General features: G+C 43.8%; 1 protein-coding gene across 1 annotated transcript; it reads right to left on the reverse strand.

The window, feature by feature from the left end:
* Positions 1-38183: 38183 nt before the first annotated feature.
* LOC130111979 (protein unc-13 homolog C) lies at positions 38184-198934 on the reverse strand. Its single transcript, XM_056279289.1, has 32 exons — positions 194839-198934; positions 186728-186750; positions 185942-185988; positions 183683-183761; positions 181114-181119; positions 180201-180272; positions 170361-170580; positions 165342-165569; positions 154095-154236; positions 150773-150942; positions 148723-148838; positions 147190-147353; positions 140451-140607; positions 138195-138263; positions 127157-127246; positions 123703-123831; positions 110217-110350; positions 101286-101371; positions 72830-72956; positions 69980-70076; positions 69150-69293; positions 68823-68900; positions 66618-66695; positions 59241-59329; positions 58789-58926; positions 57405-57532; positions 56074-56126; positions 51492-51572; positions 46097-46244; positions 41379-41471; positions 40632-40791; positions 38184-38469 (listed from the first exon to the last, which is right to left on the reverse strand). Exons 1-32 carry the CDS (start codon positions 198929-198931, stop codon positions 38184-38186), a joined length of 7725 nt encoding a protein of 2574 aa, XP_056135264.1. The 5' UTR covers positions 198932-198934.
* Between the last annotated feature and the right edge of the window lie 89424 nt (positions 198935-288358).

The raw sequence follows: 288358 nt of genomic DNA on the forward strand, positions 1-288358 counted from the left end.
TTTTTCTTTTTTCATTTTCTCCCCACAGGGAAAAGAAGGAAAAAAGATTTCACTTAACCAACAAGTGGAAGGATACTGAAAGAGGCTATTCCCACTGTGTCACACATAGCCACTCCACTCATGAATGAAAGAGGCTTGACTCATTCCTTGAGTGAGTGACCACTTGCAAAGGCTATCACAGTGATAATAAGGCAGGCTGTGTTGGTCTCCCTGGGTTTTGATGTATGAATGCTACTTTGCTGCGGCTCTGAGGAATAAGCCTTACAGAGTATCTACATGCATTGCAAAACACTTGCGTCTCTTCAGCCTCCTGCTGTCTCAGGGTCCACACACACACACACACACACACACACACACACACACACACACACACACACACACACACACACACACACACACACACGCATACGTCCACACATTCACAAACGTACACATATGCACAGTAATATAATCCACTTATATGCACATTTATTCAATTGTATCTCTGTAAAACACACACATGTGCACTCACTTACACACAAACAGACACATACACACACACACACACACACACACAAACACACAAACATACAGACACAGGTAAACAATTCCTGACTGGAGTGTGAGGGTCTCAGGTGCCAAATCATTCAAGGTGCATTATATAACCTCTGTTTATTTAAGTAGACGGATTCAGAATATTCAATAAACCAGGAAATACTGGTGTAGTACAATGGAAAATGATGTCACCATGAATGAAAAAACAAAAAACAAACAAACGTCAAAGAAGGTTGAATCAGTTCATCTGGATACAACGTTTATAATAATAAACACTGTATCCAGATGAACTGATTCAACCTTCTTTGATTTTCTTACCTGGATTATTGAGTACGGCATTGATACAAACAAAGTTAAAACCCATTCATGATGTAAAAAGATAGAGATATAGTAAAAAGCATGGAGAGTTAAATTGCAAAACAACATATTTCCATTTGGGGATGTTGTACTGGTTTGAATATTGAAGTTGTTGAAATGGGGAAGGCACTACAACAACCCATCTGTGAAACACTGTCCTGGTTGAGCTCCCTGTTAAGGATGCACTGGCACCCGTCATACTGTCACTGGAAACTGGGCCATAGTAGTCTGGCTTAGCTGTCAGAGTTTGGTGTTGAGAAGTGGAACAAGTTTTTATCAGTGCATCCCTGTTTCTGATCAACAGCACTACCTCATTTCTTTACATGAAGGTTACTGGGGTTGTCTCATTAGTGTCATGCAACAAAGCACCTTAATTAAAACCTCTTCCCCAACTTGTCTTATATCAGCATTCAGCATTTTGGCATGTATAGTAATAACTTTCAGACAGTGACTGTATGTTCTTGAGTTGTGTCAAACAGGAAGTGACATTGCTCTGATGCATAGCGACTCGTTCTCAGATCTTAGCCCAGACCGCCATCGCATTTATTTTGTCACTTGATCATATGTCTTCAGTCGACACCCAAAGTCCCAACCCCTGAAAACAACTGACATGGACAAGGACAAACTCGGAAAGCCAGACGTGATGGTTAAGTCACCAAATACCTGCGCTCGTTGCTAACTTTTAGTAGCACAAACGTTGCTGTGGAGCGGTCGGACTTTGGGCTGTATTGGGTCGTATGGACTGTAGCCGTGTCCTCCACTGACTGTGCATCTGTGCTTCGAAGACAGAGATTGCCTTTCCCTTGCCGTATTTCCAGGTTGGGATCAGTTGCCCAAAATTTACATGAAAATAATAACTGCAATTTGCATGACACTGATTATTTATTCTAAATACTGAATCAGATTAGATGTAAGAATGTAAGAATGAATCTCTTTTTGTCAAAAGCTTTTTGAATGTTGAAGAAAATCTTCTTCCTGGGTTGATTTAAGTGGAGTAGAGCCCAGCCCCGCTGTACTGGATGTCTCGTCTCCTCTCAGGTGGCTCTGCGGTCCTACCCAGCTCGCCGGAGACCACGTTTATATATATATATATATATATATATATATATATATATATATATATATGATCCATGTCAGCCTGTCTGTGTAAATGTCCACATCTCACCAGCCTCATTTTAATCACATCCCAAATGTAAATAGCTCTCTCTGACCTGTACCAATCACCACTGACCTTTTTCCTACCAAAATAATTTGTTTTGTTATAAATCCAATTTTTGTTCTTGAATTTTTATTTTTTTGAAAGATGGGTGGTTGTAATTTCACAGAGAATTGTTATTTTTGTAGTTTTTGCATATATAGACTGGAGAGATTTGCAGCACGTGATAGACACCTTGCAGACTACAGTAGCAGTCGTGTGTCCTTCAACGCTATGGGCTTGTTTTAACCTGCTGACGGTACCAGACGGGTGGGGTTTGCTTCATCTGGACACCTAACATGGTGTGAATTAGGGGTACTGCAAATTATCAATCATACAAACGTATGCGAACCATCATCATACTGTGTGTGTGTTTTTTGGGTTTTTTTTATATACTTTATAGTACTCATTGCTCTTTTTGGCAAACGGCTCCCATCTGGTACTAATATCGGCTAAAGGAACCCATGAAAGATATTTGCAAATACTATTTAACTGTGGTTCTCGAGATACTTTATTGTTGTTCTATATCGGGCCACTTTCACCAAAGGGCTCAAACAGCTGGTGAGTCCAGAAAGATGCCTATTCTCAAACGCATTCCAGTTCAATTCCTGAAACATTCCAGGTCAATCTCAATTAACTTTATGCATATATATATATATATATATATATATATATATATATATATATATATATATATACACATACACACACACACACACATAACGGCAAATAATGATGAGTGTTGTCATATCATCCCTACTGAGCTTATATAGTCCAGACTACATTTAAAACCCAGGCTATGATGCTGTTGGTCGATAGTCCTGGGGTAATGTTGTATTTGCAAAATAGTAGTTTGTTTTCTACTGCTAGATGGCTAGGACTCAGTGTGTTGGTGCAATGGTTGCATTGTTAAACACGTTAGTTATAGAAAACCACTAGGTGTCCTGTGGTCATCTAAACCTTATGGTACTCGTTGTATTGAATTGTCTTATTCTGTAAACCACATATTACATTTATTACATATTACACGATAGTCTGGCACCAGTGTAGACTAATGCCAAAAAAAAAAAGAAAAACAAAAAAAACACAATTATTTGCTTATGGTTTATTAGTGAAGTTGTTTTTCTTCTCTTGCGGTCAGGGCGTACCTGAAGTTGTGTGCTGGACTTGTGCCGGGTGGGAAACAGCACGCCATCTCTATACTAATTCATCATGAACATAAAGCGTTTGAAAATGTGTTGCGCCGCTGCCGCTAAGTCTTAACTTTTGAATGTTGTTCAGAAAATAACACTGGAGGGCATCCACCACATCGTGATGCCCGGGTTACACTGTGTGCGTGTGTGTATGTGTGTACTGGAACACACAGCACTTGTTAACAGGGACGGTATATAGATAGCGGCGTATAATTTCACAACCACTTCGAGGCTTTACGGTTTTATATTCTGGAAACATTATGACAGAGGTGTCCATCGGATCACATGTCAAACTTGGATATATTTTGAGTCTTAACGCAGCAGAGGAAATTGGGTGGTGGTGGGGGGGGGGGTCTTAACGCTGAAGATTTCCAACAAGGATTTGCATAATACCTGCCTCCAGTATAAGGGACGTATGCTCTCCTCATAGGAGATTGATTAATCCCTTCAACTATGCTTATTTTTTTATGGCTGCAGGAAGTTGGGCATCATTGAAGAAAATGTGTGCGTTGCTCATATGTCACAGAGATGAATGTAAACGACAAACACATTGCATCCTGTTTTTTATAGAGGTTATAGGAAATTGTATATACCTCACGCCGGTAGCCTGTTTGTTATATTGAGTCAGATCGGTTTCTCTTAATACTGCTCATTTTGGGAACGGAGGGGAGAGAAGATAAAGGCGTTCTGCTATTTTTGTAAGCCAAGTTCGTTGGAGAGGACACGTTTATCAGATTGTCTTGTTTTACCTCAACATGAATCATAACTCGCCACGGTGAGTTTCCCATAGCCTTTATGCACGCACTCGAGGGGCAAAGGGGGTCTGCAGATAAGGAGAGGACGGTGTAAGAGGAGCTCTAAGAAAACTTAATTTGAGGTCGTTATCCTGCAAAAGTGTGCTTTTCTAAACTTTTGCCAGGTTTTATTTTTTTAAGTATGAGTTCTCAAGAGTAATTCAACTGCAATGTCCTTAAATTGTACTAGTGAGTTCATCAGATGTTGAAGGCCGTGAGTTCAAAAACGTGGATGTTGGTCTTGTGTGCTTTTTTAATGTCATTAACAGTTTGAGGAGGCGTCAACCTCAACTGCTCGGCACTGTTCATCATTCATATGACTTGCTATATAGCTATTATAGTATCACATAGTGTCACACATGATTTCTCACATAACTCAAATCCTACGCATTAACATGTTTCCATCTTGTTTGCCTGCTTTCCTTTCTTTCCTCATTACTTTCGTCCACATGATCCAGCACCGTAGTGATTCTTCCAGCTGTTTTCCGAATGTCGTTGATCTGAATTTTCCAGAATATGTAATTTTTGTCAGGTTTGAGAACTCATGCTTACAACTCATAAAGCAGCGATGAGGAAAGAGAGGGCGATGTCGGCATCTGTAAATAACCTAGTTTGTTTTTTGTTGGAATACCCCTTTAAGTATCACAAGCGATAGAGGTACCAAGCCGGGGGGGGGGCGGGGGGCCGCAGGATCTTTCCTCTCCAAGTGATAGAGGTACCAAGCGGAGGGGGGGGCTGCAGGGTCTTTTCTCCCCAATGTTATAGTGGTACCAAGCGGGGGGGGGGGGGGCTGCAGGGTCTTTCCTCCCCAATGTTATAGTGGTACCAAGCAGAGGGGGGGGGGCTGCAGGGTCTTTTCTCCCCAATGTTATAGTGGTACCAAGCAGGGGGGGGGGGCTGCAGGGTCTTTCCTCCCCAGAAGGGTCATACCTCTCAGTGCAGGCAGCCATGTCAAAATAATAATTGTCTCTTCTCTTCTCAGGTGGCCCATTTTTGCATAAAACTGTAGAGGATCATGTCAACATACCCGACTCAGACACGTCATTTACTGTCAAACGAAAACCTCATTGTGTTCCTCTAGGAGGAAAAAAAAAATCATGAAAAGTAAAAAAAAAACAACAATGTATGCACAGATGATTTCTGTTTAGTTTTGTAAAAACATATCCGTGTACTCTGCTTCTTCTGGTCTTTCTCTCTGTCCATTCAAGTGCTTTGTGGTGAGCGGCCTTGTCCAGTGATGTCACGTCGTTGTGCATTTTTCTACGCCGACACTTTGATATGGTTTCTTTCCTTGGTAACCAGCTCGGCTGTGCTTCTCAGACTGTCCGGCCATGGACTCGGTGGTCACGTTACCAGCAAAACCCTGCAGTTTGTCGTGACATCCTGGAAACTCATTGTGTGTGCCGACCAAGGACTCGTTCATGTCAAAGGACACATTACTCACATTGAGCCAATAATGGGAGCACTTCTCGATCAGCACTTGTAGTGGGGCCATGGGCAACTCTGGATTGTCTGCTTTACAAATCTTTAAAGTGCAATTTACTCATTCTGTAAAACAACAAAGGGATAAAGTCAATGTCAGCCCTGGTGACCTTTGCCGTAATTGGTGAGTGAAACGCAGCTTGTGCTGAGAAATTGGGCACAGGCCAGGTAATGGTTGTGGTTTATAGAAATATTTCCACTGTGTTACCGTGTGTGAAAATGTAAAAAAAAACTCACAGCAAATCCCACGATGTCTGTGGAAATTACTCTTGTGTAAATAAACATCAGTGAAAGATGAAAATGAGGGGGATCGGTGGGACTCGTTGCATCTCCATCACATTCTGCGCCCTTCCTCGGGACTTCATTCTCACGTGGATTTCCTGTATCTATCCAGATTTATCAGTGAATTAAATTCTGTGTATGAACTCGTCCCTGGCATTTAGCTTCACAAAGATGGCATTTACCACTCGGGGAAGCTCGCAGAGTGCTCGCCTGTTGGGATTATTGCAGGTCATATTCCAATCAATCTGACCTTTCTGTTATATCCCAGTGAACGGTAGAATGTGGCTGGGTTTGGATTCAGAAATGAGTTTACTTCCCCCGTCTAACGGGGGAAGGGAAAGGCAGAATGTGAAGCTGAGGCGTTGCACAGTCAGTTAACTTGAGCTACCACAGACGGAGCACGTGCTTCAGGTGTAGCCACGTGGGTTTTTACACCTGATTAAACAAATTCAGCTGATGTATAAATTAAGAAGGCCGCCCTGACCGCTGCTACTTCAATTTCACCAAAGAGTAAGGGGGTCATCCTCTTCATCTAACACCACCGTCTTCTAAGGCCTATGAGAAACATAAATAACAAGTGAGCATCCTCTTAATTATCTTGTCCATTTCACTTCTCTATACCGGCAGACTTTTTTTTAAAATATATAAACCCAGACTGACGAGCCGTTGTAATCTTTAGTTCCGCCACATGGGGGCAGTGTGCACATTTCAAAGGCTGCGTGAATGGCGCGCTCGAGATCGGTGGCAGCTCCAGCTCCAGTGCCACTCCCATTAAGGACAGGCTCAAGTGTTGCCTCCCAGACTTGCTCGGCCAGACGGGGTAGTTTGCCGTAAAGTGAAGTGTGGAAATCTATTACGGCCTCCAGACTGTATACCTTCTCACAGCCTTTGATGTGTAAAATAAAAAAAAAAAAATAATAATCGTCATTACTGAGCACGATGTCCTTGAAGCAACCAAATCTCAATTGCATTGCCACAAGAAAGGGGAACATTAGTGGCGTGAGAGGAGGGAGAGGGAGAGAAAGAAGAGGTGAAACGAGGGTAGAGTGGTAAGACACGAGCACTGGGGCGTAGTTGCCCTATCCCCAGAATAGAGAAAGATGAAAGGTTTCCGTCAGCCGCACAATGTTCACATTTGTATGGGAGGCTGATTAGGGCGCAAACATTGAAATACGTGCACGTGCTGAAATACGTGCACGTACACGTTGTACGTGCACGTATTTCAATGTTTGCGCCCTAATCGGCCTCCCATAGATTGGCTGTCTTGGAATATTCATTACTGCTAATCAGAGCATTAACTGTCTCTGCAGACCTCTGAGAGAGTCGCAGAAACTCATGCAAGAGAGTCACACACACACACACACACACACACACACACACACACACACACACACACACACACACACACACACACTGGTACACTTGCAAAAAGACAGAAAAACACGCTCACAAAAACCCATGTAAAGCCATGCACCATGCGGAGATGTTGTCGAGTGCACACACGATGTCTCTCTCTGTGCATGTATGTGAGCGTCACAGGCCATTAACATGTTTGCCGTGTGTTTATTGTGTTTCCTACCCTCCGCAATGGAGAGGTCTCTGAGCTGGTTCAGCCTGCCTCATATTTCATCTGAGAGGCAGGCCACGGTAGCTACGAGTCAGGTGAGGCGTTGCACTAATGAGGTAGAGCTTCTGCCCATGGGGGAATTAACCGCTCCTGAATCAGCCTATCCATTCTGCGTCTTCCCGCCGTGCCCCATCACACACACACACACACACACACACACACACACACACACACACACACACACACACACACACACACACACACACACACACACACACACACACACACACACACACACACACACAATGTACAGTCCTGCAGAGGTAGGCACTCGGCACATCGTGCTGTAGAGCAAACCGTGCTCATCTTTACCTCCCCGCTGTAAGTGTCACCTGTAGCCATCTATAGCTGAAATTAAACGCCGCGAAGACAGCCTTGACACACTACAGTAGAAGACAAGCAAGTTAGTCCCTCATAATGTCCCCCAATTTTAAGAGGATTCACATTTTACGATGTTCGTGTTTTCTACTTTTGGAAGATGTTTTCTCCTTCTCAGAAGTCAGAGGTGCCGTGCCGAAAAAGAAATATTCGGAGATGAAACGTGCGCAGAATATCGCGCGGGGCCGCACAGATACACAGACATGTACACCGGAAGCCTCCCGCCCTGATACACGGATGGCGTGCTTGTGTGCCCGCGTCCCCGTGTCTATGTGGGATCTTCAGCTACTGCCAGGAAATGGGAAATAACAGCACTTCCTGATAAGACGTTCTCTCAATGTCAGCCCCACCGTGGGTTATAACCTGCCAATCAAGTGAACCCAGCGCGCGCACGGCGCCCGAGGAGAGGAAGAAGAGGGGAGCTTGAGGGGGAAGATAGATGAATGAAGCCAGGACGTAAGGGATGGAGAGAGGAGGACGAACGAGGACGTGTCCACAATCCCCTCCTCTGAATCGTCCGCTTTATTTGGACTTCCTATCTGTCGCATTATACAAAATCCGGCGTGCCCGTCGCTTTACAGCGAGCTCTGATACGCCCGGTGAAATGGCGGTAAGAGGTGAGCGGGGCGAGGCCGGGTTGTCGGCCATGACGGGGGCCTGGCTTGGCTCCAGCAGCCTCCATTCCCAAGGCGTAGTCTTGCCTTCCTCCATTCCCCCGTGGGGGTCCCACGCGCTGTAGTCTTATTTCCCCACACTACAGCGGAGGGCATTGTGTGACTGCCCATTAATTAGCGACGGGGATGAAGGTAATGGTGCATCGCTGATGACCTCGTCCACACAAGTGTAATACTTTCAAGCAACACATTGGGGAGGCAGGTGGTCGGGGGGGGGGGGCAATGCCTGCATGATATAGTGTCTATGTGGTCAGCTTGGGACTGATGACCTGACTCCTTTGTTTTGCCTTCCTTATAGCTTCTCATTTAACGGCTTCTTTTTGTTTCTCCCTCATTGTGCTTCATCCTCTCTTCTCTTCCTTTCTCTGATCTGCTCAGTGCAGCTCTACCCTCAACTGTGCACAATGTTGGAATGAATAATATAGTAAAATGTAAATATATAATATTTATGATAAATTAAGTAAGTGATCAATTTGCATTAGTTGTAATTAACTGAGTTTATAATTACCAAATTTTCTGGCATTTTGCTCTTCTGGCTTCACATTGGGCCAACAATGAGTCAGCCCAACTACAGACGTGAGCCAGCCACAGTTATGAAATTGTTTACCCATTGACGTTGTGTGTTAGAGACAACATGTTGACTGCCAATAAGGACTTGCTTAGAGTGGTTTGCTGGCTGCTTGCCATCAGCCATCCAACAAGGGGTTGAACTCACCCTTACATTACATCTGACCTGATGCCGTAGACGTGGGAGTTCACCTCTCTACATACATTACACCAGGGATGGCACGGGCAAAGGTAAAAACAGGCCATCCACACATGTGGCCCACGGCTAATGTACCCGTGTCAAACATTTGGAGTTGCACCTGAGATTTAAAACTATTTGGTTTGTATGAAAATCCATAAGCGGGCCACAAATGAGCACCTCAATATCATGTTTTGTTTTGTTTTTTCCTGTTTGTTTGGACCCACTACTTCAAAATGGATATAACCATATAAATATAGTATTTATAGTGGCCAGTGATGTTGTGTCAGACAGAAAATTAAACTCTTCGCCACATTAACAACCTTTAATTTTCAACTTATTCTAAGACCATTACTATTCTAATTCAATTTATGTATCTTCCCACCATCAGGCGTGAGAAGTTGGCGGCGCGAACTTACGTTTGTAGCGGCCTCACCCAGTACCGTCCATGCAGTGTCTTTGTCCCAGTCTGTCCACATCGTCGTTTGAGGGCTGGGAGAGCTTGGTCTGCTGCGTCCTGTGGGCCCAGAGACCACGGCCCTGCCTGGAGCTGCGCCCGAAGAGGAAACACCAAGGGTGGTCTGGCAGGATGCAGAAGCGGGGCAGGCTAAGCTAACTGCTAGTCCATGCAGACCAGCAGTTCTGATAACACCAAGGACGGTCTGGCTGGTGGCGGCTTTGCCTAGCTTGACTGTGTTTTTGGTCTGGAGTGCGTTGAGGTGTGTCGAAAGTGTCTGGCCGAGAGAGCTGGTGTTGGATCGGCTGGGGGAGCCTGGTCTCCTGCATCCGGTGGGCCCAGGGACCACGGCCCTGCCCGAAGCTGCGCCCGAGGAGGAAACACCGAGGGCGGTCTGACAGGATGCGGAAGCGGGGCAGGCTAAGCTAACTGCTAGCCCGTGTAGACAGGCAGTTTCGACTGTCATCCTAGCATTCGTTTTCTCAGACAGTGGTTTTTTTTGTTTTTTGTTTTTGGTAGTGTGATATATGTGTTCTTGTAGTTTTTAGATATGTGTTTTTGTCTTTTTATTGCACTGTTGTGGGCTGGGGGAAACAATATTTTATTTCATTTCATGCACACAAGTCCATGAAATGAAATGAAATGAAATGAAATGAAATGAAATGAAATGACAAAAGTGTTCCTGATTCCTGATTCCTGACAAAGCATTACATGAGCCAAGCGCAGTCAAAACGTTGTGATCCACATTTCCATGTTTGAGGAAGCTATGACAGAGATCGCAGCTCTAAAGGAAGAGACAAATTTACCTTACCATCACAACATAAAGCAACATAAACCAATAGTATACATCAACCAGCCAACTCACCAGAAAAAGCCCCTTTGCATGGGAATACATGTTTGTGCATATGGTGGTAGGCTGCAAGATTTGGTCTGCACTTTGCACTTTGTCACATTTTATACTATGAACATCAGACAAAGCATCGCCGTCATTTGAAGATTTTGATCTTCTTTCAATGTCACAAAAAATGTCCACAAGATAAGGCACAATAAGGCATGCTTCTTCTTATCATAATTTGGCCAAAAGCACCAAGACACTTCTGGCACTGCAATCAAATCCTAAATCCAGGAGCACTCACATAGGCAGAGGATGGGAGGACCAGTTTTGAGACACAATAACAATTTGCAAGACTATTCTGACACGACACCGGAACATTTTCAGGTTCCAAAGCAATGAAGTCAAAACTAAAGTATTCAGTCAAATTCTCCACAAATTCTGTTCTTTTCTTAATTCTAAGGGGTCGTTTGATGAAAACTTCTCACTGAACTCACATAGTACAATCTTCACTTCTGGTTTTTGTGAGGCACTTTTTCTCATGCGATGAAATCAAATGACTGCATCACATTCAGCTGGGGCCACCCATGCTATGATGCAATGTAGTCGTCTTATTGTGGAGTGCTTTTTGTCCCCAAACCCAGAAACGCGCAACAGAAATGCAGTCGTTTCATTTCATTCAATTACATTTCACGCCAATCTCTCATCCACATCCAGTTTGGAACAACACTTGCATCACTACTGAAGATGACAGTTGTCGATAAAAAGCACACGCTGCATTGAAAAGCGACAAAAATCCGTGTTGTCCTAAACCTGATGGATGAAATTGAACGCTTTCTGAGAACAGCGCTGGCTGCTGACTGTGGCTGTGCATGGTAGTGCAGCCTTGTTAGCGGGGCCTGATGCAGGAGACTTATTTCCACATCAGTGAATGGCACAGGCTGAATCTCTGTAGGCTACATGACCCAATTTCCAGCTCACCAAGTCTATGTGAGCATTGAGCGCTGTGCATCACACAGCCTTGCACTGTTATCTACATTCACTCACAACTCACTCCCAGCCTCTGACGGCAAGCAAGCGCCGGGGCTGAGACTCAGGCAAGGCAGCCGATGATGTGCGGACATTTAGAAATCCCATAGAGCATTTGGAACTTCATTAAAAAATGCTCTGTGGTAATAGGGCTTCTGTTAAGGCACTGCAGGAAAAGGAGAATTAAGTAGTAAGTATAATGTGAGTATCAAGTATTTTCACTTTTTCTTCTACAGGCACTTTTTTTGCGGCATTAAATATTGTGGCATTTTCCCCCTCGGATTGGGGTGCTCTTTAGATTAGATCTTTCAAGAAAATGCATTACTGAACCAAGATTTGAGTAATGCATTTTCTTGAAAGATGTGTGTGTGTGTGTACCCTGTGGTCAGCAATGGGCCTCTATAACAGACAGCTGTATTTAAAAGTGATGCTTTACATGTCAAAATAGGCCTCCAGCCTTATGTGTGGGTCTACACACACTAACATACACAGTTGCACACACATGCACATCCACACAGACTGGAAATAAAATGTGGTTCAAATCTTCCATAGTTAACATAAATACAGTTGGCAAAGTTACGGTGACATTTCTTCTCATGAGGTACTGTGTAGCTGAGTGTACTGTGTCACATGTAAAACGTGACCAAGTTCTTGGCAACCTTGGAAGAAAAAATTATTTTAACTTTTGTCTCACTAAAAGAGAAAGTTTTCACTAAACCAGATATCAAGTCAAGTGGATTTTGTTTGTATACCCCGATATCACAAATTACAAATTTGCCTCAAGGGGCTTTACTGCAACACAACACCCTGCCATTAGACCCTCGCATCGGATAAGGAACAACTCCCTAAAAAAATAAATAAAATAAACTTTAACAGGGAGGAAAAAATAGGAAAAAAAACCTCAGAGAGAGCAACAGAGGAGGGATCTCTCTCCCAAGACAGACAGATGTGCAATGGATGTTGTGTGAACACAATTTACAGAATACAACATTGAAAGAGGATAACAGAATTATAATGCAATTATAAAATTTATGAAGAATATGATGAGGAGGATGCCAAGCAGTGTCCAGATGCCACTGGAACAGCCCAGCACCCGAGCCACGTGACCACCATCACTATGTAAAAGAAAAGAAAAGAAAAAGTCTCACATATTAGTAACAGAAGGATATACGCCCATTTCACGCCGCGGCCATCTTGGATTTAAAAAAAAACCAAGCGGTGGGAATTTAGCCACGCCCCCTTCTTACTTAATTGAAAACGCTGCACGAGACGTTTCTTGGGCTGACAAAACTGAAACCCGGAACTCTACCGACCATTTTCCCATGGTCAAATCAAGCCACGCCGAGGAGGTAGCTAAGTTTACTAGCAGACAGACATCACGGTAGGTCATGCAGAGCTATAATAACGTTAGCTGGATGTTGTCATGAAAATGATTTTAGGATGCTGATGAAATGAAACATAATACCTGCCATTAATAGCTTGTATTTTTAGGGTTCCTGTTCGTGGGGGTCAACCTGCTGGGGAGGTGACACCCGAGTCAGCAGATGAGTGAGTAACGTTTACAGTTGTGCACTCATGTTTACAACTAAATTCCACATTAAGATGCCGTATGGCTAAATGTTTACTCCTCCTGCTATTATTGCAACAGACATTATGTACATATAGGCCTACTGTATGCATTGAGCTGCAGAGGTTGCACCATGTACAGCCAGTTAAAAAATATTGGGGTGACCAGTTTCACTGTGACTAAAACATTAGAAGGGAGACAGAAGGTTGACGTTGAAAAATGTTTGCTCCTGTTTGTAGTCGCATTGGTGACTTAATAGCGGAAGAAGATGAAGAGGAACATGAAGAGGAACATGAGGGAGATAGGTGAGTTGTTACTGTCAGCACAATACAATTTTTCAAACATGTAGATTACTGCATTGCATAATATGCATATATATATATGTATATATTCACTAATCTTTCAATAGTGGATAGCTCTGTTCTAACACATCATCTTGATAACAGGAAAATGTGTGGATTTATATTGCTTCCCACATGTATGACATATCCTCGTGTCCAGTGAGGTTTGGGCGACTCTACCTGATCATGACTACGACGTGAAGCCCCTTTCTGTGGAAGATCAGCTTGACGCAGTAAAGAAACGCATCGCTTTCCTGGAGGACAAAAATAAAAAGCTGAAAAGTGAGCGTTTTGGTCTAGAACGCTTCCAGCGTGCCCCCAATCTGATCAGGTTTTACACTGGTTTTAATAATTACCACACCCTCAAAGCACTCTTCCTAGCTTTACAGCCTACTGCAGAGTCCATGGTGCGATGGACTCAAATGCAAAGGAACAGCCATAACCTAGAACACATTTCTGTGTCTGGCTTCCATGCAGAGCATTTATCGCTGATTGATCAGTTTTTCCTGTTCTTGTGCCGTGTGAGGCAGGACTTTTTTGCTCTGGATTTATCTGTACGATTCAATGTGTCGCCGGCCACAGTCAGCAGGAACTGTACGACGTGGGCCAACTATTTGCTCTTTATGTTAGGGACCCTCCCAATATGGCCTAGTAGAGCAGCAGTAGACGAGCTAATGCCACCAGTATTCGGGGAATTCTACCCAAACACAAGAGTGATACTAGACTGCACAGAGATCCGCATCGAGACAGCTAGTTCGAAGGTTTTGAACACCATGACATACTCCCATTATAAAAGTAAAAATACACTGAAATCCCTAATTGGGATCACTCCCTCAGGGTCAGTTAGCCTGGTAAGTAATCTATATACAGGATGTATTTCTGATAAGGAGATAACTAAGAGGTCAAGTGTTCTGGACCTCTTAGAGTCAGGTGATGAGGTCATGGCCGATAAGGGCTTCCTTATCAAAGACCTGCTCGATGAAATAGATGTAAAACTTGTCATCCCTGCATTTTTAGGCCCAAGTGGACAGTTTAGCTGTGATGAGCTCACAGACACACAGAGTATTGCTGGCTTGAGAATACACGTCGAATGGTCAATAAGACGCATAAAGGAGTACCACATTTTTGATGGAGTCATACCCCTTTCACTAAGTGGAACAGTCAACCAACTGTGGACTGTGTGTGCTCTCCTAACAAATTTTCAGGGATCGCTGTTTTAAACCTTTGTTAAATTCAGCTGACAAGAAAATACTGCACACAAACCTTAGATAGATTGAAACATATTTAACTTCATTTCAGTACAGTCCCATTTTTTAGCCCACACCTTGAGATGAGCAATCACTATCTTAGTTTAGTAAACAATTGATGATTTGAGTTGGTAGTGAGTTCTAGTTTATTGCTACAACAGAATGACAGTTGACCGAACATATTTTAGTTTAAAATGAACCAACAGTTTTGTTAAAGTTAAAGGACAAAGAATGAAAATATTGTAGATGGGACAATCTAATGTATAAATATTGAATGTACAGTATAAAAATGAAATGTATCTTTTTATTTTATTGTGATTAAACAGCTTCTTTGAATACAGCCCTGTGTGTGTGTCTCTCCTCACTGGCACAGGAGAGGCAGAAAGTGCTCGAAAAAGAAAAGATCCAGCTTAGTTTTCATATTGTGGTAAATGACGGTAGGTGCTCGAGGTTGGTAGTCCGAACCATGTTTGCTGCTGGCCCCGGCTGCATTGATTTCCGATTGAGTAAGAAGGGGGCGTGGCTAAGTTCCCACCACTTGGTTTTTTAAAAATCTAAGATGGCCGCGGCGAGAAATGGGCGTATACCAGGGGCCTCGTGTACCAACACCCATGGGATTTTTTAGCCCTGAAGTTTGTCTCAGAGACCAATATAGAACTTGGGTAACCCCTGAATTTGGATATCGATTGGCTAACACTGATGTCTTCGCAGGCCTGGGTGATTGCTCATTGCAAGAGGAAGGAATTACAAATAACCATCATGCTTTGCAACTTCATGTCAGACAATCTTGAGGGCCAAACAATTCCACGGGTGTGTAAGAACAAATTTGCCCATAGTAACGATTGATACATGAGGCCCCAGGTACGGGTGGTATTAATGGGCAAACAGGGCCAAGCCCTCCCTATCTTTTACACTAAAGATGAGAAAGTATCCTTAAAAAACCTTAGGACAGATTATTTTAAGTTTTGGTGGAACCTAAGAGCAGCAACAGCACTAAATAGTCACAAGAAAAACACACAATACATATAAATGGGCAACTTTTTACAGCCCAAACAAAATGCATCAGCGTCCATTCATCTTCGTGTTACGTGAGTCATCTCGGGTTACTCTGGTCATCTCCTGGCAACTCCCTCCTTGCCGGAGCTTGTTCAGAAAGCTGCAGCTCATCTGGTGTTCAACCGCCTTAAGTTCTCCCACACAACTCCCCTTCTCATGTCCCTACACTGGCTCCCAGTAGCTGCTCGCATCCAGTTTAAGACTCTGGTGCTAGCCTACAGGGCAGTGAAAGGAACAGCTCCTTCCTATCTCCAGGCCATGGTCAAGCCCTACACCCCCGCCCGACCACTTCGCTCTGTTGCCTCGGGACGCCTGGTTGCCCCGTCGCTCAGAGGCCCCTGCTGCCGATCGACCCGGTCACGGCTCTGTTCTGTCCTGGCCCCACAGTGGTGGAATGAACTCCCCACTGATGTCAGGACTGCGGAGTCGCTGCCCATCTTTCGGCGCAGGTTGAGAACTCACCTCTTCAAGAACTACTACCCTGTTACTTGTTCTTAGCACTTATTGTATTCACTCATAAAAACATCTCTTTCTTGTGCTTTTAATTTAGCACTGGTTTTGCTCTTAGATGCTTGTTTGGATGCACTTATGACCTCTGATGACTAGTAGTTCTCCTGATTTCCTACGTTAAATGCACTTGTAAGTCGCTTTTGATAAAAGCGTCGGCTAAATGACTGTAATGTAATGTGAGCGACAGGTTTCTTGGCACGCCCCCTTAATTTGCTGATCATTTGGGCTAAATTCAATCAGCCCACAGACTGATTGAATTTAGACTTTTGACCAATGACAGCACAGACAGGACATACAGTGACGTGCTGCTTGTGTGAGAGTGGGAGGGGAGAAAAGTGAGCGTCTGGGTCCATGGCGGCCGCGGGCGTTAGCATGAACGAGGTGGATTGTTTACTTCCTCGTCCATTTTCTTCAATGTCTTGAAGAAAAAAAAATCGGAAGTGAAGAGGCTGGGGACACATCGTCCAAATTATGTTCAAATAACCCAAAACGACAAACGACAAAATCGCAAGTTTTGTGTGACTTGGGTTTCAACGAAAGGACCGGCTAACGGCAAGTGTAGCTAAGAATTCACTGTTCTGTTCCCCACGCTGGTTTTTGGGGGAGACGCGGCTCGGACCCAGCAGGAATGATGGATTTGAAACATTTATCCGACAAGAATGCGGCACAAGTCACCCTGGAGCTAGCGTAAAGCTATCGATGCTGGGTAAAGCTAACACCGCCGATCAACTGGATGAGGGCCACCGCATTTCTATACAGAGACACAACGAGCTGGTAAAGAAAACAGCCAATCATTATCGCGTGAGCTAGCTCTGCGGGGGTCCGACGAATCCCCGACTTGTGTTTCTGGGCCTCGTTGACCAGCTCTCTTTTTCGGATAGCCAGCTAGCCGATCACCTGTCAAACACACACAGGTTGCCAAGTACACGGCACAGAAGAGCCAAAATGAGTTGCCTGATTGTAAGTTAGCTGTGTATGGACAAACATGGCTGATGAAATATCGCAGGCACCGTTTGCGGCTGTGCAAGCTGAGGCAACCGATGCGGCGTGTATAAGCCAGTGCGGTATTGTTCTCAGGGAACAATCTGAGAACAACCTTCACAGCACTTTTTCTGCAACACTGAGATTAACAGTCATCACAACCCCCATGACATCTGCAGAGTCAGAGAGGTCACTTAAGAGGATCAAGTCATACCTCCGAAGTACTGTGGGACAGGATAGGCTGAACGCCCTGGCTGTGCTGTCTATTGAGCGGGACTTCATCCAAAAATCACCGGACTTCAGTGACCTGGTGATGAACCTGTTTGCGTCCCAGAAAGGTCGTCGATGTGAGCTTCTCTTCAAATAAGGTAGGCCCAAGTCTGTAGACCTCTTAAAAGACCGCCAGACACGTTTGGCTTTCCTGTCTACATATTGCTTGTCTCTCTTCTATAATGACCGTTATTTTTGCTGTTCTTACCAAATTGTTTTATTCGGGACATGTTTGACACAATGTGTTGCAAAACAGTTGTGATAAAAACAGTTGCAGTATTTATTGGCAGTCGTTTCAGTTGGAACACATTTTGTTGCGCATCCTTAGGTGAGCCCTTTTCTGACATTGTAGGCTACATGAGTCTGCATTCTGTTCTATCATGTAGCATATCACCCCATCACTCTTGCATATGTTGTTCTCGTTAAAAATGGCGTGTGCTAATGTGTACAGAGAAAAATAGTTAAATGGTGTGCGCGAGAGAGTTTTTTTTTGCATCAGGCCATTCTTATAGTGTTGTTGTAGAGCACTTGCTATAACAAGGTATATAGTGTCGTTGCTCTACTTGGTATCTCAGATGTTATGTTGTTATTGCTGCAGTGTGAACTATAGATGGGTATACTATATTTGTTAGCCCACCCACCCAATATTACCACCAGCCGTCACTGGATATAACATTAAAACAGGATAACAAAATTATATGGATTTATAAGATATTGTAGCGAATTCAGGGGGGCAGCCTGGGAGACCGTCGCCACAGCTGGGACGCGAACTCGTGTCTCCCACTCCACAAGCAACAACGTTAACCAGTCGACTAAAGGGTCTGACCCGTTAGTCAAGGACTAACATGTCTACTTATCCATGCACGTTACAATATATAAAAAGAAAATTGTGATGAGGGGGATGCCACGCAGTGTCCAGGTGGTGACCACCATCACCATGGAGACCTGGACGACTGACTGCACGTGCACACAAGGGAGACTCACATCACAGCATTCACACAGAAAAAGAGAAAGGAGAAGACATCATTCAGAGAGAGAGAAAAGACGCGAGAGAAGAGAACAGTTTGCAAGAGTCAATAATTATACACTATAATCTCGTCGGCAGAACAGTGCTACATCAATGGTTGCATATTTTGGCGTGGTCCATGCATTTAATTTGATACAAAATTAGCTTACTTTCTTTCCATCATTCTCTCTCTCTCTCTCTCTCTCTCTCTCTCTCTCTCTCTCACACACACACACACAATGTGAAAACCGTCTACACATCAGAGTATTTCCCTCTCTAAAGACAGTATTAATAGTAAGTAAACATTTACTTTACATTTTGTGTCTGATTTCCTTGAACAGCAGCAAAACACCAGTGACCCAGGGGACCGAGACAAACCAGCTAACAGAATCCCTTCAAGGGCCAGAAAGGAAATTCTTTTTTTTATGTTCTACTTGAGTAAGTAGGGTGAAAAAAGAGTGCTATCATCCAATTGGCAGCAGGTTAATGTGACATACTTTGAGAAAAGATGATGTTTTCAGTTGATGGCAGAGGATAGGGTGGTATTTTTCTGTTAGGAAGAGAGTAGGAAAGAAATCCACCATTGGGTAGAGATCCAGAGAGAACGGGAGAGCCATTCATGCACAGCCTGTTTAATGCAGTGCAAATTTACACTACATGCCTATAAAAAATGTGTTTCCTCATTACTATTACCTGATACAGAGGGTGTGAGGGTAAAAGGGAATGGGGGAGGGGTAACAGATGAGAATCTGGGACAACACAGCTTTGCTCGCCTTACTTAATGTGTCGGATGCACTATATGGCCAGATATGAAAATGATTCTGCAGTTTGTTTTGGTGTGTTAAATAAATCCTCTTGACCTTTTCAAATTCCATTTTAAACTTCAGTCTCTCAGGACAACACAAAGACAAGATTAGCAATCATCTCATTTAAATTCACTGCTAAAGTTCATTGCCAAACACCGATATTGAAAATCCTGTAGGCTACCATATAGAAGAAAACAAAAATAACAAAATTCACAACAACTGACATGAGATTAACCAGGGGTAGTTTGGTTGACAGGTAATATATCATTCAAAATATTGCTTTTGTTGTGCCTTTGTCATTAATATTTATGGACCATAACAGCTAATAAAAACAAGAATTTCAGTGGTAACACTCAATGTCACACAAACGAATGTCCCCCATAATATAAAGCTAGCACACATGCTTATGTAGAAACTTGGCTTTAATCATGGAGGATTTGGGTGAGAAAAATCACTGCTAGGGCGTCCCGGGTAGCATAGCGGTCTATTCTGTTGCCTACCAACACAGGGATCACCAGTTTGAATCCCTGTGTTACCTCCGGCTTGGTCGGGCATCCCTACAGACACAATTGACAGTGTTTGCGGGTGGGAAGCTGGATGTGGGTATGTGTCCTGGTCGCTGCACTAGCACCTCCTCTGGTCAGTCGGGGTGCCTGTTCAGGGGTGAGGGGGGGAATAGCGTGATCCTCCCACATGCTACGTCCCCCTGGGGAAACTTCTCACTGTCAGGTGAAAGGAAGTGGGTTGTGGCTCCACATGTATCGGAGGAAGCATGTGGTAGTCTGCAGCACTCCCCGGATTGGCAGAGGGGGTGGAGCAGCAACTGGGATGGCTCGGAAGAGTGGGGTAATTGGCCGGATACAATGGGGGTCAAAAAGGGGGGAAAAATCCACAAAAAAGAAATGACGCTGCAAGGAAAAGCAGTGTTGCTTACAGATTTTTACAGCAGTCTTCTATGATCGACCACTGTAGCAATCTACCCACATGGAACAATGATCTAACGATGCATCATCTTCTTTTCTGTGATTGTCAACCCAGCGGGGTTCTGCTCTGCTATCTGATTGATTATTCATATACTATGATATTATGCAGATACAGTGACAGCTGGAAAGAAGGAGATGGTGCATGACTTTAATTAAGCGCGCTTACTCGAATGACCTTTAAAATCCAATGCTATGCCACTGGTGAGCAAGCGCTGCATGTACACGTTATTTTTCTACATCTATGCATACGCATGTGTCATTTTTATGCACATCAGGATGACCTGCTGAAGCCAGGTCAGGTGGATGAGATTGGATGCCAATGCAAGGTCTGAGGCATGTGTGAGTGTGGTGATGCTAATTTGCACATGGCACAGCGCTACTCCCTAACCCATGGCTTTTAGTTAAATTTGCAGTCATCCGGGGGAAATATTTCAACCCGCTGCATTCTCATTTGTGCGCTAACACATATTCACACCTGGCTGCTTCCAAGACCAGAATTACTGTTGGTCACTGAGCAACGCCACTCAAGAATATGGGGATTAAGGGTCTTACTCAAGGGCACCTTGACAAGTATATACATTCATACCTGGGTGTTACAAGGTGCAAGAATATTTTACTGTTACTCACGCCACTCAATAAGTTTGGGGGTCAAGAGCCCTCATGCAAGGGGACTTTGACATTGACTGCTTAGGGAGGGGATTGAGTGCATTGTCCACCTTCCCTGTTCATATTTTCCATGGCAAAGGATTCAGTGCTGGCTATCTTCCTATCATAAGCCTGCTTTTTCAGATTCCATACTTTTTCCACCGTATCACTCGGCAGCCGCATCAAATAGGGGACGGCTCTATTTGAGCATGATTGATCCAAAGCCAGAGACACATATGCAGGAATGTGTTGAAAATCATGTTGCCGCATGCTGTTTCTGAATGTGGCATGGTGGTACATGGAAAAACCATCTCAAGCAGAGATGTGAGATTAAGGGCGCACAGAGCAATCTTCTCCCTTTTGTTTGCTTGTTGTGAACAGCTGGCATTTTGTGAGGAGGAGACAGAAAACAAGATTGAGACAGAGGTTAACTGCATCTTTTGAGAAGTTGTCCCCTGTTTCTCAGCCTCCGTTGTCCCCTGTAGTGTACTCAAGTGAACCCTCCCATTCGGATTTAAGATAGAAGAGATCCGGGGCGATCTTTGATAGGGTATGAATATGAACATCTCGAGGACATTCATTTCCCTGGTCTTTTCATCTCCGAGTCAACGGGAGCCAGTGCTTACTTTGGGGAGCTATTCATAGAGTCACACTTCAGCCATCTGCAAACCAAAACAACCAATTCCAGGGAGAAAATAGACCTCTTGCAGATAATGTGAGTGGTTTTGCTATCAATGGTTTTGTATTAATCGGCTGCCATCTGCTAGCAATGGGTTTGCCCCTCATTTCTATTAATATTGTGACACAATCATGGTGTACCTAGCTAGCACCCTAGAGACATACCCTGCTTTCAGCCATCAGTGGATGGTCTTGGGGAGGCTGTTTGAAGAAATGTCCATTTCAGTTAACAAAATACAATGAAACGGGAACAGCTCAGTGGAATTATCACCGCAAACAATTTCTTAAATACGTGATGTCCACCACATTAGGAATATTTTGATCAGGTGTCACTATCAGGTAAGTCATCAAACATCAAAAAGGATAATGAAAATGTTTTCTTGTCATTTTCAAACTTCTCTAGCTGTCTTTAGTTGTCCTACTATGTGATGAACACACTGATCTGACTCCGAAACAGACCGTGAAAAGTCTTTGCAACTGCCACTTTACCCAGACGTGCACTGTAAACACAATTTGACATGTTGGAAAAATCTAAACAAATCACCAGCATCCAATCTCGGGCAGATTTCTCAGTTGGGGATGTTAACAGAGCATCATTGTCCTAGAGAGAAGGCGCCAAGGCACTCCCTGTCAAACAGATGACTTGTACCATGGGGCTGGCGAGGACATTGGCCCGGCCTTTGCTCATTCAGCTGATTTATGACTTCACCGTACTGTTCGAGCTGAGATGATTACGCAGGCAGCTCCCTGGTCCCCAAGCAGCACCATAAAGGCTATTAGAGATGCTCCACCATTCCACAGCAAGCCATATAGAGACACTGTGGACCGATGCGTTTTTAACTCCCTTGCACGGGACCCAATCCCTCAAAGGGTGTTGGGATCACTTCTACACTGACAGTGAGCAGAATTCAATATGGCACAAACACTTTCTCTTGCTCTCATCTCAGTTTCTAATCCAAAGATGATGAGCGTGGCTTTGCATTGCACAGAAACTATCAGCCTATCTATGTGTCGCTCACCAGGGCCCTGCTAGCTGTTACCAAGTACCTTGCGCACAGACTGGGGAAAGAAGGGAATCAATATAGACCCCCCCCCCCAACTCCACATTGCTTCTCTGGGGCCCTGTCATGTAAAGTCATTTTCTTTGCCATGGGTGTGTTTATTGGGTCTGGGTGCTATTGTTATCCAGGCTGTGCCAATATCAGCTGGCTCTGAACAGATCTTTGAAGCTGCTCTCAATTTGCCCTTAAAGGATCTTAATTTGGAAGACAAATGACCAGAATTTACCATAAAGGGCAATGAATGTTTATGTTAACAACCCTTCTGCCATGTCCTAAACCGTTTGGTAAACCATATGTGCATCACATGAATGTAGGTGGAAACTGACACTGAAAGGTATCCAACGAGGATGTGCACATCCTTGATAGGGAGGAACGCTGGTTTGAACGGGGAGTCAAAGAGGCCATCTATTTGAAGAGGGAATGACCATCCCTGAACCGGGGGGGCTAAAAGTACATCTGTCACCATCTTACAATGCTGTGATTGCAACTACTCCCCAATCCTCTGTCAATAGTACACATGGCCATTGTAATGGTCACAGCAATTGGCATATTAAACCGATCGTTGTTTTTGGTCGTTATGCCCCTGTATTGTTTATAAGGGTGGGGATACCTGCAGTTAGTTTAGACTGAAGAGGTCACTTAGATGAGTGATGAAACGTATCAGTCAATAAATGTTGTGTCCAGATGAACTGATTCAAATTTCAGTGATTTTTCTCTTCAATGTTTTCTAGATCCATATATATACGTATATATATATATATCCATACTGATTTAGCATTGGGGTGAAATATTTGTGTAATTACACAGACACCTGACACTATGGACATGTTTTAGTTCGATTATTATATTTCTATAATATCTCATCAAGCCATTGCCAGTGACCTCGGTTGGAAAACAACGGCCTGACAATCACCAGTTAGATTTACTTTGACAGTGTGCCTCTTTTGAAGCCTCAATATTAAAACGGCAACAGGAACGATATTACTGTTGCCCTCCTTCAGGCTGCCCTTTTACAACTCATCATGGCTTCATTCTGTAGAATTTCATTATCGCACAGCAATAGCGGCCCTGGCTGAATGAAACCAATATCTTTAATGATGTTTTTAATGTGCCATCAGTTCGCCATCCGAAACAAACAAACAGTCGGGCTACGCCGTCGTTAACAATGCACTGTAACACCCCAACTGTCGGCCACAGGACCAGCTTGCCGAGCCGCATGTGGCCCGGGTCTGTGAGGAGCCCTGCACGCTGCCCATGCCCTGATTATCACTTTTAACCACTGAACACCGCCTTACATGATTCGAAAAGAGACATTTCAGTGACACTACAGAGCAGTTTCTACTTTATTTGCATCTCTATAAGATGTTCCACTGCTCGGTTTTGGAGTTGGTCTGCTGTCTTTATGGGTTCGGCTGTATAGGTACCGACTGACTCGGTGGGCTTATTTTTCACAATATTATCTGCCAGCTATCGTAAATAAATGAGCAAGGGCTGCTTGTAGGCCTAAGGTAGAGCTCTCCGGGTGCCTGCTTTTACACAGTATTTAACTGACTTGGACACAGTGCACATTCTGTCATCAACAAGGACCCCGGTTAGCAGTAATAACACCAGTTTGCCCTAGAGCCAATCTGTGATGGTGTTGGATGTATGAATGGTAATCACTGCACAGGTTTATCAAGGGGCTACTTACACTTGTTCAAGTGGACAAGGTTTTTCTGAGGTCCACTCTTGCAGTATAATTCTTTGCACCTTTGTCTTGGCTTAGGTATTACCTCATGTCTATTAAAGCCAATGTAGAGCCCCGGTTCTCATGTTTTATTCAAGCACGTATTCCCTGATCAAATAAAAGCACGCCCTCATGCTGCTAGTTTGGATTTAAAGCAATGGCTGACTTTGTGTTCAAATCAAAGGAATGCAAACCACACACTATTGTTCTGCGGTGTCTAAAAACAAAAAAAAAAGGTATCTGTAAAAATGATGACGGTGGCTCGGACGCAGCATGGGATCTGGCAGCTATCGTTTCAGCACCAGACAGCAGACCAAAGTTGGGTTCAGTCTCTTCCTGCCCTGTTGCTAAAACATACCATGTAAACTACATTTACAAATCCCAGATACGTTGAAAAGAGTTTAAAAAGGGCTTCTTTCAATACAATACACTTCCACTGTAAGAGTATCACAACAGCCGGCGTACTGATCATGCAAAAGTGTCCAAATGTGTCCTCTAAATGCCTAAAATTTTAATCTTTGTTATGTTTTCCACGGTGGTATTAAATAAATATGGCAATGGTCTGAGTTAAACACTGATATGTGGAAAATTAACTATAACTATAATGAATAACTGTAACCATAACTATTGATAACCATAATTGCATAGGCCAAACACACACTTAAGTGCCCTAAATGTGCAGGCGTCGGAGTGAATGGACAGGGATGTTATTAAAGTGACATGTCCTTTCAGAGAACCACGGCCAGTTAGCCAGTTTGAGTTCAGCAATAAAATCCGTCTCCTGAACTATCTGCCATGAGACATTTTACCCCGCAGTTTGGGCAGAAATGGGGGCAGACTGCAGTGACCTAATGTTAAAACTGAGATATGGGGCATCCGGGTAGCATAGTGGTCTATTCCATTACCTACCAACACAGGGATCGCCAATTCGAATCCCTGTGTTGCCACCAGCTTGGTCAGGTGTCCCTACAGACACAATTGGCCGTGTCTGCTGGTGAGAAGCTGGATGGGCATGTGTCCTGGTCGCTGCACTAGCGCCTCCTCTAGTCGGTCGGGGCACCTGTTCAGGGGGGGGCTGGGGGGGATGGCGTGATCCTCCCACATGCTACGTCCTCCTGGCGAAACTCCTCACTGTCAGGTGAAAAGAAGCGGCTGGTGACTCCACATGTATCGGAGGAGGCACGTGGTAGTCTGCAGCCCTCTCCAGGTCGGCAGAGGGGGTGGAGCAGCAACCGGGACGGCTCAGAGAGTGGAGCGATTGGCCAGGTACAATTGGGGAGAAAAAAAAAGGGGGGGGACTGAGACATAGCTGCTTTCTAACTGTGTCAGTACCTGGTGACTGATGGTCAGAGTGGGAGAATTTAATTTATTTTAATTTAATTTAATTTAACCACAGCGATGTCATACATCTTTAATTGTCACTCGCTGATATTTGCAATACTGACAATCTGCTGGACTTTGAAATGTTGTCACGCCGTCCCCATAATCACACATACACTCGTGCAGACGCATACAGAGCTGCTCAATAATGAGTTCAGGCAGAGATTTACCCCCCCCCCTCCCGCCACACACACACACACACATTCGCAACAACATACTTTGCTAAGAAAACGGTTGGCCCTCAGACAATGTGTGTTGCAGTGTGTGTGATATGTGAGAGGTGCTGGTGCTCCAGTGGTTGTGATTAATGGCATAACAGTTATTGTGCAGCAGCCATAGCTGAGTGCCTTCATGGGTCATGTTTAACTCCATGAACATAAGTCACAATGGTGGGTTTGAAAGGCAGCGCATGAACGCGAGCTTGTCCACGTTTCTTTTATATTCAATGTGCTGGATAGTCCCCCGAGATAAGGCCACTTACACTAAATGGATTTTGATACGGCATCACAATTACGAGCCTGTTGCCCATGAGCCGCCATCTCCATAGGCTTGATAGAAATGGCCGAAAACCTCTTACTGGGTGGTGATTCCAGCAAGTTTAACGGTAAATAGGCTATCTTTCAAAAAGTGTAGCCCGCATTGCAATGAAAAAAAAAACAAGGTTATAAAAAAAATTGGAAAGGCATTATTGCTAGCCTCGAGTCTTTTCGTAATAAGCCCATCGTTTCTGATTTCCCTCTTGCTTTTACCTAGTCTGTAAAGATAATATGTAATGGTTCTCTGCGGACTCAGAAACATGGTAAACTGTGGAGTTGGAAAGACAGCCTGTGTTTACTTGGCAGGCAGACAGGCTGTAAAGTTTGTCAGGAGGGTAGCAGGCTCAGGCAGGCGGAGCAGAGAGGTCCAGCCGAGGCCCATAGCTGTAATTACCATGCAGACAGATGGCAGGACTGTAGGACTCCCCGCGCTCCTTCCCCTGCTCTTATGCTGTCTCTCATTCATTTAGCAAAGTTGAACATTTACAGTCAGAAGCTCGGATCTCTGAATTCAATGCTCTCCATCCGACCAGCTTGGATAAACAAAGAAGGAACATGGATGCTGCCTAGAAAGTGATGTTTCTGCTGCAGATCTCTGAGCTTACAAAATTACATGCAGGGAGGTGATGTCATCATCGATCACCACACCTTTGTGGAATAGAAACAGTGCCTATATGTGTATTGAATTATAAGATAGCGGTCCATTTGTAATTGTAAAGTAGCTGTTGGGCTATGTTGTTTAGCGGTTTAAAAACTGATGTGGTTCACAGTTCGTTCTGTACTACTGTACGCTGCCGTGTTTGTATGACACAGAACATATCTCTGAAAACCCAGGGTTGAGAAAAATTGCTCGAGTTTACAAATAAGAGCAGAGTTGACCTTTTCTCTTGCATTCTTTTGAACTGGATGTTGGGGATCCTAATTTCTTACTCTGAATGAAATCCAGCTTTAAACCGAACTGCATTTCATGAAACGCTTGTTACATTTAGAGCCTTGCTACACACGTACAATAGACATCTAAAGGGTGATGTAATTTCCATGCCCACATAGGTGATTCCAGATCCAACCCTGTTTCAGTCCGATGTAAAAATGCATAGAGATTTAAAATAATTTACTTAAACTATATCCAGTGCCACTCTTTTTGCTTTTGAGGACTGCTCTCTTATGTATTTCTACGTTGGATGAGGTGGATTTTGATCAGTGTGGAAGCTGAAGAGCATGTTTTCCAATCCAGAATTTTTCAACATATGTGTTAATGCAATTATCCAAAATGTTAGCACTATGGTTGCTGTGAAAATATGACTACACCCCCTTGAAAACTATTCTCCTAAGGGTCAGTATAATTAAACTGTTTCAGAAAACCAATATGCTTCTAGTAATAAATGACATCATTGAGTACCCTGATTTAATTGGGCAATCAATTGAATTCTCATATTCAGTTGGTCTGTCAGTTGGTCCGTTATCAAAAAGTTGCCTAGTAACATCATGCAAGTTAGCAAGCTAGCTAGCTACCAATAAAAAATAAATTGTGACTCAGGGCCACACCCCCTCAACCAGCTGAGAATTGGCTGTGCTCAGAGAGGATACATGATAACGGTTATAACAAAACAAATAATCCTTCAGAAGCTGAAAAAAATGACACTCCTAATTGATATTCTAAAATGAAATGTGTCTGATTGATTAAAATCGTTGGATCGACTCTTTAAGAAATTGCTGGCAATTGTTAGCTTCACATGACAATAGCACTGAAAAATGGTATTAGGCAAAGCGCTCTCTCATAGTGCAGTGATCCGACATCTGCAGCATTGTTGCTGGCAAAATATCTTATTAAAACTTCAGTGATATGTTGAAATATGTAATAACCTGTCATCTCTTCTTATATTGCCCAACATATTTTAAAAGCAGAATGATTTGGCATGCAGGGTCCAAAACCTTTAATCATTTTCAACAAAGATGAAAAATAGATGGATTTGGATGTAGTCTGAGAGCCCCGAAATGATGACAATACTTTAGAGGTCTGTAGCCATAACGTACCGTAAGACGGTGTGGGAGGGTGGTGAGAGACTATTACCATAAGTTTAACTGTTGGCACAAACTAGGTGTTCATTTCATTCATTCATTTCTATAATGCACATCGTTGCTGTAATGCGTGATGAGCAGAGAATATTTGAACCTACCCTGCTTGTTGGGTACTGCCCTGTGCTCCGATCCCTCTGTTGAAATATGTTAATTTGTGCATGCCTATGCGAAACAAGTTCATCACCAACATTTGCAAGGGTTTAAAAAGAAAAGACATTCATTAACTTCTTTGCTGAGCAAGTTTTTGGTTTTTTGGTTTTGGTTACATTTTGTTAGACATGGCCCATGGGAGAGCACCTGTTGTGCATGAATGGAAACATTTACTGTGCTACAGATTATGCTGAACTCTCTGTCCCCCAACGGAAAAAAAAATACAGTATATCGCTTAGTTGAGCATTCTCCGAGACCCTCTTTGTGGATTCCCACAAGACAGAGACTGAAGTGAATAGATGCTTGGTGTGCTAGCCATGTCCTTTGTTCCCTCTTTGAAATCACTCAGCTGATTTATGGGCGAGGAATACAAATTGTGTCTCTGTTGTGTTTTGCTGTATATCAGCAGCCCATTGCAGAAAGAGGCAGAAAGAGCTCTGAGTGCAGCAGGAGGAAGTCTCTGGAGATCCATGTTGGGCAAACAGAGTGCAGAGAGACGGAGGAAAAACTCTCAGACGTTTTATTCCCCAGGAAAAAAAAAGGAAGAAGTGCTTTTCACAAATGAAAGATCACAGCTCAATTGATTCATCCAGTCAAAGTGATACGTTTGCCTCTCACCGTTTTGGTGACCAAATAATGGATGGGTACTCTCCCTTTTAATCAAAAGTTGAAAATGACATTGTGTTCAGCCTTTCATAAACTGTACCCAGATGACTGTATTGCTGCAGAAAATAAATAACTCCTCCCGCCCCTACCCCGTGTGTGTTTGCTAGAAAACTGTCAAACAGAAGAAGCAATTATTGCATTGTTTGGTACTACAGCAGACCAGCGGTTGCCTGTGCAGTGCCATAGTTCAGTTCAGGGATTCAGGGCCAGAGAACACATAGTTTAGTTCAAGGGCTCAGGGCCAAAGAACACCGGTCCTGTTGTCCTGTCCAATGCATCAGAGGTCACAGCTATCCCTCGCCATGTCTAATGAGCCTCGGATCCTAGGTGCCACTATTGCAGCCATAGCCACACTGCTCAACTACTATAGTGTCCTCCTCTGTGTTTAATGGCTCACTCATGTTTCCTCATTATGGCCAGATATAATGGCAGGAGCAGGAGCGGACTCCCTTACCGACGCAGACCCAGATTGCTGTAATTACACTCAGGCAGACTGGTGAGGGAGAGGGGGGAGGGCAGAGCACACATGAATGCACATGCCTGAGCACAAGTGTAAGCACGTGCACGCACGCACAGACACACACACAATGCAGGTCACACACTGTCACCAGGGGTAGAACACATATAGCTGAGCAATGGAGTGCATAGACACCACTGCATGGGAATGGCACACACAGACACACACAGATCCCTAAGCACATGGGCCTGAAGAAGATTTATTAGCAGCAAGAAGAGGAACCACTACAGCAGAGTGGAACGGGAAAGGGAGGATGCTGTGGGGAGATGGGGACTTGGGGGAAGGGCAGCGCCCCAAGAGTATGGAGCTTATCCCAGTGATACTCATATGACCAGATCTGTGGGTGGATCCGGGTGGTGGACAATACCTGTTAGAGATAAAATGGGGGGGGGGGGTATGAATGAATGAATGAATGGTTTATTTCGGTCATACATTATAAGGAACAAAACTTAAGTTGAGTGAAATGTGACACACAAAACATCATCGTACATATTTAAACCAGTCCATTTCACACATTAAAATTCAATCAATGACTGAAGAATAATAGGTTGAATCCCAAGACTTATTGTTGCCCATCCTATACAATTCTTACAGTAACCCAGAATGTTGGCAGTACAGAAGGAAGAAAAAAAAGGACATTTACTCTAAATTAAAATCCTTCATTATGTTACATTTTAAAGATTTTGTGAAACTCAACAGAGCGCTACACAATTTCAACTTGTCACTGAGACCCCTCCATAGATTGACTCCCAAAACTTAAACACATCTGTATTTCACACTGGTTCTCACTTTACATGTTTCAAAGATACACAACCCTCTGGAGTTATTATTTCCTTCTCTTAATTTAACAAAAATCATTGGATTCAAACAGGAAGGCTTTCACTTCAAGCTCGAAAAGGTATATCGTTTCCCCCAGCCCACAGCAGTGCAACACAAAGACAAAAACACATATCCAGAAACTACAAGAACTTCAAGAACACACATACTAACACATATATCCAAACTAAACAAAATCACTGTCCAAGGGAACAAACGCCAGCCAGGATGACTGTCGGAACTGCCGGTCTGCATGGGCTATCAGTTAGCTTAGCCTGCCCCGCTTCCATGTCCTCTCAGACTGCCCTTGTTGCTTCCTCCTTGGGCACAGCTCCAGGCAGGGCCGTGGTCATAGGACCCACCGGACGCAGTAGACCAGGCTCCCCCAGCCGATCCAACACCAGCTCTCCCAGCCAGACACCCTCAACACACCTCCCCACACTCCACACGGTGACACCAAAAACACCACAGTCAACGCCAGGTGAGGCTGCTGCCAGACCGCACTCGGTGTTAGCAGAACTGCCGGTCTGCATGGGCCAACAGCCAGCCTAGCCTGCCCCACTTCCGCGTCCTGCCAGACCGCCCTCGGTGTTACCTTCTCGGTCGTAGCTCCAGGCAGGGCCGTGGTCCCTGGACCCACAAGATGCAGCAGACCAAGCTCTCCCAGCCGATCCAGCGCCAGCTCTCCCAGCCCTCAAACAAAGACACAAACTTAAACACAGATGTGGACAAAGACACTGCATGGACGGTGCTGAGTGAGGCTGCCGCAAACATGAATTCGCGCCGCCATCTTCCCACACCGGAAGTGGTGTTTATTTGTGTTATTTCCATGTTTTTATCTACACAATATCTAGGAATTATAAAGTGTAAGTATTACATTGGTTATCACTTTAGCAGAGGTGTGCGGCAGCAATATTAGAGCACAATAGCTCGGTGGTTCTCATTCCAGTCTTCAGGACCCTCGAGTTGTAAATTACTTTAACCTACTGTGCCAAGTCTAAAAACATCCTTATGCATGGCAGAATAGAAACCGAGCAGTTCCAGGGATCATGAGAACTGGACTATAGTAGAACCACTACAACAGGTTGTATAATGTATGGTCACAAAGAAGGTCTTAAAACAGGATGACAACATACTATGTTTCTCTGTGATGCACATTAAAAGGTCAAGGTTAGTCCAGGTAGTGAAGTGGTCTATTTCGTTGCCTGCCAACATCGGCTGTTCGAATCCCTGTGTTACCTCCGGCTTGGTTGGCGTCCCTACAGACACAATTGGCCGGGTGAGAAGCCAAATGTGGGTATGTGTTCTGGTCACTGCACTAGTGCCTTCTATGGTCAGTCGGGGTGCCTGTTCGGGGGGGGGGGGTATTGTGATCCTCCCAAGCACTACGTCCCCCTGGCGAAACTCCTCACTGTCAGGTGAAAAGAAGCAGCTGGCGACTCCACATGTATTGGAGGAGATATATGGTAGTCTGCAGCCCTCCCCGGATTGGCAGAGGGGGTGGAGCAGCAACCGGGACAGCCTGGAAGAGTGGGGTAATTGTCCGGATACAATTGGAGAGAAAAAGAGAGGAAAAAAAAAGGTCATGGTTACAATCCATCTTTTTTTTTTTTTTTTTTTTTTTTCTGATGACGGGAACATAGGGTGGCGGCACAGTGGTTAGCGTGGTCACCTCACAGCAAGAAGGTTCTGGGCCCGAGCCCCGGGGTAGTCCAAACTTGGGGGTCGTCCCGGGTCATCCTCTGTCTGCCGTTTACATGTTGTCCCCGTGTCTGCGTGGGTTTCCTCTGGGGGCTCCGGTTTCCTCCCACAGTCCAAAGACATGTAGGTCAGGTGAATCGGCCATACTAAATTGTCCCTAGGTGTCAATGTGTGTGTGTGTGTGTGTGTGTGGGGGGGGGGGGCCCTGTGTGATGGCCTGTCGGCCTGTCCAGGGTGTCTCCCTGCCTGCTGCCCAATGACTGCTGGGATAGGCTCCAGCATCCCCGCGACCCTGAGAGCAGGATAAGCGGTTCGGATAACGGATGGATGGATGGCTGGGAACATAGGGCTTCAGTTCCGGCTGATGAGCACACCTGTATTCTGCATTTGTGACCCGTTACTGGTCATCTGTTGCACAATTTTTCTGCAATTACCTTGATGGGATAAACAAAGTGTATTGTATCATATTGTGAACACTTCACAGACAGTTAATGAGAAAGCAATAGTGGAAGTACTGACATGCCCCCCCCCCAACACTATGGGGAGCCTTTTATACAGACATCTTTATAGTGTACTTGATTAGATGCATCACGGCTGGAGGTCCAGCATCACATCTTGTCATGGGGTCTGGACCCCATGGGTCCAGAAAGGGTGAGGTCAGACCACTCCGCCATTGAACAATGTCTTCATCATCTCCAGCCTCGGCCCTTTTTCCCATTTTTAAAATCCATCCCATTAAGTTTAAGAGCCTCTTTTCCTAGCGACACCTGGCCAAGATGGCTGCAGTACATTTAGTTACAGAACAAATAAAAATACAGTGGCTTGCTATTAAAAGTTTTAGTTACCGGTGACTGAACCCACACATGGACGGGGGGCAGATTTATTCATGGACCTGCAGCAGGTTTGGGACTCAAAGTTCCCTAGTTTTGGAAAAATCAAGCATAGGGGAAAAAATAAAGGCCCTGGAGAGGGAATTGCCCATTCCCTTTCCAGGGGTTTAGTCCATCAATCTTCTCTGAATAAATACAAGTTTAAAAAAAAACTGCTGTGAAAGGCAGAAAGTTCAGGTTGGATGCGCTGTTATATTTTGGTAGTGCCTCGAGAACAGTTGGCCACATTACTACGTACTAAAACCCAGATGGCCCCGTCTGTCACTCCCCTAAAGCGTCTGTTAATGACCCATCATCCCCTCGCTGAGTCTTCGCTCTGCTTCATCCCCTGGTCTCATGCTCAGTCTTCAGCCCACGTAATCCATTAATATCTTCAATGAAATTCTCGTGTGCAGTCACTTCTGCAGCCTCCTGAAAACAAACACGCTGTGTGACTGCGCCTCCGCCAACAACACACCCAGACTCTGCGGCTGTCCACTCCACTGCCTGTTTCCTACCTGCATGTGGCCCGTCTCGGAAATGAGCTGATTTTAAGCTCGATTTTCCTACTTAACCACTAAACGCTAGCATGCATGGCTTAGAATAGAAGTGTCAGAGACACGCAGAGACTGCCCCCAGTGGGGGAAATAAACTTTTGAAACAAACTTATTTCAGAGTTGATGTCATTAGTAATGTGGCATATCAGATAGCTGTCTGTTTGTCAGGAAGTACATGCTTCTGTGTGTATACTGCTGAGCCCAGAATGGAGAGAGGGATGCTGTGTTTTTGGTTGAGGTAAAGCTAGCAGGACAGTTTGGAATAGCTGCAAAGACATCTGATAGAGGATGGAGGGATGATTACTATAACATTGCTTTCCTGCTAACACATTTCTTAGTGCTTTATCAGCTAGCTTCAGAGAGTTAGTGCTGACATATAAATAAGTATTATAATTAGTATTTCCTTTTCTAGATAATGGTAGATTTTTTTTCTACAATCACCTTGGATATATATAGATAGATAGATTGCACATAGCATGAAACAGGCTTGTACTGTCTAATTAAAAAATACTTGAATCACTGGATTAGCTCCTTGTTTGTTGAGCACTTTCCCTACCATTGAAGGTTTCATTTAATGAAGTTATTTATATATATGATGCAAGTCCATATAAACCATCACTGAGCACAACTAGGGTTACATCATGGTCATCATCCTACCATGAATTATGTGAACCAGTCTGTTCTGTCCTCCAAGGTCATACTGTACCCATCATTATTTTGCCATCTGAAATGCGCTGATGATGATGAGTAACATTTCCTGGAGGAGTTTACCATATGCGAATGACGGGTCAAAGTCCAAGAGATCAAGGTTGATGTAATTTTGCATCTTAGCGGCTTTGTAGCATGACTCACGCTCGCCCTTGCCTCTTTTTGTTCTCTCAGCCGAGTCTTCTCGGGGGTAGAAGGGCTGGGAAACACCCCCAGCTACTCCAAGCTAGCTTAAATATTTTAGAGAAATTTGTGTGGGACTTTAAGTCTTCCGACTAAGTCAGTAAATTATTCATGTAGTGTAGTAATAGGATCCCACGCTAAGAAATCTCCATATTTGGGGGTGGGGATAGAGAAATAAAAAATGAATGCAACGTGTAGGGGTGAGTCTCCAGTGCACGGTGAAGTGTGCATGCAACAGTATGTTTCCCTGCTTACTGTCTCACAACATACCTCGCGTTGCCGTTTCTGGTGCTGACGGAAGCGAAGCCGATGGAAATATGTCCAATAAACCACATTGATGCGCTGATCAGTGACTAAAGCCGCGAGGGGAAATGGGTTAGCTTCAATCGTGTGTAAGCACTGGCTTTCCTCCTGTGTATACAGGAGACACATTCTCCATAGACACCGGGGAGTGGGACTAAAAATCTGTGTGTGTGTGTGTGTCTCACTCGCCTGCTCTTATTGTCTACATGTTTATGCTTGGAATTTCTTTATAGTCCTGCTCTCTAGCAAGGCCATGTGTATGGGGAAAACACATTAAGATGACGGTGACAAATGGACTTAGTTTGTCTGGCCTGGATCTAGTAATGAGACACGCTGGCTCTTGACCATGGCTAGAGTCTGTGGCTCTTGCATATGCCAGCTTTATCAGCATCCTCCAGTTTCAAACATAGTCATATGTGATTATCAACTGTTTTTCAACATTTTCCCACCCAGCATCCAATTGAGGCAGGCTCCCATCCTTTAATGCAGGTCTGTTTTTTTTTTTCCTCCATTAATAGTTTGTCTTTCCATCTGTACCATGTAGTCGGCTTACATAACGCGCTCCGTGGCCGGAGACCCTCTCAGTACACCGCTGTAGAAAGGTTTGACCGGGTAGGACCAACACTGCTGCAGAGACAAATACGTTCCTAGTCGAAGGTTGAAGGATTGATGCATGGTGACTGTGCTTCTGTTGGACAGCTGGTCCACCAAGTCAGTGATCAATGTTCCCATATACAGTTTGATGTAGTTTGTAATACATTAGATTGTCAGCTTTGGCCATTTCTACAAGGTTGAGAACCATTTACTGCTGAGCCGATGGCACACAAACGATAATGGCTGCTTGTTTGTGGTTCTCACTACCAGAAGGCAGCAAAATTGGAGAAATCGTGGATTTCAGCTTTAACCCCGGGCCATTGAATATACAGTATGTTTTAATATTGCATGTTAACCCACCTTAAAAAGACCCCCTGCCCATTAATAGTCAACCCTATGAGAGAGAGTAAGGTTGTTTCAGTAGATTTACCTTTTGGATGTTAGTCAACATTGGTATAATAATCACTAATTAGCCACTTTAACTGAGCCCTCGGTTATTAGATCGACAAATTATGGCTTATGTTGCAATAAATCCTTGATCAAAATGTTCAAGCTGTCAACTCGATTTGATAGCGGATGGTCTACTACACAAATTGTGGACACGAGTTTGAAAAATTGCAAACAAAATATGCAATTTTTTTTTTTTAGAGCAGAGCATATTAGTGCCCCTGCCCTGCCCCCTTTCAATGTGTTTGTGAAATAAAAATAAAACGACTGCATTGCTATAGGGCTTTTGTAGACTGAGCACATCCAGAGAGTTGCTGTGAAGTGAGTGCAACAACACACGCACTCCCATAGAAATGTGAGACTCCCTCAACATTATGACCACTAAATCTGTCCGTTGTGGGATTTTGGTTTTTTATTGATCTATCTATTCCAGTTTTTCTCATTTTTGTCGATCTTGTTGTTTTTTAAACTATTGTTTAACAGTGCAAGATGGTGTCTGATAATATTTTGAGTGGACTAACATCACCAGAAAGACTTAGCCAGATGAGTAGGTTTGTCATGACTCGCTACAGGGAGGTGAATACACCGGTCAGCACTAGCCGCTGATCCACGGATGATGGACTGGAGACAGTGGAGCTGCTGGTTTAAACTGATCCTGCTCGTTCCTCTGGTCGGGTACCAATAAGGGAGGAGAGAAGAGAGCCCTGTGAAACCCCACTCGGCTTATTTCTCCATTTACATGGTAGGCAGAAAACCCTAAAACAGCGTGTCTTGGTACTCTTTAGAAGAAAACATACGGTAAAATCGTTTAACATGACCCACATGTCTTACATTAGATATAATTTATCCACATTGAAGAAAAGGAGACTTTTTTTTTTACAATATCTCACTAAATATATTTACATGACATACAATTCGCCATCAGTGCAATACATAGGAATGTTGCATATTTACCAAATGTTAGACTCTTTCCTTTATGAAGAAAAATAAATCAGATGACAGAAGCTGGTATAACTGTGTAAAGTAAGATGTGCAACTTTCATATTGGTTAACAGCTTCACGACAAATCAAAAAAATAAAATCTTGGAACCACCCTATCGACAATCAGATATTTAGCACTGAAAAAGTAATAGATCACATGTACATATATCATCTTCATATAGGTAATGGATTGCTTTTGTACAAACATTTTATATAACTTTGGCAGTTTCTCAGGAACAAAAGTATTGTCAAAAATGAAACACAATATCAAACCATCAGCAATGTAATGGAAGCTTGCCTTCCAGAGCTCATGTTCACAGTGGTCATTCAGAAAGGCTGGAAGCTGACGGCCCAAAAGAAGGAAAATGAAAAGGAAAAAAAGAAAGAAAAGAATTAAAAATAAATAAAGGAACTATTTCCATCTTTTCTGCTAAGACTGTTAGCACTGGAGGCTGTTATCGTTGTCATGGTTATAAAATTACAAACACCTATGAAGGTTTACATAGCAGTCATCGCCGTGTAAAAAAATGGTCTCTTTCAGATTGACTTAAATTACAAAGAGCTCGGCGGCGAGGGAAGAGGACCCTGCCCGGCGGTCACGGTGGTGTTATGGGAGAGACGTCGTCAAGAACAGGACATGCACAACAGTGCTGTTTGGAGGGACGTGAAGCAAAACGAGGGTGCAAAATGAAGACTTTTTTACTTTTTTTTTTTACGGTCAAAATGCCACACGGTCAGAGAATGTTTTACACCGGACAAAATAATCGAGCAAATTTCAAACATACTAAGTTCACCATAATTCATATATTTTTGTTTTGTTCTTTTTTTTCTGGTTTGGCACTTTATTGGAACAAATCTCTGTTCAAAAAGACTAAATGTTGTACAAAAAGGTATTTCATGTCTTGTTAACATAACTCATAGAATATAGTACTTAATAGTAAGCATACGGTAAGTAAACACTTGTACATACTGTAGTTTAAAATGAACATTCCAACAGATGTTTTACGCACATGCACAAAAACAAACACAACTCTCTCTCATTCTGTCTCCCTCCCTCTCTCTCACCTCCCACTCACTATAGACAGTCCTATTCGCCCAATGCATCTGGATATGTGGATAGCCCAACTCTACTGGTACCGTTCTGTCTTTCTTCCTGGGTCTCTCTCGCTTGCTTGCTCGCTCACTCTCTCACACACAGTTAAGACAACACAACTTTTTCAATACTGCATTTTGCTTGCCATTATGACACATCCTCCGATGAGCGTGTGTCTGTCTTGAGACGCACAAACTCTTTGGCCACCTCGTCATTGGTCCTTTGAGAGAGTATCCTCATGATGGTAAGGCCTGTTTCGTCCATTGCGATACTCCTCACCAGAGGGTAGCAAGCGGAGCAGCTGCCCTTGTCCGCAAGCTCTCGGAGCTGGATGACCGTCATGCCGATGATACGGTCCTCGCGGGCGAAGCAGTAGTCCTTCACTGAGACGTGCAACTCGTAAGCCTCCGGGCCATGTTCGTTACTCAGGATGCTGAGGAGACACAAGCACACGGGGAGATCAGGGAGGTGTTTATACATGTGCTCAAGCAATGGCCCATGCCACTTTCAGCCACAGATAAATGCAAAAAAATCAAAAGAGAGGACCTTCCACACAGGCCTTTGTCCACACTGGCACTTGTAATTAATTAAGTTTCCTTTATCAATCCCCTTGGGGAAATTCAGTTACTGTAAATTAACCCATCCTAGCCATGATGTGTGTAGCTAGGAGCAGTGGGCTGCTGCCTCCATGCTGCGCCCAGGGGCCAACTCCGGTTCTTTACCCATTGCCTTGCTCAGGTGCACAGATGGGAGTATTAACCCTAACATGCATGTCTTTTTGATGGTGGGAGGAAACCCACCACAGACATGGGGAGAACATGCAAACTCCACACAGAGGACGAGCTGGGATGACCCCCAAGGTTGGACATCCCCAGGGTTCGAACCCAGGACCTTCTAGCTGTGAGGCGACAATGCTAATCACTGGGCCAACATGCCGCCCCACTGGTGGGGAAAGAGTTAAAACCGTAGGAGTACATTTTATTCTTTCTTTCTCTTTTAAACTCTCAGTATTTGATTTAACCTAGAAGAAGTAACACAGCAGTTCACAATGTTGGGTCATGTAAAACAGAGTCAAGTAGATTATTAGTAAAAGAAAAACAACAGCATGTGACTCTCATATACTTTGTCCTCATTCTCTAAACCTTGTACTGTCCAGCGTGACAAATCCCCAACATCTGGAACACAAGTGAAAAAAAGAAAAACCCAAAAAACAACTAAATTGGATAAACTGATGGATCCTGTACGGACACCGACAAACATGTACAAGATTAACAGAGACCAGAAACAAAAATGGCAATAGATGTGACAGGAAATAGCCTGGGAAGTCTAGTTTTGGTAATGACATAGCTTTTTGGACCAGTCACAACTGGCTTTCCTCACGGATCTCGGCAGAGAACAGGTGTCTTATTCTACATATGACTTTGATGAGACAATTCGGTCAAGTTCAACAAACAGTGGACATCTTTATCAACACGTGCCCTTAATTCCCCACCGGCCTAACTTCAGCCCATCCCCAGCAACTTAATTGCTTCTTAAAATTCGAATGAAAACACCGGCAGCGAATACATATGCAACCCACGTTGGGTCTGCATTGATCTCAGAAGTGTTTCTAAAGCTCACGGTCTCAGGTCGCTCTCCCTCCTATTACTCCTGCTGGCACGGCTCTTGGAATTACAGTGCCGGAGAGGGTATGAGTCTATAGATTGCTTAATTCGTTCCCCTGACTGCTTTCCAACAAAGCCATACTGCTGAGAGAGCATTGCTCATTGGCACAACAGCATCGACACAAACAAAAGCGTTTGAAACACTACATGATGGTTTCCACGCAAAAGCTCATAAGTGATTTAAAAGTAGGTATTAAAATATGGTAGTTGTTTTGAGCCTTCAGAAGTAGGCAATATTCACTTCTGGGGAATATATACCACTTGATAATCATAACGCTGTGTTACATACTAAGATTTATTTTTTTGGGGATTTTTCCCCCGTTTCTCCCCAATTGTACTTAGCCAATTATCCCACTCTTCCGAGTCATCCCAGTTGCTGCTCCATCCCCTCTGCCGATTGGGGAGGGCTGCAGACTACCACATGCCTCCTCCAATACATGTGGAGTCACCAGCTGCTTCTTTTCACCTGACAGTGAGGAGTTTCGCCAGGGGGATGTAGTGTGTGGGAAGATCACGCGATTCCCCCCCCCCCCGAACAGGACCAACTGTGTCTGTAGGGATGCCTGACCAAGCTGGAGGTAACACAGAGATTCGAGCTGGTGATCCCCGTGTTGGTAGGCAACGGAATAGACCGCTATGCTACCCGGATGCCCCATACAAAGATTTTTGATATTGTTGTGTTCCGATTGCACGGACATCTGTTTTGGAGCAGCTCTCAGTAAGATCTCCTCTATCTCTTGCCAAGCTCATGTTCTTCTTCAAACATTTCCGTCTTGCATGATTATTTCATGGTCTCGGGAACAATGTCAGGGCATAACGGCCCCGACTGCTGCACTTCTTATTTAGGAAGCTTACTGGACCTTAATTTGGTGGTCGGATCAGCGACCTTCTTGTTTTTCTGGCAGACAGAGATGATTGCATGGTTACTCACTAGTGGAATGTTTCATTGTACTTTGGTGACCAATTGTTGTTCTTGGTCTTAGTGCTGAACTTGCGCTTCTTGTCAGTCAGGTGCGGACCAATGGCGTTGACCTCTACGAAGGGCCGGAACATGGTGTTGGTCTGCCATTTTAAGTTGTTCACCGCCACCACTGGGTAGGGCAGAGAAGGCAATAAGCGACATGGAAACAATGCAAAAAACAATTACATCCTTTCATTAGGCCCATTACACTCCGTGTCAAACCCTGTTACAGCCTCAAGCGCTGAACAAGTATACTTGTATTATTTTCCCCTATAGTACAGTAATTACTCATCTGTAACTATTTTTGTATGTGTTGTAAAAAGTATTCATTCGTAAAGCACAGTCAAGTCAACCATATCAAAAACCTCATTCTTCAACACATATTTCAGAATTGCTCCAATAACACATTTTCCTCTACATATTTTCAAGTAAAACACAAATTCTGATGTCCCTGACCACAATTGCTGTCCTGGTTTTACTGTATAATTGTGCTTATAATGCCGTCAGAGATCTTTCAAATGGTAATTTACTCATTATCCCCTTACTATTCTCCACAAATCCCAAAAAATAAAACCTAAAAAAAGAACAACAACAACCCCCCACCCCCTTAGTATTGCCCAAACAAGGTCAACACAGACGTGCTCCTTATGGTCACCTTTTGAATATATGCCAGTATGAACACATTTGAATGAGTGTGATGAAGATAGTGGAGCTCACCCTTCACGCTGACTTTGTGCTCTCCAGTGCCAGGGTGAGAGATGAGATCTACTTGCATCGACACCTCCCCTACCGTTCCACTGGATGACTGACCTGGACACACACCAAAACAGCCATGGGAGAGTTCACAATCAAATAGACGGAGAGATAAGAGAGAGCGAGAGAGAGAAAGAACACAACTTTTTTGCAGATTAAGGTCGCAGACCCAGATCGAAAAAGGGATAAAACAAACTAAATAAATAAATAAAAATCCTCTTGTGTGTTGTAGCAGAATAGTATACACAAACGGAGCAGTGGGGAGGTATGCTTGATTTCACCACCTGTCAAACCAGCATCCAGTCCAGGCGGGGGTCCCTGTAGCTGTGGGCCAAACAAGAGCAGAACACCACGAAACCGAAACAATCGCCATGCTTTCCGGGCCAAAGAAAGCGTGAAGTGGTATTGCTCAACAAAGTGAAATCAATATGACTATAGACATGGCCGTGTACTTCCAACGCAAGTGGAAAATAAATCAAACGCAAATACAAGGAAAGCACAAAGCAAGAGCAGAGAGAACAAGAGAGACAAAGGGAAACAGTATGAGGCTGGAAACACTGGGTAACATGCTGCGCAGCAATGATGACAATGGCTGCCTCGGGGTCGTTGCTTTTATTACTTCGTAAAAACATCTGGTTTCCAGGGAAAAAAACCCCCAAAAACATCTGACTATCTTTTCCCTCCATCTTACTTTGACATCTAAATTTGTGAGTGACGCCTTTCTAAACTGCATCTCCCGACATGGCCGAAAGTGTATCTTCACCCCTCAGACACACAGATGTTGAGTACAGACAGGTGCTGCTGTCTGTGGTTGATGAAGGGGCTTGTTGATCCAATAGCCAATCAATACATGCCAAACAAGCAGTGTCCATTATAGCTGGTAATGAGGGAACAAGCATCCTGATTTATGATAATGATGCCTTGGGAGGGTAGGGAAGGACGGAGAAACATTGCCACGGCGTAATTAAGACCAGGGCTTGTGGGAAATTAACAGAGTAATACCCCTGCACCCCTACTGACTGATTAAAATAAAATTAAATGAATAAAAACACATGCATACATGTATGTGCACACAAAAAAAGTGAACGTAAAAATATGAAGGAAAAATGTATAAATACACGTTGAAGTGTGGAGTGGAATTATGGGTAATATTATGCGCTGCCAGTCAGAGACACAGTTAATGAGTGCCTGTCAAAAAAAAAAAAAGGCCCAGATCAAGCCACACATGTCTCTTAGAGTACAATGCAACCGAAGGTTGGAGACGAGAGATGGTATTTAAAGGAGATAAAGCTGAGAAGAGAAAGAAAACACTCTAGTGAGGAGGAGGACGGACAAATTACAGAAGAAAAGTGCCAGGGGGGTGAAAGGCAAAGATAAGGCAGGTGAGTTGTGGTTTGAAAGTTGTTCTTCAATTCATTAAAAAGTGCTTTTTGTTCCTTTCATTTGGTGGAAAGCAGTCAGAATGTTACACTTACCACACATCCAGAGACAAATGATACCGACAGCTTCTTTTTCTTAAGAGTTGAACGCACTTCTGTCAAGTGTTAGCATCACTGGAAATATACGGCCTATTTAGTGTTAGTCAGTGTTGCAGTGCAAGTCATGTTAGTCAGTGAGAGACTTTACCCAAATGACACCACACCACGAAGGAAAGTACATACACCTCTGAGTTCCTGGTAGCAAATGAATGTGCATGGTCCGCTGCAACACACCATCCATCCATCCATTATCCCAACCACTTATCCTGCTCTCAGGGTCACGGGGATGTTGAAGCCTATCCCAGCAGTCATTGGGCGGCAGGCGGGGAGACATCGTTGCCAGGCCATCACAGGGCCGACATTCACACCTAGGGACAATTTAGTATGGCCGATTCATCTGACCTACATGTCTTTGGACTGTGGGAGGAAACCGGAGCACCCGGAGGAAACCCGTGCACACGGGGAAAACATGCAAACTCCACGCAGAGGACAACCCGGGACGACTTCCAAGGTTGGACTACCCTGGGGCTTGAACCCAGGACCTTCTTGCTGTGAGGCGACCGCGCTAACCACTGCGCCGCCCTGCAACACACCAGTATTAGACAATATGTATAGATGAACACTGTTATGACTGGAAGACAAGCGACAACACAATCTGGCATTACAGTATACGTATAGCAGAGCAAACTATTGGGTGGACGCAGTGCTTCTACAGCCATAGTACCGGTGTGCGTAATATTTGTTAACAACTCCCACTCTACCCCATGCTAGCAAGCCAAGTAGCCTAAAATGACTGTTTTCTCTAGAAGCTTTTAAGAGGAAAAATTGGGGCATAGAGCAGAAATTATATTCAAATACACACCGGAATGTGCCGTGCTTCTGTTGAGGATCTGCACCCAATTAATGTTTTTCTCCTACTTCTTCAATTTGAGCAAACTATCCAATCAATCAGACCCCACCCCCCAAACAATCACAGCAAGACAACACTATGCTTTTGTGCATACACTACTATTAAAAACTGTGTGACCCGGTCGTAATGTGTCCCCTGTCAGGGCGCCAGGTTGGATGGTGTATGAATCAGTGTCAGCCAAGCCACATCAAGCTCTGTTCCCACAATGTTTACTGGCCTAACCCATGTCAACCACCTCACTACTCCCATTTAAGGACATTACATTATACTGGCTCAGACAAAGAGTGACGACAGGGCTACATGGTGTGAACATAGATAGGGAGGGGGAGGGGGAGGGTGCACGCTGACTTCCTGTGCATGCTTTCCCATCCCATCTGCTAGTCAGTGTGAGTGGCAAAACACTGGTTGGCCTCAATGGCCTGTTAGCTGCCTTGCTGGCTCTCAGCTCGCCAGCCTGTTTCCTGCAGCCTGCCTATGCAATGCTCTGCAAGGCTACACACACAGAGGCAAGATGGAGCTTAAAGCTTCACTGCTCCGCTGGGGTGAATCCCTCTGAGATCTCTCTAGACACCTTAAGGTATTTCTGCCTTGTTACGAAGACTGAGGAAAAGCCATTTATACACAGATGGAGAAAACAATATCACACAAAATAAGACACACATAGAAACTCACAAGAAATCTGTTATTTAAGAAGAGGAAGAAAGAGAGACATACAGACAGAGCAAGAAAAAGCAGAGGAGTGAGGTGTAAAATGGATTTGTGTATTGATTTATGCATTCTGCAATGCCAGTATTGTTTTGCCATGAAATGATTCTAGTGGTGGTGGTGGGGTGGGCAGGTAGAGAGTGACTGTACTGTATGTGAAGTCCTTTGTTCACAGAGTGGTAATCTTCACTTATTTAATTCTTTATTTATCTACAGTGATGGAGCTGAATGATGGAGGCAATGAAGGGACTAAAAACTATTACAACAATGTCTACCGCACATAACCGAGCCAAGAAAAACTAAACTGACACAGTGAAATTCTGCCCAGTCAGACTGGTGGAGACGGCAGACAGGGAGCTAGACGGAGGCCAGGGTTGGGGGTGCAGCGACAGTTTGGCGATGAACCTGGGCTTGGCTCCAGTTTTCATTACAATCAATCTATTCTGAGTATGCATAGAATCTGTAAATTAATTTGGGACTGATACACTTTTTGTCCGCTATTATTTCTTGAACAGTTGACACAATAATCGGAGTATATAGCCACAAATCCAAACGCTTAGAGGGGGGAAAAAAATCACAACTTTCAACATTATCTCTATGCGTTGTAGGGATAACACTCCATTAGCAGCCATAATCCTGAGAGGACTTGTGTGTGTCCCTGAAGCGCCACCAGAATTGTGACGGTAATGATGTCATCCCTACAACCTATATTATCCCTAGAATACACACACATATATATACATATATATACACATATACATATATATATATATGTGTATCGGATGATCCGCTGTGGCGACCCCTAACGGGAGCAGCCAAAAGTAGTAGTAGACATATATATATGTATGTGTGTGTATATATACACATGTGATCGCTAACCGTCCAGTAGGAGAGGGGTTACGTGTGTGTGTGTGTGTGTATGTATGTATATATATATATATATATATATATATATAGCATGTTGAAAAACTTGATTGTTTCTCTTTGAGTCATTTCATAACTGTGTTATCTTTAATCAGAATCATGTTTATTGGCCATGTAGCTTTGCACATACATGGAATTCGACTCCGGTTTTGTAGCTCTCTCAGTTTACTTAACAGAATAATAACACTACAACACAACAATATTCAGATATATATACAAGGATTGACTTATACAGGTGAAATAAGAGGTGATAAGGTGCAATGGTGCAGAGAATATATCAGAGATGCTGAAGTAGAAGTTAGCAGGTTACTTACATACATGCCTGAGATAGATGGACATGACAGAGCGTACCAGTATACATACAATGTACAGTACAGTATATACAACATGGTTGGATTTATATGACAATTTATTTAACAATGTTTGTTAACTGCAGTATTAGATTGCATAAAAGGTTAGGTCATCCTGACACGCTGCAGTAACAAGCAACTGAGGCGTTCGTGGCTGTAAACCGATCCTCCACACTCGACACTGTTGTCAATGGGTTTGATATGAAAGCTATCGAAAGCCATGGATTTTTTTTTACATTTTATATTCAGATGCTGGAAAAAAAACTAATCTCCATAAATTGAGCTAAATGCCATTTAATGACCACATTTCCTTACCTTGAGAGGTTTGGGTGCATATATATTTCTTGATCAAGGCATCTGTAGGTTGAGTGTAAAGGCTGAGAGCATATTTTAGGGACTTCAGATCAGGGCTCTTCTCAAGGAAAGTTTTCTTAAGCCCATTTCCTCCAGCATGGAAATATTGCTACAGAAGACAGAGAACAACAGGGACATGTTTATTCTCAGTAAACACGAGTTCCTAGCTCTGAGCGCTGCAATTTGAATTTGCCAAACTGAATGGTAGACTACAACAGCCGGTTAGGGATGCATAAGGGGGAGCATTTTAAGAGGAGGGACTGACAGACTGTGAGAGAGCGGCTAAGAGACAACACTAATAGCCGCCTCTGTAGGTAATTACCACGCACTTACAGATAGGGGTCAGGCTTGGTGGGGTAAGTCACATTTGCACAGATAAGTCTGATTAATTAGGACAGACAAGTCTTTACTCTCTTGTCAAGAGCTGTCACCACCCCTCGCTGTTGAAAGTGGGTGCTGAAAAAAAGACCGTGGCCAGATCAAATGAAAAGGGAAGTAGTTGGTAAAAGGAAGCAACCATGGATAGAAAGGCTTGCATGCAGACTTCAAGAGCCCTAGAAATGGCACATTTTTTTCATTGGCTTTTAATTTTTTTGGAAAGGAAATAAAAGCAAAAAAACAAAACAATTTAAGTGTGCAAGAACGTTACTGGCTTGTAATAGAGAAGTGCACCTGCGTGGTTTTCCATTACATAGAAAATTGTTCCTCGGATGAGTAAAAGGTTAAAAAAAAATTACTGTCATAACAAAGCTGGATTTGGCGGGAGTGATGGAGCAGCTGCCTTTCTTTTATCACTCGCAGGAAATCATTTGAATGGGATGAATGCTATCTCTGTCAGATATGGGCACTTTCACAGGCAGGCCCATTCACCCATAATCTTATCCATTAGAATTCACAGGTTCAAAGTTCATTCTCGGTTTCCCTGTGGGTAAAATGTACTTCCATAAGGATAATCATTCAGTGTGCTTACAGTCAAACAATTAGAGTTTTATATAAATTCAGTAATCCTTCGAGCAGAAAAAAAAATCATATATTACACTGCATTCTTCATGCATAAAGACATTTTTCATGCAGTTTTATCAACCTTGTTGTATCGTAGGTTCTAATCTTTAGCTTTGCACTGACATTTATTTCTGCTTTTCCCAAATCTGAAGGTCAACACATTAAATTAGATAAGCACTTAGTTGCTTGATATGGACTCATGGAGCAACATTAGGAATTCTAGCTTAATAATGTAATGTAATGTATTGAATATACACTACCGTTCAAAAGTTTGGGATCACCCAAACAATTTTGTGTTTTCCATGAAAAGTCACACTTATTCACCACCATATGTTGTGAAATGAATAGAAAATAGAGTCGAGACATTGACAAGGTTAGAAATAATGATTTGTATTTGAAATAAGATTTTTTTTACATCAAACTTTGCTTTCGTCAAAGAATCCTCCATTTGCAGCAATTACAGCATTGCAGACCTTTGGCATTCTAGCTGTTAATTTGTTGAGGTAATCTGGAGAAATTGCACCCCGCGCTTCCAGAAGCAGCTCCCACAAGTTGGATTGGTTGGATGGGCACTTCTTGCGTACCATACGGTCAAGCTGCTCCCACAACAGCTCAATGGGGTTCAGATCTGGTGACTGCGCTGGCCACTCCATTACCGATAGAATACCAGCTGCCTGCTTCTGCTCTAAATAGTTCTTGCACAATTTGGAGGTGTGTTTAGGGTCATTGTCCTGTTGTAGGATGAAATTGGCTCCAATCAAGCGCTGTCCACTGGGTATGGCATGGCGTTGCAAAATGGAGTGATAGCCTTCCTTATTCAGAATCCCTTTTACCCTGTACAAATCTCCCACCTTACCAGCACCAAAGCAACCCCAGACCATCACATTACCTCCACCATGCTTAACAGATGGCGTCAGGCATTCTTCCAGCATCTTTTCATTTGTTCTGCGTCTCACAAACGTTCTTCTTTGTGATCCAAACACCTCAAACTTGGATTCATCCGTCCACAACACTTTTTTCCACTCTTCCTCTGTCCAATGTCTGTGTTCTTTTGCCCATCTTAATCTTTTTCTTTTATTGGTCAGTCTCAGATATGGCTTTTTCTTTGCCACTCTGCCCTGAAGCCCAGAATCCCGCAGCCGCCTCTTCACTGTAGATGTTGACACTGGTGTTTTGCGGGTACTATTTAATGAAGATGCCAGTTGGGGACCTGTGAGGCGTCTGTTTCTCAAACTAGAGACTCTAATGTACTTATCTTCTTGCTCAGTTGTGCAACGCGGCCTCCCACTTCTTTTTCTACTCTGGTTAGAGCCTGTTTGTGCTGTCCTCTGAAGGGAGTAGTACACACCGGTGTAGGAAATCTTCAATTTCTTAGCAATTTCTCGCATGGAATAGCCTTCATTTCTAAGAACAAGAATAGACTGTCGAGTTTCAGATGAAAGTTCTCTTTTTCTGGCCATTTTGAGCGTTTAATTGACCCCACAAATGTGATGCTCCAGAAACTCAATCTGCTCAAAGGAAGGTCAGTTTTGTAGCTTCTGTAACGAGCTAAACTGTTTTCAGATGTGTGAACATGATTGCACAAGGGTTTTCTAATCATCAATTAGCCTTCTGAGCCAATGAGCAAACACATTGTACCATTAGAACACTGGAGTGATAGTTGCTTGAAATGGGCCTCTATACACCTATGTAGATATTGCACCAAAAACCAAACATTTGCAGCTAGAATAGTCATTTACCACATTAGCAATGTATAGAGTGTATTTCTTTAAAGTTATCTTCATTGAAAAGTACAGTGCTTTTCCTTCAAAAATATGGACATTTCAATGTGATCCCAAACTTTTGAACGGTAGTATATGTGTGCATATCACATACTTATGTTATTTAATTTTATTTAAGACGGTATTTTTTGTGCGTTCTTAACTGAAACAACACCAAGTAAAATCCCCTGTGCATGTAATGCATATGGCAATAAAAGTCTTCCTGATTCTGATTTGATATTGTAATCAGTTATTTTGGTTATATTTCTCTCTAACTGTTTCTTTCTCTCCTCACTCTTGCCGTTTATATACCATGGCCAACAAACGTTCAAGCAACAATGTGGGTGCCCTGTTTGCTTTGACTGGCCAAGGTTTCCTAAAGGCATGTCTCACTGTGTTAATTAGGTCTTCTTGCTGGAATACTGATGACGAGAATTTCAGCAGCGTGATTGATTATAACTTGAAGGGAGTCTCCTTGGAGACAAACAAATTGATCAGTTTTCTCAGAAATTTCATGGACGCACACGTTGACACCACTCAATATCTTGTTCCCGTAGAACTAGGACTTGGTCTTAGTATTGTCTCATACCTGTTCACCCACAGTGGTGTACCAGTCAGAGCCGACCTGTAAATAAACCTGGTGGCTGTCTTTTGTTTTGATAGTCAGCTATGCTGTCCTTCATCATCTTTCAACATAAACCGATATCGTGTACTCAATGGGCTCTATTTTCATGGTTGGCGGAGATGCAAAAACAAGCTGATTAGCATTGTCCTTGGGCGCAAAGTGCATTTTTCCCACCTGTGCCCCATTCGGCGTTCTAGTTGTGTGAAAGGAACTCGCCTGAACTGAGATGGGTATGGTGGTGCAGTTGGGGGTGTGTTAATGCGGGTCCGCTGGCGCAGTACAATTTTGGTGTCCACTTTGGCTTGTAATCGTGCTTAGGACTAGGCCGGCTCAGACCACATCTGGGTGCAATGAATTAGCAGTCTAGGTGCAGGCACATGGGAACATCTATCCAAATGTGTTTTATTGGATTTTAACCTGTGCTGTTCATCGCACTGAAATAAATCACTAAACCAATAGCAACAACTGACTGAATGCAACATTCTGAACAAGTTAATCGGGAAAAAACAATGCCGATATGTGGCTGTTGAATTGGATCTAAATCAGATCAGTTTGCATATATCATGACACATGGAAAATTCAATCTGACTTAGTAAGGTCAACATCTGTTGGGTCCAATAGGATGTATCCACGAGCGCTGACTGTCTATACTACAGCCGGACATCTGGTCGAAAATCCCGTAGGATGGGAATCAATTTCACTATCAATCCCGTGAGTGGTATGGGAGGTGAGTTTTTATTTTTTTACTGAGTCACAGGATTGGGACATGAAAATCCACTATCATGTCCTCTGTCAGTCTCTGTAGACTTGTGCATGACATGTCAATACTTAAGTCAAGTTGTAAGTTATGTCAGCCAAGCTGTTTAATAATGATCTTCTTGTGTGCTTTACCTAATTTTTTTTTTTTGTGTGTGGATTTTCCCCCTTTTTTCACCCCAATTGTACCCATCCAATTACCCCACTCTTCTGAGCTGTCCCAGTCGCTCGCTGCTCCACACCCTCTACTGATCCGGGGAGGGCTGCAGACTACCACATGCCTCCTCTGATACATGTGGAGTTGCCAGCCGCTTCTTTTCACCTGATGGTGAGGAGTTTCATCAGGGGGACGTAGCGTGTGGGAGGATCACACTATTCTCCCCAGTTCCCCCTCCTCCTTGAATAGGCGCCCTGACCAACCAGAGGAGGCGCTAGTGCAGCGACCAGGACACATACCCACATCCGGCTTCCCACCCCAGACACGGCCAATTGTGTCAATAGGGATGCCCAACCAAGCCGAAGACAACATGGGGATTCGAACCGCTGATCCCTGTGTTGGTAAGCAACGGAATAGACCAATACGCCACCCGGATGCTCTACCTAATTTCTTTAAGTAGAGTGAATTGCGTAAACCCTCTAAAAGCAACTCCAATGGAATAACATATATAAGAGCTACTAGTGGTGTTTCAGAGTATTTAGATGAACAAATTCCGCTCCTATTAAAAGACCAGGGCAGTATTGTGGTCTGAAATACACAGGAGTAGGTGTGAGGACACAATATCAAGCCTTAGTATTAGTCCAGTTAGGTAAAAGTGAACAAAATATCTGGATAATCTATTCAAGGTCCTAGCATTATTTCTGCAATGTCTTCACTAAAGCCAGTTCGATATTTTCAAGGGATTTAAATGTGTTGCATTTTCAGATGGCACATGACCTGCAGAAGTTCGGGAATGCACATGACTTGTCTCTTGAAAAAATGTGCCCCAGTACAGATATTGCCTACAATGATATTTCTGTTTCTAAGATGATTTAGGATGAATGATGATTAAAAAAAATGGGAAGCAAAGGGACAAGTGCTTAAACTATGACGCCTGAAGCAAATGATGTTTAGCCAAGCATCTATGTGGCTGATCTGCACTGCAGGGCACACATTTTAGCTCAACCCAAAATCCAGCTTTACTCCCACACTCTGTTGTCAGTGCGTGAAATTCACCTTGATGGTGGGAAGCACGAGGTCCATGGCTGCACATTGTCGTGGAGTCAGACTTCTGGCTTCCTCTCGAATTACATGCTCCTGGAAACAACACATCAAATAAAATGGTAATTAAACATAGTTGGGCTGCATCATTCAGTATTTTACCTAAGTATATATATATATATATATATATATATATATACACACACACACACACACATATATATATATATATATACAGTATTTTTCGTGTCACAATAATCTTATTTAAAACTTTTTATAACTTCATTGCTAATCATTCATTGCATTTTTAAATGATATACATTCATTGTGAAATCTGCCTGCAGCTGTATCGATTACTTTGCAGCGCTGGGTGCAATTAAGATATTGACTTGTCTCTGGTACTTAAGCCTGGCCATAGATAGGCTAGCTTTCAAAACAGTTTATTTCAATTGTTAGAGGTTATTTCACCATTTCTTCAATCCCAGTTTGTCATTGCAGCTTCAGTCCATAGCAGCTGAAACTCACCCCCATGCACTGAGAATTTTCCTTGTTAGAAGAAATGTAAATTCCATTATCTGTGTGGTTTGGCTTGTACATACCAAGCCTAGTAAAACTGGAAAATCTCATCATTTCTAATCTCTATATGAATGTTGGTTGGCACTTTCGGTTTAGCCTATTGAACTGGTCACATAACATGTCGGGCCGAAACAGTTTCTCTTGGAGTTCCAGTTGTGCAGAACTTTTGCCGAGATCTTTGTGAATGATAAATGGATTACATTGGATCACCGGGATTATGGATCTTATTGAGAAGAAAGGGATTTTTGCATTTGCCTTAATGTTACATAAAGATTATTTTACCATGTGATGCTTGTCGGTATTTAGCTTTGCAGTGAGTGATAAGAATGATTTAGAGCTTTTTAATTTGAGTTTACTGTGGCACTTCTGCTTAATCCTGAGGTGTTTGAAAAAATAATATTGGAGATCTCATGGAAATCAGTAACAGGTAAAACAAATTCTAACCAGCACATATTCTAACAAAAGATACATTATCGCCGAATTTTCAGTCTAATTAATGAAAAAGCAATTTACCAGCACCTTTCACTTTAGTACAACACAAACATGGATGCAAAACCCGCTTCTAATGGTAATTCACAACATGCAAGGAAAATAATCAATGAGGTAATCACTAGCTCATCACTTCTAACCAGAAATAACAAGGGGAAGATAGATTTCAGTAAGGCTGAAGAGAGCGAGGCAGCAGTACACCACCATGTGTGCTGATGCAGGGAGATATCCAGATGTTGCCTCAAAGGACACTGTAGAGCAACACCCGAACCAAACACATGCCCTACCCACAAACAAACACGCTCCCAAACACACACACACACACACACACACAGAAAAATTAAACAACCACATATGCAACCATTAAACACACACACACATGAACATGCAGCTCATCCACACAAGCGTGCACACAAAATCCTGCTGTGACTCAATATGACTCGCACCATCTCCAAGGTGCTCTCACACAAGCTTAGCTTGTAATGTTGATTGGTAACGGTTCATGTGAGCCATGTAATAGCCTCATGGTGAAACCTTTCCAGTGATCCATTCCAACACCTGCCAACCCACTGCTAGGGGAAATAAATATCCCCAGGCCAAAGGAGCAATTAGAAACTATCATGACTCCATATAGATGTAGCTGAGCCTTTGGCACTGAGCTATACAGTACATGGCCAGGGTTCAGCTTACTTCAACATATTTCCAGCTGACATAATTCATGTTCAGCAGAAACTGAAGATGAGGTTAAGCTCAGAGCAGTGGATCGTAGCCACAACATGCATTCTCCTACTTAGATCACAGCAAGCGGTCTAAGCTAAGGAAAATCCTTCTGAAATCACAGAAAATGTCCATAGGGGTCATGGGAGCCACTTGCTTAATGTGAAAGAAAGAAATGAAAACTAGCAGGGTATAGATTTTGGTCATTCTTCTCACAGATTCTAGACTTAATATATTTTTAGATTGCTGGTAGACTAAACTGCATCTTTTCTGGATTTTTTGTGGTATCTCATCTACTACTACTACTTTTGGCTGTTTCCGTTAGGGGTCGCCATAGCGAATCTTCCGTTTCCATTTCTTCCTGTCCTCTGCATCTTCCTCTGTCACACCAGCCACCTGTATGTCTTCTCTCACCACATCCATAAACCTCCTCTTTGGTCTTCCTCTTTTCCTCTTCCTTGGTAGCTCCATATTCAGCATCCTTCCCCCAATATATACCCAGCATCTCTCCTCCATACATGTCCAAGCCATCTCAGTCTTGCCTCTCTTGCTTTGTCTCCAAACCATCCAACCTGAGCTGTCCCTCAAATATACTCGTTCCTAATCCTGTCCTTTTTCGTTACTCCCGATGAAAATCTTAGCATCTTCAACTCTGCCACCTCCAGCTCCACCTGCTGTCTTTTCATCGGTGCTACTGTCTCCAAACCATATAACATAGCTGGTCTCACAACCATCTTGTAAACCTTCCCTTTAACTCTTGCTGGTACCCTTCTGTCACAAATCACTCGACACTCTTCTCCACCCACTCCACCCTGTCTGTACTCTCTTCTTCACCTCTCTTCTGCACTCCCTGTTACTTTAGACAGTTGACCCCAAGTATTTAAACTCATACACCTTCATCACCTCTACTCCTTGCATCCTCACCATTCCACTGTCTTCCCTCTCATCACGCATATATATTCCTTTTTTTTTTTTTTTGGTGGTATCTCATAATGTCTGCCAATGCTGTGCAGCATAAAGATAGACTGGCAGTATCTGTGGTAAGTTAGCAATTGGACATAAACTATATTTCTGAGTAATTGTATTCTTTATGTACACTGCTCAAAAAAATAAAGGGAACACATAAGCAATGCAATGTAGCTCCAAGTCAATCACACTTTTGAGATATCAACCTGTCCAGTTAGGAAGCAACACTGATTTGTGAATCAATTTCACCTGTTGGTAAATTGTCTAATTTCCACCTGGTGGAAATTAGACAATTTGCAAGACAACCCCTATAAAAGGAATGGATTTGCAGGTGGTGGCCACAGACCATTTGCCTGTCCTCATCTTTTCTGGCCGATCTTTGGTTAGTTTTTCATTTTGCTAGTGCCCTCACCACTAGAGGTGGCATGAGGTGGTATCTGCAACCTACAGAAGTTGCTCAGGTAGTGCAGCTCATCCAGTATGGCACATCAATGCGTGCTGTGGCAAGAAGATTTGATGTGTCTCCCAGCACAGTGTCCAGAGCATGGAGGAGGTACCAGGAGACAGGCCAGTACACCAGGAGACGTGGAGGGGGCCGCAGGAGGACAACAACCCCGCAGCAGGACCGCTATCTGGTCCTTTGTGCAAGGAGGAACAGGAGGAGCACTGCCGGAGCCCTACAAAACGACCTTCAACAGGCCACTAATGTGCAGGTTTCTGCTCAAACAGTGAGAAACAGAATGCATGAGGATGGTATGAGGGCCCGACGTCCACAATTGGGGCCTGTGCTCACAGCCCAACACCGTGCAGCCCGATTGACCTTTGCCAGAGAACATCTTGGTTGGCAGATTCGCCATTGGCGCCCTGTGCTCTTCACAGATGAGAGCAGGTTCACACTGAACACATGTGACAGACGTGAGAGAGTCTGGAGACGCTGTGGAGAACGTTCTGCTGCCTGCAACATCCTCCAGCATGACCGGTTTGGCGGTGGGTCAGTGATGGTCTGGGGAGGCATATCCTTGGAGGGCCGCACAGACCTCTACGTGCTAGCCAGAGGTAGCATGACTGCCATTAGGTACCGGGATGAGATCCTCAGACCCATTGTCAGACCATATGCTGGTGCAGTGGGCCCTGGGTTCCTGCTCATGCATGACAATGCTCGTCCTCATGTGGCCAGAGTGTGTCAGCAGTTCCTGTATGTCGAGGGCATTGATGCTATGGACTGGCCTGCACGTTCCCCAGACCTGAATCCAATCGAGCACCTCTGGGACATCATGTCTCGTACCATCCGCCAACGCGATGTCGCACCACAGACTGTCCAGGAGTTGACCGATGCCCTGATCCAGGTCTGGGAGGAGATCCCTCAGGAGACCATCCGTCGTCTCATCAGGAGCATGCCCAGACGTTGTAGGGAGTGCATACAGGCACGTGGAGGCCACACACACTACTGAGCCTCATTTTGAATCGTCTTGAAGAATTTCCACAGAAGTTGGATCAGCCTATGTTCTCATTTTCCACTTTGATTTTGAGTATGATTCTGAATCCAGACCTTAATGGGCTAATGATTTTGATTTCCATTGATCATTCTTAGGTTATTTTGCTCTAAACACATTCCTCTGTCTAATAAATAAAGATTTTCAGCTGAAATATTTCATTCATCGAGGTCTATATTGTGTTTTTAGGTGTTCCCTTTATTTTTTTGAGCAGTGTATATTTGACTGCTGAGATGACAGCAAGTCAGCTAATCTCTGTGCAATCCTAGTGAAGCACAGAGTTGTACCATAAGCTGTCTGCAGACTGATGAGAGCAGGAAGGTTCACACCAATACACAACAATCCAAAAACAACACCTTTAGTTTAGACAGCTGTCCTAAGTCCTTGGCGGCGCTGAAGATCATCTGAGCTCCTTGCTGCAGGAGAGCGAGAGAAAAGAAAGGCAGGGTCAACGGTCACAATGAATTGATTTTATTTATGTAGTGCCTCCCAGAGGGCAAGGGCAATATGAAGTGCAGTAGAACAATATTAGAACAATTGGGTGCAAAAGCAAAAACTATAAAATCATCAGAATGAATAAGCAGTTAAATGGCAGGTTAAAATAACATTGATAACAAAGTACTGGCAGTAAGAGATGTTAAAAAGGAAAGTTTCTACTTTTTAGTGTGCCATCTGTCCCACTCTAGGGGGGCCGACACAGAACATTCTTATCACCAAAAAGTGCATCTGTTGTTTGTTGGGATGGTGAGAATAGGACCAGCCTCAGAGGAGCGGAGAAAGTGAGTGGAGGTGCATATATACAAGAGATAAGCTGCATAAGGTGGGGCCTGGCCATTTAGTGCTTTGAAGGTCGATAGCAAGATCATGCAATTTAAACTAGCTTTGATGGGAAGCCAGAGGATTTAGCTTTGTAGAACTGGAGAGATGCCCTGCCGGGACCTGGTGTCTGTTAAGTCCTTGGCAGCTGAGCTTTGAACATATCGTAGCTTGCTGATGAGGGTAAATGGGAGATAATACAAGAGTGCATTACAGTATTCTAGTGTGGAGGTGACAAAGTACGGATGTGACAGGTAGCATCAGGGAGAGGAAGTGACGGTCTGATGTGGGCAATGATTTGTAGGTGAAAAAGATGCAGTTTTGATCATATGATTGATATGGCGTTCAAGTGACAAGTTTAATTAAAGTGCATCCAAAGCTTACAGACAGCTGCCACAGGACATGACAGTTAAGATACATGGATTCAGTGTCTACCCAAAGTGGTATTTAGTCCAGAAATAAATGTCCCAATGGGAGCCATTACCGTTTATCTCATATAGCTATCAACCGTTACAACGAAACACCTGCAGACAGGTGAAAGCTGCGTGTGTGTGTGTAAGAATATTTGTCTGTCATTCTGACTAGTTTTCTGAATATCTAGGATTACTAAACATTATTATAAGCTCCTGCATCGATGAGACATGCTCTGAGGAAAAAAAGCCATGTTGTTTAATCTATTAAGTGTGTGTAATGGAGGAGGCAGTGACAGATAGATGGAGAAGGAGAGGGAGACAAGACTCTCGGAGAAAAGACAGACAGAAAGAAAAAACCAAAAGGCGAAAGGGAAGACCCACAGATAAGGAGGTAATACACAGATGAATAGAGAATAGAAAAGAAGCAGGCAAACAGAGGAACAGATGAGACATCAAACTCACACTCTGGTCACTGAGTGGGGGCAGAACAATTGTTCTCTCGATGGTGTTCAGCACAATTTTCCACAGCTCTTTGAGGACCCGTTTCAGAACGGTCTTCTCACAAATCTTGGCAAATAACATCAAGCTGCAAAATAGCAAAAGGGGGCACACTGTCATGTCGGGACTCCCAGTACATGTCAGAAAACAGACAAAATACAACGGCGGCCGGAGGCGCTCAGCCATGATGTCTTCAAGAAAGAAAAACATGCCTCAGGTTTAATAAACCCCTCCCATGATACATGAAATAAATGCACCAGTTTTCCACTTTAATCTCACTGTATTGTAAAAAGCAGGGTCTAGGAGATATGAGGAAGGGCTTAGCATTTGCATACCATTAAGAGGATTCTCTGTAATACCCCATTGGCCTCAATGTTGCAATGGCAAGTGGCTGAGAACGATTCATACAGCTTAGTTTAACAGAGTCAACTTTATGGCTCTTTCGAGGATGCCAAAAAAGTAAACACAACCCCTTGGTTCGATTCTAATTTGACCGAGTTATTAATAGGAGGTGCTGGTACAGAGGAACAAATGATTTCTGATTGAACGACTGACTGACTGACTATTGTTCTGGAGCAAGGCACTGGTCACTGCAACGATGATCATCTGAGACTTATACACTTGATTTGTTTGACACATCTGGGTGGCTTCACGTAACTTGAACCAGGATCCCAGTCCATGATCCAAGCCGCTTCTCTCGAAGCTGGAGCCTGTCCCAGCAGTCATTGGGCAGCAGGTGGGGAGACACCCTGGACAGGCCGCCGAGCCATCACAGGGCCGACACATTCACACCGAGGGACAATTTAGTACGGCCGATTCACCTGGTCTACATGTATTTGGACTGTGGGAGAAAACTGGAGCACCCGGAGGAAATCCATGCAGACACGGGGAGAATGTGCAAACTCCACACAGAGGACGGCCTGAGATGACCCCCAAGGTTGGACAACTGTGGGGTTCAAACCTTGGACCTTCTTGCTGTGAGGCAACCGCGCTAGCCACTGCACCACCATGCCGCCAGAACCAGGATTAAAATGGAAATTAAATATACATTGAATTACCCTTCATAAATGGAAAAGTAGAGCTTCAAAACACAGCCATAACATTTCAAGTAAAGAAGTTTGTCTGATCTTATGGTCTTGTAATCATGGTCTCTTTTTTAGTAATCACCATTTGTTGCAGGTGGCAAACAAAATGACCCTGATTTTACTGTATGTTGTTTATCTGGGTCTGTCCCAATCCAAGTTCGGAATTTTCTATATTCCCGATCCAGCAATTAACCAGACAGTATTTACATACTACTTCTGTCTCCAGATCATTTACCAAGATATTCCCAAATATTCTCACTTTTTATCCAAGAGGTCCATGAGCGGCCGGAGGACAGTCTCTGCATCCATGGCAGCATTGCTCCCTTTGGCCGAGCCTTTCATCTGAACCAGCTCCTGGTTCATCTGCTTCACACAGTCCTCAATCACAGGTTTGAAACTGGGACAAAGAAAAGAGTCATCAAAATCTTCTCATGCTGGGTCCGCACTTTTTTAAAAAATGTTTTTTACTTTCATCACTCAGCAGATATTCTGGGGAATCACTGGGCTTGTGTTGTTGCTATTGGATTACTGAAAACATGTTTAAAACACTCTTCCTAAAGGATGGGCATGTTTGACTTGTGACACCTGGTGGCTCGCAAGAGATGAATTTCATTTTGAGAGCCAGTCTTTCAGTAAGACACTGAATGTGAATTGGATGTAGAAAACCACACACACACACAAACACCATAAGATCAGCTCACTCACGCTTACCTTGAGCCGAACACGCCGCTGAGCTCATCGAGAACTGTGTTGAGTTTGTTCTGCAGCTCTTTAAGTAGATCACTGGCCTCTGCATCCAGCTGTCAGAGGAGGACAGAGTGTCACTACGTTACCACACTGAAGAGACTACAGCAGACCACTCTGACTACAGCTCAGTTTCTCTGGAGGATGCCTCCAGTGGGGGAAGGATGGGGGAGAAGAAAGATAAGGAGAAGAGGTAACCTGTCTGGCTGGTGGCCTCCCACTCATCCTGCCTGTCGTCTGCGCTGAGCCATGTCGCGAATACAAATGGCGGTTCACTGCCGTGTACTGTGACGACAGTTGTTCATCGAGTCATGAGACACACCGTGTCAGCTTGAGAGCAGTCAGATTGCAGTCACAGGTTTTTATCTTTTGTACACTACAACTTAAATTACACTGGAAGCAGTTGAGTGGACTGACAACCAGCCTTCCCAAGTCTGTAACATCCATCCATCCATTATCCAAGCCGCTTATCCGAATTCGGGTCACGGAATGCTGGAGCCTATCCCAACAGTCATTAGGTGGCCGGCGGGGAGACACCCTGGACAGGCCGCCAGTCCATCACAGGGCTGACACATTCACACCTAGGGACAATTTAGTATGGCCGATTCACCTGACCTACATGTCTTTGGACTGCGGGAGGAAACCCACACAGACACGGGAAGAACATGCAAACTCCACACAGAGGATGACCTGGGATGATCCCCAAGGATGGACAACCCCAGGGCTCGAACCCAGGACCTTCTTGCTGTGAGGTGACTGCGCTAACCACTGCACCACCGTCGTCCAGCTGAACGCTCACGACAATGTTGTTAAAAAGTTGCGATATTGAACCCTCTGCAACCTTTCACACAGCTGTGAGTGAGTTTATTGCTGGAAGCAATAAAATGATACTGTAAAACAACAGTAACCAAAATATTGCCTTACATGTTGGAACTGTATTTGTTTCAGAGCAAAAATGGTTTGTTGTGTCATATCAGGAAATGCTGCAACTTTGGGGAATTTATTCATGTCAGTGACGCAAATGTTTGTTGACTGATGGCTGCAGGTTTACATCACTAGGGACCTTGTGGACACATCTGAAGTGTGCCCCCAGTGTCACAGGATATATGTTGAAATAAGGAGTAGCCGTAAATAGTGATTAATAAGCTTACAACACACTTTTCAACATTAGTAGTTGGCCTAAAAATTTTAATAACCATCTTATTAATACGGATCTGAATGTTGATTTAGTGCCTTCTTCCCTTTTTAAAAAAAAAATTAAACTTCAGCTCTTACCATACTAGGCTGTCTAGACCTAAATATTTGCCCCAATCTTAACCATTTAGGTCTTTCGGCTTAATTTTTTATTTTTTTTGGGGGGGGGGTTCCCCCCTTTTTCTCCCCAATTGTACCTGGCCAATTACCCCACTCCTCCGAGCCGCCCCGGTTGCTGCTCCACCTCCTCTGCTGATCCGGGAAGGGCTATACACTACCACATGCCTCCTCCGATACATGTGGAGTCGCCAGCCACTTCTTTTCACCTGACAGTGAGGAGTTTCACCAGGGGGATGTAGCGCATGGGAGGATCACATCATTGCCCCCAGTTCCCTCTCCCACCTGAACAGGTGCCCCGACTGGCCAGAGAAGGCACTAGTGCAGCGACCAGGATACATACCCACATCCGGCTTCCCACCCGTAGACACAGCCAATTGTGTCTGTAGGGACGCCCGACGAAGCCGGAAGTAATACTGGGAATCGAACCGGCGATCCTCGGGTTGGTAGGCAACGGAATAGACCGCTACACCACCCAGACGCCCCTTAAAATTAAGCTTCAGGTTCAGAAATGTCAGGTCTAACCTTTTCTCACAATGCTGTTATTAACGGTAGCCATTTGCAAATGTTAACAAATGTGTCAGGGCTTATAAATGACCTATTGCTAATTTACTAAGCACCACTTACAACTACTAATTATAAAGCATGACCAAAATACTTATCTCTTGTGGTCATTAAATTACATCTATTGAAACTACTACTCCTTTCATGTGCTTCACTATTTTTATGTCCTCACTGACTCATACATATGTATTTATGCACATGAATATGTTATAGATGCATGTATTCATGTGTGGAAAGTGTCCCGGTGGCATGCCTGTGTTTATCTAAATCACGGGTGGTTTTGGGTATACTGCGCTCAAACCAAAGTTAGTTTAAGTGCCAATGTGACTGCCCACATTGGCACACAAACAGTATGTTTGTGTGTGGGTCCATTTGTCCGTATTTGTGAGAAATGGTATGAGTGTTTGTGTCTATGTATGACAAGCATCTGTCAGTATGCTTGTAAGCTGTGTTTTCAATGTCTACGTCTAAATATTAATGCCTGAGATGGGTGGAGAAGGCTGGCCGCTGAAGCTCAGTACCTGAGATGGATGTGTGAGGCCAGGCACCGGCTCCACATGCATGGCAAGTCAGTACATGAGGCTTGCTAAGCCTCAGCCATGGAGACACTCGTCTCACTCATTCTAATGGCGGATGGGTCAGCTGGGCAGGGGATGTGCAAACCAAACCATTTATACATGATGTGCTGCAGTCATGCTGCTATCAGCAAAACAGAGAAGAGAGTTTCATACTGTGTGTGTGTGTGTGTGTGCAGGTATGTACATACTGCTAACAGGGCCTTTGATCATTAACACAACATTTTTGGGCCACTGACAAAATAGCCCGTAGCGGTTGTTATTTTAAGTAACGGATAAAATCTTTAAAGGCGATAACAGAAAAGTAGGTCTGAGGGCTCTAGTTTCCGGGTCATAGTGAAGTTGAAGGTGCCGACGCTAGTTCCGGTGCAAATCAATCTAAGGTGCGGCCAACATTTTTTGCTAATTTCAGGACACGCTGCACTGGTGGTAATCAGGCGCAATGGAGGTGCAGTTATAAGAGGGTTGTATTAGAAGGAATAAATATCAGTAGGGGCTGTCTTCAATTACGGGCAATCAAATCAGCCCCCCTCATTTCCTTTAAAAGCAGCGCGCTTTGTTATGGCGGCTCGCCAATTTCGTAATGGACGGCAGAAGTGCAGACCAGCTAAGGCAGAAAAGCTTCTCCCAGGAGGAAACTGGTGTCCTTGTTCGGGAGGCGCAGAGTCGCCAAGTGTGCATACAACAGACATTAATGTGATATGAGACAACACGCAAACATGATTATTTGACAGGCCACCGTTTAACGTGTCTTTGTTCTCACCAGCGTCTTTCTTTCCTATAAAAACAGCAAGAGACCTTAAATAGTTGTGATCATGGATCAATTAGCCCTGCCAATCAGTTCTTTCTTTCAGGTTGATTGACGTTAATTGAAATCCCCGTCACCACGTTGTTTTACATGCATAATGATGCAGATTGACTGTTTTATGTTGGAAGACAATGATACACGGGCAGATATAGATATACATATATTTTGGCTCCCCCCCCTTTTTCTCCCTATTTGTACTTGGCCAATTACCCCATTCTTTCAAGCCATCCTGGTCTCTGCTCCACCCCCTCTGCTGAGCCAAGGAGGGCTGCAGACTACCATACGTATCCTCTGATACATGTGGAGTCGCCAGCCGCTACTTTTCACCTGACAGTGAGGAGTTTTGCCAGGGGGGACATAGCACATGGGAGGATCACGCTATTCCCCCCAGTGCCCCCCCCCAACCAGAGGAGGCGCTAGTGCAGCGACCAGGACACATACCCACATCCGGCTTCCCACCCGCAGACATGGCCAATTGTGTCTGAAGGTACGCCCGACCAAGCTGGAGGTAACATGAGGATTCGAACCGGCGATCCCCATGTTGGTAGGCAACGGAATAACCGCTACGCTATCCAGACGCCCATGCAGATATTATTTTAGTGATTAAAAAGGTTTAGGGCAGTAGTCATTAGTTAAATATTCACAAAATAGGCCAACATAACATATACAGAAGTGGTGTGTGTGATTTTGGATAAGTCTGTGATTAGTGCGCCTTCGCCTAAGGCCCAGAAACTACCACACAACGGCTCTGTCTGCGCTAAGATGTGGTCTGACCAGGCAGATGCAGGCATAATATTTGGTTTTATTTCACACCAAACTAGCACTGTGCCACCTGATTTTGACTGACACACCCTCTACTGCACCCCCATGCCAATTTTGGCACAAGCGATGTCATGGCGATCCCGAAAATTAGCAAACGGACCCAGGTGAGAGAAAAACCACTTTGCGCCTAATGAAATTGTTACTATGTCTGCATTAGCACTACTGTTGGCCTTGAGCCGTCCGCAAACTAGAGCCCATAGTCTTTCCTCGGTCTCACTGGACACAGAAATCTTCAGCCTGTCAATTGCTTACACTAAAATTCCATATTCATTGAAAATTACTGTTCTCTGCCGAGAAATGCTGGCTAGGAAAATTCACTCTGCTGTCAACTCAAATAAGATGCCAGTCGCACCCTGTCAGAAGAAAATTCCATACCAGATCCATACAGCATCCAATTCTACAGTCAAATGGTATTTGAAGGCTGCTTGCCTGTCAAAAAATCCTTGATTACAACAGTTAGAGAGGTGAAAGCAGATATTTCTGTGATTTGCAGAGGAGATGTACCAAGTGATGCTGCATTGCACTATGAAAATATCAAAAAGGTATCTTCTGGAACATCACTTTACGGTTACCGTCTTGGTTTACCTTGAAAATGTGACACGAGATTATTGAACATCTAAAGCATATAGGAAATAATATATATATATTTAACTTTGTTTTGTGTCACTGCAGAACTACCAAACCCTAAGCTGTAAATGTGTCTTTGCACTGGGGTCACCAACAGCAAATCCTTGTAGGTTTTTTTTGTACTAATCAATTAAATTCATTATGATTCTGTTGAGCAAAATTAATAAAATGAGAATGTGAAGCTGGAATCTGTGGAGCCTCTGGATCTTGCGTTGTAGCTAGCATCCCCCGGACCCTGATTGAGTCTGACAGGGATCCACAGCCCACACTACATAAACCTCTCTCTGGCCAACAGCCTATCAATAGCAAGCCAGCTTCACTTCCCTCTCTGCCTGTTTCAGCAAAATAAATCTATTCAGTGGCATGTTCTCCATGGAAGACACAATCTGTAACCAAATTAAATAAGCGTGCCAAGTAAATAAAGGTTCAATAAACTGTTGTCTCTAAATGGGAGAAAAGCGTATTAGAAATGGCTCCATACCCAAAATACTGCTTTATGACGATTTGGATATATCTGTAAATGGCTATTTCATAAATGTGGGTGCAAAGGGAGATTATTGCTAATCTCTGTTATTGGTAGCGCACTGATAACAGCGCTCTGTAATTACGCTGGTTCGCTGGGAGCTAATTGCTGATAGGGAAGTAAGCAGATTCAAACCTTAACAAAAAACTTTTGCATTTCAAATACACCTACACTGATAATGAATAGCCTAATGTGCAATTAACTAAAGTGATATTCAGAACTATCCCATAAAAGTGCACATCCAAGTGGACTTTTTTTATTTATTCCGCACATCCAAGTTGACTTTTTTTTTAATTTATTCCGCTGTTTAGATTACTTGTTTATTATTGTTTGTTAGTAGTGTATCAAACTCAGGGAAGTTGTGAACGCAGTTTTGGTGAACTTGTACAACGACGATAAAGGAAATCTTGAATCACTTGAACCTTGACTTCAGACTGTCTTGCTCTTGAACAAAGTGACATATTTTTCTTTTAGAGCTGCAGTGAAAAGCTGAGAATGCAAGGGAGAAAAGGGCAATTAAGACCTCGGAGTGAACTTTTTCCGAGCCCGCTAGCGGGAGATGAGGCAGCAGAACCTCATCTGATGGCACAGCTGGGAAAATTTGTAAGCATTTGAGAAGCTCATCAAACACGGTCTGAAAAATCCTGTTTGAGGTTGTTGTTTTTTTTTTGGTTATGGTGCTACAGCCTGGGAATGGGTTGAGATTATCAAAACCACAGCCGGCGTCTTGGTGAGCTATTGAGTCTGGGCTCCACGCAAGGGGTTAAGAAGAAAAAAAAGACGACTGAAAAATAATAAATAAATCTCACTGCTAAATTAGCCATGGATAGAGACGTAGCAGAGAGGAGAGAGAAAAAAAAAAGGCAAGCTAAAAATAAAGATGGGATCGGGAGGGTTGAGCCATTCTCCCCAGAGCAATGGGAGCAGTGTCCTCTCACAGCCTGTTGAGAGGGGTGATGGGTAATTCTGACTCCATATGCTCTGTGGCACATGCTACTGAAAGGGGTGGGAGTGAGGAGAGTGGGGAGGGAGGGGTGGTGGTGGGGGGGTGAGGCGTGGGTTGGGGGGGGCAGCGTGCTTTTTTTTCAGTGTCATTCAGTAAATGGTGGGATGTGGAAAGAGTCCTATTGCACACACCTTACAGAAGGACACAACCCCCTCCTCCTGGAGACAGAGAGACAGAGCACAGAAGGGGAAACGAGGAAACAGAAGACAAAATGACAGGAGACAGAAAAAAAACGCAGGGCAAGACAAGCATTAGTTCACAGGAGAGAAACATGCGTGTCACATCGAAAGGCGCTCTCACGCTGGCGTTTGGGGGGTTAGATACAGAGAGTGACAGACAGACTCACAGAGAGGTTAAAGCTGACAAAATACTGCACAATGATTTGATTCAAAGGAAATAATATTGAAATTCACCAAGCATGTTATTGTGGCACACAGTACACAGCAGAGGGAGGAGAAGTGGGGAAACAGTGATGAGCTACAAAGGAACGGGAGGTTGTAGTTAAATTAGTGTTAGTGAGAGACGAATATACTGACTATATGTAAGATTAGTACATTAGTAAAGGCGGTGTACAGAGCTAGGGCAGGATTACTGCAGGTGTAGTATAACGACATCACAACAACAATTTCTGGATGTTAATTAAAAACCGACCTTCATATAATAATTTTCGAACCTTCATTTGAAATATTAGTTTTTTTTGTATAATTGTTAAAAATAATTAAATAAATAAATTCGTTAAGCTTTGCAGGGGGACTTAGTGGGTAGGGAGTGCGCCCTTTGACCAGGGGACCACAAGCTCGAGTTCCCGTGTCAATGAGCATTCGCCCTTGAACAAGACACCAACTCTCCACCAACACCAGGGGCACTGCTCTGTAAGTAACCCTGCCCTCTGACCTCCCCTGAAAGAAGGGGAGAAGGGAATGTTCTGCAGGGGCCAATTAAATATCACATCTGTAATGTGACATTTTATATCAGCATGGCACAAATCTTCCAAATTTGTAGGTTCCGGAAATGCTAAGAATGACATTTCTTAAAACTTGACTGTGAACTGAACCCAGCCTGGGCATACATATAGCTTTATACAGATAAATAAAGCAAGGCCACAGACCTGTTTACCTCCCATGGACTCAAACATCTTCTCCAGCTGTACACGGAGCTGCTGTATGTTATTGAGGATGATGCAGGGCTGCAGGGAAGTATGAGGACGCATGTGAGAATGAGTCTCTATAACACATAACAGTAAACGAGTGTAATTAGTTTCATATAGAAGAGTGTATCACTATAGCATGGGTATATCTTGTCAACATATCAAATGTATCTAACAATACTGCTGGCATCCTGAAATTCCTCATGTCTGATAAGTAAATCATACTTCCTTGTACTCGGTGAATAGTGCTTCAAGAGCTAAATCGTTGAAAAACAATGTAAAAAGAGAAAATGTATTAGCGTTAACAGATTCAAGTCTACCAGTTTTTATTGGATCCTGACATGTTGACTTGGTTGACTGGGATGCAAGGTGCACAGCTAGCACTGACTGTTTTCCTGCACTCAAACAATGTGCATAATAAAAGAGAATGAGAAAATGCATATATCTAACGTGTCAGGCAGGATCGATTCTGTGTTATGCAATACCCCATTGGGATGAAAGACATTGATCACAATGCTTTTTGTGGAGGGAATGAGTAATTTCTCTGAGTGTAAGTAAGTCACACATTATACACATTACCAACGCTGTGTGTATTGGCTAGCACTCGCTCAGATTTATGACCGTGTGCAACAATGGTATATAATTTTGAATGTCACTGAAAGAAACAAACATTTCCCCGAGTGATATGTTTGGCTTGAGAAAGGGTGAAAGATCTTGGGTAGTATTCCACAGACAGTGGCATTTGATATCGGCTATGAACCGTACTGAAGTGCTCATGTGATAACAAAGGAGGCCACTGATACAATAACAGAAACTGTATTTGCAGGGACTGAGATTATGTTTATTTATTCAGCACACTACAGAATCACATGGAGAACTGGCCAGTCTCTCCTGATTCCTGTTCATATTTCGCAATTGGTCACTCAAGCCAATTAGCCAGAGTTAAATTTGACAAATTAAAATATAATTTTGCAGATCAAATTATAATTACAGCAGGTCAGAATTATTACTTTAGATCTAGGAAACAGTTTCAGTGAGCCTGAATCACATTTTGACTGGTTAAAATCAAATCAAAACTACCTGTCTGACAGGCGTCCCAGCTTTAACTATGTAAACTATATTACCAAACAGACCAGCATACAGAGCCAATTGACAATAGATCAAACAATACTACTTACAGTCCACAGACTGTGTTTTTGTGCGACATGATGTTGGACAACTGAAGTTTTGCAATCTAAGATTTGAGGAATCTCACCTGAAAATGGTAATTTCATCCGTCCATTCCATCCATAATGGATGAATGGAAGTACTTCTATTTAAATTTAATAATTGAAATAGGCTCAAGGGAATAGATATTGAATCAAATTGCCATGGTTATCAGGCATTAAAAATCCCACAAATCATCTCAACAACACAGTCTGCTGAGAGCAAAGACAACCAAAAACAGCACAGCTAACAATTTTGACAGGCTTGCAAGAATACAAGACTGATGTAGAGATTTGGGTTCATCTAAAATCCTGTGGTTTGTGTGTAAGTCTGCACCTGGGTAATCCCACTTGCTTGTTGTTTTCTGCTTTTTTGTTGTTGGTCTAGACATACTATGAATGGCCTCATCTTTTCAGTTCTGTGACAAGCTAGGACACCTCATGTTTTCACTGAGGCAAGTGTCTACGACACCGGGAGCCTGTCAGCCCTGTAGAGAAGCATCTGTCTCCCCTGCTAGGACAGATATCCTGCATGTTACCTTTTACTTTGACTTCAGAGGGCAGTGTGGATAATCAGGACACTCCGAAGTCTCTGTGCTTTGTCATCTGTCACATTAAACAATGGACAGGCAGCCCAGAAAAACCTTTTCCCCAACTGTTATAGACCTCAAGATGAATAATTGCCTCTCGATTAATAGAGACACTTCGAGGAGCGCATTAAGGAGGATAGAAAAGGGCTTAGTTTGAATTGGACCAGCCTGTGTGTATGCGTAGAGCTAATTTCACACATTTTCAGTTCTTCATGAGGCCCCCCACGCCCCTCTACCTCACCCCACCCACTGCCAGATATGAATATTATCAAGAAATCCCCAAAATAATTTCCATATTTTCATGTTAGTACCCAAAATAATCAATGCAGTCTTGGCTGTTTGAGTCACGTGTGCTGTAACTGGGCACTTACCACGTTCTCCTTGCTCAAATGCTGGGGAAAATCCTTGGATATGATTGCAGCATATTGGAGAAGAACTTTGTTGATAGTCTGTGAGAAAGGAGAGAGACTAGCTCATAAGTGCATTTTCTTTGCAGTGGTATTTTTATAACACAAGAACTTTCTGGAAAACTGCACAGTCAGAACTTAATAACTCGACACCAGCAAATATGAACTGAAATACCTCTACAGGTAAGTAAGTCTAAGGTGTGCCAGAACAATGGAAAACTTTTACCGTAGATTATAACTTTCTGTACGTGTATTCTGGGTAGACGTGAGGGCCTTTCCAAAGACACCGACCTTTGCAAAGCGGCACATGAAGTGGGCAAGGGCCTGCGGGTTTGGACACTCCAGCTTTTTGATGATCTCAAAGCTTTGGTTGAGCTGAGTGAACACATCCACCACCGAACAGGAAAACAGTGCGTGCTCGGAAGTTTGCTGGAACTGTTGCAGGATTAAAAAAAAAAGAGAGAGAGAGAGAGAGAGAGATGGAGGACAGAAAAGGAAGGAAATGGAGGAAGGAAAAGGAGGGAAAAAGACAAAACGAGGTGGGTGAAGGAAGAACACATGTTTTGTGGCGAAAGACAGTGTGTGTGTTTGTGTGTGAGAGAGAGAGAGAGAGCGAGAGCGAGCGAGCATTCTATTAACAGATCAAATACTCTATATTATCTACAGACCACACACCCCGACCCCATCAGTTGCTGACAGCAGCTGATGGTTCTGTTGAAGCAACACCTTACAGATGAATGCTTATCCGATTAAATGACCTACATTAACTGCAGCTTACAGCGAACACTGAATTTTAGACAAACAAACCATGGATGGAACATTACTAGACTGCCGGCCTAAGGCTAGTAAGTGTAAGTATGAATGGATGCTGATGGAGATGCCATGGAGTTGTCAGCCAAATGGCACAAATGAGGTGGAAACCAAAATTGTTACACTCCCATCGCTTTAGTGTTCATCTGAATACAAAATTAATGGCCAAAATGCTTAGTGGCTTTTTTTTTTTATTAATGGATTTGAAGTGAATAAAGTCTGTACTACAATTAACATAACTGGTCTTGGTAAAAAGTGCGCTTTGTTAAAACTGTTGAAAAAAAAAATTAGGAACACATTTCTGTACTCACTCCATCCTTTTTGTCCCTTTCTAGAGCCCCATTGAGAAAGTCCATGGAGACGTCCTCATTCTCATCAAGCCACTGGATGACAAATGGCTCGAACCACCTGAAAAAGAGAAGCCCTTCATCACACCTTCAGGTCGGTCATACTGTTGGGAGGACCAGACAGGTGGCGCTCACCAAGTCAGGAACATGCAGCAAGCTGAACTGCATTTTATTTACTTGTTTGTTTATTTATTTAATTTTTTCTTCCCAATTGTATCCAGCCAATTACCCCACTCTTCCGAGCCGACCCGGTCGCTGCTCCACCCCCTCTGCCGATCTGGGGAGGGCTGCAGACTACCACATGCCTCCTCCGATACATGTGGAGTCACCAGCCGCTTCTTCTCACCTGACAGTGAGGAGTTTCGCCAGGGGGAAGTAGCACGTGGGAGGATCACGCTATTCCCCCCAGTTCCCCCTCCCCCCTGAACAGGTGCCCCGACCGACCAGAGGAGGCGCTAGTGCAGCGTTAACTTTAACACTCCTTTGCAATCTTTACATAAACAAAACCCTGTCAGTTACTTATATAAGCATATGGTTTCTCAATGTGCTCCTTCTCTTGGACAGTGATTGATTATCTGGGCAAGAAAAACAAAGGAAGGAAGGAGAGGAAAACACTTCAAATGAGTACTGGGCAAATGTTTACAATTAGAAACATGACAGTACGAGGTACTTCAGATAAATAACCACTGAATAGAGTTGGACAGATGGCACTGGAGCCAACGACATAAGATTAAATGTCCGGGCGAAAGAAAGAAGAAGTCTGATAACAACTGTTGATAATGGGTGTTTCTTTAACTAAAATATATGGGGGGGGGGGGGACCACAGCGCTTATTGCAGGTAAAATCAATGACAATCGATACTGTAGGTCTCAAAAAGGCAGTAAAAAAAACATGTTTGCGGTCAATGCACCAGCTGCATATTTATGACTTCACCGACATCAAGTTTCAGTCCGTCAACAGTTTTTGACAAGGAAGCTCAGAAAGAGGACGGCAGAGAAAAGGACAGAGCAGGACAGACGAGTTTGGGGAAGATGTATAGTCATTAGAAGAATAACGACGCTGTCCTGTCTGTTTAACTTTGCCGTTTCCTTGTTTAATGCAGCATCTGCATTTGTCCTCAAAGCAACAACTGCTTTGTACCTTGGTTGAGGGAATCGACCGTGGCGGAGAGAGGGAATAAATGAGGCGGATTAGAAACTAGACAGACAGGGAGAGAGGTAAAGGAGAGAGACAAAGTGACTGTCTTTGTTGTGCATGCCAGCATATATGTGCATGTATATGTCTGCATGTTGAATGTGTGCATGTGTGTTTGTGCACAATTGTGCACACAGTGCTTGCACAATGGTTGTGTGTTTGTATGTGCATGTTTCTGTGGAGGTGGTGTTGAGTGACAGTGTTGGGTAGGGGGGATAAGTCGTTATTCTGATAGAGCAGCGGAATGAAGTGGGTAAGGGCACCGTGTTCCCTTACTGCACTACATGTGTTGGTTTTACAACTGCGCCTGCTTTGTTGAACACGGTCTTGCGTGCACCATCTCTACAAACAGATGGGTAAAAGGAAGAAAAAATAATCTACAAGCGTCTTCACTAGGAAGTCTCATCTCAACCAAATTTTTCAGGGTTGTCTGAACAGCAGCGTATACGCTTCAGTCGCTTTTACAGTGTTGATTCAGATTGTCGGAAAGCAAGGAAATTAAAGCAGAGCAGACAGAGAGAAGGTTCTAGCAGGATTCAATGCTTTGCCAGAGAAGGGACAGACTCAGTTCCAGGGATTAGAGACCTAATCATGCCTCAATGTCTGTATTTTCAATTGACTACCACAACATTAGACACCCTGATGCCAGTATTTTGGCTGTCATGACTGTCAGTAGATGTTAAACTCAGGGATACCATGTCCTTTCTTAAGCTCGAGAAGATCACCTACGCTGTGAGAGGTAACTCTGGTAACGTCTATGGCAGGTAGCAACCCTTTCTGATGTTTTTTTTTAGCTCTCCTGATTAATGCCCCCCCTCTTTTTTTATTTCTCTTCTTCCTTTAATGGTTGTTGTGGTTGGGTTGATTTATTCATTGATTTGCTTGCTTCTTTTTTGTTGATACTATGAAAACCTTTAATAAAAATATATAAAAAAATGTACAAATTATTTGAGTAATTCTTTGAGTCGCCAGCCGCTTCTTTTCACCTGACAGTGAGGAGATTCACGAGGGGGATGTAGCGCGTGGGAGGATCACGCTACCCCCACCCGAACAAGCGCCCCGACCGACCAGAGGAGGCGCTAGTGCAGCGACCAGGACACACCCACATCCGGCTTCCCACCTGCAGACACTCCCAACCAAGCCAGAGGTAACACGGGGATTCGAACCAGTGATCCCCATGTTGGTAGGCAACGGAATAGGCCACCACGCCACCCGGACGGCCTGAAGAGGTTATTTATGAGTCATTGTAGATATAGCTCACTATCACTCAGAGCTTGTGTGAATCTATTGAAAATCTGTTTGCATTGTTAGACAAGGCAGGGCGTGCCCTATCTATAGTCATTACAGATGACTCCTCCTCTCGTATTACAGATGGACAAAACTGAGCTGTTACGAGAGATATGGTTAGATTGTGTCACACACCAGTAGCAATGTTACTTCATGCACAGAAATGTTTGTTCCGTGATTTCAATGTTACATAGAAAGTGATTCCATTTGCAGGTGATAGTATAGTATATATCTGTGTGCATTATCTGTATGCTCAGTAAGTTCACATATGGGTGTGTGTGTTAGTACGTACATGTGTTTACAATGTGATTGTCGATATAGGTTGACACTTACAAGGAATACTCCGGTGGAATGGTCTTGAAGGCCGGCAGATCTCGGACGTACTCGTTATGGAACCACTTGACTTTAAAGTGGAGATTCATGTACTCGGTACTCTTGCATAGACGGTGCTTGTCATGTTCTGCAATGCAAATGAAAGCATTAGGAGCAAGTTTTAGCAGCACATGGATCTTCATAGATTTCTTAAGTCTACAAATCCCAAGCCACGTAATACCCGCTAGCAGGTATGGTTTTACCTTTCTCACCCACATTCAGGACACACATGATCACCTTTCCATACATCTATGGCTTCACACCTGTGTATATACACAGATTTATGCACCCAACTACACCAATAACATTATCACAGTTAAATTTATGGTACATGAAATTGCGAGAGCTGGCCATCAAACACTGCTGAGCACAAATTGGTTGTTGGCTGTCACATGAATTGTGCTTATCCTGAATGTAGTAAATGAAAAAAGTCTCCCCTGTCCTTACCGCTGCTTCTCTGTCTGACTTATACTCATTTGTGCACACACATTCCTGTGTGACACACTGTACATAGTTGGACATCCCAGTAAAAAAGACCAGAAAGACTGGAGTAGCAGAAATTGATGATAATCTGATATCTGAGAGGGTTGATTTATGTAAAATCTCGAACCATCAAACAATGTGAAAATAAACCCTGGGCTGTGAATAAGTCCTTTTCCTTTCAAAAAGAAGAAAAGCCTTCAACGACTGCAAACAAAAACAGTTTAGGATTTCCTGTCGGCTGATATGCCTGGTGAGTCATTCGGTTCAGATCACTGTAGACGTTTTTACAACAATTAGGTAGCTCCCTGGGATCCCCCTGGAGTACAAAGGAAGGGAGAGGAGAGCCCAGAAGAAGAGTGGAGAGGTAATAAGAGAGGAGGGGATGAAGTGGGGGAGGGGTATGAGAAAACAGGCGCTGAAGAGCTCAAGAGGACGTGGGGAGGAGAAGAAAAGAAATGAGAGAAGCAAGGAGGAGGGAGGGGAATAGTGAGGAGGAGAGAAGAGACCATGGTGGTGAATCAGACTGGAGATGATTGAAGCCATGAAATTGTTAGTTTAAGTGGTATTAAAATGACTCGAGTTTTTCTCGCTATCATCAGGCAGAGCACTCATGAACTAGGCACTCAAACTTGCCAGCTCAGTGGACAACCAATCCAATACAGTGGTGGTGCTGGGCAGCCCCAATTGGGTGTGTGTGTGCGTGTGCTCAACCCTCCCTTCCTTTGGTGACTACTCCCCTGGTACTTTAAGTGGGAATGCCCAGGGATGAAAATAAAAGATGTGTGTATCACACAGCAATGGGTGTGGGAACGATGAAAACTTGCCATAACAAAGGAGAGGATGAAGGCGAGGAAAAACCGAGACGACGCTAAAGAATAAGAAGACTCATAAAGATTGCCCGTCAAGTGAATATTAACTGCAGAAATGTGGAAGATTTAGTGAACCCGTAAGATTTAAATTCCAGAGAGCATGGTTCCACAGGGAAAACAGCTTCTCTAATGAAAAAGCTCACACAGAAACACACACAGGAGAAGACACAGACTCACTACCTAGACAGTCACACAATCACACACATTCAGACAGATGCACACACACACACACACACACATATATATATATATATATATTTATATAAACATGCATATGCTCAACATCAAAGCGCCGGTTTAAATCCATGGGTTGCAGCCGTGCTCCCATGCATTAATCCTGATAAGAACCAGGAGCCTTCCTCTCTGATGAATAGCGTAACGCGTGCCACTCTCTTCTCTAAGCCCTGTGGAGAAATATTTACATGTACTCAATATATTTACCTGTGACTAATATATTCAGAGACACAATGCGTTCTTTTCTGCTTCTGAATGGAGATATTTCTGAGGTTTCCAGCCAAATAAATCTTAGTCACTGCATCCCATTTACACTACCAACCTGCAGATGAAAGTAGGCTGACCTTACTGAAGAATTTTAAACCTGATGTCTAGGCTTTGTTTTAGGATTTGTGTTTACCCGTGAAAACATTGGTTAAGAAAAACTGTTAACACTAAGCTAACAAGTGAAGAGTATTAACAGTCAGCTTTTGGAGAATGTGTATATCCCTTCTTTTGACTGGATCTGCTAATGATCCTGGTAGACATCCAACAACTGAGCCAAGCTAAACGTAGTGATCAACCCTCCTTCATACTACACACACAGACATCATAAAGGTTTCCACAAGTTTGTGACACAGTAAAAAGCTCCAGGAACTGAACTACCTCTTTAATCATGTAGCTCCTTTCCTTTTTGTTAGAGCCATAAACTCCGAGCTGAGCTTCCTTTGCATGACAATGAAGGCTTTATCTTGCTTACCCCCTCCATCACCAACTGATCTGAAGTGGAACTGATGAACTGATGGATGAATTTGATAAGGGATCAATAAAGTTTCTATCCATCTATCTATCTATTCTGCTTTTGCCCTCTGGTTACTGTGCAGGGTCAACCACCTTCTGGGGAAGGTAGGGGTTAAATATCTTGCTCAAGGATACTCCAATCGATATGGACTTGTGGGGGGAGGGGGGTGTCAAACCCAGCCCTGCACTTGGGGGATGGCCACAAGACCACATGGCCATCATCCAAGACCTCATTTACCACAAGACCACCTGGCCACCATCCACTGTTGATGGGATTGAGCCTGCCTGATGAAAAGAGACCAGCAGCCAGGCGGCACTGGAGATATGTAGTATCGAGACAGGGTGATTTGCAATGACTGAATCTGATGCAAGGCAAGTCTCTCTCTCTCTCTCTCTCTCTCTCTCTCTCTCTCTCTCTCTCTCTCTCTCTCTCTCTCTCTCTCTCTCTCTCTCTCTCTCTCTCTCTCATACTCACACACACACACAAGTGCATGTACAATATGTACACATAAACTGAGGGTACGCAACATTGGGGACGTCCTACTAACATTGAATTGGACCAAAGATTTTTCTTCAGACAAATTCAATTTATCAGGGAATGGATACGGCATTTGTGGCACTGATTGACCTCCGTAGTCAATGAGATGTTTCTGAACATTGTCCTATGTGTTTCCTGCAAATAGAGTTTACCTGGATGGGCTGAGTACCATTTTAGTTATTTTGGAAAAAAAATCGTCTGACTGAGAAAATTATGGCATCCACGATCGATAAACTAGAGGACACTCTCCTCTCATGGTACCTTTCCCATCCCTATTCACTGCAGCCACCATGCTCAGCTTGTGTGAAAAAGGGGTGTATACAGTCACACATGCTTTGTAGGGAAACAGAATGAGAGAGAGAGAGAGAGAGAGAGAGAGAGAGAGAGAGAGAGAGAGAGAGAGAGAGAGAGAGAGAGAGAGAGAGAGAGAGAGAGAGAGAGAGACCAGCTGTTTTTTATGCAATTATTCTGTAACTTTGGTAGACACTGAATTTTATGAATGAAAGTATGGCCCCATATGGCAACAGTAAACTGTACTGCACATTAGCATTGCTACCAGTTTTCTGTTCGGGGTGTCAAAGATGTACTTACAAACTAGGTTACCTAAGATTAAGCTACTAATTTTAATAATTTAAAATCTGTGAAAAACACTGGTCCTGAAAAAGGCTGGATGTCTATTTTCCAGCGGGCCATTCTAGAGACACATGAGAGGATCACACTGACTGTCAGCTTTACACCTCTTGACACACCTTCACAACCAGAGTGCAATTATAGCCCATTCAACAACAAGTCAATCACTTTTCTAACCCCTTCCCCCTAAATACATAGTCCATACCTCAGTTAAATTAAATATTTAAGGAATTTCTTTATTTTGTTTCTTCCGCTTATCCATCCATTATCCAAACCGCTTATCCTGCCCTCAGGGTTGTGGGGATGCTGGAGCCTATCCCAGCAGTCATTGGGCGGCAGGCCCCCAATCTTCCACTTATCAATGTTTATCTTATCTTCCACTTATCTTCCACTTGCCAATGCTGACAAATAATTTTCACAAATCAAATCACGGTATCATAGCTTTCACCTGGAATTACCTCTTCAGTCTGTTTTAAGGAAAAAGCTGGGTTCCCTGATGTTTTGTAGACTAACGTGGATGCATGCAGACAGCTAGATGTGTACACACACACACACACACACACACACAGCTGGCCAGTCTTTCTGCCATCGAGTCTCTTATGCCCACACAAGGGTGCGCACACACACACACACACACACACACACACACACACACACACACACACACACACACACACACACACACACACACCTACACACACACACACACACACACACACACACACACTGGGAGAAAGAAAGGTAAGGGTCAGCAGGGGTTTTGTTTAAAGTTCTGTCAGCTGGACCACATTACCTGGCTCTCTATGTGTATTATAATAATAATAATAAATCAATCTTATATAGCGCTTTTCTAACACTCAGTCGCTTTACAATAAACGGGGTGAAACAAGACAGCAGATAAACATAACACAGACATACAGGGGTGGATGGGAAGGGGGGCTACGAGAGGGAGAAGCGGTAGCCACACATGACGCTAGCAGTACTCTCCGACTTCAACAGATACAAAAGGGCAAGAAAAACAAAAAACAACAGCACTGTGTACGTTAATTTTCTGTAGGGGTTTACTCCCGTAGCCTATTCCTCTCCCGAGGTATCCACTAGGCAGGGGCACTATTTAACCCATAGCTGGGGGCTGGTTCGTGGGCATCAGGGAATATCCACACACCGGTGGGCCTGCATACTGCACGTCTAGGGGCCAGACCTCCTCCGAGTCCCTTGTAGTTCAGCCAGGGTCCAAGGTGTACCCAGTTACCGTGTGTCGCCACGAGGAGGCGCTACATAGGGCTTGCTGTTGGAGAGGCTATGTACTGGCAGGGAGAGACTTACGCGCTCGGCTCTCCTGTTCACATTTCTGCTATGTGTGTCTATGTGTAAATTCAAATATAGACACACATACACTTACGGATGGAGGCAGCAGTGGGGACAAGGGGCACAGTCCCCCTAAATACTGGGAAATGTTAAACTTGTCCCCATAATAATAGCACCTGAAAAAAAAAAAAACGGTTGCTGTGGACTTTTATTTTGAAAGATGGGCTGTGGGTGTCAACAAGTCATGTGACATTTGACTATCGGTGACCATTCTGTTGGTGCACAGCCTACTTTGATGGATTTTTTACATATGAATAAATGATCTGATCATTATATAATTACAAGTCTTAAAGGTAATTTTGTCATACATGGTAATTCTATGACAAAGAGTTAATTCGGTGGATTTTAACTTCGGTGCTAGCATGCACTGTAGGCTACTAACTTTGGCTACTAGGCAGCCAGCGAGCGAGCGTTAACTCTGGGTTAAACCAACCAGTTGTACTAAAAAAGTTAATGTAATTTCAAGATGATGCTACCAAGGGATTTTTTTTTTCAAAAAGAGTAATGAAAGTATGCATTTTTCACATACAGCGCAATAACTCAAAGTAAACAATAGCTTAGCTAGCCTACTTTGCTCTAAATATCGTGCATCATCAGGAGAATGCTGACGCTGCTAGCAACAGGGCACAGGAAGAGACAAGGAGCAGCAGGGTGTGAGGTGAGGTCAGAGAATGAAGCAGTAATTATAAAGCTGATGGCTTATGTCTTTGTTGTATAATGAGCTATAGTGACGTTCCTCACGCCTCGGTGCATTAGCGCTGGGTTAGATGAGGAGAAGGGGCAGATCACCCTTTAATGATAATGTCAGAGGGCCGTCAATATTTACGTTAGTCTGTATTAAAATATTATTGTTCTGCGCATGAGGAAGCCAACTGTATTAAGGTCAGAATCAAACCATTAAAATACAATGTCTCTAACATCAAATAAATAGGCCTAATTAACCAAGTGAAACTGTTACCTTCCTTGCACTGACATATGACTCAAGTTTGCTATGCAGCCTCACTGTTTGTTTATTGCGATGTTGTGGAATACTGCCAATATTGTGCTATAAAAGAAGACCTGTAAGCCTCAGGAGAGGATGAGAACGTAGACGTTTTTGTTGTGCAGATTATTGCGTGTGCTAAGGGGTGGGCGTAAATAAAAGCTTGTTGTTTTACATTGCAGGCATTTAATGTATCAACATTATGGCGTGATTATGCATGTGTCAAAACCTACGCAATGTTTCTAATTCACACATTCCAATATCAGAGGGTTTAAAAGGGTTTTATGAAGTTGATTAAACATTATACTTTAATTCTGGTGTCCTCTTGTGTTTTTTTCCTTTTAGTCTGTTACTCAATAGGAGACAGCTCACATTACGTACAGCAAAATAAAGGAGCGACTAAGCAAGCTGAGAATGGAGGAAAATGGGTGGAAATGGATGAGGACAGCATGTGGCTCTGTCTTTAATGACTAGAGCTGGCTCTGGTGCAACCAATTAACATTTCTACTAATAAATTTTGTGGAGCAAGGGGGTTGGGTTGGAAACCTGTTCCCTCCCAGTGCCAAACTCACTCCTAAGCCCTTACATATACTTACACCTATGCATGCCTATATACATGCTCTGTGAAGCTAGCGACACACACACACACAAACACACACACACACAAACATATACATATTATGCTTACACATGCTAACAGACAAATTTAAATCACTAGACCATTTGCTTTGCTGTTGCAACAGTTACAGTTCTAGCACACAGCTGGGTAGTTGGGTAGCAGTACTAAAGACAAAATGATAATTTCTTGCTTTTGCAAAAAACAATTATTTTCTGCTTGATTGATGTGTTTTAGTAATTAACATCAACCTTGCTCTACAAAGAAAAAATAATTTCAGGGGTGTGAAGTAGCTAGCTCACATAAACAATGTGAAACTGGTTAAGTTATCAGGGAGCATGGTAAGCCGGTTGATGGTTGCTTTCCTGTTTTCCTCAAAGCTATGATAAGCATGGCTGAAACGTAAATCAGAGCATGGAGATTTGTTTAAAATGAATTAAAGAAGGGTGTCCAGGTGGCATAGTGGTCTATTCCGTTGCCTACCAACACGGGGATCGTCGATTCCAATCCCCGTGTTACCTCCGGCTTGGTCGGGCGTCCCTACAGACACAACTGGCCGTGTCTGCGGGTGGGAAGCCGGATGTGGGTGTGTGTCCTGGTTGCTGCACTAGCGCCTCCTCTGGTCGGTTGGGGCGTCTGCATGGGGGGGGACTGGGGGGAATAGCATGATCCTCCTATGCACTACATTTTCCTGGTGAAACTCCTCATTGTCAGGTGAAAAGAAACAGCTGGTGACTCCACATGTATTGGAGGAGGCATGTGGTAGTTTGCAGCCCTCCCCAAATTGGCAAAGGGGGTGGAGCAGTGACCGAGATGGCTTGAAAGAGTGGGATAACTCCCCAAGCACAATTGGGGAGAAAAATGGGGGAAAATAATAAATAAATACATAAATACATTCATACATAAAGAGGGGGACATTTTCCCTCTTCGGCTCCCTTGAAACACCCCAAAGGAAAACTTGAGCTCTGTCCTTACCAAAGTGAACTTTAAGGAATAGTAGTTGCATTTTGCTAATCCAAATCCATCTAACGTACAAAGTGCTAAAACATTTCAGAGGAATTTTCATTGAACAGAACTTTTCCAATCTCGTTTTCTCGTATTAGGGTTCACAGTTCGTGCAACCCCAATGCTATGGATTTTACCCAGTACTACTTGTAAGGGCCTGGCAAACAATGTTTAAGCTCTGGGACATGGAGGACGGAGCTGTCACAGGCTGAAGGGTATGAGAGGGACATTGTGCACAATTCACAATTAGTGGGAGCAAAGGTGTTACTCTGATTAGTAAAGGCGTACTTTGCTGAAAAGCCCTTCTTGGAAATTTGTCATCCGCTCGTAAGTCAAATACCTCATTTGCACTGCCGAGAAAGTGAACACACTCATGGACTGAATGAAAACCTTCATAGAATTAAATCAGAAGGACGTTTTGCACGCCTTTTTATTTGACACAGTGTTATTGTATGAATAAAGGAGAGATTTCCGGGAAAAAAAATGATACTGCTGGGAGCATTGTTTTAGCAATGCTGTTTGTACTAGAGCCCTCTGGGGATTTAAAAAAAGAGGAAAAAGGAATTCACGTCGTGCGGTGGAAGAGCCATTTTGCCCATGGATTTTCTAAAGTATATGTGCTCAATTTTTTTTTTGTCTGTATGCGGATTACGGTTTGTGATGTGTCACAAAACACTGATCATTAAACCTTAAAAAAATGCAAGTATGCTGAAATAAATGGTAATATGTTCATTGTGAATTTGATTTCCGTGACACTGATTATTTGTCAGAGGAAATATCACTTTTTTCAAATGATTGATTTCTCATTTTAGAGGGAAAGTCAAATCATATTTATTGAAGCTGTTTTATGCAAATCCAGCCTCCTGGAGACCATCTGTCTTGGATTTACACACCACAGAGAGCTTTGCTTTGCATGTGTGTAGGTATTTATACATTTGTGTCTAACTGTAGTAAATGTGAGAAAGACAGACTGTGAGTGTGGGAAAGAGACAAAGAATCAGCTACAGTTTGTGTTAATTTGTGTGTATGGATGTGTATGTGTACTATGTCCATGCCCATGTGCTCTCTCATGCCAATGTGCATGTTCACATGCATGATGCCTTGCATGTATGCATGCATTTGTGCCTTGTGCGAATATGTGGGCCCTGCATGTGGTAAACAGTGCATGGCTGTCCTGAGGGACGAGTAGGCCCAAGGTCCCTGGTGAGGATGTCATCTTGTTTGACTCAGCCCACAGGGACAGACAGACTCATTGGGGACTCACTCACTCTCTGCCTCATTGATTTAAATGCCCTGGATATCATGATGAAGTGCAGCAATTCTCCGCTGCGCTTCCATTCTCTATTGTGTGACTATATATCTATATGAGTCCGGGAACAGACAGATGTGTGAGCTGGACAAGGGCTGGAGGCAGTGACAGACTGGGATAAAAAAACGGCCTTGGCATTCAGGACATATACTGGCCCGATGGCCCTATTTCCAAACCCAGTACCAACCTCAAATGCCTCCTCAACCTTTAGCCAAGTAACACTTGGCCTATAACTAACATTTGCACTACATTGCGTTGCAACCAGGAGATCCATGGGAAATGTGATTATTCATTATTTTGAAAAAATAAAAATAAAAATCAATCAACCAATCAAAGACTATATATATATATATATATATATATGTGTGTGTGTGTGTGTGTGTGTGTGCGCGTGTGTGTGTGTGTGTGTGTGTGTGTGTGTGTGTGTTTGTGTGTGTTTGTGTAATCCAGTGATTCAAGTGAATTCTTTATGAGACAGTACAAGCCTGTTTCATCCCACACACCATTATAGTGATATCTCTTAAAGGACAAAAAAAAAAAAAATGCATCGGACCTGAAATTGGACGACCGCATTGACGTCACCGCCCAGAAGCAAGCCTTTATTACCTTGAAAGACCACAAACCAAATTTTAAAAACAAACCAACATGTAGGCTTATCAACCCCACCAAACCCGAAATAGGTAAGCTAAACAAAACAATCTTTGAAAATATAAATAGGACAATTCTGAAGGGGGTTCCCTTAAATCAGTGGAAGAACACCGACCAAGTTTTAGAATGGTTTAGGGGCAAAGATAACAAGAGCAGCCATACGTTTGTATGCTTCGATATTTGTGAGTTTTACCCCTCCATAACTAAAGAGCTCCTAGACAAAGCAATTGATTTTGCCTCAGCATACACCACAATACCCGACCAAGACAGAGACATGATAGCCCATGCCAAAGAATACATTTCATACCACAAGGGAATCCCATGGCAAAAGCAAGGTAGCAGTAAATTCAACGTGACCATGGGCAGCTTCGACGGGGCAGAGACTTGTGAGCTAGTGGGTTTATACTTGTTGTCTCATCTACAGGTCCTAGAAACCAACGTCGGGCTATACAGGGACGACGGGCTGGCAGTCTGCAACAAACCAGCAAGAGGAGTCGAGCGAATAAAAAAGAAAATGTGTAGTATATTCGCAAGCAATGGACTACACATTTCAATTGAGGCTAACAAAAACCAAATTGACTTCCTCGACATCTCATTAGACCTTAGACATTGTACATACAGGGTCCACGGTGGTGTAGCGGGGCTCTGTCGGTTCGAGCCCCGGTCTCGTCAGATCCGACTATGGCCGGACTCTATGAAGCAACAATAATTGAATAATTGGCAATGCTGTCTTCGGGAGGGGGGTGGAGTCGGCTTGTGTTCGTCACATGAATGCGCCTCTGTGTGTGTCGGAAAAAGCAGTGGTTCGGCCCGGATTCGCCTTGTCACGAAAGTGGGGGAGGCGTCTCCTTCGAGACTGCCGGCTGGGGAGATGCAGTTGGCGAACACATGCAGTACGAGGGTGGGTGTTTGAACTAAAATATGGATCGATTGGCCACTAAATTGGGAGAAAAAGGGAAAAATCAGAAATAAAATTATATGTATATGTATATATATATTAAAAAAAAGAAATGGTACATACAGGCGATACTACAACTTTTGGCTGCCCCCGTTAGGGGTTGCCACAGCGGATCATCCGTTTCCATTTCTTCCTGTCTTCTGCATCTTCCTCTGTCACACCAGCCACCTGCATGTCCTCCCTCACCACATCCATAAACCTCCACTTTGGCCTTCCTCTTTTCCTCTTGCCTGGCAGCTCCGTATTCAGCACCCTTCTCCCAATATACCCACCATCTCTCCTCCACACATGTCCAAGCCATCTCAAACTTGCCTCTCTTACTTTGACTCCAAACCATCCAACTTGAGCGGTCCCTCTAATATAATCATCCCTAATCCTGTCCTTCTTCATCACTCTCACAGACCATACATGAAGCCCAATAATACACTGCAATCCATCCACAAAGAAAGCAATCATCCACCCTCTATCTAAAGCGCTATATAAGATTGATTTATTATCTTGAAAAATATCCCAGTGAGCAAAATGAGAGACTCTCATATTTATCATCTAGTGAAGCCATCTTTAATAAAGCAGCCCCCCATACCATGAAGCCTTACAAAAAAGTAGACATAATTTCAGGCTTAAATACAACCCACCATCAATTAGTGACAGCCAGCAAAAAAAAAAACACAACAGAAGGTGAAACATCACCTGCTATCATCCTCCCTACAGTGACATTGGGCCTCTAATATTAGAAAACTATTTTTCAAACTTTTGGATGAGTGCTTTACCCCAGACCATTAATTAAGAAAGATATTCAACAGGAATACAGTCAAAATGAGCTACAGCTGCATGCCAAGTGTTCAGCAGGTTATTTCATCCCACAATACAAGCATCAAGACCAAGGCACAGACCCCCTTCCTGCAACCAAACACCACCAACTGCAACTGCCATGCTAAGGCATCATGCCCTCTTGAAGGAAAATGTCAGACAGAGGGATTCATCTACCAGGCATCAGTGACAACAGAAGACAACTACAAAGTGGACACTTGCATTGGACTAACAGAGAGCCCTTTTAAAATTAGGTTTAACGCCCATATGAGTAGCTTCAGGAATGAGCAGTCAAGAAATGGAACGGCCTTAAGCCGCCACATTTGGTCATTGGTAGACAAGAATATAAGTTACTCTCTTTAATGGAAAATCCTCATGAAGAGCAATGCATATTCAATTAACAGCGAAAGACGTAACCTGTGGACTTCCGGTTATGCGATGTAGGTAGAGGATGCACGGCTGAGGGCTCCCAGTCTACTTTTTGACGAAACTTGTTTTACCTAGCTTTTCCTTTGAGACTTTGACAAATAAGGCCTCGTAAGACTTACTTTAGAGATATCTTGCGAAATGAGCCACTGTAAACGCGCCAAACCAGCAAGAAGCGTCGACAAAACTCCAGCTAATGCTAACCGTGCATATGCTAACGTTTCCAAGAACGCAGCCAAGAAGCTAGCAGCGTTTGCTAACTACCCTTCGACAACGACAGAAACCGGAGATACCACAGCTGATATGCCCATTTCCATGGATCAACTGTCTGCAGAATTCGAAAAGCAGAGGAGGTCACTTAGGGATGATGTTTCTTCCCTGATCCAAGAGTCCATTAAACCCCTGCAAGCCTCACTGGACTCCTTGCAGGCGACAGTGAACTCGTTCCAAAATCGCCTTACCTCTGTGGAGTCTGTAAACAGTGACAACTTTGAACGTTTAACTGCAGCTGAGTCCACCATCAAAACGCTCTGAACCCAAAATCTGTCTCTGCAGGACCGGATCGACGACCTCGAGAACCGATCTCGGAGGGCCAATCTCCCTGTACTGAACATTCCTGAAGGCAGTGAGGCCGGTAAAGATCCGGTGAAGTTCTTGTCGGAGATGCTGATACAAGTAATGGGTCCTGATGTCTTTTCTGCACCGCCTGAGCTGGAGAGAGCACACCGGACCCCGACCTTCAAATCCAACCGAGGAACATCCCCCCGCACGTTCCTGGTTTGCTTTTCCAGATTCCAGCAGAAGGAAGCTGCATTGCGCTGGGCCAGGAACAACGAGCTGAAGTACCAAGGAGCAGTTATAAGGGTTTATCAAGACCTCAGCACAGCACTCGCTAAAAAGCGAGCCGCATTTAACGGCATCAAACAAGCTCTGTACCAAAAGAACGTGCGGTTCCACCTACTGTACCCCGCCCGGCTGCGTGTGATGTACGGAGACGACTCGCACACCTTTGACTCCCCCGATGAAGCTCAGAAGTTTTATGATCAGAAGATAGCTTAAAAAGTAGGCTAGCAAAACAGCTGTTTTGAACCACACTGGTTTGAGACTGTTGATTACCTGGACTGCTTTGAAAATGGGTAGGGTTATGTTTACCGTTTGAACTCACCCTCTCAACAGCCCTGGGACTGACGGTATGGTCACTCTCGCTGTATTATTGCTGGGCTACGTTAACTCATTTCTGTTCAGCTTACTCATTATAGTGACGTCACCTACCCCCTTTTTTCTTCTTTTTTTCTCTCTCTTTTCTTTTCTTTTTTGTATTGCCATCATAGGTGGTGCTTTCATACGTATATTGATTGTTCACCTGCCCTACAGATGTTGTTCAGTTCAATCTTTAATTTGTTTTTTTCCTTGAGTATGACAAGCTCTTAATATTTCATTGCTGGGAGCCTTCTTTGCTGTATTACCAGGCTGTATTACCGGAAGGACTGGGGAATAGGGCTATGTAGCCTGCAGCTTGCCTCAGAGAGAGGAACAAGTACAGGCTTAGTGTTAGTTTCGTTCATGTTTGGGATGAGGGACAGGGTTATGGGAAGGGGCACCCCTAGTTTTTTTGTACAATGTGTATTTTCTTTTGTTTTCCTTTGAGAGCTTATTCATGAGGCTGTGCATTCTATTACAACCACTTAGTTATCTTGTCACTGTCATCACTGTTATTTTGGATCACTGTTACTCTACCATTCCTGGCTAAATATGGAAAATCGAACTAGTAAGGCTGGTGTACGGTTTATCAGCTGGAATGTAAAAGGTTTAAACGGGCCTGTAAAAAGAGCTAGAATATTCAATCACCTTAAATATTTAAATTGTGAATTTGCATTTCTTCAAGAAACTCACCTGTTGGTTAAAGATCAAGTCAGACTAAGAAAAGGTTAGGTGGGCCATGTGTTTCACTCGAATTTAAATTCCAGAACACGTGGAACAGCTATATTGATACATAAAAAAAAAATTCAGTTCAGTGCATCCACTGTTATTTCAGATCCACAGGGACACTATGTTATGGTGTCTGGGTTCCTTTTCCACAAACCTGTCATTTTGGTTAATGTTTACACCCCAAATTGGGATGATGATAAATTTATAGAAAGAGTCATATCATTAATACCAGATTTGAACTCACAACAATTGATCTTTGGTGGTGATCTGAACTGTGCAATTGATCCAGTACTAGACCGTTCTAATCCTAAATCCACAACCCCTTCAAAAATGGCCAAATTACTGTCACTCTTTATCGATCAGATAGGAGGTGTCGACCCTTGGCATTTCTTATTTCCACAAAATCAATCCTTCTCCTTCTTTTCTCCAGTTCATCAATCGTATAGTAGAATAGACTATTTCTTCATTGATAGAACGCTTCTCCCCTATGTCACTAAAACTGAATATATGACTATAATTGAATCAGATCATGCCCCTGTGTTACTAGATATCACATTTCCTCTTAACAATTTGGAACGTTCTCCTTGGAAACTAGACAAAACTTTATTGGCTGATAAAGGCTTTTGTGTATTGATATCTAAAAAAATTGTTGACTTTATCGAATTCAATATAAAAGATAATATTTCCCCATCATTGCTTTGAGAAACATTGAAAGCTGTAATCAGGGGCGATATTATGTCATATTCAGCTAGATTCAGCAAGATGCAAAGGATTAAACAGGACCCGCTCATTAAATCTATAGATACAGTGGATGCTCTGTACTCTACTGCCCCTTCCCCTGAGCTCTTTAAAAGGAAGCGCGACCTCCAAACCCAATATAACTTATCAACTAGAAAGACAGAACGACTCTTACTAAAATCACGTGGATTCGTCTAGGGTTAGGGTTATCTTTACCTGCTTAAGCCAGGTAAAGATAACACAGAATGTGATTCATATAGACCCATTTCTCTTCTAAACTGTGATGTGAAGATCCTAGCCAAAGCTCTTGCCCTACGCTTAGAAAGCACAGTGCATGAAGTGATATCTGTTGACCAAACCGGCTTTATTTCGGGACGACATTCATTCACAAATATCCGTCGGCTTTTGAATATTATTCACTCTCCTGCATCCAGTGGGGTACCAGAGGTGGTCATCTCTCTGGTCGTCTCTTAGCACACCAGCTTAAGTGCCAAGCAGTTGCTCGACAGATCCCACAAATTAGGAAACCAAACGGGGAGTTAACTATTAACCCAGAAGAAAGTAATGAAACATTCGCCTCATATTACTCAAACCTATATACGTCAGAAGCAACAAGTGACAGTATTTATATGGAAAATTTTTTTTGATAATCTCCAGGCTCCTTCTAATTCATAGGACTGAGACTGAACTCCCACTACAACAGACAGAAATCATTAACGCAATAATGGCGATGCAAAGTTGTAAAATGCCTGGCCCGGATGGGTACCCAATAGTTCTTTAAAACATTTTCAAATAAATTATCTATAATTTTACTCGATATGTTTAACGATTCTCTGACCTGTGGGTCGCTGCCACAAACACTGACCAAAGCATCAATTACTGTCCTGCTTAAGCCAGGTAAAGATAACACAGAATGTGATTCATATAGACCCATTTCTCTTCTAAACTGTTATGTGAAGATCCTAGCCAAAGCTCTTGCCCTACGCTTAGAAAGCACAGTGCATGAAGTGATATCTGTTGACCAAACCGGCTTCATTTCGGGACGACATTCATTCACAAATATCCGTCGGCTTTTGAATATTATTCACTCTCCTGCATCCAGTGGGGTACCAGAGGTGGTCATCTCTCTGGATGCAGAGAAAGCTTTTGACAGGGTCGAACGGGAATTTTTGTTCACTTGTTTAAAAAAATTGGGTATGGTCCTAATTTTATTTCATGGATTAAGCTTTTGTATACTTCACCCAAAGCCTCAGTTGTTACAAATGGTAAACAATCAAAATACTTCCAGCTGTCAAGAGCGACCCGTCAGGGTTGCCCACTCAGTCCACTATTATTAGCTTTAGCTATAGAGCCCTTATCCATTACACTTAAATCGTTACTATCTATAAGTGGAATCCATAGAGGAGGAATAGAGCATAGGTTGTCTTTATACGCTGATGATTTATTATTATATGTTTCAGATCCAGTTCTAAGCACACCTCACATTATCTGTGCTTTGGAGAGCTTCGGTACATTCTCTGGGTACAAAGTAAACTTTGGCAAAAGTGAATGTTACCCTGTTAATGACTTGGCTCTGCAAATACAAGATAATGCCTTACCGTTCCAAATGTCTAGAAATGGCTTTAAGTATTTGGGCATTAATATCACGAGAGACATGCAAAGTCTTTATCAGGAAAACTTTTCTCCTTTATTTGAGAAAGTCAGACTAGACCTGAAAAAGTGGAAGTCGCTTCACTTGTCCTTGGCAGGAAAAGTGAATTGTATTAAAATGAATGTACTCCCCAAATTCCTTTATTTGTTTCAATGTATTCCACTTTATCTTCCTAAATCCTTTTTTAAATCCACTGATAAGGCTTTCATTTCATTCATATGGAGCGATAAGATCCCTAGAATATGTATAGAATTACTACAAAGGCCTAAATTACAGGGTTGCTTAGCTCTTCCAAATCTTTGCTATTACTATTGGGCTGCAAATGTTCAAAAAATTATGTATTGGCTTCACTCACCAGATACAGACTGGTGTGACTGTGAGGCTACATCTTGTATCTCATCATCTCTCACAGCCCTGGTCACTTCCAGCTCTCCTCTTTCTATTACACACTTTACTAACAACCCAGTCATCATCAATACCCTCAAGATATGGTTTCAATTTAGACGGAACTTTGGGTTCAAACATTGTCTTAGCATGAGTCCTATATGCAATAATCACCTTTTCCCCCCAGCTAGATTAGACTCTGCATTCTCTTTTTGGCAAAGACAAGGTATTTCTAAATTTAAAGATATGTACATAAACGGTGTATTTGCAAGCTTTGATGACTTATCACACAAATTTGAGCTCCCTCGGTCTAGCTTGTTTCGATATTTTCAAGTGCGCCACTTCCTTCAGAGCCATGACCCCAACTTTCCAAACTTATCTTCAGTCTCAGGTTTAGATGGTATGCTAGAGATCCCTTTTAATTCTAAAGGACTAATTTCAAGGATACATGATTGTATAGCTTCTCTTAAAAACATAACTCTTGCTAAGATTAGGGCAGACTGGGCAGCTGAGCTTAGAGAGGACATGGATGAGGACAACTGGAACTGTGCTTTACAAAAAGTGAATGATAGTACTTCCTGTGCAAGACTAAGTATAATACAATTGAAAGTCCTACATCGTGCTCATTTTTCTAAAGCATTTGACGCATTTCATACAGTTAGAGAAGATTAAGTACACTCTTAGGGGGTCCAGTGACAAATTTTTCTCCATCTGGGGTCCAATTTTGACATATCTAAGCAAACTAAAACTTTGCCTGGTGACCTAAGATATTTAGTCACCACAGACCACAGTAGGCCCATATAAAATTTCACAAATAGAAGTGTTTAAACATATTCAGTTATTTTGCCTTCTCCATATCCTTTTTTCCCCCCTTATATACCAGTTACCAGGAATTGCATATTATAGGGATATACGTCCATATTGTGGCTATTGTATTTAAATTGTATCGAAATTGTTTCTGCCTTGGACTGATGCAGGCATGTATGACTGCAATCGTGAATATGTATGTACACAGTGACATTGAACATGGCTAAATGTGACCTCTTTCACATGTAAATGTATCTATTATTATTGTGTATGTGTTATTATCTTATTTTCCTTTTCTGCTTCTCTAGGCGGGTGCACCCCATGTTTTGGTGGGTGGGAAGGGTGGGTGGTTGGGGTGTTGGTATAAAAGAAAAAATGAGATAGTCTAATTTCATGCCTATTGTATTTTGCACTTGTTAACATCTCCAAATAAAAAGATTATTCAAAAAAAAAAAAAAAAAGAAAAGAAAAAAAGATGTAACCTGTGCTTGGCAGAGAAATATTTTATTATTTGTAAGCCTGATATGTCCACCTTGAACAGTAGAAATGAATTGGCCACCAGCTGTAGAAACAGAAAAAATATCTGCTTTGTAACTACAAGTAAACCAATGTCTTTATTACCCCCCACCCTCCATTAGATGATACACGTGACATTTATTAGATGTTATATTTTTACATTTTAACTGTCTGCCCTTCCAACTGTGCTCCAGCACCACTCCACTATGTGATATACATAAAGTACCCCATTGGATGTTATCTTGTTATATTTTAAATGTATGCTTTTTCAACAGTGCCCCGGCCCTTTAAATCCTTGCTTTTTCAAAACAAGCCCCAACCCATACCCCACTGGTTGTAATGTTATTTTTGAAATGTTTTCTACCCCCCCCCCCCCATTGATTGTTGTGCATCATAACTACCTACCCCATTGGTTGTAATTTTTTAAATGTTTTCTATCCTCTCATTGGTTGCTGTCCACCGTAACTAGGGGCGTGATGTGGGGCAACATAGTATTTATTGACTGTTTTTTCTTTGTTTAATCACATTGGCAGCTGATGAATGCGTAACGCACGAAACAAGCTTTTACTGAAATGTATTAACGTTTTTTTCCCTACATCTATCTTAATATTCCACTCCTCATTTGTTGAGCACTTTTATCAACACCATTGATGGTTTCCGGGAGAAAAAAAAATGCTCATAAGCAGCTGAGCATCCGGCACAGCCAGGAATCGAACCCGGATTGCCCAGACCATGGGTGATTGCGCTAACCAGTCAACTAAAGGGTCCGACCCATTAGCCAAGGGCTAGCGAGTCTAGGCAGCTGTGATCGTTACACGACCCCCTTCCTTCGGGAAGCGCGTCCCCATGCTTCAGCATATCAGCTCCCTCACGCCTCTGGGTGAACGCACTTTCAATGGCCTCAGAGTCTCACCATCCCACTTCTGACACCAATGTAGTGAATTCAGGAGACAGCCGGGAATCCGTCGCAGCCGGGAATCGAACCCGGGTATCCCAGACCATAGGCGACTGCACTAACCAGTCGACTAAAAGGTCTGACCCGTTAGCCAAGGGCTGGCGAGTCTAGTCATCTGTGGTCGTTTTACACACTCACACACACACACACCTATATATATATATCATTTTTTATAGCTTTACCCCCCCCATAACAACTCATTCTGAGCAGCCCGAATGGCCGGTGGTCAGCCATGGCCCTCTGGCATTTGCCCAAATTCCAGATGGCCAGTCTGTCACCGGCTAGAGGATGAGAAGGAAAGCCAAGGCCAGTATGGAGCTTTGTGACATAATTCCTTCATCTTTGCCTCTGGCCCAGTTCTGTCAACGGGTCTCCTAAGCTGCATCTCAGGGGCTTCTGGCTCTGCCATAATACTAAGGCCCATTGAACCACTAATGAATGTTGATACGACCCCAACATACAGAGCATTTAGACACAGCCCCATGCTATGGCTAATTGATGTTGGGCTGTTCACTAATGGTGGATAGCCAATGATGCATAGTTGCCCTTCTTGCATATATATTCTTGGAGTGTGAATTCTTGACTGTGGTTCAATGAAACAACTGTAGTGGATTGGTTGAGAGACATAACAAATTTTTACTGAGTTTAAAATTTCAGTGTTTCTGTTCAACATCTAAGAAAGTGTTACCTGCCCTTCTAATGTAAGAAAGATGCAGGATAAATGCACGAAGGGCACTGACTAGGCATTTAGCTGTGTTCCCTATCCAGAGTGACAGAACAGGCTTAAACACGTCGCTCTGGCACCAATGGGCATGGCGGTGTGACGCATAGTGACGGTCAAAGTCACAGCACTCAAAACATATAAGGAAAAAGAAGAGACTGTGCTAAAACCATATCCAAGCAGAGATGCAAACTGCAGCTCCTTAACAGGGTCCACTAACTGAGCTTCCTTACAGGATGCAATGCCATATAGTTGCCTAATAACATTCCAGTTCATACTGTAACGCCAACACACGGCTTCCTCATACAACTTTTATAAGAAACATACTGATTTCATATCTGCATCAATTTCAATCTGCACTTTAAACCTTCTTCGGTTTTTAAAATTTAAATGCATAAATATTTCATAACCAATGCCAATTAATACATCGAAACAATCCATGAAATTACTATTAAACAGATTCCACCACTGCAGAACGCTGATTGGAAAAAATCCAGAGAAATTGTGCACAAGATTAACCATTAAGATAGTTTTTTTTTTTTATGAGAAGGTACAGTTTTTATGACACTGCCGGGATACCGAGTTTTTAAACGGACTGAAAATGTGTATCCATCTGGAAACCACCTTTAACAAAATCACTGTGAGTGAAATGATAAAAGTAGTTCCCGAGTACGTGGAAGAGACGGGGCCGCTGTGCTTTACAAAATTTGTGTCTGTGTCGATGTAAAAAGCTATCGCCTGTTACCTGAGGTGCAGAGAGAAGATTAAGGTTTAGTGGGCAATGCCACGCTGACAAACTGCACAGAGACACATGAGACTAATGGTCAGAAGAACGACCATCTCATTAAAATCATACTGCAAGACAGCATGCGGCTTAGTCACGCTAGTGCCTTGTAAACAGTGTCCTACGATGGAGACGGATAGTGATGCCATGGCTGGGGTGCAGGGATGGGATGAACATTAAAACAGTCTACAGTGGTGAAAGGGCTGGAGGTGAGCTAATAAGCTACGTGAGCATTAGATTTCTAATGACTCAGATGGAAGAGCACGGCGATTGAATGACAACGCTGTTCATGTTCAACTACGAAACATCGCCAGAGCACGTTGCCATCCAGTTTATCGCCGACCCAAACTTAAAACTCATCTTTCTGCCTTAGCCTACAATTAGTTGCCTTTAAGTTGATTGCTTCACAACCTGTACTGCATGGCGGGTCAGTTTCTGTCTCTATGAATGTACCAAGCACTGTTCTGCCCACAACATTATATAGATTACTGCAAACTGTTCTCTTCTCTTACATGTCTTTTCTCTCTCTCTGAATGATGTCTTCTCCTTTCTCTATGGCTTGATGTGAGCCTCCCTTGTGTGCACGTGCAGTCTGTCCTCCCCCCAGGTCTCCATGGTGACGGTGGTCACCACCTGGACACTGCTTGGCATCCTTCTCATCATATTCTTAACATATTTTATAAGTCCATTATAATTCTGTTATCCTCTTTCAGTGTTGTATTCTGTAAATTGTGTATACACAACTTCCATTGCGCATTGTCCGTCTTGGGAGAGAGATCCCTCCTCTGTTGCTCTCCCTGAGGTTTCGTCCTGTTTTTTCTCCATGTTAAAGGTTTTTTTTTAGGGAGTTGTTCCTTATCCAATGTGAGGGTCTAAGGACAGGATGTTTGGTTGCTGTAAAGCCCCCCTGAGGCAAATTTGTGATATTGGGCTATACAAATAAAATTGACTTGACCTGACTTGACCCTGAAAGAGCATTACTCTTTCAGCCTCTTTACAGGCATGCCTGCCTTTGTCATTAACACTTAAGACTGGGAGGTGCTGCTGGAGTCATATTAACCTAAATATTAAGAGTTGTTTTACTGGAAACTATTGGGTGAATTGGGATGTCTGAAATACCATTACTGATCTCTCTTTTTTTTTGGCTTTGTAATAAGAAGCTTCTTTTCGTGCGGTTTCCATTGACCACAACTACACCGTGTTGTTGTTCAACGTTTAAAACGTGTTCGTGCAACTGCTGTGTTTCTTCATGACTGAACCTGAACTCTCAAGACAGCAAAAGCCATTCTGCCTCTGTTTGAGTATGAACTTGCCCCTTTTCCGTTTCTCTTTCTGACTTTGTCACACATGCACACACACGTACACACACAAACAGAGGAAGTCGTGCTGTGTTTTAGAGAGCTCGCTGGCCTCGGTCATTCCTCTGAATAAAGATCACAGAGGATACTCGGTTCAGTTCGAGCTAGAATATGACCGTCTAACCCGGACTATACTAGCCTGCCTCTTTCTGTCTTCTTCTCCCTCTCCCTGGGGCATGGCAGAGCTTGGCTTGACCCTCTCTGACAGACCCACTAACTGGCCTGCAATTTCATGTTCCTCTGCCTCAATTTATCCTCATCACATTTTGTCTGATCATCATTTTTATTCGCTCTCCTTGATCTCATTCTCATCTCCCTATCTCTCTATCGCTCCCTTTTTCTGTTTCCTGGCCTTTCTAGCGCTATCCAACTTCCTCATGCACATACACAAAGATTCAGACAGAGATGCTAAATTTAGATGCTTTCATTTCTGTGCCGGCCCTGGCACCAAAGGCCTCCAAGCGGGAAGCAGACTGGGGATGATTCAAAGACTTCATTAGTAATATGTGTGCACTTGTGGGCATGCACAAGTGTGCCAACACACACACACACACACACACACACACACACACACACACACACACACACACACACACACACACACACACACCTACAAAGCAAGACATTCTTGTCTCGTTCAGGACGTCCCTCCGTCAGTGTCGCTGTCATTGCTGAGTGCCTTCTTATGTAAACAGGTCACTCCAAGCTACTTCTGTCCATCCACATGACAAAGACTGGGATTGGCTCGGTCTTTCTATGCTCTTCCACCTGATTATTTTCATTCACCTCGTGACAAACACAGAAGTGTTCACATGCAGCACAAACGTACATGCATACTACGTGCACACACTCAAACATGCAGCCTACACAGCCATATTCAGTCACACACACTTAAGTAGAGTGCATTCTGCAGCTTTATGTGCACTTATCATATCACCATATGCATATACACAGATAAATATATACACACACATGCATGCATGCTAACAAACGCAATTACCACAGATAAAACTCAACGACTCATAGGAGTACTCTCTCCACACTTAAAAACACACACTGTCCTTAACAGTAATAATGCTAATGCAAGTAAGAAAGACACAAAAAAGAGCTGATGTCCCTTATTGGTTTGAATTCTAGACATAAAGAATAATCGCCTTAATTAAATTACACTAGGAGCAGATAACAACTGACATCGGAACAAAATGCCCAGCATACATTGCAACAAACATGACATGCATATCATCAAGAACCATCCCTGTGTTGCATGTTTTACAGATTACACACCGTTGGTTTTCACTGCTGCATGCCGTAAAAACCATGGCACAAACAAACATGACTCATCTCCAAACAGAACTTGCAGTGTAATTGTGACTGAATCATCAGGGATTCACCAGCGACGCTGCTACCCCTCAGGCAACAGCTGCTAGCCATGTGATCCAAGAGCGTGAAGTTTTTATTACTGTACTGTGACACATCTCTGTGTAAAAAAATTTTAAAAAGTGAGCAACTGACTCTAAACAATGAACGATGCAGAGATGCACCTATCAGAGCCATCCTCTAACATCCAACACCAGACTGACAGCAACTTTGATGCATCCTACAACAGATAATGGTAAACTCATTAAGATTAAATAAAGGGAACTGGTGTGTATGTGTTGTTGGGTAAACTGTAAAACAGGTTCACATTATTTCGAGACTGGAGATGGACTTTCTCATTCTTTTCTATGGATCAAAGTTTGAGGAAGACCAAACTTTCAGTTTACAGGAAACCATCAACAGAGACACCTGTATCTTCTCAGAAGTATTTCAGCCACAGTCGCCGCAGTACAAACACCATGTTGATGGGACATTGATATTATATGAATGCAGCTCATCTTGACTGTTTATTGGACAGAGCAAAAGTAACATTTTACATTTTGCAGTCAATTATGAGAGCAAATGGATCATAAGCCAATTCAGTGTTCTCCTTTAGACTATGAAATATGTTTGGTAGTGTGGTCTTCTTCCTCTCTGTAAATCCACCAGCTACCTCAAGTATCCAACCAGACCAAACTCCTCCATTAGACAGTTTCTGTCTGACTGGTGATCATCTGCTCCGCTTGGACGCTCCTACAATTACTGCTATGTACACACATACATACAGAGAGTAACAGACTGACACACACACACACACACACACACACACACACACACACACACACACACACACACACACATTCACACCTAGGGACAATTTAGTATGGCTGAGTCACCTGACCTACCTGTCTTTGGACTGTGGGAGGAAACCGGAGCACCCGGAGGAAACCCATGCAGACACGAGGAGAACATGCAAACTCCACACAGAGGACGACCCAGGATGACCCCCAAGGATGGACTACCCCGGGGCTCGAACCCAGGACCTTCTTGCTGTGAGACGACCGTGCTAACCACTATGCCACTGAATTTATTATTATTATTATTTTTTACTATCTTTCAATCTATCTTTCTTGGCACCCTATCCTTCCTGTCACTTTATACCCCCCACACTCTATTTCAAGGAACTGTACTGTAAGCAACGAACATTTTCAGCAGGACAAACAGATGCGACATCCACTATTGCACGTGCAGCTACCGTGCATATCGTTACAGCATTACAGTCATTGTAGTAGAGCCAGATGTGTGGTTTCCAATCTGCAAATACGGTATGTGCTGTTATAAAGTTAGTTTTCAAGCTCTCACACTCCCAAAACCACCTGTCTGTCACTCTGTTAAAATTTCATCAGCCAACAGGAATCACAACAAATGAGCAGTAATTTGTACAAAGTGCTTCTCTGGAGGACATGATAGTTGTGTTCCCCTTCTGGCACGTCTCCCCATGGGCAGCCAGTGATGAGAAGGGGATAAAAAAAAAAACAGGGGAAGGGGACTCAGGCAAAGAGAAAAAGGGGTGGGGGGTAAATGGTAAAAATGGTAAATGGACTGCATTTTATATAGTGCTTTTCTAGTCTACTGACCACTGACTCACATTCACCCATTCACCCACACATTGACGGTGGAGGCTGCCATCCAAGGCACCAACCTGCTCATCAGGAGCAGTTAGGGGTTCAGTGTCTCGCTCAAGGACACTTTGATACGCTCTCTGCAGGAGCCGGGGATCGAACCAGCGACCTTCCGATTACTAGATGACCCGCTCTACCTCATGAGCCATGCCGCCCTCGTGAGCCATGTCGCCCCTGTGTATCTGAATTTATTGTTGAGTCCTGTGCCTGTTTTGCAGAACAGAATCCCTAATGTAGACAGAACGCACACATACAACACAACAAACATAACGTACCTACCACAAACATTCACTCATTTATTCATCTTCAGTCGCTTCTCCGGGGTCGGGTCGCGGTGGCAACAAGCTAAGTAGGGCACTCCAGACGTCCCTCTCCCCAGCAACGCCCTCCAGCTCCTCCTGGGGGATCCCAAGGCATTCCAAGGCCAGACTGGACATGTAGTCTCCTTCCAGTTGGCCGTGCCCGGTAAACTTCCAAAGGAAGGCACCCAGGAGGCATCCTAATCAAATGCCTGAACCACCTCAACTGGCTCCTTTTGACGCCAAGGAGCAGCAGCTCTACTCCAAGCTCCCTCCGGATGTCCGAGCTCCTCACCCTATCTCTAAGGCTGAGCCCAGACACCCTACGGAGGAAACTCATTTCAGCCACTTGTATCCGCGATCTCAAAACCCAATGAGATTACACAAGCAGAGTTACAGCACCTCGCCCGGAAGGGGGAAACCGGGGCCCCCTCCTGGAGCAAAAACCACCAGCCAAACCACCACACGCGGGAATGAGCATTGGGGTAGGGTGCAATGCAGACTAGGCGGCAAGCAAAGGCAGGGACCGGGGATCAGGGTATGCCGACTTCCGGCATCGCAGATTGCTTTTTCTTTATTCGTCTAGCTATCTGGACAGGATGTCTATCATTCTATCTGACGATCACCTCTCTCTGGATCATTCTACTGTACTGATTTCTAGCATCTCCTTTTTGACTTGTTTTAGTGGATGTTGTTCCATCATTCAACCCTTCCATCTGTCCTTAGTTGTTCCTTTCTACATCCACATCCACATCCACTTGCTTGCACACTCACAACTCCCCAGATAGAAAGCGCGTTCTGAAACGAAATCTGTTTGGGAAGTACAAGAAAAATGGCCATTTTTTTTATTTGATTTGATTTTGAGAGAAAATTATTCAACTCTGAACTGGGAAGTGTAAAAGATCAGCCCAGTTCTGCTCATTACCTAAATAATGACATACATGCATGCTTTGCGCATGCACACACACACACACACACACACATACACACACACAAATGCAAAAGCTTACACGTCTCACAAAAATCTGTGTGTGTGTGTGTGTGTACACACACAAATACATCTATGTGTACATGTATATAAGCACAATGCGGAGGCATCATGTGTACATCTTTGCGTCGGTATCATGTGTTAAATCCTTCAGTGCACACCTCATTATGGGATGTCCCTTATGAATCAGACATCAAATCTAACCACGTCGTAAATTCAACTTTAAAACATTACAATGTCTACTTATTTTTGGGTAGCTGGTGTGTGTGTGTATTCATGTAAGGATGTCTGCGTGATGTGCATGATTTAGCGTGTCTCTGAATCTGGTTGCCATAGTAACTGAGATGGTTTAACGGTCGGGGTGGGGGCGGTCATGTGACGTGAAGATGAAAATGAAAACAAACCAGCTGGGAACAGTTTCTGGTTTCTGCCTGTCCCTTTTTCTCCTAAACGAAGGTAGACACAGACACACAAACATTTCCAGTCCTTGACCTTAATTACATCATCAGTTTCCTTCACCACAACAACTTTTCACCTTACACCCATTACTATGTCTCTGTGTGTGTGCGCACGTGTGTGTGTGTGTGTGTGTGTGTGTGTGTGTGCAACCCTCCCTTCCTTTGGTACCCACCCCCTGATACTTTAAGTAAGAATGTCCAGGGCTAAAAATAAAAGATGTGTGTATCACAGGAATGGGTGTAGAAAAGGGGAGTAAGTGACACTGAGTCCATGCTTCTGCCATGCCAGGACACACACACACACACACACACACACACACACACACACGGGAGAGGTTGAGAGGGGTGTGCTGATGTTTCAAGTCAGAATCCACCCTAAAAATAAAACATCTGTATTTCACTTGATGCTAGTGGTGCACCTCTGAGATCCACCTGTTGGTCATGAAGAGAGACACGGGGGCTTTATGAGAAGACCTGCTGATATCTATAAGATATAGACTCAACTTTTCCGGATTATAGGAATACCAAATGTGACTTTGGGGTTTTGGGGTGGATTTTCTATTTAAACCTGAAGGGGCCATCCATGGCTGTCATTGGATGATTAATAGAGCATGACACAATGAAAAAAGCTGGAAAAATATTACCCTGACATACAGACGGCCCTGCCATATCTGACAATATCAATGGGGAATGTTAATCTTGCTTGAAGAATCATTATGCTTACTAGAAATGAAGTCCTAGCTTTCATACCACTTCCTCAAACTTAATAGTGATAAAACTGAGGTCCTCCCAGTAGGTACTAAATCTACTTTGGCCAAACCTGATAGTTTTTCTCTGATTATTGACAATTCTATACTTCCTCCATCGCCTCAGGTTAAGAGTGTGGGTGTCATCCTGGACAGCACATTATCTTTTGACGCTCACATCAACAATGTTACCTGGTCTGCATACTTCCACCTGCTCAATATAAATCGTCTATGCCCACCACTTACACCTAACAGCACCGTCATTCTCATTAACACCCTGGTTACATCCCATATTGACTACTGTAATTCTATCCTCTTTGGTCTTCCCCTCAAGTGTCTTCATAAACTTCAACTGGTCCAGAAGTAAGCTGCCCGTATCATTACCAGAACTCCTTCCATAGATCATATCACTCCTGTTCTTCAACAACTCCATTGGCTCCCTGTTAAATACCGTATTGACTTCAAGATCCTGCTTCTCACTTTTAAGGCTCTTCATAACCTAGCTCCTTCGTATCTTTCTGAACTCCTTCACATCCACACACCCTCCCGCACTCTCAGATCCTTTTCTGCTCTCCAACTCACTACACCATCGACCCGCTTGACTACCATGGGGTCTAGAGCCTTCAGTCGTTCTAACCCCCCTCTTATGGAGCTCTCTCCCACAAGTCATTCACAACATTGACTCTCTTTCAACCTTCAAATCCCATCTGAAAACGTACCTTTTCAAACGGGCATAATCAGTCTGATCCACGCTTCATTGAGTTTTGTGCAGATGATGATTTTATAATTATCTGTTGTATTAACTTTTTATTGTCTACCCTGCTTTGTTTTGATTTTATGCTGTCTGACACAGTGCTGCTTTTTTTTTTTTACTGTGTTCTGTAAGGTGTCCTTCGGTGCTCTAAAAGGCACCCACAAATAAAATGTATTATTATTATTATTCATTATTTTTTAATGCTTTCTGAAACACATAACTCCAGCGCCTTGCAGCTAACTTTTTACAAGACTCACAGCTAAAAGGAAAATTAAATGCAATGTTTGTGTTGAGACTAAGTTCTATGCCTCTTCTCTGTAGCTGACTTTGGCGTTGATCAATGATCGCTCTCGATTAAAGCCAGTACTCCTTCCTTTGTAGTGATCAATACACAGCAAACAGTGTAATCTAGACAAGCAGTAAAGCTGACCACAGCCAGAAGTGGCCAATAAACAACCCAGCCAACGTCAGACAATGAAATGATGCTCTGATACACAGAGACACACTTCCTCAAACACACACACTCCCCGAGTTTATCTTGATCTTACGCATACAAGTGAACAAACACAAGCGCAAAGACACAAAAAGGTGTGTGTAGCCATCAGGGTATTCATTCCATCGACTTTATTACTCACCTTCCATGGCATACTTCATATCCAGGGCGAAGAGGCTCCACATGATCTCTGCACTGATCTTGCCCATATTCAGCTCCTGTGGAAACCTGGTGAAATGTGAAACGGATTCCAATCAGACTCATTTCCACATCATAACATGCCCGACTGGGCAACTTGATGGTCTCATCCAGCCTGATTCTCTACCGATTGAGGTAACAGATGTGTGAGATGATATAGCCAGTGAATCTGATAATCCTCTGTTCTTCCGGTACCGGATTTCTTCGGGGGTTTAGGCAGGGGGTTGACTACAACAAAAAAACAACAAAAAAAACACAAATACACACACACACACCCACACACACACAAAGGGAGATGACACAACAGGAAAGACAGAGAAAGGGGGCAACGACTCATTTGGCAAGAAAATTGCTATTTTGAATGTCTATGGATTTTCAGTCAAACCTTGAATGTGACACATCAATGGTTTAATTATCCATGTCTTCGGATGCTGATGGGAGGACATTTATAGATGATAAGGCCTTGCCTCAGAGAAGGTCAGTTTCCCTGTTTAACTATTGCTCTTGACCGCCCTGTTTTTGACAACAAACACTTCCGCCGGACGATTTCTATTGCACCACTAATCATCCACTTAGACGGGACCCTCCCTCAGGGCATATGCCTAAGCCCGCTCACACACATAGGTAGAAAGAGGCAGACACACATACACACACTTCCCTTTACCCTGCCCTACCTCAGGCACACCCTTTTACAAAGACCTAGATGCTGAGACTAATATAACTTGATCTCTCAGTGGGCACTGGAGGGAAAAAAGTTGCTCCCTTTGTCATCTTTCTCTTTAGCTTTCAGTCTTTCTTTCTTCCTCATCTCTCCCATTCTTCTGGCTTACCATTCTTGCACGTTTTATATCTAGGTTGAGGTAGACATTACAAACCTTCAGCATCACAAATGAATTAGCAATATCTCTAGCCAGTGTGGTGGCATTTTACAATCTACAAGCTAAACTCCATCATGTTATGTGGTTTACCCTCTGTAATGGGTGGAATACAGTTCGCATCTACCAATATTGCTATGTAGCTTTTTTCCTGTGTATAAGGAATCCTGATTGTTGGAATTTTCCTGAAATTTTTAATATTAAGATTTCTGCTTGTACTGACATTAGGGCTGGGTGATATTACAAAAAAATCAAATATAATAATATTTTTACTGAATACCTCTGGATAGATAATATATCAGTAACACATCATATCAGTATGCTGCCCAGTTCTACTTGAGATTGGAACCATCCTCTTTGTACATCTCTTGTTATTGTAAAGTAAATGAAATCAGTCCATCTATAAACATTTAAAAGCCTGAGGATTGAGAATTTCTGTGCAAAACAAACATCCAAACATTTTCTTCTTCTGGCTCGCATTATTCAGAGGACTCTTGGGCTTTCTGGTAGGGTCACATGACACAGCTGAGATGTCGTTACTCTTGATCTTGACCAAAAGAATGTGGAGGAAATGGGCATGAATATTGCAGATCTACCATTAGACAGTGGAGGAGAGAAGGCTCCAGGCATAAACAGAACCTTAATAAGCATCGTAAATCAGTTAGAGGAAGGCAAAAAAATGAGGAGGTAGAGAGCGTGAGGGAGTATGTGTGTGTGTGTGTGTGTGTGTGTGTGAGAGAGAGAGAGAGAGAGAGAGAGAAGAGAGAGAGAGAGGAGAGAGAGAGAGAGAGGAGAGAGAGAGAGGAGAGAGAGAGAGAGAGAGAGAGAGAGAGAGAGAGAGAGAGAGAGAGAGAGAGAGAGAGAGAGAGAGAGACGAGAGAGAGAGAGAGAGAGAGAGAGAGAGAGAGAGAGAGAGAGAGAGAGAGAGAGAGCGAGAGAGACTTCCTCTGACTTCTGTCGCGAGAGAGGAGGGTTCCCCAAATGGCTTTAGCATTACAGGATAAAACTGTCCCGCAACACCCACAACCCTGCTCACCTATCTTATGCAGACAAATTCCTTATCTGATATATAATTCATCATCGGTCTTTGTTTGCTTCTTATTCATTCATGCTCTGCTTTACCGCACAAACAAAGCCTTTTCAGTGCTTCTTTCTCAACCCACCTTATAGATTTGACTTGCACCACTGCGTTTCAAATGTATCTGCATTCAATGGCCATTTGTTTGCATTTGACAAATAAGACAGGGGGCTGGTTAATCGCTGATATCCCACACATTTTCCCATTCTTCTGCCTCGCATCGCTTACACAAAACTGGTGCTTTTAATACACCCTCCTTCACCTCTCAAGCTGCACTTTACTTATCACATCCCTCCCAATATTCAAATATGCTCAAAATGTACCACCCAAAATACTGATATAAAAAATATAAATGCAAAAAAATTGCAATGCTACGACAGGCAACCACACACAACCATCCAAAACAAATATTAGCAAATGTAATCATGATCATAACTAAACTCAACAAATTACCATTATTATTAACACCGGTTCTAGTATTAGGGTGTACTGCATTTCTGCATGTGGTTTATCCAATGGTTTACATGTGGTTTACTTGTCAAAGCTAGGCTACTAGAGTGGTGTTGCCGTAACCCAGCAGAAGCCATTGGTTGACTGCTGTGGGTAGGTACAATCAATGTCAAACAGTGTACTGCTCTCTCTATTTCATTACTTTCAAATATATTAAAAAGTGGAAAACCACAATATGAGTGTTAGGTAGGCTATATCATTGTCTATTGTGATACTTTTTGTGAAGTGTTATGAAAATGATAATTCTATAAATAGTTATTGTCCTGCAATGTTATGCTAAATTCCGGTCAGAGCGTTAGCTAGCTAGCATCAATTCCATGCATTAGCTGGCGAACAGCTAGCTAATGCTGAGCTGAGCATATTCCACTCGCTAGCTTTGCATAAAGCTAGGATCTGTTTATGTTCCCATCAGTGATGTGACACTTATTATTGTAACACCGTACCAACAATAATACTTCACTTTAGCCAGGGCATGCATGAAAAGGTAATATTAACGTCAATTCGTCATTTTGCGCTGGAACTGTAATTGTGGAAATATAATATTATAGCGTTTATCGCTATTAAAAAACACACTTCCAAACTTACCCCTGAGTGTTGCTTGTTCGCGGCTGTTGTCAGCCACAACCACGCCATACACATCGTCATTAAAACCAGACTCACAGGTTGTCTCTCTCTCGCCAAAGACTTAAAACATCTACCCCAACCATATACAACACTTGTATCCTCCTGATGAACCTGAACAGTGTACATTAACCCCCCCCCCCCTTATTAAAGTCCTCAAACCCCGAGGACAAAGTCTTGAAACCTCAGAGGAGTTCTCCATCGCCTCCTCAGTTGCCCCATAGGTGTTCTGTCCCCTGGTCAGTCCTCCCTTGGCTCTGGTCGGAGTTGCCCTGCCCCTCAAGGAGGTGAGCTGGGCACTGGGGCAGCAGATTGGGTCCCACTTATTGCATCATCAGGGCTTGCTGCTACAACCCCCTCTTCCCCAAATGTCCTGGCCGGCAACACAGGTGTCCCCCCCTTCCCTCCAGTCGCCTGAGGCACAGCAGAGCCCTTGTATGGTGCCAGCTGGTCAGCGTGGCGTCACTTTGCGGCCCCCTAGAGGCAACTGTACCCGACAGACAACCTTTCCTAGCTGCTCCAACATCAAGCAAGGCTCCATCCAGTGGCTGTACAGTTTAGGGCACCTGCCCTTCTTTCAGTTCGGGTTGTAGAACCAAACTAGCTCCTCGGCTGCAAAATGTTGCCTCCTGGCAGAGAGGTCATATTTCCTTTTCTGCCGCATCCCCGCACTCTGCAATTGTTTCCAGGCATATGCATGTGTGGTGTCCAAACGGTCTTCAAGCTGCCTGGTGTAGCTCGGACCTGCAGGTGTCGATGGTACATCTGGGGCCCGTCCATAGGCCAGCACCACAGAGGTCCTCATTTCCCTGCCCAACACGAGGAGGGCCGGTGTGCATGCAGTGGAGACCTGGACTGCAGAGCGGCATGCCATGAGAAGCAGGGGTAAGTGCATATCCCAGTCGAACTGATGGATGGATATTAAGATGGATAACTGTTCGGCCAGGGTGCAGTTAAACCAGTCCACTAACCCATCACTCTGGGGTTGGAGGAGTGTTGTGTGAGTCTTAGTGATTCCCAGCCACTCACACATGGTGGAGAAAACCCTGGATTCTAAATTTCTCCCCTGGTCACTGGATGGATCCGTGACCCCCAGCCTGCTGAACATTCCTTCAACCATTTAGTGAAGTAGTCCACAGCAGTGAGTATGAAGCAGTTCCCCCATAATGTGCGTGCAAATGGCCCCACAATGTCAACACCCATCCACTGCATGGGTTCTCCCACTGGAAACTGCTGTAGCTCAGCTCTTGACTGGCCCTGTGGCCCTTTGAGAGCTGTGCAAAGGTTGTAGTGCCTGCAAAAGTCCTCAAGGTCCCTCCTCAGGTGTCCCCAGTAGAAGGCTTGACACAGCTGGTGGAGTGTCTTTGTCGACCCAAAATGACCCGAGCCTGCAGAGCCATGCATGGCTTGGAGAACCGCCTCCTGCAACCCTCTGGGCACCACCACTTGCCACCTCTTCTTCCCGGTTGCAGGTTCCAGGCTCATTGGAGGACCCCATCTAGCAGCCACCGAGTCTTGAACTTGGCCCAAAACGCTTTTGTCCACAGGGAGAGAGCTGCCACCTCTTCCCATGGTGGTCGCTGCTGTGCACACACCCACAGCATCACAGGCTGCAGGTTCCGGTCCTGTCTCTGCTCTGTGGACCAGTCCGTAACATCCGCCACCTGCAGCTCTCTACTCACCAGTGCGGCCACCCCACGCTCTACTTTGTCCTGGACGTATGCCCTAAGGACCAGCTCATGTTCCCTGGCTTCTCTGCAGTCACAATATTGGCAGCCCTCTGAGCTGCATGGCCAACGAGACAGTGCGTCTGCGTTGCCATGCCGTTCTCCAGTACAGTGGGTTATGCCGAACTCATAGCACTGCAACTCCTCCAACCAACGAGCCAACGTCCCCTCTGGCTCCTTGAATATCATCAGCCACTGCAAAGAGGGATGATCAGTGTGTATGGTGAAAGACCAGTCACACAGATAATACTTAAAGTGCTAGATGGCAAAGACTACTACCAGCAGCTCCCTGTGGGTGACATAATACTGCCATTCAGCTTTGCTCAGTACTTTGCTGTAATAGGCCACAACTTTCTCTTTGTCTGGCCACACCTGTGACAAGACTGCGCCTACCCCCTCCCCGCTCACATCCATGTCCAGGGCAAAGGACAAATGGGGATCAAGGGGCACCAGGATTGGTACGCTTGTCAGAGCCTGTTGCAGTGTGTGAAAAACCGTTTCACAGTCCTCTGACCATAACAATTGTTGATCCTTCCGTATTAAATTGTACAAGGGGGCTGCGGGGCACGAAAACCCCCACACAAAACTTCTTGTAGTAGGAGGCAACCCTAAAAACCTTTTAACCCTCTCTGTTCTGTAGGGGTGGGCCACTCATGTATGACACGGACCTTCTCCTCTTCGGTGCCAGTACCCTCGCTGCCTATGTGGTGCCCCAGGAAGGCCAGCTCCCTGCTCAGTAGCCTGCACTTGTTGGCGTGTAGCTTCAGCCCCAACCCCCTGATCCTTTCCAGCACTCTGCGCAGTGCTGCTGCAGCTGAATCAAATGAGCTGCCATGAGCCAGGATGTCATCAATTAAAAATAAACAAAAAAAAAAAAAGGCATTCCATATGTGGAACCTCAGCTAACACCCTCCCATTAAGCATTCGAGCTGGGGGTGTCCCAGAAAAGACATGGGGGGGCTCAACGTCCATTGCTGCTCCCGTTACTGCAGTATGTACCACAAGCCCGGGGGCTGGCCGTGCAGAAGGGCTGTGAAGGCTCACCGGGCAGTGAGAGGAGGAGGAGGAGGATGACAGTTATGCTGGAGATGTGGCAAAGGAGTGCCAGTGACCTGGAGGTGCAATAGCAGGAGCAACTGTGGCAGCTGCTGATTGAATTTCAGGACTGCTTTGCATGTGATGAGGAGGAGCTGGGACAGACCGCTCTTATGCAGCACTCCATTGAGACGAGGGATGCCGTGCCCATACGGCAGTGCCCATGGCACCTCCCTTTGGGTCGGTAGGAAGCGACGAAGCAGGCTCTACAAAAAAATGCAGTGTGCAGGCAATATAATAGAGTCCTCTGAGAGCCTCTGGGCTTCACCGGTGATCATGGTGCTAAAGAAGGGGGGAGAGTGGCACTTCTGTGTGGACTACAGGAGACTTAAAGAGGTCACCAAGAGGGACTCCTATCCCACTTCTGACATCAGTTGTAGCATTCACTGCTATTAAAAAAACACATTTCCAAAATTACAACTGAGCATTGCTTTATTCACGGCTGTTGTCGGCCACAGTCACGCTGTACACATTGCCATTAAAACCCGACTCACAGTCGCCTCTCTCTCTCCAAAGACCCGACCCACTAACTCTTGACCTGGCAACAGTGTGCCACCCCCCCCCCCCCCCAGAACAGCAAAACATCTCCCCCAACTATGTACAGCTAACACTTATACCCCCCTGGTGAACCTGAACATGCTACAGTATTTTGCTAAAAATTGTCAGTAACTGCATGGAATGGACACAAATGTTTTTTGGTGAAAATGAGCCAATCAGCCATCACTAACTTTAGCTAATCATAGCCAAGTTACCTGGAAAGTTAATTAGCCACACATTCATCCAGAGACCAACAATGGTGCTCACGGGCGTATTCAACTAATGTTAATGTCTCTATTACATTGTATTTGTCAGAAAGCCCATGTGACATCTGAGTAGTGTCAATCATTTATGCTGAGCTGCATGTGTATTTATGTCGACAGTAGTAGCTTTCATTTATTGCATATTTGTATAGTATACTGTATAGCTGTACTTGCTTATGATAAATAGCATTATTAATGTTTGTTTGGTTAAAATGCAAGCAGTTTTATTACAGACAGCTTTCATTCACAGTGAGTGTCATCATGAGTAAGAGGATGGGTGGCAGTGTCATTCATCAGTTTTTTTGGCATGCCTCAGAAAAGAAGAAACTTAAGTTGAGAGCAGTGAGAAAATGAGTACCAGTCAGATCTCTCATGTGAGTGAGAAAAGGAGCAAATACAGATGGTTAAGACTGATTAATGACATTACAACAGTCTAATCCTAATGTACAGATGCCTGTTGGCCTCCATATGCGTATCGACAATCTTTCTAGTCACTAGTTTACTGATAATATTTCCTTCACGTTCACTCAGGTGCATTCAGAGTAAAGACAGAGGGAGAGAGAGCACGATGACGCCTACAGGGCAGAGAGAGCAGGTGACATGGAGGGGAGTGAGAAAAGCAGCAAATATGGATGGCTGAGATTGAATAATGGCATCACAACAGGCTAACAAGAAAAAACACAGCAACGTAATACAATACACTATTAGACATTGTAAAAAAAAAGTTCATCACAATGTGTTAGTGAAATTTTAAATATTTTAGAATGGCAGGAAATGAGTTTTCAAATTTTGAATTTTTTCTGGGTGTCATGGCGGAAGCAGGAAGAGAGGACCCAAATGCAGACAGCGGAGACAGGCTGGGCTAGAACAATGATTTATTAAAACAAACAGACTCACAAAAAACAGGAGCGTAGATATAGGCAGCATGGAAGGCTCGAGACAAGGCGTAAAGCATCCGGCTACCAAAAGTCAACATAACGAGACGACAAAGCCCCAAGGCAACCAGGGGGTATACACAACTGCTGGAGAGCCAACCAGGGAAATGGGGAACAGGTGAGCAGGGCAGGGCAGGGCAGGAACAGGCCCGGCAACAAGGGAACGGGGAACAGGTGAGCAAGGCAGGACAGGAACAGAAACGGCAAGCCAAACAAAGGAATGGGGAACACGAGAGCAACACTAACAGGGGCAGGAACAGACACGGCAAGCCAACACGCAATGGGGGGCGGGGGGGGGGCAGGTGGGCAAAGTAGGGACAGAGATGGCAAGCCAAATCAGGGAATGGCAAACAGGCGAGCCCCGCTGACCCAGACCACACAATCACGACACTAGGGAAGACCCCCAGACCACCCAGCAGATTTGGTCCCCCCCAATGTTGACTCCATGGCTACAGCCTTAACAAGTGACACATTTCCATAATATTACTAAACCAGTAACGACGGCTGACGAAGTTAGAATTTAGTCTAATGGAACCAGAGTTCATCAGCTTTCAAATGTCTGAGCCTAAATACCCAACTTAAATGCACATTACAAACTGAGCCTCCTTTGATATATTTAGATGATCACATTTAGATGATCATATTTAGTGATAGGCTATACCTTGTGGCTTCAACATGGCGACAACTGGGTATCAAAGATGCAAGTCATGTTTTCTCCATAGTTCTATGCAAATATGCAAGTAAAATCAGGGGAAAAGAGGAAAGATTTCTAAGTAAATACTGCTTATCACAACAGCACTTTATAAAGTCCCAGAATCATCAGCATGGCTATGAAAAGACAGTGACCAGCAAACAGACTGATTGACTGAAATCACTGTTGTGGAGGTACCAGAGTGTCAGAAGCAGGACTCCATGCTGAAACCAGTAGGGCTACTGGGGTTTTTTCACCATCAACTGTTCCTATAAAAGCCCTCTCTCAAAATGTTGATGGAGGTACACTCAAGAATGTGTGCAGTATTAAAAGTATTAGAGGGGAAACAATCATAATTTCTCACATTATCTCTCTATTTATTGAAGGGATAACACTCCATTTGCAGCCATAATACTGAGCAGCCTGCAGTGCATCTTTGAAATGCCACCGAAATTGTGTAAAAAAGTATCCACCAGTGCCAGTGATGTCACTGGTGGACAACACAACTTCCAGATGTTGTAATAGTACATAGATGGTACATACTGGTTGATGACAGGGGTGTAAGCTGTCCGGTCCTCATCAATCACAGAGACCATGAGAGTGATGACCTTTGGCCAGAATTCCAGGTTCTTAATCGATGGACCTTGCTCCTCACGGGGAATGTCCTGTTTCCGAGCCTGTTGAGAAAAAAAAAAAAACAGGTAGGGAAGTGTGGAAGAATTTTCCTACAGCAAAACAATTTCTCAAAGTCGGCACCTGTAGAGTGAAAACTTCAGTTTGCTTTAATCTTGCAATTGCAGGCAAGGGAGACCAGCGGTGTCTAGTAGTTGTGGTAGACTGGCTACCTAAATGTAAAAGAGTAATTTTCTTTTTTATATGGCAAATAGCAATATAAATTGGATGTGGTTTAAATTCACAGGGTTACTGGCTCCAACAGCAAAGTGAAAACAATGTAAATGAATTAACATTGAACACCTGGGACAGCCTGGCGTTCTTTGCATAAACCAGAGTAGTTAGCATATACACTGCTCAAAAAAATAAAGGGAACACATAAGCAATGCAATGTAGCTCCAAGTCAATCACACTTTTGAGATATCAACCTGTCCAGTTAGGAAGCAACACTGATTTGTGAATCAATTTCACCTGTTGGTAAATTGTCTAATTTCCACCAGGTGGAAATTAGACAATTTGCAAGACAACCCCTATAAAAGGAATGGATTTGCAGGTGGTGGCCACAGACCATTTGCCTGTCCTCATCTTTTCTGGCCGATCTTTGGTTAGTTTTTCATTTTGCTAGTGCCCTCACCACTAGAGGTGGCATGAGGCGGTATCTGCAACCTACAGAAGTTGCTCAGGTAGTGCAGCTCATCCAGGATGGCACATCAATGCGTGCTGTGGCAAGAAGATTTGATGTGTCTCCCAGCACAGTGTCCAGAGCATGGAGGAGGTACCAGGAGACAGGCCAGTACACCAGGAGACGTGGAGGGGGCCGCAGGAGGACAACAACCCCGCAGCAGGACCGCTATCTGGTCCTTTGTGCAAGGAGGAACAGGAGGAGCACTGCCGGAGCCCTACAAAACGACCTTCAACAGGCCACTAATGTGCAGGTTTCTGCTCAAACAGTGAGAAACAGAATGCATGAGGATGGTATGAGGGCCCGACGTCCACAATTGGGGCCTGTGCTCACAGCCCAACACCGTGCAGCCCGATTGACCTTTGCCAGAGAACATCTTGGTTGGCAGATTCGCCATTGGCGCCCTGTGCTCTTCACAGATGAGAGCAGGTTCACACTGAACACATGTGACAGACGTGAGAGAGTCTGGAGACGCTGTGGAGAACGTTCTGCTGCCTGCAACATCCTCCAGCATGACCGGTTTGGTGGTGGGTCAGTGATGTCTGGGGAGGCATATCCTTGGAGGGCCGCACAGACCTCTACGTGCTAGCCAGAGGTACCATGACTGCCATTAGGTACCGGGATGAGATCCTCAGACCCATTGTCAGACCATATGCTGGTGCAGTGGGCCCTGGGTTCCTGCTCATGCATGACAATGCTCGTCCTCATGTGGCCAGAGTGTGTCAGCAGTTCCTGTATGTCGAGGGCATTGATGCTATGGACTGGCCTGCACGTTCCCCAGACCTGAATCCAATCGAGCACCTCTGGGACATCATGTCTCGTACCATCCGCCAACGCGATGTCGCACCACAGACTGTCCAGGAGTTGACCAATGCCCTGATCCAGGTCTGGGAGGAGATCCCTCAGGAGACCATCCGTCGTCTCATCAGGAGCATGCCCAGACGTTGTAGGGAGTGCATACAGGCACGTGGAGGCCACACACACTACTGAGCCTCATTTTGAATCGTCTTGAAGAATTTCCACAGAAGTTGGATCAGCCTATGTTCTCATTTTCCACTTTGATTTTCAGTATGATTCTGAATCCAGACCTTAATGGGCTAATGATTTTGATTTCCATTGATCATTCTTAGGTTATTTTGCTCTAAACACATTCCTCTGTCTAATAAATAAAGATTTTCAGCTGAAATATTTCATTCATCGAGGTCTATATTGTGTTTTTAGGTGTTCCCTTTATTTTTTTGAGCAGTGTAGAAAAAGGTGATCGTCTCACAGGGTGAGAAAGGAAGAATCCTCCAGGGAGGAGTTATCAAGTGACCAGCAACTCAATAGGCTCAAATTAAATACGCACCTATGTAAATAGGCACTCAGAACTTGGTGCTTTCTTGTCTGAAGGAAAGCCCTTCATTATAATGATGGTGGAAAAAAAATACTTCAACAGAAGGGAGGGAGGGTTGTGCAGTGCCAGAAATTGGTTAGTGCGAGGCAGGAGACAAGGCGATGAGAAGAAAATACAATTTCACAAAGAGAAAGAAAAGTAGGATTAAGTGCACGTGATCGAGAAAGAGGTTCTCGGAAAAAGAGAGAAACATGGGAAATAGAAAAAAGAAAGAGGGCGTACACTACAAATGAGCTTATTTCTGCACTTATACATTCTGTTTCGTCATTTATATTGTCTCTTATGATTTTCTTAATGTCCTTTTAAAGCCTTCCTGCAGGAAATACCCATTGTGAATACAAAATGCTTGACTTGGGTTTTTGAAATTAATTTGTTAAATGTGATTAATTGTGGCTTAAAGGCAAGCAGTCCTTCAAGGAGTTAGATTAAAAAAAAGAAACCAAAAAAAAAAACTGAAAAAGACTGTCCAAGACTTAATGTGAGGTGAACTTTGTAAACCTTTGTATGGCATGGCTGAATGGACTCATAACTGAACATGATATCACAACTAGAAATAAACTTGAGCACAGAGGGTTCAGATGTGGCTTATATAGCTTTGAAAGACATACTTTTGCTCCTTCCAGCACATCATTCTCTGAGAGCATGTCTCTAGAATGGTGTGAAAGTGTGTGTATTTGGAGTTTGCAGCCACAGAGAATGTCCGTTAGAGCTTTATTTAAAAATCTGTGATATAAACAGCGGTACCACTTTTTTATGCCATTTCAGAAATTTCTGTTGCTCCCTGAAGTCAATAACGCTGTTTGTGTAACAACTCATTATTCTTTCCACACCATCTGTTTATCCATCCATCCATCCATCCATTATCCAAGCCGCTTATCCCAATTGGGGTCGTGGGATGCTGGAGCCTATCCCAGCAGTCACTGGGCAGCAGGCGGGGAGACACCCTGTACAAGCCGCCAGTCCATCACAAGACCGACACATTCACACCTAGGGACAATTTAGTAGGCCGATTCATCTACCTACATGTCTTTGGACTGTGGGAGGAAACCGGAGCACCTGGAGGAAACCCATACAGACACGGGGAGAACAGGCAAACTCCACAAAGAGGACAACCTGGGACAACCCCCAAGGTTGGACAACCCCGGGTTCGAACGCAGGATCTTCTTGCTGTGAGGCAACCGTGTTAAACACTGTGCCGCCATCACCATCTGTTTATCCTGTGCTGAATAAGGCCACACTGAGCCTCTCTGGTCAGTATTTAAGTATCATTGTCTCCTAACCTACTGGCAGGTACCACAGAGATAAAGTCATGAAAAAACAGAGATAGTAAATCTGCTCACCCCTACAGAAGCCCCCATCCACACAGGGGTCCACATGCAGGGACAGACACAGTCACACTGACACTGCCAAATACTGTACTAATGGGACAAGTGCATCCATGCATACACAGATGCTCATGGCTTTGAGAGCACACACCCACACACTTACAAAGACATACACACAAACACACTGATGCTAACAAAGTATACTCCATCACTGTGGCTGTCTATCTGAGTTTACTACACTAACGTTCTTTCACCTGTGTATGCAGCTCTGAAAACGTATTGTTATTCGAAAAGAAAATGTATTTTTGATTGACAGAACATTTTGTGAAAAAAACAAAACAATCCCGGTCTGGTACCGAATAACTTAGGTGGAATAATTCATTAACTCTTAGTGTAATGACCTCAGTACTGCAGAGCAGGGACACGGTAAGGAGATTTGGGGAAATGTAAACAAAACATCAGGCAATTCTTCATCAGTACAGCATTCAGAATCAAATCAATTCACTGGAGCTGGTCAAAACATACAGTATCTTCTAACAATTTACAAGATTGCATTCATTTACCAGGAATATCAATTATGCAGGGCATGCATCGCTCGCATGCAAATAATGTGGCCAGAGAAACAGGGAGAGGAAAATAGGGTCAAGATGTTATGACTATTAATGTTCATGACGGTTCTTCACATAAAATCAGAATTTTTTTTTTCTAAATGGCCCGGACTGTGGAAAGCAAGCATGGATTCAAATATTGCTGTCATTCCTTTGTATCTACTTCCATCTCAGGTGTCAAATGCTTGGGTTTTAACTTAACTTGTTGATGTGTTTCTTTTGTGTGTGTGTGTGTGTGTGTGAGTGAGTGAGTGAGTGAGTGAGTGAGTGAGTGAGTGAGTGAGTGAGTGAGCATGCATGTGTGTGTATGCATTATTGTGCTTTGGTGGTTTGGCATGTTTGGATTTGTCCACCTTCCAGTGGGGAGGGAAGCGCTTTGGGTGTCTAGATAAAGCACTATATAACTGTAATCCATTATTATTATCTAGAGTGTGTATTTTTGCCAAATGATATGTATTTGTATCAGTTGTTTGCACAACCTTTGTATGTGTTTTGGTTTAATTGGTGTAATGCAGAGGACACTGAGTCCATGCGGCTACACATTGTTAAACAAATAAAGACTGAACTGACCAATGAAAAACGACGAAAGAAATCACAACAAACATGCAAAAAGAGGAAAGCTGCACAAAAGCTGCACAAACATGCAATATCACTCTAGTTTAAAAATGTTCAAAAATTCAAATGTTATAAACATTTCACAGTAAACTGTTTTTCAGCTACTTTTTGCAGCTTAGAATATGGTCAGAATTTCCTCCAAGGCTTGCACTGGCATGGTTTAGCCTCAAGATACGAGCAACTGCAAATGATAAACCGCAACATCCCGAGACAACTCAGGCGAGACGCTGGGCTGTAAAAGCCGTCCCAGGCTAATGAAAACATATTACCAGTAATCACATGCAAATCATTAAATTCAAATGAACATGTGGTTAAAGACCGGTGAAAATAAAAAAAAGTTGTGATTTTCAGAGATATGCTCAACCATAAGTAGCCCTGTAACCCTTCTGGGTTTAGACACAAAGCTTACAAAACCAGCACAGTGGTTTTGAAGGGTTGGAAACACTTTTATTACATTTTTTTTGAGCTGAAAACATGTGTTTTCCCTGGAGTGGTAAAATTGATTGCCTTGGTAATAAATTCAATAAAAAAAATGACATCACACAGCCACTTTGAGGGAGAAAATCTATGCTTTCTCTTTTTTCTGGGATTACTACTGCAACATCAGGTCATGTGGGGGGCAAAACTAGCCTGTCTCACAACAGTCTTTCCCACAATCACACCCCACCATTTGCCTGTCATGTGGGGGCGTCATAAAGACCACTGATAACCCATAATTGCAGCCAACAAATGTGGGTTCCAGCATTCATTGACTAATTCCAGTGTTACCAACTAAACTCTGTAGGTAGACTCCTGAGAAGCTGGGGCATGGTGTTTTACCACACCACTCTCACGTTTCTACTGATTTCCATCACAGTTTTTTTTTTGTGGATTTTTTTTCTCCCTAATTGTATCCGGCCAATTATCCCACTCTTCCAAGCCTTCCTGGTTGCTGCTCCACCCCCTCTGCTGATCCTGGGAGGGCTGCAGACTACCACATGCCTCCTCTGATATACGTGGAGTTGCCAGCCACTTCTTTTCACCTGACGGCAAGGAGTTTCGCCAGGGACACATAGCATGTGGGAGGATCACGCTAATCCCCCCAGTTACCCCTCCCCCCCAAACAGGCACCCCGACTGATGAGAGGAGGCGCTAGTGCAGTGACCAGGACACATACCCACATCCGGCTTTCCCACCCGCAAACACAGCAAATTGTGTCAGTAGGGACACCCGACCAAACCGGAGGTAACACGGGGGACTCAAACCGGCGATCCCCGTGTTGGTAGACAACAGAACAGACCGCTATGTTACCCGGACGCCCTTCAACACTTTAAAAAAAAAAAGTTTTTTCTTTTACAAATTTATTTCTGGTTTTTCCCCTTATCCAACCCGATTAACCCAAGGGCATATGGCCGGAATTCTTGTCGAATAACTCCCCTGGCTCGCGTTTCCACAGGAAGGAGATAGTCGTAACACCAGCTTCCTTCACACTCGTGTCGGCTGCTCTCGCTATTTTACACGCTGAAGCCTTGCATGGATTGCATTCCCTTCAGGCCGTGAAGGAGATGTAGGCGAACGCTTTCGGTTGCTTGGCCGCAGGCGCCCGGATGGGCCAGAGGGGTTGCTGGAGAACGACGAGCCCCCGAACACCACACTGATCTACACCCACTATCCCTCGGGTAAGGGTGGCCTAATGAATGCCTTACCCCGTGGACACTATGGCCGTGACTGGTTACGGCGAGTCTGAGATACGAACCTCCCAGCCACATGACGAGCGGGTTGCAAGAACGGCGGTTTATTCCGCTCGGCCATCAGAGCGGCCTTACACCTTTTTTTTTTAAACTATATTAAAACATGATTGGGTGAAGACAGGATAAAAATCAATGTTTATGGGGAGGTTCGGGTAGCGTAGTGGTCTATTCCACGGCCTACCAACATGGGGATCCCAGTTCAAATCCCCTTGTTGCCTCTGGCTTGGTCGGGCGTCCCTACAGACATAATTGTCCGTGTCTGCAAATGGGAATCCGGGTATGGGTATGTATCTTGGTCGCTGCACTAGCGCCTCCTCTGGTCAGTCGGGGTGCCTGTTCAGGGGGGAGGGGGAACTGGGGGGAATAGCGTGATCCTCTCACGTGCTACGTCCTCCTGGCAAAACTCCTCACTGTCAGGTGAAAAGAAGCGGCTGGCGACTCCACATGTATCGGAGGAAGCGTGTGGTAGTCTGCAGCCCTCCCCGGATTGGCAGAGTGGGTGGAGCAGCAACCGAGAAGGCTCAGAAGAGTGGGGTAATTGGCTGGTTACAATTGGGGATAAAAAAAAAAGGGGGGGGTCAGCGTTTACTTCCTCTTTAACATCAAATGGAATGGCACACAAAACAGATATGTATATGGTGTGAGACAAAAGGTATCAAAATGAGATACGCTGCTAAATGCAAGAAATTGAGCTTCAATCTGCTAAACTGCTGATATGAATAATGAATTAAGTATCTCAACAAGGGGTGAGTCGGCCACACAAACTAAAAGACATTAAAGAGTTTGTGCACGCCTGTGTGTATGAGTTGGTGTGCATGACTGTGTGTATACGTGTGCATCGTGCATCTGTGCTTGAAGGACGTTAAAGGTTATGCCAGTCTAATAAAGAGGATGCAGGATACATCCACGTACAACAGGACTCCTCTTGCTCATCTGCATTCCCCACATATGGACGCAAGTCGATTAAGAAGCCCGGTGTCATTTTACAGCCAACAAAAACACGTGTGGGCCTCAACCTGAGTCACACCGGGGGGGTGAGTGTTGTAGCTGAGCACAGAGCGTAGTTTAATCCTACGGCATCCTGAGTGGGAAGTGTGTGTGTGTGTGTGTGTGTGTGTGTGTGTGTGTGGGTTGACATCTGAAAATAACCACTGAGCAGTGTGAATATATGCGTGTGCACTCATCAACATAAGGCTGTATGTCACCGCTGCAGAGAGCAGCTAGTGGTTTGCCTTATGTTTATTCTTCATCACTGATGGTGCCTACATGGGAGAAATGACCATTAGCATACAGCTAGCTACTCATCAGTTCTCGTAATGTGACATCATTTTTGCGCTTCTTATCACTGAACGTCCTGGCTGCAAGGTGATAAGAATTCCTGAGAGGGATGGTGCGGCATAGGGTTGGGGCCGCTTGCTCAGTGTAAACATTTTTCTGAAGTCAGGGTAAACGGATATGTATGTAACTATAGACACGGGTCACAACACATTGCCACCCATAATGACCCAAGAGCAAACGGCATCTTTCTCAAAAACAGTAAGAGGCCACTTGGGCATTATCATGGATGCTCATTAATTATGTTGGATGTAAGAAGAAGATCAAGTGAAAGTTCTCCTTGTATCGTTTCCCCACACAAGGAAGCGCTAACACAAAAGCACAGACAGTTATGCACAAATGTGATGATTCCTTACTGCCCCAGAGCGCACTATTCATAACTAGATTGCATCTACTCATCTATCTGCTTATGCGTTTATATCACCATAAAGTACTGACTACGTGTGTGTGTGTTTATGAAGTACATGAATACAAACATGTTTGCATGGGTGTGTACACATGGGGGATACACTGCTGTTCTTCATGCCTTAACACAGTTAATGAGCTAAAATGAAAAGATGGATTTCTTTCTTCTTTTTTTTGCCCTCTTTGGTCATTCTTTTTTACCCTCTTTCCATTTTCACCTCGTTGTTTCTTTTAAATACCCCACTTTTCTGCCTGGATGTAAGGCGAGGAGTAAATCAGCATCTCTTCCCACATGCCCCATTCTCATCCACCTCCATTCCGCCCGGCAATTCAGACTCTCTTCCCACATGCCCCTTCTCATCCACCTCCATACCTCCCGGCAATCTCAGACTGAGGCTGAGTGCTTTATCGCCCCCGTTATGCAAGCCGCCTCTTGTTGTGGCCGAGCTGTCTCACTGCCTGCCTGGTCACCCTGTCAGCTCCTGTGTCGTCATGCTCGCAGTCACCGTCGCCAACTGCAGAAATGGGTTTCTAAACCGTGATAAATCAACCATGTCAAGAGGTACCTAACTTATATGAGAATTATAATAATTATTTACAACGAGGTGTGTTTGGGGTGTGTGTGTGTGTGTGTTGTTCTTGCACAGTGGATGGACTGTTTGTTGGAGAGACTGTCTGCTGTGGAATTGCAGCAGACAGAGTTGTAATTAGCAGAAGTATCTATCTCTCCGGTTGGGTAATTGCTTACAACCCCTTAGGCTGTTTAAACAAAGGAAGCTTATTATTCAACTTTTGAGCCTATCGCACCCTATTACGATCCAAAAAGACATTATCTCTCGTGGTACCGAGACCATTCTGCTGGGGACGGAAGCTGTTAATAATCAGTTGCAGCAGCCTGTTGCCTGCTTATTTACTCAGATGAGCTCACTTAAGAGGTTAACTAGCCCACTGAAATCCTGCAATAGTCTGACAAACAAACTTGGCTCAGGATTTGGCAATATGGTACATTGGAAGAGTAACAACTGTAAAATGATGTGGGACTGTGAGAAATCTGTGTAGGGAAACGTGCTCCTCCAGACGCACATGGCATGGCACACCGGCGATATTCCATCACTTATGGCATGAATCGGCGCTGTTACTGCTTTTTTTCTGGTCCGTGGTCACAATGAATAGGTTTCTGACAAACAAATGGTGTTTGTCAGAAACTCTGAAACAATAAATGTTAAAGGAAAATTCCAGTTTTTTCCAACCTGAATCTTAAACGTACAGTATGTAATTTCTGCTGCTAGGGCTTTCTCAGTCAAAACAATAACAAAAGAGTTTGATGATGTCGTAAAGTAGTGTGGGATCATGGCTGTTGCCGATTAAAATCTATCCGACGGGGCGTCCAGGTGGCGTGGCAGTCTATTCCATTGCCTACCAACACGGGGATCGCCGGTTCGAATCCCCGTGTTACCTCCGGCTTGGTCGGGCGTCCCTACAGACACAATTGGCTGTGTCTGCGAGTGGGAAGCCCAATGTGGGTATGTGTCCTGGTTTCTGCACTAGTGCCTCCTCTGGTCAGTCGGGGTGCTTGCTCAGGGGGTAGGGGGAACTGGGGGGAATAGCGTGATCCTCCCATGCACTACGTTCCCCTGGCAAAACTCCTCACTGTCAGGTGAAAAGAAGCAGCTGGCGACTCCACATGTATCAGAGGAGGCACGTGGTAGTCTGCAGCCCTCCCCGGATCATCAGAAGGGGTGGAGCAGCAACCTGGAAGGCTCGGAAGAATGGGGTAATTGGCCCAGTACAATTGGGGAGGGGAAAAAAAAGAAAAAGGGGGGGGGTTTAAAAAAATGTCCAATGTAACTCAGATCATGTTCACAGATGAGGTAATGCATTAAAGTTTTATTCACGTTCCGTTTAGTCGCGTTTATTCACATTATGTCATTCCAGTCTAATGAAATAGCCGCAAGTAACATTAGCTAACGTAATGCTAACTTGCTAACTTACCATCAGATGGGTTGACTATCCTTACACATACTGTAGCTAACATTATGTGGCAAATTCAATCACGGGTAGCCCAGCACTGTTATCCATAGGGTTGCCAGCTACTCCATGAAATATGGAATCATCCCGTAACTGGAAACTAAAAGACGTATTCCATATCAGATTGATACGGGACGCACTTTGTTCCGTATTTTTGAGAATCAAAAATCTACGGGAGAGAAATATTACAGGTCAGACTATTAAAACAGGGTGATTTGTATGAGACAGAAGGAAACCCTCCCGCTCTGTTATCCCTCAGCCTGTCTGTCATGTTATGTTCCTTTACCCAAACAGAGAATGCGCTTCTCATTGGTCGTGACAGCACTGCTACGATACGCCTGACAGCGGCGCAAGATTTATAAAAATGACAACCTGTGAGCGTACTCTGTCGGCCATAAAAAAAGAAGAGATTACAAAAATACAGCAGGGAATGGGAAAATGATTACCAATGGCTGGGCTGCATGAGTGGCAATGTGTACAAGGCCAACTGCATCGTCTGCCACCAGGTTTTCTCCATTAGTCATGGAGCAGCCATTGCAATTTCCTTGTTGTGATTATGTATGGTATGGATAGGATTTCCCACGACCAAGTATGTGGGCATTTTTATGTTATATCTTCAGATAAGTCTACTACTGAAAGGTAATGCAGGTGTAAGAGCAAGACCCCTCGTTTTGGGCAAAATGAGCATCATGTAATAATCAAATATTTGCTATAGGTCTACAGTAGTCGGAGCTCCTCGATCTAAGGTCATATAGTCCACCCCCCTGCCGGCGTTCCTTATTTCCATTTTAAGAAGTTGGCAACCCTAGTTATCTGTGGTCAAAACAATCATACTAAAAATAACCTTATGAGCATGTTGATTGTTGTAATATTAAAAATTTACCATACACATTAGCTTGGTGGCTTTCATGAGCCACTGGTCATAGTGGCACATCATTGTAAACTCGATCGATATTGAAATATATCAGTAAATTAGGTCTGTACTGGATTACTTTGTTGCAAAATGGCATGGTAATTAATGAAAAAAAAATGTGCTGTGTGGCAGAAAAAAATGCTGTACTGAGTATAATTCTGTAACATTCTATGATTTACACCTACCCTACTAGGGCATGTGTATTTATTTAGTCGTACGAATTGCTTTGTAAATTATCTCCGTGGTGCAACTTCTTTTATATTAGTAATGCATAAATCACAACTAAGTAAGAATTTACGTTATAACTAGGCTAAGTTTGAACTTACACACAGCCGGTGCAACAGGCTGACTTGCCTATGTACCATGTCCTGCATTTGACAGAACATGCAGCAAACGGCAAAGAATAATTGTGCTCCATCACGAGAGAGTGATACAAACAATAGTAAACAATAGAGTGGCTGGCTAGCTGGTTCATCTGGTGTTTCCCGTGTTTCCCTGGAAGTTATAGCAACTAGAGGGGGTAAAGGGGATATGACGCCATTGACAGATAACCAAATGAAACGCAGAGATGCCTCGAATAAAATTACGGATTTTTCTGGGTTTGAATAATGTTGGAAACATTTCGGATAATGTAAGTACAGAACTCAACAAAATATATAACATAGGTCTAATCATTTTTTAGACATTTTAATGTGGAAATGTTACATATTATAGCTTTAATCCCATAGTTTTTGCCACCGTGCCTTTTGGTTATAATATAATTTTACTCACTGGCTTCATTTTGGAGGTTTTGGACAAGGGAGCACAGCAGGATAAAGCTTTGCAACAGCGTCTCATGGGGATCGAGCCTTAAGCCTGTCCTTTCAACAAAAACAACAAGAAAACCCTTGTACCTCCGTAAGATTGTGTACATGATTTCCCATTATTTATGACTTCTCAATTATCTATGACTATGTAGCCTAGTTAGTTGATGGCTACTGCTGACTATGTTAAGTACAGACTGGTCATTCCTGCAAGCTGAACCAGCAAGTAGACCAGCAATGCCATCGACCATTGATAATATTGGACATTTCAGGCAATAACTTTTTTTTTTTACAAATTTATTTCTGATTTCTCCCAATTTAGTGGCCAATCGATCCGATTTTTTAGCTCAAACACCCACCCTTGTACTGCATGCGTTCACCAACTGCATCTCTCCGCCTGGCAGTCTCGAAGGAGACGCCTTGCCACTTTTGTGACAAGGTGAATCCAGGCCGAACCACTGTTTTTTCCAACACAAACAGAGGCACATTCATGCGACGAACACAAGCCGACTCCGCCCCCCTCCCAGAGACAGCGTTGCCAATTACTGCTGCTTCATCGATTCTGGCCATAGTCGGATCTGACGAGTCCGCGGTGCGAACCCCGGTCCCCAGTGGGAAACTGCATTGACACAAAGCCGATGCTTAGACCGCTACACCACTGCGGACTTCAGGCAATAATTTTTAACTTGCACTTTTGTTTTCACTTCCAAATATGAAGGTTTAGATAATTGGGTTAAATTGGACTTACTGAAATATGCCTGACATATGTGTTTTTGATGCCCCGTAAGACACCGTGGTAAGATTGAGTCCAGTGGTGCTCCTGTAGCCAAACTCTCCAAAATGAAGTCGGCGAGTAAAATTATATCATAATCGTTATGCATGGTCGCAAAAACTGCAACAATAAGATCCAAGATGTAAAAAAAAAAACAGAATTTTTCTTGAAGGTAATGGAAGATATTTACTGGAGCTTTGGTGCTTTCAGCAGAGATTCAAAGACTTCTCAAAGCCATCTGGACTTTCCGCTCATGTGAGCTCATGCAGTTACAAGGTGCTTACAGACAGACTCTTTATCCATAATAAAGATCTTGTCAATAATGACTTGCATGGTCTGTCATTTATGAAATGGTTGAAAAATGATTTCATTATTTTGTGCAAGACAAAACATTAAGATATACAAAGATTGCCCTGTGGTGGCCTGGCGGCCTGTCCAGGGCGTCTCCCCGCCTGCCTCCCAATGACTGCTAGGATAGGCTCCAGCATCCCCATGACCTTGAGAGCAGGTTAAGCGGTTCGGATAAAGGATGGATTGATAGTTGTGCTTCGTGAGAAACCCTTGTAGTAAGTACTTCAGTTATTAAATATATCTTGTGAAGTAATAAATACTTCCTCCAATAATCAATTAAATTAAGAGGCAACAAATAAAAATCAATATGTGTAAAGGTTAAGTGTTCCCTGTGTGTGTCCATATTAATTGGTTAGAGTCACCAACCACAATCTTGAGGGAGTTGTTTGTTTACCTGGTCCAGGAGCTGGTTGTAGAGTTCATGACAGTTGTCAAAGATGTATTTGTATGTGGAGTCCAGACAAGCTCTTACACAGTCCTTCACCACCATGCTCGCCCTGGGTGGACTCTGGAGCTCTTGTACCTGTTCATACACGTGCAAAAATAACCACAAAAAAAACGAACATGCAATTACTAAAAAGTACACATGCATTTAAATAATTTATCTGATAAAGCTCAACGGGCAGGTATTGCCCATTTGCCATAAATGTACACAGTGTGTAATTTTTCATGAAATCATCCACATTTTGCATTGTAGAATAGTATCAACAAAACCCCAAACAGATTTAAAACAAAAATGTAAAGTTTGCATATAGCAACCAATGTCTGAATGATAAATTATCATGATAATTTTATTATTATTATTATGAACAATAATATATTATTATGATATTGGGTTTAAGACAGTCATACAAAGAAATCACATTTTTTCATGGAAATATAACCCAGTACATCTATTATGTATACTTGAGATATGTACACCTGCCTACACTGGCATTTTTGCATGCTTTATGACACAGCATAGCTCTTATATGTAAGCAGAAGCCCCCCTGGTTAATACTTGTCAGTATGTACGCACAGGAACAGTACATAGTGAACGCTTTAGTAACATAAAGTGACAGTTTATATTCCTGCACCCACAGCTGCCATCTTGGCTATGCCTCAGTACACCAGCCTATATAGTACATCCATATAGCCGCTCTTGCCAAAAGGCAACTGAAAGGAGCCATGTCGCTCACGAGGCGGCAAATGAAAGGGCTTAACTCCTTCAGTTTAGAAAAGGGAAAGGCAGCATGAAAGAGGTGAAATTATGATGAGAGACACCGACACACACTGCAGCACCACAACCCGTTTTCGCCGGCATACTCCACCTCTATTACACAAAGTGCATTTTACTTATCAAGAGAGTGTGTAACAACAAATGAACATTTTCATCAGTGTGGCTGTAAATGGAAATCAATGCCCGTATTTTTTCAGTGGTGTTGAAAGACACAGGGTTAATCGTTCTGTGGAAATTATGGTGTTAGATTGATTTCATGTAAATAAAAGGCTCTTAGAATCAATCTGGATTTATGTTTTGAATTGATGTGGGGAAATATATGTCCAGGACCAGTATTGACTATAATTGAAACAGTAATAGATTTTCAGGTCCGTCAGTCTCTAAAATGGTAGATTCGCTTTGCGATGAAGGGCTGTGGCTGAAAGAGATTCGAAAATTTGCACAGGTCGCCGTGCAGGAATTCCTAGTTGATAGGCAGGCTGCTGCGCTCAGACCTGTCAGTGCATGACCAGATACAGACAATGCATCTCTGAAAAAGGGGCCATAATCCTCAGTGTGTTGAGGTCGGCCTCGGGCTCTTACCCAGAGCAGCATACAGTAGTGACCAGGACCAGTGTCCTGTTTCATTAAGGACAGCTCAGGTGGGCATACGGGATTCATATCTATCAATTATCTATCAGCAATTACTGAGGAACATCACCCCTACACATCAGTTGTGCTCTGCCCCTTTCTCATCTTTAAAAAATAAATGAATGAATAAATAAACTACTCAGATATAGGGGGTGGGAGGGGGGTGGGGTCTGTGATGCTACTACAGACAGGTAAGGAGGAGTTGTTGGTTGGGCTCATCTCTCTGATCAGCGATGGCAGTAACACTGATTCTTTTGTGTGTGATTTGTCGATGGACAAAGGTGGTGGGGACGAAATCATGTTTGCACAGAAATGCTGAATTTCATTCCTGACTAATGTCCTTAGTTGAAATGAAGCTATATAGACTTCTGTTTTTCACTCGAAACACTTTTTTTTTAGTGTGCAGTTACTCATTTAACTATCTCTCTAGCCACTAAGCCACATTGGCGGCCTTAGCTATGTTTCACCCATTTCAATTGAAATGGGCCCCGTTCTCCCAAAGGGCCCCTGACTGACATGCTAGAATTACATAATTCACCCAAATTTTTTTTTAATGTATATATTGTGGCGAGGCCACTGCTGGCGCGTCCATATAGGCAAACTAGGCAATTGCCTAAGGTGGCACTTTGGCAAGGGCGGCCAAATATGGGCCTGCTATTCATCAGCAAAATCACAGAGTAACCACAAGCTCGCTAGACTACATGTTCTGTAAGCACAATGAATTGCTGAGGAATGTGTCAATCACGCTGCACCTGCAGCTGCCTCCTGCCCCCAGCTCTCATCAGCCAATGGTAGCCTGACCTACAGACACCAATTTTGATTTTGAATTTTGTCTTCAAGAAAAAAAATATGCCGTAGGCCCAACATGTACACCTCTGAAAGGTAAGCTTTATTTACTCTCTAGTAGTTCAAGTTGCTGATATGTGCTTGTGCATGCACATGAGAAAGTGGTGTATAGGAGAGATTTGCACTGGTTTCATTCAGTTTGAGGAGCTGAAATTGGATTATTTGGAAAATAGCTATACATGCTGTCATGACTGCTGCAAACAATTTAGACCGGGTTACTGGAGTTATTATGCAGACCTGTTTGGCACGTTATTTTGCATATGGATCTGCAAAATGCCCGCATATTGCATCATACATATTTTAATATTGTTGACACTTTGAGCACACTAGCATTGCACTAGACAATTTGCATTATGTGTATGTCATATTGGCCTTTGTGTGTTGTTGCTGGTATAGTATGTTGCAAATAGAGGGACTGCGTAATTGTTTTTAGCCTAGTGCGGCAGAAGTGCATGCTCCGGTCCTGGTCGAGGCAAGCTGTGGTTACCTCATTCAAAGATGACACACGAGAACCGACACTAGTGGGCACTCAGCTGACATCTGAGCTGCTACATAACGCACTACTGGTCAATGCCGACTAGTAGTTGCCAAGAAGGGCGAGGCTTCTCTTCATTGCAAAGCAAACATGTCATTGTTTCAGTTTTTAATTAAGGGATTTGTTTGGATTATTTCTATGTTGAGCTGTCCATGATGCTGAAAGATTAAGTCCGAAATTATACCGTTATTGATGAAAAGTAACTTTAACCCTCGCTTTTTTTTTTTTAAATGGGCCCCCAGCTGCTTACGGCTGCCTATGGCCAAGCCAACATGTCACGCCCCTGTAGTAAGGAGAGAAAGGATGTACACAAAACCAGTTCTGTAGGTTGTTTCAAGCACATAGTTACCCGTAGAATGCAAAATGGCACACGGACATGCAGGCCAAGTGGACAATATATCCACATTTAATGGAAGACGGGTGAACCAATGTTGTTTTCCTTTATCATTTCTGTCATTTATTTTATCTCAGAATTCCTCCAAAGCCTGTGTTTTAAGAATGAAGGGGATTTTATGTAATTTGCTCTGTATGTGTGTGGGGGCGTGTCCTTCAATTACCCTTGTTGCTCCCCCAACACACACACACACACACACACACACAAATGTAAAAGAGAACTACCTTCATCCTAAAGAAGGTGATGCTGGTTAACAGGTCCACAGTTGACTTCAGGTCCTGGAGACGCTCCGGGTTTCCTGCAGGAAAATTATCCTACAGAAAAAGAGAGAGAGGGAACAGAGGAAGAGGAGAGATCTCATTGAGCACCGCTTTTTAACATCACAGCCACTCATCCACCACATCACGTCACTCAAGCCAAAACATTGAAATTGATTACGAAACAACCCCCAGCAATCATAACTAAATGACTGTCTATCTAATCATTTAGCGGGCAAGGGAGGGGGGGTCTTCACTGATGAAAACCACTATTTCAGGGCCATGAAGTCATCAGGCTGCTCAGAGCAGCATGACGGGAAGCGCATAAACTCTGACAGCTACTGCCCTATACATTATTCTACTTCTCCTCTATCAGCGCCCTGAGAAAACCTTTCACACCTCTTCTATCCCTCCTCTCGAATGTAAAAAACGGGGGTCTGTAGATGTGAGCAAACATCTACAACAATATATTAAAAAATTCTTCAGAGAAGACTAGATATGACAGCACTAGCACAGTAGACATCTATCTGAGTTAATGGCCCATCAGCTGGAGCAAAAACTTGCCTGATATTTGCTTGAGCGTAAGGGGGAGCAAGGGAGACGTTTTATTGGGCCAAATGAGATGATTCAAGTCGACGAGTTTGGAAAAAAAAAAAAAAATGGCATGGGCAACAGTTATATAAATAGCACAACAGTTATATAAATCCAATGTCAACCTGAAATCGGTCTGAAAAAGACCAAGAGAGTGGAGAAAATAGAATTTTTGCCCACATCATCGGCTGTTTACTCAAGGCTCTGGTGAATGAGGAGAGGATGTGGATCGCCTCGAGGATGATAATTCAAAGGCAAAGAGCCAATTCAGCTGTCTAGCGGGAGCTTATATTTCTCCGGACTCCATGATATCAGGAAAAGGTGTAAAATAGAAGCAAATGTGTTGTCCAACACAAAGACAAACCAAATAGCCTCGAGGCAGACAGAGCCAACTCGCATCCAGCCCTGGAAATTGTAGGTTAGAGAGCGTTATTTGTTTGATAGTTTGAAGCAAAAAAATGTGTTCCTTGTGGGCATTTTGTGCCATAGAAAGAAAAAAACAACAATGATGCACCAGGGCATTTTATGTTAACAACAGTGTTCTATCTGTATAAATATTCAAAATGTGAGTGATTGGCTTTCCATGCAACCTTGCTTGTCACTCATTCATTTATTATCCATACCTTTTGGATTTAAGGGATACGTCTACTAGAGCTGCCAATAGATTATTGATGTGAAATGGAGCCCGGCCTATAACCCTCACCAGACAATTCTGAATTCAGACTCTTTCCCTTAACTTGAGTTTTCCCTTGACTGCTAATGATATTTTTCTCGTTATCAGCATACGAATACTCTTTAGATGCAATGAAAAGACTTGAAAATATTTTTATTTGTAACATGGATTCTTTAAATGACCTTGCACCGCAACCTTGAATCCAATGTTATCATCTGAATACTTACAATACAATCCTGGTCAGAATATCTTTATGCATACTTGCAGGTCTTCCCCGAATACACACAGACAAAATAAATAGCTGCGATGCTATTTAATGAAATTAATCAACACTTTTCACACATTAATTTTGAAAAAAAGAAATAATTCATCCCATGTCTGGCACACTTGGGGACATTATCAATAGGGATTATAGTTCTTAAATATGTCCTCCTGAAAGAGGTTTTTGCTGGGGGGAAATTTTTTTATTTTTGTCATTTTAAATGGGGAAATTGTAATAGATGTAAATTCAAACAATTTTGGTTGCTCTGTGGTCATGTCGCTAAGAAGCAAATCTGAAAATCTCAGCTGGCTAATCCATCCAGAGGTTTGCATTTCTTCCCTTTTCAAATGAAAAGCTAACAGCTACATCCATGAGAAAACAATCTTAACAGGAACTCTGATAGGTTGTCATTTTGACTATTGACTTTCTACTCTTGGAGTGTGAGCCAATCATTTAACCTGCTAAATGATTTTAATATTAAGTGATTCTATTAAAGTCATTCATTTATGTAGCGAATTCAGGGGGCAGCCGGGAATCAAACCCGGATAGCCCGCACCACGGGCGACTGCACTAACCAGTCAACTAAAGGGTACAACCCGTTACCCAAGGGCTAGCGAGTCTAGTCATCCGTGGTCGTTACACTACTCTGTGCTTCAGCATATCAGCTCCCTCATGCCTCTGGGCGCACGCATTTCTGATGGCCTCACCATCCCACTTCTGACACCAATGTAGTGAATTCAGGGAGCAGCCGGGAACTGCCGCCGCAGTCGGGAATCGAACCTGAACAATCCGCACCACAGGTGACTGCGCTAACCAGTCAACTAAAGGGTCTGACCCGTAAGCCAAGAGCTAGCGAGTCTAGTCATTCATATTGATAAGAAGCTGATTTTGAGATACATGGATGGATGGATGGAGAGATAGATAGATAGATAGATAGATAGATAGATAGATAGATAGATAGATAGATAGATAGATAGATAGATAGATAGATAGATAGATAGATAGATAGATAGATAGATAGATAAACTCATTTCAAATGCTTAATGTAAATGCACTTTTGCCAAAGACATTGATATAAACAAATCTGGTAATGAGACAATTTGCTAGAGCCTGATGTTTTTTAAATCGACAACATTTTCATAAAAACAGCTTTTTCATTATAAAGCAATTGGATTTTTTCCCCCCTATCAGATGTCTGAAATATTGCCCCACTAAGGTCTGCAGTATGTTTGCTCTCGTGTGATGCATGCAGCCTCTCTTCTTTGCCAGCTGTCTGTCCTGTTGTTCTCTAAAACACTCTGTGAGAAGCCCGTTTGGCTACAAACACTATAAATGAATTTGACCTGATCTAAAATGAACTTTATCAAAAACCTAATTACATTTTTTCTGCCATTACTCAGCAGAAAATTACTGTGATAAGCCAAGAGTAAGTCCACACTGTTAATGTACATTGCAATGCAACTTTTGGTCATAAACGTTTACACTTGGCATCTCAGCTCTGTAATACTCTATAATACATTACACACATTTGTTTTTTTAAGTTCAAATAATGGCAAAAAGTGTTTTTGTTCGTGTGATGTAACATTACTTTGGTTGCTAGAGGTGGAGTTGACTGAGGTCACTGACAGTTGTTTTCTAAGTCCCTTAGATGCAAATTAGCCTAAATGTGGATACGCTGCCACAGGTCGTTGTTTGAGCCTCTGGCAACAAAGGCAGAGTGTATTCCAGCTGTAAGATAGTGACAGGAGCATTAGTGGTATTATGTCTGTGGTGCCAACTAACACTACTGTCTGCAAGTGATGAAAGCATACACACTCACATCTCAAAGAACTCAAATTTGTGGAGGGAAGCAAATGAAAACATTTCAGCATCGAATTCAGCATCCATTCAATGAAATTAGAAAAATTTAAGTTCCTTTAAGAAACATAGACTACTCTTAATTTTTGAGGACCTTATTTAACAGTGTAATCCATAATTTTTTTTTCGATTAAAAATGCCATATTTGATACTTTTTTTCCCCACTGGCATTTTTGTAACAACAGCCATTCAATGTATTAGCATTCAGTAATTGCTCCTCTATATGGTACTGGTGGCTGGACCAGCTGGCGGGCCAGCCCAACTAACACGAATCTCCCTGACAGACTGACTGACTGACAGAGCCACCATGTTAGCATGACTTGCTGAATGACCATGGTTAGAGTGACTGACTGAGTGATCGGTTTGACACAACTGGGCTGCTGGACCAGGTGACCAGTAACATCACTGAAGTTACACGACTGGTCGGCCGAGAGCCGAGACGCATGAGGGAGAGCACACAATTAAAGCACCCCAAATAACAATCACTCTAACAAAACACTCACTGGCAAATTCACAAACGGTTTGTGTGGCTTTTGCGGCCACTAAACCTGCACAAATAAGACAAAAATAAACCGTGTAATTCTCAAAGCACCCGCAAAGAGTGAAATGTGCCCCTAACTGTGCTGCCACATAAATAGTGTCACACTGCGCCGGTGCTATTTGCACATATTTAAATTTGGTAATATGCATACATTTGGTGCAAAATTGAACCCTTTCTATGCAAATAAGCTTCATTACAAAACACCAGCACTATTAGCCACACTCAATTAAAGTGAAAATTATTAGCGTCTACAGAGAGTTGGTGGTAATGGACGCCCAGACTTTCGAGTGATCATGACAGCAGTGATTGTGGCCAGGAGAAGGCACTGTCATCACAGGTGTGCCCCAGAGTGGATATTTCAAAGCATAAAATCCCTTTTTGATTTAACTGAGACTGAAATCATTCACAGATACAGGTCGCCAGGTCTAACAATTCTTGCTATATGTGTTGATTCATGCTCAATAACCCAGGTAAAGAAATCCCAGAAAGTTATTCTCGGTTGCTTTCAAATCCTAAAACACACTCTTCCAGTCATTGGTCCACCCCAAGTATCGGGTCTCTCAGCACATACAGAGCAATACAGTGTATGCTTAACTCCACATGAAGGAATTATTTTCTTAACTGAATCAAACTATTAAAAGATTCGAGAGCTGCTTACTTTTCTGACTTGACTGAGAGTAATAAATATAACCCTAGGTTTCTGTTTAATACTATCAATCAGCTTGTGAATCCCTCTCTTCCTACCATTTCTGCCTGTTCTGCTAATGACTGTGACAATGTCTTGTCTTTCTTTGTTGACAAGATCGATGGTCTAAGGTCCAATTTCACCCCCACTGCCCCCCCCACCCCTTTCAGCCGTCCGAGTTTAATGTTGGAATTTGCCCCCGGATCTCTTCAGTTCCTTGTTAATACTGTAGACCACATGCGTCCCTCCTCCAGTCCCTGTGATATAATAGTTCCAACAAAGTGTTTAAAATCCATCCTCCCGACTTTGGTCCCAGCCTGCTCTCTATCATCAACTGCTCACTCACATCCAGGTCTGTACCTGACTACTTTAAAATTTAAGCCCCTCCTCAAAAAAACCCTCTCTTGATCCAGCAAGGGTAGAGAATTATAGACCAATTTCCAAACTTTCTTTCTTATCCAAAATCCTTGAAAAAAATGTTGTAGACCAAATCCTGTAGCTGACTGAGGGTCATAACATTTTTGATGAGTTCAATCTGGCTTTCGTCACAAGCATAGTACTGAGGCCGCATTACTAAGTGTGTCCAATGACATTCTTATGCATGCTGATAAAGGTGAATACTTATTCTTATTCTGCTAGATTTAACTGCTGCCTTTGATACCAGCAATCATGCCATCTTACTTGATAGGTTGGAGAACTGGATTGGCATTTCTGGTGGGGCGTTAAAATTGGTTTCGCTCTTATCTGACAAATAGATATTTTAATGTTTGTATTAACAATCTTGTATCCTCGCCAGCTTCCCTACTTTGTGGAGTCCCTCAGGGGTCTGTCCTTGGGCCAATCCTCATCTCTTTATACATGCTTCCTCTGAGTCATTTTTTTAGTCACTTTCAAGACATGTCATACTACTGTTATGCCAATGATACTCAGATCTATTTCTCTGCCAAATCCAATAACCTGACTCAACTGTCCGCCCTCCATGATTGCTTAGCTGCCACCAAAGACTGAATGTCCCTTAATTTCCTCCATCTAAACCTCGACAAAACTGAAGTTCTCTTAATTGGTCCTGAGAACTTTGCCACTGTAGTTGATCAGTTTATTTGTCAACTTCATTCAAACATCAAACCTACCGCTAAAAATCTTGGTATCATCTTTGACTAGAATATGTCTTTTAATCACCATGTTACTAAGCTTGTCCAATCCTGTTTTCTTCAGCTACGAAATATTGCAAAAATCAGAAATATCGTGTCTTTTAAGGATATTGAAAAATTAATTCACACTTTCATATTCTCCCATCTAGATTACTGTAGCTCCCTCTACTCTGGCCTCAACAAAGCTACTTTAAATCGTCTAGTTTGTTCAGAATGCAGCTGCTAGACTACTAACTAGAACTAGCCGTACGTCCCATATTACCCCTATCCTTGCATCCCTCCATTGGTTTCCTGTAAAATTCAAAATAATCTATAAAATCATATTGCCTTATTGACTACATTTAAAGCACTGCATGATCTTGCCCCCGGTTATATTTCTGATCTTCTCATTCCTCATTCTACTTCCCGACCACTCCGATCCTCAAACCTCTGTCTTTTATCCAATCCTCACTCCAACTGAAAAACAGAAAGTGATCGCGCCTTTGCAGTTTTAGCCCCAAGCCTCTGGAATAATCTTCCCCAATCCATTAGATTCGCTGAATCTTTGGACTGTTTTAAGTGGCTTCTAAAAACCCATCTTTTCAGGCAAGCCTTTTTATAGATTCCCACCCCTGACTTCTGTTTTGTTTCGTTTTTAGCTTGGTCTGTTACTCCCTATGCCATGTTTTTATATTCATTCAATTTATTTTATGCATTTATTTGTATTTTGTGTATTGAGTATAAAGCACTTTGTAACTATGTTTGTAAAAGTGCTAGAAAATAAAATGTTGCTTGCTGTTAAGTGCTGGGAGGATTGCCGTGACTTGTACATCGAGGAACCCAAACAGACACTGGTGAAGAGGATGGCACAACACAGAAGAGCTACCTGTGGTCTACACCCATCTACAGGCCAGTCTGCCATAAAAGGAAAATAAGAAGGGACTTGAATGTCAAAGAGCAAGTAGTAGTCGCTAATAATAATTGGATAATTATGTTTAATTAAACATTTGATACAGTTTGATATGTTGCTCAATAATACCATGTTGGATGACATTGTTGATCAGTCTTACTCCAAAATAAGCACGCTACCACAAGATTATCTTCTCATTGCACTCCTTCTGCTCTAGTGCAAATCCAAATAACCATGCCAGTGTTACACCAAAATCTGGATCGATCAAAAATTTTGAAAAAATGCTTTCAATACCCTACTCTTATTCCCAAATATAAAAAAGTACATAAGAAGTCAAAACATGATAACACTCCCAATAAACCATGGTTACCTTTCCTCACAAAGCTTTTCATCATCAAATGAAGTATATTTTTGCTTCATTAGATGTTTCTCTGTTGTCAGCCAGCTGTTCATTTCAATAACCTCTCTGCAAAGGCATTTTGCTTTGCACATCCCATTTGCACATTACTAAACAAATATCACTTTAAATAAAAAATGTCCAAAATAAGCCAGCAGCCCAAATCCCTCATAGCCTACTCTGAATAATGCCGAATTTCTATGTCCAATACAGAGAAACACAAAAATCCCAGATGGGACAAACTGACTATTCCAAGGTGTCACCATGTATTGTGATTTGTAGAGTAAAGATTAGCAGAGAGAAATGCCGGTGTGGCAGAATTAAAAGTGGCAGCAGCAGTCCAGCTCGTTCACTGCTGATTCAAGTCTTCTGTTTTACAAAGGCAAACTCAATCTGCCTCAGAATGCCATTATAGGTAAATCCATACGGCAAGCAGGGAGAAAGCCAGATCTGAATCTTATTACTGTCCACTTGTGGCAGGTTGGCTCTGTGGGATGGCTGGGGCGAGGGAGAGAGAGCAAGAGAAAGCTAGAGTGAGCGAGAGAGAGAGAGAGAGATATTCGTGTATGTGTGTATGTGTGTGTGTGTGTGTGTAAGTGAAACAGTAGTCTGTGGCAGGCTTGACGAGAGAGCAGCGAGGCAGTGCTGGCAGGTGAAGCCAATGTGATATTCAGTGACTGCTCTGAACATGTCATCGCCAGACAGTCAGGCCATCTAAAAAGAAAAAAAAGATAATCTGCCTTTCACTTAACTCTCTCGCTCTCTCGTTCTTGCTCAAATGCCAGGAAGACAGTGAGAGTTGTTCCCTCTCGCTCTCTCTGCTCTCATACAATGTCCTCCCTCTCCCTTCTCACACTGCCCTGCCTCCTGTCTCACTTTCCGCAATACTGTCCCCCTCTCCCTGCATACAAGCGCCCTCTCTCTCTCTCTCTCTCTAGCTCTATCCCTTCCTTTTGTTGTCCCAGCCAAACAGCAGGGGCTGCTAGTAGCAGCAGGGGTTTTCACTGTAATCACACGTGCCGGGACAGTGAGGGTGAACTGAAGCAATCACCCTCTCAAAGACACATTGCCTTTTGTGTCATAATATAAATAGGAGGGTCCTCCGTCAGCTGCAGTTCATCATGTGATGAAAGCTGCAAGATAGCAGTCAGTGTTTATAGGTGTGCGTAAGACAGTTATGGTGGCCTCATGTGTGTGTGTGTGTGTGTGTGTGTGTGTGTGTGTGTGTGTGCGTGCGTGTGTGTGCGCACGCGCGCATGTGTGTTTACATCTGAAAATAACTATTAAGCAGTATGAATATGTGTGTGTGCACTCATGTGCACATACATGTGTGTTTGTGCATGTGCATGTGGATGCATTTGAGATGAATGTGGTGAAATGTTGTGTAAATGGGTATGCCTGCAGCAACAGCAGAGCATCCGTGCGAGTGTGTGTATTTCTGAAGCTATAAGTGGCAGAGAGAGTGTGAGAGAGGCCTTTTTACTTGCATTTTTGATCTGTGCAAGCCTGCATCTGAGCGTATGGCTGGGCCTGTGTCAGTTTGTGAGAGAGGGAGAGAGAGAGCGAGAGAGAGAGAGAGAGAGAGAGAGAGAGAGAGAGAGAGAGAGAGAGAGAGAGAGAGAGAGAGAGAGAGAGAGAGAGCAAGAGTGCCAAGCAGTCCCATAGTGTCTGTAACAGGATTAGCTCTCCTGGGTTTGTTCTGAACGATTATGCATGTAATGATTTCAATCTCCCTGAGTAGAGCATAGCAGCACCTTCAGTGGCCTGAAAGTGGCAGATGGTAATCAGACATGATTTTCTTGAGGAGGGGTTGTCCCTCCCTCTCTCTCTACCTCTATTCTGCCCCCCCCAGGCACGCATGCACGCATGCACACACACACAACTGCACACCAATATTCCCAACATGTGCACAGATACTTTGTGAACATTTTATTTAGTCCATATTGGTGAAATTTGAATTTCTCCCTGTGTTTTGTCATTGTCATGATAAGATTTCCACTTTTCTCTCAATTATTAAGTCAATCAAGTGAATCAAACACCACATGTATAAGGCATAATAAAGGGCCACATGGTTCAGCATCTTTTTCAGATCCAAACATATAGACTTTATCCTTCTGGCACTATCCGACACACACAACCACTAGCACATCCCTGTAACAATGGTGCACACATTCACTTGCACACTGAAGAGCACATACGGGTGTTCTGTATACCTTTGAGCCATCATCACATTTAATAAATAGCTAATGCAGGCACCAGTGTACATCACTTTGCCAATCCTTTCTCCCCTGAAATGGAGGTCAACACTACCTCCATAACAACCTTACAGCCCTTAGTTCCACTTGCTTAAGCAAAAAATAGTAGCAGTGTTCATAGCTTCTTTTTTTTTTTGTGGGAGACATTGGGCTCTAATTTCTGGATGGTGCAAGGCCACCAGTAGCGCTTAATGCAGACAAAGTGACAGTTTCATTGGGCGTAAAGTGGTTTTTCTCTCACCTGGGCGTGTTTGCTAATTTTCAGGCTCACCATGACATCGCTTGCGCTAAAATGGGCGTAGGTGCGAGTTTGTGTCAGTCAAAACCAGGTGGCACAGTGCTAGTTTGGTGTCAAATAAAACCAAATATTATGGGTGGCACAGTGGTCAGCACTGTCGCCTCAAAGCAAGAAGGTCCTGGGTTTGAACCCCGAGGTTGTCCAACCTTGGGGGGGGGGGGTCATTCCAGGTCATCCTCTGAGTGGAGATTGCATGTTCTCCCCGTGTCTGCGGTGGGTTTTCTCTGGGTGCTCTGGTTTCCCCCACCATCAAAAGAAACATGCATGTTCAGGTTTAAACTCCTGTCTGTGCCCCTGACCAGGGCAATGGGAAAAGAACTGGAGTTGGTCCCGGGGTGCAGTATGAAAGTGGCAGCCAACTGCTCCTAGCCACACAGATCACAGCTAGGATGGGTTAATTTGCAGTAACTGAATTTCCCCAAGGGGATTACTAAAGGAAACTTAATTAATGAATTAATTATGTCTGCATCTCCGCCTGGTCAGACCATGTCTTAGCGCTGACACAGCTGTTGTGTGGTAGTTTCTGGGCTTTGGGCGAAGGTGCACTAAGCATAGACTTATCCAAAATCACACACACCACTTTTGTGTATGTTATGTTGGCCTATTTCATGAATAATTTAACTAATGACTACTGCCCTAAACCTTTTCAATCACTAAAATAATATCTGCACGTGTATCGTTGTCTTCCAACCAAAAACAGTCAATGTGTGTCATATGGAAAACAACATGGTGACAGGGATTTCAATATTTCAATTAACCTCATTCAACCTGAACGAAGGAACTGATTACCTAGGCTAATTGATCCGTTATCCCAACTATTTAAGGTCTCCTGCTGTGTTCATAGAATGTGCAGCAACGAGAGAAAGACGCTGGTGAGAATGACGACACATTAAACGGTAGCCTGTCAAATAATCATGTTTGCATGTTGTCTCATATCACATTGGAATTGGTGTTAATGTCTGTTGTATGCACACTTGGTGACTCTGCACCTCTCGAACAACGACCCCAGTCTCCTCCTGGGAGAAGCTTTTCTGCCTTAGCTGGTCTGGACCTTCACCGTCCATTGCCAAACAGGCATTTCACCGTGACAGAGCACGTAATAGGCCTTAATAGAAGACAGCCCCCACCACTCCTACTGATAATTTATTCCTTCTAATCCAACCCTTTTACAGCTCCGCCTCCGTTGCGCCCGATTACCGCCAGCGCAGTATGTCCCAAAATTAGCAAAAAAGCCTTAGCCACACCTTAGATCGACTTGTGCTGTGAACTGGCTCCGGGGCCCTCGACTGCACTATGAGCCAGAAACTACAGTCCCAAATGTTTCACTCGTTATCTCTTTCACCAACTTGTGGTCATACGTCCGACAGAGACAAAAAACTGATAACATAAAAAGCACTCATACATACCCGGTACTTAGAGAGGTCAATCCTCAGTGAGTTGTGCAGCTGGTCCAGTAGCTTGACAAACTTCTCCCGCTGTTAGGGCGACAATCACACAATTCAGCTCAGAGACTCCCATCAGATCCCATCCAAAGCGACACATAAAACTTACATCAAAGAGCAGTCAATATCATTGCACCTATCTCAAAAGATATCATAAATCAGTTTTGCTGCCTACAGTATTAAAAAAAGAAGGCTGTAACTTTACAGATATTGATTTTTAGGTTTTTTTTTCCTTTTACTTTCTGAAACCAAGATGCTTGAAGCAATATTGCCAACTCTGTTCACTGGATGGTGTTATATTTTTGATATCTGGAGGTATAAACTTGAGAACAAATGCTAATACAAAAAATATGAGATTAATAACTCAATAAGTCATGATAAATAACATTTACAGTTGATTTTTATTCCCATAAAAATCAGACTAAAGTAAAACCATAAAGAATGATTAATGTATTCCCCATGTTTTTTTTTTTTTTGGTCACACTACAGGTACTACAGTATTTCTATAGTGTAGCAGATATTTCAATAGTATTACTATCAGAACGCTGTTTGTACAGTAGTACCATGAAAAAAAGGCAATACTGTCTATTTTTCTACGGTTTTATGATAGCCCATTTTGTATGGGTTTCCCCAAATTGCACCAACAGATATCAAACTAACAGAGTTATGGATATAGTCCTCCCCTGGGGTTATGTAATTAATACTTCATTGAAATATGGGGGAGTTTCAGTTCAAAAGGAACCATCCACAACTTCAAAATTTTCTATCTAATCTGTCAAAGAACACAGAAAAGAAAGTGAAGGCTTCTGCATTAACAAAAGACCTAAATATACCCCATAAGAGAGGAAAACATAAGATCTTGTATTTTCACAACAGGTCTGTGTCTCAAAATCCTATGGAAACGGTCCTGGGTATGGCATGGCTGTCCTCCAAGAGGTTGGCATAGCGTTGTTTTTTTTTTTACCCCCCTTTTTCTCCCCAATTATATCTGGCCAATTAACCCACTCTTCGGGCCGTCCCGGTCGCTTCTCCACCCTCTCTGCCGATCCAGGGAGGGCTGCAGACTACCACATGCCTCCTCCGATACATGTGGAGTCGCCAGCCGCTTCTCTTCACCTGACAGTGAGGAGTTTCGCCAGGGGGACGTAGCACATGGAAGGATCACGCTATTCCCCCCCAGCCCCCCCCAACAGGTGCCCCGACCGACCAGAGGAGGCGCTAGTGCAGCAACCAGGACACATACCCACAACCGGCTTCCCACCCACAGACACGGCCAACTGTGTCTATAGGGACGCCCGACCAAGCCAGAGGTAACAAGGGGATTCAAACCGGCGATCCCCGTGTTGGTAGGCAACGGAATAGACAACTACGCCACCTGGCAGAGCATATTAAGTGAGTCTAACAGAGTCTAACAGTCTAGGTGAGTCAAACAGAATCCCGGCATTCACACTTTTGACATGCTGCGTGTGACACCGTCATATTTGACATGAAACCAATGAAAATGTATCACTGCATTCTGGATACTCAAATGAAGATGCACAGGGTACACATTCTAGTAGCCAAATATTCACTCCTATTCCTTTGCACTGTAGGTGCAATGTGGAGCAGCTGATATAATAAGAGTGTCAACATGCAATTTATTGTGCAAAGACTGACAATATACGGAGAATAAAAACATCAGAATAAGTAAATGGCAAATGGTTTGCATTTATATAGCGCTTTTGTAGCCGACCAACCACACAAAGGGCTTTACACTGTATGCTTCACATTCACCCATTCACACACACATTCATCCACTGATGGATGAGGCTGCCATGCAAGGTGCCAACCTGCTCATCAGGAGCAGTTAGGGGTTCAGTGTCTTGCTCAAGGACACTTCAACACGCTCTCTGGAGGAGCTGGGGATCAAACCAGTGACCTTCTGACCTGCTCTACCTCCTGAGCCATGCCGCCCCAATAAGCTAGTGTACAATACCATTATTTCAAGCTCAATACAAACTGGGAGTTAATACTACAGAGGTGATCGCAGATGAGTTGTGATGTAACTAAAATTCAGGGATTTACTGGCTTTATCTGAAAGGGGGCTTCCCAGGAAAAAGCTGGAACCGACTTGGCAGTGAAACAGAGAGGGCTTATCAACTGTCTCGTGATTTGACACCTGGGAAAATACTAGATTTTTGGTGTGAAAGAAACTACATTATATTGTGGTCAAAGTCTTACCCCAAAGTTGGAGGCAGCGAAGCGGTCTGAGGCAGAGGCGGTGGTTGTGGTGGTTGTAGTAGTGTGGGCAAAGTAGGCATTGATATTAGCCAGCAGGTTACTCATCACTGCCGGTACGCCGGGACACATGTACTTCGAGGACAGACAGGAGAAATGCCTGCAAAAGAAACACAGCGTGGTGTTATTTGGGGGCCTGTGATAACTCTACAGGTCGGAGAAGTGGACTTTGCAAGAGGGTTTGTTGATCCAATCACATGTCGGGGAAAATGTGGCTGAGCAAAGTCAATAAGAAGCGCTCTCCCTTTCATCAGCAACCGCAGCTGAAGTGTGTTTTAGCAAGAAACATATCCCCCAACAGTTCCAGTGGCGCTCAAGTGAGTAAAATACACCTATCCAGCAGACAGATTATTTCTTCCACTCTCTGATCGATGAAACGAATAGACAATTTCATTTCCCCCGTACAATTATTTTTGGGTCAGAAAAACTACAGGTTATCTATATGTCCCTGCAGCAGCATCATGGAGATAAATTAATGCGCATTAATTCCCCTCTCCAAGTTAAGTATTCATTTGATGAGCCCAATGCCGACCTTGGACTAACAACCAATTTCTGAATGACATGAAGTGAACAGGGACATACAGAAACAATGAGTGCATTCACTGGTAGTCACCGCCAAACTCTCCTGGTAAGAGAAAAAGCAAACCAAAAAAAAAAAAACTGCCCATCACATCTATGTTATATAGATAATGACAAGGGTGTGTAGATTCCTTTTTATTTGCTAAACCCACACACACACACACACACACACACACACACACACACACATACACCCTTGCTATCTGCAACAGAACTAACCAGTGATAATTAATTCTAGGTGGCTGAGAGGGGTTACGGAGTAAGGCTGTCTGTCTGTCAGTCTGTCTGTCTGCCTGGTTGAGCAACATACTTGCTGTATTGAGACTCCATTCACAAATATATCCCCTGCTGTTAGTCATCCTTATCTCTAGTGCAAATTGAGAAATGGTGCCCACCATCTCAATGCCTATTCATGCTGCACGCTGAATGAAATGCCTCGATCAAACAGAGAGAATGGGTTTAGAAATATTCTCTGGCACAGTAACCCATAGCAACCACACAAATGAATACATGAAATGTTTACGATAAAGATGCTCACAGTTTAATGCAACAGATTTTGTTTGAGACCTATAAATATAATATCTGCCTGGTTCCCGCTTAAAAATAGAGGGATTAGTAGGCCTCCCTACATCTTGAGATGTAATGCATGGACACATACTGGGCCAGAACTATCCTAACCCAATCATCTAAATGTGATCATACAGTTATTTCAACAAACAATAAATAAAATTATGAACATAAATGCTATCCATCTCCACAACATTCATGCCTGAAAGTGATTTTAGCCTTTGTACACTTAACAAATGAAAACCCGGTTTCTCGTTCTTGTCTTTTTTCTAACTGCACAACTGAGCACGTGGCAGTCAGATAACAAGCCGTACTTTGGATGGGCCACTGGCATTTTGTAAACAAAACTTTCTTGACACTGTGTACATTGTTTCATATGAACCAAAGGGGTATAAACGATGCTGCTTTGTAGATGAATGATTTATTGCAGATAACAGACCCGCTCCTCCTGAGTACAGATGAAGCAAGCAGAAAAATGTGCATGTGCACACACACACACACACACACAAGCAGACATACACGCACACACACACAAACACAAGCACCGAATACAAACACGCATGCTCTCATCAGGAGGCCTAATTAATTACACTGCTTTCAGCCTCCAAATTACCCAGCAGCACTTGGGGGAGGCAAGCAAAAAGAGCGATGATGGCATCCGCTGAATTCCCATGGTGCTTTTACAGACATATCTCCTGTATCCCCTGAGCTCCATTTCAAAAAGAGAGAAATCTTTTCACCGAGCCTTAGCTGCCTCTTTTGCTAATGCACACGCGCACACACACACAAAAACAAATACTGCGCGTGCGCGCTCACACACACACACACACACACACACACACACACACACACACACACACATCAATTGGTGCTCTTAGTGTGGGGAGAGACAGGAAATGAGGGTAAAATGATAGATCAAGTGGAAGAGAAAGAAGGGAGGGGGAGGGCGGGGCAAGGAAGAGAAAAGGAAACGGCTGAGTGGGAGTACAGAGATGGAGAAGGTGTTTCCGTAGCTGCTCTCTAACCTACAGACTACACCATGTCAGAAGGGGCGGTGAGGCAAGGCTCTGCTCCGGAGGCTCGTGGGGAGGTAGAGGTTTTCATAACCTCTACGAGTGACAAAACGCCACCGTGAAAAATGTCAAGCTGAAATGACGTGCACGCCTGCAGCAACGGGACCGTTCAAACAAATGGGCAGTTGTTTACGATCCCTTACATGCTGCTACGCATAACAACAACGGTGAGTCACAACTCCATGCCACAACCGCTCGTATCAGCTGAACAACTGAGTGTGTCGAATAAAGTAGTTACACACAGCTCCTGCCACCATAAAAACAAAACAAAACACAGAATCCTGACTCTGCTGCTGTTTCACTCTATCTTAACCGTTTAACCAAAGAGGAAACACTGAGGGCGGTCACGGGGCAGGCTAAGCTAACTGCTAGCCCATGCAGACAGGACGCAGTCGCGGGGCAGGCGAAGCTAACTGCTAGCCCATGAAGACCGGCAGTTCTGACAGTCATCCTGGCGTTCGCTCTCTTGGACAGTGATTTTTTTAATTTCTTTTTTTTTTGGCTATGTCAGATATATGTGTTATTGTAGGTTTTGAGTATGTTTTTGTCTGTGTGTACTGCTGTGGGCTGGGGGAAACGAATTTCCCAAATAAATATTCCTGATTCCTCATTTCCAACGTCATTCATTGAAATCGGCAGACTGTAGCCCTACTTGAGTGTGGAAACTTCTCTTTTTTAAGGCTTAATATTACACTTGCACATGCAGGCATGATTTCAACAGAAAAGTGCCCCGATGCCACAGACACAACCACGACGTTAGTCTGCAGCTCCAGGGTCACGCACATGGAGGACGAGTGAGCACATGTCCCCTGGGAACCTTTCTCTTAACTTGTGGTGCCGCAGAAATGTTTGGAGAACGCAGCGTTGAGTCTAACATCTGGACATCTTCCTCAAAAGTTAAAAATGTTCACTCTGAGCTCAAAAACACGCTAAGTTCTCAATGCTGCAGGGGATTTACAACAGAACCTACTTTACACTGAGACAAGAGAGAGGTTCCCGGCGGATCTGTAAGCTAAGGTTTATGCCAATACATTATCCTATCAACGGATACTGCCGAAAAAAAGTCTGTAGTATTTAAAAGGATTTGTGCAGGTTAGAGGCAAGATGGGGCATTTCTACAGTCATAGAAGACCAGAATACAAAACAGCAATAGATGATCGCTCATCCTTAACATGCTGCTGTACTCAGCACCTAATGATTTTATTCATCGTTACAGTGGGCAATTTTTGTGTGTGCATATACAAACACACACACACACACATACATACATATACTATATATATATCCATCCATCCATTTTCTGGACCGATTATCCTGCTCTCAGGATCGCGGGGATGCTGGAGCCTATCCAAGCAGTCACTGGGCGGCAGGCAGGGAGACACCCTGGACAGGCCGCCAGACTATCACACAGGGCCCACACACACACACACACACACACACCTAGGGACAATTTAGTACAGCCGATTCACCTGACCTACATGTCTTTGGACTGTGGGAGGAAACCGGAGCACCCGGAGGAAACCCACACAGACACGGGGAGAACACGCAAACTCCACACAGGATGACCCGGGATGAACCCCAAGGTTGGACTACCCCAGGGCTTGAACCCAGAACCTTCTTGCTGTGAGGTGACCACACTAACCACTGCGCCACCGTGCCGCCGCATATTATATATATATATATATATATACACACACAACACACACACACATATATATATATAGACACACACACACATATACATACCTACATACATACATACATACATACACACACACACACACACACACACATATATATAGGAAAAAACTTTAATGCATTGTAGTACAAGCCTGTTTCATGCATCATGCACTCATCAGCTGCCAATGTGGTTTAACCACTTGTACTGCAATGCATTAAAGTTTTATTCCTACATCTATCTTAATATTCCGCTCCTCATTTGTTGAGCACTCTTACCAACACCATTGATGGTTTCCAGAAAGCTGATGATTGCTTATGGCATGAAACAGGCTTGTACTGTCTCATAAAGAATTTACTTGACTCACTGGATTACACACCATACACACTGTATATTCATTTATTCATTCATTCATTCATTCATCATCAGCTGCTTCTCCGGGGTCAGGTCGCGGTAGCAGCAAGCTAAGTAGGGCACTCCAGATGTCCCTCTCTCCAGCAACGCCCTCCAGCTACTCCTGGGGGATCCCAAGGCATTCCCAAGCCAGATTGGACATGTAGTCCCTCCAGCAAGTTCTGGGTCTACCCCGGGATCTCCTCCCAGTTGGCTGTGCCCGGTAAACCTCCGAAGGAAGACGCCCAGGAGGCATCCTAATCAGACGCCCGAACCACCTCAACTGGCTCCTTTCAATGCGAGGAGCAGCGGCTCTACTCCAAGCTCCCTCTGGATGTCCAAGCTCCTCACCCTATCTCTAAGGCTGAGCCCAAGACACCCTACAGAGGAAACTCATTTCAGCCACTTGTATCCGCGATCTCACCCTTTCGGTCACTACCCAAAGCTCATAACCATAGGTGAGGGTTGGAACGAAGATTAACTGGTAAATTGAGTGCTTTGCCTTCTGGCTCAGCTCCCTCTTCACCACAACAGTCCAGTACATCGTCTGCATTACTGCTGATGCTGCACCAAATCGCGTGTCAATCTCCCGCTCCATCCTACCCTCACTCGTGAACAAGACCCCGAGATACTTGAACTAACAACTCATCCCCAACCCAGAGGGAGCAATCCACCATTTTCCAGTAGAGAACCTTGTCCTCAGACTTGGAGGTGCTAACTCTCAACCCAGCCATTTCACACTCAGCTGCAAACTGCCCCAGTGCGCGCTGGGGGTTGCGTTCTGATGAAGCCAACAAAACTACTTTAAATATATCCATCCATCCATTATCTGAACCGCTTATCCTGCTCTCAGGGTTGTGGGGATCCTGGAGCCTATCCCAGCAGTCATTGGGCGGCAGGCGAGGAGATACCCCGGACAGGCCGCCAGGTCACACAGGGCACGCGCGCGCACGCACACACACATAGGGACAACTTAGTAAGGCCGATTCACCTGACCTACATGTCTTTGGACTGTGGGAGGAAACCGGCGCACCCGGAGGAAACTCATGCAGACAGGGGGAGAACATGCAAACTCCGCACAGAGGACGACCCGGGACAACCCCCAAGGTTGGACTACCCCGGGGCTCGAACCCCGGACTTTCTTACTGTGAGGTGACCTTGCTAACCACTGCGCCACCATGCCGCTACTATATATAAATATATACACACACACACACACACACACACACACACACATATACATACATCAACATAGGGTCCATGGTGATTATATATATATATATATATATATCAACATGGGGTCACTGGGTCCATGGTGAGACCATCATGGACCCAGTGAATTTTGGATATTCACCGTTTTGATATTCCGCTCCTCATTAGTTGAGCACTCGCAACACAATTGACGGTTTCGGAAAAAAAACGCTATATATATATATATATATATATATATATATATATATACACACACACTGATGATTGCTTATGGCATGAAACAGGCTTGTACTGTCTCATAAAGAATTTACTTGAACCACTGGATTATTTTGCTCCTTATTGACTGAGCACCTTCCCTACTGTTGAGTGTTTCTTTTAACAAAGTTATATATACACACACACACACACATAGTATGTGTGTGTGTGTGTGTGGGGGGGGGGTGTTCTTCTGCTATATTTGTGATGACCAATTTGAGTTTTAAACCATAGTGAGGACACTTTGGCCAATCCTCACTTGTTAAAGGGGCTATTTTAGCGTTAGGGTTTGGGTTTAGAGTATATGTTAGAATTAGGACTGGGTTAAAATTAGGGTAAAGGTTAGGTATCTCGTTCTGATGTTTGAGGATAAGGTTAGGGGCTAGGGACTAAATGTAGTAAGCAAGGGTCCTCCCAAGCAGAGAAAAACAAACGTGTATGTGTGTAAGTGAGTGAGAATAATTAAATGAGTGAGAGAGAGAGAGAGAGAGAGAGAGAGAGAGAGAGAGAGAGCGAAAACAAGAGTCCAAAAGAGAGACAAGGAGTCTGGGCAAAAGGTGTGTGCGTGTGTGTGTGCATGCACATGAGAGAGATTGAGAATCAGCAAGAGTCAGAGAGAGGAGGCCTAGAGGAGAGATAAGGGGGAAAGAGAGTATTTATGTCTCCACAATCGATGTGGCAAAAGGAGTTTAGGAGTTTTTCCAGCAGACCATCAGTCTTCCAATCAATCAATCAATCAGTCAGTCAATCAAACTCCAGACATTAGCCAGAGAATCCTCTGAGTCCCACTTTTGTTGGGACATTTTTACTACTCTCCTCCTGCCGCTCTCCTCCTCTCCTCTCATCTCCTGCTTTCCTCCACTCTGCCCAATTAGACAGTGACAGATGGGCAAGGTAAAGGGCCATAGATCAGGATGGTACTAACGTCATAGCCTGATAGATGGACTCCACTCCATATCTCATGGCGAACTCGTCCACTATCTCTTGGGACACGTCGTCAAAGTAGACCTTCCATGCCTCGTCACCTTTCACCGCCGGGATCTTCACTGCCCCGCTGTTTTTCACCTCTGTCAGGTAGTGGAACAGGTTCTGTGGGCCGGAGGAGTGATAACAAACAACGGGATTGATGCACAACAACAGAGTTATACACCCATAAGTATCTAAGTACATCTGCCTCTCTGTGATATATAAATGGTAATCTGAGACACTCGTCCCTACTGGAGATGTCCTCAACCTTTGATCAGGTATCACTCAATCAAAACTGTAATTTCAACTTTATTGTTCTGTAGAATACGATGAAATTCTTGTGCTCTGGTTCTCTCTGCCTTAGCATAAAAGACACCCCCCCCCAAAAAAAATATATAGTACACGATAACACAACAATGTAAGGTGCATGTGGATGTGTCAGTTGTTCAGCAAACTGACTGCCTGTAGAAAGAAACTATCACTGAGACAGCTGGTGTAAGATCTCTCATCTCTAGTGGCTACAGGGCATCTTCTGAGTGTGTTTAGAAATATGGAGCGTCAGACTGCAAAAAAACATTGCTCCATGGTCAAGTTCATTGTCGAGGTAACTTGGCAGGCTTGAGTTAAAGAGTCGATCTGAGTGTACTCGCACCTGATAATACTTTCATACCACAATATCTACCCACAAACTAGCAGACTATGTATGTACAAAGTGCAGATTGACTACAACAGCAGCCATAATGCTGACCTGGCTGGGCCTTGTTTCAAAAGAACCAATAAAGGAATGTGCTATTCAAAATTTGGCATTTGTACTGAGGCTGTCAGACAGCTGAGAAGGACACACAGCAGGGAGCATGCAGAAAAATGAGTACAAAGGCTTTGGCCATAACCCTGCGACTGCCCCCATAACTGCAACAACAACCCCAGTGTTGAGAAATCAAGGTTGTTGTTTTCCTGGCACGGGAATATAACACAAAGGACACATTTAACAAGGATAGTGTTCACAAATTTGATTGACTCATAATTGTGCCAGTGAACATAAAGACATCACAGATACATAATTTTTTGGTAACACTTTATTTTAGGGGGTCGGAAATTACCTAGTAATAAGGTGGTAGTTTTTACAGGTAATTTTACAGCTAACCCTAACACTAACCCCAACCCCAACCCTAACCCAAATTACAAGGTAATTTCAACCTTATTTCTAAGAAATTACTTGATAATTACCACCTTATTACTAGGAAATTACTAGGTAATTTCCGACCCCCTAAAATAAAGCGTAACCATTTTTTTTAATTCCATAGAGTGTTAAGTATTCTGCCACAATGAACATCAAACATTATCAGTAAATGAGGCTGGTTCCAGGTCTGATGTGGAAGGTCTATATTGCCTCCTTCAAAGGATGAATCCAGATTGTCACATTGGAAAATTTCTAGGTCTGCTTTTCAAAAGCTATAATTTTCCTCATCCTTAATGACAACATGTTAGTTACCTCATGCAGACAAGTGTACTGGCTGTGGGGTGGAGCGACCTTCTCCTCCCCCTTCATCTCAACGCTGATCTTTAGCCTGATGGCGCCAGACACGGCAGACTTGTCAGTCCTCTTATCTGCAACACATAACCAGGCTGATTTAGTCCAACGGGGTATGCAGCAATGACAGGAAGAGCTGACAAAGACCGAACGCAGAACTGTGTTTACTTCAAACTGCAGCCCAGGCTTAACAAGTAGTGAACTCAATGTAAGGGATTCCAGATATCCCTTGTTTTCTGCACTTTGGTCTTGTCCTGCCAAATGTTTGAGTTGAGCATAACGCTCCTTTATTCTGTCCCTCGTAACTTGATGTGTCTCTGACTGTTACCACGCATGTGAACGCAGCTACAATAGAAGAAGTTCTGCGAGAGCACTTGACAATGTCATGTTTGGCTTCTTTCATGAGTAGTTCACTGACATACTGTGTGTCTTGTCCATAATACACAGGACGCAAGGTCCTGTTAAGTTTTGTCCTTCACTGGGTCAACGCTGTGTTGCGTACCTTGTAATGTGTCCGCTCTAATTAGCTGAATCAGATTCCTTTACATATTGCTGAGCCTGGCTGGCAGACAGAAACCTATTCTGACTGTCTTTACTCATCGCTCCTTCTCCTCCTCTCTGTATCTCGCAGCAAAGCAAAGCCTTTGAGTTTTGGCATCCTTGGGCTTTCAAGCATACGGCCTCTTCAGTGCTGCAGCCTGGAAGACAGGGTTTTTTTCTTTGTGTTTGCATGTACGTGCATGTGCGTGTGCACACACACACGTGCGCACATGCATGTACACACATATACACACATGCACAGATAAACACTTGTGATTGGCCATGTCGATGACCCCAGAACGCAGCAGATAACCTGTCACAAACCGCTACTCTGTGCTTCAACATAAGTCCACTTACTTCGCTGCAAAACCTCTTTCATGTGATCCCCTGTGCAACGGTTTTACGCACATTTTAATTTCTCTTGTTTCCTTTGACTGAATTGCCGTACTTAAGTCGGTTAGTCAAGAGAGAGACAAGTGAAAAATAACAACGTGACGAAAAGACTGACTCAATTTTTGGACAGAATGAAAAAAATCCCAGGTTGAAGGGGAGCTGACGATGCTAAGAGAGTAGTAGCTGGGGGATAGCCATCCACAAAAGCAAAAAGCCTGCTTAATCAATTATCAGGTGGATTTAAAAACTGAGCACTGAGTAAAAGCGGTGAGCTGGGGTCATTACTACCACGAATTCAAGTCAAGTGCATTTTTATATCCCCCAAATCACAGTGACAGTCCCAGTGGTGTTAAAATGTGCAAAGCGTGTTTATATCACGCTGATCACATTTAGATTAACAAGGCCGAGACTGTGTTAAACATCCTGCCCAGTTTTAATAGATACCGCGCTAAACTGGCTATTCCCACCGGTGCTAACTGTCAGCAAAATTGCACTAATTTGCGCTTCTCTTAGTAGGCCTGGCAGTATGAGGCCCCTGCACAAATGTGAAATAATATGTGCTATCCACCATTATCAATGTAAGAGAGATCCAAATTCTTATAAAAAGTCATTTTGGGACATGTATTTCCAATAGTTGACAATATTTTTTCATAAAATGTTTTTAAAATTCAAGTTAAAAAAGTAGTGGACAAAAAGTTCTTTGTGAATATGAAAACAAGATTGTAGGTGTTCATTTCAGATGTGCAGATCAATAAAGTTGATTTTTCACCACTCCCTTTGTATTGGTTAATTACTGTGAATTAACAGCTAATTTGTATACAAAAATAATAACATTCTCTATATGGTAATGAAGTTGAACAGCACATAAGTACACACACACACACACACACACACACACACACACACACACACACACACACACACACACACACACACACACACACACAGTCATAGCAACACTGAGGTCTGACTAGCTGGCCTAAATTTGCCAGTCACGGCAATGGTCACGGCCATGGTCACGGCAATACAGTGATGAGATTCTTAGAGCAGAGCCTGAAATAAGAACGGGGGGACTTACCCAGGTTGTACCAAACGTCCATCTCCCCGCTCAGTGTGCGGACCTCAATGATGGTCTGGCCAAGAAAATCATCTGATTCGCGCTTGAAATGTTGCTTGACCCGTGATTTGATGTCATCGTCCTCATCCCATACACGCACCTTGATGCGGTCTGTAGCGTTGTGACACTCGCTGTCAAAAGGAGAGTGATTTTGGAGGTACAATGACAACAACAACAGAATAGTTAAGTTGGAATACTCAGTCAACCATAATGACAGGCTAAAGCACAATCCAAGATTCAAGCAGATGCACATTTTCAGACACAGTTGACAACATGGGGGAAAAAAACAACAATAAAAACGCTTATCATGTATCTATATACACTACCGTTCAAAAGTTTGGGATCACCCAAACAATTTTGTGTTTTCCATGAAAAGTCACACTTATTCACCACCATATGTTGTGAAATGAATAGAAAATAGAGTCAAGACATTGACAAGGTTAGAAATAATTATTTATATTTGAAATAAGATTTTTTTTACATCAAACTTTGCTTTCGTGAAAGAATCCTCCATTTGCAGCAATTACAGCATTGCAGACCTTTGGCATTCTAGCTGTTAATTTGTTGAGGTAATCTGGAGAAATTGCACCCCACGCTTCCAGAAGCAGCTCCCACAAGTTGGATTGGTTGGATGGGCACTTCTTTGAGCAGATTGAGTTTCTGGAGCATCACATTTGTGGGGTCAATTAAACGCTCAAAATGGCCAGAAAAAGAGAACTTTCATCTGAAACTCGACAGTCTATTCTTGTTCTTAGAAATGAAGGCTATTCCATGCGAGAAATTGCTAAGAAATTGAAGATTTCCTACACCGGTGTGTACTACTCCCTTCAGAGGACAGCACAAACAGGCTCTAACCAGAGTAGAAAAAGAAGTGGGAGGCCGCGTTGCACAACTGAGCAAGAAGATAAGTACATTAGAGTCTCTAGTTTGAGAAACAGACGCCTCACAGGTCCCCAACTGGCATCTTCATTAAATAGTACCTGTTAGAGCCTGTTTGTGCTGTCCTCTGAAGGGAGTAGTACACACCGGTGTAGGAAATCTTCAATTTCTTAGCAATTTCTCGCATGGAATAGCCTTCATTTCTAAGAACAAGAATAGACTGTCGAGTTTCAGATGAAAGTTCTCTTTTTCTGGCCATTTTGAGCGTTTAATTGACCCCACAAATGTGATGCTCCAGAAACTCAATCTGCTCAAAGAAGTGCCCATCCAACCAATCCAACTTGTGGGAGCTGCTTCTGGAAGCGTGGGGTGCAATTTCTCCAGATTACCTCAACAAATTAACAGCTAGAATGCCAAAGGTCTGCAATGCTGTAATTGATGCAAATGGAGGATTCTTTGACGAAAGCAAAGTTTGATGTAAAAAAAATCTTATTTCAAATACAAATCATTATTTCTAACCTTGTCAATGTCTTGACTCTATTTTCTATTCATTTCACAACATATGGTGGTGAATAAGTGTGACTTTTCATGGAAAACACGAAATTGTTTGGGTGATCCCAAACTTTTGAACGGTAGTGTAAGTGAAAAAGTGTTCCTTTGTGTGTGTGTATGTCTGTGTCTGTGTAAGGGCTCTGACATGAAAAATTCCCTCGGAGACCCTCAATGGCTAAATTAACCTTTCCTCTCCATCCCACTCATCACTTCAACCAATATCACAAGGAAATTGCTAAACATACTAGCAATGTGGTTGTCTAGCAATGGACATAACTTTTTACTATAATAGTCAATTTAACCTCTCCACCCCAAAGAAAACCCCTCCAGAAATGCCTGTGTGCTCTCTTGACTTTACCCACCATCAATCCCCAACCCCCATCCTGTGTACATTCCCTCAATCTGTGCACCCAACATTAAGTTACACTGCAATGGTACTGCTAGAAGAGCAGAAGAATAGAAGAGCAGTGATCGCAGCACTTAGCTTTAGATGGGGTCAGAGAGATAGGCCCTGGAATTAAAACGGAAAGATTACACATTGGTCTAATGACATCTTGGATGTAACAGCCAGACAAACAGCATCTGCAACATTATTTTAACTAATCCCCTTTTAAGTGCTGGCTACAGCTGCACCAGTCAGGAGCTTTGCTCTCTGCTGAGCTCACAGTAATGTATCGCTCTATTAATCTACAATCCCCATAGTAGAGAGAGAGGGGGCGTCATTACACCCACCAACGGTGTCACATTACAGGTATGGAGCCTCGCTGATAACCACCATCACACGTACACACACAAACGCAGAGAGAGAGAGAGAGAGAGAGAAGAGAAGAGAAGAGAAGAGAAGAGAAGAGAAGAGAAGAGAAGAGAAGAGAAGAGAAGAGAAGAGAAGAGAAGAGAAGAGAAGAGAAGAGAAGAGAAGAGAAGAGAAGAGAAGAGAAGAGAAGAGAAGAGAAGAGAAGAGAGAGAGAGAGAGAGAGAGGAGAGAGAAGAGAGAGAGAGAGAGAAAGAGATAAAGGGTTACAGCAACACTGGTCTTTTCCAGTCTTTTGCCATAGATTATTCAGTTTCAATTATTCAAAAGCCCACATTTTATTTTGCAACAGACATGCAAATGCAAACACAAATTTGCAAACACACACACACAGTGTATCTCTCTTGCCCTCTTCCTTCTTTTCTTTCTCTTTCTCTAACACACACACACACACACACACACCGAGTCCTAAAACGAGAGGCCAATGAAGCTATTCCCGTTAGAAAATTATGGATTCATGAATAAATTCTAGCTAGGGGTATGGGTTAAATCTTCTGGATGAATTGCAATTGAGGGTACCGGCACATGTGTGACTCCAGGAATGGCATTAGCTGTTCTCTCAGTTTTCAAAATAAACACCTCTAACTCTTTCCGACCCTTATGCAGTAGCTAAAAAGACATAATGGCGGCACAAGTGCCTCATGCAGTGGGGTCAGATCAGGGTCAAACAATACGTCCATATCACTCTATGCAAATGTTACAACCTGCTGGGAGTACAAAATACTACATGGAACGATTAGATATGTACCTTAAAGGTTATATTATCAGTATTTTGTGTGGTTGAGAACATATTTATTTCTGTCTGAATTGTTCTGATGCATTATACCCAACGCCATCTCGTACACCAAAGAGAACATCTTGTACACCAAGGAAAACAAAACAAATTTTGAGAACTACTGAAAAACATTACTGCAGCCCTGTGTGGGCCCGGGCTCTAGAGCGCTTTAGGTTTTCACTAATCCCTTCAGATTCTGTTGAACAAGAGATTTTTGTTTTTAATCACAATCAGACTATATGGTTAAATAAAAACAAAGCACTCACAAGTAGAACTTTTCATCCCAGACGGGGTTGAGGTTTCCAAAGATGGTTTTGGTCCTGCGCTTGGTCTTGCCCACCTGGACGGTGACATAGGGGTCACTGGAGCCGGTTTTGTCTTTGGCCTGCAACCCCTGGGCACACATGACTGGGATGGGTTGCAGGGAGAGGGAGAGGAAGAAGAAACAAGAAGGAGTGATTGAGATGCTGACCAAGAGTAGAAACACGTAAATGATACCATTAGCAACATGACAATCAAAATGTTATTTATTTGGACGTGTTCTCATATCATTCAACACGACTTTGCAGAAGAAAAGTGTTTTGTTTTTTGTTTTTTTCAAACTCTATGTACCCAGTGTAATTATTGTATGCAAGTCTGTGGTCAGCTCCATTAATCAGATATAAGCTATTGATATGAGGGTTCAGGGATTAAAGTGAAACGAATGCTCATTATTTTTGGTCAGGTTAACTTGTCCCAGATCATTAAGCATACTAGAATATCAATGCAGGGTGTCTTTTCATTTGTGTGTCCACTAACTCTATAATTTACAGGCCATTAAATTATGTAATAATGTAAGTAAATAGGTAATGTTTTATTTATATAGCACGTTTAAAGACACACAGTTATAAAGTGCTTTACACTCAATCCAGAAAAATATGAGTAAATACATAAATTGAATGAATATAAAACATGGCACAGGGAGTAACAGACCAAGCTAAAAACGAACCAAAACAGAAAGCAGGGATGGGGATCTACAAAAAGGCTTGCCTAAAAGGATAGGTTTTTAGAAGCCGTTTAAAACAGTCCAAAGATTCAGCAAATCTAATGGATTGGGGAAGATTATTTCAGAGGCTTGGGGCTAAAACTGCAAAGGCGCAGTCACCTTTTGTTTAGCAGTTGGTGTGGGGATGGATAAAAGACAGAGGTTTGAGGATCAGAGTGGTCGAGAAGTGGAATGAGGAATGTGAAGCTCAGAAATGTAACTGGGGGCAAGATCATGCAGTGCTTTAAATGTAATCAATAAGATCTTATAGATTATTCTGAATTTTATGGGAAGCCAATGGAGGGATGCAAGAATAGGGGTAATATGGGACCTATGGCTAGTTCTAGTTAGTAGTCTAGCAGCTGCATTCTGAGCCAACTGTAGATGAATTACAGTAGCTTGGTTGAAGCAAGAGTAGAGAGAGTTACAGTAATCTAGACGGGAGAAAATGAAAGTGTAAATTAATATTTCGATATCCTTAAAGGATAAAATATTTGTGATTTTTGCAATATTTCTTAGCTGAATAAAACAGGATTGGACAAGCTTAGTAGCATGGTGATCAAAAGACATATTCTGGCCAAAGATGATACCAAGTGTTTTAGTGGTAGATTTGATGCTTGACCAATAAACTGCACAACTGCATTGGCAAAGTTCTCAGGGCCAAGAGAACTTCAGTTTTGTCGGGGTTTAGATGGAGGAAATTAAGGGACATCCAGTATTTGGTGGCAGCTAAGCAATCATGGAGGGAGGACAGTTGATTCAGGTTACTGGGTTTGGCAGAGAAATAGATCTGAGTATCATCGGCATAACAGTGGTATGACATGTCTTAACGATAATAATAATAATAAATAATAATAAATTAAACTTATATAAGTGACTAAACAAATGACCCAGAGGAAGCATGTGTAAAGAGAAGAGGATTGGCAAGGACAGACCCGAGGGACTCCACACAGTTGGGGAGCTGACAAGGATACATGATTGTTAATACAAACATTAAAATATCTATTAGTCAGATAAGAGTGAAACCAATCTAATGCTGTACCAGAAATGCCAACCCAGTTTCCAACATATCAAGCAAGATGGCATGATCAATGGTATCAAAGGCAGCAGTTAAATCTAGAAGAATAAGAATAGAGTATTCACCTTTATCAACATGCATAAGAATGTCATTGGACAATCTTAGTAATGCAGTCTCAGTACTATGCTTGTGATAAAAGCCAGATAGAAATTTATTGAAAATGTTATGACCCTCAGTCAGCTGCAAGATTTGATTTTTTTTATATTAACTTTGATATAGAAATGTCTCTTTACCACTCTTCTTCAGGACATGCTAGTATCAGTACATATAATACACAATATAATTTATTATGGTGAGCTAGCTAATAAATCACGTTTATGAGAGATGTTTGATAGGTATTGTGTAACCTCATAGTTTATGGCTGTGTGTTGTCACTGGGCTGCAGGCCTGTGTTCACCAGTAACTTGCAACTTAATTTTAGGGGTGAGTGACCAGCTTGTTTTATTTTTATTTAGCCATGAGTCGTTTAATCGAAAGCAGCCTCAACTCTCCCGAATTTGTCATGACAAATCTATAAGTGTCTCTCCAGCATGGAAATATTAAAAATGATTGTTAACTACAGTATGATTAAAAAGGCAAAGCCAATTTTGGAGTGAGTTAAGACATACATGTCTGTGCGCGCGCACACACACACCCACACACACACACACTCACACAGACAATCGCCGTCAAAGCAAAAGAAAGTCCAGGAGAGGAAGACACGGTATTATTTCTCAGACCCATAAAAGGGAAAAATGACACTGGTCCATTAAATATGTATAAGTGACAGTCTAAATAATTCAGGGTACATATATATATATCCCTCAGCCATGTGCTGACAGGAATTGCTGGGCAGAGTATAGAGGTTTTCGAACAAATGAGAGGCTATGACCTCCCTGCCCCAGGCATACTAAAAATCAAATGTCTCCCATGAAGGGATAGGAGGGACGAAATATAAACATAATATGAACATAATATGTAGAAAGGTGCATTAGAAAGGAATTTGGGGGGGGGTGTTCATTTCATACAGGCATCTTCTTCTGTGGCCTGTGACAAATCCACCTTGAATTATTAACTTGTCTGTTTCATCATTTGTAAATATGCTGCATAAATCCAGCCTGTAATGATCATAACTATGAAGTTAAAAGGAAGTAGAACAGGTTTTGAGGTTAGAGAGATTAGTAAAGGAGAGGTGTGAGTCACAGATGGGAGGGGTTATACCCACAGGATTAGACAGCAGCATCAAGGAGATGACGCAAGGACAGAAAACTGAATGGTGGAAACTGATTTTACTACCTAAGCCTGTGAATGAATTGCCCTCCTCGGCGACAGCTGCCACGGTGCCCTTGTGCAAGGCGCTAGAACAAAAGACATTACTCCACTTTATAGTCAATGAATGAGAGGGGGTGATGGGGACTGTGAGGATAAATGAAGGGAGGCGTTTACTTAGTGCATTCTTCTCTGATAAGTCTCCATTAAATCCTCAAGGAGGGAAAGTGGCTGACAGGTGCTTGGTGATTGGTGGACACAGTTTCAAAAGGTTATGGAGCCGGAGACTGACGGATATATCAAAAGTAGCCAATTATGGAACATCTGAGGCTCATATCTCACAGTCAGTGAGAAATATTTAACGCCAGAGTGCATAATATGCATACTCAGTGGATACATAATATGTCACGGCCACCGAGCGAGTGCGATGGAATCAATGCCACTGTGGTTTATATGAATTTTAAACAAAACAACTATCTAATATATTCTGACGACCTTGCAAGATAGTTTAAGATGGGCCACAGTTTTTCTTGCATCATTTTCCCCCTCTTTATCGTTACCGCTCCCCTTGCTTTCTCCCGTTCCTTTCTCTCACCCCCCCCACCCCCGTCTGCTTCTCTATCTCTCTCTCTCCAGCCCTCCTCCCGTGTATTGACGCTGGCAGAAATGCAAGTGGAGCAATAAGTCAGAACATGGCGTGGTTTCCATGGTGATGAGTTGGAGCGAGGCACAGGGGTCTAGGAGGACAGTTAGCAGCTACGCCCCGAAACGAGAGGCCACAGCAGCTGGATGTGAGCAGACAGCAGACCGTGGCAGCAGGGATACGGGTACCCGGCTAATCCGACTAACCAGCAGCCAGCTAGCCAGTCTAAAAGCAGGGCAAGTTCATTGTTGAGGGAGGATTTTATATACCAAGGAGTGAGTATGTACTGTAAATATGTATGTGAATTAATAAAAATTTTAAAAAAAAACGGCCCTTACTGAAAGGATGATCATCATTGTAATTCAGGATGTAATATTTTGACTCTACCTAAATTTGCTGTTGAGAAGTGGAGAGTGACGTTTGCTATTGCGGGACTGTGATATAGCTGCTCAGGTCAGTGTTAATATTAGGGATGCTGATGGAAGGTAGCGTAGAGTATACTGTCCAGAGATTAGCACGCTCAGTTCACATTTTGCAGTCTTGTGATATCTTGTACAGACAAGAAATATTCCTTATTTGACAAATGCGGTCTGCTTCGAGCATCAGCTTCAAGGTGCATGGGAGGAGAATCAGTGTTGTTTTAAATTTATGAGTGTGTGTGTGTGTTGAGCTGTGCATGAAAGACAAAGCCTAAAAGACAAACGACAATGGTACAAGCTGTATCTATCCTTTAACAAGTGGCGATCCATAATTACAATGATGGCATTATGTGCCTTTTGGGTGTGTATTAAGAAGAAAACAAGTTTCGGAGGTGGTTTTTTTGCCTATTAGTCTTGATGTATATGCATTTGTGGGAGTTCCCAATTTCAGTCACAAAATATAAAATGGGGATTATGCAAATGAACCACATAATGCGATTTACAAATGCGGTTGATGGTTAAATTACTGCTGAGTCCACATATCATTCAGCACACTTTGCTTCAGACATGACCATAGTTGTTGCAAGGAGAAGGCATTGGAAGCAACAGAGCCTTCAAATGTGAAAAGGAGAAAGCGTTTTTTGACTTTCAATCTTATTTCTGCAATCACATTTTCTTCAGGCAAAATTTGGTGCCACGCCACTTTTATGCATGAGGCAACATCTTGCCATCTAGTGAAATATTTAGTTGTTTCTTCCTTCAGCTAAAACTTCACTCCCCTAAACTGGCCACACCCATGTGCGCAATTTGTTTCCCAGATTATGCATATTTCCTCCTCGCTTAGTAGATTTGACCGAAAGAGTCCTGAAAATGGACGGCATAGGGACTGGCTGAAAGAAAAGGAACCGCGGACCCAAGTGCCAGGTTTGTGTTGGTCGTTTTGGCTAACCCAAATGTTCCACTCATCAACTTGTTAAAACTGCAACAAAAAAAAAAGGATTACATTTATTACCAAGCTTTCACCTTGTACTATCAGAAAGAAGATCTACTGGAGCAGATGGGAGCTCAGTACCTCACTTACTTACTTTCCCAACCCTTATTTCTGATATCCATGCATGGCTTCTTTAAAAGCCTATCATATACGGTGCAGTTACATCATATTCTATAGTCCATGTATTGGTAATCACAGATACCGTGCCACTGCATTCCTGTTCTCCCAGTGAGGAGATTGTGAATCACTGTTTATATAAGACTTATATTTTGGTAACTTTCAAGCTTTCAACAGACTGACTCCGCTTTTAAGGCATTTCTTCAATCTGATTAAAGTGGTTTTGGCTCAAGTTAAGAAGTTAATAATCAATCTTAAGAAATTATACTTAAATAAAGAAGTTTAAAAAAAGAGGAACAAGAATTGAACATTTACTGTTGGTTGAGATAAGCCTGACAGAAATTGTTACTCAAAGTTTTAAGTAAAATTCATTAAGGGTGGTGGAGGAACAAAAGGATGATTAGTAGTTTTCCCTTCAAGGGCTCAAAAATGTCGTATTTGAGTTGTTATTATAAATGTACTGAAATTTATATATAAAAGCGCTGTTCTACTCTAGCAAAACTATGGCAGGTTGTACCAAATGGCTGTTGTACATCTTAAATGGCTGTCTCAAAGTGAAAAGTTCGTGCTTTTCGACATTATCTCTACGTATATGTGGGTTGCTGGGCTATCATCTGATTAGCAGCCATACGCTAAGAAGGCTTGTGTGTGTCTCTGAATCACTGCTGAAAAAGTGTTTAAAAGGGTCCAGCAATGATGTCACTGATGAACAATTCCTTAAAGCAAAAACTGAAACACTACTTCCTTGTTTTTAGCCTCTGTCAATGGCAGATGCGAAACTGATCACCTTGTTTGCTTGGTTTGGTTAACTGTGTGTTGCTACTGTAATGATATTTCCTTGGTAATTTGTAGAAAATGGCTTCTGCAAATGTGCATCAGGATGATCCAATGGACAGTGATGCCTTTCTGATGTTTTCGCTGAGTTAGATGCTGAAGGTTTTTTACTGAGCCGGAGCACACCGATGAAGAGTTGCAGCATCCTCATAAAGAGACCAGGGCAGCGGCAGAATCCTCAGCTGACCCCCAGCCAACTACAGCCGGCCCAGAGGATGTAGCCATGCGAGTAAACAGTAACCTGTGGTTTTTATGTAAAAATTGCAAACTAATACCAACAGAAATTGAACCACTGTGCTGCAACATGTTTCATGGCGGACAGTTCTTGTTGGATGTGGTCACTGAGAGAAGCTCAAGTGGAAACCCCGTCTGTATTAAGGCTCATTCAATTTTTTGTCTGCATATGGATGTTGGTGTTCCGGAGACATGCATCAAAATACCAAAGATGAATTGGAAATGACAGCCCAGACCAGCTTGATCAAGAGGCAGGATGAGCGTCGGCCTTGGTCAGATGGCTAGCCCAAATCTATTCTTTACCATATCCACATTGGATCCAGTCTGATTTTGGAACATCTACACGCAAAAAAACCACATGAAATGCGATTTTTGCAAATCGGAAACCACATTTGGAGGTGGTTTGAAATGTGATTCCGATCAGATTTCTAAAGATGCGTCTCAGTTCGGATGCTCTGGCCACCCAAATCGGATTTCAATGTCTTTTGCATCACTCACAACGTGACACAACGACAATGTCAAATCCAGAGTGACAGAAGTGGAGCCTGCCATGGCTGCAGCAAGGAACATCGCAGTGTATACCAGCCTCCTCCGTCGCCGAGTGTGTCCGGTACGATGGAGGAGTTCTGCAACATGACTTGACAGCACGACTATTTGGAAGGCGAGATGATGGATCTCCATTTCTCATGCTTCCACGTCGGTAAACCGCGTCACTAGCGTACGTAGTTACTCACACCTACGTCGTTACCATAGCAACTCACGCAGACAGGTTCGAGATGTCTGGACGCACAAATCCGATCTGATCACTTGCAAGTAGCAGTGTAGACAGTCTGTCTTAAAGCTCTGATTTGAGAACCAAATCCAATTGGCGTAAAGTCTGAACAAACCTTTGTAACCAAGATAACAATGCTATGTTTTGGCGATAATATGATTGACACCAACACTAGTTTCTGGGTTGGATGTAAATACAGCAGGGTGGCTAAACTACTGGGAAATTACTAAACTTCTAGAATATTGAAACTGCAGTGTTTGATCGTAAACAGCATTTTTGCCATTACTGTAAGCAAAATGTTTGAGTACAACTTCTGTTGAAGTAAACAGGGGTTTAACTCTCCCCTGTCGTAATGTTTATGCCAAAACATTGCTACTTTTTCTTCATGATAAAGGTAGACTTTATAGCTTGTTATCATAACTTCTTTTTGAGATGTAAATATGTATTTTTGGAAATAAACAAACATACGTTTTACACTGTACATTTTACATACATGATCACTAGGCGACAGTTTGGATGTGCCCAGCCAGTGCTTGCCAGATAAATGCAACATGGGAATTGTAGTAACACACACAACAGCCAAAATAGAGAGAAAACAGACTTTCTCTGTCAATTCAGGTTGTACTATGTGTATTGGTGTTTCAATAAACTATGACAGGGGTTCCCAAACTTTTCTATGCCCTCAAAAAGCATTAGCTTTTGCAAGATGTCTTCAAAAACCCATAGACAATACTATGGCAAATGTAAAAATAAAAAAATAAATAAAAAAATCTGAATATATTTACTTACTTTTATAAATGCAATAATAATTACACTTGTATTTCAAATCTTTAAAAATTCCATCATTATGAGAATTGTTTGTCAGCTTAGTTAAACAACATTACTATAAATATTATGATATATTATAAATATTAATAATTATATATTATTGTGAATTATATTTTATATTATAGATTCTATTTTATGATAATACACATAATAAATAATAATACGATTTAATTTTTTTCTTTCTTTCTTTTTACATTTTTCCTTGATCGTATTTCGTAAGCCAGCAAATCATTCACTGCTGAACTCAGCACAGGACTGGAAGAACACTGGATGAACCAAAAATAATTCACTTTATTTACCTCGCCGCCACGCAGAAGGGCTATATTCTCCAATGTTAAGCTCTGCTATCAAAATATAATTTCAAGAGTATAAGTAATCACAGTCACAGCTGGAAATCATCTCGGTAGCTAAAATAAAATATTAACCATGTTTTGTTACCGTTGTTTTATGAATGAAAGTCAATCAGCAGAGCAGCCATTCGCCTCGATTCATTTTATATCATGAGAACCGCAATGGTTAAAAATATTTGACGACTTTTAATAAGGGCTTTGAAGTTATGATAGCCTGATCTGTCATTTCATGTCAGACTTGGTCGCTTTCGTGCGAGGGTCTGTCTCGGAGGCTGCACTTCCACAGACTGACAGGCAAAATGTTTTTATTAGGCAAAATTTTTTGTTAGCTTCAGCGCTGCATATTAACAAATTTGTTTTCCATATTTCCTATTCAATTGACTTGCGCACTGTGCAAAAGTGTTATAATGGCAGGAAAACACTTGGTTTTTCTTGTCCGTGTGTACATGTGTACTGTGTACATGCGTCACTGTGTCTTTGTTGATACTGCCACCTCCTGAAAAACGACACATAATTACTTCCTGCTGTTTTGCTTCTGGCAAACACAGTCACCAACAGGATGTCCTCTACTATGACTTTGGGGTGGCAGTGGCTCAGGAGGTACAGCAGGTCGTCCAGTAACTTGAGGGTTGCTGGTTTGATCCTCGGCTCCTCCTTGAAAAAATGTTGAATTGTCTTTAAGCAAGACACCTGTAGGGACCCGTGCTGCCTGTGGACTACAATACCCAGAACTCTCTGCTCAACCTCACAGGTGATCTACACCCACCACTTCATAATTCACTGTAATATTTTTGGATCTAACAGGACTGTATACGGTGACGCAATTTTGCCCCGAAAACCACAGCAGAATCGAAACTGGTTCTCTTTCGCTGTGGACCGTACACCCATGAACGCTCAGAGATACTCTTTCTGCAGAAGAACAAAGGACCATGTGTCTTCACATTACCGCTGGCCACGGTTTTATTGAAAGACAACCTAGTCTTCTTCATCGGATAATCAGCTATTATAACTGGTTAAGTTTTCCTGCAAGACACAGTTTCCACAGAAAGAGAAAATGACCGGATCCCTTTTTATTTCTTAAATGTCTACGCAATCACAACTTAAGACTCCTTCAAGATCATCAGATGACAGATGGAGCACTGAGGATTTTCAGCTGCTGGAAGGAAAGAGACTCTGTTTCCCGTGGTGCTGCTCTCCAACGCCAGACAACCAGGCAAACAAACTGTTTACTTATGCCCTATGCTGTTTGTCTGATAACAAGGACTCTGATCGCAGCAGAAGAGTGATTTCAAATAAGGCAGGTACCTGGGCAACATTTAGCTGTAGTGGTGTAGTGACAGAGTTAGTTTTAGTAGTTGGTGTAAATATCTCACGTGAGAAAAGTGCTGCTAGTTGAAATCATCTGTGATCTAGATACACACTGTGATTCACTGTGTTACATAGGTCAACTGTTAGCTTTATTTTTTCCTTTAATTTTTCTTTCATTTGAATCTCCCGTTGTTACTTGAGAAAGGTACTATTGATTGAATTCATTCACTATTCAGCTGCGTACACTGATCCACATAGAGCTGACAGAAAGTCCGTCTACTGTTCTTTTGTTATTTTGCTACTTTCCTTTTTGCTTGTTTGTAAAATTATTTCAGGTAGTTAGCACACGCACTGCAGTTTTCCTCTTTTTGTCTCACCAACTCTCTTTTGCCTCAAACTTATCACACTACTTCGCTGCATGCTTCTCACAAACACCTCCTTCTTTTGGTCCACTCACATGCGCACACACACACACACTCTTAAAAATATTCACTCCTACACATTTTCACATTATTTGCACAGCTTTGCTACCTCATATCACCCTTTTTGCTTTGATCATCACATTGCTGCTCAATTTTTGATTGTAACTGATTAGTATTAGCTAATTTGCTTTTAATTGGTTGTTCTTATAAATTGTTTTCATTGAAGTAAGTCATTGTCCTGCCTGTTTTGTGACAATATTCATCGAAGCCATCCTCTGCCAAATAAAGCACTCTAATTTGTGCCACACCGGTTATTCCATCAATTTAGGTATTTTAACTGAAAAAATATTGAACACCAAAATTAATGGTTAATAAATTTATGAGACTGATTCTATGAGACTGATTTGATAACCCTGTTGCACTCACACGCCTGACCCCTAACTGCATCCGATGAACTGGTTGTTACCTTACATGGCTGACACCACCGTACAATTATAACAATAATAATAATGGATTACATTTCTATAGCGTGTTGTCTTGATACCTAAAGCACTTCACAGGGAAGGGGGGAAACTCACCTCAACCACCACCAATGTGTAGCACCCACCTGGATGATGCACGGCAGCCATTTCACGCCAGAACGCTCACCACACATGTGTGCGTGGGTAAATATGTGAGGCATTAATTATAAAGCGCTTTGGGGGGAAAAAAAGTGCTGTATAAATGCAGTCCATTTACCATTTAGGACTTAAATCATGTAATGCCCAAACTCGCTTTTTTATACGAGCCACCTGGGAACATGCAGTGATTTAAATTTCCATAACCCAAACTTGCATGAACCTATTTCATCTAATCTAATTAAATCAAATTGGTGTATTCAGGGTTTCTGAATCAGAGGTTAAAAAAGTCTAAGTGCAGAGTTAAATCAAAAATGAATGATAATTACTGTATTAGTGTTTGCTATCTGACATCAGTGTGCCCTGTAATGCCAGTTTTGTTAATTTAGGGTCAGACGTTAGAGTCACAGGTTAAAGGTTAGCGTCAAGAGATTTAGGGGTAAGATGTTGCATTATCAGGTTCTGTATGACACAGTTTGTGTATCTTACAAGGTAACAGGCATTTTTCAAGACTAACTAAGGGCCTTGTAATATTTTACATTAAATAGTGTTGCATTATTGATGTGTTGACCATTTAGTGGGGCCCTGCAGAGTTAGTTCTCTTAAAAATTGCTGTGATGAGGCTGACCTGTGATGGTAATTTTGGCTGACCACTTGGAGGTCCCCTCCAGCACGGCTTGCTTGGCTGTCTTCAGATGGCTGGAGAAGTCCTCTTTGGAGATCTGGAACATCTCCTGGATCACCTCAAACACCTCTGGGCTGTTCTTTTCTCTGATTTTCATGCGCTCCTTCATGGCCATGATAATGTTCTGGGTCTTGTCCTCAGCACCGTGTTTAGAGCTCTTCTCAACTGCCCCTGAAACGATGAGATTTGCGGGTTACCAGTGGAAACTGAGCGATATTGCTGGTTCAATACCTGGAGATGGTCGCGCTAAAAACTGATGAAGTAAATGGTTCCCTAGCCCTACTGCACCAATCTCAGAACCCATCGGCTATCATCTGTCGACAATTGTAGGTAGACGATCGGCATACCCTAGGCCAGTGTTTCTCAACCGGGGGTCCGCGGACCCCTAGTGGTCCGTGGTGTAATTGCAAGGGGTCCATGAAAATAAAATATCTTTAAAAAAAAGATCCTATGACATTTATAGAAATAGGATTATTTTACTCAAATGTGACTGAGACCTTTATCTACCTAAACTATAAAGGGTAACATGATTTTTTTCTCTAATTACATCTGTTTCACAAGTGTAATTTATTGTATTTTAATAAGAGATCTCGCTCCCGTTTGCATTGTTAAAAGTTACTGCATAAAAATTCTGTTGTTACATATATCTGAAAGTTACTGAATACATATTCTGTTTTGTTACATATATCTGAAAGTTACTGCATAAGAATTCTGTTTTGTTAACTATATCTAAGTTAGAACTGAAAGCTCTTATTTTTGCCCCAAAGAGTGAATAAATACTATAATGCAATTTAAAATGCAGTTTCTACTGTTTCTATCAAATTGCAACCCCCCTCCCCCAAGATCAGGTGGAGGGGTCCTCAGGGTAGATCAAAAATACGCAGGGGGTCCAGGACCCCAAAAAGGTTGAGAACCACTGCCCTAGGGCGATCTGTATACCCGATCCTATTTAAGAGTTTGTTTTCAGAGTTGCCATTGTCATCTGTGGTTTGGTTACCGTATTCATTAACATCATCGCCGTCACCTCTCACCATCATGTGCTGCTGAACTTGAAGTAGGTGCAAAAGAAAAAAAAAATTGTACAGAAATCTATTTTTATGGAGAATTTGTAAAAAAAAAATCGTTTACCTACAGATCATCATAAGACATTTTCATATATCGTCACCTTCTTAAAATAATGGCCTAAGTCATATTGTCAAGTTTTTCAAAAAACAGAATACACTGAAACAAATATTGAATATATGATATTTCTTAATCATATCACACAAAAAGGTTATGACACTATATGACTATTGACGTACAAATAACGCTGTCTGTCAATTATATTCTATATTTGTTTCAGTTTACTCTGTTTTTTGAAAAACTTGAAAATATGACTTAGACCATTATTTTAAGAAGGTGACGATATGATAGATTGAACCAGATTTTTTTACGTGTGTAATAGTAAAAAAACTGATTTTAATTGCCAATATTTCGTTGTACCTACATTGTTAACCATAAAAAGTACAGCATGTTTAATAATCTGGTTTTTTTTCTTTTTTACAAATTCTCCTTAAAAACAGATTTCTGTACAAAAACTTTTTTCTTTTGCACCTACTTCAAGTTCAGCAGCACGTGTCGGTGATGATGGTAATAAATGCGGTGACCAAACCGCAGATGACAACAACTCCGATAAGAAACTCTTTAACAGGATCGGGTACACGGGTCGTCCAGGCGTATACGGTACCGATCGTCTACCCACAACGATTGCTTATCAAAGGAGCTGCGCCAAGATGGCGTCGGTGTAAAACGCGCTAGCATACAACAGACCATCACTTAGCGCGAAACTTGGATTTAATCGCGCCTTTGAAGTTAAAACGACTGAAAAGAGCTGTCTGATGAAGAAGTGGCTTCATGAGAACTTCCTGATACTCTTCCGACCAAATTTTTGCTATTCTATTTGGGAAAACCGTGTTTAAACGCTTAAGCCTCTGAAGCCAACGGCCAACATTTCGCTTCCGGTGTTGCTGCTAGCTGCTCGCTTCCGTTTCCTATGAAGACTTCCTCTTCCGTGCGCCTGTCATTAATTACAGTCGGGTTAACAATTTGAGACGCGAGAATGGAGTTGGAGTTGAGAGACAACATCTACAGCCGGATTGTTTCACAATTAGGCGACACAAGTAGAACGTTTCTCTACACAATACACAAACGTCGATACTTTTTGTAGGCGTTTTAGGTCCAGAAGACATTTAAACCAATGCGTTCCGCCTTTCTCGCTCCCCGCACGGCCTGTTACGTGCAACAAAGCGCGTTCCTGTAGAAAGCACCGCCTACTCAAACGTGAATGGTCAATACTACTCGGACTAAAACGGGAACCGGAGCGCTTCCAACGCCAACATCTTATCCCTTGCCTACAGAGTCTGTAGGGGTGGGTGTGTGTGTGTGTGTGTGTGTATATATATATATATATATATATATATATATATATATATATATATATATATATATATATATATATATACACTCAATGGCCACTTTATTAGGCACACCTGTCCAACTGCTCGTTAACGCAAATTTCTAATCAGCCAATCACATGGCAGCAACTCAGTGCATTTAGGCATGTAGACATGGTCAAGACGATCTGCTGCAGTTCAAACCGAGCATCAGAATGGGGAAGAAAGGTGATTTAAGTGACTTTGAACGTGGCATGGTTGTTGGTGCCAGACGGGCTGGTCTGAGTATTTCAGAAACTGCTGATCTACTGGGATTTTCACACACAACCATCTCTAGGGTTTACAGAGAATGGTCCGAAAAAGAGAAAATATCGAGTGAGCGGCAGTTCTGTGGGCGAAAATGCCTTGTTGATGCCAGAGGTCAGAGGAGAATGGCCAGACTGGTTCGAGCTGACAGAAAGGCAACAGTAACTCAAATAACCACTCATTACAACCGAGGTATGCAGAAGAGCATCTCTGAACGCACAACACGTCGAACCTTGAGGCAGATGGGCTACAGCAGCAGAAGACCACACCGGGTGCCACTCCTGTCAGCTAAGAACAGGAAACTGAGGCTACAATTCGCACAGGCTCACCAAAATTGGACAATAGAAGATTGGAAAAACGTTGCCTGGTCTGATGAGTCTTGATTTCTGCTCCGACATTCGGATGGTAGGGTCAGAATTTGGCGTCAACAACATGAAAGCATGGATCCATCCTGCCTTGTATCAACAGTTCAGGCTGGTGGTGGTGGTGTAATGGTGTGGGGGATATTTTCTTGGCACACTTTGGGCCCCTTAGTACCAACTGAGCATCGTGTCAACGCCACAGCCTACCTGAGTATTGTTGATGACCATGTCCATCCCTTTATGACCACAGTGTTCCCATCTTCTGATGGCTACTTCCAGCAGGATAACGCGCCATGTCATAAAGCTCGAATCATCTCAGACTGGTTTCTTGAACATGACAATGAGTTCACTGTACTCAAATGGCCTCCACAGTCACCAGATCTCAATCCAATAGAGCACCTTTGGGATGTGGTGGACCGGGAGATTCGCATCATGGATGTGCAGCCGACAAATCTGCGCAACTGCGTGATGCTATCATGTCAATATGGATCAAACTCTCTGAGGAATGTTTCCAGTACCTTGTTGAATCTGTGCCACGAAGGATTAAGGCAGTTCTGAAGGCAAAAGGGGGTCCAACCCGGTGCTAGCAAGGTGTACCTAATAAAGTGGCCAGTGAGTGTATATATATATATATATATATATATATATATATATATATATATATATATATATACATATATGTATGTACATATATGTATATACATATGTGTGTGTGTATATATAGATATATAGATATATAAATCTGGTTATGGAGATTACTACTGCACAAATCCCTAAACAATTACTGGAAATCAGATAAGATTAGTTAGACTTCTTTTCAAAAACCAATGTTGTATCTGTTCTTCCGGATAACAAAGTATTCATACACACGACAAGAGAATGTGTTACAGGCATCCTAAAATAGAACAACTCCCCAAAGCAAATGTGTGTGGCTTTGACTGAGACTGTACCTTTGTGGAAAAGGGGGATCAGATGCCTCCTGCCAGTTCATATAGGTGTGTGTGTGTGTGTGTGTGTGTGTGTGTGTGTGTGTGTGTGTGTGTGTGTGTGTGTTCGTATTTGTATGTGCATATGTTTGTGCTTGTTTATGTGCATGCAAGTGCGTAAGTAGGGTGAAGAAAGGGGATATGCCAGGGTTTCCCGTTTCGCCCAGTATCTAATCGAATTATCATCCAGCATTAAAACAAAGGTCGAATGTGCAGATTGAAATTGGATTAAAAATTAATCACCACTGTAACAAAAAATAGTGAGTTTTACAACATCCAGAGTGTAGCTAATCCAGTTAGGGTGTTCGAGGATTGCTGGGATGATCGCCTTGAAACTCACATGTCATATTGCACCTTTTAAGAAAGGACAATGTTGGCATAAAGTGAGTGTGCCTGAATAAAAAGGCTGATTTGAACTGATTTTGGTGCCAGTGATAGAAGGAGCAAAACAGAGGCACCATCTCTGTGGAGAGAAACATCAGTTGAGCAAAGCTTGTGTAACGGTGAATTCACATGTATTGCAGTGTTTCTGTATCATTAATTCTCACTGATACGCAAGGACTCATAGAATAAAGCTTTTAACTTTTACATCTGTTTTGTATTCTTTGTGTCAGTATGACAGGATGTTATTCATTTTTACTTTGGCTATTTTAATCTGCATTGTCAACAGACTAAGAATGCTTGGAAATGCTAAAGGTAAAGAGCACGAGTACACACTTGCGTGTATGCCTACATGCAGTTGTGTGTGAGTGTGTATGTGTATGTGTGTGTGTGTGTCTGTCAGTGTCATTGAGCATGAACACGTCAAAGTGTGCGGGAAGTAAAGGTTGTTGGTGTGCTGAGGTGTGAGCCGTGTAAATTAATAAGGTTCCTTACTTTGTAGACAGTCTGCGTTGAGCAGGTCCTGGCACTTCTCATGGCATTTGACGCCACATTCAGAGCAGCGCATGCCCTGGCGGGCGATGCCCCACAACAGCCCCTCACACTCATGGCAGTAGGTCGGCGCTGTGGCCGTCCAGACCTCAAAGTTGTGGGGGGTCGTGGATGAGATTGGATAGATCAGGGCCTGAAGAGTCTTCTTGAAGACATGCAGTTTCTGAAATAGAATTCCAAGAGGAAATAACTCCTTGAGAAAACAGAAGCTGGAGAGATTCTAAGGAAAGTTAAGGGTAAAAGAAAGAGAAAAAGACAAGTGATGGATGGAAAAAAGAGGGTAGAGAAAGAAAGATCAAGGCTGTCGACACATCCCTCTCCTGACTGACCTGCAGAAAATCCAATAATGATAGAATGAGTTAAGTTTGTACTTGACATGCCTTCCTATAGGAACTTAAACAAATCTAAAGATTGGAACGGAAAAAAAATATTGCACCTGCTGAGAGAGCAGTAAGGCTTGTCTTGATGCATGTTCAATAATCCAGTTAAGAAAATCAAATAAGGTTGAATCAGTTCATCTGGATACAAGGTTTATTGACAGATATGTTAGACCTCTTCAGTCTGAACTGACTGCAGGTATCCCCACCCCTTATAAACAATACAGTGGCAAAATGACCAAAACCAATGACCAGTTTCTTATGCGAATATGGGCGTGTCCATTAACTAGAGTTACAGTGGCCATGTGTACTATTCATAGAGGATTTCAGAATGTTTGCAATCACAGCAAGCAGTAAGACTTGTTATCCTAAAACCAAATTTTAATCGAAGTATTGCTGGACCTAATTCAAATGCATACGTGTCTGAAGTCTTAGTTGCATGATACTTAGACTTCATAAACTTGACCAACAGAGGTTGGGATTGTCTAATTCTGATCTGTGTCAATCATTCCACTGGGGTATGTTGGGGTTGTGAATGCTTAACAGGTTTAACTTATCTGATACCATACTGATGTGATACATGACCATCAATGGAGAGGTCATCAATACAAGAGTAAATTAGCTTAACCAAGCTTTAGGCTTAGATTTATAGTCAAAAACACCAGACGGCCTCATTCACAGTGAGTGCTTTACTGTCAAATGCCTCTCCATACCAACTACTCAGCTCCAGTAGAGGCCTGTCTAGACTGATTGCTTACTCCAAGGGAAGCCTCTTCAAATTGAATGCACTACTGAGCCAGCCATGCTGTCCTAAACGACTGAATAACAGGCCAGGATTTGCCAGTTCACGATGGGAGAATCGATGGGTGCAATAAGTGAGGCTTTACAGTGAACATTGTCCAGATGCCGGGGGGGATAAAATATTCTAATGATATGCTGTCTGTATTGAGATTCATGCTTCATCTACTCTCCTCCATCCCCCACTATACCTTTTTACCCAAAGCCCCTTGTGTGCTGAAAGAGTTATTACATCTGAACAAGAGTATGCGTTGACACACAGAGATGAACACACACACTCATGCTTAAATCTTACCCAAACCCACCCACACAGATGATTAAATGACACCAGATTACAAGACATGACAATCGAACAGTGTGGGATAGTGCGTCACGGCTGCTCTGATCCTTTGGGGGCATGCTATCTGAACCCATGAGGACCTTTAATGAAACGTCCACAGAGGGAAAATGACTTCCCTTTTAATCTAAGGCAGATAGATGAAAGGAAGCAGATGTCCAAGAGTTATCTCTTGATTTCACTGATCCCACACTGGTGACTACACCAGAGGACTGTCTCCCCAGCAGATGTAATGCTGCTGAGCCCTCTAATGCAAGCACAGCTCTCACATAGGGCAGGTTAGCCAAGGTTCCTGCAAACAGAGAGGCACTGAAAATCCCTTCTCCCTTAATCTCCGTCTCCCCTCACTGAGCTGACTAATAACAAAAGAGTTAATGTTCGAAAACTAAGAAATGTTCTTGGGGAAATATGGGAAAACCATTATTTTTATTCCTTGGGCACATTCACAGACTAATTTTGCTGATTTTCGAGCCATTTCATCAGCAGTCACAAACTTGGACTGATTAACTAAAAGAGTGGCTGCAGCTCTAATTTGCCAGCATGTGTGTGGGGGCGACTTGTTATTTCATATTAGCTTTATATGCTCTCCACTGTTAAGCACACGATGCCCCTCGTTTTTTAATCTGAGCATTCCTTTTCAGATCAAACGGTTACTAAAATGGTTCATGGAGGATATTATTTTGTTTGTGAACCTGTCTGTGGTCAACACAACCTTGATATAACGTGGGCCAATAAACACCAGATTTTCAAGTTTTGAAGCATAAATACCACTGATATGAATAAAATGTTAACGTGAGGCAAATCTGTAAACGGTGCTCAGCCTTAACATAACATTCCCTGCATGAATGCTTCAAAGATGTTCAAAAATGCCGATTGTATTTCACAGTATGAAAATGTCCAAAGTTCATGAGTTTGTGTTGATTACATTCAATAATATCAAGGATCTGATGTTCAATTCCTTGTGCTGAAATTTCATGGGCATAAACACAATTCACCACATTCAACCAACGTCACACAGGTCCCTGCATTCAAAGAGAGAACACCACACAGTGCCGTCATAAATCCCCATATACTTGTACATATCTGGCCCAAGAGGATGGCACAACACAGAAGAGCTAACACGTCAGGCCAGGACTCCGCAGTCTACACCCATCTACAGGCCAGTGGCCACTCTTTCAAGGATGAGGATGTGCACATCCTTGATAGGGAGGAATGCTGGTTTGAATGGGGAGTCAAAGAAGTCATCTATATGTGAAGAGGGAACGACCATCCCTGAACTGGGGGGGGGGGCAAGAGTACATCTGTCACCATCTTACAATGTTGTGATTGCAACTATTCCCCAATCCTCTGTGAATAGCACACATGGCCATTGTAACTCTAGTTAATGGTCACGGCAATCTGCATATGAAACCGATCTTTGGCTTCAGTCGTTATGCCACTGTATCGTTTATAAGGGTGGGGACACTTGCAGTCAGCTGAGACTGAAGAGGTCACTTAGATGAGTGATGAAACATTTCTCTCAATAAACGTTGCGTCCAGATGAACTGATTCAACTTTCTGTGACTCCCTATACCTGCTTCCAATTTGCTTAGCTGGTTACCAAATACAACAACCACCGAGAGTGCCGAGGTGAGCATGTGTATCATCACTTTTGATATGAACCACTGTAAGCTAATAGGATGACTGATACTGCTGGCTTGACACAGCCCACTCAGCAGCTCTGAAACCAAACACCTACTAGTGTGTCCTCACTCTTGATAGACATATAGCTATCATATCTTATTTGAGGTTTCTCCCTATAAGAAAATGTTGATTTCTCTCAGAGAACGAGTTTAGTTAACCCACGGCGGAGAAATACTAATTTACTTCCATGTTTCAGGATTCAAAACTGGACCACTTGGTTCATGTGGGATTGCAGTTGACCTCTTTACTTGCTTGCTTGTGTCTCACTGAACGCTGTCCACTGTCGTCTCTATCATGTGAAAACTGAATCGTACCCCAGTACAATAAATGGGATTGAATTTGATATCTGTCACTTTTTCTTTGTGCATCTCTCTCCCTTTCTATCTCTTTGTCTGTTGATAATGTGCTGGAGCCCTGTGTGTTACACTGTGACGTAACGCTGGTGTTGCAGGACGCACCAGATGAATTGATCCGATCTGCCGCAGCCTTCTCCTAAACATGGCTTGATAAAAAACAATCGAATCTCGACACTCCTCCTTTCAAGCCCCAACTCCAATTTCACCACCGATACTGTTTTTCAGCTGCTCCCTCAATGTGCTCCTACTATCTGCCTCCGCTCTCTTTTTGTGCCTTTAACCACATTTTCAACCCCAACAACGATTCCATGGACCGTACCTGAACCGTTCTTGGATAAAGCGGCTCTTCTCCACGAGCCTGCCCTGCTGCAACACTGGGTGGGAATGCTGTATTCTTATCTGACAACTTGTCATCTGATTTCCCATGAGACAGAAAATCCCTATTTATCTGCTATTCCAAGTAGGTAAAGATAAACACGGAGGACTTATTTGTGACCCAGATCTGACCAAATCCTTTCTCTGGCTTTCTGCTGACTATAAATAACTGTGAGTACCTAACTCCCAGGTAAACATGTGCCCGAGGTCACCGCACTGATGTCGCTGACAAACCTGATTAACAGGCTCCAGTGTTCAGATCATGTAGTCCAGTTCTCTGGAGGGACACACAGTTCCTCAGCCATTCCTAACATGTTTCCCTCTGCTCTAAAAAGCAGACAGGCGGAAGAACGATAACAGTCAGACACGGGGAGTAAAGAAGAGCCGGAGAGAGTGAGATGCAAGCAGGAACCGTTCAATCGATTTGTTGTTAATGATTCATGTTACACTTTACTTTTAAAGGGTTGTAATATTTCAGCTATGTTGTATGGTTTGGAGACAGTGGCAGTGATGAAAAGACAGGAGGTGGAGCTGGAGGTGGCAGAGTTGAAGATGTTAAAGTTTTCATTGAGAGTGACGAAGAAGGACAGGATTAGGAACAAGTATATTTGAGGGACAGCTCAGGTTGGATGGTTTGGAGACAAAGCAAGAGAGGCAAGATTGAGATGGCTTGGACATGTGTGGAGGAGAGATGCTGGGTATATTGGGAGAAGGATGCTGAAGATGGAGCTGCCAGGGAAGAGGAAAAGAGGAAGGCCAAAGAGGAGGTTTATGGATGTGGTGAGGGAAGACATGCAGGTGGCTGGTGTGACAGAGGAAGATGCAGAGGACAGGAAGAGATGGAAACAGATGATCCGCTGTGGCGACCCCTAACGGGAGCAGCAGAAAAAGAAGAAGAAATAATAATAATAATAATAATAATAATAATAATAGTTTGGCTTTCCTGAAGCATAATATGACTAGTGATTATCACTAGGACAGTGGTAGGAATTGAAACAAAGTAAACGACTCAATGACTGCCCCCTCCCCAGATACCAGGCCCTGACAGGCTGGTAAGTGTTTTTGTTGTGGTTTAAATTCCTGTGATCGCCACCCCCCGACCTCCACCGTGCAAACACTTTGCTAGCAGTCCTTATCAAATGGACGCATCAAACTTTGGAAGGTGCTCAAGAATCTCAGATGTCACCAGGTATCTGGCACCTTTCTCTTTGAATTCAGTTGTCGAGTCTATTCTGACTTTTTGCTGTTATTGCTGTTTCTGAATGATAGAGGGCCGCAAGTGGGGAGAAATAACCAACAGCCCCTTTAATTTGTGAGTGATAATGCAGTGAATTCACAAATGAAATGATAATTCAATTCTGAACCGAAATGAACGAGAAAGACAGAGGGGGGGGGGTTGCCGCTTTAACAATTTGAACTCTGCAATTTCAGTTTTCAAAGAGCTTAATGACCTCTCAATATCAAAAATACTCCTAGGAGAAGGAGACAGGGCATATCTTGCTGCCGAATATGTATCAGCATGCCACAACCTGAGGTACAGTGAGTGACCTAGACTCACACACACACACACACACACACACACACACACACAAATACATGCATAGGATATACCGTGTGTGTGTATATGTGTGTGTATGTGTGTGTGTGTGTGTGTGTGTGTGTGTGTGTGTGTGTGTGTGTATATATATATATATATATATATCTTAATGTTGTGTTAATGTTCATATTACTGTTATCTTGTACTGTCCAAACATTTGGACAAATTGTACTTTGATGCTTTGGCATCATTGTCTCTGAAACTTTCATGCCAATAAAGCACTTTGAACTGAATTGAGTTGAATCGAATTGAATTAAGTTGACACAGACTGAGTTGGGAAAGAGATGAAACAGTGAGAGGATGGGGAAGAGGGAGGATGATAAATTAGTCGAAACATCTGTCCGGGGAGCAGATTGTTCAACATGGGCGCCAGGTGAGTAAAATCAGAGACATTAGGGATGCGGGATCGCAGTGACAATGCTGTCCTGTGCCATGCTGCTCCACTTTGCTCGTCACCTCGCTCTTCCTCTTCTCTCCTCTTTCCTTCTCTTCTCTTTAGATAGCATATGGTCTTCTACTGAGCACTCTTGCAGTCCTCCCAGGGATGCACTGTCTTGGACTTAATGCAGTAGAAAAAACTGACATCTGCTCGCCCTACTTACTACGGCCACACAATCTGTAGCTCGACTCAGCACTCCCCTCGACCACCAATTAACACAGTGCATCCGTAGCCCCACTAATAATAAGAGGACTGGACGTCCATCCTTAAAATCCCTGTCCTACTTACCAAATCCACAAAATTGTGAACTTTAGGCAGGATTCAATTCTTCTAACACAACTCTTAGCACACTCCATCTATCACATCCCTATCTATCAAACCCCAAAACAAGCTGAGCCAGAAGTTGGTCCAGCCCAAGGATCGGGTCCCCTGGCACAAACAGAACAATATAATGTACGTGGTTAAGTGCCAGGAGGATTGCAGTGAGTCGTACATTGGGGAAATTAAACAGACGCTGACCAAAAGAATGGCACAACACAGAAGAGCGAACACGTCACGCCAGGACTCCGCAGTCTACACCCACCTACAGGCCAGTGGCCACTCTTTCAAGGATGAGGATGTGGACATCCTTGATGGGGAGGAACGCTGGTTTGAACGTGGCGTCAAAGAGGCCGTCTATGTGAAGAGGGAATGACCATCCCTGAACTGAGGGGGGCCTAAGAGTATATCTGTCGCCATCTTACAATGCTGTGATTGAAAACATTCCCAATTCCTCTGTGAATTGTACACATAGCCTTTGAATTTGAAGCCCTAATTAATGGTCACACCCATATTTTCACATGAAACTGGTCATTGGTTTCAGTTGTTATACATCTATCCCCATCTTAGGGCCCTGACACATCAGGCGTCGACCAATGTTGGGCCGTCGGTTAGCATCTGTGACCCTAGTTTTTGCGGTGTGTCCAGCACCGTCGGCACTAGTCGGACCTCTGTTGGCAGCTTTTCGGCCAATTCAGCATGTTGAATCGGTGGAGCCCGTCGGTGAGAGAGATCACTCTGATTGGCTGTTCAGCTTAGCGAATCAGTGCAGAGCATACATGCTAGTTGGCCGTCAGCTGTCCTCTTCACGGTGTGTTCCAAGTGCTACTTTTTGGCCCAGACAGCAGGCGACATGAGGCGACGCATCAGTCGGCCTTCGTCGCTGCTAGTCAGTTTGGTGTGTCTGGGCCCTTACAATGCTGTGATTGCAACATTCCCAAATCCTCTGTGAATAGTACACATGGCCATTGAAACTCTAGTTAATATCTGTTATATTTATATTATGTTATTATATTATATAATGTTATATTATAGTTATATTTGCATATGAAACTGGTTGTTGGTTTCAGTTGTTATGCAACTGTATTGTACTGTATTGTTTATAAGGGTGGGGACACCTGCAGTCAGTTTAGACTGAAGCTGTCACTTCGTTGAGTGATGAAACATATCTGTCAATAAACATTGTATCCAGATGAGCTGATTCAACCTTCTTTAATCTTCTTACCTGGATTATTGAGCGTGCAGCAAGACATCTATCACATCGTTTGTCCCTCATCGGGAAAATCAGAATCCATCCCTGAACTCCAAAAAGCCCCTTCAACTAAGTGATGGGACCCTTAGCTAGCAATCAAAAGCCATCTATTTTATGATACAGGGCACATGGAACATGAAGACCAGGTGTAGTATAACTATTATAGTATATACTATATACATATATGTATAGTATAACTATTACGATGTTACATAAAGATGCATCAACGCACTGTATGACTATATGAAAATAAAGGGCTACTACTACTGCTTAAACAGCTGGATAATTTGCATAGGATACAGAGAGTTCATCCGGATCAGGTAATCAATCCTGTAGGCTTGGCCACACAAGTATACCACATGAGGAGATATGAAACTGTTTGCTTGTTTGTCTCTCTGAGAAGCTAATCATTCCACAGCCCCTTGCCTCGCATAACACTCTGCTCCCTTTGGGGGGGAAGGATTGCAATCAATGTAGAGAGAGCTTTGGAGGTCAGCGCAAAAGATTTTCTCAGCATCGATTGAGACATATCACCCTTTCCCCTATCGCTCTGCCTTCTCTGAAGCTCGGTGTTCATTATTAAATGCAGGTCATTGTCTAAATGAAGCAATAGGACCACCTCTTAATAACCTCCCCCGTTTCAGCTCTTTCTGCGCTCTGCCAAACTCATCTGACTGAGAGACTGCAAGACAGACAAATCAGCTGACCACAGAGAACATTTTACAGCGAAAGCATCAGATGTCATCAAACTAAGCATACTCCAGACACAGATAATAAAGACAAAGAGTTCAATTTATAAAGACAAAGAGTCAATAACACAGACATCCATCCATACACAGAGTAAAGAAATGCATATATAAATGCAGACATACATACAGGCGTACATAATTCATGCATTTGGTTATAATATCCGGCTGCAGCCGCAATCACATAAACCGTCGTAAAAATTAGGGCAGTGACTAATGCAAGCCAACCCATTTTCATTATGGGATGCTTGCAATTTGATCCCGGGGCATCCATCAAATGCACTGGCCTCCACGGACAGCAGAGCTAAAAAACCTCCAAAGTGTTGAGTCATATTGATGCCCATGCACGGGATTCTGCACTCATCCATGTTTCAACCCGGTGGGAGAATTAATTGAGGTGCAGAAAGGTGGCCTCTAATTAAGTCCAAGGCAGTAAGTGGGCTTTGAAGTTACAATAAAAAAAAAAATAACGAAAATTGCCAGCATTAATGGCTGAGCTTATCAAAGTTCAATGTCACTGTCTCTGTCATTCACGCCAGCAGTGCCTTTTTAAAAAATTTCTCCGCTGCTGTCAGTGTCCCATGATGTGCAGTATCATCTAATATTTGTCTGTGAATATTCTCATTCATCCAGGTCATGGTTATCCAAAGGAATTGAATTGAGTGCAACTGGACTTGGTATATAGCCGTGAAAATATATACAATATATAGCAATATATACCAAGTCCAGTTGCACTCGATTCAATTCCTTTGGATCTGCTAATATTCAAGATTACAGACTCTTTCAGGTCCGGACTGCATGTCATAGTCCTTCCTGTCCATGGCCCGGACCAGTTTTGAGAGGAAAGATGGTTTCTCATAGAAGGACACACACCATTTGGACCCAGTGCTGTTGGCATAATATACTCTAAAATACAATAGGTTGTTAAACATAAAATAGCCACTGTGTGTCACCTCTACTAATGATAATCAACATATTCTCAGGACAGAGCAATTAGCAAATGAGATCCGGGGTTCCCATTCATTCTGCCGTAGAATGGATGAATATTTGAGTGGATCCGGGTGTACTTTAAAGGACTCAAGTTGATGTCATCAGTTTCAGTTCAGAGGTCGATTAAAGTCTGTGAATGAGCCAACCAGTTCTCCCACAGCCAACTTTCTACCTGGCACCTCAACATCCATCCATCCATTACCCAAGCCGCTTTATCCGAATCCGGGTCGCGTGATGCTGGAGCCTATCCCAGCAGTCATCGGGCAGCAGGCGGAGAGACAACCTGGACAGGCCACCACAAAATGTACCCCCCCCCCACCCCAACCCATCCTACCACCCTTCATTGCCTATGTTGGAGACAGCGGCTCCTTTAAAAATCCCAGAAGACAGGGAAGTTTTTCCCCCTCAACACTTGGAGCTCCTAACCAACCCTGGTCTCCATCACCCATCAAGACTTCCCAGTGACTGGACAAATGTACTCCATGCAGGCTCTGAGCCAGGGCGTAGGTACTCACCAAGTCTTCATTATTCAGGGTGGACCGGTTCACCAGAGCAAACGAGATGCCTGCCTTTCGAGCAGTGAGGGTCTGAATGAGCAGGGAGAGAGAAGTAGAAACGAGATAGATGAGAACACATTGAAATCCACCCACATTATATGGCCTTATTTTGCCTCAACGGCTCTAAATGGATTCCTAGAAAGAACTGCTGCAGCAGAAGACAACTCATCCAGATAGAGTGGAAGAGCTTTTAAAAAACAGTGATACGTTCTTTTATGAAATGAATAAAGGTGTAGCTTTAAACAGGGGTGAACTTGGCAAATATGTGAGCAGAATTGGAAAGAGCGACTTCAGGAAAACAATCAAGTGAGCCGTGGTATCTCAAGTCTTGGGTTGGCCTCTGCTGATTGGTTCAGCAGCTAATCAGTTTGTTTACTGTTTACTGAGTGACTGGACCTATGGGGTTTCCATAGAGGGGGCTTGGGTGGAAAGGCATTCGTCTATGTTGGTTGTAATGATTTTCACAGGGGCAGAAACACAGCAAGTGAACAATGCAAAGAGAAACAGAGTGAGGCAGAGAAAGCGACACAGAGGAGTAAACAGAGAGAGTGAGAGAGAGAGAGAGAGAGAGAGAGAGAGAGAGAGAGAGAGAGAGAGAGAGAGAGAGAGAGAGAGAGAGAGAGAGAGAGAGAGTGCCTGGCAGTCCCATAGAGAGAGATGAGCAGGGGTAAAATACATTCTAATTGTATGCTCTCTCTATTGAGATTCATAGTTCATCTGCTCTCCTCCACACCCCACCCCCACCATACCTTTTTACCCAAAGCCCCTTGCGCACTGTAAGTGTATTACTTCTGAACAAAAATATGTTTTGACACACACAGATGCATGCAGAGAGAGAGAGAGAGAGGGGGAGAGGGGAAAAAAAGCTTACCAGAGCCTAAGATTTCCGTGGAGCCATGATTACAAGACGAGAGAAATAAAGAGACTGCATTAGGCAGGGAGTGGGAGGATGATGGGCTTAAAGCACAAACAGCCAGAGAACAATGTTTATCCATACTAAGTGCATAGGTGTCTCAACCGCCATGCAGGACTCCTGGACTAGGGCACAGAGCTCCAGAAAGATGGCTACTCATCGAGAGAAATTATACAGCCCTTATGAAATTCATTTTCCATTCATGCATTGGAAATTCCTAAATTGCAGTCATGCTTAGCATTTATATTTGGTTTTCTGTTGGATGAAGCTTTGATAATATGTTCTGCTGTCTGCTCTGCACGTTAGTTCAACACGTAGATATGTGAAACGTACACACTCATGTATGGGTGAGGCCAGCTGTACTGCACAACACTGACTCACACACACACACACACACACACACAGAAAAAGCAAACACACTCGCACAAACAAAACGGTGCACAAGCGCACAGAACACGCTCACAAAAACAAAAAGCTCACGCATCAGACACCCACACAACCACCCACCACCACTCCTCAGACACACACACACGTGTGCACGCACCCCCCCCACACACACACACACACACACTTGCTGCTACTGTGTCAATCTCCATTGAGCCTGGGTGACCAGAGATAAAAACAGGGAAATAGATAGACACTAGATAGACACATCCCATACTAGAGAAGGTAACGCAACAGAGGAATGCAGACATAGACAGCTGACAATACTGGATCTGTCTTTACCACGACCCTCGTGTCTACAGCCCAGATATGGTAAAGATCCATGGAAGCCATTGAAAATGTAGGAGGGAACGTGACCTCTACATGAACTGTGAGTGTTGATGTAAGTTTATCAACATGCACTGGCACTGCTGAGGTTGCTGCGGGCAATACAAGAAGACCCTGTGTACAGATGTTATCCGTTCAGGTACAGTACACTGTAAAGGGATTTGTCGAATTGATTTTAAACTTCTTTTTTTTTTTTGGCTTGTTTGTTTTTGCACCCCACCATAAAGTAGGGGGAAACCCTCCCCGTCCCAACCAATCACAACGCTGTCGCTGCCCTGAAGCAATCACACAGCAAATGGGGGACATTGACAAAGGAGAGGCATGAGAAGGGACCAATTAGATCGCTGACTACTGACTTCATCCCACGTGTAAAAGGCTTGCTCAGTGTCACTTTTACATGATTTAAAAGCCCCACACAGTTAAATCAGAAGTCAATGAAGTCCTCGGATATATTTTTGGGTTGAGTTGTCAACATTTCAAGTTCAATTAAAAGTGGTTTCAACACCTGCCGAGCGAGGAAGAAGAAAAATGGTCAAGCATCGGCAAGCCGAAATCTGACAACTCACTGAAAAATATCACCCATAGCTGATATGGGTCTATGTAGGAATGGCAAATATACACGCAGAGTCCAAAAAAATAAAAATTAAAAAAAAATTAAAAATCAAATCAAAACAAAACAAAAACAACCCATACTTACCAAAGACATTGTAGGTTATTAATTTCATGAGAGATATGGACAAATACAGCATCAACTCATGTTGTTCACTGTGATATAGACATTCATCAGCATTTATGTGGATGACATCAAGCTGTTTCATCATTTCCACAAAACGTATTTTGTCTGGTATAATGTGACAAGAGACTGTCTAACAAATCTGACAAGGTGTTTTCTTTACACACTCCATTTAAAAGAGCTGTCTTATAGCTATTAGTCAGGTTTTACGGTTAGAAAACACAGTGATGAAACACAAACGCCAAGGTGCAAGGCAAACAGTGGTAAAGAGACCTGGGTCATATGGCTAGTCGGGTGACATGTTGTCATTCAGAGAGACTACCGGTGTGTGGCATTGCAACAGGCCTCTCGCTGAGATGTTACGACACATTATGTGCGATAAAAAAAAGGTAGCGCATCAGCACGCTGGGACTCCTTAAACGCCCTCCCTTGGCTAATTAATCAAACTAAAATTATGGCTAAAGTTAGATTTAGCATTCCTTTATGGCAGCACGCTAAGAAAAGTCCCTCGCTGGTGCTTGAAGCGGATGATTTGTCCCTTGCTGGTGCTTGAAGCTGATGATTTTCTCTCTTACTCAATCAACTTCTTATTGGCTATTTGTTCATCCTTTTAATTTCAAAGCTGCTGCATTTGAGAACAAGTAGACGACAGCAGTCATCGTTATCATGAGTGCTAATACTTAATTTGCATATTCATATTCGAAATTATAAATAATTTGCAACTATTAACAAGTTTAATATTGTTGTAATTACCACTGCTGTTGAGAAGAGGAACGGTTATTTCTGATCATTTTCAGTTCATTACTATGTGGAATATAAACTATTTGTTAATTTTTTTTTTCAGGAAGGTGCGATGCTAACAAAGTAAATCCTTTTTATCAAAGTAGGAGTGGGCGTACATTCATTCGATACACAATGGTGCATATACTCACAGAGAACACACCACCGGTGTGGTGTAATGTGAGGTTAGCCGGATAGACTTGACATAAATCACACATAACCTTGTTGAGGTGGATAACTCACCAGGTCTCGGACAAGAGGCACTGTCCTCTTGCGGCGTAAATCTGGCATGCTGTCAATACCATAAAGAATGCTGCCAGCCCTGGGGAAGCAGACAGATTTAGGGTGTATTAATATCATAATAATGCCACGCTGGGGGAGACATTACTACCACAGAAGGAGGGCCCTGATTTATGCAGCCACGCACATCATGCATCATGCCTCCTACCTAACGTGTCTTACCCCATCCTACCAATGTCACCCGGTCTCAACCACCTACACTTGGGCTTGTTTTATTTGTCTCACTCTCATTTTCCACTATGGTCCCCTCTCTCTCTCTCCCTGTCTCTACCTTTCAAAAGGTAGAGTCCAGCATTGCTTATATAGTAAGCATATGACGATCACTCACCCAAGCAAGGGTGCCCCATCACAGCAAGAAATTGTGTATGTATCTGAAGATTGTTGTGTTGTTATTCTTTTTTTTCCTTTTTGGGGGGGGGGGGTTCCCCCTTTTTCTCCCCAATTGTACTTGGCCAATTACCCCACTCTTCCGAGCCATCCTGATCGCTGCTCCACCCCCTTTGCCAAGCTGGGGAGGGCTGCAAACTACCACATGCCTCCTCCAATACATGTGGCGTCACCAGCCGCTTCTTTTCACCTGACAGTGAGGAGTTTCACCAGGGGGACATAGCGTGTGGGAGGATCACGTCATTCCCCCCAGTTCCCCATCCCCCCCAAACAGACTCCCCGACCGACCAGAGGAGGCGTTAGTGCAGCGATCAGGACACATACCCACATCCGGCTTCCCACCCGCAGACACGGCAAATTGTGTCTGTGCGGACGCCGGACCAAGCCGGAGGTAACATGGGGATTCGAACCAGCGAGCCCTGTGTTGGTAGGCAACGGAATCGACTGCTATGCTACCCGGATGCCCCATTGTGTTGTTATTCTATGTTAAGTACACTGTGAGAGCCATGAAACTGGAGTCAAATTCCATGTGTGTGCAAATGTACATGGCCAATAAACCTGATTCTGATCCTGATTCTGAAAGCTGCAAAAAAATTTATTCTAGCATGAACAACCAAGATACTATATCAGGATTACTGTCTCTCTGTTTGCCTGGCCTAGGCACAGGTAAAGTCACCAGTCCCCTCAGTGCCACCAGCCTTTCGTGATCCTCTGCCTACCCCCAGGCACACAGCATCACTTGCCCACTACTCTCTCTTTTCCCATGAGGCTTTCAGTGGCATCCCCTCAACTGTCACTCACAGCCTCTCTAATGACCTCAATATGACATCAGGGCCCCAGAGCCTCGATGTCAGCTTAAGCCCCGATCAAGCCCTGATAAAGCTTCCCCGCCTCTACCTTCACCTCGGCAGCACAACCCTGGAGATAAGAATCGAAAAATTACTGGGATTTTTCTAGCTATGTGCGCACCAGCCTTCTCCTGGAGTCTGTGCGTCTCCTTGCCGACCAACATAGGAACAACTTGGTACAAATGGCTGCTGCCATGGGAATATGGCAGGAGCCATGGGGTGTGCACTGAATAATATTGCATGATGGAGATTCATGTTACGTCATCATGAATCATATGACAACAGCTGACTCCATCTCACCACTGCGAAGTGGATGCCTACATAATATGATTATTTTATTTGCATATACAGGTATGTTCATTCAGAAAGAGAAGACATTCAGATGAGTATTACTACAAACTAAGCTAAAGATGCTATGAGGACTGTTACATGATTATTCATCAGTATCATTTTAATTTTGATGCCTCGTATGACAGACATGATCAAATGAGATCGTCAATGATTCTGAATGCTTGTCTCTGGATGGGATTGCTCGAGAAATCTGACAAAACAATTTACAGCATGCAGATGGTACACATAGTCAAATTTTGGGGTATATCCTGCAAACACCTGTTTTTCCAAAACACCGCCATACCTCTGAATCTTTTCTTCAAAACAAATGCACGAGCTACCAGAAGGTGAATGTAGATCTTTGCGAAATGAAGTCATCCTTCCATGAAACACTATGCCGCTTTTGTCCACTGTGTCGCGCAATGGCAACAAAAATCCTAAACTCCCCACAGCAGCTTTGACATGAATAAGCACCTCGTGGCAGAACAGCGTCCTTTGTTGTGGCAGAATGCTCGGGAAAAACCATGCCTGTAATGTTTCTGCTGCACACACTTCCAACGCCATGGTACAAAAACAACACAGTTAAACACATTTGTGGAAGAGAGTTAATACCATCCTGAAGCATGGCACCACTCACCCCCCAGGCTGCAGACCGAGTACTTTGGGATCCAGGACATTGCGAGTCTGCAGAGAGAACAGATAAGCACCGTGTCATATACAGTCCAAATCAACCACTGCAAGTGACCACGTTAAGCATCTACAACTAATGGGATGGAAGAGCACGAAGGAAAAGAGGAGGGAAATGAGGCTAAACTTGGTGAGATGAAGTCAATACGGAGGTCAGCTCAGGACATGTGAGCTAAGTGGGGGCAGAGCAGGGGCATGGCTCACAGAGAAAGAGGGGGAGGACCACAGGCAAGAGCCCAAATTATTCCACGTCATTCTAATTTGCGGGTTTGGGATTGAGATTATTGCTGCGGAAGGCGCTTCAGGCCAGATTTGCCTCTTTCATAACATGCTCCCTCCTCAGCAACCAAATTGTCCGTTATGGGTTTGGGATTGAGATTATTGCTGCAGAAGGTGCTTCAGGCCAGATTTGCCTCTTTCATAACATGTTCCCTCCTCAGTAACCAAATTGTCCGGTTTGAAGCACAAAACATTCTCTGGAAAAGGGGGTAGATGGAACAAGACGGCACAAAATGACCACAAGATGGCCGGCAGATGCATGCAGCATTCGCTAATGCTTGAATAGAGTTGTCATACACACATGCATCATATGATATTCACAGACAGGTGCACACACATACACACACACACACACACACAGACACACATACACATGCACTCATGCACCCAGATGCAATCGCTGATGAAGTGAAATGACGAGGGTCTGGATGATCTAAGTTAAACAATGACTGAAAACCTGAGTATCCAAAGCACTGCTATCTGAAAAGAGAAAGGGAGGAGAGAAGTGACCAGGGTTAGAAAGGAGCTGCTAGTAGACAGGTCGAGGATGACAGAAAGGCAGGCCAACACTAATTTGTACCCCATTCGCCAGTTAGTCCATCAAGTCAAACAATTTTTTTTTTAATTTTGCAGAAATCTAAACAGTCAACATAAGTCTTTGGGGGTGAGGGCTATGAATAGAGGCTTAATAGACAACACAGTAAAATCAATGTCCCACAAAGAGATCAGCCTCAGCAAAGGTTGGGACATGAGCTTAATTTATATGGCAGGCAGAATGGTTGAGATCAGTGCATCACAAATAATAATGGTACCTCTGATCAATCATATTAAATGAATAAACAGCCCCATGCATGAGGACATGGCACACGAGGTAAAGGCTTGGCATCATATGGCCATTTTACAGATCAATCACAAGAAGGCGAGCTTTTTATGTGCGTATGCCTTCACAGGTGTAACTACCCTGCTATTGATCCATAGGGAATAAATACCAGCATAATGACAATCCAGTGTACTACACAGTAAACAGCTGTTCCAGAGGAATAGATCAATTGGCTACTCTGTCCAAGAAGAAATGATGCATTATTTGTTGCTGACAAATATTGTAACTATGTAGCTGGCATTACTTAGGACAAAAAAATGTGGCTTGCAGGAAAAAAAAATCCTTTTTTTGAGTCCCCTACATAAAAGAAAATGTCATTTAAACGTTTTAAAACAGCCATGACAACAACGTTTGAATATTCATGCATTGGAAGATAATGCGTGCTATTTGGGGAACCAATTTATCTGACCATACGGCGCACACGTTTCCTCTGCATGAAGGGAAACTCAGACTTTGCCTACCCCGCAGTGCAGCCTGCAAAACCACACTTTAAACGGAGTAAAATGTATGTGGGTAGCATGGACTGTGCACAGCTAAGCCGCTTACAGCACAGCTGCACCAAATAGAGCCATCCCCATAACCAGCTAGCTTGCAGCTACACTAGGTAAAGCCAAGCCCCAGAGATAGGCCAGACCCCCGATATAAAATCACTGCAGAGAGGTGTTAAATCTGTGGAATAAAATGTAATCGATGTGGTAGAGGAAACTTGGTTGTGCTGTTGTGAGCAGTGTGTTGAGATAGCAGCAGCAGCAGTAAATCCTCCACTCCGCTGGCCACATGCATGGTCACACAGCACATCGACCAGAGCTCACCGAAGCAGCAAAGCCTACACACCACTGACTGATAGGATGGCCCAGTACTGACCCGCACCTCGACACATACTATAGTTGCACATGAGACCAAAGTTTGGTCCTGACATTTAAAGCCTTGACTAGCCAGCTTCCAAATTTTTCTCCTTTTTTTGGCTGAAGCTCACCTTTTATGCAGCCATCACACAGCAACCCAATAAGCCGACCACTAACACCCCAAGCAAAATACAGCTGCACCTACTAAATGCAAAGTACATGCGAGAATTTGTATTTTTCCTTTACCATTTCTGGAGTTTTTCCTCATCCAAGTCGATGGTCTAAGGATGTGATTTTGGGCTATACAAATAAACTTGTCTTGTCTTGACAATATGTTTTCGTAACCAGTTAATCAGAAAAGAGAATAAGAAACCAGACAATGTACAATAAAGCTGCTGCAAGATTCCCTATTTTTGTTATAGCTGCCTGTTTTCGTACCAGAAACAGACTTTTTATTTACATTTTATCAGAGCATTTACAAAAGAAATACTACTCTGTGCAGTGACCTATTTCAATATATAAACTATATTTCAAAAGCATCAGCACACACAAACACACACACACACACACACACACACACACACACACACACACACACACACACACAGGCTGCCCTACACATCTTACAAAATGCATGATGTTTGCAAATGTTGTTTGATGTTCATCAAAAGGTAAAAGTTTCAGTCCAAGTGGAGAGATGTTGCACAAACATCACTTTCTTTTTTGGGAGCTTTGCTCTCCAAGATGTTTTTTGTTTATATATTGATTATTAATTACTACTGAACCATAGTTAACGTTACATTTCACCCACAACCACCACTGGATAATATCATTCTTTTGTCATTCTTACTGCAGTGCTGGGGAGGACACTACAGTATGTTGACTGTCTGCAACTTCTCAAGCCTAATGGTGCACATGGTGACCCTGGTTAACAGTCTCACAGCTCTGGTCCAACTAGTCGCAGCTTGCCTATCAGATCAACTCTACACAAAACAGCACACACACACACACACACACACACACACACACACACACACACACACACACACACACACACAGGCAAATGCATGGTGTCACAAGATGACCCGATGACTGAAATGTGTTTAAATATTGTTGATAATAGCATATAGCTGAATTCTGATTCTGATTCTGATTCCTGCATTGCTGTTGTAGGGTTTTTCTTCTTCTTCTTCTTCTTCTTTTTTTTGGCGTGGGCCAGTAGCCTTATGAAAACAGAGCTGTCCATATCGCTTGTTATCATGCCAAAACACTTCTAGTTTTTCTATACAATAAAGGTAAACTGTAGCGTGATGTTGTAGCTTATTTGTGAGCTGCAAATGTGTACTTTTGGAAATAAACAAACACATGTTACATGGGAAACTTGACTGCCAGGTGACAGTGGAGACCGTGTGGGTGTGCGGCCAGAGCTTGTCTGCTAAATGCAACGTGGGGACTGCAGTAGCACACACAACGGCCGAAATAGAAAATAAAGACTTCTCTCAGTCCACCCTGGTTGTACTGTGAATATAAATAGTTCAGTAGAGTCCCAGGGCTCCTCAAACTTATCACCCAGGGTCCGCATCTCAATGTCGGTTGGCGATAACAAAATAACAATTAATCAACTCACGTGTAACTTTTGTTATAAATTGTTACTTCTATAATGTTCTGTCAATAACCGCCCTACTCCGCCTCTGACCCTAATTTTTTCCCCCTTTTACTCCCCAATTGCACTTGGCCAATTACCCTACTCCTCACATCCAACTTCTCACCCACAGACATGGCCAATTGTATCTGTAGAGACGCCTGACCAGACCGGAGGTAACATGGGGATTCGAACCACCGACCCCTATGTTGGTAGGCAACGGAATAGACCACTATGCTACCCGGGCGCCCCCGGCTCCAACCCTAATTAAAACTAACATACTGGGAGGCTACCCGTTATGGTTCATTTATGTTCGTGCTAGTTTCTCTCTTCTCCTCTGCTCTCTGTGGAGGCTCAGCCCCCCCCCCCCACACACACACACACAGACGGTGAACCTGGTGAAGTGAAGATAGCCTTACTCGAGTTGACATCTACACTCGTCACGTTACTTAAGTGCAATAAAAGTGTCCCACCCCCCCAAAGCAAAGTCTCCGGTGTGACGCTAATGCATGAACGCAGCAGCAACGACACACAAAATAGAAAACGTTACACTTCACAACGTGTCGTATTCATAACGCGAGGTATGGGCTGGGTCCGGGCTGACTTGCGGTTTGGCCCGGATGCGGACCGAGGTGCGGACCTCGAGAAGCCCTGCAATACACTGTGATAACACTCAAGACTTGACTGCAATTCACATCAGCGGCGTGACACATTCCCTCTAACTGGCAGATGGACTCCTTTCCTCAGCAGAGTGGCACTGTTTTTTACAGCGTGTGCTGCCTAGGTGGAGGCAGCTTAGAAACTTCTCCATTCATCTAAGGGGGGAAAAAAAACCCAAAAAAACCCCAATACTTCCTCTCACTATAGGCAACTCTTGTCTGTAACTTTAGGACTCACCGTTCTCCTTCACTGAAGAAATGTTTTGCGGTGTCAGCCTGATGTCACACAGTTAGTTTAGCACTGGAGTCCTGAAGAACATTAAGCTAAAATTATTGACATCTGTGGTGATATGTGGTAATTGCAGGGGTATCTGAGCACAGATTAATTAGAAATGAAATGGTCTCCAGTGCTCCTTCGATCAGCAGCGTTTCCTCCTCCGAAGAAAAAAACAAAAAGAACAAAACAAGTCCGACCCTGGGTTTTAGCTGTTAATGCTGTACTATCTGTTGCTAAAGGACTTCTGTCAGCTTGTTTTATTATATCTGCTCACTTATCCTGCTCCCAGGGTCGCAGGGATGCTGGAGCCTATCCCAGCAGTCATTGGGCCTTAGGCAGGGAGACACCCTGGACAGGCTGCCAGGCCATCACAGGGCCAACACACACACACACATTCACACGTAGGGACAATTTAGTACGGCCGATTCACCTGACCTACATGTCTTTGGACTGTGGGAGGAAACCCGAGCACCCGGAGGAAACCCACACAGACACGGGGAGGACATACAAACTCCACACAGAGGAAGACCCGGGACGACCCCCAAGGTTGGACTACCCCGGGGCTCGAACGCGGGACCTTCTTGCTGTGAGGCGACCGCGCTAACCACTGCGCCACTGTGCCGCCCTAAGAAATAGCTAAGAAATATTGCAACAATCAGAAATATTTTGTCTTTTGAGGATGTCAAAATATTAATTCACATTCATTTTCTCCAGAGTTGTAAAAACCAGGTCCAGAAAGTAAAAGTCCAAGCCATGTATTTGCTCCACTCATGCACTACACCAGCAGATTCTAGTCAACACCACTCCTCAACTAGGTAGGGAAAACTAGCGAATGAAATCAGCTGGTTTGGTAACATGGTTGGAGCAAATACACGGTTTGGACATGTACTTTCTGGACCCGGTTTTTACAACTCTGATTTTCTCCCATCTAGATTATTATAAATCCCTCTACTCTGGTACATACAAATATACACTGTAGATACATAACTAAATATTTCTAACAATATTTTGGAGACATCAATGTAGCTGGAGAAAGGTGCTGCATTGTATTGTGTCAACAATCATACTGGTGAGCTGTCACTTGCCATAATTCACTGCTATTTGCAAAAGGCAGGGGTAGACTAAACATTCACTGGAGAGAGAATAAATGGATAATATCTTCACAAGTGGTTCACATATAATCGGTTAAGGTTACCTTACAGTCCATTAAGGTTTAGTGCTATGAATAACTGGGACAACAAAGACACATATGATGGGCATATTAACTGTGCTTTTTACTAGGATCATAGAAACTACCATATGCAAATATGTTTTGTGGCGGCTTTTCCCTTTTACAGGACATGCGGTATCAGAGGTCCTCTGACAGAAAGCAGTTAAGCTTGCTACATTATGTACAAGGTTTGCCAAGAAGCACAAAATGCATAAGTGATGTCTCCTGTTTTGTGGCTGCCAGGGGATAAGAGGAAGGCATATTGACAAAGACCTGTCACCTTCCCAAGGCAAAACAAATCCATAGAATCCCTTTAGCAGCCCCGACATTAAAACATACAGTAAAACAGAAACATAAATTGCGAAGCCATTGGGTACTTTCTGGCACCACAGTATACCAAAATCCATGGCTCCTGCGAACCACAAGTGGAAAATTGGGTAGTGGAGGCTTTCCTTACTTCCACAGGCAGTATGCTGGTAAATGCTCCAAGAGTCATTTTCTATCAGCTTAAACAACAACGCGCATTACCCACACTCCTTATCTGCATTTTTCACAACCACACTTTCTCTAGATATAGCGCACTAAGCATAAAGAGGGTTTGCCTCTTTGGCTCCCCTAAGAACAAACAGCAAACTTCACTAGCATCGGACCTCTATGGATATTCTAAGCAAGGCTGACCTGGTTACAGAATGCCCTTGGGAGTGTGAATTAGCTTCTGAATGCAGACGCTGCTGTAGCAGAGTGAAGACAGGCCTGGCAAGAGAGGCAGCGTTGCTAAGACTCCCTTCACAGCTCCCAAATAGCTCAGCAAGCACACTTTAGAACTTGAGAATACACACAGAGGGAGAGAGAGAGAGAGAGAGAGAGAGAGAGAGAGAGAGAGAGAGAGAGAGAGAGAGAGAGAGAGAGAGAGAGAGAGAGAGAGAGAGAGAGAGAGAGAGAGAGAGAGAGAGAGAGAGAGAGAGAGAGAGAGAGAGAGAGAGAGAGAGAGAGAGAGAGAGAGAGAAGGGGAATTCCATTCTATCAGTCCTCCAAAGTCCACCTACATGGTGAAAGCAGGGAGCACTCATCTCGCTACTAGGCCTTATCTACACTGACAGCTACAGTATAAATTTGCTAAAATAAGACCAGTACACCAGTACAGGTATCTTACAACAGGAGGAGATCTGAGAGCAGTTTGGAAAGTCAGCCCTGCCGAGTTCAAATCAGCATTTCCCTCCACTGTCCATCCAGCGCAGTCCTGACCAACCCATCCAGAGTGCAAGCGAAATGCTGGATTTGTGCTGAGATGAGACTGAATTTTATGTTGTTAATCAAGGAGAAAAATGCAGGTGACAGCTGTGCTCTCCCTCTATTCTTAATTTGTGCAATTGCTGCCTTAGTTTCAAGTTTTAAAAGCATTGCTCATCAAGGAAGTTGGCCAGATGACCTGACTAGGATCATAAAAAAATACTTAAAGGGGTTTAATGAATATGGGTCTACACTATGGGTCTAGACCAGAAAAAAAGCCATTTTATCTATAGAAAATATACAGTCATAATAATTTAGTAACTGATGCACAGTTGAAATTGTGCAGTTGTATCTTGTCTAAACTTGTTTCATAACAACTTTTACTTAATCGCTTCATTTATAATGTGTCAGAAATGCACTGCTACGTTTCAGAGGGAAAGAATAGCTCTCTAAATATGACAATCTCAGTAAATACTTCTAATAACATTTACTCTCTTCAGCAAGTGTAGCACATGAAGCAACAAAACAGTCAGAGCTACATGCTGCAGAGTTTTGATGTGAAGCCTGTCTTCCTTGGGCTACCACACCTGCCTTACTTTGAATGCAGAGGCTGACAGTAGCTGCTTCACATGTAGGTCAAGAGCCTTTTAATTTTAAGCAATAGCGGAATTCCCTGGGCCACAGCACTGCTCATATAAACTTTTTTTTCACTCCACTTGAAAGACTTTGAATTCTGCTACAATGAATCAACACAAACCACTTGTGTGCTCCCATTTGACCTAAACCGCATCATTCTCTAAGTGAGCATCACCCATGAGCTCTGACATGTACTATATTATGATTCATTTGAGACTACTGCAGAGAAAAACAGCAATACGACTTTGTAAATACAGTTCTGCAAATCAGAGCATTGTGGCAATATGATCCTAGGTCTCAGACTTCTCCAACCACACTGAAAAAGGTGAAAAAAATAGCTATTTCACAGATGATTGCATTTTAACTATCAGACAACAATGTTGGTTGCTGTAATCTATCATTGTTTCATTTTGTTTTGCTTGTCTATTTTTGTCCCGGATGTAAAGCATCTTTGAGTATTTAGAAAAGTGCTACATAAGTCTGATGTATTATTATTGTTGTATTTTAAACTTTGAGCCACATATACAAAATATAACCAAAATTAATCTATCAAGTGGTTTTTAACCACCCAAAAAATATAGCAAAATTCAGTCCATTTGTGTGCAACCAACACAAAAATGTTCTTGTCTTGAGCCCTCTCAAAAAGACGGTGGGTACTATACTGTATTCAGGATGCTGCTTCAAGAGAACTGGGACCAAAAAGAGCTAACACTGCTTTTGTCTTAAGATCTTTGCACTGGTTACCAAAGAATAGATTTTAAGATTATTTTATTGATTTTCAAATCGTCAATGGACTTGTTTTTTATCACTGGCAGCCTACCAAAGTATGTTTCCACAGCCCTGAAATCTGCAGACTCCCTTCTCTTACCTATTTCCAAAATAGGAACAAAGACTTGTGGATTCCTACGGGCCCAAACTTTGAAATGGTCTTCCTTTGGATTGTTGAGTATCTAAATCAATTGAAAGTCTATGTACTTGCTAAGAAATTACCTTTTCAACCTTGTTTTTTACCTTACTTACCTTACCATCTTATTGATTTCAATGAATTTATAACCTTTTACTTTAATCTGTCATTTTTCCCTTGTTCTTACCTTGTATGCACTTTTAACTTGCCTTACTTAATAGTATTAATCACAACATTAACAAAATGTTACTATAAAAAACAGAAATTTAGCATGAAGACTCCTACCCCCTGCCAAGATCTGCTGCTCCAGTTCAGCCATCTGTTTCCTGTAAGCCCTCAGTGCTGCCTCTTTGAATGTTGGTCGAATACGCTTCTTGGGTGGAGTCTCTACAGGTTTCTCCTCTGGAACATTTTTGTTTTCGTCCTCCTGTTGTTGTCCAACTTCTTCACACATTTCAGTGGCTTCCTCAGCTATCTCCTCTACTTCCTCTAACTCTTCATCACCTTCATCCATTTCTTCGGTCACATCATTGTCCTCTGTCTCATCCGGCTCTTCTACATCAACATACTCCACCATGGCATCGTATTCAGCAGTGTCTTCTGTCAGTTGGGTTTCATAGTCCTCACTGTACTCTTCATCATACTGCTCATCCAAACCGCAGTCATACTCCAAAACACAAGCCTCTTTTGTGGCCTCATAATCCACTGAAGCCTCAAAATCTTGTGCAGCTTCAAAATCATGGGAGGCATCATTGCCCTGTGATACCTCAATGTCATCATACAGATCATAGCCCTGAGAAGTCTCATATTCCTGTGCAGGCTCGTCTCTCTCATTCGCATTAGTTCTGTTTTCCAAGTTAGCTAGTACCTGCTCCATCACCTCAACATAGTGGGTCTCATTATCCACTGGCTGTTCACCAGCTTCAGCTACGGCAACTGTTTTTTCTTCCTCGTTCTTGTAGTAAAAGGGCTCATTATAGACGTCTGAGTCAATAGTGGTGCTGGAGTCATTGGCAGTGGAGGTGGACAAGGTGCGAAAGCGGCCCATGAAGGAGGAGGAGGAGTTGGCAGGCTCCTCAGGAGGAGCAGGGGTACTCTGAGAGCCAGACTTCCACACAACCTCCAGGGCTGACTTGGCCCTTTGCAATGTAGAGCCAAAGCCAAAACCAAAGGACTTCTCACTGAGATCTATGCTGAGCCTGCTGCTCCAGGACTTAGGCACCTCCTCGACCTTCTCTGTCCGAATCTCACTCTGACTGCGGTACATGGTGGCCGACTTATTCTGGCTCTGGTGAAAGCTATGGTTGACATCCAATTCAGGAAATTTGTCCTTGGAAGCTGCTTTAAGGGCTTCTTTAGGGGTACCTATGGGAACTTCTTTTGGGGCTGCTTTGGGTGCCTCTTTAGCAGCCACTTTAGGATTCTCCATAGGAGCCACCTTCATAGTCTCCTTAGGAGCCACTTTTGGTGTCTCCTTGGGAACCGCTTTGGGAGTCTCCTTAGGAGTCACTTTTGGAGTCTCTTTAGGAGCAACCTTAGGAGTGACTTTAGAGGTCTCCTTAGGATCTGCTCTAGAGGCCTCCTTAGAGGCTACTTTTGAAACCTCCTTCAGAACCTCTTGAGAGGCCACTTTTGCAGTGTCTTTGGTAACCTCTTTAGCAACAACTTTTGGGACCTCTTTAGGAGCAACTTGTGGGGGATCTTTAGCCAGAACTTTAGGGGATTCTTTAGGAGACTCTTTGGGGGTTACTACAGGGCTCTCTATTGGTGTTATTTTGGGGCTCTCTTTTGGGGATTCTTTAGGGCTTTCTTTAGGAGTTACTACTGGACTTTCTTTTGGGACAATCTTAGCAGTAGCTTTAGTGGCCTCTTTAGAAGTGATTTTAGCAGTCCCCTTAATATTGACTTTAGATGTAACTTTTGGACTTTCTTTAGGGGTAACTTGAGGAGATTGTTTAGCTGCAGCTTTCGGTAGGTCCTTAGGTGTATCTTTAGGAGTTACTTTAGAGACCACCTTATTTGAGTCTTTAGTAGATACTTTAGGGCTTTCCCTTTGGATTACATCCGAGTTTTCCTCTTTAGGAGCCACTTTAGTTGCTGTTTTATGTTTAGAGACAACCTTTGGAGCATCTTTAGAGGTCACTTTAATGTTTTCTTTAGTGCTCCCCCTGACACCCTCTTTAGATTGTCGAACAGATGTCTTAACAGCAGACTCTCTTTCTGTGATAGGGGCAATTATGTGGGTAGTGATAGGTGGCAAGGCAGAGTCTCTGTCAAGCATCATGAAATCTTCATCACCTTCAAATTGTAAATCAACCTCCTGGCATTTTGTGATGTTCTCTGGGAAGCCAGGGATGGTTGATGGATCAAAGGGGCTACTGACCTCAATGGAGGCCTCCAGGCCAGAGTCAGCGCCTTGCTCCAGATGATGCCAGTCTTTCCAGGGTGAGAGGTCACCCTGCAGAGAAAGTTGGGAGCCACTGTAGTGGCTTCTGTCCCCAGACATGCAGACCAGTCCATTGCTCACACCACTGTCAATGGTTTCCGTGGTTTCAACTTCATTGTGTTCCACAAAGGGTTGGTTTTCTTGGCTGAGTGGGTGGCTAGGACTAGCATACCAGGAAGAGGCCATGTCCTCTTGTTTCCTCTGCCACAGTTCCTGATCTGAGGAAGACAGCAGGGAGCAGCCATTAGCCCTTGTAAAGTACTGACTCTCGGAGAAGTCTTCAGAATATGACTGACAGAGTTTTGAGCAGTCAGACTCAGAGCGGCTGAGTTTAGGGGTTGAGTAGTCACTCTGGGAAAGCCATCCAGGGGTCAAATCCGAGTAGTATGCCTTAGTGTGTTTGTCTGGATCATCGTAAGTGTCATCAGCATAGTGAACTGAGCCTGAGTACCCTGCTTCATCTCCTGATCGGGCATGGTCATGGGACCGTCTTTTCTCTGATTTGCTCTTGTGAACAGGCTTTGAAATCACCATTGCATATTTATTTCTACTCAATTCATCTAGCTCTTTGTCACTGTCCATAGAGTCCCAGTCGTCACTCTCTACTACTTTATCCTTTCCTGAAACTTTTATGTCCATGCTTTCATAGGTTTGTGAAGAAGACATTGCTTTGTCTTTTCTGTCCTTCCCATCATGAGTCAAGCTATCAGTGGACACAGTTATACCTGTTCCTTTAAGTTTATAGCATTTTTTTAAGACTAAATCCCTTTCTTGAGGTGTTGCAAAAATAACAATTATAGGACGAGGTTTTGCATTGGAACATTCTCTTTGTTGCCCTAGCCTATGAGCTAGTTCAATTTTTATTGTCTTATGTGCATCAATGAATCCCATCTTATCTTTCAGAATTTTATATATTAGACTCTCAGTTTTCTCTGACCTCTCTTCAGGAACATTGACAAACCTTAGGGTTGAGTTATTGGCCTGGTGGCTAATCTGTTTTATGTAGTCATGTATATCACGTGTTTCCCTTCTGGACTGGACAAACCCTGAGCGAAGCTGTTCAATCTCACTCTGAACTACTTCGACACTGCTGGAGATTTCATCAATAGAGCTCTTTAGGGCATTTACATGGCCGCGCAGCTCAGACAGCTCTGTCTCTATCTGGCTGATCCCCTGCAGTTCCTTAAAGATCATCTCCATGACATCCTGGGTCTGACTGATGCACCCTGTGGACGAGGAGCCAGGCTCCAGGGTGGAGCTCTTCTGCTGCCGGCCAGCGCGGTCCAGGGATTTGCTCCGAATGCCCAGGGTCTTCCTCCAGTTGCTCACTTCAGAGTCTGATGAAACGCATTCCTGACTCTTCTTCCATTTTCTTAGCTTACGCAGGGCACCCAGCCGGAGTGTGTGCAGACTGGAGCGTTCCACCCGCTCGCCCTCTGAACTACCATCGGAAGGAGCCAGACTGATAAGGCTCTTCCTGTTCCTTCTTACAGGCATAGTGTGAGATTTATGTTCATCCAGTCTGCGGATGGGTTTGGTCTCGCTCAGGGAGTCAGAGTAGCTGCTATCAATTGAGAGGACCTCTGGAAAGATACTTTCATTATTATTCAAAAAAAGGGCATTTTTTGGAAGTCCATTTGCTATGGCTACACGATAACTGAAAGTGGGTGAGAGGGATGAGCAGTCGTTCTTTCCTTCGTCTTCGTCGTGTGATATGTTACGTGCCGAAGAGCATTTGGAAATCTTTTTAACTGTGGTCTTCAGTGTGGTGGATAAAGTTGGATTGTGCAATTGCAAATCAGAGGTCAATTTGGGCTCTTTATTTTCACTTCTCTCTTTCTTCTTTATGGGGTTCACCAGTTTCTTTGTAAACATTCCTTTGCAAATCTTTTCAATGTAGGATGATATGGTCTTGATCAGGGCAGAAACCATGGAGGGCAGTCCTGTAGAGTTTTTTATATTTTTTATTTTTATTTCATGCAGGAGATGATGGCTGACAACGGGGTTGGTGAACCAGTCAAAATTGACCTTTACTTGACAGCAGATGACCAGCTCAAATTAACCAGCACCACAGTTTGAGTGAAGAAGAACAAAAACTTGTATAACCAGTGGAGCTCTTCAAGACAAGGTGCATCGCTCTGAAAAAGAACAGCAGAGAAAATTTATATTAGCCCAAGATTACAAATGTTTGGCTCACAAAAACTTTTAAAACACAAATCACAGTAAATACATTATCAATGCAATTATGGAACATGCATAACAATTCTGCATGCACTGTATAAAGTAACATTAATTTACTAAAAGTGAGATCAAACAAGTATTGAAGCATCAGTGAAGTATAAAGCATCTAATGTCTCACAGATTGGACTCCACAAAGCTATGCAAACTAATAATCTCATATTGACTGGGGACTACATTTGCGCAACATTTTTCTATTTGATTTTATTAGCACTTAAATGAAACTCAGGAATTAAAGCAAATTCCACAGAACATTCCTGTGGCCCAGTTGTTCTTGCTGTGGACCTTCGGTGCAGCTGTAAGGGTGGAGAGAGAAGGTCATTGTGTGTGTGTGTGCACGCGCGCTCGCGTTTCTGCATGCGCATATGTGTACATGCATGTGTGCGTATATGCATATATCAGGCTTAATAGAGTCACTGGCTTCACTGATGTACCCAGTTTCTCCAGCATGAGTTGGCCAGTTATTCTAATCACTTCAATGCTCCAATGCTGTGTTAGGCAGAGTTCCCGTTGAAAGTAGGAGTGCTTTTGTGTAAATACCAAGCATCATCCGTGCTTCAGCCGTGAGTTAATGACAAGTGGGTGAGTAGCTTGGATTTAAACGTCAAATCTTGGGTGTCGAAATAACACACATTAATAGACCTCTGGGCTGTGATTAATAATGTTTAACCTACAGGAAATTAGTTCTTTGGCATTTGTGCAAAACATGGGCTGAGCTTGAGCTTGATTTTGTCTTTCCAACTACACTGTCTGTTTTTCCCAAATTTAGCATTTTAAATGTTCTGAAATACACATAGAAGAGATGATATATGCATGGGTTTTTTTATACATCAACTAAAGTGATAATGACAAAGATGATGAGGATGATGTTAATTAAGTTAAAGACAACGATGTGTCGTATAACTCGTTGATTTCCTATCTTCTAATAACCTGAATGGTTCGGTACCTGTGCTGAATCATCAGTGATGCTTCTATATTTAGGACAGAGTACACAGTGACAGAGGAGACACAAGTACTCGCTAGGGATCACAGGGCAGAGTGCTCTTGACTCAAGGTGCATGGTGTTGAACCTGGACAGTGGACTACGAGTGTATTTGCTATAGAGTGGAACTGGCCAACAGTGTGGAAAGAAGGATGTTTTTTGTGCAGAGGATCTGACAGCTGCTCCACATTAGTTCTGGGGTTTAGCGCCTGATGTGTCCACATCCTCATGACCACGGAGACAAGCTCACTTCAAATGAGCTGTGAAACATAACGTTCGTTTCGACTCTCGGGCTCTGAGGATGGACCAGACATTAGTGAATAGTCCTTAAGGCTAGGCTGCCAGGGCTGGATGTGTTTCTGCCAGCCTTTTATGATGGATTGAATCTAGGACTCCACTATTTGTTAGCCTTGTTGGATGAGGTTTGAGGCAGGCCCCGGGCTGGAATGCTTGCACGAGGCAAACATTTTAGTGTGTTTACAACTGAAATGCTTTCATATATTAATAATACGTGAGGAACTTAAATTGGGTGACACACTGAGTTCGCTGCACCCAATAGAAAGGATAAGGATCTAAGCCATCTGTCACTTCTTGACAGATGGAGCGGGTCCACTTGGTTTGCAAAGAGCCGCTTGACCTTTGACCATTTCTGTCATCTGCCGATTACAATCTTTTGAAAATTTGGTCAGAAATTTGCCCAAGTTAAGGCTGAGGTTAAATGACAGGTTGGGGGGGGGGGTATGAGAAATAACAGAGTGGTGGAAAAGCATCGGACAAGCTATATATATGCCATGAGTAGGTTTAGTACTCAACCCCCCCAAAGCCTAGCACTAAGCCTGACCCCAAGGGCAGTCTCTGACAAATGGTGACTAACAAGTAGAAACTGTGCCCTTAGATATAACAAAATAATAATAATAATAATAATAATGACATCTGCCCTATAGTGCCTCAGGTCCATAGTTTGGACCCAGCTCTACAGGATGTAAAACAGCAAACATGAAAGAAATAATAATAATAATAATAATAATAATGTCTAATTGAATGGCATTATCTCAGCCAATTCAGGCATTTTTTTTTGGGGGGGGGGGGTCTGACATACTTGACATTTACTTGGAAATGTCTTAGCTTAGCTGTCTGAGCTATCTGCCATCCCTTCATTCACTGGGAGACAAGCGGGTCTGATATTAACTGACCCGGTCTTCGGTCCAACACTGAGCTAAGCACCACACCAGTATTTTGTGTTTTCTTTCTAATGTGATCACTTTATGGAGAGAGTGTGGCTTGTTTGCTTCCTTAGCACGACTGTTGCTGTTGGTTGAGGAATTCAAATCAGCAACCTTTCAGTCACAAGTGATTTTTTCCCCTCCTCTAACATTTACACTATTACCCCATAATACTCCTCCAGTAACTTCTTTTCATGGCCAATGAGATCTAACATGATAACAATCATGTCATTGTTCTCGCTTTTAAACTGCTTTTTTTTAAATGTCTTTCTTTTACAAACGCCTCCAAACAAACCAAATAAGGAACCCTGAACTTTTGGTTTCCTTATCTTTATCTGTATACAATGGGGTTTATTTCCATCAATTGCATGCAATGTGTTAAGCCAAAAAATACTCCTGTGGGACAAAATAAGTTCCACTCGACTGATTTGGACTAAACTAAATATGCTCATTTCTAAGTCTCTCGTTCTTTCTGTGTTGCGATAGTTGGCCCCTGGGAACGTTACAGCCAAAAAAAAACTACAGCTGGCTGACTTTTGCAGGATCACACCACTTCACTACAGGCGTTTAAAGAATACTCAGATGTGTGTTAGAAAGTGTATATTTTTAACCTTGAAGTGTTACTGCCAGAAAGCTCTGCTATCTTTTGTTATTTACTACAATGGGGTTTGGTGTCATGGCTGAGGTCAAATTGAGATGCAGTTGTAAATCTTGCTGAGAATTATTTACCGTTGAGGTCTTAACACTCAGGTTAAAAAAAAAGAAGGTATAATCCTGACCACAGGATATCCTCTAAATATGAGACTGTACTTTAAAACTTGTCTGGGAGCCTGCAGGCAGCCAATCACTGAGCCAGCCAAGAAGCAGGTAGCCAATCACAATGACTGCCAACAGGCAGGAAGTCAGACAGAGCTAATCAGAGGCTCAGTGTGAGTTTATGAACAAAAGCCAAACTTGATATGATTCACAAAACTATGAACACTCTATCATAGGACTATCCTCTCAACTCATTTTCTTTTTATTTTAAGTCTCTTTTCTTGCTCTTTTTTTTTTTTTTTACGAGCACGTCTCATATGGTGCACCACCTGAGCAAACAACAAAAACAAGCCCTGATCAGTTTGGTGCCCAAAGGTAAAAAGAAGTCCTTTCCCTTCACTACTCACACAGTGAAACTGACAAAACTAGCTCTCATCCGTCAGTGCGTACATTATTGTATTCTTTATGGTAATATGGCAAAACTCGTGCCATGACATCCAACAAGTGTTGTTTCTACTGTCACACTTACCCCATTACATACAAAGGAGTTTCCACTCTTACGTGCTTTTAGCCCAAGCAACTCACAGTCCTGGCAATGCATATATTTGTAGCTTTGGTATAAACGCATAAAGATCTGATGTCTGAACTCATAATGGAAAGGAGTAATATCTTACCATTACACCTTATATCATGTCAATCATAATGAGTTTCAACGAGAAACGCTATTAAAGAAAGAGGCTTGTTGGCTGCACCGGCCGGCACGCCAGCCCAGCAAACGCGACTGTCCCTGACTGAGCGACCGCATTAAATGACGGTTTTAGAGTGACTGAGTGATCATGAGTGACTGACTGAGTGATGAGTTTAACATGACTGTGCTGCTGGATCAGCTGACCGACCACGTCACTGAAGTTACACGATTGGTCGGCCGAAGGCTGAGAGGCGTGAGGGACAACATACAGTAAAAGTGTCCCAAATAACAATTACTCTTAACAAAACACTCACTGGGGAATTCACAAAAAAGCACTGCACGGCTTTTGCGGCTGCTAAACCTGCAAAAATAAGACCAAAAGAAATCCTGCAATTCTCAAAATACCCGCAAAGGGTGAAATGCACCCCTAATAATGGCACTACCAAGCAAATAGCGCCTCAGTGCTCCGGTGGAGATCATGTCTATGTCCCCTCAGGCCTATTTCCCTGAACTTACCTAAACATAATCTAACCTACCTTAACCTGACTTAACCTCAACCTCTACCTTACCCCGAGCTTAACCCAATGCTTACCTTAACCTAACCTTAACCCATAGCTAACATAATCTATAGCTAACCCACAGGGCTGAGGAAACTGACCCCCCTCAGGCTGCCGGCTCCCATGCTATTTGTACGTATTTAAATTAGGTAATATGCATACATTTGGTGAAAAATTGGCCCCTTTCTATGCAAATGAGCCTCATTGCAATATAAGTCCAATTCATAAACACCAGCGCTATTAGCCACATGCACTTAGAGTGAAAATTATTATTAGATGGTTGGTGGTAACTGACGCCCAGACTTTCCAGCGATCATGGCAGCGGTGACTGTAGCCAGGCGAAGGCATCATTAGGCCAGGCGTGCTCGTGAGCAGATATTTCGAAGATGAATATCACTTTTTGATTTAACTGAGACGGAAACCATTGGCAGATACAGGCTTCCAGGTCTAACAATTCTTGCTATACTTGATGACATCAAGGATGACATTGAACCTGCTTACTTTTTTCTTGGCGCAAAGCCACCATTTATACTTTGCCACATGGGTAACTGCAGTCAAGATTCAAAACAAGGGCAAATCGCAGTCAGCTGCAAAACTTTATGGGCGTGTTTGTGCTGCAACGACTTTTGTGAATTGGACCTTGAGACGGGGCAGATAGCGGTTACAAGTGATGCCCAATTCATGGTGCTATCAGTGGCCGCATCCCATTCTTTGTGCATCCGCCTGTCAATACAGAGTCTTAGAAAAACGAGACATCCGCAGATAGAAACATATGAAAGAGAACGAGAGTTAAAAATCATTAGAATAGATATACTTAAAATGAAATTAAGTTCTTTTTCAAATCAAACATTCCTCATGTGATATGTTACTTCACTATACATTGACAACAAATATTACCGGGACCAGTGCAGAAAATTGTAGATGTACGTTTAATATCCAGAAATTCACATTATAAACACTACCACTGACTAGCCCTGTAACAAAGTGGCCGCAGTTTGGCACATTGCCCATACACGGTCCAGCCACATACTAGGTTTTGACCTAGTCTTGTTTAGCGTAGGAAGCGGTTGTCATTAAGAAATCCATGCTTTGCTTTAAAACCAATTTCTTTATTTTGGGGGGGGGTTCCCCCTTTTTCTCCCCAATTGTACTTGGCCAATTACTCCACTCTTCCAAGCCAACCGTCGCTGCTCCACCCACTGTGTCCATCCAAGGAGGGCTGCAAACTACCATATGCCTCCTCCAATACATGTGGAGTCGCCAGCCGCTTCTTTTCACCTGACAGTGAGGAGTTTCGCCAAGGGGGCGTGGCACATGGGAGATCACACTATCCCCCCCCCCAGTTCACCCTCTCCCCCCGAACAGGTGACCTGACCGACCAAAGGAGGCGCTAGTGCAGCGACCAGGACACATACCCACATCCGGCTTCCCCCCCCCCCGCTGCCAATTGTGTCTGTAGGGACGCCCAACCAAGCCATAGGTAACATGGGATTTGAACCAGCAAGCCCTCTGTTGGTAGGCAACGGAATAGACCGCTATGCCACCCGGATGTTACCTTTAAAACCAATTTCTAATGATAAAGAAAACTTTTGCTGTTTTTTTTTTATAGCAATATTACAGAATAGCCTGACTAATTTCTGCCATTATAAATTGCATGTATTATTCCTTAATATAAATGATGTCTTCAGATGCAAGTTTCTAACTGATGGGAAGAGCAATGACCAAGCGATTTAGAATAAACCCATTCGACAAACTAAGAAACATCCAACATCCTCCGTGCACACAACGAATAGGCCAGGTTTGAATAAGAACCGCTCAAACATGAACGTCGCTCTGTGTGAGAGAACCACATAACCTGCAGTCCAGTTTGAATCAGAGCCATAGTGTGCAGAAAGCACATCGCATGTGCCCTTTTTTTTTCCATTGCCAGCAAATGCGGAGCATGCCAAAAGCACTCTTTTTGAGTGGTGCTGAACCAAACATCCCCAGTCATGACAGATAACCTCTGGGATTTGTCCACATACTCTGTGGCGGTCAGTGGAGCCTCACCTCTGTGGAATAACCCGCTGCACTGTGGCAGCACTCTGCATCATGGACAAGGCACACTTGTCGTGTGGTAACATTTAATTTGGGTCGATTACTAATGAGGAATCTGCCATTCCGCTTACACGGCCTACCTCCTGACATCCAAATGTTAAAGGTTGACAGGTGAAGCACTGGCCCCCCGTCCCAGAGTGAAAGGTGATATGCAAATGAGCTAATAATTCCTGCACATTTTTTTGGATGATCCCATCAGAGGGTAATGGTAGGAGGATGTGGGAGTAAAGGATAAGAGATAACACAGCCATGTGTGAATACCAAACGGATCACAGAACCAAAATTGACATGACTGTGAAAGAAAGGCTGGCAGCAACAACAACAAAAAGAAAGAAGGCCACAGCCGAAATGACACTGCTCCTTTGAAGCAATATTTCCCTTCCAATTAGGAGACAAGCCCATGCAGTGCAGACAGATACTAAATGTTGGTAAGTCTGTTTCAACTCTCTTCAAGTTTTGGGGATTAGTTGTGGAAGACTGATAACATGCACTATATATAGACAATATTTTGTTTTGCTCAAGATAACGCCTTACATGATAAACACAGATGTCCACTGAGAACTGCATGTGCTCATACAAGTCTTTCCGATGGCCATTAAGTCTGGGGCCAACGTGAGATAGCATTAACTGACTTTATTACAGGGCCGTTTCATCATATGACTTGGCATATAATTGGGTTTCGGATATGGTCAGCTCATGCTCATCAACGGTACATGCCCACGTGACTGGGTTTTAGTGGGTTTTCGTTATCCCCATTACCATATGGCACAGTTCCTTTTCATCTCTAACATGTACTGCCCCACTCGCAAGGCACTCAACCCCAAAAGCTCCAGTGTAATTGCTTAGCGGATCGCAGTATAAATACTATGCTGCTCTCGGGTGTGAACGCACGAGAATATATCAAACCTACCCCCCCCCCCCCCCGGCACCCATCTCTAGACTGTTGCTGTAATTTGAATTTCTTTGTCAAATAAATCTTATTTTAATCAAATAGTGACTCGTCACTGACAGGTGATAATCCGGTAATTCCTGTAAACCTGGGGTAAATCCCTCGTTGTATATGGTCTGGTCTATGGAAACCTCAGGAAGAGAGAGGGAGACCAGCTCAGCCACACCCACTCTCTCTCTCTCTCTCTCTCTCTCTCTCTCTCTCTCTCTCTCTCTCTCTCTCTCTCTCTCTCTCTCTCTCTCTCTCTCTCTCTCTCTCTCTCTCTCTCTCTCTGCACTTGAGTGTGACAGCGTGGATGTCCAGGGACCTATTTCCATCCGGTCCTAACGCATCTGATCAGCACAGGGCTCTAACACAACCCATTTCTCACAGCAACACAATCACCACTGCCTTCTTCAGATGACTATCAGTGGCAGGCACACTAAATCTGTTTCTCGAAACGTCACGTTCAACACTTGCCTTCTAAGGAAAATCTAAGTTTGCCGATTTGAGGTAATTACGCTACGAGCATCGACATGTGTGCTGGGAGGGATCCCTCCCTTGCCTTGCACCGATGCAATGTCAGAACGGCTTCAGACCCCAGCCTGTACACGTCGAGATGTTTGAAAAATCATGCACAGATGCCCGGGTCTTACGTCATGCCTCTACAGCATGATGATGATGGATAATGGTTGTTTGGTGTGCATTAGTGTGCGTGCCTCGGTGCGTTTTTGTTTTTGAACGTGCGCGTGTGAAGCACGGGGGGGGGGGGTAGTAGCGGTGAGCTGTGAGTGCAGGGGGGTGGGGAGGTCGTAGTTAAGCGTGTGAGGGTGTGTGCATAGTCAGAATCACCCTGACCTGTGTGTGTGTGGTTCCCCCCGCCCCCCCCCCCCGATATCTCTGAACGCTAACTCCAGAAAACCACCCAGCACGGCGTCGGCTCGTCTCCTTCCCTTAAATGAATGAAAATATGACCATTCATCTGGTGTAGCACAACCACGGCCAGTCTTCCGCCACGTTCGCCCGGTGTGACACAATAGCGCTGCTCATATGTGTGCACGTTGTGGGTTATACAGAATACGCACGAGGGGGGGGGGTGACGATAATCAGCATAATTGCACATCTGCAAATGTCAGGGGTAGATTAAATACTGACAACGAATATTAATCACCTTAACGTTATTATTTTTCCCATTCATGATGTATCGACAGCTCGTGCAACCTAACCGCATCATCTTCAAATAACGTCTGACTACTCCACAGACTAGGGCCACGGGGGGAGGGGGGGAGGGAGGGGAGCAACAAGACGGGAATAGCCCGAGTCAAAACACGCCACGGACTCCATGCAAACACGTAAACACTGCACATACCTACCTGTGCAATCCCTTGCACAACGCCAACGTTGAAGTTGGAGCAAAGCGGAGTAATGTGGCGCTATAACAACCCCCCCGGTGCGGGCTAGTGGTGGGTTTCGAGCGGAGCGGGGAGACGGAGCGCTGGGCAGGGACGGGGAGGGGACGGGGAGGGGAGCGCGGCTCCGTGCGCAGCTGCCTGCTAACAGTGGCGCTCACAGCATCGCTCCGCGTCCGCTCAGACACAATCCACAGCCCTGCCTCCCGACAACACACATCCGCCTCTCCTCCATGCCACCTTCCCTCGCTCCTCCGCTCTTCTTCTTCTCCTCCTCCTCCTCCTCCTCCGCCGCGGTGCCGCTGACGTCGGGAGACGCTTCTAACGCAGGTGCTCCTCCTAATCCTGCTATACCCCGTGCAAAACGGTGCCTGGTGCCACGTCTCCCTCTCTCCCCCCCTCTCTCTCTCCCCTCTCTCTCTCTCTCTCTCTCTCTCTCTCTCTCTCTCTCTCTCTCTCTCTCTCTCTCTCTCTCTCTCTCTCTCTCTCTCTGTGTCGCTCTCTTTTTCACACACACAAACACACACACACACACACACCGACACACACACCGACACACACTGGTGCTTAGACACGCATAGCACGAAGTGTCTGGTCCAGGGCTGGATGCAGACGGGAGGAGGTGAAAGTGGCGAAGAGGCTGACGGCGCTGTCGCTCCTGCCCAGACTGAGCCCCCCCTTTTTTTCCTTCGTTTTGTTGCGTTTAAGCCCCGGAATGGCTGTGAAGTCCTCGGTCTGACGGCGGAAGGGCTCCGGGAGAGTCGCGAGCCTCTCCGTGGCTCTGCTCGCGGAGCTGGGCTGAGAGGAACGAGCTCAAAGCTACGCGAACACACAGACATAAACGCACACACACACACGCAGGGAGTGTGTGTGTGGTGGTGGGGGGGGGTGAGAAAGGAGGGGAAATGGGAAGGTTGCATTTAGGATTGGTGTGAGCCGCTCCGTGCGCATGTGCGTGCACGTGTGTGCTTGTGTGTAAATTGTTTGCGCACATGCACTTGTGTTCTTTCCAACACACACACACTTGCATGTTAGATTCCCACTCACACTGGCGAGCTGAGAGCACACCTACAGTCACTGTACCCAGCCATCACCCCCCCCTCACCCTCGCCCCCCGCTCACCAGGGCTGGTCTCTCCGCCCCTGGCAGAAACACGTCGGAGCTCACTCACACATCACGTAATTACGGCTCTCACTGGCAGTTTCATCATACATGACTGCTTATTTGGACTGCAAATCATTCATCAATGTACCCCGGTGTGTTGAAACAGCACCGCCATATTGCCAAAAATTAAAAAAAATATAGTAATTGGCAGCATCACGCAGTTTAACCTACTGCGTAATTAGTACCATAAGGGAACATTCACTGATCGAGTTTTGGTTTTGAGATTTTTTTTTTTTTGCCAAAAGCAAACAGACCAGACCATCCAGCCTCTGTGTAAGAGGACATTGACTCTCAGCCTCAACAATGATGAGACACTGACAACAAGTCTGTTTCCGTCATGCTTCTTCTTCGACTGGGGTGGTTTATCACGTACGTCCTCCCGATAGCCACTGACTGTATAGAGCCTTCCAATGAAATCACACTGTATCTCTCGCCATCACATGGCAAAAGAACAGGCATCTGTGTGCGTGCTGTGTGAGAGAGAGAGAGAGAGAGAGAGAGAGAGAGAGAGAGAGAGAGAGAGAGAGAGAGAGAGAGAGAGAGAGAGAGAGAGAGAGAGAGAGAGAGAGAGAGAGAGAGAGAGAGAGAGAGAGAGAGAGAGAGAGAGAGAGAGAGAGAGAGAGAGGGTGCGCGCCTGTGTGTGTGTGTTCTGACTTAGCCTACTTTCGGGGACACATTTCATACTAAGTACCAGTTAATTGGAGATGGCTTCTCCAGTTGGAGACAAAAGCTGATTTTTGAGTCAGTGGCTAAGGTTAGGGTAAGGGTTCGGGTTAGGGTAAAGTTGGGGGTAAGGGTTCAGGTTAGGGTAAGGTTATGGTTAGGGTAAGGGTTCAGGTTAGGGTAAGGTTAGGGTAAGGGGTTCAGGTTAGGGTAAGGGTTCAGGTTAGGGTAAGGTTAGGGTAAGGGGTTCAGGTTATGGTAAGGGTTCAGGTTAGGGTAAGGGGTTCAGGTTAGGGTAAGGGGTTCAGGTTAGGGTAAGGGTCAGGTTAGGGTAAGGTTGGGGTAAGGGTTCAGGTTAGGGTAAGTGCAAGGGTTCAGGTTAGGGTAAGGGTTCAGGTTAGGGTAAGGTTAGGGTAAGGGGTTCAGGTTAGGGTAAGGGTTCAGGTTAGGGTAAGGGTTCAGGTTAGGGTAAGGGGTTCAGGTTAGGGTAAGGGTAAGGGGTTCAGGTTAGGCAGGTAGTTCTGATGGTTAAGGTTAGGGTTAAGGGCTAGGGAATAAATGCAAGTCTATGTAATAATGTCCCCAAAAGTGACCTAAGTAGATGTTAAATGTGTGTGTGTGTGTGTGTGTGTGTGTGTGTGTGTGTGTGTGTGTGTGTGTGTGTGTGTGTGTGTGTGTGTGTGTGTGTGTGTGTGTGGAGTAGGATGCGTTTGTATGCGTGTATGTTTGGGAGGGGGGTGAAAAGTGGGTGAGAAGGAAACGTCAAACGGAGAGGGAGGTGCTGTGTATTAATTGGCAAACGTTGGCATGTTTGCCCTCTGCTGGTGACAGCTATAACGGCAACCGGGAGCCCCTTGATGTCTCAGAGCCTAACTGGCCCAAACGATCCCTTCCAATTACTGCGGCACACTCGTATCTGGGGACGCCACAACAGATGATGATTTGTTTTCTGGTTAAAAAATGTTGCTGTTAAGCATAATGCCGCTATACGCCACTGGCAAATGAGCAAATCCTTGGTGTCCGGAACAAATAATTGGATCTTTCAATTGTGCTATATTTGTCATTTATTGTTTTCCAGTTCATGTCTAATGCACACACGAGCAGTGTGAAATAAATTCCTGTTGAGTCATTCAAGTATTTCTGCAGCAGACCGCTGATGCAAAACACAAAAATATGTACACTTGGTCTCCTCTCCTACCATTCTTTCATCCCTTCCTTTTTCTTCTCTCCCTATCGCCCTAGTGTCTTACGACAGAGACCAAAGCTCGTGCTTGTTCCTATGGGTGCCAAAAGGCCAAAGGAAAGGAGGGGAAGACCCCTTTAGCTTTCACACTCAGACCCCCCCCCCCCCCCACACACACACACACTCCTTTTTCCCCTCTCCTGCCTTGGCTAAAGCTTATCATCTCTCTCTCTCTCGTTCTCTCGCTCTCCCCCCCAAGGGGTTACTACCCCTTCTTCCACACTTGGCAAGAAGTGCCCCTGCCCCACATAGCAGTTGGTGCCAAAGAAGAAACAGCTAAATACCTCGGGCTCAACTGTTAGAATACACACTTGCTCGGTAAACACAAAGTGTATTTGTTTGTTTGTGTACGTGCAGGGCGTTGCAGTTGTGTGTGTGTGTGTGTGTGTGTGTGTGTGTGTGTGTGTGTGTGCTCATTAATCCAGCCAAACCACGTCCCTCCACTTTGAGCTGGGGTAGAGTAAGGGTTAATACCGGGATGCTGACATGCGCCACACATGCAGCGTTGACTAAGGTCAGGGCGTACGGGGGAGAGGCTTTCATCTCGGCCCCGTCCCGGTGAGACAGTGGTTCACCTTTATCCTCCGGGGGGTGAAAACAGAGGAGGCCGGCGGTGCTAACAAGACAGTCAGACGTCCTTTATTACAGCCCCTTTCATCTAACCACAGCATAAAGGGGATAACTGTTGACAGTTGTGACATTATATCTAACAAGTCATTAATTTATATCAGGAGCCGGAGCAAATTATAGGCATCTGTCCAGATCGCACAGCAGTTGAGACTCAGCTGCCATCAATTCCCATCAGACCGACCACTAAGACAGTATTATATTTTCTTTATCAAACAAACACCTTGCAGGCTGGGGGAGAGAGATGAATACTATTGACTGTGGGCTGTGCAGGCTGTTGATAAAGACAAGAGGAATGAGGGTGTGCAAAAGGATGATTACGAAGTATTACATATAAACAGCCACGCAATCTGGTAATGGCGATGTCCACAGATTGTTTTCGCGGCATAAGCAAGTCCTTAATCAACCAGTCGCCAGAGGTCCGTTAGACTTTCACGAGAGGAATCAGCTGTGGCTGACAGCAGTCATGAGTGTTTTATTGATGTGTCAGGAAGACGTCGACTGCAGCTTGAACCTCTGAGCGACGTCTCCTGTCAGCAATCACTCACGTCCCCATGCCACTGCACGTCCAAGCCCGCACTGTTGTTCACAGCCAGCTAGTTTACACTGGTCTGAGGACGGTGGCTGCAAATATTCTGAACGACTGAATGGGGTTAAAGACAGCCCAATTTATTCAAGACTTGCAACACTTTGGCCGCCATCTTGTGCAGGTTGACTGATGAAAAAAAAAAAAATTTTGGAAGTTAAAATACAGATTAGCACTCCATTGCTGACAAATATATCAAATGTAGAATAATAGTTATCATAAAAAATTATTTCCTTTTTCTTCTTTCGGCTTAGTCCCTGTTTCCCCGGGGTTGCCACAGCAGATGTCAGTGTAACGTGCATGGATAAGTAGACACGTTGGCCCTTGGTTAAAGGGTCGGAGCCTTTAGTCAACTGGTTAACGTTGTTGCTTGCAGAGTGGGAAATACGGGTTCGCGTCCCAACTGTGGCGGTTCCCAGATTGCCCCCCGAATTCGCTGCAATAGTTTCCATCGGTACCCTGTGAGGGCATAGTACCAACGGAGGCCATTGTTAACCCGGACCTCGACCGATCCAGTAAGGTCTTGTCAATCCGCACATTGATTTGGCAAAATGTTACGTCGGATGCCCTTCCTGGCACAACCACTGACCCTATGGACAGGAGCACAAGTAAAGCGCTGGATGCCATCCCAGTATTCATGGACTTGTCTTGAACCCATGCCTGTCTCCACAGTTATAATAAAAATTATAATAATGGGGCGTTCGGGTGGCCTGGCGGTCTATTCCGTTGCCTACCAACAGGGGGATCGCCAGTTCGAATCCCGTGTATCCTCCGGCTTGGTCGGGCGTCCCTGCGGACACAATTGGTTGTGTCTGCGGGTGGGGGGCCGGATGTGGGTATGTGTCCTGGTCGCTGCACTAGCACCTCCTCTGGTCGGTCGGGGCACCTGTTTGGGGGGGGGGACGGAAACTGGGGGGAACAGTGTGATCCTCCCACGCGCTACATTCCCCTGGCAAAACTCCTCACTGTCAGGTGAAAAGAAGCAGCTGGCAACTCCACATATATTGGAGGAGGCATGCCATAGTCTGCAGCCCTCCCCAGCTCGGAAGAGGGGGTGGAGCAACGACCAGGACAGCTTGGAAAATAGGGTAATTGGCCAAGTACAATTGGGGAGAAAAAGGGGGAAAATAGTAGTAATAATAATAATAATAATAATAATACAGGGTGGTATGGGGGCACAGTGGATAGCGCAGTCGCCTCACAGCAAGAAGATTCTGGGTTCAAGTCCCTAGGTAGTCCAACCTTGGGGGTTGTCCCGGGTCGTCCTCTGTGTGGAGTTTGCATGTTCTCCCTACGTCTGTGTGGGTTTCCTCCGGATGCTCTGGTTTCCTCCCACAGTCCAAAGACAGGTAGGTCAGGTGAATTGGCCATACTAAATTGTCCCTAGGTGTGTGTGTGTGTTTGTGTATTGGCCCTGTGATGCCCTGGCGGCCTGTCCAGGGTGTTTCGCTGCCTGCCGCCCAATGACTGCCGGGATAGGCTCCAGCATACCCGCGACCCTGAGAGCAGGACAAGCAATTAAGCTAATGGATGGATGGAATAATAGCACATTTTGCAGGCTCTCCAAAATACCATGGGCTCGATAAACAAAAATGCAGAGCATCAAACCATTCATTCCATTCCATACCAATCCAAAGTTGACCACCGGGGTAAAAGTGTTCAAACAGGGGTAACCATATTTAAATCATGATTTGTATTTCCAGGTTTAGGGGTGGTGTGTGATGGTAGTAGTAGTAGTAGTAGTAGTAGTAGTAGCAGTGTGATGTTACTACAGTAGTAGTTGTAGTAGTAGTAGTAGCAGTGTGATGTTACTACAGTAGTAGTAGTAGTGTGATGATGAGGGTGCTATGGTCAATACCTATAGCGCAGTGACTGGGTATGGGGAAAGAGTAGCATTTTCCAACCTGTGACAGAAAAATTAAGGTTCAACGGTTTCCCCGATTGAGCAAGCTCATGAAACTTTTCTTTTGTCATTTGGAGATTAACAAGAAGCGGGCTGACAACTTGTCTGGGTCTGGCAAACACTAATCTATAGATTTACCAAAAAAAAAGTAAAGAGCAAAGCAGTGGATCAATCAGCGAGGGTGTGTAAGTCCCTGGCAGAGTCCAGACACTCCTTTCCTGAAATCCTCCCGACTGCTGCATTGCAGATAAAACCCTCCTCAGAGGTAGCTGCCAGACTTCTTACACACAACTTGGACCAGCTAACCCCCTACACCCTACACAATCAAGTATCTTAGCATATCAGGCTGTATAATCTCTCCTTGTAAACTGGCTTTAAGCACTCTTTCCTCTTAAGAAATTACAAAATCCTGAAAATGTGATGCAGTTTCTGTACTGAACAGTATGTGAGTAGCTGTCAACAATAACTACTATGTTCAGGTGCGAGGTATCCAATCTCTGATGCCGGGGCAGGTGGCGGTACATCATCGAGGTTCAACAACTGAATACCTTCTCACCATGACTGTCCCGCTGAGTGTCTTGTATAACCCTACTTCTTACTTAAGCCAGTCCTAAAACTACACAACCTGCTGCCTGGTACTAACTGCTGTTTGACTATGATGTGCATCAGCAAATCGGCTGCATCTTGACACAAACGTAGTGTACGCTGTACAGCAGTAGCAACACGTCTCTCACACTGTCCACCCTATTCAGTCAGGAAACGGAGTTTGCTTCTTTTTTCTAGTGTAAGAGTGGTGATGACAGTATTTTACACATCTCCAAGGCTTGATGAAGTAAACATCGATATTTGTATTGGTGATTAAAAGAAAAAAAGTGGGGAAAACGAAATCATCACATTGCGATATGCCATGATGATGAATGTAGAATGTACAAAACACAAGATAAACATCACGTAGCTAGAGTTTGAATCAGGGGCGGGTCGTTAATGTGGGGGGCGGGGGCACCCCCCTCCCAAATATCTAGAGGAGAAAGTACTTAAATAAATCCATCCATCCATCCATCCATCCATTATCTGAACCACCTATCCTGCTCTCAGGGTCGCGGGGATGGTGAAGCCTATCCCAGCAGTCATTGGGCGGCAGGTGGGGAGACACCCTGGACAGGCCGCCAGGCCATCACAGGGCCCACACACACACACACACACACACACACACACACACACACACACACACACACACACACACACACACACACACACACACACACACACACACATTTATTCATAGGGACAATTTAATATGGCCAATTCACCTGACCTACATGTCTTTGGACTGTGGGAGGAAACTGGAGCCCCCGGAGGAAACCCATGCAAACATCATGCAAACTCCACACAGAGGACGACCCGGGATGACCCACCATGGTTGGGCTACCCCAGGGCCTTCTTGCTGTGAGGCGCGAGCCACTGCGCCACTATGCCGCCCTACTTAATTATATGTTAAACATAAATTAATAAGATAATGTGAAATGATTATGAAATAAAAATAGTTTACTCATACAATGTGCCTGGTAGTCTGTCTGCGCCTATCAGCATTCATTGAAAATTCTCCACATTGTATTTGGTTAACTTCTGGGTGAATACGTTGGAAAGCAGGTGACCTGAGCCTGCTCTCCAATTGGTTGCTTCAGATTTTCCACGGGGGTACAGTTCTCTGCACCTCAGAGTGGCGACTGGTGCTAAACATTTTTTTTTTGGGGGGGGGGGGGCGCAATTTACCTTGGCGCAGCACACCTGACAGCTGCTTTAATGTCCACACAGTCACAGAGTTATTAAGAAGGACAATGTAGCCTGTAGATTTTATCAGGGTTCGTAGACGGTGCATGATTGACAGTCGGGATGAAGTGTCGTGGTGGGTGTGAACATAATTGACAGCCACAAGAATTGTCTAATCACATTAGATCAAAAAACTTTAAACCAATACCAATCCGCTGCCAATAACAGTGGGAGTGTCTGGGGCGCCCCATGGAAAATCTGAAGAAACTTCAAGCGGAACCATGGAAATCAAAGAAAATTCAGTTATTTCTTTATAAAAACACCATTTCACAAGGTGTTCACAGGAAGGGGGGGAAAAAACAGGATGAAAGAATTTGGACCAGATTGACCCGATTTACAAATTGCGCAGCAGGTCAGGGATCAACGTTGAGCTTACACCTGGGGCTTCTCCCGCGCTTGTTATGACAAATGGAGTTGGATGTGGTGTAGGTAATGCCTTTTATCGCTTTCCCCGTTTGCTATTTCACAGTGTCGGCACCGAAGTGTTGCGGATAACGACGGGGGTACAAAACCCAAAAACATCTTTCTGAAAAATGAAAAACGGCACCAAAGTAGCTGCAGCCATCTAGACAACAATATAAGCTGAATATTGGCCATGCTGTCAATGAACAAGAGACGGGGGGTGACTGAGATGACTGACTTCAACCAGAAAGTGATTGAGAAATTTGCAGGCCAGAAGGAAAGGAAGGCAACATTCATGTTCAAGTGGCTCTCCTGGTCCTGGCCAGTGTTTAGGCAACATTACGCACAACACAGGCAAACTGTTGTGTTGTTTTTAGATTTTTTTTTTCTTCTGAGCTATGAAATGCTGCTTCAGTTTGTTTGCCCCCCCCCCCCACACAAAAACTGCCCTTTTTTTGGGGTGGGGGTCCCCCCTTTTCTCCCCAATTGTACTTGGCCAATTACCCCACTCTTCCGAGCCGTCCCGGTCCCTGCTCCACCCCCTCTGCCAATCCGGGGAGGGCTGCAGACTACCACATGCTTCTTGCAATGCATGTGGAGTCACCAGCCGCTTCTTTTCACCTGACAGTGAGGAGTTTCACCAGGGGTACGTAGCACGTGGGAGGATCACGCTATTCCCCCCAGTTCCCCCTCCCCCCCGAACAGGCGCCCCGATGGACCAGGACACATCCGGCTTCCCACCCGCAGACACGGCTAATTGTGTCTGTAGGGATGCCCAACCAAGCCGAAGGTAACGTGGGGATTCGAACCGACAATCCCCGTGTTGGTAGGCAACGGAACAGACTGCCACGCCACCCCGATGCCCCCCCCCCCATTTTTAAAAAAAAAATTACATTTATTTATCACTAGCTGCCACTGGTTTGAATGTAAAATGTGAACTGTCATGTAGCATGTGTGTCATGTGCTGCCTGTCACAATGTGCAGTTGGAATTTGGGCATATGCTCAAGTGGATTCAGACATAGCTGAGGAGTCTGCCTTTACGGAGCTACAGCACATCCATCTTGCTTCACTGAGCTAATTAACATCTTGGATGCTGGCAACGGTAAGTAAACCGGGCCGCTTTAAGAGGGAGACTGAAGCTCAACACTTCAAACCTTAATGGTCTCAGAGCTTATCCTTAGAAAACAGCACGCCTACCCCTAGATGACCAGCTGTCCTGAACCTCTGAAAATTCATTACTTTTTTCTTTCCTTGAGCAGGATGCTTGACAGCTAGGATCAGCGTAATTATTCTTGTGCTTCACAATGGCTCAGAGCAAAATTGTCTCAATTACTGCTGGTGTTTACACCCTAACTAACTGTGATTAGCCGTCAGTCTGGAATTGGGGGTGATCTGTCAGATGGTAATATGCAGAATTAGCGATTGATGATAACTCCATAAAGCATCACGTTAGCTTTCCTTATTGTCAGAATGCGGACAGGGGCTGTGGCTCCGTTTGGCAGCGATCTGAGCCTGTAACACTCCCATAAGCAGTACGAACTGCAGCTAAGAAGCAAAGGGCTGGGAATGCCACTTCACTGCAATGTCTGGCAGATGCGGTGCATTGAGATGTTTTAGCCTTTCCAATTATTTGGACCCAAGATGTTTCCCATGGACCAGTGGTTTCATGGTGTCGGACAGTTTGAGTGAGTGGAGATGTAATCTATCATTGTGTCACAGACACTTCTGAGACACACAGACAGACTGATGAGTGGCAGCATCGAACTTAACAGCCAGCCTCGTGAACAGATTTTGAACAGACTTCCCTCTCAACTGCTCTCCTCTGACTGATACTAGTCTGGGACTAAATCGCTGTGTACCGGATGCCGTTCTTGGCAATTCAAGAATCAGTAAAAAAAATAATGAATTTGAGGAATGAAAACAAAACAGAATGAACTGTTACTCGGCAGGAAAGTGCGCAAGTCAAACACTCAAAATCATTTCGAACAGAATACAACAGAATGATGAAGGACAGGATAGGATGGGACAGAACAGAAAACAAATTCAGCAATAGAAGAGAAAAAAAAATAATCAAAGAATGGGAACCTTGTCGTACAAGTACAGCGAGGCAGCACTACCTAAAATAAACACCATTGTCTACTTGACAATAAGTCATTTGTAACTCTGACCTTTAGGCCTGTGATTTCATCATGATGTTCTTGTGCTGTAGTTTCCTCCAGAGACATACAGCGTCCAGATGTCATAGAAAATGTCACTGAACTCACTAATTGGATGAGTGACATTTCAAGCAATGAGCAACAAGTGTGCTTGTTGCTGTGATGTTGTCTGATGACTAGGCTCCATCAACAAGAAATTATCCATTTTAAGCCCAATTTAAGTAGAAAAATAGGGAGAGTTCAGATTCTGTGGAAGACGGCCATTTCCGAGGTTACTTAAACCTCCATATTAAAGTTGGCACAGATAACTGCATTGTAATTACAGAAAATATATTCTACATCAGCACATATTTTCTGCTCATCAACAGAAGTTGACCAGACAACTTGCTCCCATGTGTGACATTATTTAACTTCATTTGTTATTTAACATCGTTATTTAAGTTGATGTAACCTCCCGAATGGGGACTTGAAACTGGACTTGAAAACTGCCCTTTTGGCTTGCGACTTGACTTGAAATTTGACAATGATTTGTGACTCGAGCAAGGGTGACTTGGCCTCACCTCTGGCTTGTGGTGCTGTTGGATGAGTCAACCATCGCCACAGGCCAGGAGTTATCCATCTCTCTCTCTCTCTCTCTCTCTCTCTCTCTCTCTCTCTCTCTCTCTCTCTCTCTCTCTCTCTCTCTCTCACACACACACACACACACACACTCTCACACACACACACACACACACACTCTCTCACACACACACACACACACACACACACACACACACACACACACACACACACACACTCCAATACACATCATTGACATTGCATGTGGAAGAAGGGTCTGAACTATACTCCCAATATTTTACTTAAAACAACCATCCCCAATGACACAATAACAAAGATACCACAGATTCAACCATCTACACACAGCAGAAAAATACACACACACACACACACAGACACAGACATCACCGTTGTCGTCAGTCACTCGGGGTCGAATATGACCGTCCTCCTTCTGGGTCCTCAGATGGGTGTAGAGGCTGATCATGTTGCCGCATAATGGGAGAATGCCTGCGCGTGACAGCTTTTTACGTGGAGAGGCTGATGCGCCTGCAGCCACCACACGGTCCTTGGCAGGGGGTGGCCACAGTCCAATGGCATGGAGAAGCAAGACGATTGGGGACCACCCTCTGTTGCAGCCTTCATCCGCCTTCACTGCCGTTGTGACCTGGAGACATCTTCCGCCAATTCTGCCGTTGAGGTCCTGTTGGATCGCACTTCGTCTGGAACCTCCCCCTTGACCTATCTGCCCTCTTGGGCTCATTAGTACACGCAAGCTTCACCATGGCAAGGTGGCGATCCAGGAGAAGACACACACACACACACATACACACAGATACAAATGAGCATATAAACACAGAACCAGACTCAAACCATCACCATATATCGTGGACAAGCATCATCCCAAACACCAACAGTCATAATTTAGAGAATTATTTCCTCCTATGTAACAATGGCATAAGCTACCAGTGAGTCAATAATTCACACCAATCTTCCTATACCCATACTCACACATCATTTACAAAACGTGTGGAAGAGGGATCACAACTAAACTCGAATATTCCATCTAAAATGACTTTCCCCCCATAAAACAATAACATAGATACCACAGATTCCACCATAAACATTTAAATGGACCAACACACACACACACACACACACACACACACACACACACACACCATGCACAGGTACCAATACCTGATGCTCCAGCAGTGGGGGAAGAAGGTACCTGATTATCATTAAAATGAGCTCTGAGCTTTGCAAAGGCTTTCAACAAGACCGTGTTAGCGGCAAAGCTGTGTGAGCATCAGCGCCACACTTCCTGTTTACCATTTAGTCCCTCAGCAGGCTGCAGACACCAGATAACACAAGCACAAAGCATGCTGGGAGATAAAGGTATCCTAAAGTGTGCTGGGCCCCTGTAACGCCTGTTGGTGCATCAGTCAGATTTATTGTAGAGAATGACACTTCCCAAAATAACCCTTCCCATCAGTGCAACACGGAGTGACTGAGACAGAGAGAAAAAGACACTAAAATGACAACTCACAACTTTTGTTTTCATTTGACTGTATTGGTTTAATCCATGCGGATTCTTCATGTAGTGTTTTGAAGAGCGCGTATGTATGCATGCATGTGAATGTGCTGATGCGCAATGTCGAGTCAGGATGTGCACCCGTGTTCAGGTGAGGGAGAGCGTTTGGTGTTGAACCCAGTTGAATCATATGAACTCTTGCTCAGGCAGAGGAGGAGTAACTGTTTTAAGTGTGTGTCTTTATGTATGTTAGTGGTTAATTGTGGCGTATTTTATTACTTGTATTTATCAATTTTGATGACTTAGGAATAGAAGGTTATTAACATCTATAACACCCTATAAGCATCTATTGCATCTATAACGCCCATACTTTCCTATAATGTGTATTACAATGATTAACTGCTATGGCCAAAGACTGAAATAGCACTGAAGTCTCATTCATATCGCTACAAAACTTCAGCAAAACAAGTTGGCTATGATGCATTATGACATTTGACAAATAAACAGGCTAATGATGACATATTTATAATGCATAAATCCGTTTTAAATTGACATAATGTATCATAAAGGTGGTTACTAGGTGTTGTGAGGGCGTATACATGGTTATAATCAATCTTGCAATGACTTATAGATACACTTATAGGGCGTTATAGATGCTTATAGGGCGTTATAGATGCAAGCTTCATAGCAAGTGTTACCACCCTATTTACCAACATCTTCGAGGGCACCTGTCAGTCACAGCTGCAGAAACAGTCTGCATTTGTAGAATTTTGAAATCACGGCTATAAAGCTCAAACATTCAGGGAAAGACATGCAAAGAAAAGTAGGTGTTTATTTCAAACAGGTTCAAGATCCAATTACAAGAGGTGTGAACATACAGGCAGCCAAGATGGGGAAAGACGAGTATTTAACAAGTGGCAGAGCATTTTTGACAGGTTTCCCACCTGTTTGTCAACATGATCCCTAAGCATTATGCAATGGCAACTTCACAGCTTTAGTGGTCTAAATGACTGCAACCGCAGCTGTGCTGCAAGCTAGACTGAAGGATGTGACATCTCTTTAAAACTTAAGGTCAATCCCATCCCTCCAATGTGATAGTTTGGAGTGGAGGGAGAGCTCCTCCAGATACTCTGCAGAGTCCTCCAAAAGTCGAGTCAGCAGTTTTTGCAGAGTACAACTCTGGCAGAGAGGTGCTTCTAACTTGTGCGTGGAGACAGAATAGCCTTAACAGAGACCATCACTTCACCCAAGGGACCAACATCATTAAGATAGAGTGGACACAAACAAACACACACTCACACACATACGCAAGCAAACACACACCCTTGCCCACTCACAGATGCACACCCATTAACACGCACGCACACACATCCACGCACAAAAAATTAGCTCTAGTCAGCCAATTAGACCTCACTCACACAGATACACATACACCTGCTTGTGAGTAAGCCAAGGTTTATGTAGCCAGTAAGCTGTGACTGCACATTCACACTGACGCTTGCCAGTATGCGTGCACATGCTGTATAAACCTAATGCACTTGGAGGCCATGTTGTTTAGGAGTACAAGCACAGCAACAGAGTATCTAATCATGGCTGCTAGCTGGAATAGAGCTTCTAGTGTCTGTGCATATGCTTGTCGCTGGACAATATGCCTGTCGTTACGATAACAGACTAATTATGTTTCAGCAACAGTGGTGATGAATGTGGCTCCACAGTGATTTACCTGCAGCTCCTCTCACACTATTTACAGCACATTTCTTTTCAGTCCTCGTCTCTTATTCTCTCTCATACACATACCACTGAACGCACGCACACACACACAATCACACGCAATCACAAATAGAGGCAGATGTGCACAGTTTCACTCACTGACACACACACACAGCAAGAGGGAGTACCCCCTGAGAGCAATTATTGTGGAGTTTGTGTTATTGTGTTATTAATCTCTTCACTGACTTTGTTGTGACAATAAAGCTTTTTGTGGTTATTTAGACAACAATTTCTGGCCAATGGGATTCACTGCACCCTGTAATTACAGCAACAAATATGCTGACGTGTAGCAGCAGCCCATACGGTGATTGAGCTTGGAGGAAGTAGTCGTGGTACTATCAGGAAAGGGAAGAGATCAAGCCTTTATGGGAGTAAACAAAAAGGGTTTGGAAGGAAGAGAGAGGGAAGGTGAGATTTCAACAGATGGTCCGGCACTGGGCTTCCTCCATAGGCTGCAGCCCTGGCTCTGTACTTTGCCATGTCCCTCCCCTCGAGTGCTTATTTCTCTCCCTTTCTCTGTCATGTAGGTGTTGTGCCAGTATTCAAAATGCTGCAAACTGGTCAGTAATGGTATTAACACTCATTTTTGCCAGAGAAGGATATGAATTTGATTTTCTGCTCTGTTAATACTACTTTATGTAAGTTATGCCAGCTAGCTTGCTACATTGGCTCCAGATGCTGATATGAATTTTTAACAACAGGTTTCTAGTTGGCCAGAGATAACATTCCTACATTGAACATATGTGGTAATTTGTTATTTTTTTGTGTTTGGAGAAATGCAGCCTTTGCCAAGTCACCGTGTGTCCCCTTTTATCACACGCTTGCTTGCTGTGTTCTTTGATGACTGTAGAGTCCAATTCTTGATCCACATGTTTTATTGCACATTGGGCATATGATGTCTGAGTTATTGAGGCTCGGCATGGTTGTGTGCCTCCTTAGTCTTTTCTGTTGTTTTTTCACATTCCTCTCCATTTCCAGCTGTTCTATACCTCTGCGGCAGATCTCCTGCCAGTTGGAACAGTTGATGGCAGCTTGCTCCAGTCTCAAGGGGTCGATATAACACTTCTTCAGTGATGTTTTTAGCTGGTCTTTGTATTGCTTCTTCTGAGCACCTGTGGACCGGCAGCCCAGATGAAGCTGTCCATACAGGACTTAACATGGCAGGCGTTCTTGAGGCATCCTGATGACATGCCCAAGCCAGCACAGTTGGTGTTAAGTGACCGTGGAGTCTATGCTCTTGCAGTTTGTCCTAGCAAGAATCTCGGCATGGGGAACATGGTCACACCACGTGATCCCCATGATTCGCTGCAGACACCTCATGTGAAACTGCTTCAGCAACCTTAGTTGCCGGCTGTATATGACCCAGGCTTCACAGCTGTATAGGAGTTGTGATGCAGACGGCTTTGTAAATGGCAATTTTGGTGTGGAGGTGTTTGTTTTGGAAGACCTTACATCTCAGTTTGCCGAAGGCTACAGAGGCTTGTTTGATTCTACTGTAAATTTCATGATCAGTGTTGCAGCCCTCAGAAAGGATGCTGCCCAGGTATTTGAAAGACGGAACAACTGAGAGTGGTTGCTGTTCTATAGTGAAGACAGGCATAGTGGGTGGGGGGCTGGACCTCCATTGGCATAACACCTCAGTCTTGGTGGTGTTGACTGATAGGCCCAGCCTGCTGTAGGCATTCACAACTGCGGCAAGGATGGTTTGGAGGTCTTCTGGTGTGTGAGCTACAAGAGCGCAGTCATCAGCGTGCTGCAGGTAAAGGACCTGCACTGCAGACAACTTGGTGGTTGCCTGGAACCCTCGACTGTTTAAGAGATTTCTGTCTAGCCTAAGTCTATTGTGATCCCACTACTGCCTTCCAGAGCTTTATGAAAAAGCTTTGTGACACCTAGGAGGAAAATTTTGAAGAGTACCAGGGCCAGCACACACCCCTGCCTCACTCCAGTGCATACATTAAAGAGCGCCGATTCCTGTCCTCCTATGGCCCCCCCGTGCCAGCATCCCACCATGGAACTGTGACAGAATGTTGGCAAATTTGCTCAGACAGCCAAACTTTCCCAGGATTTTCCAAAGTATCTCGATTCACAGTGACAAAAGCTTTGGAGAGGTCATAAAAAGTTCCTGATGGTGTTCGTGGCATTTTTCTTGCAGCTGTCTTACTGTGAAAATCATATCCACAGTACTCCTGTCCTTCCTAAAACCGCACTGTGACTCTGGCAGCAGATGTTCTGTCAAGTGCTTCACCATCCTGCATAACTTCTGCTTCCGGTGTGGGAAGATGGCGGCGCGAATTCATGTTCGCAGCGGCCTCACTCAGTACCAGTGTGGGGAGATGGCAGCGCGAATTCACATTTGCGGCAGCCTCACCCAGTATCATCGATGCAGTGTCTTTGTCCACGTCTGCTTCAAATTTTTGTCTTCATTTGTTGGCTGGGAGAGCTGGCGCTGGATCGGCTGCGAGAGCTTGGTCTGCTGCGCTCTGGGCCCAGGGACTGTGGCCTTGCCCAGAGCTGCACCCGAGGAGGTAACACCGAGGGTGGTCTGACAGATTGCGGAAGCGGGGCAGACTAAGCTAACTGATAGCCCATGCAGACCGGCAGTTCCGATAACACCGAGGGCGGCCTGGCGGCGGCCTCACCTGACATTGACTGGTGTTTTTGATGTCGTCGTGTGGAGTGCAGGGAGGTGTGTCGAGGGTGTCTGGCTGGGAGAGCTGGCACTGGATTGGCTGGGCTTGGTCTGCTTTGTCCGGTTGCCGCAGGGACCATGGCTCCTGCCTGGAGCTGCATCCAAGGAGGAAATCACGGAGGGCAGTCTGACAGGACGCGTAATCAGGGCAGGCTAGGCTAACTGCTAGCCGATGCAGACTAGCGGTTCTGACAGTCATCCTGGCTGGCATTTGTTCCCTTGGACAGTTTTTTTGTTTTTTGGTTTGGATATATGTGTTAGTTTGAATATGTGTGTTCTTGTCATTCTTAAATGTGTTTTTTTTTCTGTATGTTGCACTGCTGTGGGCTGGGGGAAACGGCATTTTGTTTCACTTCATGTGCGCAAATACATGAGCTGAAATGACAAATACTGTTCCTCCTGATTCATGAGCATGACCTTTGCTAGGACCCTGCATGCAACAGCTAGCAGGGATATGCCACAACTGTTGCCGCAGATGGACTTGTCATCCCTATTTTTGTACAGGGTGAACTTTTAGCATCCCTCCATTGTTGAGAGACACTCTCCTGGTCCCAGACCTACAGCATGTACTGATAGATCACCCTGGTGCACAAGTATCCTCCTTGTCTTAGGAGTTTTGCTGAGATACCATCACTGCCAGGGGACTTATTGTTCTTGAGGGAGTTGATGGCTGCAAGTACTTCTTGAAAAGTTGGTGAGTGGTCAAGGTCTGGGATGGGCGGACGAATTGGCAGCTCTTCCAAGATGGATTGGTCAGTTGGTGAGTGATGGTTATGTAGGGCTTCAAAATGTTCAGCACACCTTGTCAGGATCCACTTTTAGTCTTTCAGGGTTGTCAGTCCGTCCACTGATTTTAAGGGTGTGACAGAGTAGTTCCTAGGGCCATATATAATCTTTATAGAGTTATAGAAGTTGTGCATATCATTTCTGTCAGCATATGATTTAATCTCGTGAGCTTTGTTCATCCACCATGTATTTTGCAGAGTGCGCAAGGTTGTTTGCACCTCCTTACGTGCTGTTTGCCACTGCTGCCGAAAGATGGCAGCTGCAGGGCAGAGGGAGCCCTGTGTGCTCTACACATGGTTTCCAGCGGGGATGTGATGGTGTCAGAGTTCTCGTCGAACCAGTCCTGATGTTTTCTGGCTCTGTAGCCTATACAGTCAACTGTAGCTTGATGTAGCAATGAGGTTAAGAAGGTCCATTTCTGATCCATGGAATTGTCAGAACACAGAATAGCCTAAAACTCTAGTGCCACCATGCCTACAGAGTGATGGAAGTCATTTCTTGCTGAGGCTGACTTCAATTTAGCACAGCTGTCCTTCACACCATTGTCAGATGCTAGTGGTGGCACATATGCACGTCACAGACTGGCATAGCATGCCTTTGCTAGGGGGATATGGAGGGTTATTAGCCTCTCACTTAGTCCAGTGGGTGTTTCAGTGAGGCTGGGTAGAATGTTGTTCTTGATTGCCAGTCCAACACCCTGCTGATATTGTCCGCCAGGGGGATAGCCTCTCCATAAAAAGGTGTACCCCTCCTCCATCCTCTCTCAGGGAGCCTTCACCTGAAGCCTAGTTTCACTGAGAGCAACAATGTCCAGGTTGTAGCATCTTAGTTCCTCAGCAAGCAGCGTGGTCCTTCGATGTGGTCTGCTGCCATCATTATCAAGGAGAGCATGAAGGACAGCATGTTGGCCATGAACAGCCTCTGGGGACCACTGCAGCTCTGAGATCCCCTACCAAGTTTTCCTGAGGCCGTGAGGTGCCCAGTTACCGTGTGTGGCCACGAGGACGGCTGGCAGAGGTCTTGGCGAAGGAGAGGCTATGTACTGGCGGGGGAAGGCTTACACACTGGGCTGCTTCCTTGTTCACCACAAGGGCTAGCCAGCGACATCAAGCTGTAAGCAAGAGGTTAGAAAAGCAGGTGGTAAGCAAGCATGCATCTTCCCTCTAACTACTGCACTATTGCACAAGATGCATCACATCACCCTGTGCAAAACACACACACACCACACACACACACACACGCCTTTTCCTACTGCCATGTAGTTTTTTGTTTTTTTTATCATTTTCCACAAAATTTTAGAACAGGAATAACAGTGAGCAAGGCACTCCTCTTGAGGTTAAAAAGCAATTAACTTGTTCATTGAACAGGCTTCCACCTCCTGTTAACAGATACTAATTACAGGCTTTGTCTTAAGCTCTAGTGCATTATTGCAGTAGGGCCAGAGAACAAAGTAAAACGCTACACACCACTGCAATTTGAAGATCACAAGAAAAAAGGTGTATGCTGCTGTTCTTCATCTACACCATCTCCACTTAAATGCTCTGTTGGAAACAAAGCCAAAGGGTGTGCCCTAAATTATGATAAATCATTTCAGAACCTCTTTGCGTTTTAATTAAACCTAGTGATGCATGAGAGCGAAACAAAACTCATTTTCTCCAGAAGAAATGTGTAATCATTATCTGAAACAGATACAAATTTCTCTGGTAATTTTCTCAACAAATAACTTTGAAACTAAATATTAACAAGTAAATAACTATCATCAGTGAAACAACATATTTAGTAAATGAGAATACATTACCGGATAAGCGGTCTCATGTGCCCAAGGTTATCTACACAAGACCCATGCAGACACACACACACACCTTAAACAATAACAAATACGTTGATGTACACTCACATATGTGTTACTATTACTAGGGTATCCCTTAATTCATTCTCCCAATCCAGTGAGTTCACCTGGTGCAAATGTACAAATTGTTTGGATGGGTACATCGAGTCCTGTCCCTTGCTACAGAGTCAGTCTAGGAATGAAACCTAAGGCCAACATTGGGCTCTATTTTCGTGAAATCGGGTGCAAGCAGTTTCACTCTATGCTAGAGCCTGACATCTAGGATCCCGTGGGTCATGGAACTCCCGCAGAATTCTCATGGAACTGGAGTAATTTCTACTATCAATACACTTAGCAGAACGGGACAGGGGATTTGTTGTTTACTGCGTCACAGGATCATGTGAAAAGCCACTCCAATATCAGCCTCTATGGTTTACATCCTTTAAAATGCATGTGGATAGATGTTAATGTGTACCTGTGACTAGATTGCTGCATGAAAATAGCTCAATGCACCGGCATCTGTGCTTTAATGTTGTCTGAGCTGGTGGAGGCCTAAGTGCAATTTCAAACCAAAACGGACACCAAATTTGTACTACACCAGTGGATCGGCATTAACACACCCCCAGCTGCACCACCACACCGAAATCTGAGCACAGGTGAGCACCTCTTAAGCCACAGAGTTACCAAAAGAGGGAGGTGGAAAAAATTCCTCTTGTGCTCAAGGAAACTGCCAATCAACCTGTTTTTGTGCCTCTGCCGACTCAACGCCAGCACAAAAATAAAGCCCACTGTGTCACATCCTTCTAACACTGCTAGAATAGACTATCAGTTAGCATGATATCTTTATATTGTAGGGCTTTTTGATAGTGTTGGAGACTGCCACATACAATCATATGCACAAAGGCAAACAAATATGGTGGCTCTGAAGTGCAAAACACAAAAACAAAAACAAAACGCAAAAACAAAACATCTAGCCCTTGGAGTGCAAATACAACATACAAAAACTAGCAGCCCTGTGGTGCAGATACAACATACAAATATATTATTTTACACTTCTGAGCTACTAGTTTTTGTTTTTATATGTTGCATCTGCACCTTGGGTCCGCTAGTATTTGTATTTTTGTGTTTTGCATCTCGGGGTTGCATGACCAGAGGGTGTACTCCAATTTCGGGGGCATCACACTGCTCAGCCTCCCTGGGAAAGTCTACTCTAGGGTGCTGGAAAGGAGGCGCTGACCGATTGTCGAACCTCAGATCCAGGAGGAACAAAGCTGATTCCGTCCTGGCTGTGGAACAATGGACCAACTCTTTACCCTTAGGGAAGTGCTGAGGGAGGCATGGGAGTTTGACCAGCCAGCTGTGTTTTGTAGACTTGGAGAAAGTTCATGAGCATGTACCCCAGAGCACTCTGTGGGGGGGGGGGGTACTGCAGGAGTATGGGGTACCAGGGAAGTTACTACAAGCCACCCAGTCCTTTTATTACCAAAATGAGAGCTGTGTCCATATTCTCGGCATAAAGTCTAACACGTTTTCGGTGGATGTCGGACTCCGCCAAGATGGTCCCTTGTCTCCGATTCTGTTTGTGATATTCATGGACAGGATCTCAAGGCGCAGCCAAGGTGTGGAGTGTGTCCGTTTTGGAAACCTCAGATTTGCATCTCTGCTCTTCGCAGACAATGTGGTTTTGTTGGCATCATCAGAATGCGACCTTCAGTGTGCAACTGAGCGTGAAATGGCCGGGATGAGAGTCAGCACCTCCAAGTCTGAGGCCATGGTTCTCTACAGAAAAATAGTGGATTGCTCCCTCCGGGTTGAGGATGAGTTGTTGCCTCAAGTGAAGGAGTTCAAGTATCTCAGGGTGTTGTTCACGAGTGAGGGTAGGATGGAGCAGGAGATTGACAGGCGGATTGGTGCAGCATCAGCAGTAATGCGGACATTGTACCAGACCATTGTGGTGAAAAGGGAGCTGAGCCAGAAGGCAAAGCTCTCAATTTACCAGTCAATCTTCATTCCAGCCCTCACCTATGGTCATGAGCTTTGGGTAGTGACCGAAAAGGTGAGATCACGGATACAAGCGGCTGAAATTAGTTTCCTCCATAGGGTGCCTGGGCTCAGCCTTAGAGATAGGGTGAGGAGCTCAGACATCTGGAGGGAGCTCGGAGTCGAGCCGCTGCTCCTTCACAATGAAAGGAACCAGCTGAGGTGGTTTGGGCATCTGATTAGGATGTCTCCTGGGCACCTTCCTTTGGAGGTTTTCCTGGCACGTCCAACTGGGAGGAGACCCCGGGGTAGACCCAGAACTTGCTGGAGGGACTACATGTCCAATCTGGCCTGGGAATGCCTTGGGATCCCCCAGGAGGAGCTGGAGGGTGTTGCTGGGGAGAGGGACATCTGGAGTGCCCTACTTAGCTTGCTGCCACCATGACCCAACTCCGGAGAAGCGGCTGATGATGAATGAATGAATGAATGAATGAATGAATGAATGAATGAATGAATGAATGAAGGAACCTTGGGGTCACTCCTTTTTGTTTTTGTATTGTAGCGAATTTAGGGGGCAGCCAGGAAGTGAACCCGGGTAGCCGCACCATGGGTGACTGCACTAACCAGTCAACTAAAGGGTCCGACCCGTTAGCCAAGGGCTAGCAAGTCTAGTCATTCATGGTGGCTACACTACCCCCCTCCTTTGGAAAGTGCATCCCTGCACTTCGGCATACCAGCTCCCTCATGCCTCTGGGCGTATGCGCTTCTGATGGTCTCACGGTCTCATCATCCCACTTCTGACACCAATGTAGCAAATTTAGGGGGCAGCCGGTTGCCTGCATCATTGGCGACCCGGGTTCGCGACCCGGGTTTGCGTCCCGGCTGCAGTGGTCCCCGGCTGCCCCTTAAATTAGCTACATTGGCATCAGGAGCAGGATGATGAGACCCTGAGGCCATCGGAAGCACATGCACCCAGAGGCGTGAAGGAGCTGATGTGGTGAAGCGCAGGGACGTGCTTCCCGAAGGAGGGCAGTAGTGTAATGATCACGTATGACTATACTCGCTAGCCCGTTGGCTAACGGATCGGACCCTTAGTCGACTGGTTAGCACAGTCGCCCATGGTGCGGGCAACTCGGGTTCGTGTCCCGGTTGCGGCAGATTCCCGGCTGCCCCGTGCATTCGCTACTTTGGTGTCAGAAGTGGGATGGTGAGACTGTGAGGCCATCGGAAGCACGTACACCCAGAGGCATGAGAGAGATGGTATGCTGAAGCACGGTGACATGCTTCCCAAAGGAGGGGGGTAGTGTAACGACCACGGACGTGTAGACTCGCTAGCCTGTTGGCTAACGGGTTGAATGGTTAGCACAGTCGCCCGTGGTGCAGGCGACCCAGGTTCACATTCCAGCTGCAGTGGTTCCCGGCTGCCCCCTGAATTTGCCACAGTATGTTGTATTTGCACTCCAGGGGCCTCATGTCTCAATCATTACTATGGGCAAATTTGTTCTTAAACACCCATGGGATTTTTTACCTGGGTAACCCCTGAATTTAGATACCGATTGGCTAACACTGATGTCTTTGCAGGCCTGGGTGATTGCTTGTTGCAAGAGGTAGACAATAGATGTTAGGAGGAAGGAATTACAAATAACCATCATGCTTCGCTACTGACTGTCAGACAATCTTGAGGACAAAAAAATTCCATGAGTGTGTAAGAACAAATTTGTCCATTGTAACGATTGATACATGAAGCCCCAGGGCTGCAAGTTTTGTTGTTACATTTTCTTTTTGTATTTGTGTTTTCCACTTTAGGGTTACACATTTTTTTGTTTATGTATGTTTTATCCGCAACTTAGGGCTGAAAGGTTTTGTTTTTGCATTTTCTTTCTGTCTTTGTGTTTCGAGCTTTAGAGCCACCGTGAACAAATAACTGGCGTGAAGTCTGTTTCTCAAAGGCTCTCTTCTTGACCACCAAGAAAAGCAGCGTTGACGTGGTCTCAACGTAATCATATTTGAGTGGCCTACCCCAATAAATAAACATTGCCTCGTGCAAGTTTTCTTATTAAACTGTGTTTTAAATCTATTTTTGCATTAGTTTGAGACTCTAATACACTCTGCGGCATTTCAAACCTGGCATTTTCATTGAAAATAGTCTTTAAAAACCAAGATTATGCTTTCAAGTACTTAAATCTTGACAGTGAACGATACTGACCACGATTTATTGCACCTATGACCAATATCTCCTTCAGAAAAAGAATAAATCAGGTGAAAATACATTAGTTGGCTAATATCACTGTGTGCAATTAGCCAACACTATTCTCAATACAGCTTGTTAGAGAATTTAAGCTTTCACTTAGTCTTGCCTTTGAGTACTTACTCTAGTGCAAAGTTTCAATAATTAAGTAATCAAATCGAGCTTACTTAGATTTAGACACAGACGAAATTTGTTTAAAAATTTTAAAAAAAAACAGGTGTTTTAACACTCCCTAAACATGCTGCTTGAGTAAACTACCAAACTCAAAGGAAATTTAAGATGGCCAAAATATACCAGTGAGCTTTTTTTTTTTTTTTTAATGCACCGAGTTTATATTGCTCTTAACAGATGTCTGGAATAACAAATTGCTCTACACAAACATGAAACAAAAAGTGGCTGAATCAAAGATTTTAAAATAAACTAAATAGCATCTTCCATCAAGAGTTTGAAAAACCTTATTAAATTAGATTATAAAATAGTTCTTAAATTCTATTATGGATCTGAATAGTCCAAATTTAAATAAATCACAATAAGATTGAAATATCTGGTAATTAGTGAGGCAGGCAATTACAGGAATAAATTTAATCTCAAATTGACCACATATTCATCTCCATGCAAAAATTTGTTCTATAAAGGATGGCCCATGGATGCAGTGGGAAATAACCCTAATGACGAGCACATCAGGAGGCTTATTTCTCAGTGTTGATGCCATTTATTAAAAGAAAAGTGCCCATTTGTCATAAGATTAAAAAAAAGCAGAATTTTTATTTGATCAGTACAATGCAATGTTTGAGTTTCTGCGTGGCAACAACAAAAAGGTAACTTTCACAGTGCTATCCCTTTTTACGTTTATCTAAGCATGTAGTAATGTATCTGCTCTCATGATATTTCCAATGATCTATATTGCTGTGTGGTCAAATTATAAAAGATAAACACACAATGCTGCATTTGTAAGATAGATTTCTGTAATTCATTTCATGTGTATAGATCATGCAAAACAGCTTTCTGTATCTGAAATGTAGCTCATACAGGGGCATTTGTCAACTACTGAAGGTTCAAAATATTAGTAATAAAAAAAAATGCTAAGAACTCTAAATTACTGACCACCCTGCCAACAAGCCATCCTGCCAACAAGTTAACCAGCTCAATATTAGCAAGAAACGTAGCCAATGGGTCACCAGACCCATTGATTTTGCAATTGAGGAAAATAAGGTTGCTTGCTCTCTATAGTCATTACAATGGCTCTCATTTATAAAGCAATTGACCTTTCGCAGAGTACCGCCCCAGAACGGTGCTTGTCCAATCCCACCTTAGCAACGGTTTCTATGTGAGGGAGATCCGTCAAGCTTTCAAACAGACAGCAAACTGCTGAAACGGTGTGCTTATGGGATCTGAAAGTCGGAAACTAGATATCTAAAAAGTTTGGAGGGGGTGTAATTTTCTTTCCCTTCCCGAAACCCAGAACACAAGAAGCACAATGTTGGCAATGGATTTCACAGTATAGCAGACCCCATGGCCAGCTTAATCCATCCAAAATCAATAAAAATACCTGTCTGCTCCAAGCTAAGCTTGCTAATAGCTATTATTGATAGCTAATATAGCTAACATATTATTACTGTTACTTTTACCCACACGATGATCAACATATCAACGTATTACTGACTAACAAAATAACATTATTAATGTACCTGATGAATGTAACCAGCTTAGTCAGTGGTCAAAGATACCTAATTTAATGATAGCATAGACAGCTAGCCCACTCACAGGTTAGCCAGGTTCCACCTTTCATTTCAGAGCATAAAGACCCGCGGGGAGGGTCGGCTGGGATGGTCTCTGGCCAGTCTGACCTCCACATATCTGGCCCATTTTAAACGTTTCTCCCCCTCTGTGAGCTCCAGGTGGGGACTGGCCGTTCAGAAAAGTCCTCCCGCCCACGGAGGCATCTCGTTTGCCTTATTTTGTTGAAAATACCGGTTCTGATCCGAAGGTAAAAAAAAAATCATGGGGCGGTTCCCCTGGCCCCGGGGCATGTCCCTGGCTGCCCTGTGACTCCCAGGAGCCCATACAGAACCCCCGAAAAAGCCTGGATAAAAGAACACCATGGGGAACCTTGGCAAAAATCAACACTAAAATACAGTAATGTTGACAATGGACTATTAAAAATATACCAATAATAGATGAATTATTTAACTTATCTTACAGTGCAAGAGCACAATTGGTCCACAGTGTGTTTCAGAATTAGCTGATGGGGTTTCTCATTGATTGCGACCGGTAAGCTTTACCCTCGATTACAGTCGCACCCAGCAGCATGGAGTCAGTTTTACTTTTGATATTCTGAATGTATCCCTCCTGCATACTGTAACCCCTACTGCCTTTCACGGGATGATATTAAGGATGAATTACTCCAAAATGCATCACTTATTTTCTCTGGGAATGCAATGATTTCTTCCTTCATGTTTTGGGGTTTTCTGGCTACTGCCTGGATGGTTCTGAAAAGCTTGATGGGCATAGCAACAGTAACTAAAGGGGGGCAGGACTTTGCAAAAGGTCAATTACAGGGAGAAATTTAATCTCAAATTGACCACATATTCATCTCCACGCAAATATTTGTTCCATCAACTTCAACATGGTTGTAGCCACTAAAGCAGGTCATGGGCTAAGACTGTTAGCCCCACTATTGGCCCAGTTGATTAATGTTTTCATCATATTCTGGAATATAATTGGATCTACTGAATCTACTATTACTATTACTACTACTACTACTTTTAGCTACTCCCATTAGGGGCCACCATAGCGGATCATCTGTTTCCCTGTCTTCCTGTCTTCTGCATCTTCCGCTGTTACGTCATCCACCTGCATGTCCTCCCTCACCACATCCATAAACCTCCTCTTTGGCCTTCCTCTTTTTCTCTTGCCTGGCAGGTCCATCTTCAGCATACTTCTCTCAATATACCCAGCATCTCTCCTCCGCACATGTCCTACTACTACTTTCGGCTGTTCCCATTAGGGGTCGCCACAGCGGATCATCCGCTTCCATTTTTTCCTGTCCTCTGCATTTTCCTCTGTCACACCAGCCACCTTCATGTCCTCCCCCACCACATCCATTAACCTCCTCTATGGCCTTCCTCTTTTCCTCTCCCTTGGCAGCTCCATATTCAGCATCCTTCTCCCAATATACCCAACATCTCTCCTCCACACATGTCCAAGCCATCTCAATCTTGCCTCTCTTGCTTTGTCTCCAAACCATCCAACCTGAGCGGTCCCTCTAATATAATCGTTCCCAATCCTGTCCTTCTTCGTCACACCCAATGAAAATCTTAGCATCTTCAATTCTGCCAACTCCAGCTCTGCCTCCTGTCTTTTCGTCAGTGCCTCTGTCTCCAAATCATATCACATAGCTGGTCTCAAAACCATCTTGTAAACATTCCCTTTAACTCTTGCTGGTACCCTTCTGTTGCAAATCCCTCCTGACACTCTTCTCCATCCACTCCACCCTACCTGCACTCTCTTCTTCACCTCTCTTCTGCACTCCCCGTTACTTTGGACAGTTGACCCCAAGTATTTAAACTCATATGCATTTGTCACCTCTACTCCTTGCATTCTCACCATTCCACTGTCCTCCCTCTCATTCACACATAAGTATTCCGTCTTGCTCCTACTGACTTTCATTCCTCTTCTCCCCAGTGCATACCGCCATCTCTCCAGGCTCTCCTCAACCTGCACCCTACTCTCGCTACACATCAAAATGTCATCTGAAAACATCATAGTCCACGGAGACTCCTACCTGATCTCGTCCGTCAACCTGTCCATCACCATTGCAAACAAGAAAGGGCTCAGAGCCGATCACCTTGATGTAACCCCACCTCAACCTTGACCCCATCTGTCATTCCAATTGCACACCTCACCATTGTAACACTTCCCTCATACATATCCTGCACCACTCCTACATACTTCTCTACAACTCCCGACTTCCTCATACAATACCACACCTCCTCTCTCGGCACCCTGTCATTTGCTTTCTCTAAATCCACAAAGACACAATGTAACTCCTTCTGGCCTTCTCTATACTTCTCAATCAACATTCTCAACGCAAACATCGCATCTGTAGTGCTCTTTCATGGCATGAAACCATACTGCTGCTCGCTAATCATCACCTCTGCTCTTAACTTAGCTTCTGTTACTCTTTCTCATATCTTCATGCTGTGGCTGATCAACTTTATACCTCTGTAGTTGCTATAGTTCTGCACATCGCCCTTGTTCTTGAAAATCGGTATCAGTATGCTTCTTCTCCACTCCACGTAAACAGAAGAGGGGAAAGCACGGTGGGTTACATGCTACGCTAAGTAGCACTCCCTTCAAAGTTTCCCTCCCCTGCATCTTCATAGCTACTGTCCAATCGTTAGCTAACAAAATGGACAAGAGAAGACTCAGGCTGTCCTCTCAGAAAAGGCTGGAGAACTGCTGTCTACTGATGTTTATGGAGACTTGGCTTAACAGCAACATGAGCGACTCGGCTGTAGAGCTAACGGGCTGCACAGCCTTCTCTACCGACAGGATGGCGGACTCCGGCAAGATCCGTGGATCAGGTTTGAGTATTTATGTCAATAACTCCTGGTGTAACAATACAAAGGTCGTTGAAAGGCATTGCTCTGCTGATCCTGAGCTTTTTATGATCCAGTGCAGGCCTTTTTACCTGCCTAGGGAGTGAACAGCCATTACCATCACTGCTAAGGTAGCACTTAATCAGTTACAATGTGCCATCAGCAGACAACAGACCAAACACCTGGACAATGCCTTTATCATAGGTGGTGATTTTACTAAGGCTAATCTCAGGGCTGTATTGCCCAAATTCGAACAACATGTCTCCTGCCCCCCTAAGGGACAAAATGCCCTGGACCATCTCTATACTAATATTAAGGACTCATACAAGGCTACTCCCTGCCCCCACCTGGGGCAGTCTGGCCACCTCTGCTTATTCCTGCTCCCAACCTACAAATCCCTCATAAAACGGATCAAGCTAGCAGTAAAGACAATCACTGTCTGGCCAGAAGGAGCAGTCTCTGAACTCCAGGAGTGTTTTGACAACACAGACTGGAGTATTTTTGCACATTCAGCCACCCATGGCTCCCACATACACATTAATGAACAGACATCTGCTGTGCTATCCTCCATTAACTTTTGCACTGACAGTGTCACAATAAAAAATCGATCTGCACCTTTCCAAACCAGAAACCCTTGATGACCAGTGAAGTACGGCAGCTACTGAAAGCCCGGGATGCAGCATTCAAGTCAGGTAGCTGTGAGGCCTACAGCACAGCCAGATCCAACCTCAAAAAGGGCATCAGAACAGCCAAACATAACTATTCCCTACGAATAGAGGACCACGTTCACAATAACTCCAATCCCCAGCGAATGTGGAAAGGCATTCAGTCTATCACAGACTATAAAAGCTCCAATAGCAGTCCCACTGTCCATGATGCCTCCCTCCCAGATGAGCTAAATCATTTCTACACCCGCTTATACAAGGAAAATATTGACCCAGCCACAAAAATCCCCACCCATCCAGAACACCAGGTGCTCACTCTTACCGATTGCAGAGGTCAGAGAATCACTGCACAGAGTGAACACACGGAAGGCTGCCGGACCGGACGGCATACCGGGTCGGGTCCTCCAGGAATGCTCCGACCAGCTGGCTGAGGTCTTCACAACTATATTTAACTTCTCACTGTCCCAATCCATAGTCCCGGCATGCTTCAAGACCACCTCTATTATTCCTGTCCCCAAGAAATCAACACCCACGTGTCTGAATGACTACCGACTCAAAGCACTCACCCCCATTGCCATGAAGTGCTTTGAGAAACTGGTTCTGGCTCACATCAAAAACACTATCCCCACCACATTTGACCCACATCAGTTCACCTAATGTCCCAAAAGGTCCAAGGAGGACACCATTGCCAGTGCCCTGCACTTTGCTCTGAACCACCTAAACTTAACAATACATACGTCTAGATGCTGTTCATACATTACAGCTCTGCTTTCAACACTATCATCCCCGCCAAACTAACCAACAAACTCCTCTCCCTTGGCCTCAAACCCTCCCTCTGTAACTGGACCCTGGACTTCCTGACCAACAGACCTCAGACTGATAGGTTAGATTACCACACCTCCTCCATCCTGACCCTCAGCACAGGTGCCCCTCAAGGCTGTGTTCTGAGCCCCCTCCTTTTCTCCCTCTTTACCCACGACTGCCCAACTCACTCTTCAAGTGTAATAGTTAAGTTTGCGGATGACACCACAGTCATTGGCCGTACCACCAACAATGACGAGACGGCCTACAGGGGTGAGATTCAGCACCTAACATCATGGTGCATCACCAATAATCTTGTCCTCAATGTGCAGAAGATGAAGGAACTGATTGTGGACTTCAGCGGGTCTAGAAGCTTCCCCACTCCCCCATATACATCAATGGGGTGGAAGTGGAGCGTGCCCCCAGCTTTAAATTCCTTGGAGTCCATATCAGCAAGGACCTCCCCATGACATCAAACACCCAGGCCCTTGTGAAAAAGGCCCAACAATGCCTGCATTTCCTCAGGAGGCTGAGGAGTGCATGTCTAGCCCCCAAAATTCTGCATCTCAATGTAGTACGGCAACTGCACATCAATTGACCAGAAAGCTTTGCAGCGCGTCGTCAAGGTGGCCCAGCATATCACCAGCTCCCAGCCATAAAAGACATTTATCACAAATGCTGTCTTCGAAGGGGTCTCAGCATCAGCAGAGATCCCACCCACCCCAACCATGGACTGTTCTCCCCCTTGTGCTCTGGGAGGCACTACAGGAGCCTCAGAGCCTACACTACCAGGCTCAAAAACAGCTTCTTTCCCCAAGCTGTTGCACACCTGAACCTGGCTACCCACTGAATGTCTCAATATTTTTTACTTGTATTCTTTTTTTTAACTTATCTTTAGCTTTTAGTCTTCATCTGTATATATCTCATACTCAGAGGTGGACACCCCGGCTTCAGAAAGTAAAAGTCCTGCCACGTATTTGTTCCATCTATGCACTACACAAGCTGACTTTAATTAGCACAACTCTTTAGCCAGGTAAAATCACCTTGTTTAGTGAATGGCTAGAGCAAATACATGATAGGACTTTTACTTTCCGAAGCCAGGGTGTCCACCTCTGCTTATACTAAGTTTGCCATGTTTGTCTATGTCTGTCTTGCACTGTTTGGCGAAGCTGCAACCCTCATTTCGTTTTTACATATGTCCCTGCACATTGTTTTTAATGACAATTAACTGAATGGAATTGAATTGAATTGAATACTGCACTCTCAAACTTGTTCATTTTGACGCAGTCTGCTAATGTGTCAGTAGCTCAGGGGGTTTTTTCCCCCTGGAATGCTAAATTGCAGAATGTGCATTTGGCCAACAAACCGGTTAGATGAGATGAATTAAGTTAACTTTGCTTGCCCCAAATTTATGTCCAATAGTGGCCGAATTAGATAATCTACCCACAAATGTCGTAACTTTTATTTTGAGATACTCTGTCTACAGGCTGAAATTTTGACTGTCTGGGGCTGAAACAAGGGATTCATCAAAGTTAGGGAAATTCAAGGCCATGACTTTTTTCAAATACACAAAAAGCTCATTTTTGGAATCATTTATTAATCTGTTAAGTGTTTGCTCAGTGATGATAATAAGAAAACAAAACCTCTCAAGCAATTTCAGTTACCAGCCCATAGGAGTGGTTTCAGACTTTGTGTGCTCAACTTAAATATTGGGGTTTTTTTGCCTGTAAATTTCATTTCAAAACAAATTTTTTTATTGCACTGTCAAACTGTTTTTGCCAGTTTTGCTATGTGCATGTCTATTTTGTTTTCTATAACAATAAATGGCGTTGTTCATGCATTCCCAAATTAAAAACTTGTGAGTTTAATGGGGGTCATTCATATTAGTTAATATTCACCACGCTCATTAGTTTGTGTATTATAGGCTGTTTTACTGCTGTGTAGCCTTTCCGTTTGACCTATGCATTTCTCATTTGTCGGGAAATTACTGTGCTCTTTCCTACTTAGCCATACTATATCATAAGTGATGTTTGTTTTGATATTTTTTTCTGAGGCACAGATTTGTTGACAAAGAGCAAGTACACATACATATGGCACACTCATCAGCCGACAATGTCTGGCAGCTGATGAGTGTGTGACGCACGAGGCGGGCTTGTGCTGCTGTGTATTAAAACTTTTTTTCCTGCATCTGTATTGATATTCCGCTCCTCATTAGTTGAGCACTTCTATCAACACCATTGATGGTTTTGGGGGAGAAAAAAAAACGCTACCTATATATATATATATATATATATACATACATATACATATATACATATGCTTACATCATCCATTCATCCATCCATTATCCCAACCACTTATCCTGCTCTCAGGGTCGCGGGGATGCTAGCGCCTATCCCAGCAGTCATTGGGCAGCAGGCGAGGAGACACCCTGGACAGGCTGCCAGGCCATCACAGGGTGCGTGCGCGCGCACACACACACACACACACACACACACACACACACACACATTCACACTTAGGGACAATTTAGTACAGCCAATTCACCTGACCTACATGTCTTTGGACTGTGGGAAGAACCGGAGGAAACCAACGCAGACACAGGGAGAACATGCAAACTCCACACAGAGGACAACCCGGGAATGCTTACATCATGGTATGTTTTATCATCAATGACTCATTTTAGGTCCTCTGCGAGTCACATCCCCCCAATGCAAGCAAGTGAGCTACTCAAAAGCTGCGGTACGGTGAGACGGCCTACCTGGAAGAGGTGGCGTATCTGTTATAGTGGTGCCAGGCCAACAGCCTCTCCCTGAATATTAGCAAAACAAAGGAGCTTGTTGTGGACTTGAGAAAGACACAGCGGAGGACCTACACTTCTCTCTCTATCAACGGGGCCCCAGTAGTAGGAGGTGAGCAGCTTCAGGTACCTCAGTGTTCACATCCCTGAGGACCTAACACGGACACTTCACGTGGACACTCTGATGAAAAAGGTGAGGCAGTGTCTTTATCACCTCAGGCAACTGAAGTTCAGTGTCTCCCACAGATCCAGAAAACCTTTTACTCTGACACCACTGAGAGCATCCTGGCAGGGTACCTCACCGCCTGGTATGGGAACTGCACCTCTCAAGACCAAAAGGCCCTGCAGAGAGTGGTACGGTTTGCCGAGCATACCACCGGGTCCCCACACACACATACACACACACAGGACTTATGCACCAGACAGTGCAGGACCAGGGCTAGAAGGATTATTATGGATCCCCATCACCCCAATAATGGACTGTTTCAGCCGCTGCGGTGGGCAGGCGCCTCCGCAGCCATAAGGCCAACACAGAGACTCTGAAGGAGTTTCTTCCCCAGGCCATAAGGGAAATAAACACCAAATAGCAATAACATGAATAACTTAGTCTATACATACTAAGAACTGTCATTACAGTCACTTGCCTCTGTGACGTTCCTTCAAATAGATTATTTGCATATTTGTATATGATATTTATCAGAGAACACCTTCTATATACTCCCTAGATTTTTAACTTTTTACACTTTAACTCCTTTTTACTTGTTCTATCTGTCTTTGCATGGTTTTAGTTTGCCAAAAAAACAAAAAACATTTCACTGCTTATTGTGCTTGTACATGAAGTATGTGACAAATAAACCTGTGGATCTTGAATCAGGAATCTCTACAGTTCGCAACCTGCTGAAAACCAGCATGGTGTGTGTGTTTCATGTTAGAGATACATTACTGTAATGCTCTGTTGTTATGCCATAATAACATAAATAGACCTATAATTTGAATTCTCTCTTATGTAATATTTCAAATCATCCATAGTATGGGTTTTATAAAATCAAGCAAACTAGTCAGGAGGCGCTTTATAGTATCTGCTGCACTACGAAATAGTTTACTGCTCTCATTTCATTTGCCTTGTGACCTATAACATAATCATTCTGCCAGCTTCTTGGGCCCGGGATAAATAATGTTATCTTTAAAATTCAACCAAAATCCTGTCTTGTAAGCCTCACAACTTTACATTTGCATTGGCCACGGGCCCTGGATATGATGAGATAATCCATGCGCATACTCTATGCACATATGCAGATTATTCCATTGGAGCAGTTCAACAGTGGATTATCAGTAGATTTGGGACCCCACACACACACTTCACCCCCCCGACCACCACCACCAAATCCGCCATTAACTCCTCTATCTGTGCTTTCCGACCTTCAGGTCTTTTTATTTAAAAAGTAAGCGCAACATGCAGACAGCGTAAATCTACACACATGGATTTAGACTTAAACAAACAAATGGGTGATTTGTAGAAGATGCAAAGTAGATCAATTGAAGGAGAAGAAAGAGTAACTGGATTTGGGTGTTTTGACTGGATGATTTGATCCTGATGAATGAATCAGTATGCAAAGATGAAAGAGTTAATTAACTCCCTTCAGTATCCAGTATTAAGAAGGCGGTAGCAATTCCAGCTCCAAGATACTCATGTGCCAAAAAATCACTGTTTTCCTTCTGTCTGTCTGTACATGCAGAAATTGTGAATAAGTAAACACAAACATGCATAGCTGTTTTTTATTCATAACTGGTTTTTAAGTATGCCTAAAGATAGTCAGTGAACGAATTTTCTTTTCTAAAAACTTTGCAATGATCGTTATAAACTTCTTTTTTTTTTGCTTTTGTCTACAAGTTTTGCTGACAGCTCTTACGCAGCAATGCCTACTACCTGGCACTTTCTCACGTTTAGGTTATAGCAATCTGTAACAAGTCTGACTTCTTAGTCGAAGAGCAGCACACGTTATAAGATGCTGTTAAGACTGGGAATCATGCAGCATCACACAATATCAGACTCCTGCAGAATTCTCTCAGAATTTTGTTTACCTCAGCAGCCCTCCTCTTCCTGTCTGAAATTCACACCAGAAAAACAGGAAGACAGTACTGCAGAAACAGCACTAATAATGCCCCCCCCCCGCCCGTATTCTGACAAATTTTGCCTATGGGTCATTATAATTAGGATTAACATTTGGGTTTAGGGTTAAATTCAGATAGTAGTTACGCTTACAGTTAAGGTTAATTAGTGGTTGTGTTTACGGCTAAGGTTAGGTTGCAATCCTGTTGAACAAGGCAATAGATTATGTAATTTGTCAGAATACCAGTGGGAAATAATAAGATGCATAGGGGCGTCCCGGTACTGTAGCAGTCTATTCCGTTGCCTACCAACAGGGGGATCAACAGTTCGAATCCCCGTGTTACGTCCGGCTTAGTCGGGCGTCCCTACAGACACAATTGGCCGTGTCTGTGGGTGGGAAGTCGGATGTGTCCCGGTCACTGCACTAGCGCCTCCTCTGGTCGGTCGGGGCACCTGTTCAAAGGGGAGGGGGAACTGGGGGGAATAGTGTGATCCCCCCCACATGCTACATCCCCCTGGCGAAACTCCTCACTGTCAGGTGAAAAGAAACAGCTGGTGACTCCACGTATCGGAGGAGGGATGTCGTAGTCTGCAGCCCTCCCCGGATCAGTGGAGGGGGTGGAGCAGCAACCGGGATGGCTCAGAAGAGTGGGGTAATTGGCCAGGTCCAACTGGGGAGAAAAAGGGGGGGAAATCCAACAACAAAAAAAGGTGCATGTTGATGTTTACTACAGCTCTCTCACTATCTATTGACTGTTGACTTGTAGGATTATGAATCCCATCGAAGTGACCACCGCACACATTTTGAGCAAGACAGAAGGCTTGTGTTAACATTAAACATGTGCGATTTTGTTGTAACGGCTAAGACTACAGAAAGACTATTCAGATAGCTCTGACTCTTTCACCTGGCGAGTGGCGCGACCAGAGCACATAGCAGACTGCTGAGATTTTACTGCGACTTGAAAATTAGTCTACAACGCTGAAATCGATTCAGATACGGCAAAGCGTAGGGTCAACCTAAGAGATATCTGACCACACAACCTGAGAAAATAAATCTTTTTAAAAGGTACAGGTACCTCAATTTATGTCACCGAATGGTTGATAGGAATTAATTTCAGTGTGCCTTTAAATCTCTATGTCTCAGAATCCGTATGTGACATGGCTGTGTTTTGACCATTTACTGTTACTGTTGATGCTGCTACTCATTCAGCATCACAGAGCATTCTGACTCTGTGACCAGCCCTGACCATCGAACCATATGAATCTTCATACACCATTCTCCAATGAGCTTTATGTCTTACATGCGTTGGATGCAGCACAATGCTGTCGCAACAGCTCTACTGTCAAAACACATTCGTCCACTTTAATCTCCTAATATGCTTGGCTAAATCTGTCGGATTAAAGGCCAAGCAAAGAGATGAAATAATGACCATGCTTATGATGATAGGATAAACTTAAATCGGGAGTTTTCACCCCAGACTTGTTGCGCCCCTGCTAAATGAACAGTGTCATTTATTGTTTTTTTGTCCTGGAGGGTTGAATGTGACACACATGTGGTCAGATGTCAGCTGTACCTGTGTTCACTTAAAAAAAAAACTATTTTGTTACATTACCAATGCAATATTTGCAGAAAAGGGGCAGGGTGACAAGGGTGGTGTAGATTGGCAGCTGCCATCCTTGACATCACCCGCATTACAGAGATCAATATGCAAAATAAATCTTCTACTGATTTTGAGCAAAGCATTGTATTTTCCCAATATTTATTGCTGCCAAACTCCCTCTCAAATTATAACAACATCAGAACCAAAACACAATTTGGACCCTCTCAGCCTATCCTAACGGTCTTTTTGAGATCAAATTTAGAAGTTCAGCACACCTCCCCCCTCCTCTGCCACACTCACATCTGCCCATGTCTGCTTAGGATTCCTAAACACTCATGGCCCAAATCCCCATCACCTTATCAAGGTCAACTGTGGCCTATGCAGCAACGTAAGTGCAGCAAAATGAGTTAGTTATGACTATGACATTAAATCAAGGGCGTAACTTTGGTTTAAGAAGTGGGGTGAACAAAATAAAAAAAGGGTTCTGGGGGTCCTCCCCAAGAAATAAAAATTGCAATTTGAATCCCATTTCCTGCATTTCTACATCCGGGAAATAATCAAGTTGGTCATCATGCTAAATTCTGACAGAATAGTAATAAACATGCATAAGAAACACCTGTCTTTCTTTTTGTATTGTTTAACCCATCAGTTTACTGAACTTCACATGTTGAGTTATTCATCCATCCATCCATCCATGATCCAAACCGCTTATCCTGCTTTCAGGGTTGCGGGGATGCTGGAGCCTATCCCAGCGGGGAGACACCCTGGACAGGCCGCCAGGCGCCAGGCCATCACACACACACACACACACACACACACACACACACACACATATATATATATATATATATATATATATTTTTGGGATGATTGTGTCTATGTTGGATGCCCACCTTGGGTCCTGGGAGATCGTGGAACCCCAAAATCTGTAGATTTTCACTATAGACACCATGCTGTTGTGTATGGTGGGGAGGGGGGCAGTGTTGGGGGGCTCCTCCTATATATATATATAGTATATAGTACATATACATATTGGCGGCATGGTGGTGCAGTGGTTAGCACGGCCGTCTCACAGCAAGAAGGTCCTGAGTTTGAGCCCTAGAGTGGTCCTCTGTGTGGAGTTTGTATGTTCTCCCCGTGTCTGCGTGGGTTTCCTCCGGGTGCTCCGGTTTCCTCCCACAGTCCAAAGACATACAGGTCAGGTGAATCGGCCATACTAAATTGTCCCTTGGTGTGAATGTGTGTGTGTGTGTGTCAGCCCTGTGATGGCCTGGCGGCCTGTCCAGGGTGTCTCCCCGCCTTCCGCCCAATGACTGCTGGGACAGGCTCCAGCATCCCCGCGTCCCTGAGAGCAGGATAAGCGGTTCGGATAATGGATGGCTGGATGGCCTGTAGATGGGTGTACACTGCGGAGTCCTGGCCTGACATGTTAGCTCCTCTGTGTTGCGTCATCCTCTTCACCAGAGGCTGTTTGGTTTCCCCGATGCACAGGTCACAGCAATCCTCCCGGCACTTAACAGAGTACAGAGTACACTATGTCGCTCTGTTTGTGCCGGGGGACCTGATGCATGATCATGAATCTCTGCATGATCATGAATCATCAAGGCAAGATATAGAACAATTCAGATGGGAAAGCTGTAGCCATATTGAAATCATGTTGGTTGTATTGTTAGTAACATACTTTTTCAATTCACTTCTTATCATGTTCACTCCCTCCTCTCATTATCAACAAACCAAAATCACCTATCCCTTTATACCGCACAAATAACCCACCTGCAACTCGAGACAAATAACCTACCTGCAACTCGGTGCTGCGCGCCCCTCCCCCCCCCCCCCCCCCCCCCCCCCCGTCTTCCATTAGGCACCTCCACCTCAGCTGATCTCTGTCGGGAAGCAGAGTTGAGCTGTCCTGTTGAGCCCGTGGTGTGTGAGTCTATCGTTAAAGTACACTAGCAGCAAGAGAGACTCTGCTTTTCATACATTGTTGACGGATACTTGCTGTTGTTCAAGGTGGACTCATTTTCAAGTTACACAGGTTAATAGAAAAATCGTGCTGTTTTACAACCACCTTAAATGTTTAGTTTGTCAAATCGCTGTTTCCTCCTTTGGAAATATATGACGGGCTGGTGACTTCCACTAGCCAGCCAACGTTACTAACAGTAACAACGTTACCTAGCAAGAGAGCGTATCGATGTTGGCTCAGTCAACGTTAGCCTAGCCTAGCATAAACAGGTCTAGACAAAAAATACGATTAACTTGGGGTAAATTACTGAATAGCCCTCTAATGAACCCACTCACATTTCTTTTCTTTCTTTTCGTCCCCTCTCCAAAGAAAGACGTTAAATTTAACTGCTGCTTTTGGCGTTTCCTTTCTAAGAACCGTCGCTTGCTCGGTGAGCAATTTTTCAAGTGCGCATGCGTGAAACACGTCCGCATCCACCGACGCCAAAATGTCCGCGTAGGCAGGCTGTCCGGCCTTGTTTTTTTCCCCACCGCATTCCGGGAACTCTGCCTCTGATTGGCTAGTACTCGTTGCCTCCGTTGGTTAAGGTTAGGGTTAGGGTGGGGTTAGGGATAGGGTTAGCCAATCAGAGATAGAGTAGGGGCGGGTCTACCCGGAATCTAGGTAGGAAAAATAATAACGCGACCGTCCATGTCCGCTACTTTTCCGTGGCACGCGGCACTTCCGGTCCATTTCCGCATTCGGGCTACCCTATGCTTTTCTTTTCCGGTGTAACGAGTAGCTACCTAGTGTAACCGGTTATTTTCTTGCCCGGTGCGTGATTCGATACGGGGTGTACTGCACCACAAGGCGACATCACTAACCGCTCGGCTAAAGGGTCAGACCCGTTAGTTAGGGGCTAACGTGTCTTATTAGTAGTTTACACTAGTTACCACAGTTCATGGAAAAGGGTTTTCTTTGGTTGGCTTTTTGGCAATGAAGTAATGGGAACACACAAAGACGTTTTTCGGTGGTGTCTTCAAATTCAAATCTGCTGTTGGTTTTCTGTGGAAGGAAAACAATGGAATGCAGGAACATTGCCGTTTTGTGGCAGGTCGATGGGCAACACGCTGTCTATCCAACCACTCATTCAGGCGTACAGCCACGCACCGCACAATGTGTCCCTGAACCATTTCCCCCCCCTAATGTCCATTTTTAATGTTGTTTTAAGATATCGCAGAGCTAGACTTGCACGGTTACATCCGACTAAAACAAAAAAACGGTTACATCCGACTACGGATGTTTATACCGGAAGAACAATGCACCCACCCGGGCGCCCTAGGTAAGGGCGGGAAAACTCGTCTTCCGCAGCTCAATTTACATTCTCAGCCAGAATCTGACAGCTGGCCAAGCAGTAGCATATTAACCATGATTTTTTTTTTGCGGTTAAAAAATTTTTTTTTTTGAAAGTGTGTGTGTGTGGGGGGGGGGGCACAAACAGGATTTTGAAAAGGTGGTGGTGGGGGCATGTCCCCCTTGTCCAAAGTGGAAATTATGCCCCAGCATTGAATTAACCATAAAATAAGGCTAGTTGTGCTAGCTTTGTGCTTGGGGGTGGCATAGGGTCCATGTATGCAATGTGCGCTTGCACCAGGGCCCAGCACCCACAGGGCCTGGGCTTTCCCCATGCAAAGTACTGTGGGCCTTCGGAAAAAGAAAAAAAATTACGACAAAGTCACCATTAGAAGTTCTACTGATGTATGTTGCATTGTGACCAACCACAGGAATCCATAGTTATATACAAAGGAGTGTGCTGGGTATAGTAAGTCAATATTAATATTGACTAAAGTGTAATTAAAGCGACAGGCATGGGTGCAAGTCCATGAATACTGGGATGACATCCAGCATTTTACCTGTGCCCCCATCCATAGGGTCAGTAGTTGTGTCAGGAAGAGCATCCGACTTAAAATTTTGCCAAATCAGTATGTGGATTGAAAAGACCATACCGGATCGGTGGAGACCCGGGTTAACAACAGCCACCATTGGTGCTGTGCCTTCACATGATGAGATCCGCTGTGGTGACCCCTGAAAATCAGGGAATAAGCCGAAAGAAGAAGAAGAACTATAGTAGTGTAATTATACCTGACATGTGCTATCACATGTGTTGCTCAGCTCATAGAATATACACTGGATATGTTATTTCCCAGTTTGAAGAAGGAGGTCTTAGAGCTTTGCATTTGTTTAACTTGTTAAGCTGATGGTGCTTGGCTATCTTCTGATGATGCTGACTCCGTGAAAGACAAGGCTATATTTTCCAATGTTGTTTGGAATCAAACATTGGTTTGTCAGTCTGTTTCTCCAGTTGATGTCATTGGCCAACACTGATGAAACGTTTTATATTTACTTAATGAGTCCTACTCAGGGATGTCATTTGGAAAATATAGAAGGTCTGTCAACAAGTTTGACTGATATTTTTACAGTGAATATGCCTTCATTGGAATTTATTTCAAAACCTAACTTTGCATCCAAATATTATTTAAAAAAAGAGAAACTTGGGCAGCACTCCAGTTTGACTTTTTAATATTGCCACGTGTTAAAAAGTCAAATTGGAATGCTGTCATAGTCTCTCTTTTTTATGATTAACTACATCGAGCATCCGGCACCCAGTCTTCAAGGTTTAATCACGCGTTGAGCGTGCTGAGTTATTATTGTTCAAATATTGTGCCTTTTTTTCGTTTAGTTCACACTGGGCAAGTAACCCACAAAAAAATTCAAATATCACAGCAACCCTTAACTGGACATGCATACAGGCAACATCCTGTTTTCAAACAGATGACTTCCTGACAGGAAATGACAACGTACAAATCAAAGTTGGCAGAACACAATCAGAGGTACCATTTTAGCACAAATTATATAGATTCAACAATTTTCCTAGACATAGGTTTTAATGAAAATAGCAATTTTCTCTCTTTGTTCAATGTTATGTTTATATTTGAATTTGTTGAATATATTTTTTGGCTTGTATGGACGACGCAGTGGGGTCTCACCTGTCTCAAAGCACAAAAGCTGCCAGTTACTGTAGTCACTCTGCAGGGATCCATGTTAAAGTCCGCATCTGTATGCAGGTGCACATGCATGGGCATGTGTGCCTGTGTGTATACTAGGGCACTGGGGTTTTATGTGACAATACAACAAGAATGACAAAGGCAGTTTTGACATGCATGTCAGTTTACATAAATCTTTCATGGGCCTATTGTAAACCCGGATGTGCATGTGTTTGTGCGTGCCTGTGTGTATGTGTGTGTATGTATGCACTTTTGTGTTGGAAAGCTAGAGAAGAAAACTGCATATTGACCGTGGATAGCTTCAGAATTGCAAAAGAAGACACGCATAAACAGCCTGGGAGAAAGGAGTCCTGCGTCCTCTTTAGCTTCAAACTATGCAGCATGTTGCGGTTGTGATTGTTGATGGCTTCGTTTATTAGAGGTCACAGTAAAAGGCACATACCGCTGAAAGCGACATCGGAATTACCCCAGGATCTAAGACTGCAGTGAGAGTGGTTTTGACTCCTTAAAAGAACAATCAATACTAATGCTTTTCCTCCTCTTAACTGAAGCTTGGTGGGGCAACAAATACCAAACGCCAGTGCTACTTCTGCGGATGTATACAACTTGCTTTCTTGCTACAAACGCTGTTGAGTATAAAATCTGTTTTTTAACTGTAAGAATTACATATCCCAGAAGAAATCATGTGAGTTCATTTGTGAGTGTGTGTGTGTGTGTGTGTGTGTGTGTGTGTGTACGTGCATGCATATGTGAATATTTGTGGTATTTGTGTGCTTGGGAAGTGGGGGTTTCACAAATGTCAATCAATCAATCAATCAATCAATCACACTGGTATAAGGCTATATAAAACTACCTTCATATAATTATTATACTCTATCCACTCTGATGGAAGTTTATTCATTTCAAATGAGAGGGTCCACTACCATGGAATCCTTCCGTTGCAGATTGCACCAGATTTTAAATGTGGTATATGACTAATTCACCCTACTCATGTGTTGTTGATGTGTACACATAAAAGATGCATTACACATGCAGGCTACAAGCCACTGTATGTATTAAATGCTGCGATCAATAACAACCCTGCAACACACGAGGCTGTGTTCGTCTCGATTAGTTTAAAACCATGGTGTCCATCCGCACTGCACCCTCCCAGTATGCAGCAATGTATAAATGCATTAGAGATTAAATGTGAGCATGGGTTGGCAGAGTCCATAGGCCATCTTATTCATTCAACCTTTCATTTTCATCAGCAAAAACTTTCCATATTAAAGCAGTTACGTACATACTATTGAAGAGACACAGAAGACGTTGTGTCGAAGAGGGAAGATTATGGTAATAAGAATGATAATGGTGATAAAGATGACAATTGTGTCCTGCATCCTGAGGCCATATGACTGTTTATATTAAGTCAAGCGATCCTGGAGAGTGGGTGCAAAAGTGTCAATGTGATGATACCAGCTGGGCATAACTCAAACTGACAGACACCCACACCACGCTTCCCAAACGCCATAATATAAGATTCTCAGTTTCCCCGCTGCCTTGTGCAGAAACACACACACACACACACACACACACACACACACACACACACACACACACACACACACACACACACCACACACACACACGCGCAAACAACACAAAGACACAGTACAAACTATCACCAGGAACACAGGCGCAGTATAACATGACATTACATGTTAACAGTGAGAATGGGTCCGACACACAAAGAACAACTCAGACACACCGGAGGAAGGGAAATTAAACTTGGCTGTTCTGAGAAGTTGATTTAAATTATGAATGAACACGATATTTGGAATACTTTGATGAAGGCACTTAAACAGCTATAGTCTTTACATCCTGGTTTGCTTTGTGGTGCAGCTTAACGAGCCTACGCTGTACAAATTTGATTCCCGGGACACAGAGGAAGAGACGGAAAATTGATGAGAAGCTCTGCTTACAGAAGTCAAAATATGTGGATGGTGGTAAAGCTTGCCACAAAGCAAACTACTCAGAATCCGATACTCACTACGACGGCCCTCTGGGAGCCAGAACTCCCCCATGCCCTCACATCCTCATGCATAATCTGCCTTCTCCTCACCCCCTCCTTTTCCCACAAGGCCAAGTACAGTGCATCTTGCTTTCAGGAAGGACACTCCAGTCGGAGAAGATGATATAATGGATCTGAGATTGCGGCACTGGTTTCCTGTTGCCTCCACCCCTCCTCCCACCTCTTCACTAGCAGGAGCCAGTAACTGTGAAAGATGTGAACATCGTCTCAGGGTACCCACTATCTTTACTGTTCACCATGTTGGAAGTGCAGGAGAACAGCAAAAGAAAATTAAAAAAAACGTGGGGGGGGTGAAGAGAAGGAGGGTGATGAGGAAGAGGGTTCAGAAGTGCAGGTGAACTGGGGTGATTTAGCACGGCGAGCCGCTCTGAGCAACGACAGCTCGGATGTATTTGCGCCTCATAAAACACTACCGGAAGAGCAAATTTGACCTCTCAACAGCTCTCCTGCTTTTGTTTGAAGAGCCTTTAGTGGTTTATATAATGCACCCGGTGGATCAATATTTGACCAAACAGTTCTTTGTTATGTTTAATGTTAATATATTTTCATGACAACCTAACAAAGAAGCTTCCACAGCAGAATGTCTGGATGACGGTTACCGATGCGCTCAGGACAATACACCACCTTGTTAAGAAGAGACAACAGGAGAAATGCCAAAAAATGTTCTCCTTAACAAAATGGATATATCTAATTTCTCTGGTAAGACTGAAATATAGAATGAAAAGGATGGAAAAACAACACTTTCCTTATCAGGCAGGCAGACAGGTTTCTATTTAGGGTTTTCATTCCCCTATCCATCACAGCGACATGGGCTTCAAGTATGATTTCACTTGCCAACCTGGTGAAAACAGCCACATGCCGCCCGAAAACCTGCATCTTGCATGATTACAACTTGACGTTTATCTTAACTACTGCACAATTTAAGCAGACAGTTTAATCCAGGCACACTTGGGCTATTCATATCATCATGCCAGCCCACGTTTGCATGAGGTGACACACCTTTGTAACACCAAGTTGTAGACCTGGGGGTACAAGGTCATGAAATGGATCTGACATTAGGGACTACACTATAGTGAAAGGGAAATGACAACAGTTAAGTGCAAGATACATCTGTTAGCCTTTGCTGAAAGTCAAGTCAATTTTATTTGTATAGCCCAATATCACAAGTTATAAATTTGCCTCAGGGGGCTTTACAGCAACACAACATCCTGTCCTTAGACCCTCGCACCAGATAAGGAACAACTCCCTAAAAAAAAACCTTTAACAGGGTGGAAAAATAAGAAGAAATCTCAGGGAGAGCAACAGAGGAGGGATCTCTCTCCCAAGATGGACAATGTGCAATGGATGTTGTGTGTACACAATAAAACACAATTTACAGAATACAACACTGAAAGAGGATAACAGAATTATAATGGAATTATAGGGTATATGAAGAGTATGATGAGGAGGATGCCAAGCAGAGTCCAGATGCCACCAGAACAGCCACGTGACCACCATCACCATGTAGACCTGACAGGAAGACAGACGACATGCACACAGAGGAGACTGACATCATACCATTCACATACTCGGGAGAAGAGGCAAGAAAAGACATTAGTCACACATCGAAGAGAGAAGGATACAACACTGAAACAGGATAACAAAATTATATGGATTTATAAGATATATAAAAAAATGTGAGGATGACGATGCCAAGCAGCATCCAGGTGGTGACCACCATCACCATGGAGACCTGGCAGAAGGACAGATTACACGTGCACACAGGGGAGACTCTCATCACACCATTCACATACATGGGAGAAGAGACAAGAAAATACATTAGTCACACATTGGAAAGAGAGAGAAGGATACAACATTGTAACAGGGTATGGATTTATCATCCATCCATTATCCAAGCCGCTTATTCCAATCGGGATTGCGGGGATTCTGGAGCCTGTCCCAGCAGTCACTGGGCGGCAGGCGGGGAGACACCCTGGACAGGTCGCCAATCCATCACAGGGCTGACACACACACACACACACACACACATTCACACCTAGGGACAATTTAATATGGCTGATACACCTGACCTACATGTCTTTGGACTGTGGGAGGAAACCGGAGCACCTGGAGGAAACCCACGCAGACATGGGGAGAACATGCAAACTCCACACAGAGGACGACCCAGGATGACCCACCAAGGATGGACTACCCTGGGGTTCAAACCCAGAACCTTCTTGCTGTGAGGTGACCGCAGTAACCACTGCGCCACTGTGCCGCTGGATATGGATTTATAAGATATATATATATACTATATACTATATATATATATATATATATATATATATATATATATATATATATATATATATATATATATATAATCAGCACAAAAAGTAAGGAAATGTGTTTGGTAGATTATTTCTTTGTTGTAACAATGCTTCTTGGCAATAAATCTTATACCGTTGGAAAGCCTGTTTATTTCCCTTTTAAATGGTGCCACATTTGTAAGGAACATGCATTTGTGGGATGAGCAGCAGAGCTGAGTATGTGGGTTGCGCCCATGAAAAATTAGCCAAATCTTCTCTGCCAATGCCAAACAGCTTATTTTGCTGTTGCTGTTGACTCTTCTTTTGAGCTTCTGGTACCCCAGGTGCTGACCATCAGGTGCCTGATATAAGCTTTATTGCCAAGAACCATTGTTACAACAAAGAAATAATCTACCAAACACACATTTCCTTACTGTTTGTGCTAAGTTTATATAAAATGTGATGAGGAAGATGTCAAGCAGTTTCCAGGTGGAAAAGGATAGACAGAACTGATCTGCAAACTTTCAAGTACTGCATAATAATGAACTCGAACTTTTCCTCTTATTATTCACATATTTGCAACTCTTTGTTAAAATAAGCCCTTAAAAAGCCTCGTGCTTACTGATCACCGACAAAATAAAGCCCCATTTGGATAGGATTAGATAAACAGGGTAATGTGGGTAATACAGTATTTTCATGGGTCCTTAGTAACTTAAGTCATCATCAGAGGCGAGTAAGTGTCAAACATGCCAGGATGGAGATGTCACTTGCACGTCAATCAAAATCCAAAAAACAAACATGGCATCCAAAAAAAAAAAGCAAAAACAAGACGCTGGACAAGAAAAGGAGTCTGTCTCTTCATATCTGCATGGAGTGAGAGACAGCTACAGTCAACTGGAAATCACCATAACCACAAAGTGTGAGGATCAGTTTAGGGAGAGGATATGCAAGTTATGCCCCTTTCTTTGTACAACGTTCGACAAAGTGTAAAGATCGCATTGATTATTTTTTACAAACAGTATCAAAATATAGTCCAAGTCTTCAAATACAAACATTTTTCAGCAAGCGAGATTCAAAACTGTTCTAAACGAATAGTTTCATACAGCTTGCAGAGTCTTGATACGCCTCATATTCCTGTACCTCGGTTTCTATCCAGACGGGACTAAAATGATCAGAGTACCTGTGAGTTTGCCGAAAAAAAGTAAGTATTTGTAGCTGAGCACCAACATGGCCCATCCAGACTGAATAGCACTATTACCTGACCTCTCCTAGAGAAACTAATTTGGCCAAATAAGCCCCATTTGGACAGAAATAGTTTCTCAGGGGGAGGTCAGGTATTTCTCGTAACAGAGACATACCCCATGACTTTAACCTGTCCAAATTGGCAATGTCTGTGTCTGTCATGCAACTCCCCACTGAAACTTATAAGGCAAAATCACCTGCTGCTTTTCTTCTTCTTCTTTTTTTTTGGTCAAACTCAGGGGGACACTGGGAAATTTAATCTGTCCATACAAAAAAATTAAGTAATCTTTAGGGACATTTCTTATCATAGATATGTTTGGACCACTATCGGATTCCGTAGGCCCATTTTATTAATTTCAGATTCAACATTTTAATTCTCCCAAAACATGACTACAGTTGGATACTTTGGGAGTTTTCTGGTTATGAACTTTCAAATTGGTGTTTTGAATATGGGTTCACTCTAAACAGAAACCAAAATTAACATCTCCTCTCTTGTCCAGCGCTAAACGTCGTCCTTCTTCTTCGACATGTTTGTGGACGTCTTTCCACACGCCATGTTTTCCCACCTGTATGCTGCCAAATTCTGCCAATGGATGGTTACATTTAGGATTAAGATTTGGATTCAGGATTGAATTTAGATTTAGTTTCGGGGGTGGGGTGGGGGGACTAGGGGAACTAGCATGATCCTCCCATGCGCTACGTCCCCCTGGCAAAACTCCACACTGTCAGGTGAGAAGAAGCAGCTGGCGACTCCACATGTATCGGTGGGAGTCTGCAGCCCTCCCCGGATCGGCAGAGCCGGTGGAGCAGCGACCGGAACGGCTTGGAAGAGTGGGGTAATAGGCTGGGTACAATTGGGGAGAAAAACTGGGACCCCCCCCCCCCAAAAAAAAAGTTTAGGTTGTCCTCGTGTTGAACAACATGTAATTCATCAGAATATCAGACTTGGGGTGGAGGAACACGCTTCACACACGTTTCATCACATGACCTTGACCTCGCATGGCACACATATCAGAGACTAGCCGACTTGTGACCCTGGGGTGAGACTACAGCGATCCCATTACCTTCTGAATGGCATTATGAGAAGACAGATGTTCTGTGTTATTTATGAAATCTCAGATGAAGTTTGAAAAATACCTCTCGACCGACTGAATAGCGCTTAAGTCTAATAAACACAAGTCACCGAATCTTTACTTGTTTTTTCATTTTATTTACTAGTAACTAATTTAAAAGGTACTAGTCACTATTCTAAAAATTTCAACAAGGGAGGGTCAACATTGTTCCAGACAGATACTTTGGATCTAATCGTATCTTTATTAGCAAAAAATAACTTCATAATAGCGGCAAGTGTTTAAAAAAATAAGAGTGTTTAATTTTTAGTGACTAGTGCCTAGACAGCCCATAGTCCGCTAGCTAAATGCAATGCAAAAAGATGGCTGAGGTGATGAAGCACTGGTCACTAAAAATTAAACACTATTCTTTAATTTTTTTCAAATACTGGTCGATATTTTGGCTGTCACTTGTTGCTATTGTAAAGTTACTAGTTTCAAACAAACAAACAAATAAATAAATAAATAGTGGGTCTAAAAACACATCTGTACTGGTCTCTAAGACAATTCTGATTCTGATAACTATTTATCAATACTAGTTGCTATTCTAGTAATTACTAGAGAATTTCCCCCTGTTACTAGCTGTTTTTGAATGAAGGCTAGTAGTTTTTCAGAAGTGACTAGTTGCTATTCAATTTGACATGATCAACATTTTCATGTTTACTAGTCAAATCTGAAATTTTGATATCAACATCTAGTTGTGTTTAGCTGATATCTAGTTGTGACTAGTCCATATCTTTATTTGAAATAGAAACTACATCTCATTAAAAAGCTTCTTGTCAATAATGAATAGCAACTACTAACAATGTAATTGTGACAAGTGAACATTTAGAATAGCATTTTGTCATTGATGAATAGTTACTAGTAACTAATACATAATGATTAGTAGAAGTGGATTGACTATCAGTGCTGTTTAAATAATGACTAGTAATAAATTAAAAGCTGGTACCTCTATGCCTTGACATATCTGTATAGGCATGGAGGTGTTTAGGAGAGATAGTAGTGGAGTTTTTAACTAGATTGTTTAACACAATCTTAGAAAGGGAGAGGATGCCTGAGGAGTGGAGAAGAAGCATACTGGTACCGATTTTCAAGAATAAGGGTGATGTGCAGAACTGTAGCAACTACAGAGGTATAAAGTTGATCAGCCACAGCATGAAGATATGGGAAAGAGTAATAGAAGCCAGGTTAAGAGGAGAGGTGATGATTAGTGAGCAGCAGTATGGTTTCATGCCACAAAACATCACTACAGATGTGATGTTTGATTTGAGAATGTTGATGGAGAAGTATAGAGAAGGCCAGAAGGAGTTGCATTGTGTCTTTGTAGATTTAGAGAAAGCATACGACAGGGTGCCGAGAGAGGGTGTGGTATTGTGTGAGAAAGTCGGGAGTTGCAGAGAAGTATGTAGGAGTGGTGCAGGATATGTATGAGGGAAGTGTGACAATGGTGAGGTGTGCAGTTGGAATGACAGATGGGTTCAAGGTTGAGGTGGGATTACATCAAGGATCGGCTCTGAGCCCTTTCTTATTTGCAATGGTGATGGACAGGTTGACGGACAAGATCAGGCAGGAGTCTCCCTGGACTATGATGTTTGCGGATGACATTGTGATCTGTAGTGAGAGTAGGGTGCAGGTTGAGGAGAGCCTGGAGAGGTGGAGGTATGCACTGGAGAGAAGAGGAATGAAAGTCAGTAGGAGCAAGACGGAATATATATACATGAACGAGAGGGGGGCAGCAGAATGGTGAGGATGCAAGGAGTAGAGGTGGCAAAGGTCTATGACTTTAAATACTTGGGGTCAACGGGGAGTGCGGAAGAGAGGGGAAGAAGAGAGTGTAGGCAGGGTGGAGTGGGGTGGAGAAGAGTGTCAGGAGTGATTTGCGACAGAAGGGTACCAGCAAGCGTTAAAGGGAAGGTTTACAAGATGGCAGTGAGACCAGCTGTGTTGTATGGTTTGGAGACAGTGACACTGACGAAAAGACAGGAGGTGGAGCTGGAGGTGGCAGAGTTGAAGATGCTAAGATTTTCACTGGGAGTGAGTAAAAAGGACAGAATTAGGGATGATTATATTACAGGGACAGCTCGGGTTGGACGGTTTGGAGACAAAGCAAGAGAGGCAAGATTGAGATGGTTTGGACATGTGTGGAGGAGAGATGCTGGGTATAGTGGGAGAAGGATGCTGAATATGGAGCTGCCAGGGACGAGGAGGTTTATGGCCAAAGAGGAGGTTGGTGAGGGAGGACATGCAGGTGGCTGGTGTGACAGAGGAAGATGCAGAGGACAGGAAGAGATGGAAATGGATGATCCGCTGTGGCGACCCCTAATGGGAGCAGCCAAAAGTAATAGTAGTAGTAGTGGTAGTAGTTAATGAAAAGTTGATATATCATATGTGATGCCTCATGTGGTGCAACTGATAAGCAGCTTGGTATTTTCCAAGTAAGAATATAATAGTGACTACTGCTTTTAAATTAGGTACTAGTAACTACGACAAAATTAGTAATGTTCATTGAACTGTTACTATGAAAAGAGACAGATGACTAGTCATAATCAGATTAGTAACTAGTACTTATTCTGAGAAAACTAGTGCCTAATTCTAAGTGACTAGTGACTTTACAATAGCGACTTGTGGCAGTAAGAATAGCAACTAGTGTTTAAAAGATAAGTACTGGTATCTAATTCTTAGTGACTAGTCTACTACTACTTTCGGCTGCTCCTGTTAGGGGTCGCCACAGCAGATCGCCCGTTTCTATTTCTTCCTGTCCTCTGCATCTTCCTCTGTCACACCAGCCACCTGCATGTCCTCCCTCACCACATCCATCAACCTCCTCTTTGGCTTCCCTCTTTTCCTCTTCCCTGGCAGCTCCATATTCAGCATCCTTCTCCCAATATACCCAGCATCTCTCCTCCACCCATGTCCAAGCCATCTCAATCTTGCCTCTCTTGCTTTGTCTCCAAACCGTCCAACCTGAGCGGTCCCTCTAATATAATCGTTCCTAATCCTGTCCTTCTTCGTCACTCCCAGTGAAAATCTTAGCATCTTCAACTCTGCCACCTCCAGCTCCACCTCCTGTCTTTTCATCAGTGCCACTGTCTCCAAACCATACAACATAGCTGGCCTCACAACCATCTTGTAAACCTTCTCTTTAACTCTTGCTGGTACCCTTCTGTAGTAAATCACTCCTGACACTCTTCTCCACCCGCTCCACCTTGCCTGCACTCTCTTCTTCACCTCTCTCCTGTACTCCCCTTTAGTTTGGAGAGTTGACCCCAAGTACTTAAACTCATATACCTTCGTCACCTCCACTCCTTGCATCCTCACCATTCCACTGTCCTCTAATTCTTAGTGACTAGTGGCTTAAAATGAATAAACGATAAAATGACCTGCCACACCCTGTGTCCTTGTTAAGTAAAATTATGAGGGCAGAGAAACAAAGAGAAAGGTCATGGCTAGAAAATTGAGAATATGTTTTCTATAGCGCAAGGTCTGGGAACGTTTTGGCCAAAAAAAGGGAAAACCAGCCAAGTCAGCCAAATTGCAAATTGTCCTGCAGTTCTACACTTCAAGTTGAGGTGTTGGCACAGGAGGACACAAAGATAAGCATTTGATAAAGACGGAGAGGACAGGCAGGACCTTGCTAAAATGTTCGAACACAAGGGACTGTCAAGATTGTCGTCATTAACATAACATGTGCGTGGTGGGGGGTTTGCAGGTGCACCTGTTCCAAGTCAGTTTATTTGGTTAGGGACAGATTTAATCAGGTTAAATTGTCGTCTGCACACACACACATTCAGCACACCAAGAAGAGGGAGAGAGCAACTGACACTTAGCGGCCGCTGTCTCTCCCATGCAGAGGTATCCTGCAGATCACCTTGTTGTTTTTTAACTTACTGATTACAAACAAAGCAATGTGCAATAAAATAATTTTTTCCAGCTGGGTGATATTGTTGTCGGTGTCGCCACAACAGTGTGCCCCTATTAGAGCCCCGTCGAGGGCTCAGCTGGGGCAGAGGTTTGTCACAATGCTAATATGACATGAAAAATAATCACGAAAGAGAAATTACAGGGAGCGTGGATTCAGTTCTGAAGGGCCCGAGAGCTGCAGCAGGATTAAGAACACACCTGGTCATTTCATGTTGTTCCTGAGCATAATCCCAGAAGAACCAGAAGAATAAAATGAGCTACAGATTTATATTATTTCAAGTGGCACGCTTTCAGGTCAAAAACTCACTTATGATGTGACACAGTCTTGTTCTCAGTCGTCTTTGCCATCAGATTCCCTCGAAAAGCCAGGAAAACCCTTTCTTTGGTGTCAGTATTGATTTGTGAGCCCTTGAAAAGGTAAGATGTGTTCACATGTACTCAATAATTATTTCAAGCTTCTGTCCTGGTGGCCTGTCCAGGGTGTCGCCCCGCCTGCCGCCCAATGACTGCTGGGATAGGTTCTAGCGTCTCCTCGACCCTGAGAGCAGGATAAGTGGTTTGGATAATGGATGGATGGATGGATGGACAGATGGATGGATGGACGGACGGATGATTCAAGCTCATGATTTAAGATTAGGGGCGGTTAGCGTAGTGGTCTATTCTGTAGCCTACCAACATTAGCATTGCTGTTCAAATCCCCATGTTACCTCCGGCTTGGTCGGGCGTCCCTACAGACACAATTGGCTGTGTCCGCGGGTAGGAAGCCGGATGTGGATATGTGCCCTGGTCACTGCACTAGCGCGTCCTCTGGTCGGTCGGGTCACCTGTTCGGGGAGGGGGGGGGACTGGGGGGAATAGCATGATCTTCCCACGCGCTATGTCCCCTTGGTGAAGCTCCTCACCATCAGGTGAAAAGAAGTGGCTGGTGACTCCACATGTATCGGAGGAAGCATGTGGTACTCTGCAGCCCTCCCCAGTTCAGCGGAGGGGGTAGGCAGTGACCAGGACAGCTTGGAAGAGTGGGGTAATTGGCCAGATACAATTGAGGAGAAAAGGAGGGGGGCAGGATTCAAGATTGAATAAGCTTTATTGTTATACAACCAGGTTGGGGGTATCTGTTTAAGGTACAGCATAATAGCTCCATGTTAACATACCCAGCTTCCTAACATAAATACATACAATAAATAAATACTTGGGATACATAACAACAATTGCATAGTCATTAAGGGGTATCGGAGATCGTGGTTAGGAGGGGATGGAGTTGTGGGGGGATGGGGGGGCCGTCCCTGAAACGAGTGTTTTTTGCACTGATTGGCCTGTAGCGTCTTCCTGATGGCATGAGTTTAAAGGGGTAGTTGGCTGGGTGGGAGGGGGTCAATGGTGATTTTACCAGCCCGGTTGGCTGTGTGGGTGGTGAGGAGGGAGTCCGGGGGTGGAAAGGTCACATCCTATGCTTTTAGAGGCCTCATTAAAACTTAAACCTTTTTAACTTTACAGTCACAAAATGGGTGAAAAGTGGCTCGCTGAGGACAAAGTGCAACAACGCCTGTGTACTTTCGCAGAGCAGAGCACTTTTTGAAGTTCACATTTTTTCTAAAGTTGAGCTTCATAGGGGCTATTATTGTATGCTTTGACATTTGCATGATGTAGTGGGAATAATATTGGCACTATTAGATAAAATGTCCTCCTGCTTTGTGCAAAAAAAGGCAAGTCTTCTTGACAGCAATAGGTGTATCCGTTTTTTCTCCCCCAAGTGTCTTGGCTGCGTCCAGAGCAACTCGGGGAAGCTTTTGAAAGCAATCAATTTTGTGTTGGACCAGCTTTTGGCTTGCTGAACAGCACACCTTGTCCCCTCACTGAAATATGTGCCATTCTCTTACACAAAATTCAGCTGCTTGAGATTTAGAGCCCCCTGGGGGGCATTTCTGTAAAATTCAACAAATCATACATGCTGTATGTAACAGCAGGTGTTTTTTTTGCAATGCATCTGTGCACTGACGCCAACAATGCAAAATCTATTTTACTTTTTTTTTCTCCTTATGACTATAGAATTCCTCTCTCATAATAGCCTCCATTACAGCTGTATAATATTTCAATGAGGCCCTTATTTTTCTCAAAGGCAACATTGTCCTCGTTCACGGTTTCATATAGTATCTCTGACCCCCCCCCCATGTGGTTTTTAGATCGTTTGGGGGTAGTTTCGAGATGATTGCTGATATCTGAATTATTACATTAATTGAAGGCAGAAGGAGTACGATTTGTCGTTTGCAGGTTTGTAAACACAACATTCAACGTGCGCGTCTGGTGTCGTTGAGCCTCCAGAAGCGCACGCCCCCTGACGGCAGCCGCCGGAACACGTCCCAGCGTACAGGCCAACTCTGCGTGACCCCTCATCCCCATCTTCTCCTTCAGCTCTCGCCGGCGCATGAAGGCCAACCCCAGATCCACTCCTGGTGTCTTCCACTTCCGGAACGAGCTTTGTCCGCTTGGCGCTTTGCCTCGCTATATTGGCGTCTTTCCGGCGCTGTGTCCGCCATTGTCGTAGCTTCCTCTTGGATGCGTGCTCACGATCTCGATCTGCCGCCTGGTCGATGCCCAAAGGTTAACGCCCAGAAACGTCCCGTGCACAGCAAAATAGGGAAATACAGCCAGAGGACAGACAGGGTCTCTGCAGATACAGACGCCGCCACACACGTCTAGTGGGTCATAAGTGATGACTGAGAGCGACTATTTTTGTATGAGTCTATACATTGTTTTTTGCTTTTTTTTAGGAAAGTCCTACTCATATACCTTTAAATCTATACACACACACACACACACACATATATATATATACACACACACACACACTCTCATATATATATATGTGTGTGTGTGTGTGTGTGTGTGTGCGTGTGTTGGCCAAGCGTGCCTATGCACATGAGGAATTCGACTCCAGTAGCACTTGCAGACATCACTCACACACACAAAAAACAACAAAACAAAACAAAAGAAAAACAGAAAACAAAACAAAACAGGAGAAGTAAATGGAACAAACAAGACATTGGGGGCAAGCATGTATGCACAACAGGTATGACGCTACTTTACAGAGTTTAGTTATGGTTGGAGAATCAACAACGTTTTGCCCATATACTATATGATATTCCTTATATATTATATTGCCCACACACTATACCATATACCATACCACAAGTCCACAACCCATCATGTCCATATACAATGCTATATACTCCCACTATATTTTATATAATATACATATACACACACACACACACACACACACACACACACACACACACACACACACACACACACACACACGTTTAAAACCTTTGCAATAAATGCTTTCTTTTGTGAAAAATGATATTCAAAACAGTGTAAATTGAGAAAACAAAATAATTATTTACTTTTAAAGTTTAGCATTCCTTATTTACAGTGTACAGAGAAGAAGTAGGATGGCAATCCGTTTGAGGATGTGGGCTCTGGCCCCAGTAATGCCTTTTTTAACGTTTCTTTTAAGGATATCTACAGGAAGTATCTCAGCTTTACAGCATGGAGAGGCTTGACAGATAGGGGAGGGAATGGCACACAGTAGAGATGAGGAGCAATTATCAACGCACATCAATCTGACTGCGTGCGCATATCGGCCCAAGGATTCATAGGTGCACGCAGGGCACACCGCTTGATAATGGTTCATAGACAGAAAATGAAAACGGAGGTTTTGGATGAATGGCGGTTTGATAGAAGCAGTAAGTTTGAAGATGACAGCTTACACCAACGCTGCTTGATCATGTGCCACGTTGGGCCATGTGAACTAATGTTTTTATTCAAAGCCAGTGCTTGACGTATTGATTTCCATGATTAGTCCTCCTTTGTCAATTTGAAGGTGAGCTTTTAAGTGAAATCAGTTGGTGCAGCATTTGCTTGGAAAAAAAAAACTGCATATATATGGCCTTCTATGGCACATGTACAGTGCATCCGGAAAGTATTCACACCCCTTCACTTTCCCCACATTGTGTTATGTTACAGCCTTATTCCAAAATGGATTAAATTCCTTTTTTTTCTCATCAATCTACACACAATACCCCATAATGACAAGCGAAAAAGGTTTTGTAGAAATTTTTGCAAATTTATTAAAAATAAAAAACTGAAATATTGCATGTACATAAGTATTCACACCCTTTACTCAGTACTTGGTTGAGGCACCCTTGGCAGCGATTACAGCCTCAAGTCTTCTTGGGTATGAAGCTACAAGCTTGGCACACCTATATTTGGGGTATTTCTCCCATTCTTCTCTGCAGATCCTCTTCAGCTCTGTAAGGTTAGATGGGGAGCGTCGCTGCACAGCTATTTTCAGGTCTTTCCAGAGATGTTCAATGGGGTTCAAGTCTGGGCTATGGCTGGGCCACTTAAGGACATTCACAGACTTGTCCTGAAGCCACTCCTTCGTTGTCTTGGCTGTGTGCTTAGGGTCGTTGTCGTGTTGAAAGGTAAACCTTCGCCCCAGTCTGAGGTCCTGAGCGCTCTGGAGCAGGTTTTCATCAAGGATCTCTCTGTACTTTGCTCCATTCATCTTTCCCTCGATGCTGACCAGTCTCCCAGTTCCTGCCGCCGAAGAACATCCCCACAGCATGATGCTGCCACCACCATGCTTCACTGTAGGGATGGTATTAGCAAGGTGATGAGAGGTGCCTGGTTTCCTCCAGACGTGACGTTTGGCATTCAGGCCAAAGAGTTCAATCTTGGTTTCATCAGACCAGAGAATCGTGTTTCTCATGGTCTGAGAGTCCTTTAGGTGCTTTCTGGCAAACTCCAAGCGGGCTGTGATGTGCCTTTTACTGAGCAGAGGCTTCCGTCTGGCCCCTCTACAATAAAGGCCTGATTGGTGGAGTGCTGCAGAGATGGTTGTCCTTCTGGAAGGTTCTCCCATCTCCACAGAGGAACGCTGGAGCTCTGTCAGAGTGACCATCGGGTTCTTGGTCACCTCCCTGACCAAGGTCCTTCTCCCCTGATTGCTCAGTTTGGCTGGGCAGCCAGCTCTAGGAAGAGTCCTGGTGGATCCAAACTTCTTCCATTTACGAATGATGGAGACCACTGTGCTCTTCGGGACCTTCAAAGCTGTAGACATTTTTTTTGTACCCTTCCCAGATCTGTGCCTCGATACAATCCTGTCTCGGAGGTCCACAGACAATTCCTTTGACTTCATGGCTTGGTTTCTGCTCTGACATGCACTGTCAACAGTGGGACCTTATATAGACAGGTGTGTGCCTTTCCAAATCATGTCCAATTGATTTAATTTACTAGAGGTGGACCACAGTCAAGATGTAGAAACATCTCAAGGATGATCAGTGGAAACAGGATGAACCTGAGCTCAATTTTGAGTGTCATAGCAAAGGGTGTGAATACTTATGTACATGCAATATTTCAGTTTTTTATTTTTAATAAATTTGCAAAAATGTCTACAAAACCTTTTTCACTTTGTCATTATGGGGTATTGTGTGATGAGAAAAAAAAGGAATTTAATTCATTTTGGAATAAGGCTGTAACATAACAAAATGTGGGGAAAGTAAAGGGGTGTGAACACTTTCCGGATGCACTGTATATTCACTGTCACTGGTATACACATCTTATTTCTGCTTTATGGGCACATGTGTATGGAGGGGAAATATATAAACACATCTTGATATGGAAGATGTGCAGCAAAGATGGTAAGCTGGAGCTCAGGCCACACAATTCCAAGATTTACCACTATTCCTCGATGCCTCATAATCTAAAACCCGTGCAGGGGACTGGGAATGGCGTTGATACGTCGGGGGGGGGGCGGTGCGATGGCGGGATGAGGTTTGGATATGGTAGTGCGGAACATTTAAATGGATTTGACGGCTTTTCAGCCCCCGACCTTGATTCCGGGTGCCATCTGTTGTATCTTTTGGCGGTTAGATAAGACCCGCGTCTCCAACTCACCGCAGCTCCGTGACTGGCGGGGCTATGCTGCGATAAGCAGATACTCGCACCTCCGCCGCCGGGTTGGACTTTGATCAATGGCTGCGTGACAGCCACGCGTTCACAAACGCGTCTCTCTCACGTACGGCAATGATACCCCCTACGGTGCTCTCCCCTTCCCCTGTTGTCAGGAAATCGCTGTAAAATCTACATCCAAAGAAAAATGCCCTATTATGTCTGGTCTTTCAAAACCTCCCGCTTCTCAAGAATGCGGAATACAAGAAAGGAGCAAGAGATGAAAAACATATAGTCAGGAAGAACTGCTGGAAAACACATCCTATCTATGGAGGGGGGGGGGGCGTCTCAAGCTAATTTCAATAGGACGTGAACTTGTCTCATCCTCTTCACGTTGTCTTATCTCCCACAGCGCCCTGGGCTGCTTCTCGCTTATCTGGCATGACCCCTGGCACAAACTCATAATACACACCCCCCCCTCCCACACACACACACACACATACACACACACGATAACAAATACATACAATACAGACTAAAATATAAACACTGGATGATGGTGCAGGGGCCGACACAAACTGGTAGAAGGATGAGATTTCTTGAGCTTGGGTTTCCAAAGTGGGGGCCACGGCCCCCTGGGGGGCCGCCGGGAGGCGCTATGGGGTCCGGGAGAGGAAAATGAAAAATGCAGTTAAAAAACTAATAATAAGAATAAAATTAAATATATCAACAAATAATAAGAATAATAAGAAAAAAATACTAAAAGAAAGAACTGTTGATGAAGATTGTAAAGTACAAATGACAATGAATGTTTGGTTAATAAAGGAAAGAATATTGAATATAATACAACTGAGAAATTATTTGAAATGTAAATTAAATTAATATTGCATTCATAAAAATAAGGAAATATTAAGAAGCTGTATGTTTGATTTTTTTATATTTGCCAGTGTAATTTAAAAAAATGTTTTAAGCCATGTCGAAATAGGGGGGCCCCAGCCAGAGGCTACGACTATTAAGGGGTCCTTGGCATGGAAAAGTTTGGGAACCCCTATAGCACACCATGCCTTGTGGAGGAGGTAAAGGCATCAAATACTACCTGGTACAACTTGATCATTTCATATACAGTGAATATGGCATCGTTCAAGTATATAGCTCATAAAAGGTAGCGCTGGGTGGGAAGGAAACTGAACGATATCGTCAGCGAGGGATTTCATTAGGCTAGTGCAAGGATTGGATTTTTGTGTTTGTTTGTCTGTTTGTTTTGAGGGCCATCCATGCATTATAGAGGTTCTGTAGGCATATCTGTCAGGGCTAGATACACCAACAGTACCAGCAGGTAATGATGTTTCCAAGGCAACAGCAAGACAGACACCTGAAGCATCTCCATGGAAATGGATGCCCAGACCTGACTACACATATCAAATTGGTAAGGATGCTCATTAAAGGAATCTGCCCCCCCCCCCATCAATGATTCTCATTCCCATTCGGACTTGTCAATCAGTAGACCGAATCACGGTGACGTCACACTAACAACAACAATGGTCACTTCCGGGTAGACAACTGGCGGTTGATTTGAATTGCGGAGATATGTGAAGTCGGCAAACCTATTCATTTCAGTTGTCATTTTCGGTTGTAACTGTAACGTTTTGAGATTTATAGTTAAACACGGTGGTCCGACCTGTCCGACGTTTCTGCTGTGCCTACTTCATCTCCTGTGTTGCTTTGCTAGCATCTTTCCACAGCTCATCTATCCACAACTCATCTATCCACAGCTCATCTATCAACAGCTCATCTATCCACAGCTCACCGCCGCTCGGACTAACTGCTCGTTTTGCGTAAACTCAAGCCGTCGATCGATTGCTTTAGTCTGCGGCCCAACAGGTAAATTACGTCTCCAAACTAATGTTATTAAGGGGATATGAAAGCACCAAACATGCATTTTAGACGAATGAGATGTATATACACCTTGAAATAACATCATGGAAAAATGAAATATCCAACATGTTGCTGCTGCCAGATGTTGAATTAATTTCATCACAGATCAGTGTCACTTCAACTCAACAGTGCGTGAAAGGCTGTAAGGAAAAGGTTAACACATGAAACCCAGGAGAGAACGAGAAAGGGGACGGAGCATCTAACTGAAATGGAAGAATCTGCGTCTGTCCTTTGCTTTTCCCCGACAACCGTTCACCCCATCGACTTCCCACTGTACTGCTGAGGAACCAAGGAGTTGTTTGGATACATGTGCGGTTGGTAGAACATCAAAAGATGTACGTACATACATACATACATACATACATACATACATACATACATACATACATACATACATACATACATACATACATACATACATACATACATACGTACGTACGTACGTACGTACATACATACATACATACATCGTGTGTGGCAAGGTTACCGCCACTGGTTGGATTCAGAACAGAAGACGTATATACACAGTTTAAGCAGAACACAGGTTTTATGTGATAAATGCTCTGGTGTTGGAGCCTCCTCGCCTCACCCTCAGGGCCGGCCGCGGGATTGAGGTTACCCTAAACAAGATTTTGTTTGTGGCCCCAAACACTCCCAGCGCAACCGCCAAATTACACACACTGCTAATAACTGAATGAACACACACACACACACACACACACACACACACACACACACACACACACACACACACACACACACACACACACGTCATTTAAAAATATAGAGAGCAGGCTTCTTCTTCTTTTTATATCTCCACCAGGCATAAACGTGTCAGAATCAGTATCTATATAGTAATGTGTTCATTATTTCTAGCCAGATTGCCAGGTTGAAATTAATTGTTTAATTAGCTCAAACACACGACTTTAATGACGCAAGAAAAACTGTCAGATTCATTCAATCAGATTTTTTTTTAAATTACATACCTTTATCCTTTTTTCCGTCTCCAATTTTCTCTTCTTTTGCCCTTGAGCGCCACTCCTAAATTTTCTTTTAGGGGACATTTGTGTAACGTTATGGTCTCTTCAGACAGGGAGCGATCGACGCGCCTAAGTAATTCATTTTCAATGAGAGGCGGGGTGGGGGGGTGGGGTGGGGTGGGGGGGCAGGTAAGGAGGCGCGGGCAATCTGTCAAGCGGAGTGACAAACGGGCGCAATCTCGTGAAACTGTGGCGGTCGTGCTCGGCTCACGCACACGCCCGCCCGCTGCCGGAGTCGAATCGTCTTGAACTTTTCTATGCGTGACACGCAGTGTCACCCCACAAAATGAATGAGAGACCGAGCCTTGCCATGTGTGAGTTAGTTAGGTTATTTAGTTATAGACTCTTTCTTTCAGTATTTCTAGAAGACATATCGTAGTGTTCACCACTATTTAAAAAAAAATCCCCCAAACTTCGAGACTTATAACTGAGCGTTGCTTTATTCACGGCTGCTGTCAGCCACAGCCACACCGTACACCCCCCACCCCCAATAAATCCGACTCACGGGTCGTCTTCTCGCTCCCTAGTCCCGACCCACTAACCCTTGACCCGGCAATAGTGTACCACCCCCCAAAACCAAAACTGCAAAACATCTCCCCCAGCTATATACGACTAACACTTATACCCCTCCTGGTGAACCTGAACCTGCTACACTACCCCCCCCCCCCGCTTTATTAAGGTCCTCGACCCCGAGGACAAAGTCTCTAAACCTTAAGAGGGGTCCTTCGCCACCTCCTTGGTCACCCTATAGGCGTTCTGTCCTCTGGTCGGTTCTCCCTTGGCTCTGGTCATGGTTGCCCCCCCCCCCCCAAGGAGGCAAGCCGGGCACTGGGGCAGCAGACCGGGTCCCACTTATTGCTTCACCAGGACTGGCTGCTACAACCCCCCTTCCCCAGATGTCACGGCAGGAAACACGGGTGTTCCCCCCCTCCCCTCCAGTCATCTGAGGCATTGCAGAGCCCCTGTATGGCGCAAGCCGGTCACAGTGTAGCGCCACTTTGCGACCTGTAGGGCAACTGTACCCGATAGACAACCCCTCCTAGCCGCTCCAAGACCAAGCAAGACCCCATCCAGTGGCTGTCCAGTTTAAGGCACCTACCCTTCTTGCAGGTCAGGGTGTAGAGGCAAACTAGCTCCCTGGCTGCAAAGTGTTGCCCCTTGGCACAGAAGTCATAATTCCTTTTCTGCTACACTGCCGCACTCTGCAATTGCCTCCGGGCGTAGGCATGTGCAGTGTCCAAATGGTGCTCAAGCTGCCTGGTGTAGCTTGAACCTGCAAGGGCAGATGGTACATCCGGGACCTGTCCAAAGGCCAGCGCCGCAGGGGGGTCCTTATTTCCCTGCCCAACATGAGTAGGGCTGGTGTGCATGCAGTGGAGTCTTAGCCACTCACACATGGTGGAGAAAACCCTGGATTCAAAATTTCTACCCTGGTCACTATGGATGGACTCCAGGGCCCCCAGCCTGCTAAACAGTCCTTCAACCAGGGCATTAATGATGGTCTGGCAGTGCATAGGCCTCCGTGTTACAGACTAGTTGGGTCTAGGGGTTAAGGGTTAAGCATGCAATATAAGCATCATAAGCACTCTTAACCTGGAGTGTGTAGAAAAGATGGAAACGAGATGAGAAACAGAAAGAAGGATTGATTTCCAAGACTAGAGAAATAGCTGGGAGGTGGGCTAGCTTACCGAGGTAGTGGGGTAGCAGTTACCAAGTCCCTCTGACAAAGCCTCGGCGATATGGGTCTTAGCTCTCGTAAGCAGTGGACTACGTCTTGGTAGGTTAGTTCAGTTTAGGTTGATGGTCTTGAGCTGGAAAGGTGTGGACTTGTAGTGTCCTGAACAACGTGTTCAAAATGGTGTATCCTGAGGTGTATGTATGTAAACTGCCACCATTAATTAACTCCAGGGGACGCACCCACACCTCACAGTGACGTCCTCTTATAAACACTGCTTAACCACACCTCCAATCATTTCTCAATGAAAACCAGTCCAAGTAAGAAAAGGAATAAGTGGAAAAGGGCAAATATAACCCACATTACCTTTAACACTCTGGCCATTTAGCGAAGTAGTCCACAGCAGTGAGTATGAAGTGGTTCCCCAATGCTGTGCGTGGGAAGGGCCCCACAGTGTCAACACCCACCCGCTGCATGGGTTCTCCCACTGGAAACTGTTGTAGCTCAGCCCTCGACTGGCCCTGTGGCTCTTTGTGAGCTGTGCAGGGGTCATAGCGCCTGCAAAAGTCCTCAAGGTCCCTCCTCAGACGTCCCCAGTAGGCTTGACACAGCTGGTGGAGTGTCTTTGTCACCCCAAAATGACCCGAGCCTGCAGAGCCATGCATGGCTGGGAGAATCGCCTCCTGCAACCCTCTGGGCACCACCACTTGCCACCTCTTCTTCCCGGTTGCAGGTTCCAGGATCATTGGAGGACCCCATCTAGCAGCCACAGAGTCTTGAACTTGGCCCACAGTCCTTTTGTCCACGGGGAGAGAGCTGCCACCTCTTCCCATGGTGATCGCTGCTGCACACCCACCCACAGCATCACAGGCTGCAGGTCCTGACTCTGCTCTGTGGACCAGTCCGTAACATCCACCAACCTGCAGCTCTCTACTCACCAGTATGGCCACCCCACACTCTTCTCTATCCTGCCCATACACCCACCAGGACCAGCTCATGTTCCCTGGCTTCTCTGCAGTCACAATACTGGCAGCCCTCTGAGCTGCATAGCCGATGAGACAGCGTGTCTGCGTTGCCATACCGTTCTCCTGTATGGTGGTTATGGTGAACTCATAGCACTGCAACTCCTCCAACCAACTAGACAACTGCCCCTCTGACTCCTTGAATGTCATCACCCACTGCAAAGAGGCATAATCGGTGCATATGATGAAATACCAGCCACACAGGTAATGCTTAAAAGTGCCGGATGGCAAAGACTACTGCCAGCAGCTCTGAGTGAAAGTAGACAAAGTGTGACAGAAAAGGCAACACTGAGCACCGGCCCATGCAGTGTGCGAGCAAGGACATTGAGTACTGTAAATATTGTAAATAAAGAAACGCTGTGTTTCCGCTAATCCGTGTCTGGCCTTCATCTCTGAACATTCCATTGGCAACAGTCTTGCCACAGTGGCAGCCTATATGGGTGATAAGCAATGGAACATTAAGAAACTCTGCTGTGGCAAGCCCTCCACCGAATCATTGACCTCCAGGAGAACCAGGTAGGGATGCCGCACCAGGAGATGCAATTCCTACAAGAGCTGGCCATTCAGCAGGTGGAAGATCAGGCTCTCCTGAGACTCCTTTTTGACCAAAGTAGCTCTGGTTCAGGCACTGGTTCTGTTCAGGATTCTGAGAACCTTGGTGTTGTGTGGCGAACGGGCCTGCATTTCGACCAGTTTTTAGCAGAACCGTTGTACGTCATCAACAAGGGACTTTGTGCATTGCAAACCGGATGTAAACATTCGCTACATCCCACTGAAACCCACTAGCTAGCACGATGGAGCGCATTGAATACTTGCAAATTTTTGTTGTTGATTCAAATATTTACTTTCCTCCAAGAAAAACCCAAAAACATGGACCGTCTACTGATGAGAAGACATAGAAGATTCTTATGTGCAAGGCGAAGGGTATGTAAATCATTTTTATTTGTAGTAGTAGGCCAACTGGGAAACTAACGTTAACTTTACCCTACACGCGAGTATAAGGAAAACTAGAGTCAGCAAATTGGTTTTAATGTGCCAGATGTACCGTATATAACAAAGCATGGTAAGTGAAATGTGACGTTAAAGCACTTTTCAACTTTACAGGCATTGGTAAACAAATGCCCTGAGAAGACGGACGACTGTTGCGTGGACACATCCGCGTGCGCAGCTATGGTGGAACACTATTGTCTTCAACAACGAGCAGTTCATGAGCAACTTTCGTGTGTCACGGGCGTCCTTTAATTACCTATGTCAACGTCTTGGCCCCATTCTGCAAAAGGAAAACACCAACCACCATCTGTGCATACCAGTGAATAAACAGATTGCCATAGCCCTGTTGAGACTGGCCACCAACAATGAATACCGGAGCGTGAGTCACCTTTTTGGCATTGGTATTGTGACCATTTGCAATTGTGTGCAGGACTTCTGCGATGCTGTAATAAAAATGCTGCTTCCTGAGCACATCAAGACCCCTGATGCTAGGAAGTTGATGGAGATGGCAACTCTTTTCAAAAACAGATGGCGAGCACCGCAATGTGTTGGAGCAATAGACAGCAGCCACATACCCATAATAGCACCAGAACTGTAGCCACGTGACTATCACGTAGATAAGGATGGCATTCCATCATACTACAGGCTGTTGTTGATGGAAAGGGTCTGTTCTCGGATGTGTGTGTCGGCTATCCTGGGAGTGTGCATGATTCACGAGTGCTGCAACAGTCACGTTTGTGGGAAATGGCAATGGATGGACAGTTTTCTTAGCCAACACACTATTAAAATCTGTGGTCATGAAGTAGGACACTACTTGGAGACCCTGCATACCCATTAAAAACTTGGCTGATGAAGCCTTTTTCAGATACAGGCAGACTGACCCCACGGCAGCTGAGGTACAATGCCAGATTAAGCAGTGCAAGGGCTATTGTGGAGACTACCTTCGGGAGACTCAAAGGTAGATGGAGGTGTCTTCTAAAGAGGAATGACTGCCAACTGGCCCTTAAAAAGAAGATGGTTCTGACCTGTTGTGTGTTGCACAGTATTTGTGAAGAGCATGGGGATCAGTATCGAACACAGTCCAGTGAGGCATGTGAACATGGAGACTCCTGTTCACATGTTGCAAGAAGCCAAACAGCAGAAAGGAGCTGATGTGAGAGCTGCATTGATAGAGTACTTCAACTCTGACTGATGGACTGTCCAGAATTGTACTGTACACTCTCCTGCACACACATGCTATAAAACAGCTGGTTCAAATGCATTGTTTCTTGTAGCAGACACAGTTGTTTTTATTTAGTTATTTCTACTTGTATTGCTGAGCTTTGCATATTTTCATTTTTTATTTTTTAACTGCATTCTGCAAATGCATTCTGTATATATGTTGTTATAGTGCATTGTTGCACAGTTGAGAGTTCAGTGGCACTGTAGTGTCATAGAAACAGTTATTAAAGTTTTCTATGAAAACAATGACATTTTGCTGTCAAACAGTTTCTTTAAAAAAAGAATTTCTTTAAAACAAAACTGAATACTGAAGACATACAGTAAGTAAAAAAGGTTTATAAACTCACCACCTGACAACCTGGTTTAAGTGGGCCTATGAACACTGAAGACATAGCCTATGTAAACAAAAAACAGTCAGGTTTACAAACTTGAAACCAAAAAATTACTACCTGACAACCTGGTTGAAGTAGGTCTACTACGATACTATTTCTGATTGCTGCTGACGGCCTCGATTGTAGACACCATCCTCTCAACCAGCCCAAGCATAGCATTGTTAGAGGCCTGCATCAGCTGCATCACCCTCTCCTCTCTCTCCTCAGCCCTGTCATCTGCTCTCTCCATATATTCAAGGACATCCTTAATGTCCTGTTTCTTTTCTTTCCTGAGTGAAGTAACAGCATTGGTTTTAAAGACAACTTGTAATCAATACAGAAATCATTTTGTGTTAAAACTAGGTTGCTCCTCCTGTTCTTCTGGAATTTCTCCATCCTCAGAAGCAGCCCTGGTAAGCCTATTAGGTGTTGGCCTACTGGCAGAGGGCTCAGTATCGGCGTGGGTGTCTTTGCGGAAGGACAATTCTAAAGGCAATATAAAATCACAAAAACATTATGGTTACTTGCATGTCACACATGAAGCGACTGTATGTAAAACAGCTTGGAAATGTAGGCATGCGTAACGTTGACAGCAGAGTCAATAGCATATCCCCAGCATTTGCTTGGTTTTAATTATAGGTTCATTAAGCTATAAAAGTGAGTTGCAATTAGACTATCCACTTGTCTTCCGGCCTGCCAGTCCGTGTGTCCCAATATGAACTTTGCATTGCGTACTTAAAAGACAAAATGTAAGACTATAATATTAATGCAGTCAACCTACCATCAGATTCCGGCGTGGACGGACGAGGTTCCGTGGACTCCGCTGTTGCTAATATGGCTGAATTCGGCGCCCCACTCATCTGGTTTGCTGGTCTGTGACCCATCACACCGCCGAGGACATCATAATATGGCATCATTTTGTTGCATCGTCCAGCTCTACTTTTGGACAACTCTTTTTTATTGTCTCGGTAGTCCTTCTTAAGTTTTCTTAACTTGTTGATAATTTGTTCTTGCATTCCAGTGAACCCATTCTTGGTCATCTCTTCTACTAATTCACCATACAGCTTACTCTTTCTCGTGCTACGCTCTAGTTTTTCTTGAAACTCGGGAGATGCCCAGATAACAACCAAACACTGAGTTTCCTCAGCTGACCACTGCGCACCCTTATTGTCTGCAAATTTCGCCATTATCTACTGTTAGGCTATCTCCTCTCCTCTTCGTCTGGAATATCATGTGCCCATTGATGTCATCGCGGTTCGCGCTGAAAAACCTGCTATTTTTTGGTGCCAGTTCAGAACTAACTTTTCGGATTCGCAAGCAATTTATTTTTGGTCGAAATGCTCTGAACCGTTCAAAAAAGGGTTTGCAAACCGGCACCGAATCCGTTCCCTGTTGATGGCAAAGGGCTATGAGGGAGCTGCTACACTCCCCTTCAGCTGCCCACTGGAGTGATCTGGTCACTTCATCATCTCATCAGCCCAAGATCACACTCGCCAAGATGACATCCGCTGAAGACCGTGGGGCATTGGACATCTTCGAGAGCATGGCATTGGCGTGCAGGTAGCCAGAAGAGGAATGGGCTGTGCGCATGCTCCGCCTGCTCACCAGTGAAGCTATAAGACAAAAGGGAAGGAGAAGTTAGGAGTGTGGAGCAGCGGCTCCCCACAGAGGGTGTGTTTAACCCTCTTGAACGCCACATGATACTGCTCTGTCCCATGGACTGGATCTGAGGCAGCCTGTCGGGTGAAGTCTATCAGGGGACTGGTCAGCTCCACAAAGGCAGGGATGAACAGTCTATAATAGCCGGACAGTCCCAGGAATGCCCTCACCTGCTTTTTCATCTTAGGCCTTGGGCTGGCTGCAATCGCCACGGTCTTACCCATCTGGGGGCGCACCAGCCTGCCACCAAAGTGGTACCTCAGATACTGTACCTCCCGCTGCCCAACTGCGCAGTTCTTCTGGCTGGTAGTGAGCCCCACCTGCCTCAGAGACCCGAGCACCGCCGCCACCTGTCGCATATGCGGATCCCAGCTACTACTTTGGATGATCACTTTATCCAAGTAGGCTGCAGCATATGCAGTGTGTGGCTGCAGCACCCGGTCCATAAGGCACTGAATTATGGCTGGAGCGCCGAACAACCCAAATGGAAGTGACATGAACTAGTAAAAACCGCCCAGTTTAGAGAAAGCCATTTTTTCCTTAGACTCTGGCGACAAGGGAATCTGCCAGTAGCCCTTGGTTAAATCCAGTGTCGTAAAAAAGCGAGCAGAGCAGAGCCGTTCCAGGAGTTTGTTGACCCGCGGCACTGGATAGGCATCAAACCTGGATACATCATTCACCTTGCAATAGTCCACACAGAACCATATAGACCCACTGGGTTTGCGCAAAAGGATGATGGGGCTACACCTGTCACTGCTAAGCTCCTTGATTACTCCCATTTCCAGCATGGCTTTGACTTATGCCTGAACGGTTTTCATTTTGTGTTTGGGCAGCCGATATAGACGTGAGCGCACCATTATGCCCGGAGACGTCACTACGCGGTGCTGTATGATGTTTGTGCATCCTGGCAGTAGTGAGAACACATCAGCAAAGCACCGTTTGCAGTGCGGCAACCTCGGCTTTCTGGTGGGGTGAGAGATGGTTTTCACAATGGAAGGAGGCAGAATTGTTTGCTTTTTGTTCCTCTAGCCCCAACTCATCTCTTTTGGATACCACCTTGGCCAGAGAAACTGTGACCGCCTCTTTCCACGCTTTTAGGAGATTGAGGTGGTAAATCTGCGTTGTTCCTCCCCTTTCATTACACACAAACTCAGAGTTGACATCCCCCGCTCGCTGTGAGACCACGGAGTCCTTGCCACTCGGTGAGTAATTTGGAGCTAGACGTGTGTAGTAATATGAGGACTTTCTCTCCTGGTGCAAATTCACGCAGTCGCATTCCTCTGTAATACAGGCACGTTCCTGGGCCTGGAGCAAATTCTCCTGCGATAACTGCCCAAGTGTATGGAGTTTTGCTCTCAGGTCCAAGACGTACTGTACTTTCTTTCTAGTTCTTGGACCTGCTCGCCTGTAACTCATGCCCCCTCTCTCTCCGCTTGCAGTCAATGCTAAACCATGCCCCACTACACACACACACACACACACACACACACACACACACACACACACACACACACACACACACACACACACACACACACACACACACAATACTCATCAGTGATGCATCAAACATGAGAACTAATCTCTAAACCATTCCATTGTAGTTAAATGAAATAGATTTTGTGAAGCCAGTACTCATAAGAGTCGATGCACTGTCAGTAACCTGTGCATTGAATTTCATAGACAGAAACCACTTCTTTTGTACAGATCATAAACCATGGTGTTGTCTCGGAGATGTAACAATAGTTATAGCTATTACCATAGCTAGGATAAAAAAGGCTAACAGGGAGGTTTACAGCAAGAGTTTTGGCAATATATAAAGGACAGTTGATAAGTTGCATGGCCTTTAAAGTTAGATTACAAAATAAACTATTCAAAATATGCAAATAGATCAAAATAATAAATTTTGTCTCCATTTTCCATGCCTTCTTACTTTGATATCCAATTTTCACCAGTTAAGTCATAGATTTATGCTGAAATAAAGACTTTAAATAGAGGCTGGAAAAGCTACCCCCTGAATGCAACTCATGTCTCTGAACTGCAGATTCAACTCTGACTCGAGTGTGGGAGGTGAGGAGTTGCCTGTTTTGGGGTTGACTATCATTAGCCATCGTCACTATGCCTCAGGCGGGTTCCTGGTCAGAGGTGGCATTTTCATTCTTCATTATCACTGCCTACACATCCTTAGTTGGATTGGGGGAGATTTAAGGAGATTAGACTTGATGTAATGTCTTGTGACAGTGTATCCTCGGCAGCATCACACAGGGTGTGGGGCCAGAGAAAAGACACAGTCAGAAGCACACTTACTGCCCCCCCCCCATACACACACACACAATGTGACAGGGAATACTAGTGTTATACTGCAGGGACAGCAGCCACGTCAAAGATGAATTTATTCATTTAGAAAGCCACTCATACTAACGCTCTCTCTCTCTCTCTCTCTCTCTCTCACACACACACACACACACAAGTACGCACACAAGTACGCACACATTTACACATTTCAAGGATTATGGGTATTAATGACATCCAGTAGAGGTCATCAGCAGAAATGGCACCATTCTATGAAGAAGTAATGAAAAAGCAAAACACTTCACTTTCATCGCAATTGATTCTCTAACATGTTTGCAACACGTAGTGCATTAATTGTCTTGGTACTTTGGAAGTCGATCATAACTGCACGTGTATGAGATCAAACATTCAATGCAATCCAGTGGAAAATTAACACCATTAAATGAAACAAAACAAAAGCCTTCAAAACTCTAAATTGCGACTGTTTTTCTCTCCAAGCCGAGGATCTGATGATTTACAGAACCATGGTATCCCCACAGTGATTTAACATATCTGATGATCCTTGGATTGTACTATCAAGAGTATATAGCCTCTGTTAACAATTCTGATTTCACCATGAGAAGTACAGTCCAAACTAGAGTACACTCCAGGTGTTCCGGTTTCCTCCCACAGTCCAAAGACATGTAGGTCAGATGAATCAGCCATACTAAATTGTGTGTGTGTGTGTGCCCTGTGATGGACTGGTGGCCTGTCCAGGGTGTCTCCCCACCTGCTGCCCAATGACTGCTGGGATATGCTCCAGCATCCCCACAACCCTGAGAGCAGGACAAGCAGTTTGGATAATGGATGGAAGTACAGTCCAGTACAGGACCTCACGGTAATGTTTTGGTTGCTACTGTCATGTAGGCAAGCGAGGAAGAAATACTGTAGTGTAAAATTTTAAGTCCACTTCAAAGAAAAATAAATTCCCACAGCCACAATATCTATATACTGTAGTTCAAATGAAGGAAACCACTTTTTATGGAATTTAGCCTCTGCAATGTTGGTATGATTATTTTGACTACTCAAGCCAGATGAAAACCATAGGTGTGCATCACAAACTTTCAAGAAGGCCCAGTAGGAAAGCACACTGATTGGGGGGGGGGGGGGCATGACTATGAGCTATTTTGGGGTGTTTGATGTGCCTTACAGATGTGTTGTCATTCAAATGAAAGTTTTTTGACAATTCAATACAGAACAGCAGCAGAAAATGTTACTTTTCATACAGTAATGAAATTCAGAAATCTACAAAAAAACGGGAAGCTGCGTTGCGGTAGAGGCTGAAAGGAAGCACTGAGCCTTGTTACAAAAGGGCCTTAGAGCCAGGCACTCTCTCTGGTGGATCATAGGATTCAGTAGTGCCTCTGCTGTGACAGGCACCCTTAAACCTGAGGTGTAAAATGCCTGTGGTAAATATAGCTGACTGATTTATTTAAAAAGACACAAAACACCAATATTGACTTTACCTTGCTCCCCGAGGGCCAGGCTAGCATTGTGTTTCCCCGGAAATCAATGTTTGACCCTTGGCCCAGTCTCTGACTTTCAGCATGACTTTGGGGGGAATTCTATCTATACACATGTTAATGTTAAAGTGTTCCCTCTTCTGTTTGCAGTAAAACAGTAAGAAATATAAACTAAACTGACAGCGCGCAACCACTTACCTAAATCTCAGATATTATGACACTCGAAAGAGCCTAATTCACGTGTTTCTTTTAAAATAATCAATACGATTTTAAAACCAGTTCTAAAATCAACTGGAAGATAATAAAGATGGGCTAACAATTGATAGAAAGCTATCAATTGATATAGTTATAGACTTTACAGTTAGCTTCATTTAGTGATGTATGATTAATATGTGTCTTACCAGGCAGCATGGTGGCGCAGTGGTTAGTGCAGTTGCCTTACAGCAAGAAGGTCCTGGGTCCAAACCCCGGGGTCATCCAACCTTGGGGGTCATCCCGGGTCGTCCTCTGTGTGGAGTCTGCACATTCTTCCCGTGTCTGCGTGGGTTTCCTCCGGGTGCTCCAGTTTCCTTCTACAGTCCAAAGACATGTAGGTCAGGTGAATTGGCCGTACTAAATTGTCCCAAGGTGTGAATGTGTCAGCCTGTCCAGGGTGTCTCCCCGCCTGCCGTCCAATGACTGCTGGGATAGGCTCCAGCATCCTGTGACCCTAATTAGGATAAGCGGCTTGAATAATGGATGGATGGATGTGTCTCAGCAATGCAATATGTCTCATAGCTGTGATCTACTACTTTACTGTGAATAGTCAAAAATAAGGTGATAGTGCCCAAATATTTGTATCATGTACCGTGTGTGGAAATGGCTACATCATACAAATATTTGGGCACTATCATCAATGATCACCTTTAATTTGATGTGAACACTGAGGCTATTGTGAAACAGGGGTGTTATATTTTGTAACTTCTTCCTTTACCTTAATTATTTTAATTAGGTTTATCGGAATCAAATCACGGACACCTGTTTTGAACGCCAACTCTTCTACTGATGTTGCAACTGTGGATGTGTGTTACATAAAATGTCTTCCCCTAGTTACCTATCTTTATCACAGAGTTCCTCTTAAAGGTGCAGTATATAACTAAGTTTTCTCAACTGAGTAAAATTTCCAATTACAAATACAACCAAAATTATAATCTCCGGAACCTTCTTCTACTTCAAATGTTCTACAATCAAAAAATTTGACTTAAGTACAGACATAGTCCTTCAGTCCTTCAGGTGGGTTCCTCTGCCGCAGAGGCCTTAGAGGAGGTGTTAAAAAGGTCTGCTGTGTTCAGCTTGTGTGGCAGGATATCTGGAAGTCTATAGCTGATTGTTGCCCTGGGTTCAAACCAGCATTCCCATCTTCCAATTTTTCTGTCCTGTGTTGCTCTCCTGTTCCCTCTGTGATGTACTTCTTCACACAGGTTGTGTTTCTGCTGTACTGAGCTCCGGTAGGTGATTCAATGGTTACTTTGTTTCCATTTTTATTGACTACTTTATGTGGTATCTTGCCAAAAGTTGTACTGAACTTATCCACCTTCTCTTGTCTCACCAGGACATGATCTCCAACATACACATCTGAATATTCTGCTTTTCACTGCTCATCAGCATACAGCTTGTATTTCCCTTTCCGTCTTGCATCTTTATCACATACATCCAAATCCATGTGTGCAGATGTGATTTCTGGTAACTTGCCTCTCATTTTCCTGTTGAACAAGAGTTCTGCTGGGCTTTTGCCTGTTGTGTTGTGTGTAATTCCTCTGTACACTTTGACATATCGCCTAAGCTCTTTTTAAACTCTGATGCTTTCCTGGTGCTTTCTGTTGACAGCCTCTCCTCTGTTGCCTTCAGACTCTCCTCCTTGCTCTTTAGAATTCCATTTTCATCTTTTCAAATTCCTCCCTTTGACTTTTAAGCTCTAATTTACAAGTTTGGTTTTCTTTCTCCAGGGAGTGCAGTTTTTCCCTTGCTCTCACGAACCACATTATGATTCTGAGTGAACTGCTTCTGCGTTTGCTGCAGCTGCTCAGTGAACTCTCTCTTCTCATCCTCCTTGATGGTGTGCTGCTGTTTTAGGTCAGCTGCGAGTTGTTCGCACTCCTTTGTCTTTAAATCCAACTGATCCTGAAGCTCACCAAGTTGATCATTGCAGCTCTCAAGCATTAAGGTAAGTGCACTGACTTTCTGCTTTCTCACTCAGCACCTGGTCCATCTCAGACTTGCTGATACTGGCTGTCAGCAAAATTCCCATGAAGATCAAGCAATCCATATTGAATTCACATTTTGCGTGAGTCAAGGTAAGTCCACACTCCTGCAGACATTTCATGACAGCGTGTAGCTGTTCATCATGTGTCTTTTGGGCTGGCGCATGAACGATGACATCGTCTGAAATGTTTTCAACTCCCTCTATTCCAGCTAGTGCAGAGGCTATTTCATGTTGATATTGCTCGCTGGCTGAAGACACACCGAAGATCAACCGTTTGTATCTATAGACTCCATTGTGGACGGCAAATGTTGTGATCTGGTTTGATGATGGTTTCAACTCCAGTTGATGGTAACCCCACTTAAGATCCAGTTTGCTGAACAGCATGGACCCATTCATGCCTTGCAGGATTTCATCTACTGTAGGTACGGGGTATCATTCCCTGACAATAGCACAGTTTGCTTGACGCATATCAAGACAAAGTCTAATTTCGGAGTTGCCTTTTGGCACGATTGCTACTGGATTAACCCTTGGAGTAGGTCCATTCACTGTTTCAATGATTGATTCATGTCCATGTCTAACGGTTCTTTTATTTTTTTTCTCTACAGGTCCCCTCAGATTAAACGGCATCCACCTTAAGGGCTGCGCTATCGGCTGAATGTCAGGATTGATGTAAAGACTGATTTGCTTGGTTTTTAGTTTTCCCACACCCTGGAACACATCTGGGTACTGTGCCTGTAATGGCTGTTTAAGATCTATAACTGCGGCAATATTTTGGCCAATTCTCAATATTCCAAGCTTTACTGCTGTATCCTTTCCCAATAGGGGCTCACCATCTCCTTTGATGACAATGAACTCAGCATATTCAGTGGAATCTCTTTGTTTCACATTTGAAAGCTCCTTTTTGTTGCAAACGGCTGGCTATATGTATAAGCATAAAATTTTCTCTCAGCCTCCAGGACATAGGAATGGCATTTTATGTGTGCTGACTTCAGTTTCCCCCAGGTTTTCTCATCAATTATATTGCCTGTTGCACCAACGTCTACTAGCATCTCTTTAAGCTTACTCCACCCAGGCAAACATCCAATCTATTTTGCAGTGAGTCATCACTCACCACAAAAGCATAATCTGATTGCTCTTCCACATTATTGACTATTTGTTCCCCTATATTCTTGGTTCTACGTACTTTAGCGAAATGATCATTACCATTACATTTATGGCACTTCTGACCTCTAGCTGGGCGTTTCGGATCTTTGCCAAAGTGATCTGCATTTCCACATCTGTAACAACGTTGATCTGATTTACTCCTCTGTGGGTATTGCAGTCTTCTGAATGTTGTTTTGTTGTGTTTCTGCCGTACGCGATTCACGCTTTCATTCCGTCTTTGCGATCTCCTCCCCCGATGGTGCTTACATCTGCTCCTCAAACCACTCAAGGCGATGCGACCTCCAACGCACGGGCGAGAGTGAGACCACGCCCTTCTCCCAGAAGTTTGCGACGCACATAACACGAATATGATTGATGGCATCAGCATTAAATGCACAGTCTCTAGCCGCTTGCCTGAGTCTAGTTGCAAATTGTCGTACTGTCTCTTCTTTTAAGTGTATGAAATTACTGCCGCGCAAAAGTTATATTAACTCGCGCTACAAAATAAGCATTCAAAGCTTGCATTGCCGCGTCATAATCGGCTGCATTTCCGGCATTAGGCAAGGCGGAGAAAATATCTTGCACCTCTGGCGCCGCATGATGTAAAAGCAATGCTCTCCTGCGCTGCATAGTTGCAGCTGGTGTATCATCGTTGACGATAGTCGGCCATCTTGTCCATCTTGGGCCTAACGGAGCTGGATCTCTGAAGCACTCAGACACCGGAATACTCTCTTTATCCATGTTGAAAGTAAGCGCACTTACTTGTGCTTTCCCATCCTCGTCGCTAATGTTACATTTTGTAACTTCTTCCTTTACCTTAATTCTTCATATTGGGTTTATCAGAATCAAATCACGGACACCAGTTTTGAACGCCAACTCGTTTGCTGACGTCTCCACTGCGGATGCGTGCGTTACATAAAATGTCTTCCCCTAGTTAGCGATATCTATCGCAGAGTTCCTCGTAAAGGTCCAGTACACCATTCAGTACATGACGAGAGGAGAGAGACGAGGGGAAACAGAGAATTCACCTCCTGCCAGGGGCGGATCTACAGGGTGGCAAGGGGTGGCAGCTGCCACCTCTGGGACACAGTCTTGCCACCCCTGTTGCCACCCGATTTATAAATCAGATAATATGTTTTTAAAGTATATTTTATGTACATGCATGGTGAAGGTCAATGAGACCCGCACCAAACTCATCTCAAACAGAAGTCGCCGATTTAGAATCCCCCTCCCCCTCACAGGCGCGGATCTACAGGGTGGCAAGGGGTGGCAGCTTCCACCTCTGGGACACAGTCTTGCCACCCCAGGAAAAAACCTCTAGATCCACCGCTGCCTCCTGCGCAAACTAAATTCCTTTTCTGTCAGTCCTGTCATCCTCTGTCGCGTTTATCAATCTTTTATTGACAGTCTTTTAAAAAAAGTTTTTCTTTTATCTGCTGGTTTCACAGTCTCATGGTAAAAGACAGAAACAGCATGAACAACATTGTTAAAATCTGTTCTAAAATCACCGGGGTGAAACAAGGAGCACTACAGCAAGTATTTTGGCTTGTTCTGGACATGTTCTAGCAAGTGAATTTTCTCTGTTGCCATCAGGGCATCGTTATGTTTTACCTGCTTGTAAAACTAACCCTTATTCTAATTCATTCATACCTTTTGCAACCCCATTACTAAATGCTCCATAGTGTTTTGTTTTATTGCCTTTATCAAGTTTATCTTATTGTATTTCTTATTGTGTAGTTTTATAGATTTTATAGAGTTTATTCCACATTAGCTCCCTGTCGTGTTATTATTTATTTATTGTTTGTGTTCTTTGTTTGTTTGCACGTTATTGTGTTTTGTGTTCACACACTTCTCCAAACAAATTGCCCCTAGTGGGATTAATAAAGTTGTTTGTATTGTATTGTATTGTATTGTATTGTATTGTGTTGTATTGTATTGTATTGTATTGTATTGTATTGTATTGTATTGTAAAGACATAATTGATCCATTAGGTTTATGATTAGGTATTGTGTACAGAAGATATCTATTATTGCTAAATACCTCTAGTCACTTGCCTGGGATACTCTTAAATGCTTTAATACTATCGCTATTCTTCAGTTTTCTATTTTGGTCTGTTATGTCCTTTGTGTCTTGCGTGAACATGTCAGCAAGTCAAACTCTTTATGTGCAGACAAACTAGTCTAAGTTTCTGAATTCTGGATTCCAGAATGGAATGAAATCTTTCCTGTTAATTGAAGTTTTAAGTCTGACTGCTGCTTTCTGTGCCGAGCAAACAAGTGTTTCAAATAAGGCAGGACGACAGAGTTAAAATAGTTATTTCGGGGCGAAACAGACACTAATACCTCTCTAAGTCAGAAAAGGATAGAGGTGAAAAAACTTTTTGACAAATTTTACTTTGTGGGATGATAAAAGAGAGACTGAACGACTTTTTCCACTTGCTTCTCAAATTTCAGAGCAGATTCAGAAATGAATCCTCACAGCTGGGATAATTTTGCTTTGTCAGTTGGGAGATTTTCATGTAATTTTTGAGGAGACTGACCGTTGCAATCTAAAATTATTCAGCTGGGGACAATAGGGAAACATTTAGCATTTAATGTAAACCAGAGAATCATTAAGGGAGATATTGCTGCTTCTATCACTTAGATCTCACTTAGCATTTCGGGTAAATACATCTGTATGTCATCAGCAAAACAATGACATGAATTATTTCATCTTCAAATTCTATGATCAAGTGTAGATGGAAAACAAAATACTTCCAGGAATAGGATTTATTTACTCTTCGCGTCATTAAAACAGGGTAATTTGAAGCAAAAAAATTCTAAGGAAAAAACAAGAAACTGGAACAAGTTCAAAATTGGCAGGAAACTACATCACCCCCCCCCCCTGTTGAAAACAAACAAATCACTCACACATATTGTCAACAGTGATGTTTGACAGTTAGAAAGATTTGCCATTTCAGTAAAGACATTCATACATAATTTCACACTAACTGGATAAAGGGTAATGTGGCTGCTGAGGGGCATATCCATTGTTTACATGTGCGGTTAACAGATTCACTGGGGTATGTTAACTTGCTTACGGCAGCCTGAAAATGATGATAAAAGGAGACTGTATCTGCCAAGATTTCTGTTTCATGTCGGCATGTTTTTCTAATACATTATGATAGACTCACTGTGACTAAAGTTGAGTCCAGTGAATGGGACTCCCCTGCTCCATGTTTCTTTTCTCTGCACGCTTCATGCAGTTCGTATCCCTATTGAGGATTTGTCTGATCATAAGATTGCATCATATAAAAACTGGTAACTTTACGGTGTCCGTGGCAAAGACATTATCTGTAAAATAAACAATTTCCCCCAATATTTATTAAAGGCATCGATGCATTGAAACCATAAATGCGTGTAGCACCTCCCTGTAATAGCGGCTCAGTATGGCTGGCACTCTGCCAGTCTCTTCCTGTTTTCTCTCTTCCTATTCTACTACAAATAGTGCATACATAGCAAAGCAAAGTTTCTAAAAGAAGACACATTTGCCTGCATGACAATCATTATGATGGCGAACAAACAGTAAAATACATGTAAAGCACGTGGAAGCCTAGGCCTACATACCAAACAGTCCCACTAAGATCTAAGGTCGACTTTATCCTGAGACACTGATCCTGGGATCCTTCTACAAGTGCGAAATGTCAAGTAATTCCAACCTACAGATTAAGGATTTATCCTAAAATCTACATGCATATGTAAAAGACATACAAAGGGATGCAGACACATACCACGGCTTATTTTAGTGCACACAGTATCATATGGAGGTTTGTCAGCTCACATATACGTGCATACACAGAGACACACACCAAGCTATCCTTTATTCTTTTATCCCTCTCTATACCCTGCATCTTTCCTTTCCTTTCCCCTCTACCTCATATTATGGCCCCCTTTCGTGTGTGTGTGTGTGTGTGTGTGTGTGTGTGTGTGTGTGTGTGTGTGTGTGTGTGTGTGTGTGTGTGTGTGTGTGTGTGTGTGTGTGTGTTTATGCACTGGTGCAGGATTTGTGTTTGTCTGCATGAGAATGTGCACATACCTACCTTTGTGACTGTGCAAACTGTGCATGCATGCATGCACGTGTGTGTCTTTGTGTGTGAGTGTGTATAGTTGTCCATAGGTGTGTGTCCCAAAGGAGCCTTCTGGCAGCAGAAAGAGACAGCTAAATGCTACTCTGATTCTCTCCTCCATCAATCAGGGGCTGAAAAACGAGTGCTGAGAAAACCACCTCCTCTGTGTTATCTCACTACAGGGAGACGGGGGGAGAGAGAGGGTGGGGCAAGAGAGAGAGATACGTAGAAGTAGGAAAGGGAGAAGAGGACTTTTGTCCTAATCCTTGGCCATTTATTTTGCAAACACTTGTGTGTGTGTATGTGTCTGTACATATGGATAAGATTAAATGTATGTGAACATTTGCATATGCATGTGAGAATGCTTTCATGCATTTATTTGCACATTATTTATGTGTCTTCCTGTTACGGGTGTGTGATTGTGTGAGCGTGTACATCTCTGTAAGTATCCATCTCAGCCTCTATGTTTGTGTGCATGAGACGACTTTGAGTATCTGTTTGTGTGCCTGTGTCTTTGTGAGTGTCTGTATGTGTGTGCGTGTGTGTGTGTGTGTGTGTGCGTGTGTGTGTGTGTGTGTGTGTGTGTGTGTGTGTGCCAGGCTTGTTAATATTCTGTGCGGTGAGCGGACAGGCTCCCGGCGCAGCGACACCTGGTCACGCCTCAGAGCATCATCCCTCTCTGGGACACCACTGATAGAGGCCTCCCCGATGGCCTCCATCTCCCACAAGTACACAAGTGCATGTGCGCACACACACACACAGACACACACACACTCCAATGTGGACACAGAGAAAGACAGAGGCACTAACAGACAGACCTTTGCAAGCACACACACACACACGCAGCAACAAGGTCTTTTGTCTCGTGCCTTATTTCTCGGTTTGCCTTGTTCCTGGCTGCCTTTCAAATATTAATTCAGCTTCCCCTCACACATTCCCCTGAAATGATCACATGACCGCAGCAGCACTGCTCATCATGTCTACTACACAAGCCTACTTCATCAGCCCTCAAAGGGTGAAACATCTCACAATTGGCTGTCCTTTCTATAAGAAAAAAAAAACAGCACATTTTTTAGAATATATCTGACAAAGCCATTGTAGACAGTTACACACATGTTTCATTTACACGCAGACAGAATTAC

Source organism: Lampris incognitus, chromosome 4 (assembly GCF_029633865.1).
Source record: "Lampris incognitus isolate fLamInc1 chromosome 4, fLamInc1.hap2, whole genome shotgun sequence".
Lineage (NCBI taxonomy): Eukaryota > Metazoa > Chordata > Actinopteri > Lampriformes > Lampridae > Lampris > Lampris incognitus.

What these genes read in the sequence shown, in the direction of transcription:
- LOC130111979 (XM_056279289.1), bottom strand. Translation starts at nt 198,931, where the DNA reads ATGGTTTCTGCCCTGATCAAGACCATATCATCCTACATTGAAAAGATT. An exon ending in GCAGCAGATCTTGGCAGGGG is followed by an intron (nt 186,751 to 194,838) that starts GTAGGAGTCTTC and finishes TTCTCTTTTCAG; the next exon opens with ATAGCAGTGCTTTGGATACT. An exon ending in AGTCCATGGGAGGTAAACAG is followed by an intron (nt 59,330 to 66,617) that starts GTCTGTGGCCTT and finishes CTCCTCTGACAG; the next exon opens with CTGGATGCAGAGGCCAGTGA.